Source organism: Camelina sativa, chromosome 2, assembly GCF_030686135.1.
Source record: "Camelina sativa cultivar CO46 ecotype springtype chromosome 2, ASM3068613v1".
Lineage (NCBI taxonomy): Eukaryota > Viridiplantae > Streptophyta > Magnoliopsida > Brassicales > Brassicaceae > Camelina > Camelina sativa.
This window is the reverse complement of record NC_141881.1, coordinates 1,262,368-1,498,338: the sequence shown is the minus strand read 5'-3', so window position 1 is coordinate 1,498,338 and position 235,971 is coordinate 1,262,368. Positions and strand designations below refer to the sequence as shown.

The window sequence follows — 235,971 nt, the reverse complement described above, 5'->3', positions numbered from 1 at the left end:
ACGTTTGCTGATATAGTAGGGAGATTAAAAACATATAAAGAAAGAATTCAAGAAGAAGAAGATTCGCAAGAAGGCCAGGGTAAACTCATGTATGCGAACAATATTTCACAAGAAGGACAAGGGAAGCTTCTGTATACATACGCACCTGCTCCACTGCTACAAGAAAACTTTGACGGAGGTAGAGGCAGAGGTTTTGGTCGTGGCCGTGGAAGGAGTCGCGGAGGAAGGTTTAATGGTGGACGCTTTGGTTATCAACCAAGAGAGTATGGTTATCAAGCAAGAGATAAGTCCAAGATAACATGTTTTCGGTGTGACAAGTTGGGACATTACGCTTCTGAGTGTCCAGATAGATTACTTAAGCTAATCAAACTTCAAGAAGTGCAAGAGAAGGAAGAAGAGGACACTCACGAGGCAGACTCTCTTTTGATGCATGAAGTAGTATATCTTAATGAGAAGAATGTGAGGCCAAAAGAACTTGATGCGAATTCAGACAAGGTGTGGTATCTTGATAACGGTGCTAGCAACCACATGACAGGAAACAGAGCATGGTTTCGTACAATCGACACAAGGGTCACAGGAAAGGTGCGTTTTGGTGATGATTCGTTAGTTGATATAAAGGGAAAAGGCTCTATTTTGTTCATAACCAATAACGGAGATCAAAAGATATTAGCAGAGGTTTACTACATTCCTCTTCTTAAGAGCAATATCATCAGTCTCGGTCAAGCAACTGAATCTGGGTGTGATGTACGAATGAGGGAAGACTTCTTAACACTACATGATCGAGAAGGAAACCTGCTAGTAAGAGCTATAAGATCAAGAAACAGACTGTACAAGGTAGATTTGGAGGTTGAAAACACAAAGTGTCTGCAGGTTACAGAGTCAAATGAAACAAGTAAGTGGCACGCTAGATTGGGGCATGTCAACTCTGAAACTATTAAGAAGATGGTGATAAAGAACATGGTTACTGGAATATCTAGTGCTCCTAAAGGTGGAGAACCGTGTGCATCTTGTTTGTTTGGTAAACAAACTCGACAAACATTTCCAGTCAAGACCTCCTATCGAGCTAAGCAAGTGTTAGAACTCATTCATGGAGATCTCTGTGGACCTATTTCACCAACTACAGCTGCGCAAAGGAGGTACATTTTTGTACTAATTGATGACTATTCCTGCTATATGTGGACTATTCTTCTCAAAGATAAGAGTGAGGCATTTGAAAAGTTCAAGAGTTTTAAAACTTCGGTCGAGCATGAAACTGGGAACAATATCAAGACATTTCGAACTGATAGAGGAGGCGAATTCACATCTCAAGAGTTTCAACTGTTCTGTGAAAAGGAAGGAATCATCAGACATCTTACCGCACCTTACACACCTGAACAAAATGGCGTAGTAGAGAGACGGAACAGAACGTTGTTAGAAATGACTCGGAGCATCCTAAAACATATGAACATGCCGAACTACTTATGGGGAGAAGCGGTGAGACATTCAACCTATCTTATCAACAGAGTGGGAACAAGAGTGTTAGAAGATCTTACACCATATGAAGCGTTTAAAAGGAAAAAGCCAAATGTAGAACATCTTCGTGTATTCGGCTGTGTTTGTTTTGCAAAATCCGAGGCTCCACATCTGAAGAAGTTAGACGACAGATCGAGAATGCTTGTTAATCTAGGTACAGAACCTGGTTCTAAAGCTTATAGGCTTCTCGATCCTGCCAGTCGGAAGATCATTGTTAGCAGGGATGTTGTGTTCGATGAAAATAAAAGCTGGATGTGGAGAAATACAAATGAATCCTCTATGGATTCAGGGATGTTCACTCTCAGTTTTGGGGCTTTTGGGAACAATGGAATCAGAGAAGAAGAAGTGGTTGCAGAAACAGAGGAAAGTGGAGAGAATGAGAACAATGAGGATGGTGTAGAAGAAGACTCCTCTGATGATGAACGAGAACCAGTATCGGCTGAAAGACAAATTCAAACGATACAAGCTGCACCTGCTTTGAGGAAATCAGGAAGACAAACTAACAATCCGGCCTATTTTAGCTCAGTAAATTCAGCCCAAGTAACAAAAAAATAAACACATATAGTGAGTTTGGTTGCCTAAGAGACGACGAGTCGCAGTCTGTTTTTCTAATTCAACGAAACCATTGGCTTTCCTGACAACAACATATGATAGATGATGTATATTTGTTATAGCTACATTTTTTTTTTTATGCATATGACAAATTATTATTATGGAAATAATTCGATAATGAAACAATAAAAGAAAAAGGAACTCCTATTATTTTATTTTATTCGGTATGACAATTAATTAATTATTATTATTATTAATATAGAAAAGGTAGAGAGAGTAATAATGAATTATAATAGAGAAAGTAAAATGTTTTGCCACAAAAACCTTGTTAGTATATAGTTATCAAAAATATATGATTAGGGTAGGCTGGGGCTGGGTAGCTCCAATAAAGAAAATGAATTACTCGAAGATGTGGAGAAATTATAACTCTCATATCAACCCACTTAAAGGAATAATTAAGACACCAAACGAACACTCTTAGTTTTCACTTTCTTGTTAGGTGTGTACGTAGAGGATCAGCCAAAAAATGATGGAAAAAGCAAAGGCATGGAACCTTGGGTTATCGGACTCATCGTGGGAGCAATCGTCATCGGACTTCTTGTTATAGGCTTCGTCGGCTTCTGTTATTGGAAGAAACGTAAAGGAAGAAGAACACAGGGTAAAAACAAAACAAAAACTAATTTGTTTTTTTTTTCTTGTTTTATTAGTCGTTTCTTCATAATTATATTTTTAATGTTTCAGAACCAACCCAAAGAGAGATCCTCATGACCGAAATAGTCGGGCCGGCCGTAGATAGATTCCAATTTCTTGATTTTCGAGTTGTTGCCGAAGCAACCAATGGTTTCTCTGATAGAAACAAACTCGGACAAGGAGGTTTCGGTACGGTATACAAGGTCTGTATTCTGTAATATTATATATTAATCGTTAGATATAGTTACTTTAAGCATTAAGGGTTATGTTATGAAAAATTAAAGTTTTAATTAATTGCAATGAATATATATGTGATCGCAGGGAATACTACCCGATGGTAGTGAAGTCGCCGTAAAACGACTGGCGAACACCTCATCCCAAGGGATGACAGAATTCAAGAATGAAATCGAAACCATTTTAAATGTCCTGCACCTGAACCTTGTACGGTTGTTAGGTTGCTGCTGCGAAGGAGAAGAGATCATTTTGATCTATGAGTATTTGGAAAACGCAAGCTTAAATCACTATATTTTCGGTTAGTGTTTACTGTTTAATTTATCCTCTCTTTTTTCTCCTTCTATCAACTTTATAATTTTATTTCCATCTAATAATCTTATATAATATGAGAAGGTTTTTCTCAACTTTTGCTAAGGAGATGACACTTGGCTTCATATATTTCTGACATCTGTATTTTTTTGTTTGGGCCTAACTAAATTATATCTAATTAATTACAGGCCCATAAAACTAAAAAAAAAAATCATCTATTTTTTCTTTCTCCCTTCTTTAGTCAGAAATATATGCAGCCTCCAAAAATTTAAAGTCACCTTATATCAGTCTGTGGTTGGTTTCATCTTGGAACTATACCAACATTAGATTAAATTTATAGGTTTGAATTCTTGGTTTAATTTCTGTGTTTGAATCTTATATAATTTTCACGAGCACAAACGAAATTAAATTTAAGTAAGATGGTGGGTAGGTATTATTTAAGTAAATTAGTTTCAATTTTTTAATTTTTTTTTGTATAAAATTAAAATTTTGAGCTTACTTTCAGGAAAATTTCAGGAAAATTACGTAAGATTGTGAGATGGTTTTGATCTAATTCTATAATTATTTTGTTCGATTCACACTTATATTTCAAACGCCATGGTATTTTTGAATTACATAAAATTTATAAGTTTTCATATTAGAAATTTCAGAATAAATTATGAATATTATCAGTTATGTTTTGATTTGAAATAATACCATCATTTTATGCATTGCCTTATACCCACTATTTTCCTTAATTTTCATTTTTGTTTATATTACTTCTCATTTTAAACTTATTATTTTGAAACACTTACGGATTTATGATCATTAATATTTGATTTCAATCCTTTCTCCTTCTTAAAGGCTCAAATATTCTATAAAGTTTAGTTTTCTAAAAACAACCTATTACCATACAAACACATCCTCTTTCATACTATTGTGAAAACTAAAACATTTACTTCCTATTATATCCTCGATTCAATCTCCAACGAACAACAAAACACCGGTAATAATAGTATCGTTGTTCTGATCATTCATTTTCGGGAAGTTCCTAACTTTAGAAGAAATATTATCTTACTAAGTCTTGAATATCTTTTCCAAATAAGATGAGAAGGTTTTTCTCAACTTTTGCTAAGGAGATGACACTTGGCTTCATATATTTCTGACACCTGTATTTTTTTGTTTGGGCCTAATTAAATTATATCTAATTAATTACAGGCCCATAAAACTAAAAAAAAAAACATCTATTTTTTCTTCCTTCCTTCTTTAGTCAGAAATATATGCAGCCTCCAAAAATTTAAAGCCACCTTATATAATATGAGAAGGTTTTTCTCAACTTTTGCTAAGGAGATGACACTTGGCTTCATATATTTCTGACATCTGTATTTTTTTGTTTGGGCCTAACTAAATTATATCTAATTAATTACAGGCCCATAAAACTAAAAAAAAAAATCATCTATTTTTTCTTTCTCCCTTCTTTAGTCAGAAATATATGCAGCCTCCAAAAATTTAAAGCCACCTTATATCAGTCTGTGGTTGGTTTCATCTTGGAACTATACCAACATTAAATTAAAATTTTGAGCTTACTTTCAGGAAAATTTCAGGAAAATTACGTAAGATTGTGAGATGGTTTTGATCTAATTCTATAATTATTTTGTTCGATTCACACTTATATTTCAAACGCCATGGTATTTTTGAATTACATAAAATTTATAAGTTTTCATATTAGAAATTTCAGAATAAATTATGAATATTATCAGTTATGTTTTGATTTGAAATAATACCATCATTTTATGCATTGCCTTATACCCACTATTTTCCTTAATTTTCATTTTTGTTTATATTACTTCTCATTTTAAACTTATTATTTTGAAACACTTACGGATTTATGATCATTAATATTTGATTTCAATCCTTTCTCCTTCTTAAAGGCTCAAATATTCTATAAAGTTTAGTTTTCTAAAAACAACCTATTACCATACAAACACATCCTCTTTCATACTATTGTGAAAACTAAAACATTTACTTCCTATTATATCCTCGATTCAATCTCCAACGAACAACAAAACACCGGTAATAATAGTATCGTTGTTCTGATCATTCATTTTCGGGAAGTTCCTAACTTTAGAAGAAATATTATCTTACTAAGTCTTGAATATCTTTTCCAAATAAGATGAGAAGGTTTTTCTCAACTTTTGCTAAGGAGATGACACTTGGCTTCATATATTTCTGACACCTGTATTTTTTTGTTTGGGCCTAATTAAATTATATCTAATTAATTACAGGCCCATAAAACTAAAAAAAAAAACATCTATTTTTTCTTCCTTCCTTCTTTAGTCAGAAATATATGCAGCCTCCAAAAATTTAAAGCCACCTTATTATATAATATGAGAAGGTTTTTCTCAACTTTTGCTAAGGAGATGACACTTGGCTTCATATATTTCTGACATCTGTATTTTTTTGTTTGGGCCTAACTAAATTATATCTAATTAATTACAGGCCCATAAAACTAAAAAAAAAAATCATCTATTTTTTCTTTCTCCCTTCTTTAGTCAGAAATATATGCAGCCTCCAAAAATTTAAAGCCACCTTATATCAGTCTGTGGTTGGTTTCATCTTGGAACTATACCAACATTAGATTAAATTTATAGGTTTGAATTCTTGGTTTAATTTCTGTGTTTGAATCTTATATAATTTTCACGAGCACAAACGAAATTAAATTTAAGTAAGATGGTGGGTAGGTATTATTTAAGTAAATTAGTTTCAATTTTTTAATTTTTTTTTGTATAAAATTAAAATTTTGAGCTTACTTTCAGGAAAATTTCAGGAAAATTACGTAAGATTGTGAGATGGTTTTGATCTAATTCTATAATTATTTTGTTCGATTCACACTTATATTTCAAACGCCATGGTATTTTTGAATTACATAAAATTTATAAGTTTTCATATTAGAAATTTCAGAATAAATTATGAATATTATCAGTTATGTTTTGATTTGAAATAATACCATCATTTTATGCATTGCCTTATACCCACTATTTTCCTTAATTTTCATTTTTGTTTATATTACTTCTCATTTTAAACTTATTATTTTGAAACACTTACGGATTTATGATCATTAATATTTGATTTCAATCCTTTCTCCTTCTTAAAGGCTCAAATATTCTATAAAGTTTAGTTTTCTAAAAACAACCTATTACCATACAAACACATCCTCTTTCATACTATTGTGAAAACTAAAACATTTACTTCCTATTATATCCTCGATTCAATCTCCAACGAACAACAAAACACCGGTAATAATAGTATCGTTGTTCTGATCATTCATTTTCGGGAAGTTCCTAACTTTAGAAGAAATATTATCTTACTAAGTCTTGAATATCTTTTCCAAATAAGATGAGAAGGTTTTTCTCAACTTTTGCTAAGGAGATGACACTTGGCTTCATATATTTCTGACACCTGTATTTTTTTGTTTGGGCCTAATTAAATTATATCTAATTAATTACAGGCCCATAAAACTAAAAAAAAAAACATCTATTTTTTCTTCCTTCCTTCTTTAGTCAGAAATATATGCAGCCTCCAAAAATTTAAAGCCACCTTATATCAGTCTGTGGTTGGTTTCATCTCGGAACTATACCAACATTAAATTAAATTTATAGGTTTGAATTCTTGGTTTAGTTTCTGTGTTTGAATCTTATATAATTTTCACGGGCACAAACGAAATTAAATTTAAGTAAGATGGTGGGTAGGTATTATTTAAGTAAATTAGTTTCAATTTTTAAAAAATTGTTTATATAAAATTAAAATTTTGAGCTTACTTTCAGGAAAATTACGTAAGATTGTGAGATGGTTTTGATCTAATTCTATAATTATTTTGTTCGATTCACACTTATATTTCAAACGCCATGGTATTTTTGAATTACATAAAATTTATAAGTTTTCATATTAGAAATTTCAGAATAAATTATGAATATTATCAGTTATGTTTTGATTTGAAATAATACCATCATTTTATGCATTGCCTCATACCCACTATTTTCCTTAATTTTCATTTTTGTTTATATTACTTCTCATTTTAAACTTATTATTTTGAAACACTTACGGATTTATGATCATTAATATTTGATTTCAATCCTTTCTCCTTCTTAAAGGCTCAAATATTCTATAAAGTTTAGTTTTCTAAAAACAACCTATTACCATACAAACACATCCTCTTTCATACTATTGTGAAAACTAAAACATTTACTTTCTATTATATCCTCGATTCAATCTCCAACGAACAACAAAACACCGGTAACAATAGTATCGTTGTTCTGATCATTCATTTTCGGGAAGTTCCTAACTTTAGAAGAAATATTATCTTACTAAGTCTTGAATATCTTTTCCAAAAATGTAAATTATTTTTACTTTTGTTCATCTTTTGATGATTTATACAATCTTTTTGAAATATTTATAAAAGAAAATAAATAATTTCATGAGTATTTGATTTTAAAAGAATTTTAATATATAATGATGTTGGGCGTCAGATTCTTAGAGCAAGAGTTGAAAGAAACTTTACAACTGTCAGGTTTATTATTATATCATCTAATAATAAAGTAAAATGCTTTCCAAAAGATTGTCATTTGATGCTCTTTTCTTTCACATGTGTCATTTTGTTTCTTTTAATTTTTAGTGTAACAAATTTATTCAATTGAATTTACATAATAAAATTTTCGCTTAACAAATAATTTGATGATTAAATAGGATATATTTGGGTTGTATAGGATAATGTCAAGTAATTATTGGCTGTTTTATTTCCACACTTTAATATATATAAATAATTCACATAATCTTGATATTACATTATTTTATTTCATTTTCAATCCATTTAAATTAAACTAAAGTATATTTTAATATATAATATCTAAATAACTAAATGAGAATTGAATATAATTTTTTGATAAAGAGATAACTGTATATATTTCTGTTTAAACAGAGAAGTGAATATATATTTAAATTCATGACTTGATTAGCTAAGATGTCCGTTCATAGATCTATATTTATAATATATAACTCTTGAATATATATTTAAAAAAATGGACAGTTTTATAAACCTGACACATTTTTTATTAACTTTTCTATTCTGTCTCATCAATCCCATATGTTGTACTAAGAGGGGGTTATTGGTTCTATTATTTTAATAGATTTGGAAATCCAAACAAAAATCATGTGTTATTCAATCATTGATTTTAAAATACTTATCAAAATTATGTGTTATTGGTTCTATGATTTACAAATACTTGTTAAAATCTCATGTTATTCATTCAATGATTTGTTTTTGGATTTCCAAATCCACATTATGTTTTAAATGGATTTGCATGGATTTGAAAGTGTAAAATAGAAGAATTCAAATTCAAGGATAAAACATATTATTTCAAAATCCATGTGTTTTGATTTTAAGAATTTATAGCCAAGTAAAAAACTGGAGAAAGTATAAATTTTCCATATGTTCTTAACTACAATTTCTCTTATAAATAGAAAGATAGACATTTTACTAACCCTCATATCTCAAATCTTACATAATATTTTTATTTAATTTATGTTGTCTTAACTAAAAATCTCCAAAGTTACAAAAAGATGACACAGCTATAGGTATTGGCTTTCTTTTGTCTGGCTTAGAGCTGCCTATCTGGGGCCTAAGAGCAATGCCCTGTTTGTTATCACCTCTTCATGCAGAACTAGAGCCTTTATGCTGGGCCATGGAAAGTGCTTTCTCTCTGGGATATGTTGTGGTTCATTTTGTGACAGATTGTTAAGGGATTTGAACTGTCATAGATGAGTTAAAAGACTGGCCAGCGTTTGCTTCAGAATTAGATTCTTTACAGTCTTGATTTTCTATGTTTTCTATTGAATGTATACCTAAATTGATCAATGTCCGTATCGACCGTCTTGCAAAAATGGCTCGAGCACAAGGATCTTTCTTTTCCTATGTAAGTCCGCAAGTTCCGGAATGGTCAGCTCACGAGGCTATCCTATTTGAACCGGCTTCATAAGATATGGTGTTTTTAAGGTAAAAAAAATATATTTGTGTTGATGATCAAGAAAAAATTACAAAAAAAATATCTAAAAACAGTGTAAACTAAATCCGTGCGTAGCACGGAATGACTACTAGTATTATATTTATATATATATAATTCTATTTTATTTTGTTACAGACGAAACTCGTAGTCAATTATTGAATTGGGATAAAAGGTATAAAATTATCAAGGGTATTGCGGAGGGGTTGTTGTATCTTCACATTTACACAAACCCTCCGATAATACACCGCGATTTGAAACCAAGTAATATTTTACTTGGTCAAAACATGATCCCAAAAATCTCAGATTTTGGAATGGCCAGAATACTAAATAGTGACGGTAGAGAACGTCGAACGGAAAGAGCTGTGGGAACTCGGTATGTAAGCAACTAAAAAGAACATCGTATTTATAACTTGTGAAAAATAACTGTGACTAAAGTAATTTTCTTTCCCTATTTACACAGGGGATACATGTCAGAAGAATATGCATGCATTGCATATGACTTTCTCTGAACAATCAGATATATTCAGCTTTGGGGTCACCTTACTCGAGATTGTAACAGGGGAAAGAAACCTGGATTATTGCAATACCCACAAGGGAGACAGTCTTATGGATAAGGTAACCAACATTAATATTTTTTAATTTATTTAATGATATTCAGAAACGAGTTACAAACTTATGATAAAATGCTTTAAAAAAAAAATTTGTAACAGGCATGGAGATATTGGAACGAAGGGAACTCTCTTGGTCTCGTGGACTACAATTACCTGGATCCGTCCCTAGTGGAAGAAGAGGTTCTGAGATCGATACAGGTTGGTCTCCTGTGTGTTCAACCACTTGTAGAGGACAGACCGAGCACAAATTCCGTCGTGTTGATGCTCCAAAGCCCACAAACCGAAATCCCCAAACCAAAAGTCCCCGACTACTTCTATGGTAGGATCCTCCGCGGTGAGCCCCCGTCAATGCCGTCATCTTCTTTAGGCGGACAAACCAGCGTGAACTATGCCACTACTTCAAGGATGAGTGCGCGGTGATGTGTAATCATCTTATAGCGTCTTCTTTATTATGGTTTGCTTTTTCTTAGGATCGACTATGTGATATATGCTTGTTTGTCTGCGTTTAAATCCGACTGTGACTTGTAATATTATTGGACGAATTGTTTTTTTTTTTTTCTTGTTGTGGAATCAACTTAATAATGACAGAATTAATATATTTAGTCTTGGTTGGATAAATTATCTCCCAATAGCCAAAAAGATCTTTTGTAGAGTTGCGCCATAAGCTTTTGTGATATCTCTTAAAAACCCCCTTCCAAGTTTATCTGCTTCCATAACTTCCAAGTTTATATGATCGTCACAGTTTGTTGCTCTCTAGATATACACGCGGCTCACTGATTCTTTTACGATTAAGAAATAACTAAGCACTTATTTTCTTTTATTTTTGCCACATTTGCATAAAAAAAAAAAACATTCACTCATCTACTTTTTTAAGTTAAATGGTACACACATCTGCACTAAGCTGCATCTTATTAAACGACCTTTCTGCCCATGAGTTCGTGTTGTAGAGCACGTGCTTGTCAAGTGCGTATCCAGGTTTACAAACGTACTCCACCAGGTAATCGGAGAGGACGCAAGGGATTTCATGGCGTATAAACTCTTGGATCCAGACGTCGTCCCGCGGTATCCCGGGGCTTATCAACGCGAAATCGGTGTTTTGATTCAAGAAACGCGTGTAAGGTGGTGCGGTTGCTAGTATCATACCATCCCCAGCTTTCACAGCTCGCTTTAATGTATCCTGATTACGGAGAATAATATATATATATATATATATAAAGACATCAAGAACCAAAAGAAAATGACAAGGATGTGTGACATGTTTTATCTAGAAGAATCATTCTAATGTTTCAACTGTATCAGCTCTTTTATAGCTAAATCCCATCAGGTTTCTTGTATTAAGAGACAAATTCACTCTGCCAAAGAAATCAAGAACAATAAGCTTGACAGACAAGTGAGAAAGATTTTACTTACCAGAGAAGGGATGGTGCAGTCACCGTATACAACAATGCGCACTCCATATAAAGCACCATGTCCTGTTTGCTCCCTGACGAGCCGCCATTTCCTTGGGGACTCGAGGCTTATCGCACCATCAGCACTAAGACCAGTGCTGTGCCATTCATAAGGCTCCTCTGGTAATAGTTTCCCAGCTTCCTTTGAATCAGCCACATAGTCAGTCTTCAGAATCCAACTGCAGTACGGAAAGTGATGAGTAAAAGATGAAAAAATACACTTTTCATCAACGCAGAAGCTCAAAAAACTAGGATATTGGTTGAAAATCAGGGCTTCGTTTGGTGTTCTACACAATACATAGGATGTATGATTCTAAAGAGTTGACTGAAATATAAGTTCATGTACCTTCCAGATGCAGCAGCAGCAAAAAACTTTTCAGTCCTACGGATTTCAGGAGCAATGAAATGTGTTGCTTGATAAGACCACTGATGAGAATCTCGGCAACATTTTCCTTTTAAACGCCTAATGATCTGCTGATATTGGTTTCTCTGGGACCTAGGACCACTGACAATAAAAAACTTCGGCTTATGTTCTTGGTCCTGCAAGACTTTTCTACTAGCCAAGGGCTTAACCCTCAGCTGCTTAGACTCTTTATCCACCTTTGTACCTGTTGTAGCTGACTTTGCAACTTTCTTTCTTGCTAATGCTTTTCCTGAAAGCGGGCTTTGCTCTCCACCAGAACCGACCTTCCCAGATTTATTATCCGCTACAATGTTCTCCTTCTCTTTTGCAGAGTCATCCCCTATATCGTTCATCACTGTGTCGGTTGTTTTAGCGCCACTTCCTTTTTTCGATTTTTTAGTCTTCTTAACACTGGATTTTCCTACTTCAACAGTAGCAGAACTTCCTATCTTTCCACTTTGAAGGCTACTTTTTTCTACAACGGCTTTATTCTTATCGACCTCTAACTGCATTGCAGCATTACTTGAGTCCTTAGCTGCAGACTCCTTTCTAGCTAGTAGTTTCCCCGCAACCAGGCTTTGAGCTCCATCAGAACTGACATCTCCAGATTTATTATCTACTGCTACATTCTCCTGCACTTCGGTATCATTCATAACAGTATTGTTTGCTTTGGCGCCATCTTCTTTTCTAGAACTTTTCGCCTTTTTGACACTAGGTTTTTGAAGCCTATTTTCTTCTGCAATGGCCTCTTTTCTGCGTTTACCTTTATTCGCATCAACCTCAGATCTCACTTCAGCATCGCTTGGATCTTTAGTTGCACCTTCCTTTCTTCCTAATGTTTCTCCCTCAACTGGGCCTTGGTCTCCACCAGAACTGACCTTGGCAGATTTACGTTCCAATGCTAAGTTATCCTTGTCATCCGCAGAGTTATCCCCTATATCTTTCATCAGAGTACCGATTGCTTCTGTATCATGTTCTTTTTTAGATTTTTTGGTCTTCTTGACACTGGATTTTCCTACTTCGACTGTAGAAGAGCTCTCTTTCTTCCCACTTTGAAGGCTATTTCTGCATACAGTAGCCTCCCTTTTGCGTTTACTTTTAATCTTACCAACCTCTAATTGTAACGAACCACTTGGATCTTCAACTGGAACATCAGTATGCTCGGGTGTTAGCACCTTAATTTCCACATCTACATCAACTTCCTCTGGGGTCTTAGCCTGCTGCTTACCTTGGTTCACCATCAGATCCAACCCAAGATGGTGTTTCTCTTCTGGGACTAAAGATTTATTATCTAGAGAGTCAATTCGCTGGAAGGCTTCAGTCTCTGAGACAATATGTTTTGCCATTTCTGATACAACCTCAGTATTTAGGACAGGGCCTGATAACTCCTTCTGAATGCTATTAGCCGTTACTGGCGCTGAAACTTTTCCTTTGTTTAGACAATCATCCGGCTCATCCTTTGGGGTAGGTTCGCTCAAGTATATTGATCCCTTTTGGTTAATGGAGTTCTTTTTCCTGCCTCTGATGCCTAGGCTCTTTTTTGGAGCTGTTTTCTTTTTGGGCAGCTCTATTTCTTGCTTGTCTTTCAATCCAATTAAACACGACCCAGGAGAGGTCTTCATCAGAGGCTCAGTTACAGATCTTTCAGGTACTTCATCCAATGCACCCTTCATAGTAGAATTTTCTGGAATCAAAATATCAGCTTCCATGGGAACAACACCTGAATTGAACAACCTAGCTGCTGAATCACTCAGATCCAACTTATCTGCAGCTTCCCTGCCTCCAGCGTGGTCACTGAGGTTTGGCACAACCCTAAGGTTTTGCTTAGGCGAGCCTGACATTGGTTCATGAAATAAGTCATTTCCCACCATTGGCTCAGCCAATGATCTCTCCTGTATTTCATCCCGTGCACAGTTTGAAATGATATTCTCCGTAGTTGAAAGAGCATCTACCATGTGTACCACATTTGAGCTCAACAGTTTAGTGTCGGGTGACTTATGGCCAAATTTCCCACTTTCAGCTGGATCATTAATGCTCGTCGCAGGCCTAAGGTTGTTTTCGTTAGGCGAACTTGGTCTTAATTCCTGCAATAACAAACTAGTCGGTGGTGGAATGCTTGCCTCGCTGTTGTGGTGTACCTTCTGTGAATCTTTGCCACTGACAGATCCATCTGTAAATTGCGCCTGAGGCACCACCGAAGGGGACTCCCCGCCATGCAACTTATCAACCTTGTCAAGATCGTTAAACAGTGTTTTTCTTTCCAGTGAAGAACCAGATTTCGATGCAGAGATACTAAAGGAAGTCAAAGCTTTTAGGCCCTTGTCAACCATTTGCAGAGAACCGTTTTGGCCACTTGACTGTTTTCCCAAAGTATTTGTTTCTGGTGATATCTGAAGTGTTTTCCTTGAATAAGTGGCAAGAGAAGAATGCCTTCTGATACTCCTATTGAGAGACATCAAGCCATCAGTCTCCAATTTGCTCACCCCTTGCTCAGGAGTCTTGTTTGCAAGCCTAATGGGGGACGCATGATTGGAAGTATTCTGAAATGTGCTTTCTCTCTGGTAATTAAGCTGCTGAGCAACAACACCTGGATCAGTAGAGACCATGGCTTCAAAAGGTCTGTCCGTATTTTTAGGAGTTAACCAATTGTCCTTGGAAGTATTACATGATGGTGCACCTTCCTGAGCGCCGCCTGAGTTTGTTTGAACAACAGGGATATCTTTTTCTCCCTTATTAGACATTTCAGTTGCAGCCACAGCACCGACCCTAAGACCAAGAGGGCTTCTGTATGCACGCTTCACAGAGGCATCTTCTGCTTCATCCTCAGAATCCCTAGCTGAAGCCTCCATCATCTCCAACTCATAGCCACTGATTAAAAAAAAAAATGATCATCAGCTTGTAGTGGAGCACGAAATCCAGAAACCAATTTCATCAGGAAGAAATAAAATTCATCTTTCAATAGAAGCAACTGTATAGAAAAGCAATTTCAGGCGTTCACTAATACAAGAGACAGAGATGGATATATGTCTGCACTTATACCTATTCTCGTACTCAACCTCAGGAAGGAGCTTCCAATTCTTTAAGCTGAAAAGAAATAAATCAAAGGAAAAAAAAAAAAAAAAAAATCAAATCCACAGAAACAAAACAAAAGAGAGAATGAAGAGAAGAACTCTTTGGTATGTATGCCTCTATACCAGTCCTCTAACCACCGGTGGTTCACTACTTTAATCTTCTTCATCCGCTTGGCTAGCTCATACTTTTCTCCTGCACAGAAAGAAAGAAAGAAATGTTGGTTCCCCCCACCTCACCAAAAACACTAGCTTAGGGGAATGTAGTGAGTGAGTGAGTGAGTGATAACGCACCCTCAAACTTGTAGCATATAAGATGGGTGACTCGGTTTGCAACCAAAGGCTTAGAGAAGTTCCCACCCATCAAATCAACCATTGCCTGTATAAACAAAAGTCTCATCATAAAAATAATAATACCAAAATTAATTATAACATAATGTCCTTGGTTTGCAAACACACCATAATGTCCTCTCTATCTTGACCTTGGTACCCAGTCAAGCACACAACTAAGGTTTTGGAACCTGGAACACCATTCAAATCTCTAAGAGGCTTATACAAAACCGAATTGACATGAACAAGCATTCCAGTGTCGAAGCTGTGATCAACCCATGACCCTGTCACAACCACCTTCCCGCTGCTTCTAGCAGCTACGCAAATCGGATCATCCTATATATATATGTAGGACAGAATTATCATAATCATATACATATATATATATATATATAAAGAATAGAGTAAGAAAAATGAGATGACTAACATAAACAAGCTTATCTACGATGAGGTGAGTACAGGATTGAGAGCTTTGGCCAGTATCAACGCCACCACCACTCACAAGCTTTGACCGTATCTGTTATAGGCAACACACAGAGAGACTCAACAAAATCAGAAACCCTATTAATGAAAAATAAAAATTCCGAATTTGAAGATAGTAGAGAGAAATAATACATACCGCGTTTCCATGGATGGGATTGAATCCAACAAGAGAGAATCGAACACCCAAAAACGTCTTGGGATTAAAAGACGATTCCTGCATTTTTCTTTTTCTTTTCTTTTTCTTTTTGTTAAATGGGGAAATTAGGGTTTCATCTGGGTGGAGAAGATCGAAACTTGGGGTTTAATTCCAAATGATTTTTCTTTTTTCTTTTTTAACAAAACCCAGATTTTAACAGAGAAGATTGACTTGAATCAGAAGTAGAAACCTAAAAAAACTTTTTTTTTTTTGAAAGGGGAAAAAAAATTGGGAATTTTGCAGAGAGAGCCGTCTCGGGGAAGATTTTAGAACTTCGAGGAGTGTTTTTTTTTTTTTTGGTAAGGAAGAAAGGAAAGAAGCGGGGGGCCAATGGGGGGGGAAATTGAAAATTGAAAAACTTTATTTTTTTTTTAATTAAATTGGCTGAAGCGGTCTGGCGGGATAAGCAAATCGACGTGGCGCCATCTCTATTTATTCCACGTGCAAATCGACGTGGCGCCATCTGAATTATTCCCCTCCACCATTTTGTAAAAGCTAAGTTCGGTTTAATTCAAAATTTTAATTCGTTTGGTTTGGACCAATTAATTGGTGCCAAAACCGAAACTGTATACAAATCATTACAAATCAAAGTTTCGACTACAATTGAAGTCGAGAGAGCCAATGACAATGTCATCAATCTCTATTAAAAATATTGCCTACCAAGTAATTACGTAAAAGAGAACGATCATAATTGTGATATCCTGGTTTGCGGAGAGGTTTAAAAAAATTGATTTGGTCACCTATGTCACCAAAGTGCAGTTTCCTTTTCGGTCAAAGATCCTAAAAGAACTTTAGAGTTAAGCATGTTTGAGCTGGAGTAATTTCCGGATGGGTGACCATCCGGAAAGTGATTGTCGGAACTGTGCGAGTGGAGACAAAACACATGGAAAGATCATGTGGTGATTTGTAGAGATGGTAAACAAATTTTTAAAGCCTCCTGGACGTAACAAATCGGATATCGGATATGGATGGGCCCACTGGCCGAGAATGGATGTGGGGCCACTAAGTGAGGTGAGCCTATGGATCGGGAATGGACATGAGTGAGTCCGCTAAGGTGATGATCAGAGGCGTTACAATAAAACAAAAAATTATGATGGATATGGGCAGAGAGGAAATGGAACGGACATGATAAAACGGGACAGAGACGTGTTTTTCGTTCCTCTAAGTTATATAGTATATACGTGTAATAATCCAATGTAAAACCAAACTTAAATTAGATATTTAAAATAATACAATTATATAAAAATATTTTGCCAGCACGGGTTACTACCTAGTTATGTGTTATTTTGACTGTTTTAAATTCTGTATAATTCATAAGTTAATTAAGTACAGTATGTGTTGTTAATTAACAAAAATATATGGTTTATTCGAGTCTCTAGTTACTTCTATGTTGGGTTCAAGTGTTTTTCTCAAATTTTTTTTTTCCTTCTTTAAATTTCCATTTATAAAAGGATAACTATAAGGTTTTAAAAAATTCTAGACGATTGATCGACCAGACACAAACACTGAAACACATGAATAGATAGATATCTTACATAAAACATGTCATATTTAATTTTATGGTTTTCATAGCAAAAGAATTAGTTTCTTCATAGCTATAGCTTTTACACATCATCGTGTACGATGAAGATATTATATATATACATAACCTGATTCTCTCCAATCTCCAATCTCCATCTACGATGAACCGAGCAAATGTGTTTGCAGCCTTTGAGGAGATCGAGCTTTTTTCCATCGTAGAGAGGCTATTTGTTCTATTTTATATCGACGAATAATCTGATTCTCTTCATCTACGATGAACCGAGCAAATGTGTTTGCAGCCTTTGAGGAGATCAAGCTTTTAACCCTTTTCATCATAGAAAGGCTATCTGTTCTATTTTATAATCTTTTACAACTGCATATTGTACTAGTTGCTTGATCATGGTGGAATGGTTTGATAAGTTTCGAAAACATATACAACAGACAAAAAGAAGTTGATCGTGTGCTTTATATAAATGTGTTTTTGCAACCTACCGAAATAACACGAGCGACTAGTGACCTATGGTATAATTGTTTTACATGAACTATGAACTTCTAAATCCTTTGTATTCTCAACAGTCGGTGTTATTGGCTCGACCGTCAAGCTTTTTTGTTTTGTAAATGTTCTTTATTGCTAGACCGGATCTAGTTATTAGGTGATGTTTTAAATCTATTAAAAAATTTGATCGTTATTTTTTTATGATAATTTTTGAATATTTGCATAATGGATCTATTGTTGGTGAAAGGTTGACGAGTGACAATGCTTAGATCTAGTAATGCCGGTGGTAGGGTAGATGGCAGACGATTAGAGCATCGTATGTAGATTTTGGACATGTGTTTGAAAAGGTTTTTGAATTTAAAGTGTCATCGAGAAGATGATGGATGATGTTTATTTTTTTGTTTTCCTTGTTAACAAAAACTTCTATAGGCGAGACTTACATGGAAAAGATATTGAATCCTACTCGATTCATGTGTATGTTTTAAACTTTCTAGCTTATTAGCAAAGAATTTTGATGACTACGATTTGACGAACATTACTTAAAAAATAAAATAGCTAACACAATATCCTACTTTTGTATATTCTAAAGTTAAAAAATAAAATGTTCAAAATATATATAAAGCATATAACCGAACGACCTCAAATTAGATTTTGCTTTAACATTTTAGGTTTAATCTCAACTCTCACCTGATACAACCTAACCTACTGTTCTTTCTTTCTATTACCTTGATAAAATCAACAAACCCTCTTTTACCAATGTGCTGTCTGATTTGTGGCATGCAAAGACAGTAAACCAAAAAAAAGGCTTAACAGCGTTTTATAAAAAGTGGAAAAAAAAAAGACAAACGAAAAAAAAAACCAGTGTGGAAACTGGAAAGTGAATCAAAGCAGAGCCAACGTTATGGGCAGCAGTAGTATTAATAATAAACTTATAGTATATATTATACATTCATGTACCTCTCGATATGTCATGTCCAAAGAGAGGAAAGTTTTGTCCTTTACTAGTTTCTTCGTTTTGGGTGCATTTGATTGGACTTCTGTCAATTCTTTCTTTAAATCGTTAACTTTTTTTATATATTCTGATAATAACCTGTCGTCTGAAAAAATTATTAGTTACACACAATCTTTCAGACACAAAAAGAAAAAAAAAACAGCAAGGTGAAACACGCGCGCGGGCTTGATTCTTGATTCTGGTTATAAGTGATATATAACACGACCGCATCATTAACAAAAAGCCAAAACAATAACCTATAAATTCTTGTTATAGCAAATGGTTTCAAATTTACTACTTTTAATTTATAGACCAAAAGTATTAGTTAGAACTTTATATTTGTAACGTAGTTATGTATGAAAGAGTTATAGTTTTAATAATAAATTTATTATATTTGATGATCAATTTTTATTTTTATGAGTGATAGCTTATATATTGTCAAATGTTTTCTCAGTCAGTCTCTCTAATATTTTGATATATACTATTACTCTATTAGTAAGAAAATGCAAACTAGTAGACGACGACAACTCACATAGCTAAGAGCAAAGAGACGACACGATCAAACATATTGTTGTGTGTGATCTCTACAACCTCATCACCAGCTCTCACTTCTCAAACAATATTATTATTATTATTATTTTGTAAATTGCACAAAATCTCAAACAGTATTTTTAACTTGTATTATATTGTTTTATAAAGTATTCCACTTGTAACCAAAAAAGACTAACTTTAAAGATATTTCGTAAGGGAAATTAACTACGTCATATCTAAGCATAGTTCTTTAAATGATATCAGCAAAGATCATGTGAAACCATATCTAAAATGTTATATTATTATACATACACAGAAACAAAATTTACTCTATGAATAATAATACTTGTGTATCAACTAACAAAAATATTAGAAATACAAAAAAAAGATTCAAATGATTATAACGATTATTATTTGATAAAAAAACAAATTGTGTACATTCTCTTCCAAACGAAAAAACAAATTTTCAATCTTATTATATATAATATTCATGAGAAACAGAAACACAAATGTGATTATAGTGATGTAAATTGTTCATAATTATGTTATTACGGAAATAATACGGATCACATTTTTGTGTTTTTTTTTTGTCGTTTAGGCAGAGTGAGGAATAAATAAGAAACAAACAAGAGAGAAAGCTCCAAAATTCTCGGGCAGACAATATTCTTATTATCCATAATTTCATCCAATGTGAATCTTTCTTTTGTACACAACAACAAAAATAAATGCAGAAACAAAGAAGAAGAAGAAGAAGAAACACCCTTGGCCGGGTCAAACAAATTTCAGCAACTAAGCGCTTCGTATTTAACCGGAATCGGTTGGTTAAACCCGGTCCGCGCAATCAAACTCCCAACCACCGTTAAATCTCTACAAAACACTCCTTTCACCACATTCGTATTATTATTATTATTACTGTTGTTCACAGCTCTAATCGGCGTTTCGATGATATTACTCCGGTGATGAGTTTCCGTGACTACAGCGGCGGCTGCCACGGCTTTCCGTTGCTTCTCGGCAGCTTGTTCCGTTGCGACGATGTTACTTGTCACGACTGAGTAGCCTTTCTGGATCAATCTGTATAGTAATAGAGTTGACATCCTGGCTCGGTCCTTAACCGAGTCTAATTCTTCCTCATCATCGGTTAATTCAAACCGGTCAATAAATGACATTGATCTCTCCGGTTTATGTTTTAAATTGAGTAACAAGTAGGCTCGGTCCAGCTCTGATCTCGAGCAGTCACGTCTGATTCCCATCAGAGCGTAGTAATCAACGTTCCCGAGTTCTCCGTTTGCGATTCTCATCTTCAATTGCTGGATCTTCGTGGTCAAGACACATAGTTTCCCCGGTATTTCTCTGTACCGGACGTTGTGCCGTTTCCAAACCGGACCGGGTAGTTTCCGGTCACGTAAGATGGAGTTGTACAGGAGTTTGAGGTGTTCGAGATCGTGAAGCGAGTCGGGGAAACACCTAACGGATTCTAGCAACGCGGCTCTGGTTTCCAAGGCTTGGAGACACGACGGGTCTAAGGCTAGGGTTTTGTTACAGTCGGCGATTGATTCCGCGATTCGTCCGGCGGATCTGTAGGCGGATGCGCGGTGCATAAAGCACTGGGCGAGAAATCCTTGAGGCGCGCCACGGCGGCTGTCTAGGATTTTGGAGAAATGGCGGATCGATTCGGAGTAGAGCCCAGCGTCGAGAGCGGCGAGTGCGGCGGCGCGGCGTCGTAAGAGTAGCTTGATGTGAGATAGAACGTGAGCGATGCTCTCGGATCGTGGCTGAGATCCGGAAGTGACGACAACGGAAGGAGGAGGAGGAGAGGAACCGCCGTCGTTGGAGGAGGAGGAGAAGAGAATGAAGCTGTCGTCGGACCAGCAGATGCTCTGACGGCGAAACGCGGCTGTGGCTAAGCGTTTACCGGTTTGGAGAAGAACCATAGCGTCCTCCATCAGACCTAGATGGCAACAAGCTTGACCTAAAACCAAATATCTGTAACAGAAAAGATCCGAATCAAAAAAAAAATCCGGGTCGGGTTTTTAAAATGGATTAATTAAGAGATGGGTGGGGGGGGGGGGGGGAAATGACCTCCATTGCCCTTGTTCGTCACAGTTTTTACTGAGACCTGCCATGACCTTCTTCTTCAAATCAGAGACAGAGAAGCATTTAAAGGAGGAGTCATGATGATGATGATGATGATGATCGTTGAGAAGATTGACAGATTCACGAGAAGAATGAGTAAAAGAGAGGTCGCCGGGGGAATCATCGGCGGCTAATTTGAGGCTAGGGATGTAATCGTGAAGCATATCGGCGACGTCTTTGAATCGACGGAGGTAAAGAAGCGATCTGGCTTTGAGTTCGAGAGCGAGTTCGTAGCGTGGAGATACAGAGAGCGCAGATTCGAGAAGATCCAGAGCCGATTTCACGTCGTTTGGATCTTGACTCGCTATTAAATTCCTCGCTTCTTTCATATACTTATCAACGATCTGGGGACGAACAAAAATACAAAACAAAATATTTGATCAGATCGATTTTCGAAAAATTTCATCATCTTAGATTACACACACACTGACCTTCTTGTTACGGAGCCACCAATGCTTCTTCTCGCCATACACCGCCATTGACGTAATTCTTATGGTCTTCGTCTGAAACAAAAATCAGAACACGAAGAAGAAGAAGAAGAACTTTTCTCTCTTCTCTCGATCCGGAAAAAAATTAAATTAATATTTATTTTATAGTATTTATATATATAGAGAGAGAGAGAGAGGAAAAGTCGAAAACACGAGAGAGAGAGAGATTTTGAAAAATCATGTGAAGAATTCAAGTGTCTTAAATATGGAAGCGAGTTGTGGAATAGTAGTAGAGAGAGTAGTAAGAAGATGAATGTTTGAAATGACATATTTACCCCTAAATGTACTTTGGATCCTTTTTGTGGTTTGAGGGCTCTTCTTTTTTTTTTCTTTTATCCTAGCTGGCAACAACACTATTGCTTTGCTCACCATAAAAACCTATCATGATTCCACCCTTCATTCATTATTTCCTAAAATACACTTTTTTTTTTCTTTGGGGTTCCGAAATATAAAAAAATATATATATTAATCATTTTTCCAAGGCATTTTTCGTAAGTACTAGTAGTACTTTTTTTTATTAACTTGGATATATATATAAAACTTACTATTACTATTGATATCCCAAAATTAAGTGGTTAACTTTAATGTCAAATCAAAAAAAAAAATTATGTGGTTAACTTTAAGGATCAATAGATTGAGAGTCATGCTAGATATTTTAAATTGTTTTATTGAATGATTTTTTTTTTTTTTTTTTAAATCGTTTTCTTCAATGAGGAGAAAGCGTTCGACTTTATTTAGTTTTTATTAAATACAAATAGTATATTTTAAGCTTTTCAATGAATGCACATGTATATATATTAGTATATGGGTACAAGATTTAGATAAAAAAGTATGGCCTGCTTTGGTTGGCTTTAAAGTCTCTCTCTCTCTCTCTAAACAAAAAGTAAAAATATACTACTTATATATTATGTTTAGTACGTGACATAATTCATCTTTGGAGGGAGATTGACACGTTAAGATGTAAGATGAAAAGTGATTAATTATCACTAGATTACTAGTCAAATTCACTTATGATGAATTAAGATACCAAATTATCTATATGTCATCCACAATACATATATATATATATATATATATATAATTATTTGTGTAAAAAAAACAATAATAAATATACAAAGGTACAAAAGTAAATGTTCTCCAACTAACGGGTTTGCTTTTTGCAGTTGCTGCTGATATCTCATGCACGCAACAATTATACCGCTCGAGGTTAGACGCAATAAATTTTTCTATTTTGTTTTTATAGATTTTTCAAAAAGGAAACAATTTTTAAAATAAAATAAAAAAAGTAGCAGCAAAACAATATTTTTATTAAACAACTAGAATTTGAACCCGCACACACGCGGGATTTTAATTTAAAATATTTTTATATCAATATAAATTTTTGAGCTTAAATATATTTATTGAAATTTTTGAGTATAAATCTATATAAACACTAAACTTATTTTACTAAGTAACATACAACATATATATTATTGAAGATAATGTTTATTTGTTATATTTATTTGCGAGGGATTTTAGTTTAAATTTTTTAGGAATAAAAATCATTGAATATAAATATAATTAGTCATTTAAAGTTTAAAAAATAAATCCAAATAAAAGTCATACTTATTTTACTAATATATATATATTGTCTAGTGTCGCAGTAATGTTTTTCTGGTAAATCAATAATATATAACGTAGTAACAAAAAATGATTTAAAGAATCTCCCTCGAAGAGTACATTTCATATTTATATCCAATGAAAACATCATTTTAAAATTTCTAACACCAAAAGTCGATCATTGACCTAATTATAGAACTCATTTAAATATATTGATATCCCACATTAAATGCAAATATACAAAGTTTGATGAACACTTTTACTGTTATGTCACTACAACGGAGTTATCCAAGTGCATCGCCTGTCATAATAGAATTTCCGACCAAGTCAAGAATGCGTAAATGGTGAAATGATTAAACCCGACATCCGTTCACTAATCCAAGTTACATATATGTCTAAAACCCTTCATATGTTAATTTTGTGATGCAACCTCAGCTTCGTCTTTTTAAAAAAACATGGTGTACTTTAGTAATATGTTATTTCTGGCAATGTTTTTGGTTAAAAGCATTTGATCATAAATTGATAAAATCTCAAGCATGTTTTCTATATATTTTTATTTATCATGTTATAGAATTTTAGCTCCGGTTGATAATATGCATTCTGAGATATACTATACATGTCACTTTTTAATAACGACTTACATATCATTTTCTCTATATATTGTGACCATTGATTTTGTGTTTTTTAGATGGATTAATTTTTCAAGATTCTTTTTCATAGTTTTTCCCAAAAAAAAATTGTGACTCTTACAATATCTTTGTTTTAGATCAAAACTTTTAAGTTGAGTTAAATAATTAATCTTTTATTTTTCTATAAGTGAAATTGTTTCTTAGAAACTAATATTTCACTTCAATTTTATTTTTATGTTTAGAATTTTATAAATACAATTACATAAATTGTTTTTTACTCCACATGTATTAAAATCTTACTTATATTCTAAAACTTAGTAACTCATTCTAAATTTTGGAATATGATCATTTTTGGTTAAAATTTGAATAATAATATTATTACTAAAATAAATCAATAGTATTATTTTCACTATTTTAAAATATTCATTTATTTAAAACATTTGGGTTTAATATGGGCTTTTAAAGTGTTATGAATGAATGGATTAGAAGCTACATAGTGGATTAGTGTTTAGGATTAGGCCCAAATAAAAAGAATGAGTTGCTGATGTGGCAGCATGAGAAGTGAGGAAAGGTAACTTTATATATATAGATTAAAAAAATTTAAACCCTAGTATACAATTTTATCGATTACGTAGGTATATTATATAAAAAAAAAAATCAGTCCGAGAAGACAATTTATGCTCTGCGTTAGGTTTTTTTTTTTTTTCCATATGACCATACCCTTTTTATTCGTCCTATAACAATACCATTTAGTAACTTTTTTTTTTTAATGTTTATGAACCTTTTAAACGAGGAAACTTACATGGTAAATTGGTAATGGTAATATCGTATTGTTGAAGGAAACAAATTATAAAGGGAAGGGAAATAAATTAACCACAAAATACTTTATGGTGGCAGGAAAAAATTGTAATTAAAATAAGTAAGAAGGAAATGGTTGCGTTAACGCCAAGAATATGACTTTGTAGTTTGTAATAGCTTCGACGTGGCATTCTCTTATACGAGCGTATCAAATAAATTAAACTCGGCCATAAAAAAATTACGAAAAAAATTTAGTGAATCATTGCATCAACAACAAGGATTAAAAATGCCTAATCTAAGTTCAATATTTTCATCATTCTGAATGCTTTCTTTAAAAAATTGAAGAGAATAAAGCGAAGAAACAATATTCGTAGAAAGGGTCTCGAGATGGCATATTTTTAATTTTCACCATCATTTGTTCAAGACAAATGTCACGGAATGCGTCATTGCTTCTCTTGTTCTTATATTGTAATCTGGATCCTAATGATTCTATCAATATTGACTTTTTTTTTTTAGTTGTATTCACCTCTTTTTTTTTTTTTTTTTAAAGACTTAATGCAATGTTGATAGCGTGTAAAATAAAATAAACGAAGCTAGTACAAGAATAGAGTCACTTCAATGAATGATATGACCTAGTGAATCTAAACCCATTTCATTTATATGTAGAAACCACATAAATAAATAATAATTGTAAAATAGTTTTGCACATTGTAACAATTCTTGACTCAATAGAGTACCCGAGGAAAACGATTATGTAAAATAAAAGTATAGACACCACGGGATATATATAGTTCATGCAATGATATATGCTCAGAGATTATTAATTTTTTATATACATAATAATTATTTTGTTACACTGATTAATTGTGCCACAATGTTGGAAAAGTACAATCTTATGCGCTAACCATATAATTATTGGTCATTCAAAAACAAATACTATATGTTCATTATTCGATTCCCCTTCAGACACTAACAATTCTTTTTGGAATATGTTTTTATATGAAAATATAAACATGACTGATAATTGCGGTGTTCACAAAATCATACTATAAATAGTTTTTATATACTTATTTATATGTCTTATCCTAGGAATAATAAATGATTATGTATGAGTTTCTATTATGAAGTCTTGAATTGGGCTCCAATGTGTGGAAGGGGCCAGCAAAGAATGACATAATTGCAAAATAACATGACAAGTTCTATATGTATCAAATGAGTCTGGTTTGGTTTCTTTCTATGCAAACATGTTTCACAGCTCATTTATCCAGCTCTTAAGCTCTCTCTTTTTTTCTTCGTTTGTTTACTACTATGTATACCTTTTTAGCTTGTTTTATTTGTATTTAGGTATTTTGATATCCGATGTCTTTCAGTGTTGTTCGAAGAAACAAAATGAGTTCTGATTTGATGCACACGCTAGATCGATAACTAGATAATATTATAATATAAATGATAAGTACTTAATGACAAATTATGATGTCATTCTGGATTAACTAATCCATTACTTTTGTGTAGTGTTGTCAATCTGTTTTTTTTTTTTTTAAACATCCATGAAGCTTGTGTTTATAGTAGTACTCCACATAATAATAATTCTCCCCTAAGTTGTTAAGTAGTGATCTCCTAATTCTTTGTTTATTTAATATGCAACTCTCCCGTAATAAATCTGTCTCATGGATATACAGCTAAGGCTGCTAGTTATAGTGTTGGTATGTATAGGTAGGCAGAGGCATATGAGGATCCATATTTAAGGAAGTAATATAAAGAATTATGACATGATACATAATGGTTGGTTTCTGAAATTATTTAAGAAATTTACTTCAAATTTTAAATGTTGAGGATACAAAGTGCCGAGTTAGAAGCGAGCAAGTCAATTAATGTTTCAAGTGGGCAAACACATGTTGTGTTTTGTAATACATTTTGTTTTTTTTTTTTCTGTTCCGTTCCGTATGTAGTAACTATTTATTCGTTTTAAGGGAAATGTTATATGTTATCTCCTCCGTATATGCTATTCATGTTCACTTTAATCAGCTAATGGATTTTGTAGGCAATAAACAAATTGCGAGACCTGTCAATATTAACGATATAGATAAGTATAACAATGGCAAATGAAATTGTTAACGGATATTTCCCCTCATTGGATCCCTTCTACTACAATAGTTCTTATATTTCTGCAGGAACAGCTGCCGAGTAGTTGTTGTTTGGTGGGAATTTACTAATTGTACATTAAATAACAATCTTTTTGATTACAAAAAAAACTAAAATATGCTACGTTAATACTACTAGTATTCAGGACTAGGAAAGAGAAGTTTAATGTGCTGTCCAAAAACAAAAAAGAAGGAAAGAGAAGTTTAATGATCACTATGTGCATTTAAATCTGATTTTTTTGTGTGTGTTTGTTGTATACAATCAAAGTTGTATACTGTATTGCGTTTACTGAATACACTACATTGTAGTTTCCTAGCAGAGGTATTTCGTAAATTCAAATATACATACTGCCAACTGAAATGGTGTTTCAAGAAAATTTGCGGATATATATAGAAATAATGTTTAAATCTATATTAATATTTTTGAAGTACATTTTGGTTTATGTCTTTTAAATTTTATTTATTTAATTTGTTTTTTACAACATTAACCCCTAAAACAACATAAATAACATTATAGAGAAACTCAAATACTAAATTTTCTTAAATTGACCAACATTTGTTACATTTATTGCCATAAAATCTTATCAACATCTATACATTCCAATTTTTCCAAAAACAACTCTATCCATTAAAGTTTTAACCCACTAAATCTCCAAAACTATTTTTATGGATGCTAAAATTTCTCAAATTTAAATGATATACAACAGATTTTTCATAACAAAAGTTTACAATATCCATAATTATATTAACATTAATAAATTTTCTAAACCGAAAATCCAATTATAAAATGTCACATTAAATATGTTGAAAACCCCACATATAATTTGGTTTATTTTTTATTTTTTGAGGAATTACCAAAAAAAATAAAATTCTATTAATTATCATAAACTATATATATTGACATGGAAAAATTATAAACTATAAAAATATGGTAATTTGGTAAAACAATTAACATAATTAAACTTGATAAAAAACTTATTTTGATTATTTTTTTTACGCAAAAAACTTATTTTGATTTTGGTGAGACGGGTTGGCATTAATCCCATATAGGGAGATAATCGAATTTTTTTTTAACACTTTTAGATGTGTACCAGGAGATAAATGTATTACTAAACTCAGGGCCGGCGCAAGTTTTTTTTTATGCCTAAAGCAAAAAAAGTTTGGACCCACTAACAAAACACATAAAAAGTATGAAAATGCTAAAACCTGCAGATACATGGTTTGAACTCGAGATACCACTAGACCATTAAACATTTACGACAATGATGCCCTAAAAGTAAAAACCATGAATTAATATTGCTGCCTAAAGCCCTTTTACGAGCTTTAGCTCCGGACTGGGCCTGACTAGACTATACATATACCACACGACTTAAAACTTTGAAAACACTAAAAAAATCCTATACTTTGAATATTTATATCAAATACCTGTAAAATTTTAAATTTTTAAAATTAATAAAATAATAAATAAATACAATATAAATTTTAAAATTTTAAAATTAAAAATATTCTCCTGCGGTATACAGCGAGTTAAATCCTAATATATATTTAAATATTCAAACAGTTGGAAGTTAAATATGACAGAAATGCATAATTAGTTAAATTATAGTATAATACTGAAGTTTACAGATATGCGAATGCAATCTCGTGAGTGGTCCATTAGTTGCCACTAATTTCGATCTATTCATATTTTTAATGCACAACTACGCATTGATTTTGACCATTTTCATTCTATTCTGTCATTAATTAAAATGCAAAGTAGTGAAATATATAATAACACCCTTCCAATGAGATCTCATCTAAGGGTAACTTGATATTTAAGCTATTAGTTAACTAAAATAGATACATATATAGATTAACGGTATAGCTCTTCAATTATCGTGTTTGTATCCAACGAGGGCAAAACTTTGTTGTGAAGCCCTAAAGATTCCCTTATCCAAATTTGACCCACATCCGCATGTGTAGTTTATGATAATATATTTTAATTACCATATTTAGATTACTGCGTTTATTCTTCTAGTTGAGTTATATATGATTATATTTTAGTTTTTGAAATATAATTCTATTCCATTTTCAGTAAAATTTACCACGCGTGATTCCATACTTCCATATAGATAAGAAAATAATCACTCTTTTGTATTTTTTTCATTCTTTACATATATATTATTATTTCGGAAATATATAGTTAATTAAATATGTTATAAATTAAAGATGATATAAATCTATATATGTCCCATTTATAATATTGTATATATATAAATTCATTGAAATTATATATATATAAGGACTTAAAGGCCACTCCTATAAAATTTTATAACTTTCTTGTAGATGTTACTTTACTTTCCTTTTTTTGGCGGCAAACAAACGATTTTTTTTTATCACCTAACATAGAAAGTAATTAGTACTATTATTTATCATTAAGATTTGCAACATGAACCAATCATATGTCGAGATCATCATCCATTGTGACCTCATGTTTTTGACTAAACAAAAACAAAAATCTTCGACAGAATGGACGACGTGCCCTACACGTGCATGAAGACGAGATTTCACGTGTCACATGCATACCATTTTATTTCTTAGGTTTTTCTTATAAATGGATTAGTAGTTAAAAAAAAAAAAATTATAACATCGGATTAATCATAGTTTCTATACGGTTATGAGATATATATTGTTACCACTTAACAGAAGCGATTTTGAATGAGATAGTGGAACTGTGGAAGTGTTATGTACCTTGTGCCTTGTGGTCAGTTGTAGTAATGTCCGAACCTTTAACAAAAAAAAGTTGTTAAGACTTAAGTATAGATGTCAATTTCTTTCAATTTTAAACTAGTTAAATTTTGGTTCACTTGAGTTTTCTAACATAAGTACCCTTTTTAGAAAAGTAACTAATTCAAAAAAAAAAATATTTTAATCTATAAATCTTATTGTTGTTCAAGATGCTAAAATATTCGTCTTCCCAATGTTATGAGTTTAATAAAACAATGATAACCCCATATATATATATATGATATATCTAGAGTTGACAAAAAGATGATGACACTATACTATAGTATTAAAATGATAACATCAACGAATTAGATATCATGTCAGTTACTTTGTATATTTCTCTTCTTGCATATCTAAGACTATACAAGGTGTTCTCTTTTTTTTTTTTTTTTTTTTTCTATAGAAGCTAAGATTCCAAGGTTCCCTATTGTTAGATGCAACACATGTGTGACACAATATGAGAAGGGGATAAGTTAAAAAAAACAATAGTGTACAATGCATTGTTGTTTTTGGTACGCTCATGTATCATACCAAATTTTGGTACGTGAAAACGCCGAAAAGTGTGTATTGGGGTGCGTTGCGTCCATTATACACGTTTTTATGACCCTGGCCGGTTAATTAGGCCAAATAAAATCCCATTAATAAACGTCATTTAGATGGCACTCATGTAAATAGATCTCAAAAGTGTCAAAAATGCATATAGAAGTTCACAAAGATGTTATCCACCCTAATTTTCTCAAATTTCAAACATACAATATCAAATTTTTTGATTGATATACCACTCGTAGTCATTAGAATTAATAACTTTGAAAAAATTCTTTACTAGGAGTTAACCCATGATATACCACGTAATAATCTTTACTTTTACACAATTTTTTTAGTATTAAAATTGTATAATTTAAATTTTTAGTACTTTTTAGATTTAATCCAAGTGACATAACCTATACTTTATTTGATTACCAAAATTATGATTTTTGTGTTCTGTTAGTGTAGAAGATAAAATCGGTTTTATTTTCTTAATTATAATATTTTGAAGTCAAAATTTAATTTTAATTTGTAATAGAAGATTAGATTGTTTATTTATTTTTTAGAAAAAATTGAGATAATTTAATTTTGAAGAAAAACCGACATTTATTGTAGATTTATTTTAGGAAAGTTATGTTAAATAGAAATATTATATAACTATAAACCCAAATTAATTTAGATAAATAGGAATCAATTTAATAGAGATATTTTAGATAATTAATTTTGTTTGATTTTATAGCCATATATTTTATTTTGTGAAATTATTTAGGGATTAACTTTGCAATTAAATATAACTAAAAGGGTAGATAGCAAAATGTATTTCAAAATTGTTAATATAGATATATAATAAATAAATAATACAAAACCCTATTTAAATCGTTGTTATAAGCGTAAGTAATAAAGCTAACATGCAGTTATCTCACAAATAAATTTAGGCATTGTTCTTTAATGATTTGTTAAGCATAAATGATAAAATATTTAACAAAACATACTAACAAATCTGAAAGACATTGTTACTCAATGATTTGTTCCACTTTAACAATTGATTTAGAAATAAAAGGTTTCAGAAAAGAGTAAATATTCATATAAAATAAGATACGGAAAATAATATATCTTTTTCAAACTAGTGAAAATGATAATGTGATAATTTTTAAAAATTTGAAAGTACATAAAATTTAGGGATTTTGAATTAAACAAATGATCCACTATTTAAACTCTACGGTACATTTTTTCTATGCTTCCTTGCAACAATCTCCTCACCCACTTTCTCGTAGAGGTCCTGGTACTTCTCTAGCAACTGCTTAAGGACTTTTGTATCCTTAACAGTCATCGGATCGACTTCCCACCAAGCGTCGCTCTCCTCTTTGATCGCCTTTGCCATGGCCATCCTTTTCTTTTTCTCAGCATCAACCTTCTCTACAAGACTGTTGTAGACTTTGTAGAGTTCTTTCATCTTTGCTTTATGCTGAACATCTATGTTCGATCGTTGCAGCAACGAGGATCCCTCTCCGTTAAGACACGGCTTCACAACATCAATCCCATTTTGGCGTTTTGAGATCGTAACCACCAAATTTTCTACATTTTTCATGTTAATTTTTTGTTTTCCATTGGATTTTCTAGAACTCATGTTAGAGACAGAAAACAAAAATTAATAAAAAAAAGAAGAAAAATTTGCAGTTTTAATTTGTATGTGTTTTTATTTTTTCCTGAGTGCAACTGAGTTTTTATAGGTTGAATGTTAGCAAAAAATTTCATGAAAATTGGTCAAATTCTTATCAGATTAATATTTAGAAATTCAGTTTACTTTATTGTAAACTGATTTAGAGATCATATTTGACTGAGAATTTATGTCATAATTGAAAAATATTCAGTTTCAAGAAGTTAGTCAAATATGTAATCCACTTAATCTTTGACTACTACTTTTTTCTTGACTACTTATTGGCCACTTTTTGGAATAAACTATATGAGTCAATGTTCTATCATTACATTTATAGGAAATATATATTTTTAAATTTCTTTAGAAAATTCTGAAATGTATAGTTTTATTTAAAAAAATTATCAAATTATTCATGATAAAATGTTGACTCATATAGCTTATTTCCAAAATAAGAATTAGTCAAAAATTATGTAGGTTATGACATAAATCTCAGTCACATATGACATAATATCTAAGCCACTTAAACAAGAACGGTTAAATTTCTAAACATTAATTTAACGATTACTGACAATTCTTCATTTAGTTTAAAACTATTATTTTTTGGTTTAATATTCATAATATTCATAATTCTTCATAATTTTAATATTTCTGATAAATGTATTCTTCATTTAGTTTAATATTTATATCTCACAAAAAAATATGCTTAATTTTATAAAAAAAATATTTTTATTATTATATAAAATCAAAGTTGTATTACCTCCGAGCTTAAGCAAACAAAAGAAAAAAAAGTTAACATAATAAGTTAAAAAAAATGAAGACTGGATTGTCACATTTTTGAAATATTAAAATGGGCGAGCTTGCTAATCCCATTTCGACATTTTTTTTTTCCACAATCCCATTTCGACATTTTGTATGTGACCATTCTGTCTTTGTATTTCTCAACTTAATTAATGTTAACTTTGTTTTTCGTTTTCTCTCAACTCAACTTGGATATAAAAATACATTTTTGACTTTAATCAAAACAAAATGAAGAGTTTTTAACTAAAATCTGAATTAAATTAAAATCAATAAGAATGCGAGAGTTTGGATGTAAACTTTTTTTTTTCATAATATATACAAATGAAAAGTTTGACAATACTTAGCTATACATTCTAGAGTGAGTATCGAAAAGTTCACATATAATCAAAAAATCCTTAAATGATAGCTTATGTTGCACGACATGCTAGATCAAGAATTATGTTTCAGATATTTTACATTGCCAGTGATTGGTAACACAAACAAAGTATTACAAGTTGTACAGCTTTGAATTTTTACCAATCACAAAAACTTTACTAAAAACTTTATTAAAAGTTTTACTCTCAGCTTTTTTGTACAACTTTCATGTACAACTCTTTTTTACAGCTTTGCATTATTCCGTAAAAGCTTACAACTTCAGTTTACAGCTTTTCTGTACAGTTTGATCTCAAAGTTATCTTCAAATGACATATCATAATTTAGATTTTCTCATAAATATTTTTTTTGTTTCCTTTTCTATTTTATACTCCCTCCGTTTCAAAATATAAGATGTTTTAGAGAAATTTTTTGTTTCATAATATATGATGTTTTCAAGTTTCTATGTAATTTTTGGATTAGTTTAGTATTTTGTATTATGCAATATTATTTTTGATTGATTAAACTTGTTAAAAGTAAAAACTTCTTAATATGCGTGCTTTAGTTAAAACATTATATATTTTGAAACGAAAGGAGTATTATATATATATATATATATATTGTCAACCATTGGACCACAATAGGTGGCCCATTAGATATGTAATATATATATAGTGTTTTATTTTATATTTGAAAAAACAAATTTTAATAATTTTATAAATTGTAACTAAAAAAGGCAAAATGAAAATAAAGTATTAATTAAATTCAAGTACGAATAATTTAAATTAAGTTTTTGATTTAAAAAAATATATTTTTAACTTAAATAAAAATAATAGAAACGTAAACACGAACACATGCAACTGCAAAAAGCATAAAAGAAATAAAAACCTATGCTGAATAACAAAGATTTGTAACTAGAATCATGTAGATGAAAAAAAAAAAAAAAAGATTTTTGGGCATGCGTCTCATTGGTGAGATTTGAAATGTGGATCCTTCGATCATCTGATGATGGCCAATTTATTACAACATGAATTCACATAATTTATAGAGTATGGAGTTAAAACTAAAATGTAATATATTTGTAGAATATATATAAAAAAAAATACCTTGAGGCTGTTTGTTTGCTAAATGCTGCGGCTGCGGCAGCGGCAGATTGAAACGACGTGTCAAGCGGAGTAGCAGCAATATTAAACGACACCGTGGGCTTGAAAATTAGAGATCTAAAAGAGTCGTCGATGGCATCTGGTAAGTCGCGACGGCATCGCATGATCGCTGAAAAATATCAGCGGCATATCAATCGTATCAGCGTTTATCATCTGCGACAGTTCTCTCTCATCTCTGTGTATTCTTCTCTCCGGCGATACTGTTTTTCTTCTTTACATGTCGCTACTGCAGCGTTTAGCAAACGAACAGCCTCCTTGTCTCTTTACTAGTGTGAATTTGAAAAGAACATTTTCAATCGTTTATATAAGATTTTGTAATTGTTATATTATTGATATTCAATAAATTTGTTCCGATAAAAGGCGTATATACTATCGTTGAACATTGACTAGCGAATATACTCTACCATTGAACATTGACTAGCCATTAAATGATATGAATAATCATGACTACTAGATTAGTACACTTGCTACAACACGAGTTAAATTTTGTTTTATACAATAGTTTTGTATATTTTCGTAAGGTAAAATATATTTTATATGTTTTATTAGTTTTAAAATAGTATAATTATATAATCTTAACATTTCATATTCAAACCTTCGCCCGTTATAAAATTATAACTCATTACATTTAACATGTCGTCTGCTATAAATAATTTCAATATATATATATATATATATATTATATTAAAGTATTTTTGGTAACTTTTTATATGTTAAATATTTACTGTATTCTTTAAAAATACTAAGTTAAGCTTGAACTGTAGAATTTATCATTAAATTGTTATTTCTTAATCGAACTTGAAAGTCAAATTCTTCATCATTTGTAAACAAAAATTCATGAATCTTCATTTTCCGTAAGGAAATGGTGTGTGATAGGTTTAATTTGATCAATAATGGTTTATAAACCCAAATTTTGTAGAAAAAAATAATGATAATTAGATTATGAGAAATGATATTTTTGTGTGTCCACCAGCCCGTCAGGTCTGGGCTTTGGCCTATGTACCAGTAGGGCCTAACCACTTTCCAACGGAATCTATTTATGCTAATGTAGATCACTTTTTGGGCTCTACAAATCCGGATTCCCAGATAGAGATTTTTCTTTGGCTTACGTGGTATATCCGGAAAGCACGAAATGCTTGTGTGTTTGAGAATCAGACGGAACGACCGGATGACATTGTGCGAGTAGCGCAAGGGGAAGCGTCCTCTTGGTTACAAGCCCAGGTGGAAGACGAGGGTGAGGAGGTTATTCCCTCCCCTATGGTTCCTATTTCTCGGCTCCACGGGCGTAACTCTCCCCTTCCACTGGTTTATTCTGGCTATCGATGTTTTGTTGATGGCTCTTGGAAAGAGACGAATACTTTTGCAGGTGCAGAATGGCTCTGTACTTCTTCGCAAGGATCGCCACCTATTCTAGGAGCTACCAACTACCGGTGCAGTCTATCTCCGTTACATGCAGAAGTGGAAGCTTTCAGCTGGGCGATGCGGTGCATGATTGGCCACGATTTCAGAGATGTGGCTTTCTTTACGGACAGCTTGGATCTGGTGAAGATGGTGTCTTCCCCCTCACGACTGGCTGGCCTTTGCAACATATTTGGATGGAATCAAGACGGATCAAGAGGAGTTCTCTTCTTTCTCTTTATTTCATATTTCTTGAAATGCAAATGTTAAAGCGGATTCTTTGGCACGCCAAGCGTGCTTATCTCCGCATCATGTTTTGTTTGTAAACAATTTTTTTTCAAATTGGTTCATTTGGGCTGATTCTTTTTGTTGACAAAAAAAAAAAGAAATGATATTAAATATTTGTACATTAAATAGTTAAAAAAAATTGACCCATAACCTGACATATTATGAATAGTTAAAAATCTGATGATGCTCCAGAACTTCAATCCACAGAATTACTTGCAAAACTTGGTATTTTTCATTATCATTCTTGTGCTTATAGTCCTCAACAGAATTCTGTTGTTGAGAGAGAACATCAACATCTTTTAAATGTTGCAAGACCTTTATATTTTCAATCAAATCTTCCTCTAGTTTACTGGCCATAATGAGTTTCTACAGCTGCATGCTTTCCTCATTAATAGAACACCAACACCTGTATTAGATGATAAAATTCTTTTGAAATCCTAAATAAGAAAATTCATGATTCTACTTTTCTAAAAGTGTTTGGTTGTTTATGTTATGCTTCAACACATTCACATGATAGGCATAAATTTACTGAAAGAGCTAGATCATGTGGATTTCTTGGCTATCAACCTCATTTTAAAGGATATAAAGTTTTAGATCTTGAATCAAATGTTCTTTCTATTATTTGTAATGTTGTGTTTCAAGAAACTATTTTTCCTTTTATCACTAACACGACTTCACAGGTCTTACTTTCTTTGATGATGTGATGCATTCTAATAATGAAAAACAAAATAATTCTTACATATATGATGATTTCTCTGTTACCATGCCTGAAGTTAATCCTGTTACTGCGTACACATATATTTTTGTATAGAAGTTTTCAACTTAAATTGAACGAGAGGAAACAAATTTACATGACAGCCCATGCCATGTGGCTTGGTTGGATCAAACCCATAATTAAAAGCCAAAAAGATTAAACACTAAAACCCATTTTTAGGAAACTAATACGAAACAGAAGAATGGCGAATTAATGAAAGTAAACAATTTCACATATGCTGATGAATAGATGTATGAGAGTAAAAAGGTCTAGGAAAAATCAAATGGAACAGTCAAAAGCCACAACTAAAGCATTTGAGAGGGAGGGTTGGAATTAATTACGCTGAAACTAGAAGACGTGTTCAGGTGTTTATGAAGAAATGAAGGAAGATAACTTTATGCCTAAGGATGGAGGCTTGATTATCTTTATGCCTTATTTATTCAATAATTTTGTATTCCATGGTACGGAAAATTTTGGATCCTATAGTTTCTTGTAACCAACTCTCATCGAGTATTTAGACTAAAATATTTTTCATTTAGTATCTTTTCCCTTTTTAAATATCTCTTTTTATACGTACCAACATCAAATTTTTATTGATACTTATTTCTTATGCATAAAATATTGCTTTTAAAGTTTCATTCGATTTTTACTATAGTAAATAAATAACTTGCATTCACATATATATAGTAAAGTTAAATAACTTTGTACCACAATTTTATCCTGTTTTAATTTGCCCGACTTTAACTTGCATGCCATTAACCCTTTTACCGATTCTTTGGAAATTTTTTTTTTTCTACCGATACTTTGCCTTGTTCATATACGTTGCTTTATGCAAAGTATATCATCTATACACACGTCTGAAGTTTTTTTCTAGATCTTTAATCAACAAGAAAAAGCAACATGCATCAGCATCACCTTTATAATTTCCATAATTAGATTTCTATGGATATCAGAATTATTTGGACTGAAATTAAACTAGAAAAAGCGTTTGAATGACCCTTCAGTCTAAGAGTCGGTGAGAAAGCCGACCAATGCAAGGGGTCAAAATTTTCACCCTTTAAGAGCATCATTAATCGAGAACGACTCAACGTTTCTCAAAAAAACCAAAAAAAATATTTTTTTTATAAATTATTATTATTTATTTATTTCCTCATTGCTGTTTCACTTAACAAGTGACACATGTCACACTTGTTCTGAGAATCGATTCTCAAGTGACTTGGGAAAGAAACGATTCCTTTCTTTTTTTCCTTCTCTCTCTTCCTTTTATTATTTTCTAATAAGAGTATCTGAGAGAGTTACTCCCAGTAACAAGTCAAAATATCAGTTTATAGATAAAAAAAAGAAATAGTATAGTTTTTATATCATAGTATTTTATTTTACTTTGTGCGTTTTTCAGCTCTCTCTATATGTTTTATATATTATATATCTCTAGACTTTCTAGTTAGCAATCACACCTAGGGCCAAAAGCCCAAAATGGTCTAGTTCACAAGAACAACATCAATTTAAAAAGCGTAGGCGTCATCGGAAGGTTTGTCCGAGAGAACAATAACGATGAACAATATAGGCACATAGAGGACCTCGATACAATGAAGATATAAAAGTTGAGTTTTGCATAGTATACACTCACTACTACAGTACTACAAGTATCAATCGAAACAGAGGTTTCTGGGATTCACGTGAGTTTCTCGTGACCGGCGTACAGACACACACGCACGCACGTATAGAAACGATTTACAATTTTAGCGCAAAACACACACACAAATACAAAATACTTGGAAAATGATATGAACAAAACGACGCCGTATTTTTAAAACAAGAACCGTTGATGCATTTTCTTCTTTGCTTTCTTCTCTTTGATAGGATCCAAGCTTGGTTTCCACCCTCTTCCCGACAGTTGCCTGTTCAAAAACTCCGGCCTCTCTTCCTCCTCCATCTCCGCCTCCAACCTTCCAACAGATGTAGCAGCAACCACCACCGAGTCGGCGGCCGGATTAATATTCTTATTACTTCTAGTAGTAAACCAAGGGAGAATCCCTTCATAGTAGCTAAACGATGACCTTACCATCGCCGTGGCGCTAAATAGCATTTTCCGCATCTCCTCTGACGTCAGCACCGCCGACGATGATGATGATGATTTGGTGGCACCGCTATAGCTTCTTTTGGCGGGGAGCACCAAATAGATCTTCCCCGGCTCGAGTGTTTTGTCAGCCGGCAAAGGAGCCAGCTTTTTCTTCACCGTTTTTGCAGCGTCGTTGTTTTTCCGGTGGTGATTGTTGAATGATATTGATGACGGATCAAATTCGACAACCACGTGTTGCGGATTTTCCAGCATGATCTCAGCCACCGTCGTCTCTTCCTCTAAGTTTTGTACTCTTCCATCAGATAATACGACTTTTCCGGCAGCCATCGCTGCCGCATCCAACTTACGAGAACCGGCAACGTTACCCATTGTCAGATCAGAATGCTCTTCTTAGAACTATGTCTTTGAGTCTTATGTAAATATATATAACACACACACACACACACAACACTCGTGAAATGGTTTGGTTTGTATTGAGTTCGTTAAACGGTTCCATCTTTTACTTTAATGATAATTTATTCATATACAAAACAAAGAGCGTAATGGTGGGATCATGGACGATAAAAAAAAAAATTGATGGGTTTGTTGAGTAATCTCACGGATGGTTTGATTGCACTTGAAAGTTTCATCAAACGGTCGAGAAACTCATTAGCTGCTAGTACATCTATATCTACATCTACATTACACACGTATTTAAACTTTTCTTATTTATATACTGACTAATGCGTGAAACGAAAGTGAAAAAAACTGGTCAACCACACATCTCTTTCTCTATTGGGTTAGTTAACTAACTTCACATTAAAAACAACTTTTTCATCTTCTATTTCAATAATATATATATCGAGACATGTAATGTTAAAAAATTCACTAGAAGAAACAAACCAGTCAAGGATCAAACAAACGAGAAGCTACAACGTTTTAAGACATTTTCTTACAACACATTGAAAAAAAAAAAAAAAAAAAAGGCAAAGACAATAAGGTTTAATAGTATAAGCATGGCGGGGTGGGGGAGTGAGTGTATAGTCTCTAGTAGTCTTACTTGATGTATTGAGAGACCCATTTAAAGCCTTCGCCATAACCCATTTTCCTAACGATACTGCACATGAAAACCTCCAACGGCCTTACATTAGAATCCGTTAGATTCACTTTACCTTTTCCTGTTGTGAAGTTGGAGAGGCCGAGATGGTAACGTAGCTCGTCCTCTGATGCAGCATACGGTATGTCGATTTTGTTTCCTAGGATAAGGAACGGAACATTGGCTAGAGATTCGTCCGAGAGAAGGGCGTCGAGTTCCTTTTTAGATTCTGCAAATCTCTCTTTGTCGTATGCATCAACTAAGTAAACCACAGCATCAACCTGAAGAGAAAACAGAGTAATCATCCCATGGTTCATTATAACTAGAATTGACAAAACCATCATAAAGAGAAATCTGAAAAAAATGTATTATTTTAGTTTTTTTTTATAACTTCGGAGTGATCCTAAAGGCTTCGCCCAAAGACTAATCTCCTGGTACCGGGGGAAACCATGTTAAAATTCGAACCCCGTAACCAATGCTACTCGATCCTAGTTGGCAGTACTTTTCTCCCTTTACCACCCAAATCTGAAAAAGGTACCTTAGCATAGTAATCTTTCCAAACCCTGCGAGCAATCTGATGACCACCCAAATCAAAAGCCTTGAATTTGATTTTTCCAATGCTGAGTTCTTCAGAGGTTGGATGCTGCGTCGGCTGATGCTGTACCAATCTCTGTTTTTTTAACCCAAAATTCGAATTAAAAGATTCAATTTAATAAAGTCAATAACAACAATTACCTAAATCGATCTGAAGTATAAAGCTATCTCTACTAGAAAATCAGAAACTACAGGAACACGAATTGGATCGAGAGAGAGAGAGAGAGAGGGAACCTCGTCTTTCAACATGTGAAGCAAGGTGGTTTTACCAGCATTATCGAGTCCTAGAAACAATATCTTAGCTTCTTTCTGCCATAACCCTAACGAAGCGAGTACGCCATAGAACCAATCAACCATGAACATGATGATGACCTGACTCGACTCTTACTGCTCAGATCATACAACGAACCACCACAACAAAACTCTCAAAATTTATTCTCGATCGAGAGAGAGATGGGAGGTTCAGGTTTCTAATTTAGCTTTTAGGAAGAAGACGAGTAAAGGACGAGTAAAGGACGAGAAGAAGAACGGCAAGCTGTTCGGATTCTGGATTTCCAAAGTAAAAGTAAAAACGGCAAGCAGTTCGGATTCCGAAATCACAAACGGATTTTACAATGGATGGATCCCGTCTGTATGTGTTTCACGTAAAAAAGCAAGCCCAATTAGAAGCCCATTTAGATATCTAACACAAACTATTAAACGAATTTACGAAAAATAGTTTTATATGTACAATTTTTTATGGATATATCTGATTTTTTTTTTTTTTTTTTTGTTGGTCACTTTCTTTTGATACTAATGAACATTTATTCTTCAACAAAAAAAGACAAGAATCTCTACCAGGCAATATTTATACTTTCTGGCTGCGCAATTTAAGTTATAGTACTAACAAATTAATCAATAATGTGCATAATACAAGAATCTACCAGAAAAAATGATTAGTCGGCGAATTTTATAATTAGATGTTTCCTTTTAGTAATAGAAACCCCCAACAAAAATCCAACGTAGAAAGATAAGGTCCCCAAACACAAAATGGAGATAAGCACAAATGTCAGCGTCTAATAGTGTCATGATATTTTTGATATAATTAATAATACTGATAATTACTAATATTATAATAACAAATGATGAGATAATTGTCTAGTGTCTTAATATTTTGATATATACATATGTTTGTGTCTTCGTTATCGATAGAAAACATCAAAGCATGGGATCATCGACGAATTATAATCCAAAAATGGATATTGACCTTAACAATATCTTCAGTATGTGTTTTGTTAAAATAATGAAAGTGAAAACGTACTATAGTTAGTTTCTGATACTGATAGCTAGTATGGTCAATCTTCATAAAAGCATACTCTGTTTTTAAAACCTTTGATTTAGTACTTATTTACATATGTTGCCATTAAAATGATATATAATTGAATTATAGAAGCTATACAATTTGTTTCTACGATGTTTTAGAATCGATTTTTAGTTAATACAATAAAACATGACGAAATTATATGTTTTATTTAATATTTGTAAAGTATTTACGTGAAAACATCATATAGTTAACAGGTTAAAAAAAAATAGGTAACAAATACTGTAGGTGAAAAGAAAAAGAACATGAATACTTTTTTGGCCAACATGAAAAAAAAAAAAAAAGAATTACTAAGGATTTATTGTTTGTTTGTTTGGTACACTGATAGATTATTATTTTTTTGGATAAAAGTGGAACCCACGAGTTTAAAATTTCTGGTGTACTGAGCAGAGATGACCAGGCGACCGTTGATAAAGCAATCATACAATCCATATTCAAAATTAGTTCCAACTTCATATATAATTGTTATATAAGTTTCATAGGTTGAACAAAAAAATTAGTACAGTAAAACTTTTATAAATTAATAATGTCTAGACCATAAAAATTTATTAATTTATAGAAGTTTTAATTTCTCGATAAATTATTAATTTATAAAGAGATTAGCCTAATCTGATAAAAAAAATAAAAAAAGATTTAATCGTTATAACTAATATTTTTATAAAATCAATTACATTGAAAATAATAATTATCATGTTTTGAAGATATCACTCAAAGACTTTTATATAGTAAAAATATGAAAATGAACTCTAATAAAAATTAATGTGTAAATATATACATATATTTAGATAATTTTATATACTTATTAATTTATATTATTAATGAGACCTATATATTTACAAAAAAAATTTCAAAAATATATTATTTTATTATATTATTGAATAGTGTCCAAAATCACACTAATCCCAACTTGAGACTAGGAAAATTTATTAATTTATCGAGTATTAATTCATAGAGATTCTACTGTATATGTTATACGTACATCCATAATCATATATATATATATATTTCCTTATAAATAGTCAATAGTTCGGGTTGCTAGTAGGTTTATGTATCAGGTTACCTTAAAAAGAAAAACTTACATTCACGTTATTTGATATAACTTATAATTATTAAGATACTACTAGTTGTAGTTTGACAAAATGAACATCCACGGCCAGAAGAATGTATACAAATCGACAATTCCAAAGAAGAAAATTGAAATTTGATTGGCATTTATTATGATGGGTGTGTTTTAGTTTGTTGCTGAACCAGTCAATCCTATGGTTTGACATTATTAGTTAATCCAAATATTTATTTAAAAATGCATTCAATACTAAATATAAAAAAGGCAAGAAATGACAAGAAAAAGTTTTTGCATGAATTGAAAGCTAACCTAATCATGTATTATTCTTCTACACTTTAGTGTGTAATAGAGTTTTAAGATCTAAAGACCACAGTGATTTGAAGGTTTGTAACTATTCTTACTACCCGTAAAGAAAACATCATCCAATCAAAAGATATACAAGTACGTAACTAGAGTAATCTTATTATTTTACATATAGACATACTAGATGAGAAAAGTCGAGGTTTATGTTGACTTGTGTGATCTCATCATAGTTGACAAATCTCTTTTTCCCTCAACTCTTAAATTCGAAATTGAATTAATCATTCTTCCAGCTCTTATTTACTTAACCGCGTTTTGTTTTATCAACTCTTTTTTTTTTAATGTTTTTTTTTTCAATCACAATATCACATTGCTGTAAACCCCAATAAATATTTCTAATTTCTTCCAATAATAAGTTCTTAAACAAACAAATAAAGGTCTTGAAACACGACAAAAGCTGCCATGCAATATTAATATGTCAAGTAGTATTTAAATCCTGCTTTGTTTCATGCAAAATATCATGAATATTTTTTGATTTCTCAACATATATGAATCTATAATATGAACTCCAAATATAAGAGAATTCAAAGTCTCTATCTTTAAAAATGATCTGAAAAAAAAACTAGTAAAACAATGTTAACTGGGAGTCAAATGTTGTTGAATTGATGATTCTTTCCCATTTTTTGTTGGTCAAAGATTCATTTACTGTTTTTTGCAATGTATTTGAATGAAATTTCAATATTATGTATTCATTTAGTTTGACATCAAACTCCTCTGCATATCGCGGGTTAAATCATGATCCGTCTTATTTATTTTATATAATTTCTGTAATTAGAAGAAAACAAAAAAAAACACAACATGTTAACAGGAAATCTGATTTTATTGGAATAATTAGAACGTTAAAAGAAGAAATTTGATTTTATTAGAATTTGAATAAAAGAGACTTAGTAAGGGGTAAAATCGGAAATTCGTATACTATTTGATAGGAAAAGCTGTGTATATAATAAAGGTTTCAGACTCTCTCTTTCTCTCTGCCAAAAAAAAAAAACAGAGCGACGAAGAAAAGTTTCAAAAGAATACAAATTAAGGATCAGTAAGAAAGAGAGAAAGATGATGGGAGATGTGGTTTTGTTCATAGACGACGACGAGAAGACGAATTCAAATAAACTGAGAATCACACGTTGCAGAATCTGTCATGAAGAAGAAGAAGAAAGTTTTTTCGAAGTTCCTTGTGCTTGTTCAGGCTCCGTTAAGGTATACAATTCATTTCACTACTTTTTACTTTTTTTTTTTTTTTTTCTTGTTTCTCAAAATTTTTCGAAATTGATGGGTTTTGGTGAATTGATCAAATCAGTTCGCACACAGAAGCTGCATACAACGTTGGTGTGATGAGAAAGGAAACACAACTTGTGAAATCTGTCTTCAGGTATAATTTTTTTAGCTTCTTGATTATCATTTTTTTTTTTTTTTTGGCTTCTTGAATTCGAAAAAAAAAGTTTTTGTGATGTGCGCTTCGCTGTATTCAGATAATTAAAAAAATATATATAAATATTTTGTTTTGTCTCCAAATTCTTTAGTTTCTTGAATTTGTTTAGTGCGTCACTGTTTCTTCATTGTTTCTTTTTGTCGTCAAATTATTTTTATGCCGATAATGAATAAATTAAGGATAATAATTTGATTGTCGCAATCACTTGTGGACTTGCGGCTCTTTTTTTTTCTTCCTTCATTCAGTGAATTATATTATAAAATATAAAAAGTTGGAAAACCATATGATAATTAGGCTCTTTTAGATATAACGAGTAGTGCAAATTAAGAATATCAAGAAACCATGCAGGTGTATAGAGATGGATACACAGCAGTTTCAAAACAATCTAAATTGATTGAAGAAGAAGAAGAAGAAGTCACAATCAGGTAATTAGATTTAATTATTTTGTAAAGACTCAAGAAGAAGGCATTTTAAAAATAAAATAAAAATAGATTGAATTATGCAAAAATAATTGACCCTATTGACGTGGTTTCTTGATTCTTTCCTTGCTTACGCGTTTAGAGATAGATAGCTTGCAAATAGTTTATTACTCATATTCTACAAATAATTTATAGTAACAATTTAAAAATTTGCTAGTTTTGTTTTAATGGAACAGAGTAAATGGACGACGAAGAAGAAGAAGATTAGTGTCTATAGCTGAATCCGATTTGTCTCAGTGTGGTTCTGTTGCTGATAGAGGAGCTTCCTTTTGCAGATCATTAACTTTTACTGTAAGTTCTTCTTTTCTTTCTCCTTTGATCATTTTTAGTTTGGATATAGAAAGTGATTAGTGATATATGAATATAATAATAAAAATTAGTTAAAAACAAATGATGAGACATTGGGGGAAAAGTCCATAGTTTAAGGAGCTCTGAAATAGATATGGCAACCACTACTTACTGTTTCATAGCTTTTTCTTTTTTGTTTTGGCCAAATCTATTTCGTAGTTATGTGGCAAAGCCTATAAATGTGAATATTTTTGTTGTAAGTTGTTGTTTGTGTGTGGGATATTATAATGTTTCTTTTTCCCCACCATGAAAAAAAGAAAGAACTCTTTTAACTTGTTTTTTTAAATGATATGTACATGTTACCGTTATATATATCTTTGTCACTATTTTTTCATCATCATAGTCCGTCTTTTTACCATTTATGTATGAAGTATTATTATGCTTTTTCTCCTCCATAGCTTTTACCATTTTTTTCTCTCTTTTTTTTTTGAGTTCATTGCGAAATTGGGGTAAGAATGGTTGGAATGTTGTTGCAAAAAAAAAAAAAAAAAAAAAGGACATAGGTTGGGTAAGTTGGTGGTTGGCCAAGAATTTGAGTTTTTAGCCCTTATTTACACATTATACAAAACCTTGTCTCACCTAAGACCACAACTCCTACCAAAATAATTTCTTACCCTTTACCTAATCAGGGTTAGTTTACATCTCATTATACTACCATCCATTTGTATTGTTTTACATAAACAAAAATTGGGTAACTTGAGTTTTTTTTTTTATATTCGGGTAGAATATTAGAACGATGAACATAAATAAATAATGTAATACAATTTTTTTTTTTTTTTGTAGCTTTCAGTTCTTTTGCTGATGAAACATACATTCGATGTGATATATGGAACCGAAGAGTATCCATTCACAGTATTTACGGTAAAAATACTCTTCCTTCTAAACAACTAATCATTCAGAATTCAGTATTTTGCTTTGCATGTACATATTTTAAAATATATATGAAATATTTTACAGGTACTAACATTAAAGGCCATTGGGATACTATTGCCAATGTTCATAATAATTCGAACAATCGCAGCTATTCAAAAAGCTCTTCGCCGTCTTCAACATCATGTAAGTTACCGAATTTATTTTAATTTCGCAAAACTCCTATATTATACAACTACGTAACAAAAAATATAGAAATATATTATTAGCATGTTTGACCTGACCATATATATATTCCAAATAAAATGCATGTGAGGTGTGAATATTACGATTCACGCATGCGAGAGTACGAATTAATAGTATGTAGGTACCACGTTTTGAGGATTTTGTTGTGACTTGTGATCATGTTCATGGGAAAAAAAATCTTTCTAAAGGAACTTTGACTTCGATTTTATAACAAAGTCCAAAATCCGCTATACATACATACCATTTAATGCCAAATGTGAAATATTCAACTTTGCTCTCTATTTTGTTTTTGACTTTTTGGTGACGTTTGACTTTTGAAAATAGGAATCTGATGAAGAAGATACGTTGAGCTCTGAGTCTGACGACGACTATAACTTGGAAGAAGAAGAAGATGATGAAGATGATGATGAAGAGCAACAACAACATTTGGCTTAAACCCGCTACTTAACCAACTTAACGCATTTTTTTCTTCTTTCTTTCTAATTTTTCTTTTTTTTTTTCTTTTACGAAATGCATCTATTCGATGCTTATGGTCATTACAAATTTACAAAGTATAATTAAAAAAAAAAACCGTAAATTTACATAAGAAAGTCATGTTTTTATCAATTCGCCTTCGCGTCTGAATATTTTCCATATCAATTTTCTTTACAGTTTAATCAAAAAAATTTCAAAAAATATCATCAACTTAGCTATAAAACAAAAGAAAATTAAATAAGAGTTTGTTATTATTTGACAATCGTCACTTTCACTTACTTTTTTACTATTTTCTACACGCACTGTTCCGCATCTAGCCACTTTTGTTAACGATGTACCATCACATTGACTCCACTGAGCCAATCTTATTTTCTTGTTGTCAAAAAAAAAAAAAAAAGAAGATGAAACAAAATCAGAGAATACTTCTATTCACAAAAATTAACCGATCCTACTATGCAACAGTCTGTGGAAAACCCAAAACTTCACAAAAGGCTTCAAAACCACACCTCAAGACTGAGTCTACCCGGAGTTCAAATTTCCGACTGACTTAGATTTTGACACAAGGGAAGCTCATGGATCAACATTGGTTAATGCGTTATAAGAAGAATGACAAACCAGAAAGGTACAGAGCTGTTAAATTAGCTGGTTAACTGGAGAAATGTGTTGGCCATGGAGTATAGCTTAGACAATGAGTCCATTGAAGTTGAGTTATCAGTTGATGCAACACTACTGATGATCTGCTTTATCATAGCTGCCAATTCACCATCAGTTTGTCCATGTTTTCTACCGTACAAGGCCTCAAATTCTTTGGATTTTATCACGGCTCTCTGAAGTACGTTATCTGGAAGACCTATGGAGATTAAACCAATAAAAGTATGATGAGTGAATGCTTCTGTTTAAGTGAGAAGAAAAGGAAAGCTTGAGGCAAGGGAATTCGATTTTTTTACCAGCTAACCGAGCAACGTTGACTCCATAGCTTTTAGGACATGCACCCGGTGTCAATCTATAGAGAAACGTAACTTCTTCAACTCCACCACTTCCTTCTCCTACTTGACATGCCATATGGCAAAGTGAGACCTATCCAACAAACAATATGACGATGGAACGGTTTTTGAGAAGTTTTCGAATGCACACACAACCAGATGACTGATAGTCTCAAGTCTTTCAAACTCAGAAACTGAAGCAGACACTTTTCATAATACCTTTGGATTGGTTTGATAATCTACAGAGAGACGATGATAATGAGTAGAGAATAATCCTCTACACTGCACCTTGTCTATGAAGTGCTCAAGTACGGATTCCCTGTAAATAGTTAAAATATTTCAAATGAACTGAACGATAACAGTAAGTCCCAACAACAAGATACGCAATAAATGATTCAACATACGCAATGGCTTGTCCATCCGAGGTGGCTGTTCCTCGTCCAAGCTCATCTAGCACCACCAGCGAGTTTCGGGTTGCTGATGTCTGCATATTATTATATTATAACTTTCTATCAATGTGTTTGTTGTTATTTCACATAGTTTAACAAAAGCATGTGACCAACACTCAAAAAGGTAACAACGGTGATAAGTTCCACATTAATCTTAGAAAGCTTCATGTAATCAATTTGACAAAACAATATTAACATTACTTACCAACATCACCGCGGTTTCTGAAAGTTCTGTTAAAAACGTGCTCTGTCCTGCCATGATATGATCTTTTGCACCCATCCGTACACAAATTCTGTCAACAGGCGAAACCTCAAAGGTTTCTGCTGGGACATCTGCTCCAATCTGTGAAAAGAACATCATTGCTTGAGTCTCTTTTATCAACATATAAATGGGTCAAGGTCCATTGCCTTCAAATTTTTTAAAATGATAGCTTACCTGAGCCAAGATTACAGCCAAGCAAACTTGGCGAAGAAGGGTGGATTTTCCACCCATATTAGGGCCTGTGAGGAGGATGAAACTGGCTTTCTCAGCACCACCTATTTTTACATTATTTGGTACAAAAGAACCTCTGCCTAACGAATCACCCCTTAGAACTGGATGCCCTAGACCAGTGGCAGATAAGTGTGGAACATCATCAGATGTAGAACCTGATACTACTGGGCGGCATCTTACTCCTTCATAAGAATCACTTGCAAAAGCGAGGCTAATCAACACGTCCAGCTCTGCAATAGAATGAATCCATGTCAACAATGTATCCACATAAACGTCAACAATGCATTGTTTTATAGAATGCATGCCTAATTCTATAAGACTATCTTCCACCCATCATGCCAATAAGATGTAAGTGAACCATACCTCTGCCTAAGATTCATTTTCGTCTGCATGCCTACTTCTAACTGAGGTTATAAAGTGTGGAATCAAATCCAATTCTAACTAGTTTGACTAATGTTCACAACGAAAAGGGCACAAGCGATGACCCACAAAGCTAGCTGGGTGACAGTTAACAGGAACTCAATACGAAATATACATATTCTCCAGGAAGATGCTGACAATTTCTTAATACAAAAACTTATAAAGCATGAACTTGTCCATACCAGCTGTTGTAGAAACCAATTGTCTCCATTTTTCTTGATGCTCGCAGAAACGTCCAATTAATCTCTGTGAAATGCTCTTTAGAGCCGATTCTTTTTCAGAATTTGCTTGTGATAGCTCTTTTAATAATTTCTTGATGGTAGGAGTCCAATATCGGAAAACACCCTGAAAGAGAGTAAACAACAAGAAAATCTCATGTTTAAATTTCAGGGTCTATATAGTAAATATATCCGCATTTACGAGAAGACTACATATCCTCCTAACAGTGAGGGCACAATCATGAAACACGAGGCAGAAATACTCAACTAAAACCATCATATCGACTTGTTGAGTATGAAAGTGAAATGCCAATTTCTTTAGAATTGTACAGTTTTTACCTTTTTCGATGAGCATAACTCATAATCATTAGGAACACTCCCACTTAAAATTTCAGGAACTTCCAAGAGGTATTCGTCCTTTCCAACTGTAACATAATTTATCTGGATAAGAAGACAAAATATCACCAAAGCTCTGATTAGAAAACCCTCGGTTGATTAGCCATTTAAGGAAATCAAAAAGTGAAGTAATTCTCACTGATGCATCTCCAAGTAATTTCCGTTGCTCTTTCAGATGTTTTTTCAAACTGGACTCAAATTCTTCTACTGTTTTGCAGGCACAATCATACTCTTCATCAGCTCCTTCATGGGGTATTACACGCCCAGAATTGTGAGCTTCTACCCAGTCAAAAGCATCCTTGAAATACTTAATGGAGGATGATATATTCGGAAGACTTTGACCTGACATAGAAATGATATTAGATGCTCTGCGATTTGCCAGGAGTTATTAAATGAAGCTCTGGATAGGCAGCAAATTGATGTACCAGGAGTTAATAAAGTAAGCAGACGCCTGGATTTATCATGGTTCAAAATAGCACGGAGAGAAGAGCATGCTTCTGCCATTGTTTCACAACCACGTAGAGTTGATATGAATTCTTGTACCAGCTTCTTTGCCGTATCTTCATATAACACCACTTTATCTCCGTTTCTCCCACTAGCTTCACTATTACACCACGTAGAGTTTTTAAAAAATATGTTTAGTAAATCTTTGGTATAAACATATAGTGTAAGAATTAACATGTCCTCAGTCCAGCTAATCCCTTACATGCTAGAAAAAATACGTGCAATCAACCGTTCCATGTCTGGAAGTCTGGACAACGCCTTCCGGAATTCCAGTGAGTACGGAAGATTTTCACCCTGAAGGTAGGGACAATACCATAACACATAGAGTTGTCAGATGGATAGTGTAAATGAAGAAGCAGAGTAAGCTTCATAATTAGTTGAAAGCATCATCTTAGCCAGTTAAACGGTGACAAAACATAATCTTGAACAGAAATGGGGGAAATAGTGTAGTTTTGGAGAGATTCATGAATTAAAAAATAGAAATGAAAATGGATCAAATGGGAAACCAAGTTGACAAGTTATTTTCTAGTTGAGAAACAGAGAAACGTATTCTATTGCTTGTTAGAAGACTCACCCGCAGAATTGCTACAGCATCTTGTCGTTCCTTGATCATTTCCGGATTATATAAAGGTCTTGCCAGCCATGTTTTTAGTAACCGTTTCCCAGATGCAGTGACGCATTGATTCAGTTGAGCATACAGCGTTCTTCAAAAGACAACATTCTTAGGTTAAGATCACATCAATCATTTAATAAAACATAGTAAGATTGAGAAAACTTTACCCCGAATAGCCTCCATTTCTACTGTTTTCAAATATCTCAAGGTTTTCGAGAGCAGCAGCATCAAGAACCATGTGCTGTTTCTCATAAACGTTGCTGAAATCACAGTAAGGCAGGGATTCAAACTTGGCAAATCTAAGCAGACTCTCATCCAAGAATGCTTGTCGCAGGTAGTAAATGGCACCACCAAGAGCAGAGAGTGCCAGGCTGCCATTCTTATCTTCAGTTGCTAATTCAGTCAGCATTTTTGGAAGGAAGCTTGAACCATCACCTAGAATCTTTTCCTCGCTAGAATAAGCAGAAGACGGTTGACAACTGATTCGCTTGTAGAAAATTCCAACTTCATGCATGGTCTTCTCTGCATCCCAGAATTCAGAAAGTGGGACCAGATTATTTACTAAGGGATTTCTGGTTTGTCTAACTATTGTTCTCTCGGTTGCAGAACTCAACACCTTAGCTGGTTTAATAATTTCAACCGGCCTTATCTCAGATAGCAGGCAAGATAATGCACTGCAATCTTGATCATCCTTGAACTGGTAGGAACGGAAAAAAATGCCATCAATAAGAATAGAAAAGTAGAAAAAAAAATCCACCAAGAAAGTTCCTAAGAGAGTTATAATTCGAGAAACGTTACGTATGCTAAGTGCAACCAGGCACCAAAATCCAACGACTAGAACTCACCTGACCCAGCATTATCTTCTTTGTCGCAACATCAACCAAACAGACACCAAAATTGTGGTCTGCTTTCTGATCATTTAAACTTTCTCCTCCTTCAGTCAATGCCATTAGATAAGATGCATCCGGATTAGTTGATAGCATCTCCCCATCTGTCAGCGTGCCTTTTGTAACAACTGCACATATTTCACGCTTCACAACCTACAAAAACAGGATTAGTGTCACTAGGAGTCCTCCCTATCATAAATTTTAAACTGGCATCAGCCAAGGTGAACAAATTTTAGTTTCAAGAGCAAACAAATTAATTGACTTGAAAATGATGATGCCTACTAAATTAGATTCATAGTTGAACATACTTTATCCTTGGAACCTTTCTCTTTTCGGCGTTGGTCCAGCTGATCAGGTGTTTCTGTTTGCTCCACTACTAAAACGCGATAGCCCTGTTCCATTCAATTCAATTCAATCCAATCAAATTTCTTTCTAACCCAAAGTACAACTTCTGCCCATGAATGTAATTTCTCCACTCGTAACAAGAAATAGATAATGCTTGAACTGGAGTAGCTATAATTCTGGACACAAACCTTTCTAACTAGTTTTTCGATGTTTACAGAGAAATTCTTCTCCGGAAATCCACAGTGAGGTTGTTCTCCCTACAAAACAAAGGCATATGTCAGATACTTGCAAATAGAGAAACATTAGAAACATGATAAATTTGTAATGTAACACCAATGAAAATAACCTTTTTAGCATGATCTGATGTCAAATCTTTGGGTTTTTGGACAGTTTAAAAAGATGTATTCTCAAATGCGTCAACTAGTTATGAGTACAACGAGTTACCTTCATGTACTGGATATCCAGTTCCTTGGCTCCTACATGTGCATCCATCTCAAAAAGCTCATAGAATTTACCCATCTGCTTGTCACAAAAGAATACCATTTATCCGAGAATCTCCCATCAATTAATAAGTTTTACTAAAGAAGTAATTATTGATTTACCTTGAAGAATACAACTTTGTCCATATGCTTTGATTTAAACTCCCACCATTGTCTCTGAAATAAGGCCATAAAATCAAATAAGTGAAAGTTGATTAGCTTCACCAAATATCCTGAACCCGATTTACATGTGCTCTTTCTTACCTGGCCTCCAGTCAACTTTTTCACAAAATCAGGAGGAAGGTAGAGTGTCCTCGGATCATAATTTTCATCGGTAGGGCGTCTCCTTTTAGCATCTCTTCGGTCCCTGTTCAACAGAAATAATTTTCAAGAACAAACACGTCAAAACTTAGCTAAAATAGGAATCATGCAGCATAATAGTACATCATGAAGTTAAAAAGAAAATTAGAGATGTTACTGCAAGTAGGAAAAAATATTGCTTAAAGAGACGAGGTACCCTTATGTGTACATTTTAAATTCTCTAAATTATCTACTCTTAGCCACCGTAGCAAATGACCTCTAAGATGGAAACAAATTTGTGAAAGACTTACACTCCCAGGAAGCGGAATTTCTCAGATTCACGAGCACCAAATCTAGCCAGAGCATCTCCATCCAATATGTTATCGTCCAAACCCTTGACTACCTTATCAGCTGCATTAAGACACAAAGAATATTTAGCAACCAACAACAAATACTATCTGAAAAACCATAGTCAGAGCAAAAGACATCACAAACCAAAAATTGCAAAAACAAGCATGATATGTAACAACAAGAGACTCTTAGGTTTACCTTCTACAATCTTCTTCGGAGGCTCCACAACAGAAGCCTTAAAACCTTTCAAAATAGTGTCTTTATCAGTCCTGCTTTTCTTCTCACTGCCTGATTTCGTTACTTCACTACTCTTCCGCTTTCTAGAGTCAATTTTGGAAACTCTATTAACCTTGGGAGTTTCTTCATCTTTCTCTTCCAAGAGCGCTTCTTCATCCATCTCATTCTCATCAACCAATTCCACATCATCATCTTCTTCACTCTCGCATACCTCTTTCCCCACGTTCTTCCCCCAGTCTTCATCGCTAGAATCATCACCATCACTTTTATTTTCTTTCTCTTCTTCCACATCGCCCATCTCCACATCATCATCATCATCATCATCCGTGACAACTTTTCTCAAAGCCGAAGCGCCTCGTCTCAATCGCTTAAACCTATCTCCTAATTTCTCCCCAACAACCCACTCAATCTTCTCCTTCCTTAAATCCAAAGACTCTTCTTCCCCATCTTCATACTCGACTACATGCTTACCCTCACCCTTATCATAAAAAGTCACGCTCCCATCATACCATTTCTTATCCAACGGCCAGAAAACCCTAACCTGCTTTCCCACCACCTCGTCCCCGTACGTGATTTCCGCCGATTGAGGAGGCGAAGGAGTCTGTCCGATGACGAGCAAAGGCTTCTTAAACTTGGACTGTATAGGAGAAGGAGTCGCAGGACCAGGGGTGGGACTACGAGCAGGAGGATCGGGATTAGGGTTCAATTTGGGGGTTTTTTTAGGCGGAGACGGTGACGGAGAATTAGGGTTAGGGTTGTTAGATTTGGGGGTTTTTTTATTGGAAAGAGATGGAGCTGGTGACGGAGACGGAGAAGGAGAAGATGAAGCAGATTTCCCAAAGAAGGAGGTGATTTGACGCTGCTGGTTCACCAACGGAGATCTTCCACTGATCTGACGGCGAGATGGAGCCATCGGAGAGTGAAAAAAAAAAAGCGGAAGAGATTGGAGAGGGAAAGAGAGAGAGAGAGGGAGAAGGAAAGTGAAACAGCCGGCGAAGAGAGTGAGAGAGAGTGTGATTGATGAGAGAAGAAGCCTATTATTATGTAGAGTAGAGGGATAGCGCGGGAGTATTTCACCGGGAAATACACCGGCGAAACTTGCAAATTGGCGGGAAACAACGCCTTAGTATAATAATAGGAAATGGTACTCTTTCCCTGATTCTCTCTCTCCGTGTCCGTCTCTCGAGATATTCATGCCGTTAAAGCTTTGCCCGGTATAGCTGGCTATTATGGGCTTAAACCGATCCTGAACCGGAATTAACCTCTGAACCAAATTATAACATTATACCACTTTAGTAATCTGTGGAGAGATCCTAAATGATTTTAGTAACTCTTACAAAGCTTTTATAAGTAACAAGCCCTTTTTTCATATATATATATATATATAAATTTGTACTGTATTTGATATTTTTTACAAAAATAATGGTGTCTTTTCCAAACCATCATTGTAAATTTGTAATACTAAAATCAAAGTCAACATCTGATCTCATCTATAACCATGGATATACTTTTGTTAAAAGTAACTTAATCAAACCAAGATCAAAACCAAAGTAAACCAACATCAACAAGTATTTCTTTTTAGATTTTAGTATTTATATTCTAACAAGGGAAATCTAAGAGAGCTAAAAAATTCAACAGCAATAGGTACCAAATCACCTCTAAAATTCCATTGTTTGGCATTCATTAAACAGGTAAAATATTCTACAAAACCCACTTCTACTGTCTCTAAGTTAAGAAATGTAGAAAATAAAGCAGGCACACAACATAATAACTTGGCAAGAGCATAGGAAATTTCAAATAAAACGGATGTCAAAGGTGTTAGGATCAATCTGCCAAACATTCAAAGCTGCATATTCCTCCAAACACTCCTTTAGCTGAGCCTCACTGTATCCCTGTTTTACACACCCAAATCACTAGTCTTAGCGATTATCCACCTATCAGAAGAACATGAAGATGAACAAGTAACTAACCTTTCTGGAGATCCAGTTAAGAGCGTTTGCATAGCTCACATGGGTCCTGTTAGATCTTGCAGCTTCGTCTCTTATGATTGAATATGTGTCTGATATTGCATCCAGTCCTGCTTTTTGTCTGTCATCCGCATACAGTGATATTTTCGACATCTGCATCAGTCTAAGCGCCTCATCCACATCACTCTGTGCCACTGATTCTGAGAATCTCAACCTTGCTAGTGCCTATAGAGTCAACAAAGCAAATATATTCACACTCAATAGACAAACTTGTTTACTAACTCCTACTTCAATTCCTCTTATTCTACTTACCGCGGATATGCGCAGAATGCTGAGGAGAGTTCTCACTGTTGTATAAGAATGCGGAGTATTTGATTTCGCTTCTTCTTGCCTGATGCTGGAATAAGCTGTTGCTATGTATTCTTCTAACTCCGCTGGTACGTATGGTGATAATCTTCTCGCAGCAGAAATGTATGAACTAGAGAAAAATAGATATGCTCATGTTAGAGTTTGTGACTCTGCAGAATAAGACGAGAGTTACTGAAGTGAGTTAACTTACCGCAGAATATTGGGTTCCAGCGGCTCGAAGCCCAGCGCAGGAGATTCTTCTGTCTGGTGCACGTGAAGCACATGCTTAGCCAATTCAAGGTCGCTGTCCATATCAGCTCGATCTAAGATCAACCACAGAAGATCAAATCTTGAAAGAAGGGCTGGTGGAAGATTTATGTTTTCAGCTGGAGTTCTTCGCAAATCATATCTTCCCCTTCATAGCCACAAAAAGATGCACAGTTCAATAACTAATAGCAATGATCCCACACCTTTGATAAGTTTTTTATTCATATCATAAAAGGTCAATTACCAGGCTGGATTGGCTGCGGCAAGAACAGCTGTTCGAGCATTCAAGGACGTGGTAATCCCAGCTTTCGCAATGCTTACAGTTTGCTGCTCCATGACCTCATGAATTGCAGTACGATCTGATTCATCCATCTTATCAAACTCATCAATTGCACAGATTCCCATGTCAGCCAACACCTGAAATTAAGGTTGTATCAATCTTCTAAATCATATAGCTTTTTAGCAATACATCATGTTCTAGGATATCCAATGTGAAGAATCATTGTGTCTCACCAGTGCTCCTCCTTCTAAAACCATCTCATTTGTTACTTGATCTCTCATAACAGCGGCAGTTAGACCAACTCCACTGCTACCTTTGCCTGTTGTGTAGACTCCCCTTGGAGCAACATTTATAATGTGCTTGAGAAGCTGACTTTTGGCAACTCCAGGATCACCCATCAGACATATATGCACATCTCCTCTAATCTGCAAAGATAATCAATGAATGTCTTAATTTTAATTGTCTTCACAAATAATATGTTCCAATCAAATGCAATGTGCTCTTCAATGGCTAAAATATGTGAACCCAAAATGTTAATAACAAATCTCCGTAACTCAATGAATGAAGACTGTGGACACTGAAAGTGGATGTAAAGAGGTAGAAACGATATAGTCGGAGATGAACTAAAGTAGGCAACTGCTTTCTAATCACATAGTCAGTCCTTATGATAAAACATAGCAACATTATGAAAATTTTGCAAGAGGACAGGAGAGTTCACCTTCATCCCATCCTTTAATTGCCTGTGAGGAGCACCCACAAGAAGGAGAAGCAAAGCTTTTTTAATATCTTCATGTCCATAAATCTCAGGGGCCAGTGATCGCGACAACTTATTGTAAATGTCACCATCCTCAGCCAAACGTGCAATCTGTTCTTCCTCATCTTTCTGAAACTCATATCTGTAGATCAAAACAATAAATATAAAGATGCTTTCTGATATTGTGCACACACCAAAGCTGCTTTGTAACTTAAGCAAATGCCAAAAACATGGACTAGGTTACTAAATCGGAAAATTTCTAGTGATAAGGTGTAACAATGCCTTACTCCTCATATTTCTTCTTGAAATGAGTAACAGACGTTGCTTCCAGAAAGGTGTCCGCTACTAAGCCAGCTCGAAGTGCCTTAAACCCAGTGTAAGGAATGGGAAGAAAAATTCCTGAGAATTCAACAACATCACCTGGTGATACCTACAAGGGGTTAAGGAAATTTAGTAAGAAATTAACAATTCCTCTATAGTAAATGACGCTAAAATCACAATATCTATAGATAAAATCCAAGTACAGCAATGGAAAAAATTCCTGTTGAATGCAGGGAAGGTACGGATATAAGTTTTTTAATTGCTAAACTGCACCATAAAAATGCTATTTACTTTGCATCTAATGATGATTTAAGAATCCTGACAGTGTTCACTGTTTCCTTTGGAAGCTGTTAAACCCGTTAAGTAGAGTGTTTTGTTTTTTCAACAACTGTTCAACATATGCTCTTAAGCAATTGCACAATAACTTCTCACTGGACTATTCCTAAGCAATACAGCTATTGATTCCTAACGGAGAACAAATAGACTCCTATAGTAGCATGAGATAGAGGTCAAGAAAAGCAACCTTTCTTGTCAACTCTCCTCTAAGATGAACAGTCATCGACCTTGGAATATGCCCTTTAGGTACATGTTCAGCCAACTCTTGCATCTTAGCCTGCAAAATATTGATTTGTTACTCATTAGTTTGATATCAGTGCATTCACATAAATGGCAGTCATTGAACAGAACAGAACCTCCTGAAACTTTAGAAACTTTGATGCCCTGAGCTGAAGGATGGGATTTCCGGCTTTGCTATTAACGCGACAGCGGCTGGAGGGGCACTTAAACAAAGGCATGAAGACTCTAGATGTAACTTCCTGATTTGGCAGGTAAAAGAAAGATAATCCGAGTTAGCATTTGACAAACTAAAGAAGAAACTACCAACTGGCAGGCATAGTTAAGGTACCTGGTAAATTTCATGACCACAATCTTCACATGTGTAAACAGCAACCGCCATAAGTGGCTTGACATCCGAACAGCGGGTCACAATACCAGATATTTTAACAAGTTGCCCAATGTGTGAAGCCTTAACCTCCCTGATGGTAGATGGCTTTACCTTTGAAGGAGCTTTAAAATAAACCTCACTGGACAAAAATTAGATTCATTAGCTAACTTTTCTATAAGAAAAATCCAACCTAAAGTGAAATAAAGTAGCGAAATAAATGGATTCAGTCAAAAAAGGGCACTAACAGTCTTCAACTAGGCTACAAGCAGTAATTCACAAACAATGAAAGATTCTCTCACACAAATAAAACTACAAAAAAGAGTTAAGTAAACTAGAAAAATCAACTCAAAGAGCGTTGTAAACTAACAGTTTTCAATTAGGCTACAAGCAGCAATTAACAAACAGTGAAAGATATTCTCACACAAATAAACTAGATCTACAAAAAACCAACTCAAAGAGCGTTGTAAACTTACTAAAATCTTTTAACCTCAGAAGGAATCTGCTGATGCGGGTCAGAAACATCTGCATTATCAGTCCCATCGTCAGCTCTCTGAGTCATGAGAATATCATGATCATCATCCGGAAATGCTTCAGTGGGTTCGGGTAGCAACTCGTCAACAGCAGCAGAGAAAATGGAAACATAACGGCGAGTGTTTTCAGTCAACCGTCCGAGAAACTCCTCAATATCACCCTCATACTATACAACAACATCAAAGACATGAGTATCTTCACATCCAAAAGAGAGACAACAAGAGATTAAAAAAAAAAAAAAAAAAACTCACATTGAATAAGTCATCAAGATCGACCGTAATAGCTCGAATCTTACGATTTGAAACCTCTTGCTACACAAATCATTAAATAGAACATAACTGAGTTTACTAATTTCAGTTAGATTGAGAAATTTATAGAGTAAAACCCTAAATTACGGAGATTCGCGAAAACCCTAAATTGATGGAAAGGAAGACTCACGAGAATCTCCATGTACTTAGATCCGCCATTAGCGTTGGCGAAATTCTCGAGAAATTGCTTGGCGAGCGCTGCAGGAAGAAGAAAATGTGAAAATCAAAACCCAACAAGAATGAAAATAAAAGACGGAAGAGAGTATCGAGGACGGAGGAGGAGAGAGAGAGATTCTGACCTTTATCGCCGTCGAAATCGTGGTCTTTCATGGTTTGAGAACTTGGGTCGAGTGAGAGAGAGAAAGAGAGGGACGAAGCAGAAGAGTGAGAGACGAAGGTATGGAAGCAGTGACCGAGAAATTGGGCGGTGAAAGGGTTGTAAATGGCGATGCGATTTGGCGGGAAAATTATTTTAGAGAGAAATGGCGGGGGTGAATGGACGGTTCAGATCTAATGATATTGTGATCTACGTAATGTCGATAATACCCCTGTTGAAATTTTTAAAAAGTAAATAAAAAAAGAAAGTGTGGCTGCCGGGATTCGAGCCCAGGTCCCCACGGCCACAACGTGGGATACTAACCGCTATACTACAGCCACTTTGTTGGTATTTGCTTCACCTTTACCTATTTATACATTTAAAAAATCTAGTAGATCATTAAATAATATTAGCATCTCTCTGCAAAAGTATGATAATAATGTCAATAAAATCTTGAAGTTTATTTATTAATCAAGGTTTTCTCTCTCTTATCTCTCTCATATCTTTCAGAGAGAGAAAGCTTCGGTTACTCTTTTGTATTCTCCTTCTAAAATTGGAGCTTTTTTGTTTGTACTTTTAGCTTCCGGTCTCGATGTTGGTTTATCTTTCCGATTTTGTTCAAATTTTATTTTGTCTTTTCTCTTTTGGTTGCCTTTTACAAGTTGAAATTAACACTCCCAACTATGGGAAGTTGTGAATTCCGGGAGTCATTAGATGGATCCTTGTTCACTAAGTGCTTGATTCTTCTCTCAAGTGATGGTAATTCCTCGCTATCTGCCAAAAGGGCTTTTATAATAGAGCGTAGGTTCTCCTTGGTGGATTGATCAAGAAGATGCGGTTTGATTGGGACGGGATATGAAGAATTGGAGTCTTCGCCGTGTTCTGATGATTCTCTGATGAATATTCCGAGCTAATCTGTTGAGGTTAGAAATTTTGGTAAGCAAGTTTAAGTTAAGTCAATCTCTTCCGGTGAATTTGGCAAAAGACGATATGGTACAATTGAAGGCAAATAGAGATAGAGGTTTCTTGGAGGACTGAGATGATCCGCTGGCCGACGAAGGAAGTCTCCGGTGAAGATGAGTCGGTGATGGTGTTGCTGACGAAACCTTCTTCTTCTCTCAACTTCCCACGTTGCATAACACGTGTCTTCAATATGTTTTCCTTATCTTGAAATGTTTGCAATTAGTGGGCCTTCTCATGGCCTTTCTTGTACCGAATATGTTCTCATTTGGGCTTTATAAAAATATTTAGCCGACAAAAAAATAAAATAAAATAAATCTTGAAGTTTACTTGATTCAAAGCATGAACTTTTTATCTAGTGGAAAAAACCTCATTTCTTTTGTTGATTTATTAATAATTTACAAACTTTTGTTGATTTGGCCTTATGATGCATAACGTTAAGTGGCCAAACAGAAAATCAATAGAGCCGGTGTAAAAATCGCAAAAATTTTTAAAACCATGATTTTAGAGAATTTGATGGGATTTAGAAATTTTGGAATTTTGATAGATTTTAGGGAAGTTGATATGATTTATGGTGAAATTCTTTCAAATCCCACCTAAAACCATGAAATTTGGATTTCTGTATTTTAACTAAACAAATCTTCTCAAATCCTCCAGAATCCCTAAAACTTATTAAAATCCAAATCCACAAACTTTTTTGAATAACAGTGGATTTTAAAGTAGATTTTTAAATCATCATTTCAATAACAATGGATTTTAGGAGACTTTTTAAACTCCATGATTGAATAACATAAGATTTGTAAATTTTACACAAATCACTTAAAATGTCAAGTTGAATACACCCCCCTTAGAATCTATGTTCAATTTTTGAAAAATGGGCCTTAATTATATATATCTAAAAAAAAGAAGCCTTAAATACATGTAGATTTAGTATAGATTTGCACTTGTTTGCACATGTCTATCACTAATCCTAGAAATCACACCGGGTTATTATGTGTCTCATAAAATCAAGTTAACAAAAGTTCATAAATTATTTAGAAATCAAAAAAAGGATAAGGTTTTTTCATCAGATGAAAAGTTCATGTTTTAAATCAACAAAAATATAAACTTTAAGATTTTAATGAAATTTTTCCTATCACATTTTTTTCCATATAAAATTGTTATCTTCATCGTCCTCCATTCGTGAAAGCTAACTTTGTTGTTGATTTCTTCTTTGACACTTGTCTCAAATCCATCGCTACGATGTGTAGTCTTTAAAGCTATAGACTCTCTTTATTTGTATTTTTATATTTTAGTCTCTCTGTATACGCTCGACTATGACTTGTATTTTTGCCTTCATAAGAACTTGGTCAACATCATTCTTTAACATCGCCTTCATCTTAGGCGATTAAAATTCATGAAATAAAATAGCAAACACACACAAGTCTGATTCATTTTTTCCCCAGTCTACAAAAAATCGTCCCATCTTCTTTGTAATAATTTTACCTTTTTCTAAAAAAGTTATTCCCAGTTTCTTCCGGAATCTGTTTTGTGTCAACCTACGACGAAGACCATCATCACACACACTTTTGTCTTCGTTTACTTTCTGTCTGAAACCAAAAACTTGTTTTTTTTTTTTTTCTTAAATTTCCATTTGTTATTTAACACGACATTTGGCAATAAGGTAAAAAGTCTCTTTTTTCTTTTCCTTGTTTTCTTCTGTTATGTAAAAAGTAGGATATTCTGATAAAAATTCCAACGATCATTAAGATTTAAGAAGACATGCAATGCATCTCGGTATTAAATATGTATTATTAAAATTTGTAAGTGTGAAACTGAAAGAGATAAGGTTAAGAAAATGACCTCTCTTTAATTCTCAAACTAAAAACCAAACAATGATGCACCAAACACAAATTCACACGCAATTATCACAATTCTCAAAGTAGAAAACCTAACTCATCGAAATTGAATCTAAGCCACGTGATTGTCAAGGATGCATATGTAATGTATATACCTTTTTTTTGTTTCATTGTCTGTCAGATTCTGGAATTTCTGGAATTTGAGTAAACACACCAAAAAGTCAACCATTGCAGCAAAGTCTTTTAAGAAGAATCAAAGAAGAGGGAAGAAAGAGAAGGAGGAAGAAGAAAATGGCAGGAGGATCGTTTGGTCCGAACGGTGTGGCTAAGGAGAGAGCAGAACAATACCAAGGGAAAGTCACTGGTTATGTCATAATCGCTTGCCTTGTTGCAGCCATTGGTGGATCTATCTTTGGATATGACATCGGAGTCTCAGGTTCTTCTTCCTCTTTCTTTTTTTTTCTTTTTCGGAATTCAACATCTCTGAATCTTATCAAACAATGGCTGAAACGGGTTTTGTTTACAGGAGGAGTTACGTCCATGGATGAGTTTCTTGACGAGTTTTTCCATGCGGTTTATGAGAAGAAGAAGCATGCTCATGAAAGTAATTACTGCAAATATGATAATCAAGGGTTAGCTGCTTTCACTTCTTCACTCTACTTGGCTGGTTTGGTTTCGACTCTGGTGGCTTCACCCATCACTAGGAACTATGGGAGGCGTGCTAGTATTGTCTGTGGTGGAATCAGCTTTCTTGTTGGAGCTGGTTTGAATGCTGGAGCTGTGAACCTAGCTATGCTTCTTACTGGACGGATCATGCTCGGTGTTGGTATTGGATTTGGAAATCAGGTTAGACATAATTGATTGGTTGATTTCGCCGATAGACCAATCTCATCTTTTGTGAAAATTTTACCTCCTTTAGTCGGATAGACCAGTCTCATCTTTATGAAAGTAGGCTGCTTTGGTTTTGTTTTTCAGGCAGTTCCATTGTATTTATCAGAAGTGGCACCAACTCATCTCCGAGGTGGTTTAAACATGATGTTTCAGTTAGCTACAACTCTTGGGATCTTTACGGCGAATATGGTCAACTTCGGTACTCAAAAGCTTAAGCCTTGGGGATGGAGACTCTCTCTTGGTTTAGCTGCTTTCCCGGCTCTGCTTATGACGCTTGGCGGCTATTTCTTACCCGAGACTCCCAACAGTCTGGTCGAAAGAGGATTGACAGAGAGAGGTCGACATGTACTGGAGAAACTAAGAGGAACCAAAAACGTCGACGCCGAGCTTCAAGACATGGTAGATGCGAGTGAGCTAGCGAATTCCATCAAACATCCTTTCAGAAACATACTGCAGAAACGACACAGGCCTCAGCTAGTCATGGCTATTTGCATGCCTATGTTTCAGATCCTCACTGGCATAAACTCCATTCTCTTCTACGCTCCTGTTCTGTTCCAAACAATGGGATTTGGTGGCAACGCATCTCTCTACTCATCAGCTTTAACAGGAGCTGTTCTTGTTCTCTCAACATTGATTTCCATAGGATTAGTAGACAAATTAGGAAGAAGAGCTCTTCTCATCAGTGGAGGAATACAAATGATAATATGTCAAGTCATAGTAGCAGTGATCTTAGGAGTGAAGTTTGGAGACAAGCAAGAGCTATCAAAAGGGTACTCAGTCATCGTAGTCATCTTCATCTGCCTCTTTGTTGTAGCATTCGGATGGTCATGGGGTCCTCTCGGCTGGACCATACCAAGCGAAATCTTTCCTTTGGAGACACGTTCAGCAGGACAGAGCATCACTGTTGCTGTAAACCTCCTCTTCACTTTCATCATAGCTCAAGCTTTCCTCGCTCTCCTCTGTGCATTCAAGTTTGGAATCTTCCTATTCTTTGCTGGTTGGGTCACTGTAATGACCATCTTTGTCTATTTCCTGTTACCTGAAACCAAAGGAGTGCCGATTGAAGAGATGACTCTCTTATGGAGTAAACATTGGTTCTGGAAAAAAATATTACCTGCAACAACAAATCTTGAAGCTGATAACAACAATGACACAAACAGTTCTGCTTGATTCTGTTTGTATGTGAAGAAGAAGAAAGATTAGTTTTTTTGTTTGTTTGTCTTCCATTATACTAAAAAGGTTTTATTGCATAAAAGAGATGTGATCATGACAACTACAAAACTTCAGAATCCAAAAACAAAAACACAAAAGCCATAACAGAAGAGTCATCATAGTGACTTTTACAGAGCAATGAGCAGAGAGCCAAACTTTGGTTGTAATTGGAGCTTTGAGATCACATTCGCCATCATCTTCTTCTTCTTCTTTCTTCTCTGAGATTTGTTTGTTTATCTCACTTCACATGATCCTGATCCTTCAACGTCTGCGTCTCTTAAAGACTGGTTGCAATTTTAGGGTTTTAGTTTTCTCCCCAAATCTCTTCTTTTGGAGATCTAAAGGACGAGATTGTTCTTCTCCAAAAAACATGGGATCGGAACAGAGCTGGGAAGCGGCGAAATAGAGCAACCAGCTCCGGCGAAGATCTCCAATCGTTTTAAAGCTCCGATCTGTTTCCTCACAGTCTCCGGTTCAGGTCCAAGTCTATTAGTCGACGATACAATCAAATCAACATCATTATTCACCATCTTCTTCTTCGAATTCGAAACAGGTCGTCTTGTAACATCGCAGCTACTGTTGTTCTCCTTGTTGTTAAACGCGCTCAACGCCTCGCCGCGTTTGAGGATCTTGACTTGTCCCATCACAAGATTAGTATTCGCCGCCGGAGATTTGATCACCGTAGGTTGAGACGTCGTCGTAGGGTTTCGCTTGCGTCGGCGAGGAGGAGCCGCTGTAGCACCGTTAGAGTTGCGGTTAAGGCGAGGATTAGGGTTACGGTGGGCTAGGGTTTGAGAAGAGAGAACCATCGCAGCGGCCATGACTGGAGGAGATACCTTTTTCTTTATTATTAACTTTAGAAACAAGTCTATCGAGGAAGGGAACGTTTTTATAGTAACTAAAAGATCCGTGTGAGTTGTGTGACTCGACCGACCAAGCCAAACGGAACCGGTTATGACTTTTTTTAATTTATTTACCCTAATTTAGTCAAAGCAACTTAAACCGGGTTTGGTTTAACACTAGAGAGTTTCTGGAAAATACATATCAATTTGATGGTTTTGATTTACACTACGGAAGATATAACAAGAAGCGGGAAAAAATTGGCAAAAATCATGACACACTTTCTTTTGAGTTATAACAATTTTTAAGAGGAAACTGTGTTGTTGTTGTTGTTGTGCTCCTTTGATTTAGCGAGTTTAGCTTGTATGAGTTTGTCCAAGATTGGTGGCTCCAGTGGAATCACATCAAGACATCTCTCAGAAGCCGCAACGATCACCTGTTATTACAAATACACAACACAGTCCGAGAGGGTGAATGATGATCAGTTGCAAAAGCAAAAGAAGAAGCTTTAGGCGTTAATCACCTCGTCGAGCAAGAAATCAATTGCAGCTTCGTCCTCAACTGTTTCTTTCAAAGGAGCTTTCAAGAACTGAATGTCTAACTGAATCTGCTGGAACCCGCTGCGGTTAAACGTTTGGAGCCGGACATATTCTTGCAAACTCTTCAAACAGAGTTTCACTGTTGTTGTAACAACTGATTCCTGTAAGTAATAAGCATCAACAAAGATATTGTGTCAGGAGATGACAGAACGTGTGTGGGTTTGATCAAACTAAAAAGGGAACCTCTGTTGTTTCGTATTTATACCTGGGTAAATTCAACCTTGGTGAATATTTCTACTTTTTGCTTGAACAGTTTTGCAAGATGCGTCTCGAAAAGCTGACTACGAGCTCTCTGTGAATTCGACCGTGTCATCTTATCGTTATGGAGTGTATTACTCCGTGATGAAGTTGTAGTGTTGCTTCCGTTGCTGTCTGTTCTCTTGTGCTTCCGAAATGTCCCTTGAGGTAAAACTTGTTTCACTTCTTTACCAACCTCTTCTAACTGTGAAGCAGAAATCCAAAACAAATATGAGTTATTGCATGTTCTTTAGTTATAAAGTTTGAGGAAGAGAAGAGTTGTCATCAAACCTCGTGAAGAAACATATCGACATACATGTGAACCTCTCGTGGCTCCTTGTGCTGCAGAATATTTAGAATCTTTAGAAAACAATGACTGATAACATGTTTCTCTAACAAGACTAGTCACATGACAACAGCGATACCTTAACCCAGTTTGGTGTCTTGAACCTTTTCCTCAATAAAACAGATATCTTCTGTGTTCTTGTGTCTATGTACTGAAATATGAAATTATTTTAGTTAGTTGAAGTTAAGGTTCTGACGACCTCAAGTTTTGGAGTTTATTTCATACATGCTGGAGAAGCTTTTCGCTGGCTGCATGGAAGACCCGGCATAGTTCTCCAGGAATAAAAGCAGGTCCATTCTCAAAGGCTTGGGAATTTCCACCAGAGAAGGAAGCAGCTATTTCCTGAATTAGCATATAAAAATTTCTCAATTCCGCTACCAATGTGGTTTAAACTTCAATTATCAAACCAGTTGTAAGACTTGTTACCTCAGAAACTCTCGGGATGACCTTTTGTTCGACGAAGACAGAGAGCTGCGCCAATACAAGGATGAGACCAGCATGGATTTTGTCACTCGATTTTCCCTCTACCAAACCTCCTTCAATCTCCTTTGATGAGCTAGTTTTTCCAGAAAGTACTAGAAATTGAGCTTCAAGTGACCTGAAGAAGTCTTGAAATCCATTCTGAATCCAGCCAATGATTAAGTCCTTCATCTTGACAAATATTCCAATGTTTTCATCAAGAAGCTGACGGAAGTCCTGAAATGATAGAAACAAATATAAGCGTTTGAGCATGGAATTTGTACAGAGGAAATGACGACCAAATTAAAACATCATAATAAATAACAGAAGGAAATATACCTGGAATATATCTGTGGTGCCTTGTAGCCCTGCCTTTTTACTAGCTTCTAGGACAACCTTCAAGACTTCCTCCTCTACTGCTTCCTTTTGGTTGATATCAAACTTCAAGATGGTATCTGTCATGTATAGACCTCATTATAGTTCTGATTTCTTCAATCACTAAAACTTCATGAAGATATTAATCTACTCTTCAGATTTACTTAAGTGCCATATCACAGAACTTATTATGAATTATTCAAGCTATACTCATCCTCTCTCTTTTCCCATACTAAGAAATTTTGCATCAACAGAAATTAGGAAACAGCAAACCTGATATATCCTGTTCAAGATGAGAAAACGTCCTTGCAACGAATTTCTTAACAGTGACCTGGGCAGCCTGAGATGACGAGCACTAGTAATCATATACGGTTCTACACATCATAGTAAAAACATTTAGCCAATAAATTAATTGAGGTCAACCTCTGCAGATAAATCAGAGAGCTCAGCCTCAGGTAGCACCTCGTCCATAAGTACCACATCTTCCCATATGATTCCTATGTCCAACATAATTCAGATGAAGTATACAGTTATTAGACTGATTTAGTAAAAGCTTTCAAAGGGAATGGAATGCAACATAAATAGGAGACAGTAGTACAAGGAAAACCACTGTACTCACGAAAAATTCGAAGAAAATCTGCTGCAGAAACCCGCTTTCTTATATATAGATCCATGTTCTCAAAGTGCCTACATATGTGTCAGAAATAATGCAGGTTAGACACAAACAGAGTCTCCGTTTATGGATCAATGAAAAGTGCATTACATTGCAGTTAAGGCTCTCGCGAGTTTAAAAAGTCTTTCTTCTGAGTCGGGGAATATTTCTCGATAAGCACGCATGGCCTCAGAAAATCCACGCACAGCATCCTATGAGAAAAAAGGGGGCAAACATTTGAATATTGAAAGTGCACAAAAAAAGTCTGATAGAAGAAAGGAAGTAAAAGAAAAGAATTCTTAATATGATTGCTATTGAGAACCTCACTGAAATGCAGCTACTGATATTCAAAGTGCTTAGTAATACACTCAGGTTTACTGTTATTCAACTAGCAATCATAAGAAGCACAAAACAAAAGGAAGCGACATAGTTCATGTTTACCTCATGAATTTTAGCAGGATGTTGCTCATTGCTTTCCGCATCATTAGATGAATCATTCTGCTCCGCAAGTAAACTTGCTTCCTCAGGCTTAATTTGAAGACCATCAAGAGATTGTTCCAGCTTTTCCAACAGTTTGTCCTTTAAGCTATCAACCTGCAGGATATCCAAAATTATGTCACAACAACCACTGATCCGTGTATGCAATAAAGAAAAAACTCCAATTATATATATAAAAGAATACAAACATTAGGAACGTTCTAAGTAGGTCCAACCTTCACCCAGATTACAGATGATTTAACAAATTAAACATCACAAATAATAGAGCTAAGAGAGAGTACTAACGGGAACATCCAGCTGCTTAAGAAGCACTGCAGCTTCAGCTCTCGCCTGTATGGATTCTGAATCTGAAAATAGCTTTGTCTGTCAAACAAGAAAAATTAAGTTTCTCATATCAAGAATTTCAAATAAATACAAATACAAATTCATAAAGACCAGTTATTTGTTTATATGGTTGATAAACAAAAAGGTATTTGTGTAAGCTACTAGGACCAAAAGCTACACCTGCAAGTTCTTTATGATGATTTCTATAGCTTCTTCCGAAGCTCGTCTGCAGTCTTGGAATGATGTATCACCATATACCTGAACAGAAGGAGAAATTCTTGTTATTAAAGATTATCGCTAAAAATAAGTCTGAAAAAAATTGCCCCAATAACACTGAAAGGGAACTATATGGGAAATTTATTTCAGTAAAGATATAAACCTTGAGAATTGGCATTGCTCCAATATAGAACCTGACAGCATCGCCATAGGTTTCTGACTTGATACATTTTTGCAGTCTTGCAGGTAAATCATAGATGAACTGTTCTTTTACAAAAATAAGTCTTGAGTAAATTCACAATAGCAAGCAGCATACCACTGTTTTAATAATTAGGTGACAACATGGCAACTAACATAACACAGTATATAAAATGAGCCAGCAGCAATGATTCAACATACCTGAACTTTACGAAGAAGATTACGTGTCCGGTGCAGTTTCTCTATATGTTCTCTTTTTTCGAAAAGAGAAGTATTGACCCCATCACTCCTTGATTGCACTGACATTATCTGCAGGAGTCACTATGGGTTAGAAGTTCATACAATATTAAAAGCTAAAACTAAATGTTATTCCAAGTGTTCAAAACACCTTCTGAAGAAGCTGGTCCATATTGCCTTCCATCCCAAAAATATTACTCTTCATCCTACCAGGTAAAGAAGCAACTTTTTTGACTGGTGTGATCAAATCATACACAAAAAAGTGTTGAAATGTTTTAAGAGAATCACACACTAAACACATGAAACGATCCACGACCCATTACAAGTACCTTTTGATGGTATCTGTAGCACTGATAAACTTGTTGTAATTTTCATAGACTAGCATTTGCAAGTCTGTGTCAAGATTTTTAATCTCGGCAGCCATTTGAACATGTCTTTGCAGAAGCACCTCCAGATTCGACTTTTTAATCTGCAAAGGCCAATAAAACCACCAAATCGTGGCATATTATTTCTCGATCAGTCACTCACACTACTGTCACCATGCTTAACAGAAACCTCATAAATCCAATTGAGTGAGGAACCATAAACCTCATAGATCTAATTAAAACTAAATTTGGCAGAATTCTCATACGATTCATGACCAACCACATTGATCCATATATGCACACCCAATCAAAATTTTAAAAGTCCTCTACAAACACCTTGCACTGTAAAGGGCACAATTCAAAGGTACCAACTATTTTCAGGCTCCAGAAGATACTAGTCGGATCTAAACCTAACTTTGGAACGAACTCCTCACAAAACAAGATCAAGGAACCGTATCTAACTTCAGTGAATCGAAATACTCAATAATTGATAACAATTTACAAGCTATTGACGCTTGTGTGGTCGATTCACGAATAATCTAAGGGGAAAAGAAAACGAAGACTAACCATGAGATCCATGTACTGATCAGCATCGAATGAAGTGCTGTTGATGTTATCGAAAGAGGCGCTGATCGATGAACCACTCGTCGAGATTGAAGGATCCGGAGCGTAAAAGCTCGACAATAGATCTCTCATTCTCTTCGCCTTTTCGTCCATCGGAGCTGCCTCCGTAGCCATTGGTTCCTTCCTTCCTCCAAGACGACGAAAATTTCTGTTACCGGAAGCAAAATTGAAAAATGCAAGAAGATGGTCTGGATCCGACTAAATCAAGTGAAGGTGGAAAAGCTCACCAGCGATGCGATGTGAGAAACTGGGAACGGAGCCGTATCCGACTCGAACTATGCCTCCGTTGGTCCAAGGTGTGTTTTAAAATCCGTCCCTCGGAACTCCTAAAACCGGAAACCGGTTTAGCGTTAATAAGATTACTGGTTTACTTACTCTGGTGTGTTCGATTTAATAACTTAAATCAGTTTTATTCGTTGAAGTAATTAAACCATCCACATAAAGAATGGGATGTTAAGGAAATAATTAGAGATCGAAAGATACATTTCCATAATTGATATGAGTGCTTTGAAGCCGGTCTGTAGATCCACAGTCCGGTTAAAAGATTAGAGACAACCAATCATTCGTTAGGAAACTTGAATTCAGAGTGATCTGTTTAGAAGTTTTGACAATCTATCCCGCCCGACATAGTCCAGATTAGAGCTTCCATCTCCGAGCGTAGAAGCAAAAAAACTCCAACTCAAACATCTCCGGTTCAGTGATTAGTAACTAAAAAAATAACTATCATTACTGGAATCTGATTAACCAAAGACAACACTATTGTTTTTGATTGGCCTGTCCACCAAATAAAATTTTAATTATTGACCCAAATAATAATACATACATAAATTGTTTTATCCCCTATATCAAGATAAATTAAAAATCTCAACACTAATTAAAATATAAGCACAAGTTCCAGCTTCAATATCATCTCTCATGATCTATACTTTTTAGTTTAAACGAGGCTCTTATTTTACATAGTCAGCATTCATCAATGAGACTGGTGCTTTCTGGCTCTTCGATGAGTAATGGCTGAATCATCTTTCTTTGATCCTTCAGGTTTGCGAGCCCAAGCTGGTGCTTGGTCTGGTCCATATCTGTAGTCATAGAAAAGCTCCTCACTTGCTTCTATCCGTTCGTTTGCAAAAATTCCCACCCTGTGATCTCCTGCCACAAACATTACCTACAACACAAACAAAGACCCTTAAGTTTTTCTTGTATACATAATAAAACTCTTTCCACATCAAGAATGATATATTTACGAAGATTGTAGACACAACTGTCGTTTGATCATAATTTACAAAGCTAGATTTGTTTTCTTTAGTATTCGTACTTAGCTTTGTATAGAATGCTACTCTCGCCTCTAATTTTTTAGAGCTCTTTATTATTGATACTAGTCTTTACCTACTCCTAGTAAACATTATAACTGGAATTTCTGAATAAGCAAAAGAGAAGGTACAATTACTAAAAGATCATGTGGTTTTTGATACCAAAACTGATATGAGCGAGGAGCTTTTGGTACCTTAGCGTAGCAATTGGGTTTTGCTGAGTGATTGGCAAATTTCAGCTTGTCTCCTTTGCGCTGAGCATCGAGGACATACTGTAGATATAGAAAACAAACTTATAGATACTAAGTCCAAGAGGAATATATCAGATAGGAGGTAATAGATTTAGTCACCTGATCATTCAAGTCAAAGAGGAAGGACGAATTTGCCCGGTCATATATTTTCCCACGCTTATCTGCCTCACGGTGTGATATCAGTTCGCCAGTGTATTCTCCGAGATACTCATTTTTGCTGACCGAGTTCTGATGATCAGATGAGGATTAGATTATTTATAGGTAAAGAGAGGAGGTATGAAACAATAGTTACTGAGAAAGAGATTAACATGATTTACCTTTAGAAAAGCACCCCATCCAGCAACATCAGACTTTCCCAATAGGATCTGGTAAATATAGTACACAAGAAACTAGATTTATTAACAATGAATACATTTATTTTTATTTTTTTGTATATGCATGATTTAATGACGACGTTATACCCTCTGTTGTTGCCTCAGGAGAAGTCTCATGTTTCCGCATTGCCCTTCTCCGCGTCTTGGTGCTTCACCGAGAGTACCATCTCCACAACTGAGTAAATAAGCAAGTCTTCTTAAATTACTCATCAAATAGTAGATTCAATTTATTTTTCACATCAAGAGATCTGGATTTAAACTGATTACCTAACCCAGCAGTTTCTGCAAACATCTGGATCGCATTCTCTGCCAGCAGCAAAGCAGGGACACTGCCTGCTTCTGCATTGACTCTTTGCACAATGACATCCTCGGAAACGATTTTTGCAGCTTTTGGAGCACCTGAATTGAAATCAAGGGATTAGTATAAGAATTAAGAAGATCCTCTACATTTGACTTGTATTTGTTTGCATACCCGCAATATTTCTCGCAGCAAGTTTCATTAGTTAGACAAGGGCAATCCTTTCCACACATTGACACACATCCACACGGCGTGTATTGTTTACAGGACTGGTTTTTGCCACCGGCTATTCTTTTCCAGACAGATGGATGACCAGCAGACTTTGTAGAGTATTTCAGCTTTCGTGTTTTGCCTTTTCTACGGAACAATCTTGTCCTTGGAGGCACCTCATCATCCTGTCAAGTAAAGTCAGACAGACATGGCATGAGAATATCGAAAAAAAATATCAAATAAGATAAACACTTGTTTAAGCCAACTAATAGGCAACTATCCTTTTCTCTTGCCCAATGCAGTTTCAGGGAAATTAAGTAAAATGATTGGCTGTTCCAGATCAAAAATTATTCTGCTGGATTAGATCTCTAACCCTATCAGTCTAGCAAACTAACTTTCTATACACCAATGCCCAAAGTGATAGAGACTACAGAAAAACTGAAACGAAAAAAGGAACCTAGGAAGATCAAGAGCTTACATCATTCCCTGGGTCAGTCCTACCATCATCCAACAGCAAATTTGGGGTGCCAGATCTTCGAAAACATGAAACTTCGTTTTCTCGCATGTAACTGGACACATCTAGGCATGTCTTCAAGCCAGAAAGCAGGTTTCTTGCAATAAGACAGCTGAAACAGCATGAACAAACATACTAGATGTAAATACATGTTCAATGTGTGAAGATAATATTTTATTAAGATCCAGTTTACCTGTTTCTCCCAAAGATTTCAACTCCCTTCAAGTAAAGATCCTTCTCAATAGGCTTCCATTCCGTAGATGGTTGACTTGTCTCAGACTTTTCTCCAATGATTATTGCTCCATTTCCACTAACATGGTCTGGCTGACAAACCGAGGAACCACCATCATGGACCAAATTGTCTGGAATACGCTCAGTTACTTTTGCATCAGTTCCTGAGTCTCTATCTACTTTATTGGTATCAAGTGTTCCACCTTGATCACCCTTTGTGCTATCTAATGCCTGATCTAAGCTAGGGATAGGATTGACATATGATATATTTGTATCCGAGGCTGCGATCTTCTGTTTCTTGTTAGATGAACTAGACAGATCATTGGAGTCTTCGAGATTCGGGAGCTCGCGCTTTCCCCTAATTCCATGGCCATGGTCTACACCGGAGGATGAATCTAAATTCATGGAATCAACATCTGTCTTTTCAACTTGCATATTGACACCACCAGTAGCATCATGAAGGTCATCAGAAGAGACAGCCTTGCTGCCTTCCTTTTCTGAAGCTTTCTCTTCTGTTCTAGATGCAAAATTACTGCTTGCTCCTGGTACTTCTCTGACCGCCTGCAGATAAAACCATTAACATAAAAATGATGATTATCCAAACTCCTGAACAAAAAGAAACTCATACATAAATAAGACTATGCACTCGTACAACTATGATGAAAGATTACTCCTCTAGCAAACATTTACATGCTAAACCTCAAACCTAGAGCAGAATACTAATGACATCAATTCTGATCTCACTGCTCAAATATAGTTTATTAAGAAAACACACTAAAATGAAAACTGTTTTTCCTTAACTACAAATATACTCGTCTCTGTGAGTGTTTAAAGAGACATAGAGAGATAGACCTGGATGTAACAATTTTTGCTGCAGGGGATCCTATCACCTTCATAATCAGACCAATAAGGCTGTTTTTCACTCTGTCAACCAAAGTCCTCTGTTATGTTGAAAAATTAGCAAATCTAATCAAAGTAAAGAGTAAAGACTGATTGACGCTTACAGCAGTAATCAGAGGCTGTGAACATCCATGCAGACGACAGTCAAACACCTGTTAGAATAACAAAAGAAGGATAAACATGATTAACAACAAATTCGTAACGCATGATCTCTCTGTCACAAAAGAAAAATTCCAAGTACCAAGCAACGGCGGCAGAAAAGATTATCAAAAGAATCTAGAGCAGCACCAAGGCCCTTTTCTAGAGATATTCCCAGCTTGAATCCGGAATTGGAAAAGCCCTCAACATTCTCCACATTCTTCAGCTTGAGCTCATCGTATCTTTCCTGCAGCAGACAGGAAAGCCAAACACCATTAGTGAAGAAGAATAAAAAGACCAGAAAAACAACATCAGATAAACAACAAGAACAAGATGACTAAAACTACACCAGAATGTATGAAGCATCTACGCTAAGGAACTGGCAAAGAGCATCCTGCACTTTCTCACCCATGCCATACTCCTGCCCAATCGACCTGCCAATTGAACTCAAGGAATTAAGAAATTTATATATAGTGAGATCAATTTCAAACTTACTGCTAAAAAGAATGAAATTTCATATAACTACGACAGATTTCATCTTTCTTTAGCATCAACAAATGCTTTTTATTGATTAATAAATTCCACCCAGGTACTTCATTCCTCAAATATTAAGATAAGTATACTAGTATCACAATTTGCCCCCAGTAAAGAATGTGACAGTAGTGAATCTCTGCAAAACTAACCATATAACGGAGTCTTCACCCTCGGAATATTCGCGTTTTTCCTCCTCAGGTTCTGGTTCTTCCTCACTATCGCTGCATATTAGTGTCTCACCACCATGGTGCTCATAGTATATTTGTCGTCGACCAACCACAGACTGATCTTCAGCCATTCTTTGATTTCTGCATTATTATCTTATATTTTTCAGACAAGAAAAAGAAATTCACATAATACGGAAACTGAATATTTTCAGCTGAAAATGAAATTGTCAATCCAATGAGGAGATCATTGTGAAACTTCTATACTCAGAAAAACAAACAACCACAATTGTACTCAAAACAATGTGATGATAGCTATAGACGAGAATGGAAAAGAAAAGTGCATGCCTGTCCAAAAAAATCCAGGTAGTGTATGGGGGTATCCTCTCAGCAATCGGAAGCTTAACACTTGCAGAGATAACATCCTTAGTAGGAACATAGTCTCTATCTCCCACCCCATGAGAAAAACCATTCAACTTGCAGAGTGGAGTCTCCATCCTCGAAGCAAACAAATTGCTATTTTCATTCTCCCCTGATGAGGTAACCCGGTTCAACGCAGCGGACGATAGAGGAATGACATTGACATCCACTTTCTTTCTATTAGCCTCAAACTTCTCCTACATTTCCATGAAAAATAATCAAAACCAATAAATGAATTCATAAATTGGGCAAAAATCAGAAAGAACATCATGTATATAGAAAGATCACTTACTTTAATAGACCTAGCTCTCTCTCCTTGAATTTTCCTTTTAAGCTCACCCAATCTGTTCTCCAAACCCTCGATACTAACACCATCATCACCATCATCGTCATCATCATCTACATGTGACTTCTATTTAGAAATCAACAAGGGAAAAAACACAAACACTAATTAGGTCCATCATCAACTCAAACAGTAAACAAAAGTGAGAGAAGCCGATCTTAATTTGACAAAATCAAGCGGGTATATACACGAACAATCAATCAGATGGGAAAAAAAAACGCGAGTGAGTGATCATGCGAATACGAGCTAAATCAGATATAATTCCAAACAAAGTAAGTATGGGAAAAAAAAAGGAGATTCAAAAGGTAAATCTGACTACGATTCGTTCGGAGGAGTCGCTATCTTCCTTCACCATTGATGCGTCCTCGAGCTTTCCGCTACTCTATCCCTCTCTCTCTCTTTCTCTCCCTCTCTCTTAAGAAGGACGAACGAACGGAGTGTGGAACTGGGAAGGGGGGTTACAATTACAATACAAGGGGAAGCCACACGCGTGTGTATGAATAGTGCTTATACGTGTGGCATATTAATTATTATATTTCCTTTTTAAAACCAAAAAAAAATAGTTATATCTTGACTGATGGATTTTAGAAACTTTGCTTAAGGGAGACAATTAATTTATATTTGTGATAATGTTTGTATCTTAATGGGTATCATCTAGCCTAGTATCATCCGCGAAAAGGGAGGTGAGATACTGAGGGGTTTGCACGAGAAAGTTGCAGCCCTTTGGATCCTTCTATGTCATTCCGCGTGCTTAATCCCACAAAACGAGCGTTTCTGAGCGTTTTTCTCTGACACCAAAAAAAGTAAACGTTTCTAATTTTATGCATAAAATAAAAAATATATATATAATAGATCTTCTGGTCTAATAATACCTTCTCTACATATGATTTATATATAACGAACTAATGATACATCAACCAGCTCAAAGTTTTACATTCGAGATCATAATTTAGATATTTTTTTTTTTGTTGAAAAAGATATTCATATCTGATGATTGTGGTAAACACTTAATTAATTAACCAAATAAGAAACATATATATACAAAATTTCATATTTGATGATTTAAAAAATTACTTTAAAATCTACTGTTATTCAAAATAATTTGTTGATTTGGATTTTTAATAACTTAGGTATTATAAAAGATTTGTTTGGTTAAAAATATTGAAATCCAAATCTCATGGTTTTAGATGGGATTTGGAAGAATTTTACAATAAATCTTTTTAAATCATTAAAATCATTTAAAATCTCATGAAAACTCAAATCATTTGGAATATTAGATTGAATACACCCTAATAATTTTTTATGGATTCTAGAAGATCTGAGAGGATTTATTTAATTAAAAATACATAAATCTAAATCTCATGGTTTTATGTGGTATTTGAAAGAATTTTACTATAAATCATATCAACTTCCCTAAAATCATTAAAATTCTAAATTTCCTAATCCCCATAAAATCCTTCAAAATTATCATACACCCCTAAGTGATTTTAATGATTTTAGGGAAGTTGATATGATTTATGGAAAAAAAAAATTTCACATCCTACCTAAAACTATGAGATTATTAGGATTTCTATATTTTTAACTAAACAAATCCTCTCAAATCTTCGAGAATCCCTCACAGTCGGTGTGGTGGTGATTCGGTTTCGGCGACCTATTGTTTTGGGTTTCCTCACACAGCTTCAACCAAACAGATCTAGGGTGAGATCCGCCTAGGTTTGAGTTCTTCTTACTGGTTCAAGTCACTTAGTTGACATTTCCGACCATGGCGTTTCCGACGGTCTTTGAATGCTTGGTTGAGGTTCTACCATCACGCCGCTCAAGATTTCCCAAGTTTTCTCACTCTAAATCACCAAGTGAGGCAAGATGTTTGTAGTCTTTCAAGGTAGTGGCCAGCTCCGGTGTCCTTAGCCTTCTACTTCTTGCGATATTGGTTTGTTCGGGCAAAAAGAAGATTGGTTTCTTTGTGTAAAATCTACTATCTTGTTTATATCTGTTTATTTCCTTATCTGCCTCCCCAAGTTTGGGGCTTAGTTTCTTAGAGCTTTAAGCCTCGCCAGGGTGTTTTCTGGAGGGGTAAAGTCTCGTCGGCTTAGTTTATGGAGGTTAAAGTCCTGCCGGCGTATCCTACCTTGTATTCCACCTTCGTTCCTTTTTGTTAATAATCTCTCTGTTTCACAAATAATGTCATTTTGACACATATCACACAAATAAAGAAAAACTAGAATTATACATATATGCTCTTATTTAAGGAGTAATTTATCATTTAAATTTAATAAAAAGAGTTTTGGGTTGAGGATAAATTAGAAAAATCCATGTAAAAAGTTACATTAGAAATATAAAATGATAGTCTTTGTAAAACAAAAAACAAATTCCAGAATGACAAAACAAATTCCAGAATGACACTCTTTGTGAAACAGAGAAAGTATATATATTTCATATGACAATTAAAAAAAAGAATATTAGATTGAATTCACCCATAAGATTTATCTAAGAGTAACGAACTAAATGATACACCAACCAGCTCCAAGTTTTACATTGTGTCATTGCACCCATTCGAGATTATAATTTAGATTAGTTTTTTTATATATATTATTATTGACAATGATATTCATATCTGATGATTTGTGGTAAACATTTAATTAATTAACCAAATAAGAAACATATATTTACAAAATTTCATCCTCCAAGAAAGGAGAACCCGAAATCCAAAGAGCTATATGATCATGTCCCAAACTCAAAAGCTTCTCTGCTCGAAATTTTCTCACCTTAAGTGGGAGACAAAAAAAGAAAAAAAAAAAGAAAAAAAGAAAAAAAAGAAGACCATAGGTTCTATCATCGGCCTTCGTGAAGATCTTCTGAGAAAACAGTTGTTCGTGTAATATTTTCATGATCAAAAGCGCTTAGACCAGAATAAGGACCAGAAGAGAACATTGAAGACGTTACTTCTGACTCGAACGTAGCTGATGATTGTCTCCGGTTAGGGCGAGCTTTATTTGAAGTGTTTAAAACCGGGTCCTGATATTCAACAACCCGTTGAACCATTTTAAGTGACTGAACCACTTCACCCATCGTTGGTCTCTGGCTAGCTTCAGGTGCAACACAAGCCGCTGCGATTGTGCAGACTCTTATGAAATCTTCTTTTGGGTATTTTCCTTCGAGTCTTGAATCGACTAGTTCTTCTAATCGGTCTTTGTCCCTTAGAATTGGCCTTGTCTGCATCCACAATCACATTTTTACACTCAAGACTTGGACAATGATAATACAAAAACCTGGACAGGATTTGGAGGAGTTTTTACCCAAGTGACGAGGTTTTCTTGGCCTGAAGGTTGAGACATATCCACAGGTTTTCTACCAGTTAACAACTCAAGAAGAACCACACCGTAACTATAAACATCACTCTTGACGAGTAGGTGTCCCGTCATTGCATATTCAGGCGCTACGTACCTGAAAACAGATTTTAGATTTAATAGGCAGAACTTAATGGTGTACATGAATAATTTCGAGAGGGATGAGCAACTCACCCAAATGTGCCCATAACACGGGTAGACAAGTGATTACCCTTGCCTTCAGGAGCTTGTTTCGCTAGGCCAAAATCTGCGACTTTGGCGTTGAAGTTGTTCTCAAGGAGTATATTAGAGGCTTTGAAATCTCTGTGTATAACCGATGGTTGTGAGTCTTCATGCAGGTAAGCAAGTCCTCTTGCAGCATCAAGTGCAATCTTCATTCTGGTGTCCCAATCAAGAGGACAGTTCAGCCCGAGAGGCCCTGAAACATAAGAATCAACTTAAATAAACCACTCTTGTAGATAAATTTCTGCAACAGTGAGTATAGTAGTATACAATAACTTCTTTTGGTAATGTCAGATCTTAAAGTAAGTAGCAAGGGAAGCGAAGAGTATAATATTACCATGGAGCCAAGCCTCGAGGCTGCCATTTGGAACAAGCTCATAACAAAGTAGGTGCTGAGAAGAATCTCGACTGCTATAGTAACCCACAAGTTTCACCAAATTACGATGATGAAGACGGCTTAACATATCAATCTCCACCTGAAATTCTTTATCGCCTTGTGGCCCTCCACATGTTAGCTTCTTAATTGCTACAGCAGTACCATCGGCTAAGATGCCTCTGTAAACCTTGCCAAACCCACCTTCCCCTAGAATGCTAGCAGATTCAAAGTTGCTAGTGGCTTCCTTGAGTTCTTCATATGACAGAAACCGCGTACTTGCTGGGTGAGGAAGAGATCCCCCTACTGAACCAGCGTCCATGTTCCTTGGTTTTACTGAAAGAAGGAAGATGCAATTTAGTTTTTACTAAAAACAAGAATCAAATTGGCAGGATTTAGGAAAGTAACATAAATCACACTGGTAACATCGATATGAATCATTCATCATCTATGTATCCCTATCCTTCCTGATTCTTTTGTTTGATTTTCTACGGTCTATTGGCCTTTACATAAGGTCAAATGAGAGATTTGGAGTTGAGAAATAACGACACAACTTTAGACCCAACAGAAAAATTGATATTTTCCCCCACATCTATGCTAACTTTCCAATGTGCAGTTCACATGCTGTGTATCTTCTGATATGACTCATGTATTTCGAACTGAGATCGCCCTAACATAAAAGGTTTAATCCTTGTTATGAGAAGAGGTACATACCAGCTTCTTTGTGAGGATCAGGAGCTTTCTCTTCTCGGAGTGCGCAGGAGCAAATAACAAGCACAGAGATTATAGCAAGTATAAGCACACCAGAGGCTATGGCAAAGATAAGTATAAGATTCGGATGCCTCTTTTTCCCTGGAGATCTTACTGACGTAGACGCTGAGGATCCTTGTGATGGTGCTTTATGAGGTGAAGAAGCCACTGACGGTGCTGCAAACATATTCAGGCTTATATTAATGAAAATGTAAGGAAACACGGTTAGATACTCGCAAAAGCATCGAACTGGGAGATGCTACTGTAGTACTGTTAACAAAGTAAACTCTATCAGTCTACTTTCTTTCGGCTATGATATACTTGAGTGTGACCACAGATGTAAACTCAAATGTGCAGAACTGATGTGCCGATTGTATTCTTGCCCTGATACAATTGGAGAAAAGTAGTTTACCTTGAGAAAGTGCAGGGGCCTCAAACCAAGTAAGGTTTAGAAGTTTGTAATCTCCCACCAAAGTAGGGCTAAACTGAATTTTGTGGCTGATAAGCGAAGCGTTTATTGCTGATGCCTCACTTGCTGAAAAACTAATTCCAGAATGAGGGGTGATATCCATTGATATGTTCATCCTTGATAAGCTTAGCACATAGAAGTTGATCAGCTCGATTTGGTGGGTAGGAGACCAAGCTGGGTAGCAAATTCGTTCATGAACATGTTCCAACTAGGAGTTTCTGAAACATTCAAGAGAAGGATGTCCAGCTTTATAGGATACACACAATGGCAACCAATACTTCTTCGTTTAAGTACCATATCTGGTTTGCAACAATCTGGAAGATAAACAAAATACACACAATGAATTTTAAACTAGTATGTTATTCAAATGACAATTTAAAATGGATAAAGAGTAAAGAACGTATATAATGTTTATTTAATTACGAGACTGGATAACGTCATACTTGAAATGGAGGGGGACAAAGGTGGCTGAGTTAAGGCATCAGGAAGTGCATTATTACTAGATTGTCCCGGGGAAATATCCACCAAGCCGGCTCCGGGAGACTGAGCATTCTTTTTCACGGACGGTTTGGAGAAATGCGAGCTAGTAGGGGGGTGAACAGAGGCGACCAAACGACTATAGGGGGGAGGATACTGAGGTGCTTCTGCTTGTTGTGGTGCGAAATACTTTCTGTGAAACCGCGGATAGTCAGTTGGTAGGGGAAGATCAGGGGTAGCTTGTGAAGTTGAAGGAGATAAAGTTGGTGAAACCGTCAGTCCTTCATAAAGAGCAGCAGCGAACTGAACACTGACGAGAGAAACCACACAATATACAAAAACCACCGATTTCAACGCCATTATTAGGATATCTCTTTGCGAACCTGAGATAGACATATCATTAGAAACAGTAACAGATAGGTAAAACAAGAAATCTCCTAAAGCTAGTCCATGTGATGGGTAAAAAAATTCAACTACTTGGGAGTAAAACAAGAACTGTCTTTAAGCAACACAATGAATCCCCACTACAAACCTATATATTCATGAAAAAGATGCAAGGGCATGGTCCAAAATCAAACCTACTTTGCCTTTTTTAGCCTGGATAATCTAGCATAATGGGTCCAGAGCTAAAGATCGTGTACCATATTTAGAAACTATAAACATAATCAGTTTCAAAACCCCAAACTACATTTCCAAATTCCATATCGCGATTTGATTTCCATTTTTTCACTAACCAAAATCAGACTGACCTAACAAATAGGTCCATAGACTAACTTTTTTTTCCCCTTCGATTTCATAATTCTCTAAAAACTTCGAGATCACTACTACACTTGGAAGAGAGAGAGAGAGAGAGAGAGTATAAGAAGATAAAGTGAAATTACCAGAAGAGCTCGCGAGTGAGAAAATCTCCATCACCGACACTTTCCGTTGGCTTGAAAACCCTCAGATCTATAAATAAAAACTCGCCGCGAGAACAGAAACTCACAACGGAAGAAGAAACGAAACGTAAAAGACCTTAAACCCGGAAAAAAAACCTCTTCAGGGGGTTTTCAACGGTGGATATATTTACACAAATAAACGGAGCTCCAGAAACCCTAGATTGAGAATCTGCCATCGCCACCATCGATTTCAGCTCCCAGGAAAACTTTTCCGTTGGCGGAGATTTCTTCGGCTTCACTCCGCTTTTAGTACTGTAGAAGAAAAAGAAGAAGAAGCTCCTCCTCCTTCTCTCTCTCTTTTCTTTTTAATTTTTTTCTTTATTAATAAAAACAAAACTTTAATTCTTTATTCCAATATGTTTATTTTTTTTAATATTTTCTTTTTCTTTTTCTAGATCGTTTCGGTTTTTGAATGCTCGACAAAAAGAAGAGAAGCGTGCGGCGTACTTGATTGAGCGTATATGTCCACGCATACTACTAATATACGCCACTAACGGGAAACGAACATTAACGGTAGCCAGAAAAATAAAATAGAAAAACGTGACGGTGTGACTGTCACTGTCAATTATTTTTTTTGTGCACACTCACAGAATGACAGGACTTCTCTGTTACTTTTTTTTTTTAGAGTTACTGAATATACACATCTATGTTGGATGACTTCAATTCTCAATGGAGTGATGAGATACTTCGTCACTGATGTTACTTTAAAGATTTATAATCCATCGTGATCTTGGCAAATCCATAGAAGATCATCTAATACAATCTAACTAACTTCTAGGAGCCATTGCGACACCTTATTTTCCATTATTAAACGAACTTGAGATTGGTTTATTTGGGACGTCAGGCTAAACTGCTATCAATTGAATGTGGCGTACTATAGTAAAAATATTAGGGAGGTTCCGAATAATACCTCAAAACAGTTATAAATAGTTTTGCGTAGGATAAAGATGATTTTACCTTGTCATAACTATAGAAAACTGGTTGTTAAATTTCATTTACTGTGGAAGCAAATTGAATGCTGTTAGATTGTTGGATTAAATAAAGAAATTTATGTTTTCTTCCGTAATCACTAGAATCGAATCTAGAATGTTGATATACACAAGTTGCACAACATAAGATGTTAGTGTATGGAGTATGGACATACAAAAACGACGATTTACGCCATAGGACATTCCCCGGATTTTGATTTCCGGCGAAGGGCGATTGAGCATGTCTCAAAACATGGTTCATTAACATTGCCATCATCCTCCGGTGGAGCTACTCCAAATTTAAACTGTTATGATTCAAACATGGAAAGACAAAAGAAAAACTCAGTGAGAATTCAAAAATGGGGTTAATAACTGCACAAATAAGATGCTAATAAAAATAGGAACATTCGAAGAACTCAAACATGTTTATTTTGATTAAAACCAATTGACAGTAAATGAAGTAAATCCATGATCTTGTATATTTAACCAAATCCTGGATTCTTTTCCAGTGGCAGATAAGATTACTCACAATTTAAGAGTTGATATGTCTATTGTTAGAGAAGGGGCAAGTAAGATGTACCTGGCAACTATAATCTTTGAAGTTTGGTTCCATCACCAAAGGAACTCCCATGTAGTCTTTAAAGAATGTCTGAAAAATATTCAAAATTCCACAATTTCAGGGATCAATCAAAGAACATTACCTTAAAGCTTGTAAGCTTATCATTCTACCGAGACTAAGTCTTCAAATTAATGTCTTGTTTAAAACAGACACCAACTCAACACAGTTATATAAATTTGTTGATTGGTTTAGTTGAATTACAGAAGAATACCTGAGTTGGTAGTTTGCATGTGTTAATGCATACTCCTACACACTTGCTTTCTTCTAGATACTGACATTTCTCGACGAAAACCTACTTGGATCCCAACTCCTCTCGATTATCAAAAAGATAGAAAAATAACTGACAAAACGAAGTCATATGAAAACAGATGCAAGGTTCAGTATGATCATTACCCCGCTATCCCAAGACTCTCCATTAGGAAGATCAATGACATTTACTTTAGACGGTCCCATTAGCCATTGACAGGTAAGTACAGTAACTCTCGCTTGACATATGGGAAACAAACAGAAGAAATAAGAAAAACCGATTAGCTCGCTGGATTCAAATAAGTCAAAGGCCTCCTATACTAAAGCTTCTTTGTGCCTGCCTAAACTATCTATGATTCAAAATGTAGTTGTTTGTTACCCATATATTTTGATAAATTTGAATTGACAAAGAGGATTGAAGATTCAACAGAACTCACCAACCATCAAAGCAGCTAACTTCCCTTGTGCAATAGGAGCAATGAGAAGCTTGTAAAGCTCTAAAATAAGTGGAGGAAACAACGATTTCAGTATTCGCACCTGTTTTTTAAAAATTAAGCATTTGATCAAAGCTTTACACAAGAAACTTTAGCCTAAAGTGTCTATAAAAAATGATTTATGAAATGAGAAGTATACCGCAGCATCACTAGTCTCCGACCTAGTTCGACCTTTCAACAAGAGAAGCTTCACCAACTCAATAAGTCCAACGTACCCGGGTTTCTCTGAATCCGACCCGACTTCCTATTATTACACATACTTGAACATGAACAAAGACCATTAGACTTAATGTTAATCAAAACACTCAAACTCATGAATAAACCAAACAAATCCAATTTACAACTCACCTGGACCAATTTGTTCCGAAACGATTGCATGAAGAAATCGTCGAGAGGTCCTGGCTTATACTCCAATTTCGAAGCTCCTTCATCTGATTTAACCTGAGTATCATCAGAATTGAAAATCACACATCTATATATGTGCGTCTGTGTTACAAAATTGGTCCAAGTGGGTTGAAAATTTCAAAATTGGAATCACCTCAGAGGAATCAGAGATACGACAACGAACACGCCGCGTGAATTTGGGACTTCGTAGAATTAACTGTGTAGAAGATGAGTTGGAGAAGAATAGGATAGTCCTCGTCGGAGGAGGAAGAAGAAGGATAGCCATTTTTGACCTTAGAAGTTTTTTTTTTTGGCTCTCTCAGGAATGACAAAAATAACAAGAACAAACTACACGCCGTTTTTGTTGTACGAAAACAACACGTAGTCTCTGTTTCTATTTTACTAAAAGCCTTTAAAAATTAAAACCCTAGCAAAATCTTGGACTTGTACTGAGAGTGAGATTTTTTTGTTTCAATTCACTGAGAAAATTCAAAATCCGATGATGAATTCCGTTTCACGCCTCGCGAGAAGGTTCTGTGCAACGCTCGCCGCTATTCCGGCGGAGATTAGCGGCTCTGCTTCTGCTTCTGCTTCTGTTCCGACGAAGGCGAAAAAGCATCCTTCGATATACAAGAAACTCTCAAGTCTCGGCACGAGAGGAGGAAAAATAGATGAAACCCTAAATCAATTCGTCATGGAAGGTGTACCTGTCAAAAAACATGACCTTATTCGCTACGCAAAAGATCTTCGCAAGTTTCGTCAACCTCAACGCGCCCTCGAGGTTTGTTTGTTTTCCTCTCTTTGTAAAATTGATTTGAACATCCCAATTAGAAAAGGACTCTGATTATATCGTTTTTTATCTGTTAGATATTTGAGTGGATGGAAACAAAAGAAATTGCGTTTTCTGGTAGCGATCATGCAATTCGTTTGGATCTTATCGCAAAGACTAAAGGCTTAGAGGCGGCTGAAAACTATTTTAACAGTTTAGACGATTCTTCCAAGAATCAGTCGACTTATGGATCCTTATTGAACTGTTACTGTGTTGAACGGGAGGAAGAGAAGGCAAAGGCTCATTTTGAGAATATGGTTGATCTCAATCATGTGAGTAATTCTTTGCCGTTTAATAACTTGATGGCCATGTATTTGCGGTTAGATCAACCAGAGAAGGTACCTGAAGTGGTTGTTGCGATGAAACAGAGGAATATTACACCTTGTGATATCACTTACTCTATGTGGATACAAAGCTGTGGGAGTTTAAAGGATTTGGATGGAGTAGAGAAGGTTCTTGAAGAAATGAAAGCTGAAGGTGAAGAGACTTCTTCCTCGTGGGATACGTTTGCTAATCTTGCAGCTATCTATGTTAAAGTTGGTCTCTATGATAAAGCTGAAGAGGCGCTGAAGTCTCTGGAGAGTAAGATGAATCCTCACTTGCGTGATTCATTTCATTTCCTCATTAGTTTGTATGCTGGAGTTTCGAATGCGAAAGAGGTTTATCGAGTTTGGGATTTGTTAAAGAAAAGACACCCTAATGTCAACAATACAAGCTATCTTATAATTCTCCAAGCATTGAGTAAACTCAATGACGTTGATGGAGTCAAGAGAATCTTTACGGAATGGGAATCAACTTGCTGGACTTACGATATGCGCATGGCAAATGTTGCAATTAGCAGTTACTTAAAGCAGAACATGTACGAAGATGCTGAGGGTGTGTTCAATGGCGCCATGAAAAAATGTAAAGGTCAGTTCTCTAAGGCTAGGCAGCTTTTGATGATGCACCTGTTGAAGAACGATCAGGCAGATTTGGCTCTGAAGCATTTTGAAGCGGCGGTTTTGGATCAGGATAAGAACTGGACTTGGAGCTCAGAGCTGATCCGTTTGTTCTTTCTTCACTTTGAGGAAGCCAAAGACGTTGATGGAGCAGAAGAGTTCTGCAGAACCTTGAGGAAATGGAGTCCCCTCGATTCGGAAACTTACACTCTTCTTATGAAGACGTATTTCTCTGCAGGGGAAGATTGTCCGGATATGAGAAAGAGGTTGGAGGAACAAGGGATCCAAGTAGACGAAGAGCAAGAGTGTTTGCTTAGCAAGATCTGCACTTGATTCATTCCTACAGCTTGACTCTGTCTAGACTCTAGTGATAAGTTATTATTGTTCTGTAAAACTACGCATTTGAAGCATTTTGTTCAGACTCACTGTTCTCGTTATAGTTTGCCTTCTATATGCGTTTATAAAACATGTGCGCACATACAGATACATAAAAAGAAAAATAAATAGTAGCAGATATCAAGGAGGATCTATGCGATGCTCGCTATCCTGATGACGGCAAATAAAGCAGCGATTGGTATACGATAATCTCTTCATTATGGGAGAAACAATGGTGATGACGATGTTAGTCTCCTCGACCTCATACACCACCAGTCGAGGTTAGTCTCTTCATTCCTTTTCCTGCTTCAGCCCTTGCCTCACTGAACCAGTGAATTTATCACTTCTGGCGTGGATTAAATGCGGAATCTTAATTCGATGGATGAAGGTTCATGTCAATTAGTCGTTTCTTCCAATTTGCTTTGTGGCTTTTTAGAAGGAAATTGGTAATGGTTTGAGAGCCTGTCGGATAGGGGTCAAATTTGGTTTCTGGATATGATGGTACTATAGAGTCTCTGGACCTATAGAAGAATGTAAAGAACAAAATTACTGATTAGAGCATTGTTATCTTGTTGCTTCTCCCTGTTTGTGATATTAGTTTTATCTTTCACTTAGAATCAATCCGATCATTTGTTTTTCATGGTTCACTTAGGAGAGGAAGGTTTTGGACGGGATGGAAACTAATAGCGATCACCAAGTTTATTTGCATCTCATTGCCAAGACTAAAAGCTTCGAAAGGGACAACTACTATGTTGAACTCAAGGAAGAGAAGGCAAATGCCCTTTTTGTGGACTTGTCTTATCTTAAGCATTAGGATCAAATGTGTTTTTGTTTTTTATTTATTTATTTATATAAATATATGATGATTACATGAACATATATGAAAATAGAGTTTAGTAACATTGTTGATTTACACTGCAAATGATTTTGACAAATATTACTGACCAAAGTATATTTCAAAGACTGAAGCTAATGATCCTATTTTCTTTTCTTTCTTCCCACTTTTACTCGGGTTATAGAGTGCATGAAGGAAATATATGAAGAAATTTAGTAGGTGTGTCTATTTAAATAGTCATGTCACCAAAGATCTATATTTTGAAACCAAATCAGTCGCAATGTCTCAATTTGTGTTTCGTCTCAAATTTGCAACAAAACTACAGTAACAATAAAATTTGCAACATATATATGAAGAAATCTAACTCAAATTTTCTTAATGAAGAAATACTGTTTCTTTCGTGTAAATGGTTTCCTATGTTAATTATATTTATTAAAATCTAGTAATATAAATTTTGAAAATAAAGTCATCCATCTAAATTTATAAGAAAATATTAAAAACGCTACCAAATTACTTTATATACTTAATTTGATTCTCTTATTTTTCTTATATCGTTTGGTTTCCAATTATTTGTTATATGTTTGCAAATAATTAGTTTTACATATGTCAAATCTTTTCGAGTCATTGACACGTAAACCTTTATTAAAAATCAATTTGTCAAAACATTAAACTTTGTATACTAAAATGATCTACTTTAACCACTTTGTTGTTTTTTGTATGTATAATATTTTCCTTCTAATATATGTTTACTAATATATGTTTACAGAAAAGTAGTAATTGCAATTATTTTCTTACTATATTCTTTTCTGTTTGTATATATATTTCAAAAATTTATATATAATAGCAATCCGAATAAATGTCACCAAAAGTTGTGTTTTTTCAATTGTACCTTTTGGATAATTTTCCAAAAAAAATCTCTAAAAAAAATAATTGTATGTTTTACAAAAAGTTGCGATTGTTCATTGTAACGGTTTTTTTGTAAAGTTGCAACTGTTCAGTGTACAGTTTTGTTTATTCGAATATTCGTATCTTTTCAAATCTATATATATTTGCCTGTTTGAACTGTTTTCATTTTTTGTCATGACACAAAATAATATAAAATTTCAAACTCAACGGTTTTTACAGCTTTCTAAATTATTCTCTAGCATTCGTTTTCTTAAAAATAAATGAATTCCTCCAATTCTTGATTAACAAAAGATTTTTGAAATGATGAATCTAATTTACAATTTTAAGTTAATTTTAAACATAAAAATTTAATGAAAAATGTTCTTGGAGTTTTATTTTCCTAAATTTAGATGGATTATATAGTGAGTTTTTGAATTTGACTTTTCAATATGGTAATAAAGATGTATTATATTTAAAAGCACTTTATATGGATTATTAGGTATAAATATAATCAAGTGCAGACACAACAGTTGCGATTTTTCATAGTACCTTTTCGTAAACATTTTGTTTAAAAATATTCGAACGGTTGTATCTGTTCATTGTAGAGTTGTGTCTTTTCGCTATATTTTATTTATATTTTTTCATCACAATTTTTCGTTCTAATAGGTGTGTCTATTTAAATAGTCATGTCTTTTGAACTCTCTTTATATTTGTCTCTTCATTAGTAATTAACAAATCGTTGAAACAAATTTTCTATTTTACGTTAAATCTAAATAATTGAATATTAATATCTAATATGCTTATAGCAATAGAGAAATTTAATACAACTTAATATAGAATTTACAGTTGCGCCAATTTATCGTAACTTTTCGTTAAAAAAATAGTTTAATATTTAAAAAATAATAATAATCTGAATAATTGTGAACAACAGTTGCCACTTTTCGTAGAAATTTAATAAAACTTAATATAGAATTTACTGGTGCATCTATTTATCGTAACTTTTGGTAAAAACTATTTTAATATTTAATTTTTTTTTTTTTTTTTTTGAATGTTGTGTATTTTAATTTTAAATTTTTGTTGATACAGTTTCACTCATTATTAAATATATTTTAATTATAATTATTTAAAAGAAAATTACATTAACTCATTACAACTTTAATTCAATATTCTCAGTTAGGATCACTTTGTCATAATGATTTTTTTATTTGTAGTTCTTTACCATAATTCTTCATAAATTATCTTAGTTATTTATAATATTTTAAACAATATTTTTTGCAAAGTTGCATCTATTCTACATAATTTTGTTTGTTATAAGTTTTCATATTGATGGTTGTGTTTTTAGTAACAGTTTATGTTTAATATTTATGTATTCAAACAATTCTATTATATTCAAATGATTTTATAATGTATAATTTTAAAATTTAAATTTTATTTACTTTATTCTAAAATATTTCTCCCGCGGCATCGCGGGGGTCTGAGTCCTAGTAGTAATAATAATCCTTTTATTATTAGAATTTTTAGTTTATTGTATACTTTTCTTTATATATTTTTTACACTTGTGGAAATCTTAATAGATTTGATACATGTAGCGATCATATATATACTAACCTAAGTTTTTTAGTTTGTTATATAATTTTATTAGAATCTCTTCTTACACATGTCAAAAAATTTAACACATAAATTTTGAAAACCAAACTCTATATAATAAAATTTGAGATGATAATCAATTACATCGCAATCAAATCAATATTTGAATTAAAATTCATAAATAACAAATTAATTTTAAAATATTCATTGTTAAAAATTTCCGTTTTAAAAACGCAGTTTGATTGTAATGTGAAACCTTGTGTGTCACGCGTTTGTGATAGTAAAACCCTTTTGACCTTGTGAAAGATAAATATCCCAAAAGAAAAGGCATAACAAATTAATTTTAAAATATTCATTGTGAAATCTTCCGTTTAAAAAATGCAGATTGTAATGTGAAACCTTGTGTGTCACGCGTTTGTGATAGTAAAACCCTTTTGACCTTGTGAAAGATAAATCTCCCCAAAAAAAAGGCACTAAAAATAGCATAATGATATATGGAAGTGCGTATTGGCGGGAGGTGAAAAGAGGCACGTATAATATCCCACTAAGTAAAAACCACTGTAACATGCATATACTGAGCAAAGAGAGTGCATGAGTTTTCTTATAAGTGATCATCATTATCAGCTTTAATAAATATGTTAGTGCTTATAGAAGACTAAGTTGGGTATATTCATGTCGACCAAGGAGGCTGGACGCGTCTTCCAGATTTAAGAGTGTTGAGTGGGGTTTCATCATTTTTCAGGAACCTGTGATTTGGAGACACGTGTGTGTGATGGGGGGGGGGGGGGGGGTTTGGGCTATAAATAGGGTTTAACGCCATGGTATGTAATCAAATAGCTAGCTAGTCCTGAGAGAGCTTATAACTTGTTTAGGAATATATATATATATATATATATCTTTCGGTCTGACTGATCTTGTGCGTTAGTGTATTTTAAGAAGAAAAAAAAGAGTAAATATGGGGCAGTTCGTGAAAAAGGGTTGGGTAGTGGCGTGTATGATGGTTTTACTGATGTCGACTCAAGTTTTGGGAAGATTATATGATACAGATAGTCACGGCAGTCGCAAAAACCGGCATCATAAACATGGAGGAGGTGGTCATGGTGCTGGTGCTGGTGCCGGTGGAGGTGCCAGGGTTGGTATAGGAGCCGGAGGTGGTGCTAGCGGTGGCATTGGAGCCGGAGGAGGAGCTGGTGGTAGCGTAGGAGCCGGAGGAGGATCTGGTGGTAGCGTAGGTGCCGGAGGAGGAGTTGGTGGTGGTTTAGGAGGTGGGATCGGCGGAGGTGCCGGTGGTGGTGTTGGTATTGGTGGAGGAGGTTGTGGTAGTGGACGTGGTGCAGCTCGCGGAGGACGTCGTGGTGGTGGTGCTAGTGGAGGTGTAGGAGCTGGAGGCAAAGTAGGCGGAGGAAGTGGTGTTGGTGGTGCAGTCGGAGGTGGTGCCGGTGGTGCTGTTAGAGGTGGTGCTAGAGGTGGTGTTGGTGGCTCTGTTGGAGGTGGTGCTAGAGGTGGTGTTGGTGGCTCTGTTGGAGGTGGAATTGGTGCCGGTGGCGTAGTGGGAGGTGGTGCCAGTGGTGCTGTTGGAGGTGGTGTTGGAGGTGCTGTTGGAGGTGGAGCTGGTGGTGGGGTAGTTGGAGGTGGTGCCGGTGGTGCTAGAGGTAGTGTTGGAGGTGGTGCCGGAGGCACTGTTGGAGGTGGAACTGGTGCTGGTGTAGTTGGAGGTGGTGCCGGTGGTGCTAGAGGTAGTGTTGGAGGTGGTGCCGGAAGCGCTGTTGGAGGTGGAGTTGGTGCTGGTGTAGTTGGAGGTGGTGTTGGTGGTGCTAGAGGTAGTGTTGGAGGTGGTGCCGGAGGCGCCGTTGGAGGTGGAGCTGGTGCTGGTATAGTTGGAGGTGGTGCTGGTGGAGGAGGTGCTAGAGGTAGTGTTGGTGGCGCTGTTGGAGGTGGGGTTGGTGCCGGTGGCGTTGTTGGAGGTGGTGCCAGAGGCGCTGTTGGAGGCGGTGTCGGTGGTGTTGTTGGAGGTGGTACAGGAGGTGCTGTTGGAGGTGGAGCTGGTGGTTCTGGTGGTGCTAGAGGTAGTGTTGGTGGCGCTGTTGGAGGTGGAGTTGGTGGCGCTGTTGGAGGTGGAGTTGGTGCTGGAGGCACTGTTGGAGGCGGTGTCGGTGGTGCTGTTGGAGGCGGTACCGGAGGTGCTGTTGGAGGTGGTGCTAGAGGTAGTGCCGGTGGCGCTGTTGGAGGTGGTGTCGGAGGTGGAGCTGGTGGCGCTGCTGGAGGTAGTGCTGGTGGTGCTGTTGGAGGAGGTGTCGGAGGCGCTGTTGGAGGCGGTGTTGGTGCTGGTGGTGTTGTTGGAGGTGGTACCGCAGGCGCTGTTGGAGGTGGAGTTGGTGCTGGTGTAGTTGGAGGTGGTGCCGGTGGTGCAGTTGGAGGTGATAGAGGTAATGTTGGTGGCGCTGTTGGGGGTGGAGTTGGTGCCGGTGGCACTGTTGGAGGTGGTGCCGGAGGCGCTGTTGGAGGCGCTGTCGGTGGTGCTGTTGGAGGTGGTGGCAGAGGTGCTGTTGGAGGTGGAGCTGCATCTGGTGGTGCAGTTGGAGGAGGTGCCAGTGGTGCAGTTGGAGGTGGTGCTAGAGGTAGTGTTGGTGGTGCTGTTGGAGGTGGAGTTGGTGCCGGTGGCACAGTTGGAGGCGGTGTCGGTGGTGCTGTTGGAGGCGGTGCCGGTGGTGCTGTTGGAGGCGGTGCCGGAGGTGGTGTTGGAGGTGGTGCTAGAGGTAGTGCTGGTGGCGCTGTTGGAGGTGGTGTCGGAAGTGGAGCTGGTAGTGCTGCTGGAGGTAGCGCCGGTGGTGCTGTTGGAGGTGGTGTCGGAGGAGGAGTTGGTGGCGCTGGAGGAGGTGCCGGAGGTGGTGCTGGTGGTGCAGTTGGAGGTGGTGCTAGAGGTAGTGCCGGTGGCGCTGTTGGAGGTGGTGTCGGAGGTGGAGCTGGTACCGGTGGTGCTGTTGGAGGTGGTGTAGGAGGAGGAGTTGGTGGCGCTGTTGGAGGTGCTATAGGTGGTGGAGTTGGCTTAGGCGGTGGTGTTGGAGGGGGTGGAGGAGGAGGACTTGGTGGTGGTTTAGGCGGTGGTATTGGAGGTAGTGGAGGAGGAGGACTTGGTGGTGGAAGTGGTTCCGGAGGTGGTGCTGGAGGCGGTGGCGGAGGAGGACTTGGTGGTGGTGTTGGAGGCGGCGGAGGAGGAGGACTTGGTGGTGCTGTTGGAGGAGGTGGAGGTCTCGGTGGTGGTGTTGGTGGCGGAGCAAATGTTGGTGTAGGAGTTGGAGCCGGAGGCAGTGGAGGAGGAGCTGGTGGTGGCGTTGGAAACCGGCGACACTAAATCAGAAACAGCAAGTGACTCTTAACAATTTAGCACTGCATGCACGTTGCCTCTTTAGTAGTTTGCATGCACGCTCTCGTTGTTATCACTTTTATCTTATTCTCCTTGTAACCAGTATATAATATTAATTAATAATGAATAAACTCTTTACAAAAGATTAAAAATTGATATATAACTATGAAAACGAAAGAACAAAAAGAACACTGAGTAAATGATGAAAGCATATAAAACAGACCGTTATTTACATGGTAATTTAGTTAAATTTCGTATATTGATTAGTTTATATAGTAGAAGCAGTACTATCAAATATTCAAAATGTACTAAATAATGTTGAAGAAACTATAAATTAATACATTCTTTTAGTTTTCTAACTATATATATACAACAATATTCAGAGCTTCTATAACTTTTTTTTTTTTTTGAAAATTTATATAACTTTTATTATGTTCCCGAACTCAAAGAGCAGCTTGGCACGGCTGTAACTCTTCTTTTGGTTTCTGATCAGATTTATATAAACCGGTATCTCTATATATATATTCAGAGCTACTTCCGACCATAGTAGTCTTGTTTGGTTGGTCCCCATATGATTGGTGATCCTACTCATCCTCTTTTGTAAGGCTCAATAGTGACCAAAAAAAAACTATTAATTTTGATAACGTAAATCACACATCTTGATCAGCCATGCATCGGCATAACGTTTACATACTCTTTTCAGTTTCCAAGTCGTGTTTTTTCCACTATAACTAAGTATATATCATCTCAATAACTCTATTATATAACTATCGAGCCGTCCCCTACTCCCGTCGAGAAGTACTCTCTCTCTCTCAATCGTCACTACCAATATGTCAACAACCGACGTAAATTTTTATTATACCAATCTTTATCAAGTTTGTGAACCAATAGTCCAATACGGATCTAACACTTCCACAAGAACAAAAAAAGAAAAAGAAAAAAAACGCAGATCTCGAAGGTTTTTTGTGCGTTGATGGTCTATCTATTCCAAAAGTCTTTTGGGATTCAGATAGAATGAGGTAATGTTACTTTCTCAATCTGATCCTATCTTAAGAGAGTTTCTCTTTTTCAGTTGCTCGAGATCGACAAGATTCGTTCGTATGGTAGAATATTTTGTGCTTTTCGATTGAATCGAAAAGTTGCTCGAGAGTTTCTCTAACAAGTATTCGTATTTAGAATGATGGATTCATTAAAGTTATCTATCTAGGTAGGGATTTCAGCGTGAACTTAAAATATATTTGGTTGCTTCAATATGTTTGTGAATGTCAGGTAAAATTCAGTTTGTTGTTCACTGATTTGAAATGTTGTTGTTGCATTATTCAAATCGTAAGTGAATTGCCAATTGAATTGTTTAGGAATTACATTGTAGAAGAAACTTGGACACCCTAGGTATTGACAGGCCCTTACTTTTGTGGTGCAGGTTGCATGAGTTTAAATATCTGGAGGTTATGCATTCATTGCACTATTCTCCAATCTCTTATTGATTTGATGCATTTATATGCCTGCCTTTTTTTTTTTTTCTGCGTTTATCAAATACTCAAATTTACAGAAATGATCTGACAAGTTAAAACGAATTTAAGTAGTTGTTCACTTGGTAATAACTTTATCTTGCATCTTGTAGAAACTAAAGAAGGGTTTAGGGGAAAAATCTTTATTATTGTGTTGTCTTTCTTAATCAGTGATACAAGGGTTTATATAACCCTAGGTTTTAGGGTTTACAACAATATTAGGGTTTATAATAACCGACATAACAAAGTCTAACATGGGCTGCCGGCCCATACAGCAATACTTCCCCGCACGACAAATGTGGTACGCAACACGCAAACTTTGCAATAGAAAAGCAGAACACATATGTCGTGGACACTTGTCAAGGACGGACAAACCATGTCAACAAACTCCTCCGGACATAAACTTCAATCTTGAAAATAGGGATAGAACATCAGCTCGTCTTTGGTCTTTGGCAAAAGGGAAACATCCCGTGGGTGCAAATCCTGCAACCTCCACAAATAATTGTCCTAATCTCGGACAGTCCACAAATCGGACTAAAAGAAATTAACCTAAAAATATGAGCGTTCCAAACAACTCCCCCATAATGGTAAAACTATTACCAAATAAAAATTCAGTAAAATTCATAACTCAAACCCATGTAAACTATAAACCCTATAACCCTGGACCATCATCAATAGTTTAAATAAAAGAAAACCCCCATTAATTATTGCACAATAAAAAAACAAAACTATCTCCCCTCTAACAAGCCGTTAGATCGGAGACACAAACGACGAGACACAACCAAATTCTCCCATAAGCGTAGGCTTATTTTTTTTTCTTTTTTTTTTTTCTTTTTAGTAGTAAAAATGAAATAATACCCAATTAATTAAGAAGAAGAAAAAACAAAATCATGTAATCTTCACTACTTAGATTACGTGTACGTCTTTGTAATCGTCTGGTTCATCTTCATCACCACCATCTTCTTCACATCCCATGATCATTGGATCACAAGAACACTAACGCGGAAGCTTTGATTTAGATCACAAAATGCTCTGATACCATGTAGAAACTAGAGAAGGGTTTCAGGGAAAACTCTTTATTATTGTGTTGTCTTTCTAAATAAAAGACAATAGTCTAAATAAAAGACAATAGTCTAAACTAGATGTATTATGAATTTACATCTAGTTGTGTGGCGATTGGTTCTAGCTGAAACTTTCCAGCTTTCTTATTTGGTTACTGGATTTATGTAATTGAAATAAAGTTATGGTTTTAATGTAATTGTATTGTTTGCCTTTTACTGACAGGTTAACAATCCAGCAACCAGTGAAATTGTATCTGGTATGGGAACAAAAGAGACATATATGTAAAGGGTTTCTTCTCTTCTTAGTTACTTGAGAGCTTCGTAATAATACTTATGTATGAATACTTTTAATTACTTTATAATTTCTGTTTGATATCAGGCAAATTCTAATAAAGTAGTCAGTCGTCTCTCGAGATTATTTGAGGAGCTTGACGTTCCCTTGGGTCTGATCATTGTGGTTACTTAATTTAAACCAAGAGATAGCCAGTTGGTTTAAGAGGAATCTTTATTTGGTTTAACGAGTTTGTGAAGATCGAAGGAAACTAGATGTAATTGAAGGCTCGATTGTGCAGATCAAATCGAGACACCTGAGAGGAGATATAGACACTCGCCAACACCTTAGAGATTGATGATCTTCTCGTTAGCGAAAGAAGTATTGAGTTGACTGGAAAAGATAACTTTAGAATCGTATGATGATGTGTGGAGTTGCAAGTTCTCTACGATTGTGCTGCACATACAAAAATCAACAAGGGGGAGAAGAATGTTGAAACCAAGAGCTTTATAGATGAACTTTCAAAGTTAAAAAGAAAGGGATTTTTTGTACTTGATCATTAACGGCCGACCGTTAGGAATATAGACTAGTTCTTCTCGGCCGACCGTTGGGGAAATCATTAACGGCTAGTTTCTCTCTAGTAATTAATTAATAAGTCAGCTTTGACGTCATAAGTTACCGTTGTAAACATTTCAATGGCTATTATTAACTCACAGTGTACACTGGAGTGTAACTTTAAAATTCGCATTCTCTTGCTGGGCTTGCTGCGAGATCGGCCTAACTCATCCAAATATTAATTTTCTTACAAGTCCACTATAAGAGATACAATAAGCTTAATGGACGAAAGTACTGGATTTGGTCAATTATAAAGCTCAATATAAATCATAAAGCGCTGAAACGATTGTAATCGTGGCACGTTGTGACTTATGAGTATCAATCATGTCAAAAGAACTGTAAGAAACAAATTCAAGCTGAATAATCCAATGCGCCAATGAATAGTTCCTTAATAACTGATAAAGTTGCATAAAAATTTGAGTTGTTTACCCATGAATCATTTTGCCTAGTTAGTTTATTACTGGATAAACTTACTGGTATAGCTTTACAACACATTTATTTGCTGATGAATCAAGAAATTTTGTTACAGAGAAAAAGAAATAAACTCATCATGTTCATCTTAATGAAACCGAACACAAAGATTATTCTCTTTTATATTTGTACAGGGTTCTGGTTTATTCATTTCCATAAATGTTAATGAGTTTTGTTTCCAAAGAAGGCCATAAAACGCTATATACCATTTCTGTAGCCAGAAGGACATTCTCCACCAGTAGGCGCCCTTTGACAAAAGCGGATTGTAAGTTACTGATCATATCAGGAAGAAGGGATTGAAGTCTGCGGGCTAGAATTTTAGACACAATCTTATAAACAGCATTGCAGCAAGAAATAGGTCTGAACTCGCCTATCTTATCCGCTCCTATTCTTTTAGGGATGAGAGTAATCGCTGTTGCATTCCACTGCTTGAGGATTTGGCCTGAACTGAAGAATTCTTTGACTGCCATAGTAAGATCTCCACCAATAATATCCCAGGTTGCTCGAAAAAACTCCCCTGTGTAACCATCTGGCCCATGTGACTTGCTACGAGGAAGAGAGAAGGCTTCTCTTTTAATGTCAGCATCTGTGATCCCAGCTTGAAGCATGTCCTTCATTGCTTGGTGCCATTTATACTTGGAGAGTGATCTGATAAGAATCTCATTCTCAACCGAGATATCTTGAGAAGCAGTACCCAACATCTCTTTGAAGAAGCTCACACAGTGATCTTGAACTTCTGAGGCTACCTCGATTCTTTGCCCTGAATCAGAAACCAGGTAGTAGATTTGGTTGATACCCCTTCTACTGTTTATCATTCTGTGGAAGTAAGCTGTGTTACTGTCTCCGCTTGTCATCCACTTGATACGGGATCGTTGTAGAAGAAACTTCTCTTCAGCTAAAGCTAGACTTTGCCATTTCTGCTGAGCCTGTCTCTCCAACCTTGCTAAGAGGGGGGTAGGATTTGCCAGAAAACGAGCCTGGTGAGATGCTAGTAGATCCTGAGCCTCCTTTACTCTAGCAGAGACTCGTGCTCTCCCAGGGGCATGCTCAAAGTGGACTTGCGTAAGGCCTTTGATACTGTAAGCTGGGATTTCATCAGAGTATTACTTGAGGCTGCGGACTTTCCTCCAATCTTTTCAACCTGGATTAAGAATTGCCTAACAACAACATCCTTCTCAATAAAGGTGAATGGTGAGCTTTGTGGATATTTTCAGGGTAAAAGAGGTCTCAGGCACGGAGACCCTCTTTCTCCTCCGCTCTTTGTGATGGCAATGGAGGTGTTTTCTAACCTTCTAGCATCCAAATTTGCTCAAGGTAGTATTGGATACCATCCTTTGGGTGTCAATCCTCGGATCACTCATCTAGCTTTTGCAGATGACATCATGCTGTTTTTCGATGGTCAAGTCTCATCTCAGGAGGCAATAACAGAGACGCTCGAATCCTTTCACAATATTTCTGGTCTGGCAATGAACAAGGATAAAACTGAACTGTACCATGCTGGTCTCTGTAATGAACTCTCGAACTCTCTCGCTGAGCTGGGCTTCAGAACAGGCAGCTTCCCGGTAAGGTATCTCGGACTTCCCCTCCTTCCCAGGAAGCTCAGCCAATCCGACTATTCTCCCCTTACAGACAAGATCTCTGCTCGGTTCAACAGTTGGACGACCCGTTGCCTATCCTTTCCTGGTAGGTTACAGTTAATATCTTCTGTTATATATGGCCTAGTCAATTTTTGGATGACAGCGTTTAGTCTCCCCAAAGGTTGTATAAAAGCGATTGAGAAGCTCTGCAACAGATTCTTGTGGTCCGGTGATCCCACTAAACGCACTCAATCTAGGGTCTCTTGGGCTACAGTCTGTCTACCTAAAGCAGAAGGGGGTCTTGGCCTGAGGAACATGCTCATGTGGAACAAAGTTCTCAATCTGAAGCTCATTTGGTTGTTATTCTCCAATAGTGGCTCTTTGTGGGTAGCTTGGATGAAGGAACACTATCTCAGACGAGCTACTTACTGGAATGCAGTCCCTCAGAAAAACTCCAGCTGGATTTGGTGCTCTCTCCTGAAGTTGAAACCTTTGGTGCAGTCTCTAATTCGGTGTGATATTGGAGATGGTCGCACCGCAAGCTTTTGGTTCGATAATTGGTCTTCTCTTGGAACACTCAAGGATTTTCTGGGCCCAAATGGTTCTGCTCTGCTTGGGATCCCCATTACTGCTGTGGTTGCTGATGCTTGCTCTACTGGAGGTTGGAGATTACCATCCAGCAGATCAAGAAATCCCCTGGTAGCCTCTCTGAGGAACATGTTGCTTAACACCCAACCCCCTCACGCTGATAGGGGACAGGACACTTACCTTTGGGAAGTAGAAGGCGAGGCTTCCACCCTGTTCTCCACTAAGAAAACCTGGAACCATCTCCGCCCCTCGGCTACTTTGAAATCTTGGGCCAAAGTGGTATGGTTTAAACACTCTGTGCCTAAACATCATTTCAATTTCTGGATTGCAAACTTGGATCGCTTGCCAGTTAAAGCTCGCCTCTGCAACTGGGGAATGAACATTGCTCCTGAATGTCTCCTCTGCAACTCTCAGGTAGAAACCCGTGATCATCTTTTACCCACTGCACTTTCGCAGAAGAAGTGTGGTCCTCAGTCATGGCTCGACTTGGTCATCACCCCTGCATCTTTGTCAACTGGAGTACCCTGATTTCTTGGTTAAGGACCAAATCACCCCATCTCTCTTCAACATTAAAAGGTTTAGCTGTTCAAGCCACTATCTATATGCTGTGGAAGGAAAGAAACCTCCGTCTCCATGAAGGCTTATCCGCCACTGCTCCTGTGATCTTCTCTCAAATTGATCGTAGTATAAGGGATACCTTACTTGCTCGTATACACCGCAAAGGCTGTGGGCGACTCTTTGCTCAGTGGTTTGTTCATGGCTACTAGCATCTCTAATTCCTATGACTGTTTAATTATTCCTTGGTTTACCCCAATTTTGTACTAAGTTACGTTCCTTTTGGTAAATAAAATTCACATTTTATCAAAAAAAAAAACGCTATATACAAAGAAGGCCTAATTTAGAAAAAAAATGCGGCATTTACATATTTGTTTATTTTTTGTGGCTTAAGTCAAATATGTACCTTTTTCTGAAGCACGGCTCTGGAAGTCATGGACCTGCGGAATGATATAACGGAAATGTGTGTTGGCGAGAGATGAGAAGAGGCACGTATAATATTCCACTAAGTGTAATCACTGTAACTTGAATTGAGCCAAATAGGGCATGAGTTTTCTTACAAGTAATCATGCTTTGATAATCACTATAGAAGACTATGTTGATAAATACGTTAGTGCGTATTCATGTCGAGTCTAGAAGTGTCTTCTATATTATTCATCTTTTTTTTAAAAAAAAATTGTGATAAGAGGACACGTGTGTTTGCTTGTTGATGGGCTTTTGGCTATAGATAGAATTTATCGCGCCAAGTATAGATATATAATCAAATAGCTAGCTAGTACTGATTGAGCTGTGTGTGTATGCATGAATATTAATAAAGAGAGACAGAGAAAGTGTAAATATGGGGAAGTTCGTGAGAAGGGGTTGGGTAGTGGCGTGTGTGATGGTGTTACTGATGTCGACTCAAGGTTTGGGGAAAATATCTAGTACAGATGGTCATGGCAGTGGCAAAAACCGACGTCATCAACAGGGTGATAGTGCTGGGGATGGTATAGGAGTTCGAGGAGAAGATGCTGGTGATGGTATAGGAGTTGGAGGTGGTGCTAGCGATGACATTGGAGTTGGACGTGAAATTAGCGGAGGAGGTGGTACAGGCGGTAATGGTGGTGACGGAGGTTCAGGTGGTGGAAGTGGAGGTGGTGGGGAAGGAGGAGCTGGCGGCGGAGGAGGTCAAGGCGGCAGTGCTGGTGGTAATGGAGGCAATGGTGGTGGAGGAGATCGTGGCGGTGCAGGTGGCCGTGGAGGTGGACGTGGTGGCGGTGGTGGCGGTGAAGGTGGAGAGGGAGGTGTAGGTGGTGGTGGCGGTGGCGGTGGGGGAGGACGCCGTGGTGGACATGGTCGTGTTGGAGCTAATGGTAGCGTAGGAGCCGGAGGAAGAACCGGTAGAAGTGGAGGTAGCAACGTTGGCGGAGGAAGACGTGGTGGTGGAGTTGGTGGTGGCGGTAGCGTTAGTAACCGACGACACTAAATCGGAAACTGCAGTGGCCGTTAACAAATAATAATATAGCAATTAATCACTCACGTTGCATGCATGCATGCTTAGCTTATTGCTATCTACTTATCTTGTTCTCGTAGTACGAGTGTATGATATATTAATATGAATAATGAATAAAACTTCCCTTACATATTAAATTTGTGTCGTATATATCTATATCTTATTACAAAACTAGAATTTGTACCCGCGCAAACTCAGGATTTTAATTTAAAACTTTTTCTAATAATATATATTCTTGAGCTCGAATATAATCGTTCAAAAGTTTCGAGGGTAAATCTTTATAAATATATGTCATGTGATAATATTAGGAAAAATAAACGACATTGATGACTAATTCAAGATCTTTTATCATTAAGAGAGTTTATTTATTATTCATATTTTATTAAAACATTTTTTAAAAGCTTTGATATTGATCGATTTTTGATCTAATTATATTTATTATTTATGATTATATGTTGATACTAACATACTATTATTCCATATAAATTTGAATATATTGAATCTCATGAATATTGCTTAGTGTAAAGGTAAAAAATAATATCATATCGTTATAACATCTTTACCGAGTTTGCTTTATCCATCGAAGTAATTGCAACGTACCATAAACGACCAATCCATGAATGTGTCTATCTTATCCTACTTTCCATGATTCTATGGCCAAACGGTTAAACCCGACTTAGAATCTAATAATCTATTTAATAACACCTGCGAACTAAAGATTGGGTTTTTGATTGAGGTGTCGACACCATTTATGGATGGTTTAATCGGTTCGATTTTAATCGTCCGGTTTGCGTGGTTGGTTTAGAGGAAACCCTAGACTCGAGTTTAAAAGGAAGAACTCGACTTCCATCGTCCCTTTAGCCATTTTTGAGAGTTTTAGCCGATAATAATCAAAATCATAATTATTTGTCTGAATGGTACGTAAATAAAATAAGTATTAGTCACAAAGATAGAGGACAAGAATACAAGACTGCTTTTAACCCAAAAAAAAAAATACAAGAGCTTTTATAATAAACAAATGTAATCTATAATTGCCGTAAATATAATTTATTTTAGTAGTCTGATTACATTTCACATGCGGAATTATTTTAGATATAAGCTGCAATAAAGAAATTGAAACTATCATCTTGATCTAATCTTAGAAATTGAAACTAAGACAAAACAATAAAAACATCATATATGATAATCATATACACTAAATATCATCGGAAAAATGACTATACAAGTAGTTTCATAGAAGAACATGTAAATTAAATTTTGATTAAAGTTTAGTTTATTTATGGTATCAAGACAAGATATAGTAGATGTTAGCTACAAATGGATAATTCGAATAATGAAAACACTATACTCAAATGATTTTCATTATAAATAAGCTTGACATAAATTTTGGATAATCTTAGGGGGGTGTATTCAACTTAGGGGGGTGTATTCAACTTGACATTTTAAGTGATTTGTGTGAAATTTACAAATCCTATATTATTCAATCATGGATTTTAAAAAGTCTATTAAAATCCACTATTATTGAACTGATGATTTAAAAACTATTTTAAAATCTATTGTTATTCAAAACAGTTTTAATGATTTTTAGGATTCTGGAGGATTTGAGAGGATTTGTTTAGTTAAAATTACATAAATCAAAATCTCATGGTTTTAGGTGGGATTTGAAAGAATTTTACAAAAAATCATATCAACTTCCCTAAAATCTATCAAAATTCTAAATTTCCTAAATCCCATCAAATTCTCCAAAATCATGGTTTGAATACACCCCCTTAACATGTTAAATGATTTGTGTAAAAGTTACAAATCTTATGTTATTCAATCATGAATTTTAAAAAGTCTCCTGAAATCTACTGTTATTGAACTGATGATTTAAAAATCTACTTTAAAATCCATTGTTATTCAAAACAGTTTCTGGATTTAGATTTTAATAAGTTTTAGGGATTCTGGAGGATTTGAGAGGATTTGTTTTGTTAAAAATACAGAAATCCAAATCTCATCATTTTAGGTAGGATTTGAAAGAATTTTACTATAAATCATATCAACTTCCTTAAAATCTATCAAAATTCCAAATTTCCTAAATCCCATCAAATCCTCCAAATCATTGTTTGAATACACCCCCAAGGGGTGTATTCAACATAACATTTTAAGTGATTTGTATAAAAGTTATAAATCCTATGTTATTCAATCATGAATTTTAAAAAATCTATTGAAATCTACTGTTATTGAATTGATGATTTAAAAATCTACTTTAAAATCTACTGTTATTCAAAATAGTTTGTAGATTTAGATTTTAATAAGTTTTAGAGATTCTGGAGGATTTGAGAGGATTTGTTTAGTTAAAAATACAGAAATCCAAATCTCATCATTTTAGGTGGGATTTGAAATTTTTTTAACTATAAATCATATCAACTTCCTTAAAATCTATCAAAATTCCAAATTTACTAAATTCTATCAAATCTTCCAAAATCATTGTTTGATAAGTAACTACTTAGAGACTTCTAAATATATGCAATTTAATGATAATATACAAATAAACAAAGGCATCTAAAATAGAATAATATAATACAAAAATACATTAGAAATCTAACGTATAATTGGGACAAAGGATATGGACTAAATAGTTAAGTTGTAAGAATGTGTAAACAGTATTTTAATTATCATAATTCTGGATAATTATATAAATATTTGATATAATTTTTTAACTACGATATAGTATATGTCATTATACATTCTAACGTGCAAGAAAAATATTTTAACGTATAAAAGTGATTAATAGAACTATACCACTTTGACCAAAAAAATCAACGTTATTTGATGTTTGTAAACCAATTATGTTTTAGGGATTCAGTTTTTTAACTGTTTATTTTCGATGTATCGTCGTAATTATATTTACAAAAGACATATAAAAAGAAATATGAGCTTATGACTTCAAAAAAAAAAAAATTTGACATTAAGAAATTAAAAATATTTTATAAAAAATCACTCCATAACATTATATAGTTATACATTATTTTATATAAATACATTTATGAATTCACAATGATTTCATGTTACATTTCAAATCATATTTACACATTAATTTCTGCTAAAATATATTAACTCAATTAAATTTACTTGTGGTCCACCGGGTAATCAAATTTTAATTTTCATGGACCTATAAGAGAATGGTTGACTATGTAATATGTAAGTAGCTACTTTAAAACATGTATTTTGAGTTTTTTTAAAAATATTTTGAGAGTTTTTTGAGAATTATGATTTATATTAAATATAAATTAAATGTTGACAAAAAAAATGAAATATTCAAATGGAGAATTGCTGTATTTTATCTAAATTTCTTAGCCAAACTTTTTTAATATACATTGTCTAGTGGATAACTATTAAAAAAAAAGTGGTTATGACACATAAAATTTTTAACAGCACGACACATAATGAGACATATTTTTCGTTCCAAAATAAATATGTTAAGGTTATATACGTGCAATAATCTGTACACATTTATCTAATTTTTATGGAAAATACTAACGTTACATAATTTAGAATTTTAATCATAAATCAATTTAAGAACTTTTAATTTAAATGAAAAATATCACATTTATGCTATAGTATGAGATACTACCTAGTTCCATATTATTTGTCATCACCACTCCAAATATTGATAAATATCTACATTTCACAAACGAAAGGCATTTTAAATTTCTTTACCTAACAAGCTATATATAAGCTATAATTTATCTCGGTAATGTTTTTCGTTTGTCGTTAATTTACAAGTCAATAATCCACAGTCAAAGTATCCAGATAGTATTGAGAAAGAATCTTTGACCCAATTATGAAAACAAATCTATAATACAGCTTCATTCGCTGCACTTGATAATTTTATGACTAGGCAACTAGCTGTAATCTAATATTGAAGGAGAGACACATGTTTGTGCCTCTTCATCACTATATAAGTATAACACACTCATCCGCTAACTCAAAACAAAACAAACACACACACAAAAAAAAAAAAAACAAAGAGAGAATAAGTTTCAGTGACGAGAAAGAAAGTAAAACTTGCTTTCATTACCAACGATTCATCGAGGAAAGCAACTTTCAACAAAAGAAAGAAAGGGCTGATGAAGAAAGTGAATGAGCTCTCCACTTTGTGTGGTATCAATGCATGTGCCATCATCTACAGTCCCTACGATTCCAACCCCGAAGTGTGGCCATCAAATTCCGGTGTGCAAAGGATAGTCTCAGAGTTCAGGGCGCTTCCAGAAATGGACCAACAAAAGAAGATGGTGGACCAAGTAACCTTTCTCAGACAAAGGATAGCGAAAGTGTCCGATCATTTCAGGAGAGAAAGAAAAGATAACCGGGAGCTAGAGATGATTGAAGTCATGTTCCAGTGTTTGTTAGGAAACATGGGAAAGTTTCATATGAATATCATGGATCTTAATGATTTAGGTTATTTGATTGACCAATATATGAAAGATATTAATCACAGGTTTGAGATTTTACAGAACTCTGGGATGGAGATCGGCGAGTCTTCCAATGCTGGTGCGGCGGTCGGGACTACCTTTGAATGGACTGGATCAATGGAAGTCATGGCGTCTACAACCCCACCAACCACCACTATTAATGAGGCCGGTTCTTCATCATTGGCAGCTTTTCTAAACCCTCTTCAACAACAACAACATCACCAACAATTTCGTTATCCGTCATCTCCACATGTTGGACTCTATGAGCAGCCTCCAAGTTTGAATTTAAACCTAAATCAGAACTATAGTCAGAACCAACATCAATGGTTTATGGACATGACGCACCACCAGCCTGAACCATTGAACTATGCAGATGCTGATCAGCAAAGGGGTTTTCTATTTATGGATGATAACCACCAACCCCAACACCAGCATGATCAACAGATCCTTGGTGATTCGTCCACTGTTTCAACCGTCGCTACTACAAGCAGCACGATCCCCGTTACCAATCCAAGTCCTACCAATAATACATGGTTTCGTTAGTATTTCCTTTCTATGTGGTCTTATTAGACTTTAAGAGTGGCTGAGTGTGTTTCAAGTTCTAGTAAGCAAAACAAATAATTATATTCAAATGTTCTTTTCATTATAGTTTTATTATATTTTGTGATGACTATGGGTTTTCAGTTTTCAGTGTTATTGGACTTGTGATATCCTCGTTTTTTTTAATAAAGAATTTGTGATATTCTCGTTTTTATTGTGTGTCCACCTATGTTGGATTTTTTTTTTTAAATCCGTTTCGCGGTTCTAAAGCGTTTCAGAAACAGAAATTCTTGAAAACACGGAAACAAGCCACGAAGATACATTATATCTGGATATTCCTAGATATCTCTGTTTGGAAACAAGATGGAAACTCGTTTTCGTTTTGGAAACACGACGGAAACTTTTTTTTAGCTTAGAAACTTAATCAATTAAATAATTTGAAAATATATATAAATATATAATATTTTTATTATTTTAATTTAACTATTTAATATTTATGTTTTGAATTTGTGCTGTTTCAAATATTCCTTTAGATATATGGTTTATGTTTGGTGTTTTATTATATATCCACACCAGTTGGGGTGTCGGTCGACACCAACGCGAGGACGATTCAATAACTTTGACGAGTGTCGATCGACACTATGTAGAGGTGTCGGTCTACAAAAACTAGGGTTTTGGGGATGTCGAGCATGGTGTCGGTCGACACCCTTCTTCAGTTACGACGGTTGATGCAAATGCTTTGTTTATTGTCTGGTTTGTCTTATTGTTTGTTGTTTGTAGCATGAACAGATCTTATTGCTTGTGTGTATAGCCCAATAGATGGAAGGATTGCCTCACTGAGTGTTTATCAAATACTCATGCATCTCAATTTGTTTTTGTGTTGCATGTAAAGCCAAAGTGTGATCGTGGAATCAAGGCGATGAAGAGGAGGATGTTCTAGTGGCTCATTGATGTGTTGTCTGGCTTCTGCTAGGTTGCTAGAGTTGAGTCTTTAGAACATTGCTAGCTTTCTGGTTCTTTAACCATATGATGCACGTATATGTAAAAGAACTAAGCGTAAACAATACATGAAAGAAAGGTAGGTATGAATAGGTAATAATATTATTCCAAATTCAGTGTTTTACTTCATATATCTCGGATAGATGCTTTATTCTTTTCTTTTTTATTTTTATTTTATTTTTTTATGGTTGAATAATAAAATTAGAGTCTTGTTAATCTCTATTTTTTTTGCTCCCTACTTAATGCTTTTTTGAATTAAGATCGAGGGATAGATGTTCTCTATAGATAGAATATTTGTTTTTGGAACAACATAATTAGCCGTTACAAACAAAGTCGTTACACTGGTGACAGAAGACATGAAAGGATGTGTGAAAGTGTAAAGGAGTGGAGAAATTTAAATTGAATGGTACGCGTTGCAACACCGGATGGTGAAACGACATGGATCAAGGGTTAAGGAGGAGAGAAACGTGTGAAGGTAGAATGTCATTCACACTGCCGTCGCGAAGTTTTATCAGGTTGAATCCATATGATTTAAAAATAGTGTTCGGCTTAGAGACTTTAGATGAAATAGTGCTGGACCTACAGACGTTGGATGAAATCTAGTAGATCAATTTGACATTTGTATGATTGTTTAAAAAGCTTATTAGAATCTGCAAGGCTCACAAAATTAAAGAAGAAGTGGCTGTGGCAGCACCAAAAGTGAGAAAAGTTAATTTTATACATATAGATAAATTATCATATACAAAATATCATTTACTATATTATATTTTACAATATAACGAATTACATATACCATGCTAAATATGAAATTAACATTAATACTTTATCATATAACATTCTAGATATGAAGTTAACATTAGAGCTACTCCATCAATGTATTTTAAGAAAGTTGCTTAAAAGTTATTTTATTATAAATTTTGAAAAAAAGTTAAATTAAAAACTTCTTAACTGTAAAATTTTATGGGTCCATTGATAATTGCTAAACTCGGGGTCCTTAACTAGAAAATGAGTAACACCTAGTTGACAACAGCTTTGGTCATCGTCCGGAACTCCTTCTTGAGGACAGATTTGTTAACAGAGACATTACGCTTGTTTTGTTTGTTGGTCTTGGTGGCTCTGAGTACCATAAGAACTAAAGAATCGGTCCTCAAAAGAAAGTTGATAACGATGCAAATAACAAGATGCTCAATCAAGACACAGAATTGTACAATGGGGCATAAATCAGTGGAAGTATAAACAAACCTTATAACATTGTCACGCATAGTTCCGTACCTACAAGCTAGTAGCAGAATTATAATAGCCAAGCGGATTAAAGCACCCCCACAATTATAGAAAGATGGGCAAGCAAACAAGTGAATAGCAAAGTTGCAGAAGAACTACCTTACAGCTAAAGAGCCAGAGCAACTCGTAGCACACATGCCTCCTAGTCCTAGGCTCCTATGGGCACCAGGTCCTGCACCAGAATTTTTTAATAATCAAATTGCGAAACAAAACCCAGAAACATGACATTGAAGTTCAAGAGTCAATTAACTACAATGCTAAAGATGTTGAATGATTGTTCCACTACAAGAAATATGGGCATTAGTAGCACACTAAAAATGCTACTTTAGGGCTTTGGTAGCGTTTCCATGAACGCTAGCCGCTAGGATATGAGAAGCTATAATAGCCGCCATACATATCATAGCGTTTTTAAAAATGCTATGATAGTCAGATCTATTATATCGTCTGCTATAAAATAATCTTTTATGACATTTAATTTGTGTTATGATGTAGTTTTTCATGGCTTTTTTTAGTGTTGTGAAATATTGTTTTATATCATTTTATTAGTGCTATAAAACATTGTTTTGTATCATATTATTTGTGCTGTAATATATTGTTTTGTTCATTTTGTTAATGCTGCTGTAATGTATATTATTATGTTCTATACTTCAAAAATTTGAAACCTATACTGCATAAAATATAATTGCAAATTGATTCATAAATAAAATTAATATTACATTAAATTTATAAAATATACATTTTACATAGAATCATTCTATCAAATACCATACATACCCAAAAGGTCTCAAGTTATCACCTAAATCTCCCCAAAGTAGGTTTCTTCGGGAACTAACAAGTCTACAAACTACTCAAAGCAATACAAGCAAGCAGCAGGACTACCTATTATCAAATAACCTAGATTATTACTAATTTCCTCAATCTAAGTCAATCACGAACACAGTGAAACACAAAATTAGTAACAATTGATTAATCAAGGAACCGTACCGTGACCTCGATCACCACCAACTCGGTTATACGCCATTAAGAAACCAGAAACAATTCCTAGGGTTCCGAACACGAGAAGAGCCACCGCGAGTGAGATCACTTTCACCGGTGTACGAAGTCCTAATCATTAGGTCTTCGCCCGATATCGAGAAATCATGGTCGACGTATGCCATCTTCAATGTATATCTCTATTTTTCTCTAAAATAGAATAACTCTTAAATAGAGCATTTCTTTTTTCTAATGTATTGCTCTATTTTCAACTATAAAATAGAGTTAATGTAAAAAAATAGAGTTACTCTATATATGGAACAATCCTATCATTTTTATTTTATTTTTAGAGTAAAATATAGAGTAGTATGAGAGCAAATGTTGTACTATAATAGAATTTTGATTTTAAAATCGAGTTGGGTTGGAAATGCTCTTAGTACTTTATCATTTACAAAGCAAATCATGGTATATCACGATAAACTTACAGTTTATGTGATAAACTAATATGTATATGGTAAAATTATTTATTGTATGATTAGTATCAACTAACTATTGATCGTACTTCATATTTTAAAAGTTCCAAAAACTAGATTAGATAATGTTAGTATAAATTTCTACTATATTATTTAAGCAACCTTTTAAACAAATAACCCTACTTTATGTAAGATATTACACAAAATGCCACTGTATATTAATACCAAATATAATAACAGAATTTTATTATTAAATAGTTCTAACCAGAAAATGGTTAAACTAATTAATAGCAATTAAAAATGACCTATTATATTAAATTAAATCATATTTAGTTACAAATTACAAACAGTTAATATTAAGATAACATCAGCCCATAAAACAAAAGCATTTTATATTTTGTTGACATGATCATAATACTATTGAACACCGCAAGTGATATATAGCATAAGAATTTCAGATAATAACTAACATGATTTAACACGACAAAAGTATTTTATATGTTGTTGAAGAATTTGCATCTTTTAAGTGATAATTAAATTCAAACCAATTCGTAATGCTAATGAACACCACAAGTGATATATAGCATAGGAATTACATGAGTGTATGATTAAACATGAGATTGCATATGTTACGAAAATAATTTTAACAGAATAGTCGTAACAATAACATAGTCCAAATGTTTTCTATAGATTATGGAAATTAGATATCTATGAGATCATAGCAGATTAACAAAATCCCACCAAAATAGAGTTCTTCAAACTTAAACAAGAACCTGAACAGAAAAATCAGAAAATAATTTATAAGATCAAACTACTAAGATTCTCATTTCAACATTAACATGATTTGAAATTTACAATCCCGCAACTACACAACTAACGTATCTCACTTATGGTATATAACAGTTTGAGAACCTAGGGATCATACATTGATCATATCGTTCATGGAATATATTGTAAAAGATCTTCTTTATCGAATGATCCTTTCTTGATAATAGGATCAAACTGTTTTCTCAGCGACTAAAACCTAACATATTCGCTACTTCATTTACTATATAAACAGCCCATTAGCAGCTTAATACAAACCATCAATGCAAACCCGCAAACAGCTATCTTATAATTTCCATCAATCGAGTTACTCAACATGAATGGTCTAATGGCAATGACTTACCTCGCTGATGTCAAGCCATACAAAAGCACTTGGCGGGTTCAGGTTAAGGTCCTACATGCATGGAAGAAGTACACTGCCCAGTCTGGAGAAACATTTGAGATGGTATGCTGACCAGAGGGTTACTTGTTATAAACAGAGTATTTTTACGATTATATATTCAATAAAAAGAAACAGCTTATATTCAATGTTTTTGTGCTTATTTTTCGTCTACAACCATCTTTACCAGGGTTCCAAGATTCATGATTCCATCAAGAAACAACTTGTGAGTAAAAAATTACTATACTTAGCCTAAAAGATTAGTTGTTTAGGGTGGTTTTGACAAATAATGAACCTGAATCTTAATGCCTGTTTAGTATGGTTTCACCAATGAGAGTTGGGTTAGGATGTTACTAAATTGATTGTATTGGTAAAAAAGTCTGGACTCCGTTTTTGTTGGGTCATCTTTCCATTCTGTTATTTATTTTGTGCTACGCATCTGTACAAAATAAACTCACAAGAAAATTGCTTTTTTGGGAAAGTCTAAACTCTAAAGTTGAGGAAGAGAGTGGAGATCAGTGATCAGTCAGTCACAGTGTTTCACACCTGCGCTGCCAAAACTCCCTTTATTATATGCCAATTGCCAAGTATATTGTTTTTTTCTTTTTCTGTCGGCATGCCCAAGTGTAAAAGCATATTATTGTTTTGTTTTTTTGGTTGGACAACTCCCATTGTTTTATTCCCACTTTATCACGTGTTTTCCAACTCGGTGTCATCCGCACATACTAGAGTACCTTTTTTGTCATCTTTAAGCTTGGGTTTTCCTTTTATTCCTCAACTCGGTATGAAGTGTTATATATCGTTTAGGTTATATTCTTAAGCGTTCATATTTTATATATATATATATATATATATATATATATATATACATATATCAATAATAAACCGTTGAGGAATGTTCCTAGTGTAGCCAGGCTATCGATAAATCGTGACCAAACCTCTTTCCTGAATGCAACTTTAGTATATTAGCAGAAGTGCGGTTATGCAAGTTGAGTTCCACATGAAATACTCCACTAAGGCCATGTTTATAGGGGGATCACCTGGGGTGATCTTGGGTCTTTAAAAATTAAAATTTAGTGAATAGTGCCCACAAGATCAGATGAAATGATCTTAATTAAGATCTGTTCTATGTTGTGTTCTTCTGCTGACGTGGCAGCTCGTAAACGAAAGAAATGTTTAATTTTTTTTCATTTCATTCGACGTTTCTTTTTTATTTTTCTTCTTCTCTCTGAAAAATCGAACAGGCGATTTCACGAGAGATTTTTTTTCCTCATCGTCTTCTCCTCTATCCGGCGATTGAAACACTGGGACGACCGTCTCCTCGTCTCGTCGTCTACTCCGGATCCACCGATTATCGTTGTCTCCTCTGTCTCGCGAAGTCTAGAGATCTCCTCTGTGTCGCGAAGCTCAAGATATCGTCCATGGGCAGAGAAGGCGTCTCTCTCTTTCTTCGCAAATCATCGTATTTAGATTTGAGAAATTGAAATCGAAAACTGAGGGGAAATATCATGCGTTGTTGGATTGTTTCAAGAAATTGGAGCAATGTTTATCACGTAGAGCAGAGAAAGACGTAATGGATTGCACAGATCCTAATTTCTCACATCCTCAGTTCAGGTATGTTCCATCGAACCAGGACCAAGCCGTAGTTTTAGGAATCTGGATGCTAGTAAGGGGAATACTTTGATTATGAATGATCAGAGCCCTTGTTAAACTCTCTTCGTTTGAAGGAGTAGATACTTTTATGGATGACTAACGCCCGTTGAAAGATTCTTTATACTTGGAGGTTTCAACGATAATGAGAAATTGGAATTTGTGTCTTGGATCAGTTCTAAGCTAGTTTAACTGTGAGGAGGTGAAAGCATTCTCCATTTGTTAGCTAGCATGATTTTCAAGACATAATGGTGGTCAGATCTCACAAGGAGAAGGAAGCAAATGCAAAAATAGATTGGAAGATCTAGAAGAAAACCAGAAAAACTTATAAGGTAGAAGAAGAAGGATATTCTCTCTTGGTGATGAATACTCAAAGAGATGAAGTGGTGAAGAACCAGTTCCGTCACAAGTTCGAGAGAGAACTAACTATACACGTCTCTAGACACTGCTACTCAAGGTGAATTTTCTAACTGGTTTGGCTGCGGGTACGAAGATTACTTGGAACTAGAAAAAGAGTCTTCTTAGTGAGCAGCAAGAAGGTTTGTGAGTGGCTGCTTGTTGAGTAGCTAAGAGGAGACTTGTTATTATTATTAAGAGGATTTTGATATACGATCATTGTCCCTTGTCTTCTAATTAACACTTAACATCTTGCATGAATTTTGGATATGGTGCAAGACAGTGTCAAGACATTGATGATAGTTATATGTTCCTTCTTGTTCTTGTTTTTCTCGTTACTTCACATGTTCTGCAGTTTTTGATATTTTCTTTGTCTATTTGTAACAGTTGATACTAAGGATTAAGTAAATGCATAGTTCACAAACCTTATCACAAAAGAATGGGTCTGCTCTTGATCCAATGTTGTCAAAGATGATTGTTGTTTTTTTGACAAATACAAATGCTCTGATGAGATCATATTAATGGCTGCTATGTTGTCGATCAGGCCTTCTATTTATCATATCAATTACTCCTCTTTTTGCAATCTCACTGTTTATTGATCTCTTTTAATGTTTTGTGAAAGATTTATAATTCGTGGAAGGATTAAGAAACTACTTCACACTTATTAATGCTCTCTCATGTTTTATAAACCAAAACACATAAATTTCAAAAATTTGAAACTTCAAGAACCCTAACATTATATTATTAAATAGTTTTAAACATTCTTAAATTATTTATTAAACATTAATCTTTGTATTTATTAAACATTTTTAAATTTCTATAAGAATATTATATTATTAAATCTTAAGATCTTATACATGTTCTTCCAATAACTAACTTCTTAACAAAAGTTCTTAAGACCTGATCTTACAATATTTTTACAATATTTCTCCTCTAAGAACACCCTCACCTGATCCCCTATAAACATGCCCTAAAGGCATCCGTAATGGGGGAACACTTTAAGATGTTCTTAGAGTAAAAATATTATGAAAATAATCTAAGATCAGTAGTTAAGATCTTTTATTAAAAAGTTAATTATTGGGAGAACATGTTTAAGATCATAAGATTTAATAATATAATATTCTTAAACATATTACATTTATAAAAACTGTAAAAATAACATTTAAATTGCAAACTTATAAAACTTGTACTAAAATTCAAAATACAATATCAAATTTTTGTGAAACAAAAAAAACATTAAAGATTAAAAAAAAACAAACAAACATATTACTTAATTAAAACAAACAAACATTTTATTTAATTAATACATAGTTTAAATCAAATCCTCTTTTAATTTGTGAAAAATTGTTTGCAAAAAATTGTATCCAATCACAGCTTGCCATGTCAGCTTAGAACTGAGCCTAGATCAATTCTACATCAAGAACAGGACAACATGTTCTTATGCCACTATTCATTATATTTATAATTTTAATAAGCTAAGAACACACCAAGTGTTCCCCCATTGCGGATGGTCTAAGAAGCACTGTGAAATGAATGGAGCAAGAATATTGTCTGAAATATCTTGTTCTTACAAGAACGCATGAGTGTTCTTACAACTACAAGTGACCATCATTATCAGCTTTATTTTAATATCATATTATAGAAGAGTATATATTGTGTATCCATGTCGACCGAAGAATCTGGACGCGTTTTCAAGATTTAAAAGTGTTGGGTGGGTTTTCATATTAGTAATGAACCACAGATTAGAAGACACGTGTGTGGCTGGGTGATGAATTTTTTTTGCTATAAATACGGCTTCCCGCCAAGGTATGTAGTAATCAAATCGCAGGTTCTGATTGAGCTTATATTGTTTGTTTATCTATCTTGATCAGAATCGGCGTATACTAATATATTGAAAGAGAGAGTAAGAGTATATATGGAGATGGTCGTGAGAAGGGGTTGGGTAATGGCATTTGTGTTGGTGTTACTGATGTCAACCCAAGTGTTGGGAAAAATATCTGATATATTTGGTCGTGGCAGCGGCAAAAGCCGACATTATATACATGGAGGAGGCGGTGCTCGTGCTGTTGTCGGGGATGGTATAAGAGCTCAAGGGGGTGCCAGCGGTGGTATTGCAACCGGAGATGGAGGTGCAAGTTCTAATATCAGAACGGGAGGAGGAGATGGTGGTGACGGAGGTGGAAAAAGTGTTGGTAGCATTGATAAAAATAATGCTGGTGGTTCTAGAAAAGGTGATAGTGGCGTTATTGGAAGTGGAAGAAACCGTAGAGATGGTACTTTCAAGGTGACATAGGCGTCACGTATGGTGTTAGTGGTTTCGTTAGAAGAGGTGGTCACAGGCGAGTTGTAGGAAGTGGTGCTAGAAGAAGTGATCCCAAAGGAGTTGCTGATAGCATTGTTGTAGGAGTTGGTAATAGTGGTGCTGCTGGAGGTTCTACTAGTACCGATACTTCTAGTGGTGATATTAGTGGTGCTGGTGGTGCCGGTGGTGCCAGTGGTGCCGGTGGTGCTGGTGGTGCCAGTGGTGCAGGGGGAGCTAGTGGTGCCGGTGGTGCTAGTGGTGCTGGTGGTGCCACTGGTGCTGGTGGGGCAAGTGGTGCTGGTGGTGCTAGTGGTGCTGATGCTGGTGGTAGTGGTGGTGCTAGTGGTGGTGCTAGTGGTGGTGATAGTGGTGCTGGTGGTGCAAGTGGTGCTGGTGGTCCTAGTGGTGCGGGTGGTCCTAGTGGTGCGGGTGGTCCTAGTGGTGCTGGTGGTCCCGGTGGTGCCAGTGGTCCTGGTGGTGCTGGTGGTGCCAGTGGTGCCGGTGGTGCTGGTGGTGATGATGGTGATAGTGGTGCTGGTGGTGCCAGTGGTACTGGTGGTTCTAGTGGTGCTGGTGGTGGTGCCAATGGAACTAGTGTTGTTGGAGATGTTCTTAGTGGTAGTGTTGGTGGAAATGGTGCTGCTACTAGTACTGATACTTCTAGTGGTAGTATTAGTGGTGCTGGTGGTGCCGGTGCTGCTAGCGGTGCCGGTGGTGCTGGTGCTGCTAGCGGTGCCGGTGGAGCTAGTGGTGCTGGTGGTGCTAGTGGTGCAGGGGGTGCTACTGGTGCTGGTGGCGCAAGTGGTGCTGGTGGTGCTAGTGGTGCTAATGCTGGTGGTACTGGTGAAAGTGATGATACTAGTAGTGATGGCGGTGCTACTGATACTGGTGGTGCAAGTGGTGCTGGTGGTGCTGGCGGTAGCAGTGGTGCTGGTAGTTCTGATGCTGGTGGTCATGGTGGTGCTAGTGGTGCTGGTAGTGCTAGTGTTGGTGCTAGTGGTGCTGGTGGTGGTGGTAGTGGTGGTCCTAGTGGTGCTGGTGGTGCTACCGGTGCTGGTGGTGCTGCTGGTGCTGGTGGTCCTAGTGGTGCTGGTGGTCCTAGTGGTGCTGGTGGTACTGGAGGGGCAAGTGGTTCTGGTGGTGCCGGTGGAAGTGCTGGTGCTGGTGGAAATGCTGGTGCTGGTAAAAATGCTGGTGCTGGTGGAGGTGCCGATGCTATTAAGTTTGTTGGTAATGTTGTTTGAAACAGCGTTGGTAGTTATGTTGAAGGTGGTGCCACTGTTATTGTTGGAAGCGGAAATGATTCGAAAAGGTGTAGGTGGCGTTGAGTTTTAAGAAATTCTAGCATGTAATGCACGTACGCTCCTTAGTAGTCTGCATGCATTCTCTTTCTTTCTTGCTTGCTTTTTTTGCATGCATTCCCATTGTTATCACTTATGAAGTTTATCCTGTTTTCCTTTGTACTAGTATATGATATCAATAAACTCTTTTCATAAGCTGGATATAATTAAGTTCAGAACAATCGATGTTTTCGATTCATAATGGCCAAACAGTGCCGTGCTCAGGCTATTTGTGGCTTAGGGCGGATCAAAATTGTAGCTTTTGTTATTAAAAATATTAAAATAATTTTTTTTTATTCCAAATCTTAAGATGAAAAAAATAGTATAAATCAAACTTTTCTATCTTTTTTTCCTAAAAAATTTTTTTAGCCACAATTCCAAAACATAATTCTTTTATTCTTAATAATCATTTTTTTTATTAATTGTCTTCTATTAGTATTGTTATACTATATATAGTTATAACTATAAAACATAATTATTTTAGAGAAATACCCTAGAATAGCATACATTTGGGTTTTTGTTCCAAAACTAGCACACACGCTGGAATGTTCCAAAACTAGCATTTCTTAATACTGAGTAATTAATAGAGATAAATATTATTATTTAAAAAAACTCAAAACCCGATCTCTCTTTCATTTCTCTCTGGCGAAGCTTGATGATTTTCCGATCTGAGATCTTCATTTCTGATCTCAGATTTTCCCGTGAAGCTTCAATCAGGTACGAAATCGATGGCTATCATCAATAAATCTTTCTTCCTCTTCGATTTCAGAGTTTGAAATTGTTGGGTTCTCTTTCTTCTTCGATCGATAGCTTCAATCACGAAAACGGACTCAGCGACAGTGAGCTTCAGTGAGAGAATCTTGTTCGGTGTTCTCGAATCTGTTAATGAAGGTAAGGATTGAGTTTTTGGAATTTTCATTGTCAGATGTTGAAATTGTTCTTTGTAAATTCTGATTTATTGTTGTGTGTAGGGATGTTAAAGGTGCAAATGAGGAACATGAGAGAGAGTTACCGATGATGAATGGGATCAAATAAGAAATCAAATCAATTGGAGTTTTAGACTCTGAGATTTGTTCATAAGCTCTCTTTAGTCTTGCTTCTCGTTTCAAATCATTGCAAATCAGTTAACTAACAAAAAAACCAATCTTTTACCTTTTTTTTATATGTTTTTGTAATGTTTGAGTGAGCTTTTTGTTTGTCAAAAACAGATGATGTGTAGAGCACATTTTTCAGAAATGGGGAAAGAGAAGCATAAGAAACTGATGAATCAAGGCTTGAAGCTTCTATAAGTATGTTATAGTGAAGCTTGTAAGGAGATGAAGATTAGAAGGACTGATTTGAATTGGTAGGTATCTAGCTTGCTATGAGTTTTTGAATTGTTTTGCTAATGGCATAGATCAACTTGGTAGTGTTTCTTGGGGTTTTAAGGTTAATCAATCTGGTAGTGTTATAGAACTAGTTTAAATGTGGGGTGATATATAAGATATCTCTTGAAGTAATGTTAAAACAAAAATTGAATTCATGGAGTGCTCATGTTGTTGAATAAGGTTTGCATGTCTAACTCAAGTGATTGATGATATACATGATGACAAATATTTCAAGAACAAAGCAGAGAGTTGATGATGAAGATGGGAAAATGGGCACTTGAGTGGAAGTTTGAGTTCGTCATTATGGAAGGTCTTCCTAAAATTTAAGAACACCTTCCTAAAAGCTATGGAATCCTTCCTATTTTTTTTTTAAAATGTGTTTTTAAATCTCTTTATATGTGTTTTGTTGTATTGTATCACATATTACTTTATTAATGATTTATAATGATTTGATTATGTCCACATATTGGTGTTTTACAATAAAGGTAGCAAATAGAAATATCCAACATGATGTTTTAGGAAGATCTTCCTAAACGTCAATGAATTCTTCCTAAATTTCAAGGAGTTCTTCCTAAACGTCAATGACTCCTTCCTAATGCTTTTTTTTTTTATTTTCATGACGGTCTTCTTGAAATTCAAGTAATCATTCATAAATATATGAGAATCCTTCCTAATTTTTTTTAAAATGTGTTTTTAAATCTCTTTATATCTGTTTTGTTGTATTGTATCACATATTACTTTATTAATGATTTATAATGATTTGATTATGTCCACATATTGGTGTTTTACAATAAAGGTAGCAAATAGAAATATCCAACATGATGTTTTAGGAAGATCTTCCTAAACGTCAATGAATTCTTCCTAAATTTCAAGGAGTTCTTCCTAAACGTCAATGACTCCTTCCTAATACTTTTTTTATTTTCATGACGGTCTTCCTGAAATTCAAGAAATCATTCATAAATATATGAGAATCCTTCCTGAATGTTACATTCAAATCCTGCTTATATGTTTACCGGTGAAAACACAGCTATCTACCAAAATATCGAGATAATTAATACAAAACTTTCCTGAATATGTTTTAAAACAAGTTTTGTGGTGAAAATCATTCAAACTATGTTTCATAACCAAAATCCTAATGCTAAAACAAAGACCATGTGAATACAAAGACTCAAACTGTATATACTTCAATCTCATATGGCAACTGAAGCCTTCAATCTTGTATGAGCACTGTTCGTCTTTGATTCTGAGTGTTATTACAGCTCCAATTCTTTCTGACCATATTTGTGTCTCTACAAAGTTAATTACCACATGAACTACCAATGTTACCACAATAATAAGAGCCAAACACATCATGTATTGCATTAGATGCACTAATTATGAGAACAATTCCACAGCTACAACAATACTGTTACTACCTTGTAATCAAAAGCTAACTGAAGCAAATTTTGAATTACATACTCTTATCTCCCCAATTGAGAGAAGTATAAGATAAACTCCAACAAGCAATGATCAATCCCTATTTCCTACAGTAAAAAATGAAAACATGGAATATGTTTCAGGAAAATCTTTCTGAATTTGCAACAATGCTTTTAAAATTTTCAAATGTGACTAAGAAACACATCAATATACAAGCAACAAACAATATGGTGATTTAGGTTTTTAGGGATTTGGAAAAGTCAAAATCACATACATAAAAAAAGTTACAATGCTTACAATTTCTACAATAAAAGAAGAATAACAAGTGAAAATTGATATAAAGCTTATACTAGGAAGACCAGATGATGAACAGTGACATGAAGACGAAGAAGATGATTGGGGAAGAAGAAGAATAGTGAATCTGATATGTGAACGTGATACCACCGTTGATTGACCGACGATGATACACCGATCGACGATGACTCACCTCCGATTCAGATCTGATTGGGTTCGTCGGTGGTACACCGTTTGCATTTGGTTTTGGAATCGACGAAGAGGGAGGAGTGAAAGAGAACTCAGTGGTTACAATGTCACGATTTTGTTTCAGATGTGAGAGAGATTATTGTTTTAATTTATTAATATTTTATTTTTAATGATATACAAATTTGTGCTAAATTTGGAATATTTAAATGTGTGTGTTAGCTTTGGAAAAAAAACTAAAATGTGTGCTATTTTTGTCAATTGCCCAATATTTTATTTGCAGAAATTTTCTTATACATAAAAAATATTGACTTTCTTGTAATGACATAATGTAATGGATTTCTCAAACAAAACACCACTTTACAAATATATTTATGTTATCAACTTAGATATATATATATATATATATATATATATATATATATATATATATATATATATATATATAAGCCTAGATAGAAAAATAATGTGGCTTAATAAATTTTTAAAAATTGGTGGCTTAGGGCAAATGCCCTTTCCACAACACCTTAAGCACGGCACTGTGGCCAAAGCAGAACAATAGTGTACCAGGGTCATAATTGTATTACCCCGTCCTGCAATTGAATAGATTACAATCTGCAACCCTATTTTTTTGAATGACAAAACGATTTAGGTATGATTAGATTACATAATTACTTAAAAGAATATTGGTTATATTATTATTGTATTAATATTTTATTTATTTGATGTAATTTCTCTCCAAAAATGCGATTTTGTGTTGGTCTTAAAAAAAAGTGATTTCTAGCTAAAAATATAATATGGTGATTCTTCGTTTTTTTGCCAAAATATAATTTTTGGTTTTTGGCTGTTTGGACAAAAATAAACCGTTCGACTAGAGACTACGGCGACGAAAGGAAATAGTCGAATATAGTCTTTTTATTATGAAAATTATTGATAGTAGAAATACAAGATCAAATACACTATGAAGCTATAGACTCTAGCCTTGTTTTAGTGTTGAATCGTGTTTCGGTTAGGTCCATCTCCCGTTTTATGTCGATTTAGCTCTTCTTTTATAGGGAAAATCACCCTCTAATCCTATTGGAATTAGGAGTTAAATATTTGATTCCTTTCTTGATAAGGTGAGACTTTTTGTGTCTTAGATACACTCAAGACTAGTGTTGACTTTATTTCCTTGAGTATGTGTATGTCGATTATATCCAATGTCTTCTAAAATATTAATTTTTCTGTCTTAATTTGTCGAATTTATCGAATACCTTAATATAATAATAAAGATGATACAATTATGTCCAACAGTTTGTCTCCACTCTCTATTTTCTTAGTAAGAATTTAGAGAGTAGATTAGATATATAATTTTACTATAAACCTTGAATACCTTCACAAACCATTTTTCTATTTGTGCTTGTTTGTTTGATGTCGCTTCAATTACTTTCCAATGCTGATGGAATTTTCCAAAATTCACCTCTTTGAGTGTCACTGACACATGGGCTTTAGTTGTTCACCATATACCCAATGAATATGGTATGTGGCTGTTTGATGTATTGATCTCTTCATTGACCCAATTCTTTTAATTAGCTCAGCTCCCGCTTTTTCATTACCGAACTTTGTTGAATTGCCCAGCTCCGCCTTACACAGTTTTTGCCTCGGATTTAGATGTTTAGTTTCGAATCCATTCAACCACATTACATGGATCTTCTGGAGTTACCGATAGACAGCTCACTCTCAGGCCTCCACTTCTATTTGTGTTTTCCCATTATTTGTCTCTTAGCTTTGTGTAGAATACATGTACCATAGCTAACCCGTTGATGACTTCTCACCTTGTCTATACCCATATATTTAAAATTAAAGCCGTTAACCTTCTCTTTTTAATGAGAATGATATATTTTAGACACTCATACATTCCATCTTCGGTTGTCGTATTTTCTCGAATCGAAACTACTGTACATCTTTGTGTGGTCGTCACTTGTTTCCATACAACAATCTGCTTTGTAACAGCTTTGGTATATACCTTACTTACATGTTTGCGACATGATTGATAGTTTTCATCTTTAAAAAGATGTTTTGCCTCGATTCAATAGCAACTTAAACCTCTTAATATGAGAATATCTCTCGCAGACTTATTTATTCAATACTTAATAACTTCGCGTATGCGCTCTATTGACGCTCTAAATCATTGTTTCCAATCTTTCAGTAGAATTCTTTTCTGTAGCCAAAGACGACATGTAGCCGTTAGCGGAGAAGAACTCCAACACAAAATAATATGATGTTGCATTTTGTTTTATTTTTTGTTGGAACCCTTGTTGGTGCTCATTACATGTCTTGCCCCCAGTATCTTTGAAGCAACCGTTAATGGTATTTTTCATATTGGAGCTTCAAATTTCTTGGCTTTTTATAATAAGGGTTGTCCCTCTATAAAAGTAGTGACCAATTTCTGGCACTTTTTTTATGAGGTGTCCCTCTTATTTGAAACGTTTTGACTATGGCGTTGCACGTTATGGCTTTGCCAGTTATTTGTTTAGTAGTGGGCATTGTGACCACTTCATTTACGGAGGTTTTTCCTTCTTGCTTCAGTTTGAAGTCGACTTCCTCGATGGGTAAGCCAGCTTTTATTTTGTCTAGAGTATGCTTCCTCACCTTTCAGTTTAATGGAGTTTTCTCCCTCGATGGATTAGAAACTACAATATATATGAGCGAGTTTGCTCTTCCTTGACGGGCAAGCATCTACTATTTTTTTTTTTGGAGTCTGCTTTCTCGACCAATGTCTTTGATATATGGATGTGTAAGCAGCTTCCAATCTATCAGACTATGCTTCCTCGTCACTTTTATTTGTTGGGAGACATCGTCTCTGATTTCTTTATATAATGAGCATTCAATGCTTCTCAGAGCATGGCATTGGTGTATACTTGGTTTTGGTCCCCCAAGTATAATAATATTATTTTGAGAGTTTCTTATTTTTTGGTATGAGCATTGGTGTATACTTGTATTTGGTCCTCCGATTAAATTAATAATATTTTCAAAATTTAGAAATTTTATTTAACTTAAAAAAACTAATACAGAAAACATAAAACATAAAACATAAAACATAAAAAGGAAAACAAACATTTTATTCAAGTCATAGAAATTTTAAAATTAATCTTCATTATCTTGAAGATGTCCAAATTTAGTCCAAATATGCTCAATCAAATCCTGTTTTAGTTGGTCATGGGCTTGTTTATCCCGAAGTCTTGTTTGACGAGTAATCGTAGTGCTGATATTAGAACCCACACCGGCGGCACCAACGGTATATGTTTGATCCACATGTTCTCCTTGTTGAAATTCAGAAACAATGTTTTGGTAACTGTATGCATAGCGTTCATCTTCGACAATCATATTATGGAGTATTATGCATGATCTTATAACATTTGCCATTTTGTATTTAACCTATAAATGAGATAGATTTTTAATAACGGCAAATCTAGCTTGCAAGACTCCAAATGCACGCTCAACATCTTTCCACATGTTCTTCTTGTTTTTTAGAAAAAAGAGATTTTTTCATACCTTGTGGAAGTCAGATAGATTGAATAAAAGTGGCCCAATTTGGATGAGATAGTACGCCAAATTGTACTCCCTTCCGTTGACAACGTAGTTGATTTCCGGAGCTTGACCGGTTATTATGTCATCAAAAACATTAGATCGATCAAGAATATTAAGATCGTTCATAGTACCTGGAGCTCCAAAAAAGGCATGCCATATCTAGAGGTCATACGAAGCTACCGCTTCCAACACGATTGTAGGTTTTCCAGTTGACCGTGAATACATGCCTTTCCAAGCAGTGGGACAATTCTTCCACTCCCAATGCATACAGTCAAAGCTCCCAATCATCCCGGAAAATCCACGCTGTTCATTCTGATAGAGTAGTCTTTCTAGGTCCTCCGGCGTTGGATGTCTTAGGTATTCATCTCCAAACACTTGGATGATGCCGGCGGTAAACTTGTGTAAACATTTTCGAGCTGTTGAAGCACCAATTCCTACATACTCGTCAACACTGTCAGACGAAGTACCATATGCCAATTGACGAATTGCTGCAGTATATTTTTGTATAGGTGATAGACTAGCCCGTCCGGTAGCATCTTGGGTTTGGCGGAAATATTCGATTTCGGTAGAGAGACGTTCCACAATACGCATGAACAATGGCTTGTGCATGCGAAACCGACGCCGGAATAATTATTCTGGAAATGTTGGAGTGTCACTGAAATAATCATTCCAAAGATTATTGTGGCCTTCTTCCCGGTTTCGCTCGATAAATATCCTCATGTAATCCGTGAGTTATTACATGTCCGTGAGTTATACAACTCTTACACATCTGTGAGTTATACAACTCTTACACATCCGAGTTATTACATGAACAATATACCAAACAGACATAAAACAATAGCCATTACACCAACAACCAGGACATCAGTTACATTTCTAAACCTATTCTCTTTACGTAGCTCAGAGAAAGCATTTTCCAACATTACCAGCTTCTGTTCTGTGGCATAACTCTGATCCCTAACATGATTGATATCTGATTCATAGTCATTGAATAATGTTAAATAATCTACCTTCTGCGACATCACTTCATATCTTCTATCCGCATCTCTCATCTCCTCCATTACAGCGACATCCCACCACTTGTGAATATGCATCTCTCCATCATCAACATTTGGGCATGTGAAGAACCTACAAAATGTCAACCAGAATACGCGTGAACAATGAACAAACCAAGTTATTACGCATAAACTTGGATCATACAAAAGCCAAGTAAACTCATATATGAAATCACTTATTATATATCATACCTTCTGTTGTAGCTGTTGGACAAAATAGGATGAGCTCCACAGTAACAAACTTTGGGGAATCCATGCTCCACCTCGGGTTGAGGTGGGTATTGACTCGACTCAACCGTGAACCTCAACGCACTCTCTGCTTGATCCTGTAGAATCAAAGCCTCTATTTCTCGATCCGTGGTATCCTCTGAGTACCTACCATACTCATATGATGATTCAGGCTGAGAGTAGCTATAGTCTTGGCCCATTTCTCAAGAACCCTGAAGATAAAAGAAACAAGCAATGTAATTAATTGACTTAATACTTTGGTTAATACTTTCATTACTACTTACGCATAAACTTATATCATACAAAAGCCATGTTATTACGCATAAACTTATATCATACAAACCAAGTTATTACGCATAAACTTATATCATACAAAAGTCAAGTAAACTTGTGCAAACATCACTTTAAAACATATAATACAAAAGCCAAGTAACTAAAACACGAAATACAAATCAAACAGGACATACAAATGCATAGAAACTTAAGCAAGAAGTACAAACAACAAACACATATCTAGTTTCTCATAAATACTGAGACACTATCTTGTTCATAATAATTTCTTCACTCGCATTCAAGGGTTCTTTTTTGGCTAAGAGAGTGTCTAGGATGGCCAGCTTTTGTAGTTTCTCCTTCTCAGCCAATTCCTCTTTCTTGACATCCCACATGCTCTTATACTCAGCAAGACTCTTCGTGTTTGTGGACTGAGAATTGTTTCTTTTCACCTTTGCAGCTTTGACCCCTTCTGGCCTATCCTCACAGTTCTCAACATTGCAGCTTGATGATTGTGAACCTTCGGCAGCTGGTTTTCTCTTTGTTGCAGGCTGAGATGGAGGCGTGTTAATAGCATTAAGGCTTAGCCATTTCTGCTCATTCTTTAACAAACACCAACAAAGTTCAAGGTTGAACCTCTTGTTATGCTCAGCGAAGTAGATTTCATGTGCATTCTTTAGGATATCAATTTCCGAATGCCCAGAACTGTTCAGTCTCTCTGCAGTAGCCATTGCCGCACAAAACTTGTTAGTTTGGTCATTTATCTTGTGCCAACGCTGCTTGCAATGTGTCACCAGCATCTGTTCCCCACTATTTCTAGCATGAGGAGTGTCAGCATAGTACTGGCTAATCCTCGTCCAGAAGCTTCCTCCCTTTTGTTGATTAGACACAATGGGATCCTTTGAAGTGTTGAGCCATGCAGAGATCAGTACTTCATCATCAGCAGGTGCCCATGTCTTTCTCTCCTTGCGCTCCACTCGTGTATCTTGAGAAAGAGGTGGCGCCTCAGAAGGTTGGGAGCTGAAAGCAGGCATTTGTGAGCTGTTCTGTCCAGAAGGTTGATAACTTTCAAAACGAAAGTTTTCATCTCTACCAACGGATTCTTGACTGTTAAGCAAGTTTAAGTAAGAAGAAGACTGATAATATGGATTCGTAGAATCCATATGAAAATACTTAGAGAATGAGTATATAGTAGAAGGGATTAGCTAAGAGAATGAGTATGGAATAGAAGGGATTAGCTAAGAGAATGAGTATAGAAAAGAAGGGATTAGCTAAGAGAATGAGTATAGAAAATAATTAGAGAATGAGAGAGATTTATAATGGAAATAGTGAGAAGTTGGTTGGGGTTTAATAAGTAAAAAGGTAACTTGCAATAAGTTACAACACATAATGAGCTAACAACCACAGTCTAATCACAATTTATGACAAGTACAATTCAAAAACAGCTATGAAGTACTCGTTAATGGCTCATTCAATTTAAAGATGGCAAAAACGGATATGAAGTTGGTATTACTATCTACACGGTTGGTGTCTTTACTTACAAGTACATAGTACATGAACAATACGCATGAACAATGAACAAACCACACAAAAATGCTAATGAACAATGAACAAATACGCATGAACAATGAACAAACCACACAAAAATGCTAATGAACAATGAACAAATATGCATGAAAAATGAACAAACCACACAAAAATACGCATGAACAATGAACAAATACGCATGCACAATGAACATACCACACAAAAATGTCACCCAACAAGAAATCATAATCAAGAATCAAGCATACCAATTAACAATTGCTTTAGCAATTACTAGTTAGACCAAGCTATACACAAAGACTACCAATTAACCAAACTTTAGCTACCAGTTACTAGTTAGAAGAAGCTATACACAAAGACTACCAATTAACCAAACTTTGGCAATTAACCAAACTTTAGCTACCAATTAACCAAACTTTAGCTAAATCGATAATCCTACACAAAAAGCTATGAACAAGCTATACACAAAGACTAACCCTGAAGCAAATCATATATATCTCAAATTGGAGGAAGAAAACATACCTTAAATTTCGCACAATTGAACCGCCGGAGAAGCTTCGGGAGACACAGAATTTGGAGATCGTCTTGCAATTGGTGGTCCTTCGTCACCGTCGAGATGGAAAGGAGGATTTGAAAACTTGCTCTCGAGATTTCGTCCGGTCTTAACCCTACCCAAAGACGCCGGACAAGCTACGGAGGACAGAGAATTTGGAGATAGGCGTGAAATCGGTGGAAAAGCCCTCTCGAGATTTCGTCCCGTGAAATCGGTGGAAAGCCCTCTGGACAAGCCGTCGCCGTCGAGATGGAAGGGAGAATTCGAAAAGCCCTCTCGAGATTTCGTCCCGTCTAAAGACGCCGGACAAGCTACGGGAAACACAGAAGGTGGAGATAGGCTTGAAATCGGTGAAATCGGTGGAACAGAGGAAGACATCCACAGGGAATTCCGTCGCCGTCGAGAAACGAGAGAGAACTCAAAAATAAATCTCTCCATCCTTCGTCGATTGTTAACCCTACCAATAGACCAACGCCAATCACAAGCTTCCACGTCTCTAAGTCGACGATAGAAAAACGTCGCGTTTTAAGAATCGTTTTTTGGGTTTTTGGTTTTTTTTTAATTTTTTTAAAAAAAAAAAATTGGGGGACGGTTGAAGAATACACCGATGCACATGCTCTATATCTTTACAAGGCTTTGCCTCATCTTTTTGTTTTAAGTGATCATCATCACTTTTTCTTTTATTGGTGCTCATCAATTTTTCTTTCATCTTAATTTGTCGAATTTATCGAATACCTTAATATAATAATAAAGATGATAAAATTATGCCCAATATTGGCCAAAATGTGATTCTACGTTTTTTTACCGTGATTCCTCGTTTTTTCGCCAATAACGTGATTCCTCTTTTTTTTTTGTCAAAAAAATATAATTTTGTAGCTCTAATTATTAACATTGCATAAACACATAATTACATATATTGAATAATGAAAAATCACATAATAAAATAATTATGTTAGTTGGATATATTATGCGGAAATGTGGAATGTAATAGACAACTTTATACACTTGTTTGTATAATGAATTTTCTTTCATATCTTTTAGGCGAAAATGCAAAAAACGAAAAAAATGCAAATCATTTTTGTGTTTTGTAGAACATTATATAGATTTTTTTATTGGTAAGTTTATTGCATAGTTGCAATAGAAAACACTATTATATCATTGTATATCTTATCAATCATAACCACATATTCTGCAAAAACCATGATTTCGTGTTTTTCACCAAAAGTATAATTTTTTGCATTTCGACAAAAATTGATATTTTGAAACCTTCAAAGAGTAATCATGTCCATTATGAAATCTACAAATTCACTAACATAATAACTTCAAATTCTCGAGAGAAAAAAATAACTTCAAATTCTTTTTTGTTGAGGCTTTTGGTAATCAATTAACTAGTAATACTTTTAGTTTTTCTTTTCTTTGGTGAACCAATACTTTAATTAATTAGAAATCGAAATATGATGTGTTCAAGGGGAAACAAGTCTTCTTTGCATAAAAATCCGGCAAGACGGAAAATATAAAAAGATGAAAGAAGTAAAATAAAATCGGAAGATCATGGATATATCCTGAAGAATATCATAGAGGTCATTATGCAAACGTCTTCTTGAAGTAATGAGACCAGCGTTAGAGAATCAGAAAAGATCAAGGTTAGTTAGTTCTAGCCAACTTGATGACATTTCTGCTGACTGCTGCCATGTTTGAGAATTGATAAATCTTCAGGATCTTGGAAATTATTTCATATTTCTATACGGATAGGTTGGATGCATATAGAGCACGTTAGTTATTTTAAAGGTAGAGTTGCCCAAATTGCAAGCTTAAAGAAGCTGTTTTTTTAGCTGAGATTTAAAAATTAAATTTGAAAGTCTTAGGGGTGTATTCAATAGTATCTTAGAAGATTTTGGAGTTAACATGAAATCACCAATTATTTAATGATGATTTTAAAAAAATTTCTCAAATAATTCAGTCTAACAATTTACAAGAACCTTCACAATTGTTTTGGAGAAAAAACTATTAGAATTCTAGTAGATTTCCTATACTTTCTTTAACTGAAAAATATGACTGAAAACATTGGTAACTTTTTTTTTGTCACAAAAAATTGGTAATCGTATATCTAACTACTGCTGACAATCACCCATAGCCTTTTTTAGGGGTGAACTCATTTGTTCACCTCTTCTTTTGTCAACCAATCAAATTTTCCCACCTAATAAATAGTAAAAAATTAAAAATTTAATATTTTTTTATTTTTAAAAAAAAAATTAATAATGTATTATTAGTTTTAATTTACAAGGTTATATGTCGTTTTAGATTTATAAATAGAATTTATATTTTACAATTAAATGATATAATATGTGAGTTTGGGTTTATAAGAAAAATTATGGTATAGGTTTGGCAGGTAGGTTGCATGGAAACGGAAACGGATACGCGGAAGCGAAATGTTTTGGAAACGGAAACAATTTTTTCTAAAATTAACAAATAAAAACATTTTGGAATATATATATATATATATATATAATAAAACACCAAACATATAAACTATGGCCCTGATTGATAAAAGACTTTAAAATTATTTAAAGCATTGACAGTCATATTTTTGCCAATCAGACTTTTATTACTTTTATTTTTTAAAAGTTTTGAAAGTCACTTTTATTTTTTCCTTTCACGTTTTCTCAAAAAAAATTTTTTTTTTTTTTAACACCAAATTATCATAGATATCAGAAAGAGTTTACAAAGCACAAAAGCAAATCACATACAACCAATTATCACAAATAAAGGAAATTGAACACAATTTCGATGAAAGAGTGGATTAACCCTGCTTTCCAGTCGGAAGCCTTACAGGCAAACAGATAACATCTGTTAATTCCCCCTCTCACACACTTGTAAATGGCTATCATCTTTTTGATGAAACTCCAAAATGCACTTGGCATAACCTTGATTAATAAACTGAGACTGAATGTTGTTAGACTTGGTTCTGAAACTTGTCTCCTTCGTGATATCAAAATCAAATTCGTCTTATTCATCATCGCTACATTTTCATCCCCAGATTGTCTCTTTCTCCATGGTGGTTTCCATGGTGGTTTCCATGGGTGTCTCTTCCAGAGCAAATCCATTAAGAAGAAACGATTGGCCTCAGCGGAGAACAAAGATAATACATCACATCGAATCATGGACTTCGGTGTGGGGATAACTGCCGGAAAAAGGGAGAGATGTCCCATAGAACCCCTATCACCGGCGTAGAGAATAGCAACCATCACCGTAACGGTGAAGAGAAATCGAAGATGATAAAACATTTTAAATCTAAAACCAAAGTAGGAAGGGAAAATAAAAAACTACAATGAAAAGAGAGGACCGACTAACGCCGGAGAAGCCAGCGCCGGCCGGAAACAATGGCCGAAAGAAAAAAAAGTTTTTCTGGAGAAGTGTATGAACGATCGCCAAAGGGAGAGACGGAGAGCGGTTTTTTCATTAGATTGTCTTCTTTTATTGTTTTCTCAAAAATTTTAAAGCGTCAAAATCATGCTGTAAAACTGAATAATTTTAAAAACATTCTTTTTTTCTCCCCCATTATATTTAAAAGCTTTCCAAAAATATATATATATTTTACATATTATATTTTTACAAATTAATTATTCTCATTTTTTTCTCTTTCTTTTAAGATCCATTTCAATAATAATTTTTATTTTTTTCATCATTATCATTAATAATGGTGTAAAAGATTTATGAAATTCATGTAACATTAAAAGCAATGCATGTTTAATGGATCATTAATTAATTATAATGTATCATTAATTAATTTTTTTATTAAATTGCTATATAGATTAAATTCTGACATAATTTATATTTATTATAATTATATTATTAATATCTAATGATAATAATAAAAATAGCTACAGCTTTAAAAGTTCTTGGTAAACAATCAGATTTTAACAGTTAAAGTTTTTAAAGTTTTTACAGTCAAAGCATCTACAGCCAAATTCTCTACAGCTAAAATTTTAAAGTCAAAGTCTCTACAGCCAAAAGTAACAGCCGTTACCAATCAGGGCCTATATCAAAAGAAATATTTGAAATAACACAAATTCAAAACATAAATATGAAATAGTTAAATTAAAAAACTAATAATATTATATGTTTATATATAGCATGAATATATATTTCCAAATCATTTATCTATTAAGTTTCTAAACTAAAAAAAAATTTCCATCTTGTTTCAAAACAGAAATAGAGTTTCCAAACAAAGATTTATAGGAATTGTGTTTATATGACTTGTTTCTATGTCTCCACGAGTTTCTATTTCTGAAACGTTTCAGAAATAGGAAACGGATCTTAAAAAAAAGTTTCTATGCAACATAGTTTATAAATTAAAGGAGAAAGGCTTATTGGTTAGGGTTTAGATTTTATCTAAACAAAATTATATGTCGGTTTTAGATTTTATCTAAACAAAATTATATGTCGGTTTGGATTGACAAATGATAATTAGAGTTTAGATTTTACAATTAAAATAGATTATTACATGTTAGTTTGGGTTGACAAATTTAATTATGATTTAGATTTTATAATTGAACGAATTATATATTAGTTTGAGTTTATAAAAGAGAATTGAAGTTTCGATTTTATTATTAAATGAGATTATGTGTCGGCTTGGATTATTTAAATTAATATATTTCAGTTTTTAGTTAATGATTTTTAAAAATATTTATTAATATTTATTTTATTTAATACTATGATTTAGTATTATTTGATTGGTTTTAAATAATAGAAACCCAAGTATCGTCCTAACAAAAATTACTCTATAATGTTCTGTCTTATCCGACAATCATCCCGTTAATTAGTACGATATCGTTTTCTTGTTTTGTTTAAGCTAAATACAATATCTGAAGTTTCCAAAATGGGATACATAATGCACAATAATAAGTAGATATCCGCAAATATAAAAAACTTCTCTTTGGATATCGAAATCCAGTTATTCAATAGACATTTAGTTATTACTTAATTGGATATTTTTCATTTTGTTAATAGAAGATAAAATATATACTTCCTATAATAACGATTATTTGTCTCTTTGTAGCATCAGAGTTGCCAAGTAGCTTGCATGCACGCAGACATTAAGAAGCGACGTGTGGTGTGAATAATATGACACTTTAAGCTTTATTTGATAATTAACCTTTATTTGATGATTTTTTTTTTTTTTTTGTCAACCTTTATTTGATGATTTAAAGTATATTTTTAGTTTCTTCTAGCTTTTCTTTTGATTTCCTTTTCTTTAGCAGTTTCTTGAACTTGCAAGAACAAACCCTAACTTCTTCTTATTTTTTCTATCTTTTTGGTCGTCCAAATTTTTTAATGTAAAGTATATATTTACGGGAGATCCTTCGATTATATATCGTATATACATCAGTTTCCCTAACTACGGCAATCATATATTTCTCCGTATCTTATTACATAAAACTCATTTCCTTGTGCAAGTAAAAAATCTCATAACTAAACAAAGAAGATTTGGTGTATTTAATGTGATTAGATAAAATGATATATACGAAGCAAAGTTTTAGAAACTCGAAGGATCTCCCGGTATAATATCATTGCCACTTTATCCATTTTCTATGTATATATATAGAGAGAGCAGAAGATAGTATTTTCATCACCAACCATCCTCTGTTTTCAATTCCTCTGTTTTTTTTTTTTTTTTTTTTGCAAGCTTCCTCTGTTTTATTATGGCTCCGCTTAACGATTCTCTTGCATCAATCACCGATGTCACTGAAACCAAACCTCTTGATGTTCCACAAACTAAGCCAACATTGCAATCAAACTCTTTTAACCTATCCCAAGGGATCCTTCGTGCCAAAGACTCTTCTCCGATCCTCTTTGATGTCCCTCAGAACGTAACTTTCACACCTTTTGCATCTCACTCCATATCCACTGATGCTCCTGTCCCAATCCTCCTCCAAGTTCAAGCCAACGCTCACAAAGGAGGCTTTCTTGGATTCACCAATGATACTCCCTCCGATCTTCTCACAAACTCCTTGGGAAGATTCGAGAACAGAGAGTTTCTTAGTGTGTTCCGGTTCAAGATGTGGTGGTCGACGGCTTGGATCGGGAAATCCGGGTCGGATATTCAAGCCGAGACTCAGTGGGTGATGCTAAAGATTCCTGAGATCGATTCCTATGTGGCCATCATACCAATCATAGAAGGACCTTTCAGAGCTGTCCTTCACCCTGGTGAAAAAGGTAACGTCTTGGTCTGTGCAGAGAGTGGCTCTACTCAAGTGAAAGAGTCATCTTTCAGTTCCATTGCCTACGTTCACATTTGTGACTCTCCTTATAACCTCATGAGAGAGGCCTTTAGTGCACTTCGTGTCCATATGAACACTTTCAAGCTTCTCGAAGAGAAGAAGCTTCCCAAAATCGTCGATAAGTTTGGATGGTGCACTTGGGATGCTTGCTACTTGACCGTTGATCCTGCAACCATTTGGACCGGAGTTAAGGAGTTTGAAGATGGTGGCGTGTGTCCGAAGTTCATAATCATTGATGATGGATGGCAAAGTATTAACTTTGATGGTGATGAGCTACACAAAGACGCTGAGAATCTTGTTCTTGGTGGAGAGCAAATGACTGCGAGGCTTACCAGCTTCAAGGAGTGTAAGAAGTTCAGAAACTATAAAGGTGGATCCTTTATAACATCTGATGCATCTCACTTCAATCCTCTCAAGCCGAAGATGATTATCTACAAAGCAACCGAGCGAATTCAGGCGATTATACTGAGACGGAAGTTGGTTCGTGAGTCTCCTGAACAAGATCTACACGAACTTGATGAAAAGATCAAGATTTTGAGTGAAGAACTCAATGCAATGTTCGATGTGGTTGAGGATGAAGAGTCTTTGGGTTCTGAGGATGCTTCAGGCACAGGTATGGAGGCTTTCACAAGGGATTTGAGGACAAGGTTTAAGAGTTTGGATGATATCTATGTGTGGCATGCTCTGTGTGGTGCTTGGAATGGTGTTAGGCCTGAAACCCTGACGCAGTTGAAGGCCAAGGTTGTTCCTTATGACATGTCACCTAGTCTAGATGGTACAATGACTGATCTTGCAGTCGACAAGATTGAGGAAGCTGGGATTGGTCTTGTTCATCCTTCTAAAGCTCATGAATTCTACGATTCCATGCACTCTTATCTTGCTAGTGTTGGTGTTACAGGAGCCAAGATTGATGTTTTCCAGGTAAGTTTTTTATATTATTACTCTGTTTCTTACACATACTATGTTTCTTCTATACATTGACAAGTATGTTTTTTGGTTTTAGACCTTGGAGTCCGTAGCAGAAGAACATGGAGGAAGAGTGGAGCTTGCTAAAGCTTACTACGGTGGTCTGACCGAATCCATGATCAAGAATTTCAATGGAACTGAAGTCATTGCCAGTATGCAACAGTGCAATGAGTTCTTCTTCCTGGCCACAAAGCAAATCTCTATCGGCAGAGTTGGTAATATATATGAAGATTTTGTTTTGGACTCTATTTGTCTCTAAAAGTTTATAAGCATTAATGACGTTTTGATTTTTGAACAGGTGATGACTTTTGGTGGCAAGACCCAAATGGTGACCCACAAGGAGTGTATTGGCTACAAGGAGTGCACATGATTCACTGTTCTTACAACAGCTTTTGGATGGGTCATATGATTCAACCAGATTGGGACATGTTCCAATCAGACCATGTCTGTGCCGAGTACCACGCTGCATCTCGAGCCATCTGCGGTGGGCCTGTCTATCTCAGTGACCATCTTGGCAAAGCCTCACATAACTTTGATCTTATCAAGAAACTTGTTTTCTCTGATGGTACCATCCCAAGGTGTGTCCACTATGCTCTTCCCACTAGGGATTCACTCTTCAAGAACCCTTTGTTTGACAAAGAATCAATCCTCAAGATCTTCAACTTCAACAAGGTAATCAGTTGTTTACAATCTAATTCTTTGTTTAAAGATAGAAACTTTATTAAATCCCAAAAATATTGATTTGTTGCAGTTTGGAGGAGTTATCGGAGCATTCAACTGTCAAGGAGCTGGTTGGAGCCCAAAGGACCATGTGATCAAGGGCTACAAAGAATGTTACACGGCAGTTTCGGGAACGATTCATGTCTCGGACATCGAATGGGATCAAAACCCAGAAGCTGCAGCTTCTCAAATGAGCTACACCGGAGATTACTTGGTGTACAAGCAGCAATCTGAAGAAATCCTTTTCATGAACTCAAAATCAGACGCGATCACGATAACCCTAGAACCATCTGCGTTTGATCTATTCAGTTTCGTGCCGGTCACGGAACTGGGAAGCTCAGGGGTTAGATTTGCTCCTCTAGGGTTGATCAACATGTTCAACTGCGTCGGAACTGTTCAAAACATGGAGGTCACTGGTGATAACATTATAAGAGTTGACTTGAAAGGCGAAGGAAGTTTCATGGCGTATTCGAGTGTAGCTCCAGTGATGTGTTACTTGAACGACAAGGAAGCTGAGTTTAAGTGGGAAGAAGAAACTGGTAAACTCAGTTTCTTTGTTCCTTGGGTTGAACAATCTGGTGGCATCTCTCATCTGTCTTTCACCTTTTAAACATTTGTTTTGGAATTTTGATTCTTTTTTATTTATTTTTCCTTGCATTGTGTGATCAGAAGCTGGGTTGTCAAGCTTCTGAATTTCTCTGTTCGGTTTTTTACTTTTCAATTTGGATTTTGGAGAATTATTTAAGCTCCTATTTTAATATACAAGGATTTTTTTTATCGATTGAATTGGAGTTTAAAGTCAACTATATTGTTCAATAAAATAAAATAAAGTTCAACAACACCATAGGTCAATTTTGAAAAATAGATTACACCAACTAAGTGAAATTTATTTAGGTATTGTTCATATCATTATATTGTTTCAAATTATTCTTCGAAATCTTATTTTCATTTTTGGGAGAAGATTTGTTTTATTAGATATATATTTTAAAATCAAAGAATCACTATTGCTAAAAAAAAAAGAAAAAAAAAGGTTACAAAGAAATTAGTTTGTTTATGTTTGTATCTTAGTCAATGTTAGTGCAGACAAGGACCCCTGATGTTGACCTTTGGACAACGTACGTCATAAGATAAGACAATGGCACCGTAACGGCTATTTTTGTATACTCGTACATGAATATATGTCTCCTTTGAATAATTAAATTTCAAGAACAAAAGGGGATTACAAAAGTTCAGGGAAAAATTTGTGGCAAATTATGTTCTGATTGATGACTAAATTAATATGGTGTGACAAGATTAGTTTCATTGCTTCAATTACGATATAAACCCGTAAAACAATTTTCATAGAAAAAAAATTAACAATAAAAAAAAAGATTGTTTTGGTGTTTGCTGTTTGGATAATAGCTAAAGTGGCTTTTGTAGTAAAATTTGTTTTCCACCACCAATTACACTTTTTATATGTTCTAAGAAAAAGCCATAAATTTAATTAAGAATTTAAAATAAAAACAAAAATTTAGAATGACTTACACTTATTTGAAAGATATATAAAAATCACTTGATTTCTTCTTTTGGGTAAATGAAAAATAAAAAACATAAAACATTATATGACTTCTAGAAGTTAATCATTGATACCAACTAACTAACTAACCAAGGTTAGAAAAATGAAAGAAGCTTATCCATATTTAGTGGTTTATTTACTTTCTAAAAAAACAATTTATTGGTATAATAAGTGTGTATTTGTTTCCTAATTTTTTTTGTTTTTCTTTCTATGTTTTGATTTGCTAATTATAAAATTATTCTATATTGAAAAAGAAAGAAAACAAAATATAAAAAAGAAGACCCCCCTAAAGTCCGTAGATGCTGAACAAAGCTGGCACGTCTTCAGAAGTTTTTCTCAATTTTCAATTTGTTCGGCGACATTACAATCCAAAAGACATTCTTGTGTGTTGTGTTTTGTTGTGTCTTTTTTTTTTTTTTTTTTTCAAAAAACGGATTTAATCGAGATACAAAAGAAAAAAGAAATCAAAAAAATCTGACCCCTTTTATGAACCCTAATTTTGGGTTGGTCACTCTCTCTCTTTCCTTTCCCAAAATTGGATTCAAAGTTGTTCCTTTTTGTCTTCCTCGTATCTCGCAGCATCAAGGGCTTCCGACATTCCCAGCTATTATGCTTGATTCCGTGAGTTTCTTCTGGGTTTGTAATTTTTCTGTTTTCTTCTTTAGCTTCGTTTTAAAGTTGAAATCTTTGATAAAGGTTTCTCTTTTTAGATTCTGGGTTTCACAAATGGGTTCATTTGTCTTCCATTCGTTCTTCGAAACGGAGAAATTTAATAATAAGCTTCAAGTTTCCAAAAAGTTTCAAACTTTTTCTTTCTCGTTTGGTTTGTTCTTAGAAATTAGAGGATTTACTAAATATGATTTAACGGTTTCACTGGTTTGTTTGGTGGATTCCAGCGCTTACGTGATTCTGTGATGTTAGGGTTTTAGCTAAACCATATTAGACATTTGTTGGTATCAGATTTTGTTCATGCTTCTTTGCAGTTTCGTGGATGAATTTGTTATGCTAATCCCATTTGCTTGATATGTTAGGAGGACGAAAGGAGTTAATTAAAAGAGCAAGTCTTTGGAGTTGAGGAAGCCTCTATATAGGATTATTTGAGTTTCAGGGGATAGATAAGGATTTTGATCAGCTTTTGTTTTGTGTTTGTGGGGGATGGATCAAATTGTTTCAGGAGAAGAAGATCTTGATGTAGACATTGAAAACGGTAGATTCAATGAGACACAAGATATCACTACGAATCTTGTTTCAGCAGCACAAGGGGATTCAGAGAACGTTTTGAATCATGATGTTTGGAGTGGGCGTTTGAGTTTTGATGGGTCTGAAAAGAGTGCTGCTGATGATGATGATATGGCAGACCCTTTGATGGGAGATGGAAAGAGGAGAGAACGAAGCAGTCAAAGTTTAGATCTTTCGGATATAAAGTTTGATAATGTTAAGTATAAGAAGACTAGAAAACCTTCAAAGCCGCCGAGGCCTCCGAAAGGCCCGTTGCTGAGTGCTAATGACCAGAAGTTGATGAGGGAAATCACGGAGCTTGCTATGAGGAAACGTGCTCGTATTGAACAGATGAAAACACTGAGAAGATTGAAAGCAGCAAAGTCCTCCTCTCCCTGCAGTAGCATTTTCGCCATGATAGTGACTGTTATATTCTTCGTCTTCTTAATCTTTCAAGGTATACATCATTTGAAGTTTCTTTGATTAAGTTTGTTTCTTTAGCTGAGAACCCAAAATTGTTATATCTGTTTGGTTTCACATAGTTGCTATTGCATTTACATGTTTCTGCCTATAAAAGAACCCACAAACTCTTCATCTTTGTGTAAAGTTGGTTCTTTAGCAATCACATACATATCATCATTTTGTTTTAGCAAGGAGATCTTTGGTCAAATTTGTGCTAAAGCTCTTGTTGTTTCATAAAAACACCCTGAATTTGTCTTTCTCTTTCGCAGGGTTCTTTACTAGCAATGCAAGTTTGAATTCAGATAATTCACCTGCACCAAATAATTCAGCCAATAACCGTATGGTCTCTGTTCAGTTCTACAATGAGTTTGCTCCTCGTGAGAGAATCGATCCTAGCCCAAATACTTCTTTCAGGTGGGATCCCTCAACTTTTTTTCTTTATCACTCTGAACGGATCAGAGACAATTGTTTCTGTACAGATTTAACTAAGAATCCGAGCAATCTCTTCTTCTTACTGATGGTATTGTGTGTAAATCTCAGGTATAAGAGGGTCTCAGGTGCAGACAATGAAGAAAACACAAGAGAAGTTACTAGATGAGTCTCTCTTCAGATTCATGTAATGTAACCCAAAAAAAAACACTAGATATGTGTTTTGTTTGTTTGTAAATTCTTGACATATCTCTATTTTGTTCCTTTGCTCTGTTCTTGTGGTATTTCACATGTTTTGTCTCTGTACTTCTCTTTCCTGTATATATTCTTATGAATGATTCTGCTCATGTTTTCATCCTTAGCTTCTCTGAGGTTAGGTTTGTACTTTGTACAGCGAATGAGTCTTATGACCTAAACAATGAAGCTGATGGTGATTATCTGAAGAAACTGATACAAAAGAGATTATGATGATTAGTGATTTGATAGTGATTATAGTTTTCTTACTTTATAAATGTCTGTTTCATAGAAAGGATATAAAGAAAAGAAAATGATAGTTGATAAATACGTTTCTCGTTAGGGAAAAGAATTCTATGTACACTTTCCTGTTTGAAAATTTTTGTTTTTTCAATTGATGAAAAAGACTAAATATCTCCTGATAAAATTTCTCACAACAATCATTTATAAGTCTTGATAGATACTGAAAAAGACAGCATTACCCAATTACACGCTACAACGTTTTAACGGCTTTCACACATAACAAAACCGACACTATTTATAAATACTTCGCATTCATTTTTTTTCTTTCTTTTGAACAGCTACCAACCACAACAACAACCAAAAATATATATATGAATTGTTTGAATCGGAGAAGGAAAAAAAATCATCACTAAACATAACCTTTTTAGTATCTCTGTTTTTTTTTTGTAAGCAAATAAACATCTCTGATTTTATTCAGTTCATTGCGTTTCTGTTTGTTTTTTTTTCTTTCTTAGAATGTTTATTTAGTTTTGTTTCTATTTTGATTTTTAGAATGTTTGATCGCCATCATGGACCCATGACAAGTTGCAAACCAATAATGGATTGTGAGAAACTTTGTATTGGTATGTTTAATGGAAAAGTCTTTTTTAGTTTGGTTTTGCTAATAAGCTTTATCGGTTTAAACAAATTAAAATCTTATAAACCAAAACAAATTTTGTTTCCGAGTCGGTTCAGTTCAAAATCGATGACAACGGTTGAGTCGCATTGAATACTTTTTGTATACGTATCTCTTTGTTTTGGACCAAGTATACGTTAATACGTATCTCTTAAATTATAAAAAGATAGCACGTCACGTCTGTCCTTTTCAATTCATCTATTATTGTTGTTCTTCTTCTTTTACTTGTTGGCAACAGAAAAAAAAAACGAAAACTTAGTTGTTCTATTTCGGAGGCTTTTGGTACTACTGGATAATTAATGACTATAGACATATGAATTAGAATGCAAGTTGATTATACTACACACCCATGTTGTGTGTTGTAAAGTTTTTCATTTCCCAAAACCTTTTTTTTTAATCTTTTATTATACTATAAGAGAATTTCATATTTTTTTGTGTCAAGGGTACAAACCTTAATTATACATGAAAAAGGGAAATGTACGTACCTTGCATGTTACGTCCACTTTACGCGGATCATGCATTAAAATTAACTCGTCTAAGCTTAATTTAAGCCCTTCATCTTCAACTTCAAGCTTTCTCATGCTTCTAAGAGTCAACTCTTTCTCCAATTCCTTTTATTTTATTTTTCCCATTTATACTACAAGAAAGCATCATTAAAAAGAAAAGAAAAAAATCATCATGAATGACTAAGAAACTTATGATAGAAAATATTTCCTACCATGCATTTTTCGACGAAATTTTGAATTAGTAGAAAATTGGTATATGATTAAGGGTTTGTTTATTTGTTTATTTCTTGAAGTTGAGGGTTTCTTCTTCTTCTAAATGATTTTTCTGTTTGGGGTTTGACGATCAAACAACTTGTATATTGATTCACATGACGGGTTACAAACTGTGTCTGTGTGTTTAGATATATGTGTTTACGACAATGACACTTAAATGTATTTTTTCCTACTAAATTTCTAAGTTTGGATACTACTAAATTCTTAGCGTGTGAACATAAGTTAATTTGATCTCATTAGAAGATAAGATTGTATTTGAATTTTAGTGTGAACAGAAGTCTTGATGTGTGATATCCAATAATCCAAATATGACCAAATCTAGATAATAGCTTGTGTATACATAGATTTGAGCCTAAGCTAACGAAAAATACATGATATTCAAATGCAATGCGGTATTTTCTCTGTCTCTCTCTAAGTTGTCGTTCTAGCTTGTGTTTTGTGAATCGATCTATTAAATCTACAACTCTGTCTAAGTTATCGTTTTTATTACAAGTATGTTCGTCAACTCATGAACAGGACATTCATGAGTCATGGACTCAGCAAAATACCTTTTTAAAATTATATAAGAAACTTTGATTCGAGTCTTTTTCAAGAAAAATAAACTTTGATTCTAGTCTTTCACAAGCCATGCTGAGTAAAGAGGGATGTATTGATCCATATATCTTAAAATCAATGGTTTTTTTTTGTTTCTTCCCTATCTAGCTATACCTCGTTTAATGTTTTAATGATTTCTATGGTAGGAGCGTAAAAATATATTCAAAAGAAAAAAGAAACAGATAGTTTGTAAAATTGCATACTCAAAGATTGCCGAGAGTAACAAGAAGAAGAGAAAGCAAGATACAAAAATATATATCCGTTCCGTTTCAAATTAAATTTGGAAACTTCCATCTCTTTCTTAATAAAGTACAGTGACGTACACCGTAATGTCTTCGAGAGTTGTAGTATTAATGTAGAAATACTTAAACCGACAGTTAAATTTATGTATCTCGAAAAACAAAAGAATGATACGAATATTTTACCATTTGACCAAAGTTAAAAAATTAATAGAATAAACTTTTAAGCTAGAAAGAGATCCTCATCCCACGCCCACGCAAACACCACACAGTTTGTAAACGTGGCCGGCGACTCATTAGCATTCAATGCGTTTTTCAACTGTCTTTATTGATATCATCCCCACATTTTCCTACATTTTCAACTTTTACCCATCAATTCGTATTATGCAATTATTGGGGAAGAGGTTGCGCTCAAAAGACCATCCTATTGTTCTTTATAACCAAGATTGGAAATGTATATGTATATGACTTCATGTTGGTTATCCTTTAACTTGGAATTAGTTGTAGGTTGTGCAATATTAATTGGATCTTAACCTTTATGGACTACATTCATTTCATTTAATTAACGAATTATCTTTGGGCCAACAATTGATTTTCTCAATATCTGTGCTTAATATTTGTAGGACAGTTTTTCTGTTTTCTTGTTTGGTGTCAAGATAATATAATTTGGATGTAAGTGGACCCTTTAATTTCCCTTCTCGAATACAACCGATCAATGAACGATAGTTACGAATACGAAAATTCAATTTTGCTCTAACACAACTACCTACCTATTAATGATTTAAATATCTTCATACTTAAGTCGTATGATTTCTCTATCATTACTCATAGTTACTAACAATTACGTTCTTGTCATATAAACAACAACAAAGAGAAGTTCTTATTGACTTTCTAAGCATTTAATGAAACATTCCGACTTGGAGATATAATAGTAACCAATTCGAAAAAAAAAAAAAAAAAAGAGATAACCATTCCAAGAGAATAATACGCAATATTAAACGGATCTCTCCATCACATATATTTTATTGTTTGGTATATATATAACTGTAAAAGTTGACGTATCCGTTTCGCTCAGTTAAAAAATAATGATAACATTTGAATACAAATAAGTGGAACAAGACTTGTAGTCACGTACTATGTAAGTTATCTCCGATTTATATACACTAGCTAGCTTTGACTAATGTTATTTTATTCAAACCAAAATAATTATACTTATAAATTATAATTAAAAATTAAACAAAAGCTTTGACTCATACTCTTGGTAACAAAAGTTTTGGTCTACTCAGACACGCGTATATACTTTTCAAATATACTATTCACATGTTCACTTGGTAATCTCATTTAATGTATAATCATGCAAGCTGTACGTTAACCATCAATGGCAATTTCTTGTAAATCTGCAACACGTTTATGGGTAATTTTGTCATGGTCTTGCTATATAAACACCCCCTCAATTGCTCTCCAACATGCAGTGCCTAATACCAAACAAAACAAAAAGCTTTGCTTTCTGTAAAAAACAAATATGTCCGCTAAGATTCCAATATTCCAGTCTCTTGTCTTTCTCTTCTACCGGTTCATCCTCCGAAGATACCGGAACCCGAAACCAAAATACCAAAATGGCCCTTCTTCTCTCCTTCAATCCGACCTATCACGCCACACACTGATCTTCAACGTAGAAGGAGCTCTTCTCAAGTCCAACTCCCTCTTCCCTTACTTCATGCTCGTGGCATTCGAGGCCGGAAGTGTAGTAAGGTCATTTATCCTTTTCATTCTCTATCCATTTATAAGCTTGATGAGCCACGAGATGGGTGTCAAAGTGATGGTAATGGTGAGCTTCTTCGGCATCAAAAAAGAAGGTTTTAGAGCGGGGAGAGCGGTTTTGCCTAAACACTTTCTAGAAGATGTTGGGCTCGAGATGTTCGAAGTGTTGAAGAGAGGAGGGAAGAGAATCGGAGTGAGTGATGATCTTCCTCAAGTTATGATCGAAGGGTTCTTGAGAGATTATTTGGAGATTGATGTTGTGGTCGGGAGAGAAATGAAAGTCGTTGGAGGATATTACTTAGGGATCATGGAGGATAAGACCAAACATGATCTTGTCTTTGATGAGTTGGTTCGTAAAGAGAGATTAAGCACCGGTCGTGTTATTGGGATCACATCCTTCAATACCTCTCTTCATCGGTATCTATTCTCTCAGTTTTGCCAGGTCAGTCTCTATATTATTTTTAAAAAATTTGCGTTTACGTTCACGGTTTTAAAACTATATAGTAGTTGATATAAAAGAATATTTTTGATAATACCAAACGAGAATGTTTTAACTACTAAAAATTGAAGCTGCCAAAAATATAGATATTGATATTATTAATATCTAGATCATGATCTATAAATAGTAAAAGCGACAAAGAATTAAATAGGTATGTATATTGCCGATTGGTAGTGACGGTGAGTCACAACCTTGCCAGATTGCGAAAATGAAATAATTTATAACAATATGAAAAAGGCAAACAAATTAAAAGAGAAATAACGAATCGATATCGACGATATAACCTGTGTGCATAGTTATTAGTCATGACAGTGAATATATATCTTGTAGATTTGGATTCCAATACTAGTAACTGAGTTTTGGTTAGGTATTTTCATTCATTGTGTTTCACGTTGAACTTAACTGAATCTCTTGTCTTTTTCTCGATAACAGGAAATTTATTTCGTGAAAAGATCCGACAAGAGAAGCTGGCAAACCCTACCACGAAGCCAATACCCCAAACCATTGATATTCCACGACGGTAGGCTCGCGATCAAACCAACACTAATGAACACACTGGTCTTGTTCATGTGGGGTCCGTTCGCAGCCGTAGCAGCAGCAGCCAGGCTCTTCATCTCTCTTTGCATCCCTTACTCTTTCTCAATCCCGATCCTCTGCTTTTCCGGTTGCAGACTAACCGTCGCTAACGACTACATTTCATCTCAAAAACCGAACTCAAGTCAAGGCAAAGGTCGTCTCTTTGTGTGTAACCATAGGACTTTATTGGACCCTCTCTACGTTGCATTCGCGCTTAAGGAGAAAAACATCAAAACCGTAACGTATAGCTTGAGTAGAGTATCCGAGATTTTGGCACCGATCAAGACCGTTAGACTGAACCGTGATCGGGTGAGCGACGGTCAAGCGATGGAGACATTGTTGACGGAAGGAGATCTCGTGGTTTGTCCTGAAGGAACCACTTGTAGAGAACCTTACATGCTTAGGTTTAGTCCTTTGTTCACCGAGGTTAGTGACGTCATCGTTCCCGTGGCTGTGACGGTACACGTAACCTTCTTCTATGGTACAACGGCAAGTGGCCTTAAGGCCTTCGACCCGCTTTTCTTCCTCATGGATCCTTATCCTAGCTACAACGTCGAGTTTCTCGACCCTGTCTCTAGTGCCACGTGTCAAGATTCTGATGGGAAGTCGAAGTTTGAGGTGGCCAATCATGTTCAGAGTGAGATTGGGAAGGCGTTGGATTACGAGTGCACCAAACTCACTAGAAAGGACAAGTATTTGATCTTGGCCGGTAATAATGGAGTAGTTAAGAAAAACTAAATTTGTTTTAGGATTTGAGTGAGTGAGTTTCGGTGTAAAAAGTAAACCAAATCGATTATTTAATTTGTTTATATTAATAATGTCTACGTACATGCAGCTACATATCTTGTTCTTTTCGTTTTGTTTTTTTTTGGTAATGTAAACAAATCTTTATGTTTTATATCATATCCAAAATCTTTGTCAGACAATTTTGCCTTTGCCGTTCTAGTGCATATATAATTAAGAGAAACAATAATGTCCTAAAAAAATACTATTACAAATGATTCAGAAATCATCTTACACACTATTATTTCGGACAAGTTGAAAGCTGTTATTAAATTTTGTTATGTTTTGGTTGGCACATGCATCATAAATGTTTTAACGGTCGTCTAGGCCAAATAATGTAACCAAAGTTATTGTAAATCATGTATATGGCCTTTCACATATAATGGCTGGTTGGTTTATAAATGTACCTAGCAATAGTTTCATATTTATTATTCTTTGTCATGATGAAAGTTTATTTAAGCTAATCTAATCTAATTACCTTATATTATTAATACGGAATATTCGTACTGGATCAAATAGTTTCTCTATACATCAAAACGTAAAGTTATTCGCTTTACATTTACTATAGGTTCTAGCTAGGCAGTCTAAAAACCATGTGAGCATGTGAAGTGAACAAGAGAAACCAAAAAATAAAAACTTAAGTCAATCGAAACTTGTATTATAAAAACCTAACTTATATAGCCTTTTTAAAGTCAATTACACTCTTTATAGCTACGCGGTCTAATAATTATCCTCAGAGGAGAAGAAACAAATTTTGTACAGCAGAAATCATTTGTGTTAGTCCCCATATGGAAGAATCTGATAAGATATGTCTGTGTGGGTGGGTGGTGTGGTGGCAGTCACTGTGGCATTTTTATAGCAACTGTGTTGGAAATTGGGAAATCTTCTTATGCGATTGGTCCAAACGTATAGACACAAAGTCAAACTAACACTAATAGACAGTCGACACGTGTCTTCCCTCGTTTAAATGGACTGGGTCGTAATTTATGTCGATCGGCCCATTTCTTGGGTCCACCGTATTCATTTTCAGATATGGTCCTTTAATTAAAGATCTCCTTAAACTAAAGGACCATTTCGAAATTTATCGATTCTTCTCCGTTCCGTCGTGTTACTGATTTTTTTTTTTTGGTTGTTGTTAAAGTTTAGAGAGATCAAAATATCTGAAGGACGATGGCTTCTCTGGCGACTTCAATAAAAAGCGGAAGCTTCAAAATTCTGGTTTCATCATCTTCGTCGAGAATTGGGTTTCCTGTAATCTCCGATCAAAACTCGAGAGTCGTCTTCTTTGCTAATAACAGGCACAGATCGATCTCTAGAACGGCGTTTTTGCGGCGATTTGCGATAAGTGGTTCGAGCCAAGGAGAAAAGATATCGCCTTTAGCATCTGGTGTATCTTCGCCAGGTTTGTATTCAGCTCAGACTTTTGAATTGACGCCTCAGAACGTTGATTTGGTGCTCGAGGATGTTAGGCCGTTCTTGATCTCCGATGGTGGTAACGTCGACGTTGTCTCCGTTGAAGATGGTGTTGTTTCTCTCAAACTCCAAGGTTTGTTTTTTTGTTTATGATTTTTGGATTTCAATTACAAAAAGTTCAAATTTTGGAGTTAGGTTTGTGCTGAAGATTGAAACTTTTTTCGAGTTTGAGTTGTTGGAATCTGTCACTATAGTACTCTGGAGTTGAGCTTGGATTAGTGAATTACAAATTTGGTAGGATTAGTGAATCTTTTGTAGAGAAAGGTAATAATCAGCAAAGAAGGACTCAGTTATGTAGCGTCTACTTTCATATTACAGATGTGTCTGTTTCCAACATGACTGAGCCATAGCCTTTTTTGGATTCTTGGTTTGATATAGTAGCACTCAAAATTACCAGCTGTCATGTGAATGTAGTGACAGTATTGATAATCAATTATGACAAAAGTTGGTATCCTTTTTACATTTGTACATGTTTGTTTCGTAGTTTAGGTTGAAATTTCTAGTTTTTCTTTGTCCTTGTAGTGTTCAATCACATGTTATGTAATTGAGCTACTGTTGATTGTGGAATTGTGTCGTATGTTTAGGAGCATGTACGAGTTGTCCAAGTTCTTCAACAACCATGACAATGGGAATAGAGAGAGTACTCAAGGAAAAGTTTGGGGATGCTTTGAAAGATATCCGCCAAGTTTTTGATGAAGAAGTAAAGCAGATAACCGTTGAGGTGAGTGAGGCTCCTTTTAAGAACTTAGCCAACGTTGATATCTTCTTCTGTGTCTGCCTTTGACTGGTTTTGTGTTGCAGGCAGTGAATGCTCATCTTGATATACTGAGGCCAGCGATCAAGAACTATGGCGGAAGTGTTGAAGTTTTATCAGTTGAAGGCGAGGACTGCGTTGTAAAATATGTTGGACCGGAGTCGATTGGAATGGGAATACGAGCAGCGATTAAAGAAAAGTTCAAGGACATAACTAATGTAACCTTTACAAGCTAGAAAGCATGAAGAATGCCACTATATATATATGTAAAGACACCACTGCTCTTTGTTTTAGCTAATGTCCACATCAGTAGTTTTCGTCTCCAGAACTGTTCTGAGCCATCTTGCCAGGTTGATCAAGAAAGGTGTGTAGACAAAGTAGCAAGTTGTTGTCCAAGTAACCAATCCCTTCACCAGAAAACAAAACAAAACAGAGTATTCATGTATGTTTTTCTTTAAAGATGTCTGTATAAACACTTTTTTACCTGGCCAAAGATCTCTATGTTTGCTTCTGGATAATACCACAGATGGAAGTATCTGTTTTTATGCAGGTTATGTCAATCTGTTAGACTTAATTCTGTTAAAAAAACAGAGTGATGGTTTGAATCGCGCGGTTTACTTACTGCATGATGGGGATTTCGGCTAAGGGACATGCGATACCAAGGAGAGTGGCAATGGTGAAGCCAATCCAAGTTCTATCCAAAGAGAACCAAAGAAATTCTGCTAGGGCAAATAGAATGTAAGCTTCTATGTTGTCTGAAACTCCAGCTTTATACATCTCAGCACTTAACTCTAAGAACAGCACCAGTGCTCTGTTTCATTCACCAAAACCATATAGAATTTCACTTCCACTGTCCTCATATACACAACTACGATACAACAACAAGAGTACTACATACTTACAAGAGGGAAATTACGGTTTTGTCTAGATTGCCACGTGGAGGTTTTGTAGAGGTTGTCTCATCCAGTAGGAGTTGTAGTAAGCCTACTGTGCAGTAAAATAAGCCAAGCAAGAACGGTACCTGAAAAAAACATTACATGATCGAAAACATTCAAGAATTTTCAAGTTGTGGGGTTTTGACCTTACCCAGATGTTTGTATGAAGAGGACCGATTTGGAAAGCTCCGTTTTGGTAAACCACGAGATCGACACGTGAATGGAGACCATCGAGAAGAGGACCCAAGACGAAGCCTGACCCAAAAAGCGAGAGACTTACTGGGACGATCCAAGATTTTCCGGTATCGGTTCTGCTCTGTCTCCTCTGGCTGAAGCAGAGGATTTTTCGAACCGGTGACCGGTTTAGCCCGTTGCGTTTTAGTGGTCTGATGAGAGTAGTTGAAGGAGAAGATATCGCTAAGACAGACATCTTCCAATCTCATCCATACAAAAAAAACAAATTGAAGGACTTGTTTGAAGAAAGGGTATAAAAATCAAACGGAATTGAACTGACTCTAACCGAAATGAAATTACTCAAACCGAAACATAACCAAAACTAAACCGAAATTATAGTAAATTTGATAACTTCATAGTAAAAAACTAAAAAGAATCATACAAGTTACACAACATACTGCTAAAAAAGAATAATCTCATGATCAGTATCAGTAATAGCAGTTTTTTTGTCTTCGATAAAATGTTGAATCAGTTCTATGTGAGCCTTCTCCATGCGGAGAACTGATTGAGCTTTAACAAAATAAACCAAACTCCAAAGAAATTTGGGGTCACCGTTGATGTGCTTTTTGCAAAACAAATATTGTTATTGGAGTTTGGTTTATTTTGTTAAAGCTCAATTTTCCAAATAACAAGATCGTGTACACAAGGGTATAACAAAATATCTCTCCCTTGTGACCTAACTCCAATAATTAGTTTATTTTGTTATACCTTCTTTCTCTGTACAGGAGCCATTCTTGATATAGCTTGTCTCAGAGCCAAATTCCAATAACAAGATCGTGTACACAAGGGTCTTTGGTCTTTGACAAGATTTAGGTGTTTAATCTTTATAATCGGTTGGATTGGACCAAGCTATCTGCATGACTCTCTTAATTAAGCCAAAGCTCAATTTTCAAATGTTTGTGCGGTTATTTTGTTTTCAACTCGATTGGATTGTCAAAAAAAAATATGCATCTGTAAAGTGTTAAACATTGCTCTATTAAGTTTTTGTCTTCATTGCCACTGCAAAGAAACAAAACGACAGCGTTTCAGATGAAAGTTAACAACATTCACAGCAAAACGTACGACGCAAGTCCCATCAAAGGCAGTAAAAAAAAAAAAAAAACAGATATACACTATTATATAATTATATAATTTTTGTAACGGGTAACTGTAACGGTAACTTTTTAAATTTCCATTGTTTTATATTTGTTTGAGTTGTTTTTGTTGTAAAACACTTAGTGGACTCCATCGATCGGTCCGTGTACTGTCCGTGTTATGTGGCTCGCCCACAAAGGCTCATCGGTCTATTGTCTTAGTTTATTGTCGGTTTAATACAAACACTATATATATGTAACTTCATTCGATTGTTTATGAATAAGAACAAGAGATTTCATTCCCTAAACTCTCTAATTTACAACACGTTATCAGCACGATAGTTTTTATATCCAGCTGAGAAAAACCCTTACCCTAAAACCCTAAAAGCCGCCGCCTCCTTCCTTGTTCGAAATCCCTATCGGCGATCGGTGTTGCTCGAGTTCGTGGTTGGTTCCTGATCGGGGTTAGTTCTGTTCGGGTTCTGTTCGAGACTTACTCGGTTCCAGCCTGTGTTCGTGATCAAGTTTCATCCGAGACTAGTTTGAGGTTCGCGATTCTTAGACGTGAGCGGTACAAGGAGCAGTCCGAGATCCGTTCGTGATCGAGAGAGAGGAACGACCGAGGTCTTTAGCTCCCGGTTCATATCCAGTCAGACTCCTAATTGGTGAAGGTAAATAAGATCTAAAACTCTCTTAAAACCTATGAATCGAACCTATGACATAAACTTAATGGAACCCTAAAACTACAAAGTATACAATCAACAAACTAGATTATGCTAAAACCCTATGATTTTAAAACTTAAAATCGGATGTCTTGTTGCTTAGGGTTGCATAGATTGATTGTTAATTGAACCTCTTGATTATAATTAAAATTCGGTTTTGTTGATTGCTATTGCTTGACTGTTTCATATGTTGCATAGATTCGAACCTTGCATAGACAATAAACTAGAACCTTGCATAGATAATAAACATAGATTTTCTGTAAAACTTTCGGCCATATGAAACATAAAACTCGAGCATAAGCTTGTTCTAGGATTGTCAAGATTATTAGGATAACTTCCAATTCAACATAATTATCCTAAAATTTAAGAAACATTAGCTTTATTGTTCTAGGATTGAATCCGATTAATATTAAAACTTTTGTTAAAATTCTATAAATTAAAAGCATGAAATCGGAATTAAAATATGGTTAGGATAAACTCCTAATTAATTATAGTAATTATCTAAGAGCCTAGAACAAAATTTACTAAAATCCTAGATTGAAAAGGAAAACTTAAGAAAAGGAAATTCTATCTAGAGAAAAGGAAATTGTTGCATGCTAGCTTCTATTTTGTTTTGTTGTCTTGCATGAATAAATTTAAACCACAAAATTTGTAAGAGGCAAGGCATGTTTCGGTCTTAAATACCGCATGGCCTAAGGCATGTTTCGATCTCAAATACCGCATGACATATTGATTGATTGCATGGTTCGATCTCAAATATCGCATGCTAATGGTCGGTTGTATATTTCTGTTTTATGCAGATGGCAAGCCTTAAGAGCCTAGAGTATGGTATTTTGAATGCTTCTGTTAGCAACTACTTGCAATGGGCAATGGACACTAAGATCCTCCTGAAGTCAAAGGACTTGCACGAATGCATCGAAGAGGATAATGACTGTTCTGACAAGCAAAAGTATAAGAACATCCAGCACATACACCATCACCTTGCTGAGAGTCTCAAGAATCAGTACCTCACAATAGAGGATCCTCTTGGCCTTTGGATAGCGCTTAAACGCAGATACGGACACAAAAAGACTGTGCTCCTACATAAGGCCGAGTTCGATTGGAAAAACCTAAGGATCCAAGATTACAAATCCATGGATGAGTAAAACTCTGAGCTTTTTAGGATTGTCTCACTCCTTAGGTTGTGTGGTACTGAAGTAACAGAGAAGGAACTGCTAGAGAAGACATTGTCTACCTTTAGCCCTCATAACATACTCCTTCAGCAACAATACCAGCAAAAAGGTTTTGCTGACTATGGGGAACTTAATGAATGCTTGCTGCTAGCTGAGCAGAACAATGAGCTGTTGCTGATGAATAGTGCTATGAGACCTCCTGGTACAGCCCCATTACCAGAAGCACACAAGGTTAATTTGGGAAAGAAAAATGCTGTAGAGCCTAAAGAGCTTAAGGAGCCTAAGGAGACCAACTATGTCCACAGAGAAAGACACTACGGTCGTGGCCGTGGTGGTCGAGGAGGCCAAGCTAGCCGGTTTGATGTTTACGGCCGTGGAGGCTGTGGCCGTGGTGGTAGGGGCCGTGGGTCCTTTAAGCCACAAACCAAGGCTAAATCGGTTTGTCACCGATGTGGTATGTCTAACCACTAGGCAAAGAACTGCAGAACACCCAAACATCTCATTGATGCATATCAAGAGGTCTTGAAGAAGAATCCAGAAGCCAACTATGTGCATCTCGATGATGAAGGAGACTTCGATCATGAGAACGATGATTCACTAGCCTATGAGACTTCCGATTGCCTTAAGAATGATGATTGAATTTCGTTTTTATTTTTGGTTTAATTTCTATGCTTTTTATGCTTTAATTTCGGTTATGTATTGGATAATTGCTTTAGTTTAAATTCAAGGATTTTATTTTATAATTAATTGCCTTATTAAATCAAAACACAAAAATGTTGTTTTATATAGAAATGGCTGAGGATATGAGTGAACTAATGGTGGACAGTGGATCCAGCCACACTATATTGAAGGATAAAAGATATTTCATAAACCTCATAATGAAAAATGTCAATGTTAGTACAATTGCGGGTATAGCAAATTTGATAGAAGGCTACAGCCAGGCTCACATATTATTGCCTAATGGCACACATATTGAATTAAGTATGCCTTGTACTCACCCAGATCTAAGAGAAGCTTATTGAGATTTAAAGATATAAGATTGAATGGTTATCATACTGAAACCAAGGGTGAAGGAAATAAAAAATTCCTATACATTACAGAAATTGTAAAAGGACATAAGAAGGTCCTAAAGACTATTCCTGCACTAGCCACTGGTTTATACCATTCTAAGATTAACATGATAGAAGCTAACTTGGCAAAGCACAAAATGTTCAATGAACAGTTCACTCTATGGCATGACCGGCTAGGCCACCCGGGTTCAAACATAATGCGTAAATTGATTAAGAGTTCGAATGGGCACAATCTTAAAGAGAGAAAAGTTATCCCTGAACATCTCACTTGTGTAGCATGTGCACAAGGGAAACTTATCATAAGACCATCACCAGTAAAAGTCACTAAAGAGACTTTAAACTTTCTGGAAAGGATACAAGGTGATATATGTGGACCAACACCCACCTTGTGGGACATTTAGATATTTTATGGTTATGATCGATGCATCAACCAGATGGTCACACGTTTGCTTGTTATCCACAAGGAACCTAGCATTTGCTAGGATGTTGGCTCAAATTATATGGCTAAGAGCACACTTTCCAGATTTTCCACTTAAGACTATACGTCTAGAAAATGCTGGTGAATTTACATCCCAAACATTTAATGATTACTGTATGTCCATGGGGGTGAGTGTGGAACATCATGTGGCACATGTCCATACACAAAACGGATTAGCTGAATCCTTCATTAAACAAATACAATTGATAGCTCGGCCATTGCTAATGAGGTTGAAGCTTCCTGTGTCGGCTTGGGGACACGCAGTCTTACATGCAGCAGAACTTATACGCATCAGGCCATCTAGTGAACACAAATATTCACCATCCCAACTATTATCGGGTCAAGAGCCAGACATATCCCATCTCAAAACATTTGGTTATGCCGTTTATGTACATATTGCTCCACCACAGAGAACTAAGATGGGACCTCAAAGGAGGATGGGAATATATGTTAGATATGAGTCTCCCACATTATAAAGTATCTTGAGCCATTGATAGGAGATTTATTTAAGGCTAGATACGCGGACTGTCAATTCGTTGAGTCTGAATTCCCTATGTTAGGTGGTGAGACTAGCAAGCTGGTCAAGGAATTAACATGGAATCAAACATCCTTAAATTGGCAAGATCCTCGAACTCTAGCATGTGATGCAGAGGTTCAAAAGATTATTCATTTACAAAAGCTAGCTAATCAATTGCCAGATTCCTTTGCTGGTCCAAAGAGAGTAACAAAATTGTACATACCAGCTTGCAATGCACCAGTACGAATTGATGTTTAGAAGGAACACAATAATCAAGTTGCTACAGAGTCTAAGGCCCGTTTGAAATGAGGTAGACCATTAGGTTCCAAAGATAAGAACCCTCGGAAATCTAAGAAAGGTGCAAATCAAACCGAGGTTAGGGAAAATGCAGAAAATACAGACATAGCCGCGTAAAAGCCTAAGGAACCGAGTGAGGTTTGGGACGCTGAACCTCAAGGTCCTGAAGGTATTGATAATAATGAGATCTCAATAAACTATATCATGTTTGGAATTCAATGGAACCGAAAAGATGTCGACATTGATGATATATTTGCATACAAGGTAGCACTTGAGATAAATGAGGATCATGAACCACATCTATATTAGAGTGCACTAAAGATTGGCTAAAATGGAAAGAAGCTATTGATGTGGAGTTAAACTCTTTGAAGAAGAGAAGTGTGTTTGGTCCGATCATAAGGGCAACACCTGAAATTAAACCAGTTGGACATAAGTGGGTCTTTGTAAGGAAGAGAAATGAGAATAATGAAATTGTGAGATATAAAGCACGGCTTGTAGCACAAGGATTCTCTCAAAGACCAGGAATAGACTATGAGGAGACATACTCCCCTGTGATGGATGCAACAACATTTAGGTACTTAATAAGTCTGGCTGTAAGAGAAAAACTGGATTTGCGGTTAATGGATGTTGTAACTGCATACTTATATGGTCCACTGGATAATGAAATTTATATGAGATTACCAGAGGGTATTGAGCTCAAAGATAAGAGTGGTTCTCGAGAACAGTATTGCATAAGGCTAGACAAATCGTTTTATGGACTGAAACAGAGTGGTCGAATGTGGTATAACCGATTAAGTGATTATTTAGCTAGAGAAGGCTCTAAGAATGACCCAATCAGTCCATGTATATTCATAAAGAAGTTTGCAAACAAAGGATTTGTGATAATAGCAGTTTATGTGGATGATTTAAACATCCTTGGAACCTCTGGAGAAATTGCCCAAACAGTAGAATATCTCAAGAAAGAAATTGAAATGAAAGACCTAGGCAAGACAAAATTCTGTTTGGGATTGCAGCTTGAGTACAGAAACAATGGGATCCTTGTGCATCAAAAGGCATATACAGAAAAGGTACCCAAGAGGTTTAATATGGACCAAGCTCACTCATTGACTAGCCCAATGGTTGTGAGAAGTATTGAAGTGAATAAAGATCTATTTGCTCCTAAGAAGGACAATGAAGAAGTTCTTGGTCCAGAAGTGCCTTACCTTAGTGCTATAGGAGCGTTAATGTTCTTGGCTAGCCACACTAGACCAGACATATGTTTTGCTGTGAACCTCCTAGCAAGATATAGTTCTTGTCCGACCATAAGACACTGGAACGGTATTAAACATGTTCTGCGTTACCTACAAGAAACGACAGACTTTGGTTTATTTTATACTAACTATAACAAAGAAGGTTTAGTTGGTTTTGCTGATGCAGGTTATCTATCCAATCCACACAATGGTAAGTCACAAACAGGTTATGTGTTTACACAAGGTGGTACTGCGATCTCATGGCGTTCTATGAAGCAAACTCTTGTGGCCACATCATCAAATCATGCGGAGATCCTAGCAATCCATGAAGCCAGCCATGAGTGTGTTTGGTTGAGGTCCATGACTCAACATATTCGGACTGATAGTGGCATGATCGATGATAAAGAAGCAACGGTCATATACGAAGATAATACGGCCTGCATCGCACAACTCAAGGAAGGTTACATCAATGGAGATCGGACGAAGCACATTCTACCAAAGTTCTTCTTCACACATGAACTACAAAAGGCCGGAGAAGTTCAAGTTGTTCAAGTTCAATCCTGCGACAACTCAGCCGATCTCTTCACCAAATCGGTACCGACTACAACATTCAAGAAGCTCTCACACCAGATTGGAATGCGGAGGCTTAAGGACTTAGAGTGATGCTTGGAACAAGGGGAGCAATGCGTGATGTACTCTTTTTCCTTCACCATGGTTTTGTCTCATTGGGTTTTTCTGGTAAGGTTTTAATGAGGCAGCACCCCCAAGCGTATTGCATTGATCCCTTAGCATCGGCACGGACATATCGTCCAAGGAGGAGTGTTGTAAAACACTTAGTGGACTCCATCGACCGGCCCGTGTACTGTCCGTGTTATGTGGCTCAGCCACAAAGGCCCATCGGTCCATTGTCTTAGTCTATTGTCGGTTTAATACAAACACTATATATATGTAACCTCATTCAATTGTTTATGAATAAGAACAAGAGATTTCATTCCCTAAACTCTCTAGTTTACAACAGTTTTTTATTTTTTGATAACATTAACATTGAAGATGTAACTTTCCTTTTTTATTCAAAAACCCAAAAAAACCTAACCGTACCAACGCCGTCGCCGATCTCTGTCCTTCTTGAGAAAGCTCTGCCTTGCTCTGCTAATAATATCTTTTTGCCAATCTCTTACATCCCCGTCAAGCTCGATCAATGACCATCCGTACCAACGCCATTGTTACTATAGCTCGTGTTTGATCACACGATCAAAGATCTCGCCGCCACCGTGATAAGAGCATGGCCAGCCTAACCCAACCACAAGAACCTGACATAACCGAAGAACAGCTTGTACTAGAGGAAGCATTGACTGTTCTGGCGGGTCCTCTAACAAGATCAAGATCCAAAATGTTCAATCAAGCAATCAATGGACTACTTAGGGAACTGGACAAGAAGCAACAAGACATGGCTCAAACCACATTTATGATGATCACAACTCAAAGTGTTCGGTAAAGAGATAAATGTTATTTATTCACTCTTTTTCCTTTGTCAAGTTTTGTCCCATTGGGTTTTCTTGACTATGTTTTTAATGAGGCCAAAATAACACTTTCAAGCTTCCCTTTATCAGCCCATTTCGTGATCCAAGGCCCATTACTTTGCCTTGACCCATTTTCTATCTCTTTTGTTCAAACTTTGCATTTATTGCTTTTGTGATTTCCAAGACTCTTTGCATGAGCTTGCATGAATGTGGACTTGTGCATGCTCTTGCATGTTTTTCTTCTCTCCCCTCTTCTCCTTTGTCCTCTCCTTCTATATAAACTCTTTGTAGTTCTCATCTGCAAATCATCAAACATTTTAATCAAAAACTTTCTTTTTACTTGTTTGATCTGAGAAGTGTGTAATATCTTCTCAACTTGTTTACTTCTGAGTGTGTCATATCTAAATTGTATTCAAGCCAGCAGTCTAAGAGATTTTCATCTCTCTTGGAAGTATGATTCATTCCCTCTTCAATCCGCTGCATCCACTTTCACCTTCAACCCCGTTCATCTATCAATTCTGTTGCATCGCCGAAGTTCCATCTTTTGTTTATCATCTTTCCGTCCTTTTGAACTTCAAATCCAGAAAAGTGTGTCTTGGGCATAAATTCACAGACGAGGATGAGGATCTATGCCCAAGACACACTTTGCTAGTTTTGAAGCTGGAAAGGACGAAATGATGATGAACAAAGGGTGGAACTTTGGCGATGCAGCAGAATTGATAGATGAACAGGGATGAAAGTGAAGGTGGACGCAGCGGATTGGAAGGGAGAATGAATTGTACTTCCAAGAGAGATGAAAATCTCTTAGACTACTGGCTTGAATACAACTTAGATATGACACACAAGAAGTAAACAAGTTGAGAAAATATTACACACTTCTCGGATCAAACAATTAAAAAGAAAGTTTTTGATTAAAATGTTTGATGGTTTGCAAAAGAAAACTACAAGGAGATTATATAGGAGAGACGGACGAAGGAGAAGAGGATAGAGAAGAAAAACATGCAAGAGCATGCACCAGTCCACACTCATGCAAAAAGTCTTGGAAATTACAAAAGCAATAAATGCAAAGTTTGAACAAAAGAAACAGAAAATGGGTCAAGGCATTGTGATGGACCTTGGACCACAAATTGGGTTGATAAAGAGGGGGCTTGAAAGTGTTACTTATGCCTCATTAAAAACATTGTCAAGAAAAACCATTGGAACAACACTTGACAAGGGAAAAAGAGTGGGTAAGCAAAACTTATCCCTTTACCGAACACCTTGAGTTGTGATCATCATAAAAGTGGTTTGAACCATGTTTTCTTGTTTCTTCTCCAGCTCTCTAAGTAATCCATTGATTTTTTTTTGAACCTCTTGGATCTTGATCTTATTAGAGGACCCGCTGGAATGATCAATGCTTCTCCACTACAAGATGTTCTTCGGCTACAAGCTGCTCCTCAGGTTTCTGTGGTTGGGTTTGTCTGGCCATGATCTCACCATCAATGATGAGATCATAGACAGCCCAATCCAACCACATGAACCACACGAACCAGATGAGCAACTTATAGCCGAGGAGCAGCTTGTATTGGAGGAAGCATTAATCATTCTGGCGGGTCCTCTAACAAGATCAAGATCCAAGAGATTAAATCAAGCAATAAATAGACTACTTATGGAGCTGGACAAGAAGCAAGAAGATATGGCTCAAACCACCTTTATGATTATCACAACTCAAGGTGTTCGGTAAAGGGATAAGTGTTGCTTATGCAATTTTTTTACCTTGTCAAATTTTGTCCCAACAGATTTTTTTAACAATGTTTTTAACGAGTCCTAAGTAACACTTTCAAGCCTTCCTTTATCAGCCCATTTCGTTGTCCAAGGTCTATTACTTTGCCTTAGCCCATTTTCTATCTCTTTTGTTTAAACTTTACATCTATTGCTTTTGTATTTTCTAAGACACATTGCATGAGTTTGGACTTGTGCATGCTCTTGCATGTTATTCCTCTCTCCCCTCTTCTCCTTCGTCCTCCCCTTATATATAAACTCTTTGTAGTTCTCATTTGCAACTAATCAAACATTTTAATCAAGATTTTCTTTTTACTTGTTTGATTTGAGAAGTGTGTAATATATTCTCAATTTGTTTACTTCTGAGTGTGTCATATCTAAGTTGTATATAAGCCAGTAGTCTAAGAGACTTTCACCTCTCTTGGAAGTACAATTTGTTCCCCTTTTCAATCCGCTGCGTCCACCTTCACTTTCATCGCTGTTCATCTATTAATTTTGGTGCATCGTCGAAGTTCCATCTTTGGTTTATCATCATTCGGTACTTTCCAACTTCAAAATTAGAAAAGTGTGTCTTGGGCATAGATCCTCGTCCAGCTCCCTATCACACCATCTTGTTACGTCTCTCTCTCTCTTTTTCTTGTGTTTCCGCCATCGTTCTGACTTCGTCTCTCTGCTTTTTTGTTTTGCGTTTCAGGATAGATCTTTGGGCAAATCATGGAGTATATAGTCATCATCATCATCATCAACTTCTTGAGAAATTACGTCACCGGTACGATTCTGTCGCTGGTACGTGGGAACATACATGATCGATGTCATTCCTTAAGCTATCACAACACATGCTGCAGGTAGATCCGCTGCCTTCTCTCGGTGGTGTTTGGTTTTAGGTTTTGTTGACTCAATTGATTCGGTTAATCTTCGGATCCGATTTTGATTGCTTCTATCATTCATTTGGTTTGATTTGAAGCAATTGATGATGATGCATGTGTCTTTGCCGAAGTTTGATGGGTCGATGGAGTTTCTTTGGTTTGCAGGCTTAAGTTGTAGATTTTCTTTCTTGGAGATTTGAGAGATCTTTACTGAAGACGAAGATGATGAAGCTCGGCTTTGGAGTTATTTTCTCAGCAAAATTGGAATCCGCTGTAAGTTTCTGCGTGTAGATCGAGATTCCAGTGTAACTTTCCGGCGATTTTGACCGGAATCGAAGTTTTCTGACGATACTTCCGTCTGCCGGTGACCGGCGACTCCTTTCTTTGACTTCCCATGTGTCAACCATCATGTCTCTCTCTTGCCACGTGGTCTGTGTTCCATCTAATCTCTTCAGTCTCAAGGAAGCAATTACGATTGGGCTTGTAGGCTTTTCTTTTAGTAGTTGGGTTGTTTTGCACTTTGGTTTTTTTGGTTGTAATATTGGTCTGTTTATAGGCTTAATCAATAAAGACACTCTAGTGACAAAAAAAAAGAAGTAATTAAAAAGACTTTAAAATTAATAAAAGAAATGATTTCAAAACTGGTATTGGTTTAGGATTTAGAAAGAATTTTAATGACTTTAAAAGTTAGGTAAAATATGTTGTTATTCAATCAAGACTTTTAGAAACTCTTTAAAAATTTGGTGTTATTGGTTGTGGATTTGTAAAAAGTTATCTAAAATCTTGATAAATCTAGTGTTATTGGATTAAGAGTTTTATAAAGTCATTAAAAGTTTTATGTTATTCAAGTAAAACAAAAGAATCTTGAATTGTTAAGGAATTCAAATTTTATGTTATTGGTTTAGGATTTTATATCATTTCCTTCATAACAAAAGTCATGAAAACTTTTTCATCAAATAGAAAGATTTTACAAGATTAGAAAAAACAAATCATCAGGATTTTAAAAAACTTCCTAAACAATCTCTTAGAATCCTTCATTTTTAACTTTCAATTTTCTATGATTCTAACAATCAGCAAAAACATAAAGTCATTAAAATTGTTTCTAAATCCTAAACCAATACCTCCCCCTTACGTGTTAAACTAAAAATACTATGGGTCCATAAATTTGGTGTATAAGTTTAACATATATATACATATTTTAAATTTAACACTTAAGGTTTTTCAACTAATTTTTAATAATTCGTTTTTAAACTTTTTCTTAAATTAATAAAAAATATTTACAAAACTTAAGTTTTAAATTTTAAATACGTTGAAAATAAACCGGACTTAGCTTCTTGTCCCATCCTACGAGTCTGTAAGCTTGGTGTATAAGTTCAACATGTATATAATTATTTAATTTAACACTTAAGGGTTTTTCAACTAAATTTTAATAAATAGTTTTTTAAAAAATTATTTAAATACAATATAAAAATATTTAAAAAACAAAAATGTTAAATTTTAAATACGTCGAAAACAAACCTAAATTAGCATCCCTTCATATCCTACGGATCCGTAAGCTTGGTGTATAAGTTCAACATGTGTATACGTATTTTTAATTTAACACTTAAAGTTTTTTCAACTAATTTTTAATAACTCTTTTTAAAAAATTCTATAAATTTAATATAAAAAATATTTCAGAAGTTAAGTGTTAAATTTGAATACGTTGAAAAAAACTAGATTTAGCACCCCGTCTCATCCTACCGGTCCATAAGTTTGGTGTATAAGTTTAACATGTATATACTTTTTTTAAGATTTAACACTTAAGGTTTTTCAAATAATTTTTAATAAATCGTTTTTGAAAAATGTTTAAATTTAATATAAATAATATTTTCAAAACTTAAATGTTTTTAAATACGTCGAAAACAAACCAAACCAGATTTTGCATCCCATCCAATCCTACGGATCTGTAAGCTTGGTGTATAAATTCAATATGTGTATACATATTTTAAATTTAACACCTAAGGTTTTTTCAACTAATTAACAAATCATTTTTAAACAAATTCTTAAATTTAATATAAAACTAATTTTAAAAACTTAAGTATTAAATTTAAATATTGTCAAACGAGAGAAGAGAGAAATAACTCAATTAGAAATGATATTGCTAGTGGAATATTCCAACTTTGGATGAACATAAAAAATTCTGTTGGGGTGATAAAAAGGAGACAAAGAACTACTAACAAACCGGTTTACTTGTTGTGTCATCATGTCCTTTGCCTTGCCAGGTGAAAGCACTTTTTACATAATTAATAAATCTCCCTAACTGGAATTCCAATCTACATTGTCACTTCGATAGAAGGTGTCCGTTAAGATACAATGTTTCTCCTTTTCAAGGAGCTGCAACTTCTTCTTAAGGACATGAACATTTAAAAATGAAGAAATCAGTTAGGTCTCGCACTTAGAAACACAAGCAACATTGTCACAATTATGAGCTTTTCTCAGATATATCAATGATTGGTACACCGAAACAAATGAAACCACGAACTTTAAAAGCTTTTACCTGACAATTGCTTCACCCTTGTAAATTTTGAGTCTGGAACATAATCTAACAAAAACAAGATTTTAAAATATGTAATCCTATCAGATCAAAGATTTTAAATTTTACATCAATATTTACGTAATCATAAATGGATCATGCCGATTGGTACAGCTAAAGATTTTTAAATTGGCGATTTTTTACAAGTGGTCACCATCAGAAAGATGAAACGCTTCCACGAATATGGTCTATGGCTAGTCGATGTCGATGATCATGCTCTTGAGTCTCCATTAGGGGAAATTACAGTAAATTCTAATGAGGTAAAGAAAGATAGTTTTACTGAGCTAATTACTTAAAAAATTTTGGGGATCTCTAAAGGTATGTGTGAGTATTATATATGACTAATCCAGTCGTAATGTTTGACAGAAACAGAGGAAAACAGGGGAAATACAGAGATAGGGAGATGTTTGTGGCAGACAAAATTTGGCCTGTATGTAGTAAACAAATGAGATTTGAGATGTATATGTCTTTGACAGTACTTGAATCACAAAGTTTATTAAGCTAGTTACACACAGAGCAAAGCTATAGTTTTAGCACCCTCCATCTAAATTATCTTTGTTTCGTTTCATCTAAAAAAGAGATATGCATGAATCCAACAAAGTGTAAATTGTATATTCTTCGCTTTAAGGACCACCATACGATACCATTTGACTTAGCTGCACTGTATAGACTTAGGTGTTACTGGCCGTTCTCCCGCTATCACCCACAAGCACTGCATTTGATTGCTAACGGTTGATACCAATCATATATATAAACCGCTTTGTACCGTTTCCAACTGTTCCAAATGGCTAGAACTCAAAAGCTTTTTCTCCGCTTTACTATTTTGTTGTAAGTGGTTTGTTTTTATAAAACAATACTAATGGATTAGTTATATTGTCACCATCATAAAAGCATAATAATTACTATCTTTTATTGTTAATGAAAGACCACCAAATTCAAAAGTCTTATAACTATTAATTTTATAAGAACATCAGTTGAGAGAGAACGAAACGTTAAAGGATCGATCATACCTTTTCCGATTTCAGATCCAACCTTTTTTTTCTTCTTCTTTAACCATCTATCCATGGATTCTGAGGGAGTGTTAATATCGGTCATCCACGAGCATCTATACTATTCTCGTAAGAGCTTATTCGTTCATTTACACTGTTTTAAGTACCCACCACCAGAGGTTATTGACATTTCCAAGACGCATCACCACAAGCTCACCCTTCTCAAGAAGCGGGTCAAGGACTTCGAATGTGCTGCTAAATGTGGGAAGATTACTGGTTATGAGTTTCCATACATATGTCATGAATGTGATTTAGCCTTCCATGTAGATTGCGTGTGGCATACGTCAGAAGTAAAACACCCTTTAGAGGTAAACCACTCTTACCACCCTTGGCACCCTCTTAAGCTCCACACAGGTCCATTACCAGACTATTCTGACGGAAAATGTCGTCTTTGCTCAAGAGAGATTGATGTTGACTTGTTTTATCATTGTTCTTCGTGTAATTTCACCTTGGATATGTGTTGTGTTTTAAATCCACCACAACTATCTCTTCTGAATTTGAAAGCTCATGACCACCAACTCACCCTTCTCCCAAGACTCCGTTCTTTTACATGTAACGCTTGCGGTTTGACTGGCGATCGAAGCCCTTACATCTGTGTTCAATGTGACTTCATGATCCATCAGGACTGTCTTGACCTTCCACGCGTCATAAACATTAATCGGCATGATCACCGCATTTCTAGAACCCCTGTTCTTGGTGTTGTGAATTCTGTATGTGGAGTTTGTCGCCAAGAGGTGGATTGGACTTGTGGAGGTTTTTCTTGTCATAGGTGTCCCGACTATGTCGTTCATTCGAAATGTGCTACTAGGTATGATGTGTGGAATGGGAAAGAACTTGAAGGAGTTCCTGAAGAAACAGAAGATATAGAGCCATTTGTGGTAATAGACGACAACACAATACAACATTTCAGCCACAAAGAGCATTACCTAAGACTCCACGTTAATGGTGTTATATGTGACGACAACAAGCGGTGCAGGGCATGCACCCATCCCATCTGTCTCGAATCCTTCTACAGTTGTATGGATTGTGACTTTATTTTCCACCAAAACTGCGCTGGATTTCCTCGAATGAAACGACATGTGCTACACAATGAGCGTCTTACTCTAATTACAAACAAGTCTGATTATTTTCGGTGTCATGCTTGCGATAGATGGTCCAATGGTTTCAGATACTATAATTGGCTCAAGACACTCGATGTTCGGTGCGCTTCAATTTCTGAGCCATTTTTCCATCCAAGTCATTTTGGTTCTGCCTTATATTACACTTCAGCAAATGAAGAACTTTGTTGCAATGGCTGCAAAGAGAAGAGTTATCATGTGCTCAGGTGCATTGAATTGAATTGTGGATTTGCTATATGCTTCAATTGCGCCACTATGCCACAAGTGGTAAAGCATAGAACTGAGGATCATCCTCTCTCACTATGCTATGGTGAAAAGGCTAGTGGCAAATACTGGTGTGACATTTGTGAAGAAGAAACCAATCCAGAGACTTGGTTCTACACATGTAAAGACCAACAAGCTAGTTTACATACAAATTGTGTGCTTGGAGACTTTTCAGGGCTCATGCCAAAAACCACGATTGAATATGAGCAAAAATATTTTGAGGTGGTGCTCAATAATGGTATAACTCGTCCAATTTGCAGGTGGTGTAACTTGCATTGCATTTTTCCTATCATCGTGAAGAAACATGCAACCTATGATAAATACTATTGCTCTATGTTTTGCATGACTCATCCTATCTATCTAAAGCACGATTTCTAGCGAGTGGGGTTTTCTTTGTTCTTGTATAATTTCTTTTACAAGTTAATTTCCATTATAAGTTGGTTTCCTTAATGTACTATTTATCTAAGAATCTTACACGAGTACTGTCTATTTTTTTTTTTTTTTTAAATGTAAAATTTATTGATACTACTTAACCTCATATACATGATACTACTTAACCTCATAATACACAAGCCTATACATGATTACACATATGTTAGAACGTGTGCTTAGCTTATGTGATCGTAGTAGAGGAGAGACAAGATGCGGTGACGGTGAACTGTCCCCCCTTCTAGCCGACGTACAGACGTCCAACGGTTCTGCAGATCAGTTGCAAGGAGGTCACGCACTGCCTTGTCAATAGCCCTTCAGCATGTAGATAGAGTAGTTTGGAGTATAATTTCGCATGTAGATAGAGTAGTTTGGAGTATAATTTCAGGTAGCGGGAGACTAGTGTTACATATTTGAGCAGAGATCTCTACTGTTCTGTTCTGTAATCTTGACATTTAAAATGATTCCCATCACATAATGTCAATGTGCATTGGATGAACATGTTCAAAGCGTTGCAGACTTTTATCTGTTTCAGGGCCATGTGTTGACAGTAATAAAGTAAACGAAGTCTTGGCCAACGGCGTCTTCAAAGCATGTTGGTTCCAGATTTGCCAAAAATAAAAAACAGGGACTTCAATTTTTATTAGGAACAGAATTTCGATGTCTGAGAACCAGGACAGATGTTTTCTGCATAATTCATGTACAGTTAAAACACATCTTGATCGATTCAACAGAAAACCAAACACAGACTCCATTCATTATTATTATTCGCAGAAACAAGATCTAGAGACCGAAATGATAACACCATTCTTGAGCTCGGTTTGTTCCTAGGACGGTGAAAGCATATCACCAGTCATCTTCTCTGCTTTCTCCCCACGCTCACCTAAAATGTTTTACCAACATACAGACATATTTTAAGGCAAGCCAAGATTTGTGTCTTTTCTTACAACAAGAAAAAGACTTTTTGAAGTTTTTTTACCTGTCCGAACTCTTATGACATCTGACACAGGCAGAACTGTAGATAACCAACAAAAGACCATCACAATCTGAGTAAATTCATGTTGCATTTTGAAACATAAATCTGATTGTGAAAAGAGTATAGTTACCGAAAATTTTGCCATCACCAATCTCTCCTGTCCTGGCTCCATCAATTATTGTGTTGATTACAGATTCCACCTGCAACAAGAAAAAAAAAAGTAATGGTTCAAACTCGAATTTCAAACTCGAATTTCACTTAACAAGTTTCGATTTTTTAAAAGCATATACGTACTTGGTCTTTCTTAACAACGATTTCCATTTTAACTTTAGCAACAAAGTTGTCTTCCGAGAACTCAGAGCCTGCAAATACAAACCCATGTGTATAGAAAAGTCATGAACACATTTTGACAATAAGAAGAATCATCAAAACCAATTCTTGAATGCGAAGTCTTATTACCACCATGTCTCTCGGTGGAACCACCTTGTGCACCAAACCCTCGAACATCAGAGACAGTAACACCTCGAATCCCGATTTTCAATAAAGCCTTGATATTTTTTTCCATATATAATATATTCATGAAACAGAGAAACTCAAGATTTAGTTGGATTTTTCCACAAGTACAATACTCATCTGTATGTTAATGGAAGTAACAACACTAAACCCTTCAACTCGAATTCACAGTTTGACCAATCATCCTATTGAGTTCAGTTCACTGACAGAATCTGATCTTCGCATGCATAGATATGAAAACTTATACTCTTAAATTATTTCCCAAACTTCCGATTTAATAGTATTCAAAATCCACATTTCAAAGACTATATAGACTCTTCTTGTATAACAACTAATAAGGAAAGCCACAAGAGAGTAGCAAAGTTCAAATCTTTTCACATATCAAAACTGAGAGAGGACAAGGAAGATCTTACAGATGAAACTTGCTGAATTCTCCATGGCCTTTTAATATCCCAACAACATTCATACATTTCAAAAATGAAGAAATCAGTTAGGTCTCCACTTAGAAACACAAACAACATTGTGTCACATACCAATCTTTACCTGACAATAGCTTCAACCTTGTAAAATTTTGAGTCTGGAACATAATCTAACAAAAATTAAGATAAGAGAAATGCTATGACACACACTCAAAATATAAAACCCAATTGATCAAAAGAAAAGATCAGAAACAACCACATCACTGTTTGGCTTACCAGAAGATCCTACAGCTCTAACGACAGGTAAAACACGAGTAGTGTTGGTCGGTGATCTCGTGACCAAATCGAGGCGAGAATGTCTGAATCCAGAACAAATCGAAATGCAATCAGAGAAAGCAATATTCTTTCGATCAGAACAGAAACCGAGTGAAGTTATCGAGATGGGTTTCGCCATTGTCGCCGCCATGATTGTTTTTTGTTAGTTTTACACAACTTTTCGAGAGTTTGTTTTTGATTTCAACCATCGAAAGCGAAGGAGGAGGAAGGTAGTATAATGGAAGTAAGTAACTTCGAAGTTGACGACGAGTCGGTTTAGCTGATATTACCGGTTTAGTATTGAAATTATTACCCGGTTTACACCGGTTAAGTCGGTTTAGTATCGAGTCTCTCTCTCGTCTGCTTTAAAAAGTTAGGATTTTTCGATTTTACAGGGTGAGGTGTGAAAACAAATGGCTGAGGAAGATTACATATACAGAATCAGTACGGATCAAGAATGGGAAGAGTTTAAGAAGAATGGATCATCTCTTGGTGGAGAACTCGATAAGTCTACTGGTTGTTTTCATCTCAGCAAGCTCGATCAGGTCTCTCTCTCTCTCTCTATATATTAAAGATCTCGACTTTTTCCATATGGGTGTTTACGAAACATCGAGATTTAGCTTTGACCTTGTAAAAAGTCAATACTTTTTTTTATGTAGGTTTGAGTTTACTGCTTTTAGTTATGAAATTGCTTCTGTGGTTTCTAGGTACAATCGACATTGAAGAACTTTTTCTTGAATGTTAAAGAAGATCTTTACCTTCTCCAAATCGATCCTAAGAAGGTTTGTTCATTGATGGTGTTGACTCTTTATACTTTAATTTGAAACATATGGGGATTATAAATATTTTGGTATTAGGGATCCTCTAGTTTGGTGAGTGGTTTATCTTGTCAAACGTTTGTTTATTGTGTGATTAGCTCCACGTTTAAGTAGATGAACATTTAATGATACTTCTTGAGCCTGCCTTGTATTTTGTGCTGTTGAATGATCCTAGAGTTGATTGTGTGTGGTTCATGCTAGAGTTACTACTCTTTTGTTTACCAACTAAAGACAAACACAATCTAAGTAAGAGAACCATAGTCTTTAGGATGCACACTGATGTGAATCATTTGAATCCTGAAGTGAAACTTATGCTTCGATGATATTTCGAACATGTTTTAGTGCTGAGAAGACAATGAGCCTAGATTCTAAGATTGTGGAATCGCCCGTAACATTAGAGATTGACATGTTTTTTTGTTGTTGTTTCATGTGTTTGTTTTGCAGCTTGGAGATGGATTGATCTATGAAGCTGTGGATGAAGTGAACAACTTCCCTCACTTCTATGGTCCAGACAAAACCTTTGTTCCTCTACCTCTAGATTCTGTCGTCAAAGCTGAGAAGTTAACATTCAGCAATGGCAATTTCACCTGCAGCTTCTTGACTTGAATGATCCACCCGGTTTATGTGTGTAATTGCAATGTCGCTTTTAATAATCAAGTAAATTAAGAAAGTTTTTGTTTCTTATTCACGAAAAGAGAATATCAGAACCAGAAACAGAGTGTATTATTATTACAATGCAAGATTAAGATCTAAACCATTATCTAATAAACCATCATTAAGATCCAAACCATTATCTTCTCTTATCTCCTTCTCTGCTTCTTCTTCTTTGTCTTCTGCTTCTTCTTCTTCTTCCTCGTCCTGTTCTTGATTCTTGTTGGTAGGGCTAATCGAATTCGATGATGGCTTTAAGTTTAAATCAACACAGTGAGAGAAATCTTCAGGACGGAATACGGGAACAATGCCGGAGTCGGATCTTTTGGTCGGAATCGAAGCAACGTCGCCGGAATCTTGAGTTAACTCTTGTCGTCTTCGTTTCTTGGCCTCTCGATAGTTTTTGATCAGACTAAAGAACATATCCATCTTCTTGTTCTCCAACTCTTCGTCTTCGTGTGAGTCATCGATCTCGTTGATCATCTTGTTCTCTGTCTTTTTCTCTTCTTTGTTCATTATCGCCATGACAATGTGGGGAGGAGGAAGAGTATGATGAAGAAGAAGAGGAAGAAGAAGAGAAGAAAGATTTGGTTTTTGTTTCTTTTTTATTTTTATTTTGGGGAATTTTTAGGGTTTCGAGGAGAAATGTTTATTGTGAGAAGATAATGTAATGTATTAGGTGATGGAGTTTTAAGTAAAAGACTAAATTACCCCTTTAAACATGTATTTTATTTGGTATTTTTGTAATTTTTGTCTTTTTACTAATTGGTGTTTGAATTTTAATTGATTTTGAATAGTGAAAACTGAAAATTCTCATTGACTTCACCATTTATTTTGTTTTCTTTACATTCAAAATAAAATAAAATTTAATCATTTAAGATCACAAAGTTCATTCATATTTTGAGGATTTTAATATTTAACTTTTGAATCATATTTAACTCTATGAATACATAATAATAATAATTTAATGAAAATGAAATAAAGAATGACCAACTAAAGAGAATTTAAATTAATTTAATGAAATTGATATTAAAAACAAGTTAATCACACATGTCAATTAGAGTATATTATACCATACAACTAATATTATAGTCAGGTAATTTTATTTTTATTTTTTTGTTAAACAGTCAGGTAGTTTATTCAATACTCCATAATTTATGTTCATTGTGGAAAACGTGATCAGGGGGCAAGAAAGTAAAAAGGAATTATTTCTCTTAGAACATCTCCAACCCACCTCTATATTTGCTTTTTAACTCTATTTTAGGGTAAAATCTACTCCAACCCATCTCTATTTCTACCTCTATAATAGAGATCTCTATTTTTTCCTCTATATATAGAGGAACTCTATTTTTTCCTCTATAATAGAGTTGAACTTTTTTATTTATAAAATGGTCCTTGAACTTTTAACACTTTTATATTTATAATCAAAATAAATAAAATATATATTTAAATAGTTTAATAATAATTTAATGAAGTATATTAATAGGATAATTGATTATAAAGTTAAATTTGACTAATTTTAATATTTTGGTTTAAAATTTTTAAAGGTTTTCGTATAGAAAATTTTTAAAGGTTTTTGTATAGAAAAACAATTTTAAAATTTGAGACTATTATTTGCAAAAGAAATTTTTTATAAAATCTTATTAAATATAAATAACTTAAATATTTTAGTTTTTATTCATACCATAACATTATTTTTAATACAACAAAGACTAATTATTTAATATTCTGGTAAATTACTTCTGGATCCACCAATAACATTATTTTATATGATGCAATGTATTTCTTTTAATAAATGTGATATTTAAATAATATTTATGAATGTTAAAAATTTAAATAATATCATAATTTTATGAAAATTTCACAAATACTAAAATAAATGGGTTAGTTTGCAACTTTTATAAGTAAAATGTATTAATAGTAAAATAAAAAAAGAATCTCTATGGAATATTCTTTTTTAGAGAAAAACATAGAGGTATCTATTGGAGCAAAAGTCACCTCTATTATGGAGTTCCTCTATTTTAGAGGTAAAAATAGGGAAAACTATTGGAGATGCTCTTAGTCAATAAATAAGTAGTACTTTAAAACTTAGTCACCGCCATTTGCTCTGTAATTGCAATTTTTTTGTTTTGTTTTTGGGGTCTAGAGAAGACTGTGGAATTTAATTATTGACTATGTGCCTTTACTTTTCATCTAGAAAAATTGATCTAACGTATCAGATTGTGATGCTTACTCTATCATACTGGCCGTTGGATATTGGTCAAATCCCCAACTCGCAAAATGTGATTGTATATAATGGACCATCAACATCTAGGGTGAAGAAAATGCTTGTTCTTGCTTTGAATATTTCTGAAGATACAAAAACTTGAATTTTACGCAGAAAAAAACATATCATTGTCCAGATTTGTTTTCTTTTGAAAAAAAAAAACACATTTTATTAGATTTTTTTTTTTGAACTAATCACATTTTATTAGATAATGAGCCATGTTTCATTCGTTAATCTTTCTATATTATTATTGGTTGGTTGTTGAACTAAGAAAAACAAAAACAAAAAACAGTCTTGGGAGAATCCAAAGCTAGTATAGTAGCTAGGATTCAACTCAAATGAGTTTATTTAGCTAGATAGAAATATAGAAAATGAGATTGACATGAAATAGCTTATTAAAGCTTTAATTATTTTGTACAAGTTAAAAGTGAATATGGAAAAAAGCTTTAGATTGCCCCAAAACACAAATGACTTTATATTTGATTTCACAAAAGGAGAAATAGTAAAAGGGATACTTGTTAAAAATACCACTTTGTGAAAAAATATTTTGGATATACCATTTTTTGAAAAGTTTACGGATTTTACCACTTTTGAGAAGAAAAAAAATAAGTATTTTTAGTTTTTTTCAAAATACAATACGTACTTAATACCAAATACTAAACCCTAAGAACAAATAGAACCGACTAAACCCAAAAATAACAAATAAAACACATGTTTAATCAAATTTTTGTAACCTTAAAAGTGGTAAAATCCACAAACTATTCAAAAAGTGGTAAAATCCACAATAACCACTCCAAAAAATGGTTTTCTCATAATTGATTCATAGTAAAATTGCTCAAAGTGGTATCGCTTTAGGTTATTTTATATTGATGTTCTAAAGATAAATTCATAAGAATCTTTATTTGCTAAATCTTTAGTTACATGGGCTAATGGACTTCTCCTAAATCACATCTTAAACTTTTTATGGATATTATGTTAGATTGCGACACACCCAAGAATGAAGGAGCTAAACAACTTTCAAAGTTGTAATGTTCTCCACTACATTCTATTCATATATCATATCACTAAAGAAAAAAAGAGAAAATAAACACTCTCTTAATTATTCATCCACAAATCAAGTCATGGTGATCCACAACTCCCTGAAAGACCACCTAACAACGCCGTCGATGGATTCGATTTGAGACACGAGACTGAAGGTACAGAGAACTCATCCGTGATCCCATACGCATTCCAACAGAACGGATCCACATCAGTCTCTCCTTTTGAAGGTAACAATTCAATATCAGAAAGTGTTAAGTTTGTGCACGGGACATTGTTGCTACATCCAAAATGAATAGGGGGACTACGAATATCGTATGTGCCTTTTATACTTTGATATACTATATCATTCACATAAACCGCAGATGTTTTGTTAGCACAACTTTTAGCTGTGCAATAGTATTGATCTATGATTATCGGATTGCGGACAGTATCCATATTGATATTGTCAAACGTTACACCCGAGACAGACCCGGATCCACCTTGCCATGTCTTGATCCGTACTCCGTTGTCCGAAAATTTTATGACAGAGTCTCTAACCGTAACGTTGGAGACGCATGCCCGTGAGTTTCTGTCGCCCAAACTTCCAATGCTACAAATTATATCATTATTATGGATACTGTCCGTAACGTTAACGTTAATGTTAAAAACTAAATTATAAATCACGAGTAGTTTTTACCTAATTCCATGCCCGCCTGGTCCACAAGTGAGATTTCGCACATCGATATTGTATGATCCGGTTCCTATCGAGACACAATCATCTCCTAGCGAAGAAATGAAGAATCTTGAGTTTGCTTACACTCTAATTAGACGTGTAAGTGTATATATAAACATTAGACGTGTATATGTATTGTATACTAGATGTGTACCGTTGGAGATAACAGAGTTGTAAATCTCAACGGAGTTGGAGTTCTCAATGTGGATGCCGTCAGTGTTGGGACTAGAAGACGGAGATATTATTCGAAGGAGGTTGATATGAACTACATGACATTCGTCGAATTTGAGGTGAACCTGTGGGCTGTTTTTTATACTCAGACTTTCCACAATTAGATTCGAGCTCATAAAGAACCTCAAAGCCTGACCACACCAAAAAACATATACACATTTTTCAACATTACAAGTAATGTAATATTATATATTTAAGAAAAACATATTTTTTTCAAATATCTGATTTTACTTACCGCGGGGCTTTCGCATGGACCAGCATGTGCAGTTTTGTTGACATTCTGCTTGAGCATATTAAGATTCACATGTCATATATAATATAATTTTCTAATAATTTCTGTTATGGTTAGTGAAAATGTACATTTTGTAATATATATATAGTTATTTACCCGATGAGGTTTGCAGGGAAGATCCCACCAAGTTTGTCCACGGCCGTCGATAACTCCCACACCTTTTAGAGCCATTCCGTTAACTCTATAAAAGACGAGCCATTGTCTTTTGTTTAAACCGCTCGGCCACGACTTTGGTCCATCCCGTGGCACGATGGTCCCATCAACCTTATTTAATTTGAGAAATAAAATTAAACAAGAGAATTTATAACTAGTAGACCCGAATTATTTAATAAAAGTTTGATACTCATGTAGAAATAAAAATAATTGATTTACTTGGAAGTGTTGGTAAGAACGACAAGGACCAGTGAAAATAGTGGAATGGATCATAAAAGTAAAACCGTAAGGCACAAGCAAGACCGACACAGTGTTGTTGTTGTCGTTGCTACAAGCTGAATCCCAAGCTTTCTTGAACGATTCAGTGTCGTCAGAGACACCGTTGCCTACCGCACCATAGTGCCTGACGTTGTAGACTACTTCGTGGTCGGAATCTTGGGACTGAGATGGAGATTGTGACGCGTCACTAGGGGTTGGTGAGAGAGAAGGAGGCTGAGACGGTGGCTCTGATTTTGGATTGGGATTGTCATTATCTTTGTAATGATGTAGTCTTGCTTCAGTTTCATTGGAGAAGAGAGACAATGTGATGAGAATCAATGTAGTGATAGATAGAATCGGATCACGATACAATTTTAACATTTTGGTTTAGGGTTTGGTTTGGTTTATTTGGTTGCATATATATATGATGATATTTAATGTTAACGCCAAGCAAGAATATATATATTTTGTAAATCTTATGAATGATTTGCACATAATTAATGCTTATGATAAGCTTATCTGTATTAATGCTTCATGAACACGATGTTTTGTGTTATTTCATCGTGTTCATGACAAAGCCCTGATTTGTTGGAAAAATGAATATACGATACTATTGAATAATGCTCCAATTTAGACATCGGAACTTCGTTGGCCACTTAAAGGTTTTGACTTTCTTGAATTCATGTGCTCATACATTCCATTATTTACAAGATTGTGAAGTTTCTAATTCGTGTGCAAAATAATAGCTTTGTTTCATGTCGACAAGACAACTATTCAATCTTCGGAACAATTTTACAGCTAGATTCACAGTTTGTGCAATGCTATAGTTGCAGCTGTTTTGCGAAATAAAATTATTAAAATACACAAATTATAATATTGACAATTGAAAGATAATCGAAAATAATACCATCACTTTGTTAGTATATCTACGTATAATAATCCCTACTATTAATTGAGAAGATACTTTATAAAATATGACATGTTTCTGTTAAAAATTAAATTACAGGACATTGCCATTAGTCTTTAACTTTAACACTATTTTAATATATATATTTTTTTGACGATTCACTATTTTAATATTTTTTATAATAAGTGCAAAACGTTATTTTGAAAATTTTTTATTTATTTCATTAGAATTTTGTTCATCATCTTTATATACTTATTTAAGCAATGTTGTTAGAAATTTAACTCTACTATAGCATATTACAAAAATACCATTGTATTTTAATTAATTTAATAACTAACCAAAAAACTTTTATTGGTTTATATAAAAAATTATAGAAAAAGGTAAGGAAAAAGACGAAACCTGCTACGAACCAAATCCAGAGTTTGGTTTTTTTGTTGCAGTAGCAGAAACCGCCATGAAGCTTTTGGCTTGCTGAGTGCATAAGAGCTTTCTGAGATTTCTTGAGTGATTTTTGTAGAGGAGTGCGACACTGTTGAACAAATCTACGTTGAATGATGATTCTAGTTATGAAAAAGAAGAAGAAAAGAAAAACTATCACTTTAATCATCACGACAAAGAGAAACGTAGAAAACGAAGAGAAGCAAATCGAAAATTATTACTAAGTATGGAAAACGCTAAGTGGAAGAGAAGGTTTCGATATTTCAAATCATAGAGAAAGAGGAAGACTCTTAGAACATCTCCAATAATTGGATCCTATAAAATAGGATCCAACTATATTTATAATTGAAAAAAATGCAAAGATAAAAATGATACATGCCACACACCAAAACCATAACAATGTGTAAATAAGAAAAAGCAAATCTGAAAATATTACTAAGTGTAAAAATTTGCAAAACAATTGCTTAAATTTTGCTTAAGAATTGCTAAACAATTTTGTTTCCATATTATTTATAAGTTTAGGTATGAAAGAAATAATAACTAACTTTATTTGGGTATAAATTTTGAATATATATAAAATAAGGGACTAATTATTAATTTATAATTTAACGAAAAAAGAATTAAAGCCCCCTATAACATGGACACAAAAATAGAGATATCTATTTTGGGATAGGTTAGAAAGGTTTATTTCTCTAAAATGGAGTTTACACATAGAAATGGTTATAGGTTGGTGCTGAGCTAGTGAATAAGGAGGGGGTCAACTGACCCCATAACATTTATGAAATTTTTAATTTAGGCTTGTATATGTATTATACAATTGCAAATTTGGTTTGTTTTTAGTGAGTTGACCCACATGTCTCAAGTTCTACTACTACTTTTGAACCCTTCTTTTTATTTTTCTATACTAATATTTTGTGTTTCTTTAATCTCTTAAGTTTTTTTATAATAACTCATATACTAGATAGTTATCCGTGCTGTATAGCATGGGAAATGTTTGCGTAAATTTTACTGTAATTTGTTAGTTATAAAATAATAGTAAAAGTTTTATTTGATTTACTCTGTACATTTTATAATATTTTATATTTAATTTACTTAGTTTCATACTCTGATTTCAACCTCGTACATGATACAATATTCAAATCCGTGAATTATATAAATTTGCTAAAATCCATAAAATAAAACAAAACCCGTGTTGAAGCGATCGTGTTTAGAAATCTCGATTTAACTTTTTGATATTTTGTTAATTGTATATATTATATTGAATAAAATCTAACATTTGTGATTTGTTAGATTTTAATAAGATGATAATGCGTCGATGTACATTGCAAAATATTGAATAAATTAGATATAATTTTATATATATTTAAAATATAAGCAATGTTGTATCTTAGGTTTAAAATATATCTTTCATTATTAAACAATTTAGGATAAAAAATATTTAAATTTAGTTTTATAAATAAAATTAAGAGGGGTGTATTTATAGGAGAGCTATATACGTAAAGGATAAATGTGTAAACTAGTAGTGGTGAAACCCTACATATCTTATGTATATATATTGTACAAACATCTCAATAACACACAACCTTTTTCTTACATGGTATCAGACCAATAGGATCCAAAGACCTAGCTCTTTTTCTCGCCGCCTCCTTCTTCTTTCTATGTCTTCTATTCTCTTCTTCTTCCTTGCTTCTCTTCTCATGGCGGCTTCTTCTGATGTCATTGACTCTTCTGCTACCACAAACCTTCACACGGTCAATATGTCGAATGTCACCAAGCTCACTGCTTCCAACTTCTTGATGTGGAATCGTCAAGTGCGTGCTCTGCTTGCCGGTTATGGTCTCGCCGGTTACCTCGACGGATCTATGGCTGCACCGGCTCCAACAGTTACAACGAATGGTGCTACTACGGTCAATCCTGATTACACGTTCTAGGAGCGACAAGATCAACTCATTTACTCTTCTTTGTTGGGTGCAATTTCGGTTGAGGTTCAATTGGTCTTGTCTAAAACCACCACCTCTGCTCAGATTTGGAGTCTTCTCTCCTCTACCTATGCTCGTCCAAGTTGGGGTCACATCAAGCAGATCCGTGAACAGATCCGCATGTGGAAGAAGGGCTCTCGTACGGTCGATGAATACGTTCAAGGCTTCATTACTCGTTTTGATCAGCTTGCTCTTCTTGGGAAACCTTATGAACCTGAAGAGCAAATTGATTATATTCTCGCCGGCCTTCCAGAAGATTACAAACCGGTGATTGATCAAATTGATGGCCATGACACACCTCCATCTTTAACAACGTTGCATGAAAAGTTGATCAACTATGAGTTGAAGCTCCTCTCCCAAGGCTCAGTCTCGTCGCTCGTACCTGTTACTACTAATGTTGCGTCTTACAAGAGCCATGGCAATAACAACAACCCTCGTTCATCCAATCGCTATGCCCCTCGCGGTCAACAACATCACCCTCGAGGATCTCAAGGCCGTGGCTACCAAGGTCGATGCCAACTCTTTGGTGTCTTTGGTCATAGTGCGCGAAGGTGTTCTCAATTCCAGGTGTCCGGTTCCGGTTCTACCTCCTCCGGTGGTAGTTATTTCTTAGGCATTGAGGTGATTAGAACACCAACGGGGCTTCATCTGATGCAGCACAAGTACATCACTGATCTCTTAGCCAAGGTGAATATGCTTGACTCTAAACCTATTCCCACACCTATGTCGTCCTCCTCCACACTTACGGTTCTGTCTGCGACACCACTTGCCGACGCCAAGGACTATCGAATGGTGGTTTGCAGCCTTCTGTACTTGGCGTTCACCAGACTTGATATTGCTTTCTCGGTAAATCGTTTATCACAATTTATGCATAAACCGACAAATGCACATTGGCAGGCTGTTAAGCGTGTATTACATTATCTTAATGGTACTCACTCTCTTGGTATTTTCCTTCGCCGAGATGCTCCGCTCACCGTCCATGCGTTTTCTGATGCTGATTGGGGTCGTGATCGTGCCAACTATGTCTCCACCAATGCTTACATTATCTACTTTGGTGGCAGTCCCATCTCTTGGTCCTCCAAGAAACAGCGCAGTGTGTCTCGTTCCTCCACCGAAGCAGAGTATCGAGCAGTTGCGAATACAGCCTCGAACTGCGATGGGTTTGCTCGTTGCTTCAAGAAATGGGTATTGCATTACCATTAGCTCCTGTTATCTACTGTGATAACATTGGTGCTACTTACCTGTGTGCCAACCCGGTGTTCCATACCAAGATGAAACACGTTGCTATTGATTATCACTTTGTCAGAGAGCATGTTCAATCGGGTGTTTTACGTGTTGCTCACATATCTGGGGATGATCAGCTCGCGGATGCATTGACTAAACCTCTACTGGGTCCTCGATTTCATACTCTTAATGTCAAGATTGGAGTGCAGAAACTCCCTCCATCTTGAGGGGGCATATAGGAGAGTTATATATGTAAAGGATAAATGTGTAAACTAGTAGTGGTGAAACCCTACGTATCTTATGTATATATATTGTACAAACATCTCAATAACACACAAGCCTTTCCTTACAGTATTCAACTTGACATTTTAAATGATTTGTGTAAAATTTACAAATCTTATGTTATTCAATCATAGATTTAAAAAGTCTATTAAAATTTACAGTTATTGAACTGATGATTTAAAAATCTACTTTAAAATCCACGGTTATTCAAAACAGTTTGTAGATTTGGATTTTAATAAATTTTAGGGATTCTAGAGGATTTGAGAGGATTGTTTAGTTAAAAATACAAAAATCCAAATCTCATGGTTTTAGGTGAGATTTTAAAGATTTTAAACATAAATCATATCAACTTTCCTAAAATCTATCAAAATTCCAAATTTCCTAAATCCCACAAAATCTTCCAAAATTATAGTTTCAATACAAGTTTTATAGTTGTTCAAAATAGTTTGTTATTGTTTCTTAAGATTTCTGAAATAATAAATAAAAAATTTAAAATATTTTTATTAAATATTTTTGAAAATATTGTTTTATTATTTTATAAACTAATATAAGCTAGTCCTTTGTTAGTTATTAAATTAACTAAAATGCAATGACATTTTTGTAATAAGCCACATGATAGTAGGGTTAAACTTCTAACTTCTAACAACTAATTGAGAAGATCATGAAAATGTTGGATGATGTGAATCCATATGTCGACACATTTAGATCAGCAAGAGAGAAATTCAATACAAATGCTGATGAAACTTTCCATATAAGGATAGTTAGTAGTCGTGAAAAGGATGGGAGGATGTAACATGCCAACAGCTTCTGAAGTAGTTGCATTGATTCATGGAAATTTCAATTTGGAAATGGATCATCGCGATATTGTTGTTCAAGCAAAATCTGGTGAACTACAAAGGAAATATAAGTGAATTGCATATCTCTTATCTAGCATTATGGTATCCCTTATTATTTCCTTCTAGAGAAGATGGTTACATGCTTGAAATTGAAAAAGGGCATACAAAAAAGTGGGAAGGGTTAAGAGTAAAAAAGAAAGAAAACAAATACGCATGAGACAGTTCTTTGCATTCCGAATTCAGGAGAGGAGAAATGAGTCAACGACCCTTCAGCATTTTAGACGCTTATTCCAACAATTCTTGGTTGATTCTTATACTGCCATCGAGAGTAACTGGTTGGGTTACATCAAATACAATCAAGCGAGTGTAAGGGCAGAGAATTTTAACATTGTTAAAAAGGCGGCAGAAGAAAAATGTAGATATGAATGAGCAAGGGAGGCAGTTTTATTTACCAAAATCATTCACTGGTGGTCATAGATATATGAGAGAAAACTATTTAGATACAACGGCTATATCTAAACACTTTGGATTTTCAGATCTTTTTATCACTTTCACATGTTATCCAAAGTGGCCAGAGCTAACTTGATTTCTTCAAGAGCGGAAATTGAATGTAGATGGTAGACAAGACATCCTCTGCAGGATTATTAAGATGAAGTTTGATTCTCTTAAGCATAATTTGACAAAATGACATATATTAGAGAAGACTGTCTTTGGTAATTCTTAAATTCTTAGTAATGTTTCATTTTCCTTGTTTTTAATCAAGAGACTTGAAGTTTGTTGTCTATTTTTTTAATATATTTATCCTATCTACAGCTATGTATACCATTGAGTTCCAGAAAAGAAGTTCGCCACATGCTCATTGAAAGGTCATTTTAGCTTTACACTAGTGATTTGAGTACACATTAGGTTTTAATTGACCTTTGATCAATTTGAAATTTAAAATCCTAAAAGTCGGTTTAAAACGAAAAAGGAAAACTTGAGTCAGGAACAGGATCGGTTGATCCCAGGTGAAGACCAGTCAATCATGTGTCTTGATTCTGCGCATGCTTCGTTTGTGCTCGCCAGATTGATTTGTCTTCACTATATTGCCCATAATTTTTGATTGCACCGTTGGATCTTCTTCAAACCACTTGGAAATAACAGATAACATATTCATGAAGCTTGTGTCCAAAATTGAGAAAGATATAAAGGTGGAATGTCCTTCGTCTGAGGCCAAACTTCTAATGTTTCAACTGGTCTGTTACCTCCAAATGTATATTTTCATCTCAAAATGTCCAGTTTCCTTCCAGAGCAACCTAAAACCTGTATAGACTCAAAAAAGACTAAAAAGACTCTAAAAGCACACTTTGACTCATAAAAGACTCAAAACAAATGTAAAAACTATTGTTAAAATCCTATAAAATACAAACACATCAATGAGTACCAAACTAGAGAGGCTTCAGAGAAAGTGAATAACAAACCAGACAATGAAATTAAGATTAGTTTGATTGCAGGTAATATTTAGTATTTCAGGCTCTATTTTGCTTTCTCTTTTATATTATTTTTAACAATATTGTAAGATGATAACTTATGGTTTTGTTTTATCTTTCAGGTATGTGTTTACCCGTGAAGCAGCATGGAGGATTTTTAAATTTAATATTCATTACCGGTCTACACCAGTTGTTAAACTAAGTTTCCATCTAGAGGGTGAACAACTAATCTATTTCAAGGGTGATGATGAGGTTGAAGCAATTCTAAATCGAGATTACGTAGATAATTCCATGTTTCTAGCATGGATGAATCTAAACAAGGTTAGCTCTAAGACAAAGCACTAACTTATCCAGAAATACCAAACAAGTTCAAATATGATTCAAAAGAGAAGCACTTTATTCTAAGACAAAGAGGATTTGCGATTGGAAGAATCAATTATGTCCCAAAAATTATGGAAGATGGATATTATTTGAGAGTCTTGTTGAATGAGCAGAGAGGTCCTAGAAATTTTGATGAGATTAAGACTGTTAATGGAGTAGTTTATTCTGAATATAAAAATGCATGTTTTGCTTTGAGTTTGTTAGATGATGATCAAGAATACATTAACGATTTAGTTAGAACAGGCTATTGGGGTAGTGGAAGCTTGGTTAGGCAAGTTTTTTGTTGTCATGCTTTCTTCAGCTATCTTAATTAGGCATGAATTAGTTTGGACAAAGACATGGGAGTTGCAATATGAAGACATTCGATTATAATATGTATAGATTAAAATCAATAATTTTTTTATTATTGGTTTGTAACTACCAAATTACAATAAAGTTAATGTAAACATTTTCTCGTGTTGTACAGCATGGGTATCTATCTACTTTTGATATTATAAATTTAGAATTAAAAACAACATCTTGTTTTTGTATTATCGTAAATATCATTGTTTACATAAGTAAAAATAGTCAATTAGATAATCGATAATTTATATATAAATTATTATTATTAAATTTTACAAATAGCGCGGGTATTTATCTAGTTATTGTTTTGATATGATAAAACTGAATTGGCATATGAAACAAAAAGAAAAATATCAAACTTTTTTTTTCATTTAAATGATTCATTGATAAACTTCAAGATGAAATACAAAGGTCGGCAAGAAAATCAATCCTTCCGGAGACTTAAAGCCGGCGAGTACAAGAACACTCCCGGAGGCTACGATCAAACAAGGTAAACTAAGGGGAAAAACCCAGACAGATAAAATACACGACATCCAAACGATTATTTCCCGGAACAGAATCCAGAGATCCAAAAAAGAAAATTAAAACTTAAACTTTTGAAAGTTAAAAACAAATATGAGACAAGAAAAAACACACAAACGGTTTACAAAACAAGAACCTCCTTAACCATCAAAATAAAACCGGATGAGAGTGTCGTGTGACCCTCCTTAAGTTGCTCCGAATATGAGCTACCAGAGGCGGTGAGACACAACCAAAACCTAGAAATCCTTCATGGTGAAAGATTCTTGAAAAAGGAAAGAGATTTAGATTTACGATGGTGAAATTTCTTCATCTGAGGTAGTGAGTGATCGGTTGGAGCTGCCTCTATCCTGAAAACGGCCAGATCTGAAGCTGAACTTGACGGAGGGGACATAAGCCAAGAAGCTGAACCAAAGTTAAGAAGATTGTAGGTTTAAAAATTCTAGATCCAGAAAATCAGATCTGAGGCCATTAGAAGAAAAATGGATATGGATGTGCTGAAAGTAAAAGAAACAACTACTTAAATAGAGAAACCCAGCTCCGATGACGAGAAAGCCACCGGAATCGATAAAACTAGACGGCAACGGATTTAGTTTTTTTTTAGAAAGAAGGGAGAGCTTTTTTAGGGTTTTTTGAAAAACATCAAACTTAGGCATTCATATTCATAAATATTAAATATTAATATCATCATCTGGATGGAGAACCCTCTATGTAAAAATAAGGCAAAATCTTTGATGGTCTTTAACTGGTTACAAGTTACAACATACAACTATCCTTATATTAAAATTAAGTGAAAATTTGGATGAGACTGAATTAGTTAGAAACGTATGTACATTTATATATATTAAAAAGGGATGAACCTTGATCCTATATTTTATCAAATTTACTTCATTTCTTTCGTATACAATGATACATAAGAATGCTGCATGTTTATTTTCCTGACAACATAGATATAATAAACTCAGAAATTTAGACGAAGAGTAAAATGTTGTGATTATATATATATATATATATAACCAGTTCTTTGTATGAAATGCACACTATAAAAAATCTATATGAGGTTTCTCTGTGCAAACTCCTGTAAGAACAGTGCAATGATGTTGTGTTGTAATGTTTAACTAAGTGGTCTTTGTGCTTTTTGCTATCTCTGCAAATTGCTCCAAACTATTCTTGATCAATCCTTGCATTAGCGGTTGAAGTGCCTGAAGAAAACAAAGATGAATTGTAAAACATTAGAGGAAAATGTTACAGGATCTTCACTCACTAAATCATTGAATATTGATACAATTTTACAGGTTGAATTAAGAATGCTTTCTTACCGCTGCGAATGGAATAAGTAGCAGGGGGACTTCATATGCAAAGGTTAGCTGCAAACAAAGCAAAGAAGAACTCAGAAAAGAAGTGATGAAACTGGTGAAGGAAACTCGAAACCAAAGCTATGAACAATGAAATCTCACTTCTACATCACATGATGAAGGACCTAGCGGGAAAAAGCGGACAGTGCCCCTGTAAAAAAAGCAAGACCTTTACATCAAGGTAGGTTCAAGAGATGGAGATTCAGAATCACTGATACGTTTCAGTTCTGTTTACTTGTTAGGAAGGCCTTCAAGAGAAATCCAGTGTATTTTCTGGTTCGGGAGAGGCTGCATAAAACATTATCAAGAAAACAATGTGAAATCCAAATATAGAGCAATCAAAGCCGTTTTAACATGTTCTAGATAGTGAGTGGAGCTTAGGATACTTACCTGCAAGTTCTTAGCAAGCCAAGCGTACTCAAGATTCTGACCAAACGCTTTATATTTCAAAGTCCATCGAGATAAATCAGGCTTGTCCTTCAGTATCTGCAGAACTAAAACCAAGGAACATCAAAAAAAACAAATCCAAAAGCCAACAGAAACAGTTCATATGAACAAACAAACAAACAAACAAAGTCAAATCACCTTAACGGAAGAAATGAATGTCATCCATCTAGGAATTGATTCACGCTCCGAGTAAAGTCCATAAGCAACTGATACTGGCACTTCAACCTTCATCTTTACTCTGTAATTTTCCAGAGATTAAAAAAAGGTTTATAAAATCTTCATTGACACATGAACAGTGAAAAAGCATCAAAATTTAACTATCTAAAAAGCTACCGTTGATGAAAAAGTATTCAACTTTGTATCTCCAGACCAATCAGTTCTACAAATTAAAGTATTATTTTGTAAATCTAGCAGAGGAATTAGAATCTGGCTTACTTGCATTCTTGCCATTCCATGAGAGTATCAAATCTTTTGAATACTGAAGTTTTAAAGGGTCTATTGGTTAAAATCAAAGGAGAGAAACTCGAAGCAAGAGACGAAGGCTTCAACGGAGAAGGAAAACATCTTGAACTTGGTTTAGCAGCTACGGCGTTACGGAAACGAAATGTCCGGTTATCGAATCCGTTAACGAAGGCTTTGGAGTTTGTTAGAGAAAAAATCGCCGTCGCAGACATCTTCTTCTTCGTCTCTTCGTCGTCTTCCTTGCGTTTTCTGTGTGATTTAAGTTTTTTCCGGCGGAAGAAAATGTAAAGAGTATGAAAGGAGGAGAAGAAACATGCTTCTTGTTTTCGACATGCCACGTGTCCTTTTTAAGAGACCGGTGGTTGGTTACATCGATTCGATTTTTTAAAAATCTTAATGGGTCGTTAATGGGCCAAAAACGAAGCCCATTTTAGGACCCGTTGAAAACCTTTGTCTCTCTCTCTCTCTCCTTCCTTCGCTGAGCAAAGCTGTCGCTGAGAATGGAGGCGAAGAGTAGTAATCGCAACCGATGCAGTTTCTGGCTTCCGAAGAAGAAGAGATCATGCGCGAATTCTCGAATCGACAGTTCTGTGTGAGTTTTGATTTTACGAGGAAGTGTAAAGTTTCGTTTTTTTTCTTTTTCAAAGTAAGTGGGGAGAGCTGATTTTTTTCTAAACAGGTTTTGTGGGAACCATAGTCAGAGATTGGAAGGTGAATGGATTCCATGCCCTATCGATCCTTCTCAGTAAGTCAAAGTTTTTTTCTTTTTTCACAAGGTTTTAAATTTGCTATTTATCTTGCTGTTTTGTAACAAACTGTTTGATTCGAAATTTGTAGCTCTGTGTTGCAGGAGAATCTCGAAGGGCATGTCAAGAGATGTCCTTTACTTAAACAAACAGTAGCATTGTCTGGTCAAAGTTTTTATCAGAAGGGTATTAATGCCGGACAAGAAGAAGAAGATAAGAAGATGGGATCTTGTTCTGTTGTTACTTCAGAGATGAAGAGGGATCTGCTATATAGTATGAGTGTTTCTAAGTTTCTTCAGCTAATTAAGAAAATTGATGATGTTCATGGAGGTATTTGTAAAGATATCGAAGATTCGTATCTGTCGCCTGAAGCTTGTAACATATGGTTTAATAAGGAGATAGATAGGTAAATTGTTAGAAAAGTTTGGAGCTTTTGTTGTTGTTAGGGTTTGGTTTGTGAGATGAGAAGGTTTCTGTTTTACTGATAGTTTCTGTGATTTGTTTGGCAGGAAGATACCGTTTCAAGAGAAACACGTTTTGCAGCAAGGTTCGATTCTTGGTAACTTGGAAAAGTTTGGTGTATTGAAGAAGTGCAATGAAAATGTTGGATGTTGCGAAAGCAATGTCGAAGAGAAAGAGGATAATAGTGTGTCTGCGGTTGTTGAATTTGGCGCTGGGAGAGGATACTTAACACAGATGCTAGCAGATTGCTATGGGATCAATAAGGTGTATCTAGTCGAGAGGAAATCTTATAAGCTTAAGGTTAGTTTAGCTTGCTTTGTTTGTGTTCATTCCTTTCTTTTGAGTAATTTAGCTTGTTTCTCAGTCCACATTTGTTTTACTGCTTCTAGGCTGATCGGTCATTGAGGCAAAAGGAGAACTTAGTATTAGAGCGTATGAGAATCGATAGTAAGTTTCCCTTAATCCTAGTACGTTTTCTTGTTTACTTGTTCCTGGTTATGTATTACTGATAAAAAAATAAAACCTTCTGTGTTTTTTTTCAGTTGAGGATTTGAACCTAAACGCAGTTGAATCTTTACATGGTGTTCCTTATGTGGCTGTTGGGAAACATCTCTGTGGTCCTGCAACAGGTCACTACACTTATGTCTTTTTACTCCTACGCTTTTGGATTTCTATTTATAATGAGTGTCTGTTTTTGCTGATTGATGTACATTTTCATGCGTTGATAATAGATTTGAGCTTAAGATGTTGTTTATCGAGACAAGATGGTGAAAGCCCCGTACTTAGAGGTCTCGCTATTGCGACTTGTTGCCATCATCTTTGCCAATGGAAAAGCTACATAAGTAAGTAAACTCAGTTACTACTTCGTCTTTGATCTATCAGAATATTATAGAACTTCTCAATTCAACAAGAATATATATGGTCATGTGTCTCGCAGATAAAGAATATATCCTTAGCCTGGGGATTTCCAAGGACGAGTTCCATATCATGACTTCGTTCACTAGCTGGGCTGTTGATGATGATCACGGTTCCAATGTTCCTGGTGTTGACGACATTGACCTTCTTGTTTCAAAGTAATATATCTTGGACTTAAGAGATCATAAAGAAGTTTACTTCAAAAATAAGTAATTTCATTTTAATTGTTCTTCTGATGCTGTAGTGCAAAGGAGGAAGAAGAAGGAGAAGTGAAAGATGATTCATTGAGCAGCGTGGAGGAAGGTGTGAAGAAAATGAAACCCATGGAAAGAGCTGTTTTAGGTTTTAAATGCAAACAGATAATTGATGCGGGGAGGATGAAGTGGGTTAAAAATCACGGGTTAGATTCAAAGCTAGTGAAGTATATTCCGGCAAGCATCTCGCCTGAAAATACTCTACTGGTTGCCGGATGATAATAACCCAGTCCTTGTTTTGCTTGATGTTGTATTGTTGTTGTTGGTTTTTCCAATACTTGGTAGGTGTAAGACTAGAACAGATATACAAATGGTGCACGACATCAATTTTTTCGATATATTTATTATATGAAACTCTTACAAGTCACAACTAAGTGTGTGTTTATGTTATCTAAAATGATTTTTTGCATAAACTACAAATTACAATACATTAATTTTATAAAATCTTCCTTTTAGCTCTTTGGTCAAATTGACTGAGTTCTGTGTAGTATTCAAAACCAAATTTCTCACATTCTCCTACTTGTCAATGAATCTCCCCTGCGTCTTTTTTTCACGTAATTTAACTGGAGGATAAAGATCCTATGAAAGAAGACTGCAACGTCATTACACACGCATGTACGTACGGATCAGTTTTGTTCCGTTCACACTTCACACTCAGACAAAATAGTCAAAACACTTTCGTCGTCACATCCTCAACCCACTCTATAAATAATCCAATCGCCGCTTACCACCACCAAGATCATTCAAATACACCGCAATGGAAACACCTAAAGGCACCATCATCTTCACTACCGTTGGTCGAACTCACTACGGCTTCGACGTCTTCTCTCTCCACATCGCCACCTCCGTCGAACGCCGTTTAACTGACGGCGTTTCCGTTAACTTCAACGCTCAATTCACCAGCGGTGATGACGTCGTCTTTGTTTCGGAACGAAACGGATCCGCTAGGATTTTCAGAACCCGACCCGGAAATTCTGAACCCGAGCAGCTTCCCGGAGCTCCGGGTAGCTACTTCCACGACCGTCCCATCGTTACTCAATCCAACAGACTCTATTTCATCTCAGCTCACGAGCAGCCTGATCGTCATTTCAAGAACTGGTCTGCGCTTTACACCGTGGAACTCAACGACAAGAAGAGAGAGGTTACACGTATCACTCCACCAGACGTCGCTGATTTTAGCCCGGCGGTTTCTCAATCGGGTGAACTCTTAGCCGTCGCGTCCTATGGATCTCGATCTTGGGGCGGTGAGTTTCACGAGATCAACACTGATATCGTTGTTTTCAAAGCATCTGAACCTGACACAAGAGTGATGATATGCGAGCGTGGCGGATGGCCGACTTGGTCCGGCGATTCAACTGTTTTCTTCCACCACCAAGCCGACGACGGCTGGTGGAGCATATTCCGGGTGGATATACCGGAAAATTTCCAGAAACATCCCGATTTCCCGATCGTACCGATCCGAGTCACTCCATCTGGACTCCATTGCTTCACACCTGCAGCTTTCAACGACGGGAAACGAATCGCCGTCGCAACCCGCCGCCGCGGCGTCACCTACCGTCACATCGAGATTTACGACCTTGAAAACAAAACGTTTCAGCCAGTGACTGAGCCACTCAATCCGAGTATCCACCATTACAACCCCTTCGTATCTTCCGATTCCGAGTTCCTCGGCTACCACCGGTTCAGAGGCGGCGAGTCAACTCAAGGCGAGTCAATCGTCCCCAACATCGAATCCATCGTTTCACCAATCAAAACCCTCAGCTTACTCAGAATAAACGGATCGTTTCCAGCACCATCCCCTAACGGCGATCTAATCGCTTTAAACTCCGATTTCGACATCAACGGTGGTATCAAAGTCGCGAAATCCGACGGCTCAAAACGATGGACGTTGATCAAAGACCGTACAGCTTTCTACAATTCATGGAATCCAACGGAGCGTCATGTAATCTACACATCTCTCGGTCCAATCTTCAGTCCGGCGAGTATGGCGGTTCAGATAGCTCGAATCAAGTTCGATCCATCAGATCTCACCGCCGATAAAGAAGAGCTTCCGTGTGATGTGAAGATTCTCACACTAGCAAACACTGGGAACAACGCTTTCCCGTCTTGCTCTCCCGACGGCAAATCAATCGTGTTCCGATCTGGCCGATCCGGTCATAAGAATCTTTACATTATAGACGCCGTTAACGGAGAATCTAACGGCGGTGGGATACGACGGTTAACGGAAGGGCCATGGATCGATACTATGCCTTGCTGGTCTCCGAAAGGAGATCTCATCGGATTCTCATCTAACCGGCACAATCCAGAGAACACCGCTGCGTTCGGTGCTTACGTGGTGAGACCTGACGGTTCTGGTTTGAGGAGGATTCAAATCGCGGGACCGGAAGGTTCGGAGGAAGCGGCGAGGGAGAGAGTTAATCACGTGAGTTTCAATAAGGAGGGTGATTGGATAGTTTTCACGGCGAACCTCTGTGGGATAACGGCGGAGCCTGTGGCGATCCCGAATCAGTTTCAGCCGTACGGGGATTTGTACGTTGTCAAAGTAGACGGGACGGGGTTGAGGAGGCTGACGTGGAATGGGTATGAGGATGGGACTCCGACGTGGCATACTGTGGATGAATTGGATTTGACTCAGTTGAGTTTGAACGGTCAAGATGGAGATAAACTTGAAGGTCAGTTTGAGGAGCCGTTGTGGATCTCGTGCGATATATGAATAAGACAGTCAGTCAATATTCTTGGCAAAAGTAAAATAAAAAAATAATGTAATCTCGATGTAAAAAAAAAAAAAAAAAATGTAATCTCGCTTTTTTATTCGAATAAAACAAACAAATTAATACTTTTTAATATATCATTATACGTGTCGAACAATAAATTATCAATGCGGGGATAGCTCAGTTGGGAGAGCGTCAGACTGAAGATCTGAAGGTCGCGTGTTCGATCCACGCTCACCGCATATTTTATTTTTACACTCTTATTTTAAAAAAGCCCAATGGGCCTGACATATTTTAAGCCCAAAATGTTCGAATCTCGTTCACTCACCGCATATTTTATTTTTTCCTTCTAATATTTTAAAACCCAATGGGCCTTATAAATTTTAAGCCCAAAGTTCTAATCTCGTTGACTCACGTGCGAAGTTTGACTACTATTGCAAAAGTTTTGTGTTGCCTCTAAACTTTGAACTTCTCAAGTCGGAGTCGGAGCCGCACTGTTTTAACAAAAGCCATGGCGGATGATAACAGCCGCCGCAAGTGGAATCCACACGCCGGTCCATATCTCGGAGAAGTCTCTTCACTAGCTTTTCTCAATCTCCCTCAACATGTTTCTTCAATTCCTTATCTTCTCGCCGGTGAGCTCTCCCGAGAAATTTTTGTGTTTCTCATAAACTATTATAATGATTAAATTTTTGGAGGTTTCTGATGTAATTGGAGTTTCAATTTTTCAATTAGGATCCGGTTCGGACATTCTGCTTTACGATTTGAGTTCCGGTGAGTTGATTCGCTCGTTTCAAGTGTTTGAGGGGGTTCGCGTCCATGGAACTGTTTGTAGCACTAGCTTTGTTCGTTCGGCTGAGCGATACACGTATAAACTTGTTATATTCGGAGAGAAGAAAGTGAAGATCTTTTCATTGATTGTTGAATTAGCCTCGAGCAGTGGTGAAATCTCCGTGAATTTGGAAATATTTGATTCTTTGCCGAGGCTTAGCAATTGGGTCTTCGACGTTTGTTTCTTACAGGTTTTAATTCTCTTTTTGCGTGTTGTCTGCTCGATTTTATAATGTACATTAGACCTCATGGGTTAGGTTTGTTATTGTGATAGGACTCTACTGGTTCATTGGAAGAAGAAGAAGATAAGCTTCTAGCTATTGGGTGTAGTGATAATTCTCTCTGCATTTGGAATGTTAAAGAATCGCTCATGGCTTTTGAAATTCAGTCACCAGGTTGGTTTTGCTGTACTGGGGTTTAAGGGTTTTGAAGACTCTAAGTTAGAGCTTTTGATTTATCAAGCTACTGGTAATTTGTTTGGTTGCAGAAAGGTGTCTACTGTATACTATGCGTCTATGGGGAAACAGTATTTCTACTCTCCGCATCGCTTCTGGCACTATTTTCAATGAGGTTGGCTTAACTTTGTTTAGTCTTGTTAGCATTTCTTGTTACTAGTGTGGTGCCTAAGATAGCTTTAGTAACCGGAATCGACTGGTTGTTGGCAGATCCTTGTTTGGAGGGTAGTTGGCCTTGATGGTGACAGTGTCGACCATGGGCATTATTGTGCTTCCCATATGCTTAGACTTACAGGACATGAGGGTTCAATATTTCGCATTGTGTGGTCTTTGGATGGATCGAAACTAGTCTCCGTCTCTGATGATCGTAGGTGAACAGTTAATTTGTGTGTTAAAGCATTTATTTAATACCTCATCTTTCCTTTATTTAATGGCATAATTTTTTTCTTTTATAGCGCTAGGATATGGGAAATTGATTCGCAGGAGGTCGTTGGCCCTGTGCTGTTTGGTCACAGTGTTCGTGTTTGGGACTGCTGCATCTCAGATTCTGTATGTACCTCGTATGTCTTTGACTTATATATAATTTTTTTAAAAAGATTCTGAGTTTATTTGATTATTCTGTTAAGAGCTTACAATCATTAAAAATGTGAATGTCATCGCTTCTGAGGTGAGAAAACTTATCAGCCAGATTCTTACAAATAGGGATAATACTGCCACTGTTCTAATTTCTAAACATAAATTTTATCACGTATAAATCTGTTCTTGCCTATGATCATATAAGAATGATGTACACATTTAAAATTCAACTTGTAGATTATTAAAATTGGATTTGTTTCTGTTTCAGTTGATTGTCACTGCTGGTGAGGACTGTACATGCCGTGTCTGGGGCGTGGATGGTACCCAGCTAGAAGTGATAAAGGAACATATGTAAGTGGTGACATGGTGTTTTTGTTGATCACACCATGCACATCATGCTTTTTTGTTAATACTGATAAAAAGCTTTTGTGTACTATACAGTGGAAGAGGCATATGGAGATGTTTGTATGATCCAAACTCATCCCTTCTTGTTACTGCTGGATTTGATTCTGCAATCAAAGTGCATCAATTGCATAAATGTGGATCTAAAACGTTTTTAGATACTGTAGGAGTGCTTAATTCACCAGATAAGGTGGAATATTTTTCAGCCTGCCTCCCAAATTCAGCGGAGCATACTGGTCTCATGGACAGGTAGTACATGTCCTTTCACAAAACTTTTTAGTGTCCACGAGATCTTTTTTTCGGTTCAGTGTGCCAAATGAATACATAAGTTGGTGATATTGAACATGAATGGCAGTAATGGCTAAGTAATGATGAGAGGCTAAATATTTTTTTTTTGTTAATTTGGATTGATTTTTACTGTAAATATTTTATAAACAAGTGCCTGGGTTTTTTTTGTGTATGATTGTAAATATGATTGTGTTCCCCTTGCAGCAAGAGTGAGTATGTACGTTGCTTGCAGTTCACGCAGGAAGATACCATGTATGTGGCCACAAACCATGGTTGCTTGTACCACGCAAGGTTACTATCATCTGGAAATGTAAGGTGGACCGAATTAGTTTGCATACCTGAAGGGGGGCCTATTATTACCATGGATGTCATGCCTAGCGGAGAGGTACGCGAGTCTTCTACCTTAGATGATTGGGTTGCTCTTGGAGATGGCAAAGGGTATATGACAATTGTTCGGGTTATTGGTGATATTGATAATCCGCATGCGGGCATGAATCAAAGTTGGAAGGCTAGCCCAGAGAGACAACTACTGGGGGCTTTCTGGTGCAAATCATTAGGCTATAGGTAATTAGATGTTGGACCTGAACAATGATATATTTGAATAATTTCTTGGACAATGCATCGATTTTGTGGAATCTTTTGGTCGAAAATATTTTTGAGATTTACAATTTTCAGTCTCTGTCTTCCAGGTTTGTTTTCTCTTGCAATCCTAGAGGACTATTGAAGCTGTGGAAACTATCCGATCCTTTAGAATCTGGTGCTGGAACTTATGATGTCTCCCTCTTGGCTGAATTCTCCTCTTGTTTTGAAAAGCGAATTATGTGTGTAGATGCATCAGTAGAAGATGAGGTAATATCCGTTTCAGTTATTGCCATGTGTCTGTGTTCTATTACTTTCTTTATAGTCCCTAGTTTCAATCGCTGGGTTGCAGCCAAGAGTTTTGTGTCTTAAGCCTTGTTGCTTGTAGGTGATACTGTGTGGAGATTTACGTGGCAATATCACACTCTTTCCTTTGTCAAAGGACATGCTGAACGGAGTTTCTGTTTCTTCAGAATTGAAGATACCTTCACTAATATATTTCAAAGGTGCTCATGGGATTTCAACTGTTTCCAGTCTTTCAGTTGCTCGAATAACTTCCAACAAAGCTGAAATATGCTCGGTATGACTAATCTAAACCCCAATCTTTTGCTGTTGGTAGTTTTTTGGGTTATTAGGGAAAAAAAATCATGCAATCCTGAGTATTATTTTCTTTTGTTGATCTTTCATTTTTTGCGCCATCTCATGTTTAGACTGGAGCAGATGGTTGCATATGCTATTTCGAATATGACAGAGAGAGGCAGACTTTAGAGTTCATGGGTTTGAAACAACTGAAAGAGTTGAACTTAGTTCAATCTGTTTGTCAAGGGGTGCAATGTTCCAAAGACCATCCAAACACTAACTATGCAGCCGGATTTGCGTCAACAGATTTCATATTGTGGAATTTAACAGCTGAAGCAAAGGTCCAACCCTTGCCTTATTCCTTTTATTCACCTTCTTAATGCGAGCTGTAATTATATTCTGTCAATAGGTTGCACAAATCTCATGTGGTGGATGGCGCCGACCCCATTCCTTTTACCTCGGGGAAGTCCCTGAGCGGCAAAACTGTTTTGCATATGTGAAGGTGCATCCCTTGTCTCTCGGTTAAAGTTGTATAGTAATGTTTGGTCTTTGACTGATGTCAACCTGTCTCATTTTTTAGGATGATGTCATTCATATTCATAGACACTGGATTGGAGGACAGAAGACCAAAGTCTTTCCTCTAAATTTGCATACACAATTTCATGGAAGAGAATTGCATTCTGTATGCTTCATCTCTGCGGATACAAAAACCGGGTCTGATTCCGAAGAACATAAAATATCTGATCGGTCTAGTTGGATTGCAACAGGTTGTGAAGGTGGATCTGTGAGATTGACTAGGTAGGTTTATTAAAGTTAATGAAGTGATATATGATGGCGGTTTATTAGTATTATTATCTAAATGTCTAAGTATTTGGGTTATTTAGATATGCATCTGAGTTTGGAAATTGGTCAACATCAGAGCTACTAGGAGAACATGTTGGAGGCTCAGCTGTGAGATCAGTTTGCTGTGTATCAAATGTGCGCATGATTGTTTCAGACATACCTAACTTACCAGACGTGTGCGAACAAGACTCGGCAGTGGATGATAGTGAAAGTCCTTGCTTACTGATTTCTGTTGGAGCCAAGCGTGTTCTAACCTCTTGGCTTTTAAGGAATGGTAGACAAAATAAAAAGGGAGAATCTTGTATTAGTGATAATGGACACATTGAAGCTTCATCGGAAGTGTCTTCAGTGACGTTCCAATGGCTTGCTACTGACATGCCCACCAAATCTCGTCTTTGTGGAAAGATTGAGAAATCTCCAAAACTGGAAGGGGTTGAAGTAGATACTAGTGCTAACGTCACAAAGCTAGGATCTAATACATATCATGGGCGAGAAAGCTACGAAGATGACTGGAGATACATGGCTGCCACTGCATTTCTTGTTAAATGTGTTGGTTCCAGGTTCGAATGACCTGATAACAAATGTTGAAATGTTTTTATCTTACTTACTTTGATTGAACCCATCAGTGATAACAAATGTTGAAATGTTTTTATGTTCATCTTTCCAGATTAACTATCTGTTTTGTCGCTGTGGCTTGCTCTGATGCCACCCTTACCTTACGGGCCCTAGTCTTGCCACATAGATTATGGTAATTACTTGTTTGATGACTAGGATTTTGACCTTGAGTTTGTGTTTCATTTTGATATTTACTGCGTCTGATTTCAGGTTTGATGTAGCGTCTTTGGTTCCACTAAAATCGCCAGTTCTGTCACTACAACACGCCGTTGTGCCTCTGCATCCCCCACATGAAGGTTAGGCCATTGATATTAATAGGAATACAGCCTTCTTGAATATCCCACTAGCTTAATAATTTTAATAACTTCACTTGGCAGGTAATACATCATCTAGTGATGTGTATGTCCTCATCAGTGGAGCCACAGATGGAAGCATAGCCTTTTGGGATGTAACTAAATGTGTAGAAGCTTTTGTAAAGCAAGTATCCAGTATCCATATTGAAAAGTTCATTGATTGTCAGTTACGACCACGAACTGGAAGAGGAAGTCAAGGTGGTAGGAAATGGAAACTGTTAAAAGGCAATAATATATCTAAAAAACCACAAGACAGCAGCAACTCAGTTGGTGAAGCTGCAGAAGAAGATCCAGCCACTTCTTTGGAATTCACAAATGGCGTTCCTCATGAAAATGATAAAAACGAAGGTGAAGGAGATTCTCCACCTGAGATAAGCGAGATAAAGCCTTCACATGTCGTGAAGAATGCTCATCAATCTGGAGTTAACTGTCTTCATGTTTCTCGCTGGAGCAGTTCTCCAAGTGATGGCGATGGTATGATGTTCAATGTGATTAGCGGGGGTGATGATCAAGCCCTTCATTGTCTTAGCTTCAACATCCTTAGTACTAGTAGTCCAGCCAACAAATCTGAAATCATAGATAAAAACCAAAACCCAAAGTACGGAATCAGACTCACAGACCGTGGAGGTATTGCATCAGCTCATAGCTCTGCCATAAAAGGTACTATTTGTGGATCAAATCATATAAGCCTGTTACTAGACTAGTTTATCTTTCACCATTTCTCTAATGAAAGACTGAATCTTGGTCTTTGATGTGATGAAGGCGTGTGGATGGACGCGAACTGGGTGTTCTCGACAGGTCTTGATCAACGTGTACGTTGCTGGTTTCTTGAAAAAGATGGTAAACTGATCGAGCACGCTCATATAGTCGTCAGTGTGCCTGAGCCAGAGGCGCTCGATGCTAAAGCCATTGATGAGTAAGTAATAGTGCACTCATACAGTACTTCCATAATCTCTTTTATCCATTTGACATCTCACACCAAATCTGTATGTTGAATCTATCTGCAGAAAGCGGTACCAAATCGCTATTGCCGGACGTGGGATCCAAATGGTTGAATTTTCCGGTTAACAGCTCGGTTTATAACCCGATTTTTGGGGTTACTCCCCTTTTTTTTTTTGGCTGCCATAACTTCTTCTTCGTAAAGCTACCCTCTGCTAAGGGTGAGGCTCGGAGATAACAAATGCATGTCAAAAACCTGTAGTTTATTATACAAAACCAATTTTGAGTTGCTTGGTGATCAGAGTAAACCGGATTTAAATTTATGGTTTAGTTTGATTAGAATTGTGATTTTTGTCGGTGCTCTATTAAATAGGTGGTATGTATCATGTTGTATCATGTACTTCCTCCGTTTCAATATATAAGATGTTTTGACCTTTTTTCTTTATTTCAAAATATAAGATGTCTTGTAACTTTCCATGCAAATTTTAATATATATTTAATAATCTACAATCATTACTTATGCGGTCTTCTTTATTATTAGTTGAATCTTTTTTAATTTAAATATATATGATACTTTTTAAAAGAAAAGTAAACTATCTTAATATGTGTGCCTTATCTTAAACATCCTATATTTTGAAACCGAGGGAGTATAATGTTCTGAGCCCAATTTTTATTGTTGAGTTTACATTATTGCTCAAGATTTGGGATATTGGGAATTGTGCCCATGTGGGGACCTTTTTGAAAACAAATATCACCATTTTCACATGACCTTATTCAATTCTCTAATCAATCAATACAATTTTATTAGTAATTAAACTCTTTTGAGATTTGATTTTTCGACTATTAAGTGTTTGGTGACCAAATCCGTTTAAAAAATTAAAAAATGGACGGATCAATAGAAGAATAACAACCAATGGTTTTTTCACATATCCACCAAATTTTGTTGACTGATCAATCAAACTATTCTTTAGTTTTGGAAAAGATAAATGTGTTTTAAATTATAGTTTAAGGAGGCCGTCAGCTTTATTTTTAGTAGTTTTAAGGATATAGATCTTTTTACATCATTATGTAGTATTTTATTATACCCACTAGGCACTACTCATTGATGATTTTTTTTTGCTTCACGGAAATCATTGCTGATATTATTTTAAAATTTACTAACGGTCGACTGTATCGGATGCTTTCGTAGTTCTGTACATTACTATATGGTCAGCCGTAGTGCTGGGCACGGGACGGGTACCCTTGAATTTTCTCCAACCCTTTACTCGTCCTGATCCTAACGGGTAACAGAAAAAATTTACTCATACTCGACTCTTAAATAACGGGTACCCGGAGAAACGGGTACCCGGTAAAAAATAGTTGACCCTTTACTCGTTCCGACCCTTTATTATTACCCGGAAAACGAGTACCCGATAGAAAAATGTTAATAATCGCAATAATAATTTTATCTTTTGAAATCCAAAAAATGAAAAATTCATAAATTTATCCAATATATAGTTCCAAAATTATAAAATTACGAATTTTGAAAATAAAAATAATATATTAATTCAGTTAGGCTAAGTTGAACTTAGGTTTTAACTCTAACTCTATAAATTAATAATAAATAATAATAATAATAATACAAAATATTAACGGGTATTTACGGGTCGGGTAGCAAAACGGGTAAAGGGCCGAGTAACAAGACGGGTATTGAAAACTAAACTAATACCCTATACTCGTCCCTTACTCACGGGTAATATAAATATAATACCCTTTACTCGACCCTAAAACTGCGGGTACTCTTTTTTTTGGGACGGGTACGAGCCGAGTAACGGGTCGAGTACGGGTAACGGCTATTAGTGCCCAGGCCTAGTCAGCCGTCAGCCGTACCATATAGACTGGTCTATAGTTGTAGACTAGTAGTATTGCTCTTAATTGATGTGTCGGTTCACTTGTAATGACTATATGAACTTAGATTTTATCCAAAAAATTTTTTTTCTTTTTTTGATCAAACATCCAAAAAAGTTAAGTCTAGTTAAATTATATAATTCTTAATATCTATTTGTAAAAGTATAAAACGAGAAGTGAGGATATGTATAATAATTCGTGGACTCCAACGTACTTAATTAATGTTTATTTGAATTTGTCGTTTGGGAGACACCATTTCTTGTAATTAATTATCAAATGTTGTTCACAGTATATTTCAAGACTCAAATTAAAAAATACGAAATTTCAAGACTGGTCTCAAAACATATATCTTTGTAATACGTGTATCTGTGTTTGTGTGCATGAGTTTCGCATGCAACAAATACAATTCTTTCAACTACTAACCTTATCTCATCGTAATCTCCCCGCATGACTTCTACGATTTTGGACTTACGATTATTTTACTAGCACTTAAAGTTGACTGGTAAATCAATTCAACTAAAATTGGTCTAAAATTGCATATATTTTGCATAAAATCGGTCTAAAATTGCATAGATTTTGCATCAGTGTATTTTTTAACATCTAACTAAATTTTATCTTCATGTACATATATATAGTTATAAACACTCATATTTGATATGAATTAAATAAGTAAGTTTGTCTTAACTTATTTGTGATGTCATAATCTAATCAGCCTAAAATTATACCCCTCCGTTTTAAAATATAGGATATTTTAGTAGAAACACACATATTAAGAAAAAGTTAATTTTAAAAAGTTTAACCAATTATAGCCAAGACTGCATAATATAAAATATAAAACTAATCTAAAAATTCATTGAAAGTTGGAAACATCCTATATTATAAAACAAAAATAATTCTCTAAACATCCTATATTATGAAACGTAGGGAATATAAATTTTGATTAGATGTTGAAATATTACGGTCTGTTTAGCATTTAGCGGTTAGCGCTTTCTTGCTTACAACAACTCAATTTCCAAAATAAAACTTTCCTCACAAACCACAAAATTTGCCAATATACCACATCACCAACTAATTCAACAATGTTACACTCCGCTAGAAGCAACCTGATGGCACAAATGGTATTGACAAGACGGGTATATTGATTACTGTACCAGGTCGATTTTATTGTGTGTAAACTTTAGGCGTGGACCTCTTTTAAATGACGATTAAGTAAAACTAAATAAACATTATGTCGCTTATCATGCCTTAAACAAAAACATCCTTCTCTTAATTAAATAAAAATGGCTAGAGTTGCATTACCAACCCCACTAGAGAAATATGAGCAGCTACACACACGAATTAGCCGTTTTAAGGAGCCGAGTAGAGCCGAATCAGTCTAGTAGTAGATAGAACTCCCGAAATCAGCAGCTACTTGTTGGGGACACCGGCACCTCCCGGTTGGCTACACATTATTCACTAATTAATTCAGAGATTCGCTCGATTACAAAACATTTAATAGTGTTACATGTGCCGAATATGAGAAGTCAGTCATAATTAATTCTTGCGGTAAAAAAGTCATATTTATGTCTTTAGTTATTCAAGTTTCATTGATTAAATCTAAAATCAGTAATTAATTCTTTATATATATAGACGATAATTTAATTTTCTTTTAAGGAAAGAGTTTGTATTCCAACTCTATCTACCAAAGTAATTGTTCAACTTGACCAAAATAGCATTATTAAAAATTAACAATATCCACCTAAGAATAGATTTATTAGTTCCAAACTATTATACACTTATCACAAATATCATTTAAATTTTATTTAACTACTATTTTTTGTTTCATAAAGAGTGTCATTTTGACATATTTCACATAAGAAAACATTAATATATATATATATATATATATCCTTATTTAATAACTGATTAATGGGTTACTTCAGTTATAGCCTTCTAAATTAAGGGTAAAATTAAGAAATATAAAATGATGCATTGAAAATATAAAATAACACTATTTGTTAAACAAAAATAAAACTCTAAAATTACTATCTTTGTGAAAAAGAGGGAATATTTAGTCAAATTTTTTAAAAAATTAAAAAACTTTTAGATTTAATATATTGTTTTATTTAAATTGAAAGTTACTATTTTTTTTGGAAAAAATAATCTCATAAAAATTTTGGGTAAACTATTTATGTTTTTACTTTTTAGGATCATCTTATTTGTGTAATTGTCAGTTGTCTTATGAATGGATAATCATAATTAGTAAAAACCAAAAGAAAAGAAAAAAAGAATCCTAACACCAACTGAAACCAACTCAATAAATTTTCTCCTTAATGGTCTCTGTCTCATACATACATATATATATTATATATACCTATATTTACTAATATTTTAACATTTTATGATGATTCCAATATATATATTTCCTTAAAATAGTTAATTGTATCAAAAAATATATTAAAAAAATATTGGATAGTTTAGAAAAAAGAGACAATTTCAAAACTAAATTATATATAAATAAATGATTTAAGGTAGGTCAAATCATTCACCAGAAGACTCTAGTCTAAATCCAACCGTTTAGCAAGAGATCCAATGGTCATAATATTTTCTTAACAACGACATAGTTTTCCACCTACCAAAACCATGCCATGAAAAAGATTTATGTTCTACCTTTTATTTTTCCTTGGCAACAACACCTTATCGAAGGAAAATAATATTATTAAAATGATTCACTTTTCCAAAATTGAGTTTTTAAAAGCATCGGGCAAGTAGCCGAATAAGCCGATGAGAACAAAGTATTGAAGTGCCCAAAAAAAAGTCCAAAAGCACACCAAAAAAAAAAAAGAAGACCTACTGATCCGGTTGACAGTCAACACTGCCGTTAATCCCTATAAATAGCTCACCCCCCTTCTCATCCACAAATCGTCCCCCGACTCGTTTCTTCTTCTTCTTCTTCGCTATTAGATTCGCTTCTTTGATAGATCTGTTTCTCCGAGATCTGAGATATCGCTCCTTCGTCCCAGGTTTCCCCTCTTTCTCGATTTTTTTTTTTCTCGCGATTTCATGGGTTTGGGTCGTATGCTTCGCGATTTTTTCGATGGTTTGCGACTCAGATTTGATAGTTTGAAACTGGATCTGTGATAGTGTGGCTAATAAAATGAGATTCTCAAGTCTTTTTTTTTTGGGGGGTTAGATTTGAGGATATGAGTAGGTTAGGTTATACGTGATGCATCTGGATCTGTTCGTTTTCGAGTCCTTTAGTATCTAATCTTACTTCGTTTTATCAAGTTTCGAAACTCGATTCAGGTTTCATTGTACCGGATCTGCGTAATGGGTTTATCAGTTTTGCACTGATTTGGGGGTTTTAAACGATTTGCACTTAAGTCTGAGCCATTAATGAAATTAGTCTCCTTGATTAATCATTTGTCCATCACTTAAGAATTACTACTGTCTCTCATAACAACACACTTTGGGCATCTTTGTGTATCAGAAGAAATCGAATCTTTTTGGATAAGATGCATCTCTTTTTATGCGGTTTTGATAATGATTTTGGTGGAATCTTTTTATCTTTTATGTCACTTGAGTGTGGAATCTTTCTTTTTGATTTTTAAAAATGCTTTCATGATGTTGTTCTGACTTTAACTCTTTTGTTCTTGTAGGCTTTTTGAAAAATGGAGACTTTCCTATTCACATCCGAGTCTGTGAACGAAGGACACCCAGACAAGCTTTGCGACCAGATCTCTGATGCAGTTCTCGATGCCTGCCTTGAGCAAGACCCTGACAGCAAAGTTGCTTGTGAGACTTGCACCAAGACCAACATGGTCATGGTCTTTGGTGAGATCACTACCAAGGCTACAGTCGACTATGAGAAGATCGTCCGTGACACTTGCCGCTCCATTGGTTTCATCTCTGATGATGTTGGTCTCGATGCTGACAAATGCAAAGTCCTTGTCAACATTGAACAACAGAGCCCAGACATTGCTCAAGGTGTTCACGGTCACTTCACCAAGCGTCCAGAAGACATTGGAGCTGGAGACCAAGGACACATGTTTGGTTATGCCACTGACGAAACCCCTGAGCTCATGCCTTTGAGCCATGTCCTTGCAACCAAGATCGGGGCTCGTCTCACAGAAGTCAGAAAGAATGGAACTTGCCGTTGGTTAAGACCAGATGGCAAGACCCAAGTCACTGTTGAGTACTACAACGACAACGGAGCTATGGTTCCAGTCCGTGTCCACACCGTCCTTATCTCAACCCAGCACGATGAAACTGTGACCAATGACGAAATCGCTCGTGACCTCAAGGAGCACGTGATCAAGCCAATCATCCCAGAGAAGTACCTTGACGACAAAACCATCTTCCACCTAAACCCATCAGGCAGGTTTGTGATCGGTGGACCACACGGTGACGCTGGTTTGACTGGACGTAAGATCATCATTGACACTTACGGTGGATGGGGAGCTCACGGAGGAGGTGCTTTCTCAGGGAAAGACCCAACCAAAGTCGACAGAAGCGGAGCTTACATTGTGAGGCAAGCCGCAAAGAGTGTGGTGGCTAATGGAATGGCTCGTAGAGCTCTTGTCCAGGTCTCATACGCCATTGGAGTCCCTGAGCCATTGTCTGTCTTCGTTGACACTTACGGAACAGGGTTGATCCCAGACAAGGAGATACTGAAGATTGTGAAGGAGACCTTCGACTTCAGGCCAGGAATGATGACCATTAACTTGGACTTGAAGAGAGGAGGAAATGGAAGGTTTTTGAAAACGGCGGCGTATGGACATTTCGGAAGAGACGACCCTGATTTCACCTGGGAGGTCGTGAAGCCACTCAAGTGGGACAAACCTCAAGCTTAATATCATTATATTATGATTTTAATATTTTGCTATGTTTCTTTAAACAACTACCATGGACCAATAATTAAATCCCTATGTATCTGTTTTTCTTCTTGTATTCTTCAAATGAAAGTTTCTGGTTTGTTTACTATTATTAATTTTGATCTGCGAATTGCGATGTTTTCTCTTGGGTTTTTGTAGTTGTAGTTTGTGCCTTACATTTCTGGATGTTATGCAATTAGTTGTCTATCTAAAGCGATGGGAAGTAATAGCAGATTTGAATAAAATTGTCTATGCTGTCATTTACAATTTAACTGTTCCATGTTGATTACCCTATAGTATATGATAACTATATAATTGTGTTTAGACGGTTAAATTTGTTTTATCATTAATCATTATGAATGTTGGTTTATGCTATACTGATCGGAAGCTAAATCTAATTATCTATGTTGTCATTTTACCTATAGCTGTTGTAAGAAATGTTGGTTAACTAAAAGTCTAAAACCAACCAACTCAAAAGATCCAAAAAGCAATGTATAAACGGTAGAAGGACGAAGAAATCGTGGTAGAAGAGAACATGTTTGGTTGTGCCACTGACGAAACCCCTGAGCTCATGCCTTTTAGCCATGTCCTTGCTACCAATTTTTAACTTTTTTTTTTTTTGAGAAAAAACCAATTTTTAACTTTTTTTTAACTTTTAACTTTAAATTATTCAATTTTTAAATTATATATATCATTTTAACTTCTTTTTTTTAACACAAAACAAAACCAATTTTTTTCGCCCTAAGCCTATATATATATATATATATATATATATACATACTAACTAGATGGTTACCTATTAGAACAATAGATGCTATGTATTTTTAATTGTTTATATATTAGGATATATTCCGTGCTTAAAGCACGGTGAACATTTAAAAAAAAAAATAATATAATAAAAAAATATTGTTTTTTTTTTTTTAAAGTTATTTTATTTGGGATAATATTTATTTTACATTGTTATGTAAATATATTAATCTATTTGAATAATAATTATTTTAAAATATTATAGTATTTTATTTTTGATGTATTATTACAGTTTTATATTATTTGTTTGTTGTATTTGCATCATTATTTTGTGAAATATAAAATAGTAATTTTAATATTATAATTGTGAGCAAATAAAAATTATTAATTTATCATTTATATAAATTTAGTTTTACCAACCTGCCAATATGGAAATTAAAACACACATTTTCATACAGTGAGTAATATATCTTCGTTTTAAAAAATTCAAATCACAACATATGCAGAAAAAAATATGAATTTTAAATTATAAATATTATATGAAAATTTCAAACAATTTGTAAATAACATAAAATAAATATGAAAGGAGAATAATAATTTGAAAACTTAACAAAATCTTCGAATTTAGTTATTAAAAATAATTGTATTGTATATACTTGGATATAAAATCTTAGTTTTTAAAATTCTGATTGGTTTATATATATATTTTTTAAAATAATTAGTAATTTCGTTCATAATTTATTAGAGAGAGAAAATATTTTTTAGATTTTTTAGATTTTTTAATATTCGATCTTTGAGTGTTTTTTATTTTTAATTAATTATATTTGTTTAAATTAGTTAATTAAAATTAATTATTTTTTTCTAATGGCAATTGAATGTAATATTTTACACATTTTAAGGTTAATTTCATATTTGTACTTCTCAATTAATATAGTAGGATTTATATTATTTTGTGACTATGAAAAAATCATCTACATATATATAAATTATCTGATTACTTGATACATTGAGTATAGTTTACATTAAATTTTATATAAATTTAAATTGTAGGTGTGATTGTTTATATATGGCAGCAAATTAGTCATTTTTTTTTGGTTTTTTGAAATATTGAATAGATATTAACAAAAACTAAGCAAAACATATGCAAAATATAAACAAAACATAAGTAAAATATTTTTATGTATGTGCTTTATAATGTATTAGATGTCCAGAAGACATTGGAGCTGGAGACCAAGGACACATGTTTGGTTATGCCACTGATGAAACCCCTGAGCTCATGCCTTTGAGCCATGTCCTTGCAACCAAGATCGGTGCTCGTCTCACAGAAGTCAGAAAGAATGGAACTTGCCGATCGGAAGTTAATGCTGATCGGAATGTTGGTTTATGCTAATGCTGATCGGAAGCTAAATCTAATTATCTAGCTATGTTGTCATTTTACCTAATTAGCTGTTGTAAGAAATGTTGGTTAACTAAAACCAACCAAGTCAAAAGATCCAAATGCAATGGATAAAACGGTAGTAGGACGAGGGAATCGTGGTTGGAAGAGAGCGTCGAGGGTCGTGGACTTTTGAAAAGCTTCTAGCCAATCTAATCTTTCTCTTTTACCTTTTACTACTCTGTTTGTTAGCTTTTTATAAAAGAAAATAGATTAAGTTCTTGCTTAATTCTCTACTCTCAAACTGTATGACGTAAATGCCATAGCTTAGCTCGTATGGTCACTTCTTTTAACTGAAAAATTATGGGAAAAAAAAAAGAAAAAACATGTTGGTACTTGGTTACGATGGACAGTCGACGAACATAGATTAGGTAATTCGGTTATTAGAAAACAAACCAAGCTATAATAGACTATGCAGATGTCATGTAGATCCTACCCAAACACTTATCCAGTTAGATTTTTGGTACGTTTTTAAGGTGGTGACAACAGCAAAAATATCATCAACATGCATTTTCAAAATTGATTATACAGATGCCGAATAGCCGATTAGAATATTTTATAAAGTTTCAAACATAATCTATGGAAGTATAAAACTATCTATGTCAGATATACGAAATTACACGTATTATCTATCATTGAGCACAACACGAAACTACAATCATTCTCAACAAACAATGACACTGCTAAATGATTTTAATTATTTTATTTTAAAAACAGATCATACGTTTGATCCATTCAAAAGGAAAAAAATGGATACAGATGTGGAAGCCATTTACATTGCCTTTACGAGATTCTTTATTTGTCGGTTCACACGATACCAGACGTACGAAAACAAAAACATTTTTCTTTTTTCCTTTCAAAGCTTTTCAAAAACATTTAATATTATTGATTCGTCTAAAGAAAAACAAAAGTCTGAATAGCGTTAAAACATATAATAGTACTGCAATAACGAGATAAAAAGGATGTGTTTATCTTATTATAGTCATCGTCCGGATAGTGTCATTTAACTATTCTCAACTTGTTTACTTTTAAATGATAAAATTGATTATGCAGCAGAAGCAGAAGAACCTTAAACCAATCTGTGTTTAACTGATTCTCTAATCAATGTTTACCGGTTTTAAACTAATATTTGTTCTGCTAAATTTTGTGCATGGATTATGATGGGAAACTTGGTCAATCGACCTTTCTACTAAATCAAAAGACAAAAACCGTCAGCTTTAGAGTCTTTTTCCCACTGAATGATCTCACGAAGTGAAAGATTAGTTTCTCCATATATTTTTTAATTTTCTTAATTATATCTCACCAAATTCATTAAACCAAGTAACCAACCTTTATTTACTAAAACATCTCAATATAATATAAAGAAAATTGTTAACAAGTAAACCTTGTCTGAACGTCCGATTATAGTTTAGTGAATATCTTTGGACATTGGTTTTATACAAAAAAAAAAAAAAACACATATACATTTATATTATCTCTTATAAATTGAGAGATAATTCTTTGTATAAATCACTGCTGCTACATATATATATTCAGTTATTTTTCTTAAAATAGGTAAAAAAAAAAAGATAATTGTACAAGAAGGAAAACTAAAAAAAAAAAAGCAGAGACAGAGAATGTTCTTTTGTCACAACGGACCCCTCAAAAGATCAGGTAAAGTGATTTTGCCCAAATTATTGGAATCAAGTTTATCAAACTGAATCACAACCTGGTTAATGTCTTTATCAGTGATCTTCCCCATCTCCTTAAGCTTCAACACTATATACTCTGATTTACTGAGAGACACACACACCAAAATCAAATCCAAACAAAACAAAAAAAAAGTGTCAGAAGATTAATCTCATATGGATAAAGATGTAACAAAAACTGTTGCTTGCAAGAAAAAGTCTCAAGATTAACATGATTACTCTAAAAGGTTAAATATTTACACCAATCTGAACACATAAACCTTAAAAATCCAAAGAAATTGCATAAACCCATTATTAGAAACAGCTCCAAATCACTCTTAATTATAACCAAAAATGTTCCAAAACTAATCAAAAATGTATATAAAAAAGTAAGTTTTTAAAGTTAGAAATGTTTTTTAAACCTGATGAAACCATGTTGGTAAGTATCAGCAGTGAGCAAATCCTCAACGGTGATCTCTCTATTCAAAGCCAATTTAACAGCTTTCCGGTGCCGCCGATCAATCCTCGCCTCCGCGAGATACAAAAACGCACGCGCCACCGCAAGAGTGGAAACAAGAAGCCAAACCGCGGCGAAAAGCCTCCCTTCAAGCGTCTTAAAAGCCCGATCACCGTACCCAACCGTAGTAACCGACATAACCGAGAGATAAACCGAATCAACGAAACCCAAATCCTCAACGAAATGCAAAACCAAAGCACCAACGCCGATACACAAAACGACGACGCATAACGCTAAACCAACCTTCATCCTTATCCTCATCCTCCCTTTCTCGAAATCGATGATGTAATCTTTAGCAGAGAAGCGATGATGGTGATGCTGGTTGGTTTGGATTCCGGTTAGGATCATACTCTCTTGAAGATCCAAAACGTAGTTGACAACACCGCTCAGAAGTATATCCAAGAACCCGAATCCGAACAGAACGAAGACAACGGCGAAGATCTTAGTCCATGGAGTCAACGGAGCGATGTCACCGTAACCAATCGTGCACATAGTGACGATACAGAAATAGAGAGCGTCGACGACGGGATGAGTCTCGATCCCTGAGTAGTGGTCTCTGTTGAAGGAGTAGATTGAAACCCCTAAGGTTAAGTAGATGATGAGCAATAACAGAGCTTGTTTGATGATTGATTTTGAGATTGGTGATGGTTTCTTTGTTTCTTCTTCTTGGGTTTTGTTTGGTCTCATGTCTTTGATTATTACCATAGCTGGAGCTGTACGACATCTGTGAAGAGGTCTTGTATAATTGGAGTAGAACCGATCTGTTTCTTCTTGGTCTCTGTCTTCTTGTTCTTGGTCTTCGTCTTCGTCGTTGTTGTCTTGTACGGATTCTTCGAGGTCTTGAAGATGGAGAAGACGTTCTTGAGAAATCTCGTGGAAGAAGGAAGTGTTTGAGATAGAGCGAGGGATTGTGACGGCGGCGGAGGAGTCAGGGTTCTCAGGGATGGGTTCGAGACGGAAACGTGATTGAGGGCTGATGAGAGGTTGGTGGTGGTGATGATCCATTTACCAAAGAAATGAGGAATCTCTCTGTTAACTCCGCTTTAGCTAATCAAAATTTTTTGAGATTTTTGTTTTTTTTTTTTGACCGGAAAATTCCAAAAGAAATTTTTTTTTTTTGTTTATGGGAAAAGGTGAAAAGAGAAAGAGAGAAGTGTGATTGGGTTAGCAAATTTTTCTATTTTATTTTTATAGGAGTTTTAAGAAATGGGGCGACATATGCCACGTATGAAAATACATTATCGGGAGCTTTAAGTTATGTTACTTATATTAACCCACATGCGTATTAGTTTACGCAAAGTACACATTTTGATATTTAATGGGTCCGACTTTAATACAGTGAGACGAAAAAAAGTTCGAGATAAATTCTACAGATTATTTGTGTAAATGTATTAAAAAAGAATATAGGATAGTAGAAGTGATACAAAAAACACTTAAACAAAAAGAAATATTTGTGCAATTTTAAAATTAGTATCTCTATTAATTTTTAAATTATTTATGATCCGGTGGTGATATATATAGTAAACGACACTTAATATACTAAATATCTTTTTTTTGTAAATAATGGTTTTAATAACGGGTATTTATATTATTTTTATAGTTAATAATAATAAAAACAATGTACGTTATATTATTGTGTTACAGAGATACTAATTAAAACTATTATTTTACTGTTTTAGCTAATCATTTTGGTTATTATAAATCCGGTAGAATTCTTTTTATTTTATTTTATTGTAGCAATAAGAGATTACCATTAATTGTGAGCCAATGGATTCAATGAAATCAATAATTATTTCTTTTATATTATCAATTAATGAGTGAGATATTATTTTCTTTTGTATTATTGAGTGAGAATATGTAGTTGGGTTCGTTTCTTGATTCGTGAAAGGTGGCTCATTAGTTTTTACTTTTTACTTTTTTTTTTTTTTTCTTCTTATCTCTTTAACCAGTTACTCTATTTATTTATCAAATGTGTATACTACTAATATACAACAATCAAACAATGGCCCAGCTTTGGACACGATTCATAAACACTTCAGTGCAGTAAATAAACTTCATTCTCTCTTCAATGTGTCATTAAACGATTATCATCGACAATTCGACATTAAATAAAAAAGAAAAAGAGATAGAGAGAGTGAAAAAGATGTCGGAAGACTTGCAAATTTTTTCTTTTCCAAATTAAAACTCAATTATAAAATCAAATTATTATTATTTTTAAAAAAAAATTGTTTGAGAATTAAGTGATTCTCTAAGGGCATTTGCATCGGTGTCCTAAGGGCATTTGCATCGGTGTCCTTAAACACTGTCCTTGCCAATTAAGTGATTTAATTTAAATGTAAATTCGACATATTTAGAAGATACATTCCGACGTTTTTCCTTTGTCCGTCTGTACACGTGTCTGCTCAAGAGATGTTTGTATTGTTTGGGTAGGGTAAACAAAAAAATCGAAACATCACTTTTTTTTTTTTTCAACTCCGACTCCGTCTTTTTTGTTTCTTTCTCTCTCGACGGCGACTTGTTTCATCTTCGACTCCCGGCGAAATTCTCATTTTTTTTTGCTCCCGTTGATTAACCAATCTCCAATCGAAGCTTCTGATTAAACAATCTTAGTCGGTTACGTTGATTAAGCAATCAGAACAACAAATCCGAGCTTCTGATCAATCGACGAGGTTTGTGGATATGAAACCGTTGAGAGTCTTCTCCACCAAATCGAAGCTTTACCTTCACTGCTACTGGAGAATTTGACTAACCAATCTCCATCTTATGGTAATTTCATGTTTCTATCATGGTAATTTTATCTCTCTCTCTCTCACTCTGTCATTGATGATTCTCATATATGTTGCTTGCTTGCTTCTAGGGTTCCATCGGTTCTCTTGTCATCGTTGGTGTGACTCCGTTTTTTTTTTTAATTTTCACGTCTCACAGGTATGATTCGTGACAGGTATCATTCAATTTAAATTGATTTTTGAGATATGACTCTGATTCATTGGGAATTTTTGTATCCTCTTCAAATAAGACTCTGGTTTATTATGCAGGTTGTTTGCAAGGGGGACTCATCGCACACACTTAGTTTCGTGATGCAAGTCTTTCTTATAATTCATCCCACTGGATTGTAAATACCCCTGTTTGAGCTTTCCGGTCTCCACATGGCAGGGCTACTATAACAATGTAAGTGCCTTTTGATTTCATTTTATTTTTACTCTACCACTTTCCTTTGAATTTTTTTGTCATCTTTCTTTGTTCTAATGCACCATACTATTGCAAGTCTTCCATGTCTGTAACTGTAATGACCAAATTGATTTAGCATCATGTTTTAGTTTATAACATAATTTTTCAACACAGCTTGGTTATGAATGAGCTTTTCCAGTTTTGTTTACATTGTTTAGGTGCATACATACGGTGTCCATTAGATAGTCTGTCCCATGAGTGCCAGAGCTTGTTGGAGCTCATTGGAGCTCGTTGGAGCTCATTGCCATCTATGCTCTGCCATTGCCATCTATGCTCTGCCTCCTCACCACGATATTTACTCTATAGAGGATCTTGCTCAGTTGATCTTTGATCTACACCACGTAATAAACAAACAGATTAATCTAAATGCAAAAATATCAGTCAAGCTGGTCGCAGAAGCTGGAATTGGAACAGTTGCTTCTGGAGTTGCAAAGGGTAACGCTGATATCATTCAGGTACCAACTTGAGAACAAAACATTGCCTCTTTTTTCTTCCATGTATTATTGTACCAAGAAATTTCATTGTTCTTTTTGATATGATTTTCAGATACAGGGCATGATGATTTTTGTAACTTTGTAATTTTCTTATGTTTTTAATGTCAATGTTATATGTTTTATTTAAATTAAAACTTTAATATGTTTTTACATATTTATTTAAATAATTAATTTTTTAAATTAAAAATATTATGAAGGACCAAACTCTGAAGGACACAAATGCTAATACATAACTTATATATCATCAAAATAAGAATAAAATATTTGAAGGACCAAATATCAGTCCTAACCGATGCACATGCCCTTATATATCATCATCTCATGGAGCATGGATGCTCTCACCTAGCTTCATGAAAGAAAAAGGACAATAAAAAACCTACGCAATCTACATCACTACGGCCTACTTTTTAAAAGACTGATTAGGCTTATCTAAGGCCCACTACAATTATGCCTGTTTTTAGGTTTTAATACACTATTAACATTTAACATTTTGATACAATGAGGAATAATGGAATACACGATCAAGTTTAGTTTGAGTTGATGAAATAAATTAGTAGACCCCCATAACAGAAGACGACTGTTGATATTTTTATTTTGGAATAATATAGAAATATATCCTAAAATAGCACTAAAACAAATTTTATGGACAATTATAAGTTTACAACACAATGCATAAATTTCTAAAAATAGCATTATTTAACACATTAAAATATTTAAAATTAATATATTTTTTTTTTTTTTAAGGTGTAGGTTCTCAATTTTACATTTATGATATAGTTGTGAGGTGGTAGGATTTAGTATTTTAAATTTGGAATTCAATTTTGAAAGTTTTATTTTGAAATATAGTGATATTTTTGGAATTTTAGAGATGTTGTGTTAAATTTAGAAACAAAACTTATTTTGGTGTTATTTTTGAGAATTTCCAAAACATAACATATAATGATTTTGCGAAATATCACATGAAAGAAACACAAAAATATAACATTAAAGTAATGATAGCAAAAACCCCAATAGTGTATCAGTGTATGTTGTTAAACAAATATTTATCTGATTTTTGTATTAAAAAAAACAACTAGTAATTAATTAGTAAACAAAAATTTGAAATGTTTTTTTGATCCTTCATATGTTTTGTATGATCTTTCTGTATAGGCTCTTCAAGACTTTGTGTCATTGTTAATAACTTGATGGGTCATTTTTCTCTTTAGCAAATCTAGTCGAAAATTTTAGTTCATTCAGAATAAGGAGGAGATGAAGAAGGGGAAAAAGGAAGACAAGACAAAAACCGTACCATTCTACAAACTGTTTTCCTTCTCAGATTTTTGGGATGTGTTGTTGATGGTCGTTGGTTCGATCGGAGCTATTGGCAACGGTCTTGGTTATCCTTTAATGACTTTCTTGTTTGGTGATCTCATCGACTCGATTGGTCAAAACCAAAACAACAAAGACATTGTTGAGATAGTCTCCAAGGTTAGATTAAACCCGAAAAAGAAACAATATTTTGTAGCTGTTTTTGGATATTAACTTTATATTATGTTTGGTTCTTTCTACATATAGGTTTGTTTGAAATTTGTCTACCTTGGACTTGGGACATTAGTAGCAGCCTTTCTTCGTAAGCAATATACATATACTCTCTCCATTTCTCATAAATATGGTTTTAGCATTGGTTTTATGTTTCAAATGGAATGAATATAAATTACTCTTTTTTTGTAAAGAGGTGGCTTGTTGGATGATAACGGGAGAAAGACAAGCCGCAAGAATAAGGAGTTTATATCTGAAAACGATTCTAAGACAAGACATTGCATTCTTCGATGTTGAAACCAACACTGGAGAAGTTATTGGTCGAATGTCTGGTGATACGGTTCTTATACTAGATTCTATGGGTGAGAAGGTAAAACAAACAAAAAACAGGCAAAACAGAGCATTTGTAGAATAGGTTGAATTTCTAAAACTGGAAACTTTTTTGCAGGTTGGGAAGTTTGTTCAGCTGACTGCAACATTCTTGGGTGGATTTGTTTTAGCGTTTGTGAAAGGATGGTTACTAACACTCGTTATGTTAACATCAATTCCACTTCTTGCTGTGGCTGGTGCAGCTATGGCGATTATAGTTACTAGAGCTTCTTCTCAAGAACAAGCTGCTTATGCCAAAGCATCAACTGTTGTTGAACAAACTTTCGGGTCTATTCGAACCCTAAAAATGCTTCCTTTTCTCTATCTTTTTTAATTTCTTGGGTTGATGTTCATCAAAAGTTCTGCAATTCTAACCAAAGTGTATGCATATTTTCTTCAGGTTGCTTCTTTCACGGGAGAGAAGCAAGCGATGAGTAGCTACAGAGAGTCTATAAATTCGGCGTATAAGTCCAATGTTAAGCAAGGTTTCGTTACGGGTTTAGGTCTTGGAGTAATGCTCTTGGTGTTCTTTTGTAGCTACGCTTTGGCTGTTTGGTTTGGTGGAGAAATGATACTAAGAAAAGGGTATACATCGGGTGCAGTAATCAATGTAATGGTCATTGTGGTTGCGAGTTCCATGTGAGAGTAGTAAACACACATATTTTTCTTTGAAGTACAACACACAGTTAAAACGGTTTAACAAAACTGTTATTTTTTATTTTTCTTTGGATAGGTCTTTGGGGCAAACAACACCGTGTCTAAACGCATTTGCTGCTGGTAAAGCTGCAGCTTATAAGATGTTTGAAACAATCGAAAGAAAGCCGAAGATTGATGCTTTTAACCTAAACGGGAAGGTTTTAGATGATATTAGAGGCGTAATTGAGCTGAGAGATGTGTGTTTTAGCTACCCTGCAAGGCCTAAAGAAGAGGTTTTTGGCGGGTTATGTCTATCGATTCCGAGTGGCACAACCGCTGCTTTGGTAGGAGAGAGCGGCAGTGGGAAATCTACAGTGATCAGTTTGATTGAAAGGTTCTATGATCCGAACTCTGGACAAGTGCTTATTGATGGTGTCGACTTAAAGGAGTTTCAGGTTAAGTGGATTAGGGGAAAGATTGGATTGGTTAGTCAAGAACCGTTTCTTTTCTCTTCAAGTATAATGGATAATATCATGTACGGGAAAGAGAGTGCAACGGTTGAAGAGATTAAAGCAGCGGCAAAGATAGCAAACGCGGCTAAATTCATCGATCAGTTGCCTCGGGGTTTAGAGACATTGGTAGGGGAACATGGAACTCAACTCTCAGGAGGACAAAAGCAGAGGATTGCTATCGCTAGGGCTATACTTAAAGATCCGCGGATCTTGCTGTTAGATGAAGCGACGAGTGCTCTCGATGCAGAATCCGAAAGAGTTGTTCAAGAAGCTTTAGATAGGGTCATGATGAACCGTACTACTGTGATTGTCGCGCATCGGTTAAGTACGGTGAGAAATGCTGATATGATAGCTGTGGTTCACCGTGGAAAGATAGTGGAAGAAGGTAAAATAACATTTCAGCATTTTGAGTTTTTAGGGTTTGATTCAGCTCCGAAAAATTTCTCTGTTTTTTTTTTGGTTTTACAGGTTCACATTCGGAATTACTCAAGGATCATGAAGGGGCTTATTCACAGCTTATACGCTTACAAGAGATAAATAAAGAATCAAATAGATTGGATATGTCTAATGGATTGCTAGATGGATCAAGATCAGTGAGCAGTCCATTAGAAAACCACAGCATAAGGCATGATGATGACTCTGTTTCCGATCTTGAATTACTTGCGAGCCAAGATAACACTAAAATACCTCGAGAACTATCACAGAATGTGTCGATTACTCGAATCGCTTCCCTAAACGAACCGGAGATTCCCATTCTTATACTTGGCACCTTAGTAGGTGCAGTGAGCGGAACTATATTCCCAATTTTTGGGATCGTCTTTGCTAGAGTAATCGGAGCTTTCTTCAAAGCACCTCATGAGCTGCAGAGAGATTCAAGATTCTGGTCGATGATATTTCTACTTCTTGGTTTAGCTTCTTTGATTGTGTACCCAACGAATAGTTACTTGTTTGCTATCGCTGGAGGGAGACTGATTCGGAGGATAAGATCAATGTGTTTTGAGAAAGTTGTGCACATGGAGGTTGGGTGGTTCGGCGAGCCAGAGAAATCGAGTGGTGCAATGGGAGCGAGACTCTCTGCAGATGCAGCCTTGATTAGGACTCTTGTGGGAGACTCATTGTCTCTATCTGTTAAGAACGTTGCAGCCGCAGTGTCAGGACTGATCATAGCTTTCACGGCAAACTGGGAATTGGCGTTTATTATCTTAGTAATGGTTCCTTTTATTGGAATCAATGGTTATATTCAAATTATGTCCATGAAAGGCTTCGGTGCAGACGCTAAGGTTTGTCCTCTGACAACTGGATACTCTCTGTTTACCTTACTTTTTTTTTTATTGAGTTTAGGGTTTGTTACTTGTTCAAGAAGAATTAAAGCATTGGAAGAAAATGTTTGCAGGCAAAGTACGAGGAGGCGAGTCAGGTAGCAAACGAAGCGGTGGGGAGTATAAGAACCGTTGCGTCTTTCTGTGCAGAGGAGAAAGTGATATGGAGATGTATAAGAAACGATGTGAAGATACGATTGAATCAGGGATTAAGCAAGGGTTAATCAGCGGATTAGGGTTTGGTCTCTCCTTTTTCATTCTTTACTCTGTCTATGGTGCTTGTTTCTACGCCGGTGCTAGATTGGTTAAAGCCGGAAAAACAAACTTCAACGATGTTTTCCAGGTTTTGTTTCTTCTTCTTGGAAATCTCTATAGTGAATGTGAATCTTGACAAGAAGAGAGCTAATAACTTACGATATAATCTTCTGCAGGTTTTCTTGGCGTTAACAATGACAGCAATAGGGATTTCTCAGGTGAGCTCTTTTGCTCCTGATTCGAGTAAAGCTAAGGATTCTGCTGCTTCTATTTTCAGAATTATTGATGCGAAATCGAAGATAGATTCGAGAGATGAATCGGGAATGGTGTTGGAGAACGTAAAGGGAGATATCGAACTTTGTCACATAAGCTTCGCTTACCAAAATAGACCTGACGTTCAAATCTTTCGTGACCTGTGTTTCACGATTCGTGCCGGACAGGTAACAAAACATGACCTAAAGACTATTGTCAACTGTTGCCACAAATAAAGTACTCTTTTAATTCTTGCGCTTATATGTCAGACGGTTGCTTTGGTCGGAGAGAGTGGGTCAGGTAAATCTACAGTGATTTCTCTGTTACAGAGGTTTTACGATCCGGATTCGGGTCATATAACTCTAGACGGAGTTGACCTCAAGAAGCTGCAACTGAAATGGCTGAGACAACAAATGGGGCTTGTAGGGCAAGAGCCTGTACTCTTCAACGACACGATACGATCAAACATTGCTTATGGAAAAGGTGGTGAAGAAGCAACCGAGGCTGAGATCATAGCTGCCTCGCAGCTCGCTAACGCCCACAGCTTCATATCTAGTAAACAACAGGTGATTTATTCAACTTTGATATATAAACAGAGAGATTACTTACTGCGCAAGCTAAACTCTTTCTCATTCACATTTTAGGGTTACGATACGGTAGTGGGAGAGAGAGGGATACAGTTGTCGGGTGGACAGAAGCAGCGCGTGGCAATTGCACGTGCCATCGTGAAAGAACCTAAGATTCTGTTACTCGACGAAGCAACGAGCGCGTTGGACGCAGAATCTGAGCGGATGGTCCAAAACGCACTTGACCGGGTGATGGTGAACCGGACCACCGTCGTAGTGGCTCACAGGCTTTCGACGATAAAAAACGCTGACGTTATTGCCGTCGTCAAGAACGGTGTGATCGTAGAGAAAGGGACGCATGAGACGTTGATCAATATCGAAGGTGGTGTTTATGCCTCGCTCGTTCAACTTCACATCAATGCTTCTAATTGACAAAATCATTTGTTTTTTTTTTGTTTTTTTACTTTTTCTTCAAGTCCTCAAAAATATATCGATCTAAGTTGTTTTTTTTTTTTTTTTCCATTATTTTATACTAACATTTATCTGTAAAATCTGAGATAACCTATGTCCTATGTGAACAATATACATTTAATCAGATCATTGTAGGATTTCTTAAAAGTTAAAACCAAAAGGTTTCCACAAACGGCGTCGTTTCTTAAAATTTAACCGTTACCGTTACTTGTTTTACTGCTTTTTGGAGAGAATCTAAAATGACGTCGTTTGATGCCACGTCATGTAGTGTGTTGGCAGTTGATTGTTTAACCAATAAAATCTTACGATTATGCCAGCAAGGCAAGAGTGGCAACTGGAAAGACCAATAGATGTAGCAAAAGTGTTAGTATTTACGAAAATGCCACGCACCGAGTGAAAAGAAAATGCCCGTGAAAGGGAGAAGAAAATAAGAATCGAGAGAGGAGAGGAGTACTGGTGAGAGAGAGAGAGAGAGAGGAGATCGTAAGCTACGATTCAATGCGAGTCAAAATTTCGTCTACGAATCTGCAGCAGCTTCTTCTTCCTGATTTCTCGAATCGTCTCTCAGATTAAGGTATCGCAATTGTTCATGCTTCTTCTTCAGATTTCTGTTTCCTTGCCCTAAATTCTCTGCTCGATTTTGTGATTTTTGCCTTTTTTTGAGTTCTTAATGTCTACTTTGGGCTTTTCCATGTGTAGATTTCAGTTGGTATACACTTCTGCGGGTTTTGATTTTTGTCGATGATAGAAACGAAACGAGAGCTAGTGTATATTTTGGTTTAGTATAACTTCGCAATTGTCCTGTGAATTTTGTTTGAACTTTGTGTTTTTGGAATTTTTGAGCTTGAGTTGTTATAGTTATAAGCTTCAATTTTAAGGAATAAGGATTTGTTTGTTGTAATTCCCTGCAGATTCTTGATCTGGAAACAGTGTGAATCGTGGGATCTTGCTTTGTTTCGATTTATTGCGTTACGAAGTTATAGAAAACTTGGAATCCAATGGCTAACTTACCGCAGAGATCCTCGGTTAATTACCCGGGAACTCTTACTCCTTTAGAGCCAAATAGACCATCACCACAGCCAGATAGAACCCCGGTTCCTCATTCTCCTCCAGTTGTAGCTTCACCTATACCTCCTAGGTTTCCTCAACCAAGTTTAAGACCAGATCAGATGTCTTCACCTTCGATGAAATCCCCAAATCTGTTGTCACCTGCGAATGGAATCAGAACCGGAAGTCCCATTCCTCGTTTGAGTACTCCGCCTGGTCCTCCTGTTTTTAATACTCCTGTTAAACCAGCTGCTGTGCCTTTTCGTACCTCTCCAGCTACTCCTCAGCCTATGGCATACTCTTCAGCTACGGCTTCTTCTCTTCCTGTATCTACACCTTCTTTTTACTCAAACGGGTCATCAGTTGGATCGCAGCGTGATCTTCCAGATGCTGTTAGGATGGAGGAGCCTATAGCTGCAGACTCACCTTATGTTTTGTTTTCTGCTAATAAGGTATTTTTTCTTATCCTTTCAGTTCATATTTGGTGTGTGTGTGTCAGCGTTAGCTCTCTCAGTTTCACTTGCTATTTGTGTCTTATTCAACAGCCTCTGTGATCCTTTCTCTTAATCCTCTCGAGTGCCTGCTATGTGAAACTTTATTTATCTGCAACCATCACTGTCCATTTCATGTAGGTTTTAAAGCAGAAGAAGCTAGCAAATGTTGCTAGCTTGGGGTTTGGAGCAATAGTTTCTGCGGGGAGGGAGATTAGTCCTGGTCCTCAGATTATCCAACGTGATCCACATCGCTGTCTGAACTGTGGAGCGTATTCAAATCCTTATAGCTCCATTTTAATTGGCTCAGGACAATGGCAGTGTGTCATCTGCGAGAGCATGAATGGAAGTAAAGGTGAATATGTGGCTTCGAGCAAGAATGAGTTGCAAAATTTTCCAGAGCTTTCATTGCCTCTGGTTGATTATGTTCAGACTGGAAACAAGAGACCTGGGTTTGTTCCTGCCTCTGATTCTCGGACATCTGCACCTGTCGTCCTTGTTATAGATGAGTGTTTAGATGAACCACACCTTCAGCACTTGCAGAGCTCTTTGCATGCATTTGTAGACTCACTTCCACAAACAACCAGGCTTGGGATTCTACTGTATGGTCGTACTGTTTCGATATATGATTTCTCGGAAGATTCCGTAGCTTCAGCCGATGTTATTTCTGGTGCAAAATCACCATCTGCAGAGTCCATGAAATCGCTGATTTATGGGACCGGTGTATACTTGTCACCGATGCATGCATCACTAAAGGTAGCACATGAGATATTCTCGTCCTTGAGACCATACACATTGAATATTCCTGAAGCATCTAGAGATAGGTGCCTTGGAACTGCTGTTGAAGCTGCTCTGGCTATAATTCAAGGGCCATCAGCAGAAATGTCTCGGGGAGTGGTCAGAAGAGCAGGAGGTAACAGTAGAATCATTGTTTGCGCTGGTGGACCCATTACATATGGTCCTGGATCAGTACCTCATTCAATGAGTCATCCAAATTACCCATATATGGAAAAGACAGCCATAAAATGGATGGATAAATTGGGGCGTGAAGCTCACAGACACAATACAGTTGTTGACATTTTGTGTGCTGGAACTTGTCCTCTCAGAGTTCCTGTCCTACAGCCACTTGCAAAAACTTCAGGTGGTGTTTTGGTTCTTCACGATGATTTTGGTGAAGCCTTTGGTGTGGACTTGCAGAGGGCTGCCACTAGGGCAGCAGGTTCACATGGTCTGCTTGAAGTACGGTGTTCAGATGATATTCTTATAACTCAAGTGATCGGACCTGGCGAAGAAGCACATTCAGAAACTCATGAGACGTTTAAGAGTGATGCGGCTCTCTGTATTCAGATGCTAAGTGTTGAAGAAACACAAAGCTTCTCTCTCTCGATGGAGAATAAGAGGGACATCAAAAGCGATCACGTCTTTTTCCAGTTTGCTTTCCATTATTCTGATATTTATCAAGCAGATGTTTCTCGGGTAATTACGTTCAAATTGCCAACTGTTGATAGTGTCTCAGCATATCTTCAGACTGTTGTAGACGAAGCTGCTGCAGTTCTCATCTCCAAGAGAACACTTTTATTAGCGAAAAATCAGAAGGACGCAGTAGATATGCGCGCTATTGTGGACGAAAGAATCAAAGACATTGCTCTAAAATTCGGATCTCAAGTACCAAAATCAAAGCTTTATAGCTTTCCCAAGGAACTATCATCCCTTCCGGAACTCCTCTTCCATCTTAGAAGGGGTCCTCTCTTGGGAAACATAATTGGCCATGAAGATGAAAGATCTGTGCTACGGAATTTGTTTCTAAATGCATCTTTTGATCTGTCTCTTCGAATGGTTGCGCCACGTTGCTTGATGCACCAAGAAGGTGGTACATTCGAGGAACTACCAGCGTATGATCTCTCTATGCAATCAGATAAGGCTGTTATTCTTGACCATGGCACAGATGTATTTATTTGGTTGGTAAGTTTCTCTCGTCTCAACTCTGTGGCTTTATTATGTTCATGCAATCGTCGGTAGAGATTTTTGGATTACATCATATTAATTATTACTTCTTGTTGATTTTTAGGGAGCCGAACTGTCTGCTGATGAGATCAAGAGTGCTGCAGTCTTAGCAGCTTGCAGAACGTTGGCTGAAGAACTCACTGAATTCCGGTTTCCAGCACCTCGCATTCTAGCATTTAAGGTCCTTAACATTTCAGAATCCGATACGCATTTCTCAAAAGAATCACGCTTTCTCGTCCTTCTTTTCTCATCGTTACGATATCTCTATCTGGTAATCTACTGAAACAAAACTTTAATCTTGTGGACGTTGTTGTGTATAACAGGAGGGAAGTTCCCAGGCTAGATATTTTGTTTGCCGGCTTATACCAGCACATAAAGACCCACCTTATGAACAGGTAAAACATCAAAAATATCGAGTTCTAAACTTGATCTTCCTCAGAGAGTTAATCCCATTAATGGTTTTTTCCCCTTTTGAACCCAATTTTTGTGTGTGCAGGAAGCAAGATTTCCACAGATAAGAACATTGACGGCGGAGCAAAGAATGAAGCTAAAGAGTAGTTTTATAGAGTTTGATGAAGCTAGTTTCTGCGAATGGATGAGGAGTTTGAAAATAGTGCCTCCTGAGCCCAGGTAGTAGTCTACAATTTTATTCTGCTTCATCCTTTTTTCTCTTTTTCCTTTTTCTTCTCGAACAATTTTTTGGTTTCTCTGTTATTGTAACACACACTGTAATGAGTCTTTTTGTTTTATTAGGATTCTCTTTATAGTTTTCCTGAACAAAATTATACTTTTGTTATTACAGCAAAATAAAAAAGAGTAGTGATGATTGATGACCGTAATTATTTTATTTTTTTCCCCGTTGGTCATGTTTTCAAATTTCGAAGAAATTAAAAAACAAATCGTATGTAGAAAAGAACAAAAATATTGCGTGAAAAATGTGAAAGCTGCTATTCGAAACTGGATGACGTGGCAAAATAAGAGGTTATCCACACGAAGTTGGGTCCGGGGGTATAAAGGTAATTGCGGTCACCTTATCACCAACGTCTCAATTCCTCTCTCTCTCGTGCTCTTCGCTCGACGACACACGAAAACCGGAAAGCCAAAGTTTTCCACAGCCAGGCTACTGTCGCTCCCGCCGGCAATTCTCCCGGCTCGCCCCGTCGAGGATGGTGTCTCCACTTTGCGACTCTAAGTTACTTAACCACCGGCCCTCGATCTTCTCACCTACAGCTTCTCAGTACGTGATCGCCGATGGAATCATCCTCCGCCAGAACCGTCTTCTGAACTCGTCGTCGTTTTGGGGCACCAAAATCGGAAACACTGTGAAGTTGGGAGTATCTGGATGTAGTAGCTGTTCTCGGCGGAGGAGCACGAGTGTGAATGCTTCACTAGGTGGTCTTCTCAGCGGGATTTTCAAGGGCTCTGATAACGGAGAGTCCACTAGGCAACAGTACGCATCAACCGTCGCCTCCGTTAATCGATTGGAGACTGAGATTTCGGCTCTTTCGGATTCAGAGTTGCGTGGGAGAACTGATGCGTTGAAGCAACGCGCTCGGAAAGGAGAATCCATGGATTCACTTTTACCTGTAATTTTTCCGATCTTTTAGTTTCTCTCAGTTTTGTAGTTTCGATACCAAATTTTTTGATTCAATTGTGGAAACTTTCAAATTGTAGGAAGCATTTGCTGTTGTGAGAGAAGGTTCAAGGAGAGTTCTTGGACTCAGACCTTTCGATGTGCAATTAATAGGTAAGACAATCTTGGTGGAATGTTGTAATCTTATGGTTTCACTGTTAAGACTGTTGATTTAGTGAATTAGAATTCTCTATTTTGGTTTAATTGCAGGTGGTATGGTTCTCCATAAAGGAGAAATAGCAGAAATGAGAACTGGTGAAGGGAAAACGCTTGTTGCGATTTTACCAGCTTATTTGAATGCATTAAGTGGGAAAGGTGTTCATGTGGTTACAGTTAATGATTATCTGGCTCGGAGAGATTGTGAATGGGTTGGTCAAGTTCCTCGTTTCCTTGGATTGAAGGTTGGTCTAATCCAACGTATGTCTCTTTCTCTCAACTCCTTGGTCAATGTGTGTTGTTATCCCTTTTTTTTTTTTTTATAGATGCTTCACATGTTTTGTTACTTTGACAGAGAATATGACACCTGAGCAAAGAAAGGAAAACTATTTATGTGACATCACATATGTCACCAACAGTGAGCTTGGATTCGATTATCTGAGAGACAATCTTGCCACGGAAAGTAATTCTTGCTTTATTTTTTTCCTTTCATTCTGGATTATATGACTGTTCTTTGAATGTCATTACATTACTGAGTTAACTTACTGAATGTACAGAGTGTGGAGGAGCTCGTCTTGAGGGATTTCAATTATTGTGTTATTGATGAAGTTGATTCCATACTAGTTGATGAAGCAAGGACTCCTCTCATTATCTCTGGGCCCGCAGAGAAACCTAGTGACCAGTATTACAAAGCTGCCAAGATTGCTTCAGCCTTTGAGCGGGATATACATTACACTGTAAGACTCCTCAGTTATTCCTGTTGTAGTATGAATTATTAAGTGGAGTTGGCCATCCATCTTCATATTCAAACTGCTCACTGAGTTTTTTTGGTGTAGGTTGATGAAAAGCAGAAGACTGTTTTATTAACGGAACAGGGTTATGAGGATGCAGAAGAAATCCTGGACGTGAAAGATTTGTATGACCCCCGTGAACAATGGGCATCATATGTTCTTAATGCCATTAAGGCAAAAGAGCTTTTTCTCAGAGATGTGAATTATATTATCCGAGCAAAGGAGGTCCTTATCGTGGATGAGTTTACTGGTCGTGTGATGCAGGTTCTTGTTTATGTGTTTTGCTTATTCATATAAACTATTCATCTCAATAAGAACTATTATCACTATTTATCATTTTAGTGATCTCAGTGGGTACGGCTGAGAAATATTCTTAGGCCACCAAAAAGCCATAGGGAAATAACTGTATGTAGGATCCCACTGAATTAGTTGTTTCTTTCAGGGAAGGCGTTGGAGTGACGGACTACATCAAGCAGTTGAGGCAAAAGAAGCATTGCCTATTCAAAATGAATCTATCACTCTGGCATCAATTAGTTATCAAAATTTCTTTCTTCAGGTTGGAATTGCCTACTTCCCACATATTATATAGTCATTTCGCATTTGTAATACATAATTTCAATTATGCTGCAGTTTCCAAAACTTTGCGGGATGACTGGTACTGCATCAACAGAGAGTGCAGAATTCGAGAGCATATACAAGCTCAAAGTTACAATTGTACCCACAAACAAGCCCATGATAAGGAAGGTTTGTCTCGTATCTTATCTTCTGAACTTGCACCTCCATATTCAAAATAGTTCTTTGGAATTTCTCTCTATCGGAAGATCTAGAAGGTGTGCTTGTAGGCCTTTTGGTGAGATCTTTTAAAGTGGGAAAATGTTAAGCATCCATGCTTTCTGAATTATATTGTCTGCTTTACTAGATTCCAATTTTGGTGTTTATTCTTTTCAAAAAAAGCTTATATATACCTTGTTAAATCACTGCAGGATGAGTCAGATGTTGTTTTCAAGGCAGTCAATGGCAAATGGCGGGCAGTAGTAGTGGAGATATCTAGAATGCACAAGACAGGTAGGGCTGTGCTAGTTGGTACCACCAGTGTCGAGCAGAGTGATGAAGTATCTCAACTATTGCGGGAAGCTGGAATATCTCATGAGGTAAGGCTTTCATGTAATTTTGGTATAAAACTCTTCAACGTGTATCTTTTGCAGAATTAAATCCAAAAAATTATATGCTTCCGTTAGTCCATTTTTTAACAAATGTATCAGTCGGTTTTGTTGGAATCTTAACAAATGGTGTACCATTGTATGTAAACATAAACCAGTTAAAAATATCTAAACAATTCTATTCCTGTACAAGAAAACTAACAGATGATGTTATATATATTTTGTAAAAAAAGGTCCTCAATGCCAAACCAGAAAATGTGGAGAGGGAAGCTGAAATTGTAGCACAAAGTGGCCGTTTAGGGGCAGTAACAATTGCCACAAATATGGCAGGGCGTGGGACAGACATAATTCTCGGTGGAAACGCAGAGTTTATGGCACGTTTGAAGCTTCGTGAGATACTTATGCCCAGGTATCATGCGTGATCCATTTTTAGATATAAATAAGATTAATGATAGAGTAAGCATAACTCTAGTTCGGTAATATATATTTTGTGCACATAAGATAGATCCTTTATCCACCCTTGATACAATTGCTACAGGTTATGTATGTTTTACGAAGAACCTTGGAGTTCATAGTTTCTTTTTACCTGAAGTTTTGTTACACTTTGACTGTTACTACAGAGTGGTAAAGCCTACTGATGGTGTTTTCGTATCTGTGAAGAAGGCCCCTCCCAAGAGGACGTGGAAGGTTTGGCCTTATTAAGACTCTGGTTTTGATAAGCATGGACTCTAATGGTTAAACTGAACTAAATAGACAGAAAACTCTACTATTCAGGTGAATGAGAAGTTATTTCCATGCAAATTGTCAGATGAGAAAGTAAAGCTAGCTGAGGAAGCTGTACAATCAGCTGTAGAGGCTTGGGGCCAGAAATCGTTGACTGAGCTTGAAGCAGAGGAACGTCTATCTTATTCTTGTGAAAAGGTGAACAACTGAGATATCCTGGGAGTATATCTTAATATGTTAAATTAGTTATCTGAGTCACTGAAATTTCCTCCTCCTCTTAGGGTCCTGTCCAGGATGAAGTCATAGGTAAACTCAGGAATGCATTTCTGGCGATAACAAAAGAATACAAGGGCTATACGGATGAAGAAAGGAAGAAAGTTAGTTCTGTTAAAGCAGAGCAGTATGTGAATCTCTGTCAAGTGTCTGTTGTTTATCTTTTATTCTCCTAAATTGCTGCAGGTTGTAGAAGCTGGTGGACTCCACGTAGTGGGGACAGAGAGACATGAATCACGCCGAATAGACAATCAGGTTACCTTAGAATAGTTGTTGTGAGGATAATTATGGTTGATTCAGGTTCCTTTTCCAGTGAAATTAACCTTCTTGAATATGTTTTCTTTCCCTCATACAGTTGCGTGGGCGAAGTGGCCGGCAGGGTGACCCTGGAAGTTCCCGGTTCTTCCTTAGTCTTGAAGATAACATATTCCGCATTTTTGGTGGAGATCGGATTCAGGTGACATTTGTATATACATCTGATTCATTTTCTGGAGAATAATCGCCTAAATATTGTTGGCATATAACTCTTAGGGTATGATGAGAGCATTCAGGGTGGAAGACTTACCGATCGAATCCAAGATGCTTACTAAAGCTCTAGATGAAGCTCAGAGAAAAGTTGAGAATTACTTCTTTGACATCAGAAAGCAATTGTTTGAATTTGACGAGGTTCTCAATAGCCAAAGAGATCGTGTTTACACAGAGAGAAGACGCGCCCTTGTCTCAGACAGCCTCGAGCCTCTGATTATCGAGTATGCTGAATTGACAATGGATGACATTCTCGAGGTAAGCTTTTTGAAATTGATGCTGCTAAAACAAGTTCTTTCTTCCCTCGAGTCTTTGTATACCGACAGCTGAAACTGGTTTTCCCACAACTAGGCTAATATTGGCCCGGATACTCCAAAAGAAAGCTGGGATTTTGAAAAGCTCATTGCGAAAGTTCAGCAGTAAGAATTACATTTCTTTAGAGAAAGTATGTCACAGAGAGAATCACTTCCATTTGTCTAAGCTCCTCTTGAAACTTCCAAATTTCAATCTCTTAGGTACTGTTATCTGTTGAACGACCTCACTCCAGATTTACTGAAAAGCCAAGGGTCAAGTTATGAGGAATTGCAAGATTATCTCCGTGCCCGTGGCCGTGATGCATACTTGCAGAAAAGAGTAAGTTATAGATAGTTTTCTTAGGCTTTTTCACATTTGTAAAAGATAACTAATTAAGCTTGTTTTATTTTTATTTTTACAGGAAATCGTGGAGAAACAATCACCAGGCCTAATGAAAGATGCTGAACGATACTTAATCTTGAGCAATATTGATCGGTTATGGAAAGAACACCTTCAAGCACTCAAGTTTGTGCAACAAGCTGTAGGGCTTAGAGGATATGCGCAGCGCGATCCACTCATCGAGTATAAGCTCGAAGGATACAATCTGTTCCTGGAGATGATGGCTCAAATACGAAGAAATGTGATATACTCCATATATCAGGTTCTTCATTAAATCAAATACCTCTACTTCACTTCACACAATAATTTATTCATTCAAGTTTAGATTCTTTATCTTGTTTTGTTCAACTGTGGCAGTTTCAACCAGTGCGGGTAAAGAAGGACGAAGAGAAGAAGTCGCAGAACGGGAAACCGAGCAAACAAGTGGATAATGTTAGTGAGAAGCCATCCTCAATTGCCAGCGCCTAGGAGAGCCTTAAACAGTTAAAAATATTTTTGGGAACAAGAGCGGGAATTCATCCTTAGAAAAATAGCTCAATCGCTACATTTGGTTGTCTAATGTCATTTATCTGTATATACTACTACTAGTACAGTGAGAAAGGATCATCACATCGAAACAAGATCAAAAGAAACTCTTTTCTCTTAAAGGATCAAGAATCACTGGGAAGAATCTGTTGGAGTAGTAGGTTGAGTTCGTTTCCTCTGGCCTTAACACCAATGGCTAGAGCAGTCTTGAGCTTAACCAACTCACCTAATCTGAGAGAGGCTCGTTTGTTGTCTCTAATATAGAGAACAGGAACACCCCTCGAAGCAGCTAAGTTGGGTATATGCTTCGTTAGCATCCTCGGTTTACAGTCTGCTACTACAATCACTACCTGTGAACTCTCTAAATCAGTTCGAAGTTTCTCTAATGAGAGACTGTTAAGAGGGTTTAAAAGTGTTGTTGTACCTGAAGTTGAACCGGAGGTTGTTTAGGGTTTTGTTGTTGGTCACGAGAACACGAGTGACTTCGTTGATCCCAATCGCGATTTGTTTCTGAGATACATCACCATCACCATCACCATCGTATTTGATAATCGAATATTGAGAAAGAAAGAAAGAAAGAAACTATAGCAAAGAGAAGTAAAGTAACCTTGAGCCATATCTTCTCAGGCAATGAGTTCACATTCGAAAGCTTAGAAGCCTCAATTCCTCTAATTTCCACCAAAAGAAAAGATAAATTCTTAACAAAAAATAAAGGACCAAGTCTTAGGGTTTTCAGAGAGTGTTTTTTGTACCTCTGAATCAAGCCGAGCAGATGCGTAAGACGTTCGCCTTCATAGTAACTACTACAAACACGAACTCCTCAGAGACTTCGTAAACAGAGTAGAGAGAAGGGAGAGAGATTGAATTGATTATAAATAAGAAGAAAGCTTACTCTGATTCTTTGACGGGATTCGAATCAGCTTCTATCTTCTTCGCAGGGTTTATGGGTATGACGCTTCTCATCGAGAGTTTTAGTGGGTTATGCACACCAACTGTTCGACAGAAATACCCACTTTATATATTTGGGGGCGCATAGACGACAAAAAGGTAATTTCCGTATTTAGCCAAAACGAATGTATTCTGTATTTTTAGTACCTCAAACTCAAAACTCAGAACAGAATAAAAACAGATTTTTTTTTTGGTCAACGTAAAAATTACTAAAGAGTTGCCATCTCTTGATTCTCTTTACATCTTTTGTGATGGTTTTTGATAAAGTCTAAATCATGGAACAAAGATGAGTCTAATTTGTTACCGTCTTAGTTATGTGCTTGTTTGATTATGAATCAAGTAGTCATTTAAGAGTGTGTCATGTTGTCATTGTAAATATATGTTACCATATAACTATATTTGGATCTCTGCTCAAATACATTTCATTATTTTTAATATGTTATATATGTAATTGTTTATAATATTATTTGGATGCAATTCATGCAAACAATTTTTATGGTAAATATCATTCATGTAATGTAAATTTATTATGTAATTTTTATATTGTTAATTTTAATCGGTGCTAGAGTATATAAAATTATTAACTCGTGTTAAAGTGTGTCCAGCAGCTTCCGTGCTAGAATATAGAAAAAATTAACTCGTGTTAGAGTATGTAAGTCTTAAAATTATAATATAAATAAAAGAAATTTCAATCCTTGCTCTAGCACGGGTCCTAACTTAACTTTATTGAATGTTGTGGTTTATCAATAAAATATGTGAAAAATAAATTTGTAATATTGTGTTTAAAGATCTTTGGAAACAACTTGATATAAGATAAAAATCTTCCAAAAATATAGTTTGGAATAGCCTTGTTTTTATTTGTTACCATTAATATATCAATTATCAATTTGAAATATTCCCAATTAAGGTTGCACCCGATATTTTAGATGTAACGATTAATATATAGATTAATGTATAACCTAGGCCTGGGCATTCGGGTACCCGTTCAGGTTCGGTTCGGATATTTCGGGTTTTCGGGGTTCTGGGTTTAGATGTATAGAACCCGTTCGGGTATTTCTAGACTTTGGATTCGGATCAGGTTCGGTTCGGGTATTTCGGGTTCGAATTCGGATTACCCGAAGTTCACAAAATTCAAAATTTTAGTATCTAATTTAGTCTAAATTATTCAATAATACACAGTTTATCTCAAAATTTAGAGTATTTTTTACCCAAATTTACTAATAAACCGTTTAAATACTTCAAATTATCAAAAATATCTAAAAATCTGAATATTTTAGACGCTTATATTATTAAAATTATAAATATTACTAATGTATTACTACTATATATTAATAATGTGGGTATATTCGGATACCCATTCGGATTTCGGTTCGGATCGGATTCGGATTTTCAGATTTAGAAATTTAGAACCCGTTCGGGTATTTTACAATTTCGGATACGGGTTCGGATCGGGTTTTTTGGATCGGGTTCGAATCGGATCTTCGGATCCGGGTATATTGCCTAGTATAACCTATCTATAACCTATTTGTAACCATTTGTAATCATTTATTAAAAATATAAAGGCTTTGACTAGTCTACATTTAATTTACCATTCACCATTGCATACCATTATGCATTGTTGCATACTAAAAATCTCCATACTAGTATGCATTTGAGCGTACAACTCCATACCATTGTAAATTCACTATTGGTCTGCATTTTTCATTTTGCTTCTCAAAAGCTCCATACTAATATAAACTCCATACTAATCTGCTCCATACCACAGTCCAATGATTTTGGTATGCATTGTCCGTTTTACACCATACCATACAACCATTCAAAACCAAAGTCTACAAAAACTATTCTGTGTACTTCCCTTTTATTATTAAAAAGGGATTATACTCAACTATGTGACTTTATGAATCATATCTTGAATCTCATGAAAATGATTCAAAGGTTTAATTTGGCACCAGAATCAAACCCATAAACTAAGATAAATAAAACTTCCAAATATGACCACATACTTCACTGCGTGGCTTCTGTGTCCATATACTGGAACGGGTCTTGAAACCAAACCATATCAACATTCATTGTACTGATCTCTAGCTTAGCTCCAAAAAGTGCGACAAAGATGTTGCGGCCTTCGAGCTGCGAAATTGAAGAAACCCTATTCGGATATATGATAAATAAATGAGTAAACATATATGTTTTCCATCACACTCACGGAGACAATGAATACGTAATCATTCAAATTCGATCAAGATGGGAACAAAAAAAAATGGCTGCTACTACATCCACAAGTTTGACCATCTTCTGTTTTTTTTTTTTTTTTTTTTTTTTTTTTTTTTTTTTTTTTTCGGATGAAAAAATGCACAGCTCAAAACCGAAAACTTCAGGACTACTACTCAAGCGTATGATTATGATCCGAATAATAAATCCCACATCGAGAGTGTGACGGGCCATAAAGTAATAGTATATATAGAACATGAGACCAATCAAGAGTAAGATAAATTATACATTAAGGAAATCAACTTATAATGGAAATGAACTTGTAAAAAAAAAATGGCACAGTAAATCTGAAAGAAAACCCCGGGGTTTGAAGTATGTGGTATCTTTGCTTCAGAGGCATTCAATAGAGCAAAGATATTTATCAGAGGTTCCAACTCTCTTCAAGATGATAGGAAAAATGCAATGCAACTCACAACCCCACCACGAGTTACTATTACAAAGTGGACGAGATATACTATTATTGAGCACCACTTCATAATATTTTTGCGAAGACTCTATTGTACTTCTTGGCATGAGCCCCGAAAAGTCTCCGAGGACACAAGTTGTATGCAAACTGTAAAAACGAAGATGCAGCCAATATAGAAAAGAACTTGAAGATGCAGCCAATATAGAAAAGAACTTCTTTTCTTATTAAGAATCACTTAAACAATCTTACAAGATATGTTTAATCAGATTTACACACAGTCTACACGATTTGCCACTGACCAATTCTTAATCTAACCAAAATCCCTAAGAACCCTAAAAGCTTTCACGCTTAGTTCTCTAAAATTCTTCTTGAACGGCCAAACAACATGTTTGTTCAATAATACAATATATAGGAACTCTCCTATGACCTACTTTCCTAAACAAGGATAAGTCCAAATCTATTAGCCAATATGATAATATCTTGTCCTCTAATTACCAAGCCTTCAAAAGTATTGCCACGTCATCCAATATTTGTGACTCCTCCAAGACGCGTAAACATATTCCAGAGTCCTACAACACAGCCTTGTAGCACCAAAACGTCTTCATGCTTTCATTCTCCCCCTTTTTATCTGAATGTGACAACTCAAGCTCCAGATGTGAATAGTACTAGAATCTTTCAAAACCATAAGCCTTAGCTACATTCAGCTATGACATCACCATCATCACCAATATCACCATCTCATCACAAACTAGCCTGGTGGTCTTTACATGTGTAGAACCATGCCCTTGGATTGGTTTCTCTTTCACAAATATCACACCATAATTTACCACTAGCTTCTTCGTCATAACATAGTGAGAGAGGATGATCATCAGCTCTATGCTTTATTACTTGTGGCATAGTGGCGCATTTGAAGCATATAGTAAATCCACAATTTAATTCAATGCACCCGAGCCCAAGACCTGTCAAAATATTCTCTTTGCACCCATTGCAAACAAAAGCTTCATATATTGAAGTGTAATATAAGGGATGAGGAAGATGACTTGGATGGGAAAATGGCTCAGAAATTGCAGCGCACAGAACATCGAATGTCTTCTTCAAATGCTGGTATTTGAAACCATTGGACCATCTGTGGCAAGCGTAACAAGAGAAAAGGTTAGCCTCATCTGTAACAAGAGTAAGACGCTCATTGTGTAGTACATGCCGTTTCATTTTAAGAAATCCAGCGCAGTTTTGGTGGAGAATGAAGTCACAATCCATACAGCTGTAGAAGGATTGGAGACAGATGGGATGTGTGCATGCGCGACACCGCTTGTTGTCGTCACAAAGAACACCATTACCATGGAGTCTTAGGTAATGCTCTTTGTGGCTAAAATGTTGTATTATTGTGTTGCCATCTATTTCCACATATGGCTCTACATCTTCTGTTTCTTCAGGTACGCCTTCGAGTTCTATCCCGTTCCACACGTCAGATCTAGTAGCACATTCCGAATGAATAACATAGCCAGGACATCTCTGACACGAAAAACCTCCACAAGTCCAGTCCACCTTCTGGTGGCAAAATCCACATACAGAATTGACAAAACCAAGAACAGAAGTGCGGGTAACACGGTGATCATGCCGATTAATGTTTATGACGCGTGGAAGGTCAAGACAGTCTTGATGGATCATAAAACCACATTGAAAACACACGTAAGGACTTCGACATCCCTTCAAACCGCAAGCATTACATGTAAAATAATCGAGTCTTGGGAGAAGGGTGAGTTGGTGATCATGTGCTTTCAGATTCAGAAGATGTTGTTGTGGTGGATTCAAAACACAACGCATATCCAAGGTGAAGTTACACAAAGAACAATAATAAAAAAATCTAACACGTATCAGTACTGTTGAGCAAAGGCGGCATATTCCATCACAATAGTCTGATTTTGGACCTGTGTGGAGCTTAAGAGGGATGCCATGGGTGGTAAGAGTGGTTTACCTCTAAAGGGAGATTTAGCTCTGACGGATGCCATACGCAACCCACATGGAAGGCTAAATCACATTCATGATATTTGTAATGAAACTGCCCATCAGTATACTTGGCACATTTAGCAGCACAGTCGAACAGGATCTGTTTTTTAAAAAGGGTGAGCTTGTGGGGGATGCGTCTTGGAAATGTCAATAACCTCCGGTGGTGGGTACTTAGCACAGTACAGATCAACGTCAAAGTCACATAACTCACAAGAATAACATAAAGCATTTTTAGAAAAGTACATGCCACATAAATCGCAGTAAGTTTGACAATATTTCCCCAGTAATCGACGGACAAGAGTGTGATCGGGGTGAGATGGATGCTCGATATATATGGAGGACTCGACACATATCTTGTGAACAAAATGATTGCAGCTTTTACAATAGTAGCCATCACTGCTGGGAGCTTGAAATTGGCCACAACAATCACCTATCCTCAAATCCTTCCAAGGCATCATAGCATGCTCGTGGACTAACGGCATTAACACTCCCTCGGAATCCATATTTGGAAGAAGAAGAAGAACAAGAAGAAGAAAGAAGAAGGAGAAAGAGTAGTTGGATCTGAAATCTCAAAGCTAATAAGGATGCTCCTTTCACGTTTCTCTCTCTCTCATAAAACTCAAAAGTCTTCTCTCGTTAATCTCATCAACGATGTTCTTATAAAATTGGTAGTTATACATATTTTAAAGAAAATGTCAGACTTTTGAGTTTTATGATAATTAATCATTAGCATTATTTTATTAACACGAACCACTTGTCAAAAAAATAAAATAGATGCTAAGTCTATACAATGCAGCTAGCTAAGTCAAATAATATCGTATGGTGGTCCTTAGGCCATCTTTAACGCCATAACACTTTGCTTATTCTTGGGCTTTTTAAATTGTAAAATATTGAATAGTGGGCTTAGATCACTCAAAACTGATCTTATTTGAGAACAGTTTTTATGTTGTTCTGCTATTTTTATTGGACATATTTTTTGGTCGGTGGAGAGATTTCTCTCGTTTCTTCGGTATTGTCGACATTGATTTTTTTTTGTTCTCTCCCAACTGCGAAACGGCGATTTTCTTCCCTTCTTCTCGTGCCGATCTCATCTCCGCTGTCTCCTTGTCGAAGCCCAGTGATTCCTCTGTCTCATCGGCGATCTCTCCGTCTACTCTGTCTCCGTCGTATCGCCAAGCTCTCTCTCTCTCCACTGTCTCCGGTGTCTTGCGAAGCTCCTCAGCTCCTCTGGAAGAGATCTCCTCGTCTCCTCTGTCTCGGCTGGCTCGCAAATCTCATCTCCGGTGAACAAAGGCGAAGGTAATCTCATCTCCCGAATTTCATCGATGTTTCATCGATTTGGGTTTTTCAAATCTATGAATTAGAATTAGGTTTTGAGTGTCGTGCGTTGTTTGAGTCAATATTTAGATTTGTGTGTTGTTTGAGTCAATTTTGAGTGTTGTGTTGTTTGAGTCAATTTCGATTATGCTTTAGCCTTTGGTTTAGGGTTCAATCTCGTGTCTTTGAATTAGAGTCAATTTTGAGTGTCGCCTTTGGCTGTATACGTCTCTGTGGCGATTCTGCAGCTATCAGAAAATGGAGATATGCAGAGAATTAGAGACAAATGGTTGCTGAGGAAAGCTTGCTCTCTGCAAGGCGCAGAGTTAAAAGTACATAGGCTGGAGCTTAGTAGCTTTTGGGGATTGTTTGTGATGTGTGGAGGGACATGCGTTCTTGCTGTTGCAGTGTATACAGTATTGATGATACGTCAACGTCCTGAAGAAGCAGAGCCGCAGAGGGGTTGACCGCTAGAAGAAGCATCCACTCCTTTCTCTCCTTTGTCATTTAGGGAGACGCCAAGGCTATGTCATTTAGGGAGAGGCAGCCTGAAGATATCTTTGTCAGTGGTCCGAGTGGCTGCAACTAAAGTGTTTCCAGCTCTAGTACGTAACTATATGATAACCTCTTTGTTGATAAAACTTGAATCAAAATTCAAAACTGTTTGTTAATAATAATCATCATGTCAATTAGTGGATGATTATGATGTGTTCTATTATCTTTACACTCTACTAGTCTTCTTTACCCTTAATTGTAAAAGTTTGATACAACTGAAAATCTGAAATCTACCTATTCAAATTATCAATTAAAGAGCTACAATACAAGTCTTGAATGAATTAACTGAATGAATCAAGACTTGAATGAATCAGCCAAAAAAATTATTTATAATGTTTTGTTATTTCATAAAAATTTGGTATTGTATTATGAATTTTAGTAAAAGTTTTATAAGTTTTAAAATTTAAATGTTCTTTTATAATTTTAATAATTTATAAGTTTATAAGTTTAAGAATATGATTAAG

At 35.6% G+C, this 235,971-nt stretch overlaps 42 protein-coding genes, 4 long non-coding RNA genes, 1 other non-coding gene and 3 pseudogenes across 64 annotated transcripts; 27 read left to right on the top strand and 23 right to left on the bottom strand.

Moving 5' to 3' along the window:
- Positions 1 to 9,619: 9,619 nt before the first annotated feature.
- LOC104713727 (receptor-like serine/threonine-protein kinase SD1-7) lies at positions 9,620 to 10,479 on the top strand (annotated as a pseudogene).
- Positions 10,480 to 10,726: 247 nt separating this feature from the next.
- On the bottom strand, positions 10,727 to 16,327 carry LOC104713714 (BRCT domain-containing protein At4g02110-like). The gene is made up of 9 exons (XM_010430902.2): positions 15,815 to 16,327; positions 15,623 to 15,712; positions 15,325 to 15,531; positions 15,160 to 15,244; positions 14,992 to 15,061; positions 14,837 to 14,881; positions 11,741 to 14,665; positions 11,357 to 11,573; positions 10,727 to 11,123 (listed from the first exon to the last, which is right to left on the bottom strand). Exons 1-9 carry the CDS (start codon positions 15,896 to 15,898, stop codon positions 10,821 to 10,823), a joined length of 4,026 nt encoding a protein of 1,341 aa, XP_010429204.2. The 5' UTR covers positions 15,899 to 16,327; the 3' UTR covers positions 10,727 to 10,820.
- A 3,732-nt stretch (positions 16,328 to 20,059) lies between these two features.
- Positions 20,060 to 22,252, bottom strand: LOC104713698 (uncharacterized). Its single transcript, XM_087479466.1, has 3 exons — positions 21,978 to 22,252; positions 21,493 to 21,890; positions 20,060 to 21,396 (listed from the first exon to the last, which is right to left on the bottom strand). The coding sequence occupies exons 1-3, from the start codon at positions 22,023 to 22,025 to the stop codon at positions 20,196 to 20,198; spliced, it is 1,647 nt and encodes a 548-aa protein (XP_087335592.1). The 5' UTR covers positions 22,026 to 22,252; the 3' UTR covers positions 20,060 to 20,195.
- A 9,312-nt stretch (positions 22,253 to 31,564) lies between these two features.
- LOC147948076 (uncharacterized) lies at positions 31,565 to 32,171 on the bottom strand. The gene has a single exon (XM_087476678.1). It carries the CDS (start codon positions 32,117 to 32,119, stop codon positions 31,709 to 31,711), a length of 411 nt encoding a protein of 136 aa, XP_087332804.1. The 5' UTR covers positions 32,120 to 32,171; the 3' UTR covers positions 31,565 to 31,708.
- Positions 32,172 to 35,403: 3,232 nt separating this feature from the next.
- On the top strand, positions 35,404 to 36,129 carry LOC147948075 (uncharacterized). The gene has a single exon (XM_087491641.1). It carries the CDS (start codon positions 35,404 to 35,406, stop codon positions 36,127 to 36,129), a length of 726 nt encoding a protein of 241 aa, XP_087347767.1.
- Positions 36,130 to 38,494: 2,365 nt separating this feature from the next.
- LOC104713688 (uncharacterized) lies at positions 38,495 to 39,387 on the bottom strand. The gene has a single exon (XM_010430868.3). It carries the CDS (start codon positions 39,348 to 39,350, stop codon positions 38,709 to 38,711), a length of 642 nt encoding a protein of 213 aa, XP_010429170.1. The 5' UTR covers positions 39,351 to 39,387; the 3' UTR covers positions 38,495 to 38,708.
- A 444-nt stretch (positions 39,388 to 39,831) lies between these two features.
- Positions 39,832 to 41,177, bottom strand: LOC104713679 (small COPII coat GTPase SAR1A). The gene is made up of 3 exons (XM_010430857.3): positions 40,885 to 41,177; positions 40,595 to 40,726; positions 39,832 to 40,337 (listed from the first exon to the last, which is right to left on the bottom strand). Exons 1-3 carry the CDS (start codon positions 41,011 to 41,013, stop codon positions 40,017 to 40,019), a joined length of 582 nt encoding a protein of 193 aa, XP_010429159.1. The 5' UTR covers positions 41,014 to 41,177; the 3' UTR covers positions 39,832 to 40,016.
- Positions 41,178 to 44,392: 3,215 nt separating this feature from the next.
- On the top strand, positions 44,393 to 47,408 carry LOC104713668 (uncharacterized). Of its 2 annotated transcripts, none has more exons than XM_010430845.2 (7): positions 44,393 to 44,627; positions 44,728 to 44,799; positions 45,208 to 45,284; positions 45,515 to 45,629; positions 46,470 to 46,547; positions 46,644 to 46,742; positions 47,127 to 47,408. In XM_010430845.2, exons 1-7 carry the CDS (start codon positions 44,484 to 44,486, stop codon positions 47,235 to 47,237), a joined length of 696 nt encoding a protein of 231 aa, XP_010429147.1. In that variant the 5' UTR covers positions 44,393 to 44,483; the 3' UTR covers positions 47,238 to 47,408. The 2 variants fall into 2 exon arrangements, 1 of the variants encoding a protein (XP_010429147.1); XR_015575172.1 differs by having other exon boundaries at positions 44,409 to 44,627; positions 45,496 to 45,629.
- Positions 47,409 to 47,678: 270 nt separating this feature from the next.
- Positions 47,679 to 55,149, bottom strand: LOC104713659 (DNA mismatch repair protein MSH6). Its single transcript, XM_087479451.1, has 21 exons — positions 53,913 to 55,149; positions 53,675 to 53,774; positions 53,328 to 53,430; positions 53,187 to 53,240; positions 53,029 to 53,103; positions 52,773 to 52,841; positions 52,548 to 52,631; positions 52,198 to 52,392; positions 51,520 to 52,049; positions 51,314 to 51,443; positions 50,942 to 51,033; positions 50,661 to 50,839; positions 50,375 to 50,577; positions 50,179 to 50,280; positions 49,804 to 49,966; positions 49,145 to 49,431; positions 48,914 to 49,051; positions 48,664 to 48,743; positions 48,479 to 48,578; positions 48,224 to 48,353; positions 47,679 to 48,126 (listed from the first exon to the last, which is right to left on the bottom strand). The coding sequence occupies exons 1-21, from the start codon at positions 54,862 to 54,864 to the stop codon at positions 47,915 to 47,917; spliced, it is 3,978 nt and encodes a 1,325-aa protein (XP_087335577.1). The 5' UTR covers positions 54,865 to 55,149; the 3' UTR covers positions 47,679 to 47,914.
- A 454-nt stretch (positions 55,150 to 55,603) lies between these two features.
- On the bottom strand, positions 55,604 to 60,181 carry LOC104713651 (DNA replication licensing factor MCM7-like). Its single transcript, XM_010430823.3, has 15 exons — positions 59,970 to 60,181; positions 59,801 to 59,868; positions 59,614 to 59,673; positions 59,305 to 59,528; positions 58,793 to 58,970; positions 58,581 to 58,703; positions 58,412 to 58,501; positions 57,855 to 57,997; positions 57,532 to 57,709; positions 57,047 to 57,238; positions 56,778 to 56,950; positions 56,478 to 56,681; positions 56,231 to 56,396; positions 55,922 to 56,143; positions 55,604 to 55,843 (listed from the first exon to the last, which is right to left on the bottom strand). The coding sequence occupies exons 1-15, from the start codon at positions 59,998 to 60,000 to the stop codon at positions 55,745 to 55,747; spliced, it is 2,151 nt and encodes a 716-aa protein (XP_010429125.2). The 5' UTR covers positions 60,001 to 60,181; the 3' UTR covers positions 55,604 to 55,744.
- Positions 60,182 to 62,754: 2,573 nt separating this feature from the next.
- LOC104713605 (sugar transport protein 7) lies at positions 62,755 to 64,930 on the top strand. 2 transcript variants are annotated; one of them, XM_010430776.3, is made up of 3 exons: positions 62,755 to 63,220; positions 63,311 to 63,630; positions 63,760 to 64,930. In XM_010430776.3, the coding sequence occupies exons 1-3, from the start codon at positions 63,076 to 63,078 to the stop codon at positions 64,843 to 64,845; spliced, it is 1,551 nt and encodes a 516-aa protein (XP_010429078.1). In that variant the 5' UTR covers positions 62,755 to 63,075; the 3' UTR covers positions 64,846 to 64,930. The 2 variants fall into 2 exon arrangements, with proteins under 2 accessions (XP_010429078.1, XP_087335560.1); XM_087479434.1 differs by lacking the exon at positions 62,755 to 63,220 and having other exon boundaries at positions 63,737 to 64,930.
- On the bottom strand, positions 64,902 to 65,708 carry LOC104713622 (uncharacterized). Its single transcript, XM_010430794.3, has one exon. It carries the CDS (start codon positions 65,706 to 65,708, stop codon positions 65,226 to 65,228), a length of 483 nt encoding a protein of 160 aa, XP_010429096.1. The 3' UTR covers positions 64,902 to 65,225.
- A 161-nt stretch (positions 65,709 to 65,869) lies between these two features.
- LOC104713599 (vacuolar protein sorting-associated protein 51 homolog) lies at positions 65,870 to 71,366 on the bottom strand. Of its 2 annotated transcripts, none has more exons than XM_087479426.1 (21): positions 71,085 to 71,366; positions 70,801 to 71,005; positions 70,198 to 70,337; positions 70,020 to 70,074; positions 69,833 to 69,940; positions 69,597 to 69,695; positions 69,398 to 69,475; positions 69,179 to 69,256; positions 68,837 to 68,989; positions 68,507 to 68,607; positions 68,363 to 68,430; positions 68,167 to 68,240; positions 68,017 to 68,083; positions 67,708 to 67,823; positions 67,336 to 67,605; positions 67,135 to 67,251; positions 66,989 to 67,060; positions 66,855 to 66,905; positions 66,532 to 66,768; positions 66,251 to 66,427; positions 65,870 to 66,163 (listed from the first exon to the last, which is right to left on the bottom strand). In XM_087479426.1, the coding sequence occupies exons 2-21, from the start codon at positions 70,969 to 70,971 to the stop codon at positions 66,032 to 66,034; spliced, it is 2,364 nt and encodes a 787-aa protein (XP_087335552.1). In that variant the 5' UTR covers positions 70,972 to 71,005; positions 71,085 to 71,366; the 3' UTR covers positions 65,870 to 66,031. The 2 variants fall into 2 exon arrangements, with proteins under 2 accessions (XP_087335552.1, XP_087335554.1); XM_087479428.1 differs by having other exon boundaries at positions 70,801 to 70,981; positions 71,085 to 71,176.
- A 253-nt stretch (positions 71,367 to 71,619) lies between these two features.
- On the bottom strand, positions 71,620 to 77,546 carry LOC104713584 (histone-lysine N-methyltransferase EZA1). 6 transcript variants are annotated; one of them, XM_087479416.1, is made up of 18 exons: positions 77,414 to 77,546; positions 76,858 to 77,329; positions 76,491 to 76,610; positions 76,127 to 76,395; positions 75,764 to 75,922; positions 75,430 to 75,514; positions 75,184 to 75,327; positions 75,047 to 75,094; positions 74,895 to 74,966; positions 74,005 to 74,603; positions 73,776 to 73,923; positions 73,262 to 73,482; positions 73,057 to 73,188; positions 72,877 to 72,964; positions 72,733 to 72,780; positions 72,515 to 72,643; positions 72,359 to 72,436; positions 71,620 to 72,019 (listed from the first exon to the last, which is right to left on the bottom strand). In XM_087479416.1, exons 2-18 carry the CDS (start codon positions 76,894 to 76,896, stop codon positions 71,828 to 71,830), a joined length of 2,571 nt encoding a protein of 856 aa, XP_087335542.1. In that variant the 5' UTR covers positions 76,897 to 77,329; positions 77,414 to 77,546; the 3' UTR covers positions 71,620 to 71,827. The 6 variants fall into 6 exon arrangements, with proteins under 6 accessions (XP_087335542.1, XP_087335545.1, XP_010429044.2 ...); XM_087479419.1 differs by having other exon boundaries at positions 76,861 to 77,329; positions 77,414 to 77,543; XM_010430742.3 differs by lacking the exon at positions 77,414 to 77,546 and having other exon boundaries at positions 76,858 to 77,405.
- A 1,616-nt stretch (positions 77,547 to 79,162) lies between these two features.
- On the bottom strand, positions 79,163 to 83,412 carry LOC104713574 (receptor-like serine/threonine-protein kinase ALE2). Its single transcript, XM_010430732.3, is given in 9 exon segments — positions 79,163 to 79,754; positions 79,838 to 79,985; positions 80,063 to 80,306; positions 80,448 to 80,819; positions 81,198 to 81,410; positions 81,646 to 81,864; positions 81,867 to 82,016; positions 82,146 to 82,562; positions 83,061 to 83,412. Coding segments are annotated over 9 exon segments (2,175 nt in total). The 5' UTR covers positions 83,092 to 83,412; the 3' UTR covers positions 79,163 to 79,373.
- Positions 83,413 to 84,151: 739 nt separating this feature from the next.
- On the bottom strand, positions 84,152 to 86,209 carry LOC104713564 (beta-carotene isomerase D27, chloroplastic). Its single transcript, XM_010430720.3, has 8 exons — positions 85,983 to 86,209; positions 85,793 to 85,885; positions 85,584 to 85,688; positions 85,388 to 85,487; positions 85,098 to 85,189; positions 84,916 to 84,996; positions 84,666 to 84,734; positions 84,152 to 84,390 (listed from the first exon to the last, which is right to left on the bottom strand). The coding sequence occupies exons 1-8, from the start codon at positions 86,112 to 86,114 to the stop codon at positions 84,274 to 84,276; spliced, it is 789 nt and encodes a 262-aa protein (XP_010429022.2). The 5' UTR covers positions 86,115 to 86,209; the 3' UTR covers positions 84,152 to 84,273.
- Positions 86,210 to 86,261: 52 nt separating this feature from the next.
- Positions 86,262 to 88,061, top strand: LOC104713554 (pentatricopeptide repeat-containing protein At4g01990, mitochondrial). The gene is made up of 2 exons (XM_010430709.3): positions 86,262 to 86,609; positions 86,696 to 88,061. The coding sequence occupies exons 1-2, from the start codon at positions 86,328 to 86,330 to the stop codon at positions 87,926 to 87,928; spliced, it is 1,515 nt and encodes a 504-aa protein (XP_010429011.2). The 5' UTR covers positions 86,262 to 86,327; the 3' UTR covers positions 87,929 to 88,061.
- Positions 88,062 to 92,134: 4,073 nt separating this feature from the next.
- LOC104747056 (uncharacterized) lies at positions 92,135 to 94,793 on the top strand. The gene has a single exon (XM_087479409.1). The coding sequence runs from the start codon at positions 92,233 to 92,235 to the stop codon at positions 94,627 to 94,629; it is 2,397 nt and encodes a 798-aa protein (XP_087335535.1). The 5' UTR covers positions 92,135 to 92,232; the 3' UTR covers positions 94,630 to 94,793.
- An 11,964-nt stretch (positions 94,794 to 106,757) lies between these two features.
- On the top strand, positions 106,758 to 107,988 carry LOC104747031 (agamous-like MADS-box protein AGL80 pseudogene; annotated as a pseudogene). The gene has a single exon (XR_015573223.1). The product of XR_015573223.1 is annotated as an agamous-like MADS-box protein AGL80 pseudogene (transcript).
- A 5,915-nt stretch (positions 107,989 to 113,903) lies between these two features.
- LOC109127173 (uncharacterized) lies at positions 113,904 to 115,188 on the top strand. The gene is made up of 2 exons (XR_002033921.2): positions 113,904 to 114,319; positions 114,532 to 115,188. It is a non-coding gene; the product is annotated as an uncharacterized LOC109127173 (long non-coding RNA).
- Positions 115,189 to 118,981: 3,793 nt separating this feature from the next.
- LOC104747022 (uncharacterized) lies at positions 118,982 to 119,516 on the top strand. Its single transcript, XR_015573222.1, has 3 exons — positions 118,982 to 119,110; positions 119,204 to 119,284; positions 119,365 to 119,516. It is a non-coding gene; the product is annotated as an uncharacterized LOC104747022 (long non-coding RNA).
- Positions 119,517 to 125,190: 5,674 nt separating this feature from the next.
- Positions 125,191 to 126,721, bottom strand: LOC147948074 (uncharacterized). Its single transcript, XM_087476677.1, has 2 exons — positions 126,474 to 126,721; positions 125,191 to 126,354 (listed from the first exon to the last, which is right to left on the bottom strand). Exons 1-2 carry the CDS (start codon positions 126,707 to 126,709, stop codon positions 126,030 to 126,032), a joined length of 561 nt encoding a protein of 186 aa, XP_087332803.1. The 5' UTR covers positions 126,710 to 126,721; the 3' UTR covers positions 125,191 to 126,029.
- LOC109126270 (uncharacterized) lies at positions 125,386 to 125,817 on the bottom strand. Its single transcript, XM_019229540.2, has one exon. The coding sequence runs from the start codon at positions 125,815 to 125,817 to the stop codon at positions 125,386 to 125,388; it is 432 nt and encodes a 143-aa protein (XP_019085085.2).
- A 309-nt stretch (positions 126,722 to 127,030) lies between the features above and the next one.
- Positions 127,031 to 128,131, bottom strand: LOC109126269 (glutathione S-transferase T3-like). The gene has a single exon (XM_019229538.2). The coding sequence runs from the start codon at positions 127,940 to 127,942 to the stop codon at positions 127,031 to 127,033; it is 912 nt and encodes a 303-aa protein (XP_019085083.2). The 5' UTR covers positions 127,943 to 128,131.
- Positions 128,132 to 134,025: 5,894 nt separating this feature from the next.
- LOC147948073 (putative galactinol--sucrose galactosyltransferase 4) lies at positions 134,026 to 137,625 on the top strand. The gene is made up of 4 exons (XM_087479353.1): positions 134,026 to 136,079; positions 136,162 to 136,339; positions 136,423 to 136,796; positions 136,876 to 137,625. Exons 1-4 carry the CDS (start codon positions 134,580 to 134,582, stop codon positions 137,452 to 137,454), a joined length of 2,631 nt encoding a protein of 876 aa, XP_087335479.1. The 5' UTR covers positions 134,026 to 134,579; the 3' UTR covers positions 137,455 to 137,625.
- A 1,031-nt stretch (positions 137,626 to 138,656) lies between these two features.
- Positions 138,657 to 140,855, top strand: LOC104713535 (uncharacterized). Its single transcript, XM_010430684.3, has 4 exons — positions 138,657 to 139,020; positions 139,431 to 140,074; positions 140,349 to 140,493; positions 140,620 to 140,855. The coding sequence occupies exons 2-4, from the start codon at positions 139,555 to 139,557 to the stop codon at positions 140,675 to 140,677; spliced, it is 723 nt and encodes a 240-aa protein (XP_010428986.2). The 5' UTR covers positions 138,657 to 139,020; positions 139,431 to 139,554; the 3' UTR covers positions 140,678 to 140,855.
- A 3,884-nt stretch (positions 140,856 to 144,739) lies between these two features.
- On the top strand, positions 144,740 to 147,035 carry LOC104713526 (putative glycerol-3-phosphate acyltransferase 3). Its single transcript, XM_010430672.2, has 2 exons — positions 144,740 to 145,476; positions 145,966 to 147,035. Exons 1-2 carry the CDS (start codon positions 144,796 to 144,798, stop codon positions 146,845 to 146,847), a joined length of 1,563 nt encoding a protein of 520 aa, XP_010428974.1. The 5' UTR covers positions 144,740 to 144,795; the 3' UTR covers positions 146,848 to 147,035.
- A 920-nt stretch (positions 147,036 to 147,955) lies between these two features.
- On the top strand, positions 147,956 to 149,637 carry LOC104713507 (nifU-like protein 1, chloroplastic). Its single transcript, XM_010430650.3, has 3 exons — positions 147,956 to 148,438; positions 148,950 to 149,086; positions 149,167 to 149,637. The coding sequence occupies exons 1-3, from the start codon at positions 148,063 to 148,065 to the stop codon at positions 149,353 to 149,355; spliced, it is 702 nt and encodes a 233-aa protein (XP_010428952.1). The 5' UTR covers positions 147,956 to 148,062; the 3' UTR covers positions 149,356 to 149,637.
- On the bottom strand, positions 149,285 to 150,888 carry LOC104713516 (uncharacterized). The gene is made up of 5 exons (XM_010430661.3): positions 150,206 to 150,888; positions 150,022 to 150,140; positions 149,742 to 149,930; positions 149,604 to 149,655; positions 149,285 to 149,526 (listed from the first exon to the last, which is right to left on the bottom strand). The coding sequence occupies exons 1-5, from the start codon at positions 150,482 to 150,484 to the stop codon at positions 149,410 to 149,412; spliced, it is 756 nt and encodes a 251-aa protein (XP_010428963.1). The 5' UTR covers positions 150,485 to 150,888; the 3' UTR covers positions 149,285 to 149,409.
- Positions 150,889 to 152,883: 1,995 nt separating this feature from the next.
- On the top strand, positions 152,884 to 153,894 carry LOC147948072 (uncharacterized). Its single transcript, XM_087491348.1, has 4 exons — positions 152,884 to 153,176; positions 153,264 to 153,364; positions 153,515 to 153,709; positions 153,773 to 153,894. The coding sequence occupies exons 1-4, from the start codon at positions 152,884 to 152,886 to the stop codon at positions 153,892 to 153,894; spliced, it is 711 nt and encodes a 236-aa protein (XP_087347474.1).
- A 10,671-nt stretch (positions 153,895 to 164,565) lies between these two features.
- Positions 164,566 to 166,524, top strand: LOC104747016 (uncharacterized). Its single transcript, XM_019231576.2, has one exon. It carries the CDS (start codon positions 164,629 to 164,631, stop codon positions 166,372 to 166,374), a length of 1,746 nt encoding a protein of 581 aa, XP_019087121.2. The 5' UTR covers positions 164,566 to 164,628; the 3' UTR covers positions 166,375 to 166,524.
- A 517-nt stretch (positions 166,525 to 167,041) lies between these two features.
- LOC104713498 (nitrogen regulatory protein P-II homolog) lies at positions 167,042 to 169,032 on the bottom strand. Its single transcript, XM_010430638.3, has 8 exons — positions 168,610 to 169,032; positions 168,458 to 168,503; positions 168,328 to 168,355; positions 167,861 to 167,948; positions 167,696 to 167,763; positions 167,532 to 167,601; positions 167,405 to 167,440; positions 167,042 to 167,308 (listed from the first exon to the last, which is right to left on the bottom strand). The coding sequence occupies exons 1-8, from the start codon at positions 168,797 to 168,799 to the stop codon at positions 167,253 to 167,255; spliced, it is 582 nt and encodes a 193-aa protein (XP_010428940.1). The 5' UTR covers positions 168,800 to 169,032; the 3' UTR covers positions 167,042 to 167,252.
- A 10-nt stretch (positions 169,033 to 169,042) lies between these two features.
- LOC104713481 (uncharacterized) lies at positions 169,043 to 170,253 on the top strand. Its single transcript, XM_010430615.3, has 3 exons — positions 169,043 to 169,193; positions 169,356 to 169,430; positions 169,911 to 170,253. The coding sequence occupies exons 1-3, from the start codon at positions 169,062 to 169,064 to the stop codon at positions 170,070 to 170,072; spliced, it is 369 nt and encodes a 122-aa protein (XP_010428917.2). The 5' UTR covers positions 169,043 to 169,061; the 3' UTR covers positions 170,073 to 170,253.
- Positions 170,129 to 170,642, bottom strand: LOC104713488 (uncharacterized). The gene has a single exon (XM_010430626.3). It carries the CDS (start codon positions 170,640 to 170,642, stop codon positions 170,196 to 170,198), a length of 447 nt encoding a protein of 148 aa, XP_010428928.1. The 3' UTR covers positions 170,129 to 170,195.
- A 2,736-nt stretch (positions 170,643 to 173,378) lies between these two features.
- LOC104713473 (polygalacturonase At1g48100-like) lies at positions 173,379 to 175,502 on the bottom strand. The gene is made up of 6 exons (XM_010430602.2): positions 175,032 to 175,502; positions 174,756 to 174,923; positions 174,603 to 174,647; positions 174,291 to 174,498; positions 174,101 to 174,185; positions 173,379 to 174,013 (listed from the first exon to the last, which is right to left on the bottom strand). Exons 1-6 carry the CDS (start codon positions 175,449 to 175,451, stop codon positions 173,503 to 173,505), a joined length of 1,437 nt encoding a protein of 478 aa, XP_010428904.1. The 5' UTR covers positions 175,452 to 175,502; the 3' UTR covers positions 173,379 to 173,502.
- Positions 175,503 to 184,319: 8,817 nt separating this feature from the next.
- On the bottom strand, positions 184,320 to 186,043 carry LOC104713470 (uncharacterized). Its single transcript, XM_010430589.3, has 7 exons — positions 185,685 to 186,043; positions 185,388 to 185,487; positions 185,193 to 185,288; positions 185,038 to 185,090; positions 184,905 to 184,953; positions 184,767 to 184,814; positions 184,320 to 184,649 (listed from the first exon to the last, which is right to left on the bottom strand). The coding sequence occupies exons 1-7, from the start codon at positions 185,921 to 185,923 to the stop codon at positions 184,566 to 184,568; spliced, it is 669 nt and encodes a 222-aa protein (XP_010428891.2). The 5' UTR covers positions 185,924 to 186,043; the 3' UTR covers positions 184,320 to 184,565.
- An 88-nt stretch (positions 186,044 to 186,131) lies between these two features.
- LOC104713456 (uncharacterized) lies at positions 186,132 to 188,458 on the top strand. Of its 2 annotated transcripts, none has more exons than XM_010430567.3 (9): positions 186,132 to 186,303; positions 186,391 to 186,456; positions 186,549 to 186,863; positions 186,967 to 187,219; positions 187,309 to 187,366; positions 187,462 to 187,548; positions 187,651 to 187,761; positions 187,857 to 187,992; positions 188,079 to 188,458. In XM_010430567.3, exons 1-9 carry the CDS (start codon positions 186,212 to 186,214, stop codon positions 188,305 to 188,307), a joined length of 1,347 nt encoding a protein of 448 aa, XP_010428869.1. In that variant the 5' UTR covers positions 186,132 to 186,211; the 3' UTR covers positions 188,308 to 188,458. The 2 variants fall into 2 exon arrangements, with proteins under 2 accessions (XP_010428869.1, XP_010428877.1); XM_010430575.3 differs by having other exon boundaries at positions 186,166 to 186,303; positions 186,562 to 186,863.
- Positions 188,459 to 188,547: 89 nt separating this feature from the next.
- On the top strand, positions 188,548 to 190,926 carry LOC104713446 (uncharacterized). The gene has a single exon (XM_010430556.3). The coding sequence runs from the start codon at positions 188,846 to 188,848 to the stop codon at positions 190,799 to 190,801; it is 1,956 nt and encodes a 651-aa protein (XP_010428858.2). The 5' UTR covers positions 188,548 to 188,845; the 3' UTR covers positions 190,802 to 190,926.
- Positions 190,927 to 190,968: 42 nt separating this feature from the next.
- Positions 190,969 to 191,041, top strand: TRNAF-GAA (transfer RNA phenylalanine (anticodon GAA)). The gene has a single exon. It is a non-coding gene; the product is annotated as a tRNA-Phe (tRNA).
- A 166-nt stretch (positions 191,042 to 191,207) lies between these two features.
- On the top strand, positions 191,208 to 197,694 carry LOC104713432 (uncharacterized). Of its 3 annotated transcripts, none has more exons than XM_010430545.3 (20): positions 191,208 to 191,434; positions 191,535 to 191,821; positions 191,905 to 192,025; positions 192,118 to 192,200; positions 192,296 to 192,456; positions 192,541 to 192,634; positions 192,930 to 193,012; positions 193,103 to 193,312; positions 193,556 to 193,915; positions 194,041 to 194,200; positions 194,319 to 194,510; positions 194,641 to 194,850; positions 194,919 to 195,011; positions 195,090 to 195,307; positions 195,394 to 195,912; positions 196,020 to 196,100; positions 196,178 to 196,263; positions 196,345 to 196,980; positions 197,083 to 197,236; positions 197,328 to 197,694. In XM_010430545.3, exons 1-20 carry the CDS (start codon positions 191,311 to 191,313, stop codon positions 197,386 to 197,388), a joined length of 3,933 nt encoding a protein of 1,310 aa, XP_010428847.1. In that variant the 5' UTR covers positions 191,208 to 191,310; the 3' UTR covers positions 197,389 to 197,694. The 3 variants fall into 3 exon arrangements, with proteins under 3 accessions (XP_010428847.1, XP_087335461.1, XP_087335454.1); XM_087479335.1 differs by having other exon boundaries at positions 191,265 to 191,434; positions 192,296 to 192,452; positions 192,541 to 192,645; XM_087479328.1 differs by having other exon boundaries at positions 191,265 to 191,434; positions 192,541 to 192,645.
- A 4,038-nt stretch (positions 197,695 to 201,732) lies between these two features.
- LOC104713423 (S-adenosylmethionine synthase) lies at positions 201,733 to 204,108 on the top strand. The gene is made up of 2 exons (XM_087479373.1): positions 201,733 to 202,148; positions 202,785 to 204,108. Exon 2 carries the CDS (start codon positions 202,797 to 202,799, stop codon positions 203,976 to 203,978), a length of 1,182 nt encoding a protein of 393 aa, XP_087335499.1. The 5' UTR covers positions 201,733 to 202,148; positions 202,785 to 202,796; the 3' UTR covers positions 203,979 to 204,108.
- Positions 204,109 to 207,642: 3,534 nt separating this feature from the next.
- On the bottom strand, positions 207,643 to 209,600 carry LOC104713412 (two-pore potassium channel 5). The gene is made up of 2 exons (XM_010430524.3): positions 208,271 to 209,600; positions 207,643 to 207,956 (listed from the first exon to the last, which is right to left on the bottom strand). The coding sequence occupies exons 1-2, from the start codon at positions 209,368 to 209,370 to the stop codon at positions 207,809 to 207,811; spliced, it is 1,248 nt and encodes a 415-aa protein (XP_010428826.1). The 5' UTR covers positions 209,371 to 209,600; the 3' UTR covers positions 207,643 to 207,808.
- A 1,180-nt stretch (positions 209,601 to 210,780) lies between these two features.
- On the top strand, positions 210,781 to 212,215 carry LOC104713398 (uncharacterized). 3 transcript variants are annotated; one of them, XR_755610.3, is made up of 4 exons: positions 210,781 to 211,131; positions 211,223 to 211,290; positions 211,401 to 211,533; positions 211,752 to 212,215. It is a non-coding gene; the product is annotated as an uncharacterized LOC104713398 (long non-coding RNA). The 3 variants fall into 3 exon arrangements; XR_015575067.1 differs by having other exon boundaries at positions 210,812 to 211,131; positions 211,733 to 212,215; XR_015575068.1 differs by having other exon boundaries at positions 210,812 to 211,131; positions 211,223 to 211,306.
- A 1,021-nt stretch (positions 212,216 to 213,236) lies between these two features.
- LOC104713391 (ABC transporter B family member 3-like) lies at positions 213,237 to 217,128 on the top strand (annotated as a pseudogene). Its single transcript, XR_015575065.1, has 9 exons — positions 213,237 to 213,554; positions 213,642 to 213,696; positions 213,800 to 213,975; positions 214,054 to 214,274; positions 214,374 to 214,613; positions 214,708 to 215,507; positions 215,591 to 216,402; positions 216,516 to 216,784; positions 216,898 to 217,128. The product of XR_015575065.1 is annotated as an ABC transporter B family member 3-like (transcript).
- Positions 217,129 to 217,217: 89 nt separating this feature from the next.
- On the top strand, positions 217,218 to 218,027 carry LOC147948071 (ABC transporter B family member 5-like). Its single transcript, XM_087479306.1, has 2 exons — positions 217,218 to 217,514; positions 217,593 to 218,027. Exons 1-2 carry the CDS (start codon positions 217,362 to 217,364, stop codon positions 217,944 to 217,946), a joined length of 507 nt encoding a protein of 168 aa, XP_087335432.1. The 5' UTR covers positions 217,218 to 217,361; the 3' UTR covers positions 217,947 to 218,027.
- Positions 218,028 to 218,364: 337 nt separating this feature from the next.
- LOC104713380 (protein transport protein SEC23 A) lies at positions 218,365 to 222,366 on the top strand. Of its 2 annotated transcripts, none has more exons than XM_010430483.3 (6): positions 218,365 to 218,559; positions 218,897 to 219,484; positions 219,665 to 221,485; positions 221,592 to 221,708; positions 221,851 to 221,922; positions 222,024 to 222,366. In XM_010430483.3, the coding sequence occupies exons 2-6, from the start codon at positions 218,984 to 218,986 to the stop codon at positions 222,159 to 222,161; spliced, it is 2,649 nt and encodes an 882-aa protein (XP_010428785.2). In that variant the 5' UTR covers positions 218,365 to 218,559; positions 218,897 to 218,983; the 3' UTR covers positions 222,162 to 222,366. The 2 variants fall into 2 exon arrangements, with proteins under 2 accessions (XP_010428785.2, XP_087335419.1); XM_087479293.1 differs by having other exon boundaries at positions 218,392 to 218,559; positions 218,685 to 219,484.
- A 200-nt stretch (positions 222,367 to 222,566) lies between these two features.
- LOC104713340 (protein translocase subunit SECA1, chloroplastic) lies at positions 222,567 to 228,128 on the top strand. 2 transcript variants are annotated; one of them, XR_015575049.1, is made up of 20 exons: positions 222,567 to 223,113; positions 223,202 to 223,274; positions 223,371 to 223,577; positions 223,672 to 223,775; positions 223,874 to 224,053; positions 224,153 to 224,371; positions 224,550 to 224,663; positions 224,738 to 224,851; positions 225,091 to 225,258; positions 225,501 to 225,676; positions 225,806 to 225,954; positions 226,042 to 226,188; positions 226,272 to 226,367; positions 226,450 to 226,518; positions 226,619 to 226,720; positions 226,795 to 227,046; positions 227,140 to 227,207; positions 227,304 to 227,421; positions 227,504 to 227,743; positions 227,839 to 228,128. XR_015575049.1 is itself a non-coding variant. In XM_010430439.3 (20 exons), exons 1-20 carry the CDS (start codon positions 222,694 to 222,696, stop codon positions 227,947 to 227,949), a joined length of 3,045 nt encoding a protein of 1,014 aa, XP_010428741.1. In that variant the 5' UTR covers positions 222,567 to 222,693; the 3' UTR covers positions 227,950 to 228,128. The 2 variants fall into 2 exon arrangements, 1 of the variants encoding a protein (XP_010428741.1); XM_010430439.3 differs by having other exon boundaries at positions 225,888 to 225,954.
- LOC104713349 (uncharacterized) lies at positions 227,974 to 229,112 on the bottom strand. The gene is given in 6 exon segments (XM_010430466.3): positions 227,974 to 228,356; positions 228,431 to 228,474; positions 228,477 to 228,516; positions 228,614 to 228,674; positions 228,759 to 228,809; positions 228,899 to 229,112. Coding segments are annotated over 6 exon segments (492 nt in total). The 5' UTR covers positions 228,970 to 229,112; the 3' UTR covers positions 227,974 to 228,131.
- Positions 229,113 to 231,478: 2,366 nt separating this feature from the next.
- On the bottom strand, positions 231,479 to 234,265 carry LOC104713330 (uncharacterized). Its single transcript, XM_087479280.1, has 2 exons — positions 232,374 to 234,265; positions 231,479 to 231,775 (listed from the first exon to the last, which is right to left on the bottom strand). The coding sequence occupies exons 1-2, from the start codon at positions 233,450 to 233,452 to the stop codon at positions 231,553 to 231,555; spliced, it is 1,302 nt and encodes a 433-aa protein (XP_087335406.1). The 5' UTR covers positions 233,453 to 234,265; the 3' UTR covers positions 231,479 to 231,552.
- Positions 234,266 to 234,452: 187 nt separating this feature from the next.
- On the top strand, positions 234,453 to 235,757 carry LOC104713323 (uncharacterized). The gene is made up of 2 exons (XR_755603.3): positions 234,453 to 234,934; positions 235,201 to 235,757. It is a non-coding gene; the product is annotated as an uncharacterized LOC104713323 (long non-coding RNA).
- Positions 235,758 to 235,971: the final 214 nt, after the last annotated feature.

Coding starts and splice junctions, on each gene's coding strand:
- LOC104713714 (XM_010430902.2), bottom strand. CDS start 15,898: ATGCAGGAATCGTCTTTTAATCCCAAGACGTTTTTGGGTGTTCGATTC. Junction 15,245..15,324: donor AAGATAGAGAGGACATTATG/GTGTGTTTGCAA, acceptor TTGTTTATACAG/GCAATGGTTGATTTGATGGG. Junction 11,124..11,356: donor ACTGCACCATCCCTTCTCTG/GTAAGTAAAATC, acceptor CTCCGTAATCAG/GATACATTAAAGCGAGCTGT.
- LOC104713651 (XM_010430823.3), bottom strand. CDS start 60,000: ATGAAAGACCACGATTTCGACGGCGATAAAG. Junction 58,502..58,580: donor AGTTTCTAAAGTTTCAGGAG/GTTCTGTTCTGT, acceptor AATATTTTGCAG/GCTAAGATGCAAGAGTTGGC. Junction 56,144..56,230: donor GCATTCTGCGCATATCCGCG/GTAAGTAGAATA, acceptor TTGACTCTATAG/GCACTAGCAAGGTTGAGATT.
- LOC104713679 (XM_010430857.3), bottom strand. CDS start 41,013: ATGTTCATGGTTGATTGGTTCTATGGCGTACTCGCTTCGTTAGGGTTA. Junction 40,727..40,884: donor TTCACATGTTGAAAGACGAG/GTTCCCTCTCTC, acceptor TTAAAAAAACAG/AGATTGGTACAGCATCAGCC. Junction 40,338..40,594: donor GGAAAGATTACTATGCTAAG/GTACCTTTTTCA, acceptor TTTTCTCTTCAG/GTTGATGCTGTGGTTTACTT.
- LOC104713456 (XM_010430567.3), top strand. CDS start 186,212: ATGGAGGCGAAGAGTAGTAATCGCAACCGATGCAGTTTCTGGCTTCCG. Junction 186,864..186,966: donor TTTAATAAGGAGATAGATAG/GTAAATTGTTAG, acceptor TTTGTTTGGCAG/GAAGATACCGTTTCAAGAGA. Junction 187,367..187,461: donor AGAGCGTATGAGAATCGATA/GTAAGTTTCCCT, acceptor GTTTTTTTTCAG/TTGAGGATTTGAACCTAAAC.
- LOC104713535 (XM_010430684.3), top strand. CDS start 139,555: ATGGATCAAATTGTTTCAGGAGAAGAAGATCTTGATGTAGACATTGAA. Junction 140,075..140,348: donor CGTCTTCTTAATCTTTCAAG/GTATACATCATT, acceptor TCTCTTTCGCAG/GGTTCTTTACTAGCAATGCA. Junction 140,494..140,619: donor AGCCCAAATACTTCTTTCAG/GTGGGATCCCTC, acceptor TGTAAATCTCAG/GTATAAGAGGGTCTCAGGTG.
- LOC104713412 (XM_010430524.3), bottom strand. CDS start 209,370: ATGGATCATCACCACCACCAACCTCTCATCAGCCCTCAATCACGTTTC. Junction 207,957..208,270: donor TACCAACATGGTTTCATCAG/GTTTAAAAAACA, acceptor TGTGTCTCTCAG/TAAATCAGAGTATATAGTGT.
- LOC104713599 (XM_087479426.1), bottom strand. CDS start 70,971: ATGGCTACGGAGGCAGCTCCGATGGACGAAAAGGCGAAGAGAATGAGA. Junction 68,608..68,836: donor ATCCTGCTAAAATTCATGAG/GTAAACATGAAC, acceptor TTTTTCTCATAG/GATGCTGTGCGTGGATTTTC. Junction 66,428..66,531: donor CCAAGGTTGAATTTACCCAG/GTATAAATACGA, acceptor TATTACTTACAG/GAATCAGTTGTTACAACAAC.
- LOC104713473 (XM_010430602.2), bottom strand. CDS start 175,451: ATGTTAAAATTGTATCGTGATCCGATTCTATCTATCACTACATTGATT. Junction 174,924..175,031: donor GTTCTTACCAACACTTCCAA/GTAAATCAATTA, acceptor AAATTAAATAAG/GTTGATGGGACCATCGTGCC. Junction 174,186..174,290: donor CAACTCTGTTATCTCCAACG/GTACACATCTAG, acceptor TTTCTTCGCTAG/GAGATGATTGTGTCTCGATA.
- LOC104713380 (XM_010430483.3), top strand. CDS start 218,984: ATGGCTAACTTACCGCAGAGATCCTCGGTTAATTACCCGGGAACTCTT. Junction 219,485..219,664: donor TTTTGTTTTCTGCTAATAAG/GTATTTTTTCTT, acceptor CATTTCATGTAG/GTTTTAAAGCAGAAGAAGCT. Junction 221,709..221,850: donor CTCGCATTCTAGCATTTAAG/GTCCTTAACATT, acceptor TGTGTATAACAG/GAGGGAAGTTCCCAGGCTAG.
- LOC104713330 (XM_087479280.1), bottom strand. CDS start 233,452: ATGCGTTGTGTTTTGAATCCACCACAACAACATCTTCTGAATCTGAAA. Junction 231,776..232,373: donor AAAGACCACCAGGCTAGTTT/GTGATGAGATGG, acceptor TCGTTTTTACAG/TTTGCATACAACTTGTGTCC.
- LOC109126269 (XM_019229538.2), bottom strand. CDS start 127,942: ATGGATTCTACGAATCCATATTATCAGTCTTCTTCTTACTTAAACTTG.
- LOC147948072 (XM_087491348.1), top strand. CDS start 152,884: ATGGCAAGCCTTAAGAGCCTAGAGTATGGTATTTTGAATGCTTCTGTT. Junction 153,177..153,263: donor GTGCTCCTACATAAGGCCGA/GTTCGATTGGAA, acceptor CTCACTCCTTAG/GTTGTGTGGTACTGAAGTAA. Junction 153,365..153,514: donor GCAACAATACCAGCAAAAAG/GTTTTGCTGACT, acceptor AAAATGCTGTAG/AGCCTAAAGAGCTTAAGGAG.
- LOC104713340 (XM_010430439.3), top strand. CDS start 222,694: ATGGTGTCTCCACTTTGCGACTCTAAGTTACTTAACCACCGGCCCTCG. Junction 223,578..223,671: donor GAAGGTTGGTCTAATCCAAC/GTATGTCTCTTT, acceptor TTACTTTGACAG/AGAATATGACACCTGAGCAA. Junction 226,189..226,271: donor TATCTTATTCTTGTGAAAAG/GTGAACAACTGA, acceptor TCCTCCTCTTAG/GGTCCTGTCCAGGATGAAGT.
- LOC104713698 (XM_087479466.1), bottom strand. CDS start 22,025: ATGGCGGTGTATGGCGAGAAGAAGCATTGGTGGCTCCGTAACAAGAAG. Junction 21,891..21,977: donor GGTGGCTCCGTAACAAGAAG/GTCAGTGTGTGT, acceptor GTTCGTCCCCAG/ATCGTTGATAAGTATATGAA. Junction 21,397..21,492: donor GACGAACAAGGGCAATGGAG/GTCATTTCCCCC, acceptor TTTCTGTTACAG/ATATTTGGTTTTAGGTCAAG.
- LOC104713423 (XM_087479373.1), top strand. CDS start 202,797: ATGGAGACTTTCCTATTCACATCCGAGTCTGTGAACGAAGGACACCCA.
- LOC104747016 (XM_019231576.2), top strand. CDS start 164,629: ATGGATTCTGAGGGAGTGTTAATATCGGTCATCCACGAGCATCTATAC.
- LOC104713622 (XM_010430794.3), bottom strand. CDS start 65,708: ATGGCCGCTGCGATGGTTCTCTCTTCTCAAACCCTAGCCCACCGTAAC.
- LOC147948071 (XM_087479306.1), top strand. CDS start 217,362: ATGGGGCTTGTAGGGCAAGAGCCTGTACTCTTCAACGACACGATACGA. Junction 217,515..217,592: donor TCATATCTAGTAAACAACAG/GTGATTTATTCA, acceptor TTCACATTTTAG/GGTTACGATACGGTAGTGGG.
- LOC104713668 (XM_010430845.2), top strand. CDS start 44,484: ATGATGGGAGATGTGGTTTTGTTCATAGACGACGACGAGAAGACGAAT. Junction 44,800..45,207: donor CTTGTGAAATCTGTCTTCAG/GTATAATTTTTT, acceptor GAAACCATGCAG/GTGTATAGAGATGGATACAC. Junction 46,743..47,126: donor TTCGCCGTCTTCAACATCAT/GTAAGTTACCGA, acceptor TTTTGAAAATAG/GAATCTGATGAAGAAGATAC.
- LOC147948073 (XM_087479353.1), top strand. CDS start 134,580: ATGGCTCCGCTTAACGATTCTCTTGCATCAATCACCGATGTCACTGAA. Junction 136,340..136,422: donor AATCTCTATCGGCAGAGTTG/GTAATATATATG, acceptor ATTTTTGAACAG/GTGATGACTTTTGGTGGCAA. Junction 136,797..136,875: donor AGATCTTCAACTTCAACAAG/GTAATCAGTTGT, acceptor GATTTGTTGCAG/TTTGGAGGAGTTATCGGAGC.
- LOC109126270 (XM_019229540.2), bottom strand. CDS start 125,817: ATGCGTATTGTGGAACGTCTCTCTACCGAAATCGAATATTTCCGCCAA.
- LOC104713688 (XM_010430868.3), bottom strand. CDS start 39,350: ATGGGTAACGTTGCCGGTTCTCGTAAGTTGGATGCGGCAGCGATGGCT.
- LOC104713481 (XM_010430615.3), top strand. CDS start 169,062: ATGGCTGAGGAAGATTACATATACAGAATCAGTACGGATCAAGAATGG. Junction 169,194..169,355: donor ATCTCAGCAAGCTCGATCAG/GTCTCTCTCTCT, acceptor TGTGGTTTCTAG/GTACAATCGACATTGAAGAA. Junction 169,431..169,910: donor TCCAAATCGATCCTAAGAAG/GTTTGTTCATTG, acceptor TTTGTTTTGCAG/CTTGGAGATGGATTGATCTA.
- LOC104713564 (XM_010430720.3), bottom strand. CDS start 86,114: ATGGCTATCCTTCTTCTTCCTCCTCCGACGAGGACTATCCTATTCTTC. Junction 85,886..85,982: donor GTATCTCTGATTCCTCTGAG/GTGATTCCAATT, acceptor GATGATACTCAG/GTTAAATCAGATGAAGGAGC. Junction 85,190..85,387: donor GTTAGCTGCTTTGATGGTTG/GTGAGTTCTGTT, acceptor CCATATGTCAAG/CGAGAGTTACTGTACTTACC.
- LOC104713446 (XM_010430556.3), top strand. CDS start 188,846: ATGGAAACACCTAAAGGCACCATCATCTTCACTACCGTTGGTCGAACT.
- LOC104713507 (XM_010430650.3), top strand. CDS start 148,063: ATGGCTTCTCTGGCGACTTCAATAAAAAGCGGAAGCTTCAAAATTCTG. Junction 148,439..148,949: donor TGTTTCTCTCAAACTCCAAG/GTTTGTTTTTTT, acceptor TCGTATGTTTAG/GAGCATGTACGAGTTGTCCA. Junction 149,087..149,166: donor TAAAGCAGATAACCGTTGAG/GTGAGTGAGGCT, acceptor TTTGTGTTGCAG/GCAGTGAATGCTCATCTTGA.
- LOC147948075 (XM_087491641.1), top strand. CDS start 35,404: ATGAGAAATGATATTTTTGTGTGTCCACCAGCCCGTCAGGTCTGGGCT.
- LOC104713554 (XM_010430709.3), top strand. CDS start 86,328: ATGATGAATTCCGTTTCACGCCTCGCGAGAAGGTTCTGTGCAACGCTC. Junction 86,610..86,695: donor AACCTCAACGCGCCCTCGAG/GTTTGTTTGTTT, acceptor TTTATCTGTTAG/ATATTTGAGTGGATGGAAAC.
- LOC104713526 (XM_010430672.2), top strand. CDS start 144,796: ATGTCCGCTAAGATTCCAATATTCCAGTCTCTTGTCTTTCTCTTCTAC. Junction 145,477..145,965: donor TATTCTCTCAGTTTTGCCAG/GTCAGTCTCTAT, acceptor TCTCGATAACAG/GAAATTTATTTCGTGAAAAG.
- LOC104747056 (XM_087479409.1), top strand. CDS start 92,233: ATGGGGCAGTTCGTGAAAAAGGGTTGGGTAGTGGCGTGTATGATGGTT.
- LOC104713605 (XM_010430776.3), top strand. CDS start 63,076: ATGGCAGGAGGATCGTTTGGTCCGAACGGTGTGGCTAAGGAGAGAGCA. Junction 63,221..63,310: donor ATATGACATCGGAGTCTCAG/GTTCTTCTTCCT, acceptor TTTTGTTTACAG/GAGGAGTTACGTCCATGGAT. Junction 63,631..63,759: donor GTATTGGATTTGGAAATCAG/GTTAGACATAAT, acceptor TTTGTTTTTCAG/GCAGTTCCATTGTATTTATC.
- LOC104713432 (XM_010430545.3), top strand. CDS start 191,311: ATGGCGGATGATAACAGCCGCCGCAAGTGGAATCCACACGCCGGTCCA. Junction 195,012..195,089: donor ACTGTTTTGCATATGTGAAG/GTGCATCCCTTG, acceptor CTCATTTTTTAG/GATGATGTCATTCATATTCA. Junction 197,237..197,327: donor GATGCTAAAGCCATTGATGA/GTAAGTAATAGT, acceptor ATCTATCTGCAG/AAAGCGGTACCAAATCGCTA.
- LOC104713498 (XM_010430638.3), bottom strand. CDS start 168,799: ATGGCGGCGACAATGGCGAAACCCATCTCGATAACTTCACTCGGTTTC. Junction 167,764..167,860: donor TTCCACCGAGAGACATGGTG/GTAATAAGACTT, acceptor TTGTATTTGCAG/GCTCTGAGTTCTCGGAAGAC. Junction 167,602..167,695: donor TCGTTGTTAAGAAAGACCAA/GTACGTATATGC, acceptor TTCTTGTTGCAG/GTGGAATCTGTAATCAACAC.
- LOC104713488 (XM_010430626.3), bottom strand. CDS start 170,642: ATGGCGATAATGAACAAAGAAGAGAAAAAGACAGAGAACAAGATGATC.
- LOC147948076 (XM_087476678.1), bottom strand. CDS start 32,119: ATGAGTTCTAGAAAATCCAATGGAAAACAAAAAATTAACATGAAAAAT.
- LOC104713659 (XM_087479451.1), bottom strand. CDS start 54,864: ATGGCTCCATCTCGCCGTCAGATCAGTGGAAGATCTCCGTTGGTGAAC. Junction 53,241..53,327: donor AAAAGTTGACTGGAGGCCAG/GTAAGAAAGAGC, acceptor GCCTTATTTCAG/AGACAATGGTGGGAGTTTAA. Junction 51,444..51,519: donor AGAAATGGAGGCTATTCGGG/GTAAAGTTTTCT, acceptor TGTCTTTTGAAG/AACGCTGTATGCTCAACTGA.
- LOC104713516 (XM_010430661.3), bottom strand. CDS start 150,484: ATGTCTGTCTTAGCGATATCTTCTCCTTCAACTACTCTCATCAGACCA. Junction 150,141..150,205: donor CTCTTCATACAAACATCTGG/GTAAGGTCAAAA, acceptor TGTTTTTTTCAG/GTACCGTTCTTGCTTGGCTT. Junction 149,656..149,741: donor GCCGAAATCCCCATCATGCA/GTAAGTAAACCG, acceptor GCATAAAAACAG/ATACTTCCATCTGTGGTATT.
- LOC104713470 (XM_010430589.3), bottom strand. CDS start 185,923: ATGTCTGCGACGGCGATTTTTTCTCTAACAAACTCCAAAGCCTTCGTT. Junction 185,091..185,192: donor GGCTTGCTAAGAACTTGCAG/GTAAGTATCCTA, acceptor TGTTTTATGCAG/CCTCTCCCGAACCAGAAAAT. Junction 184,815..184,904: donor CTTCATCATGTGATGTAGAA/GTGAGATTTCAT, acceptor CTTTGTTTGCAG/CTAACCTTTGCATATGAAGT.
- LOC147948074 (XM_087476677.1), bottom strand. CDS start 126,709: ATGGGCCAAGACTATAGCTACTCTCAGCCTGAATCATCATATGAGTAT. Junction 126,355..126,473: donor TCCAACAGCTACAACAGAAG/GTATGATATATA, acceptor GACATTTTGTAG/GTTCTTCACATGCCCAAATG.
- LOC104713584 (XM_087479416.1), bottom strand. CDS start 76,896: ATGGTGAAGGAAGATAGCGACTCCTCCGAACGAATCGTA. Junction 74,604..74,894: donor GCAAAAATTGTTACATCCAG/GTCTATCTCTCT, acceptor TTTTATCTGCAG/GCGGTCAGAGAAGTACCAGG. Junction 73,189..73,261: donor TGCTGCGAGAAATATTGCGG/GTATGCAAACAA, acceptor ATTTCAATTCAG/GTGCTCCAAAAGCTGCAAAA.